We start from the raw sequence: 288358 nt of genomic DNA, 5'->3' as shown, positions 1-288358 counted from the left end.
AATAATACACACTCCCAATTAATACAAACCCTAATACGAAATACAACATATAAACCCATGTTACACCCTGGCCTACCCAAACATATAACAAAAACACAAGATACAATGACCAAGGCGTGACAGAACCCCCCCCCCTAAGGTGCGGACTCCGGGACGCACCTCAAGAGCATAGGGAGGGTCCGGGTGGGCGTCTGTCCATGGTGGCGGTTCTGGCTCGGGACGTGGACCCCACTCCATAAATGTCCTAGTTCCTCCCCTACGCGTCCTAGGATAACCACCTTCTCCGCCGACCATGGCCTAATAGTCCTCACCCTGATCCCCACATAACTGAGGGGCAGCTCGGGACAGAGGGGCAACTCGGGACAGAGGGGCAGCCCGGGACAGAGGGGCAGCCCGGGACAGAGGGGCAGCCCGGTACTGAGGGGAAGCCCGGTACTGAGGGGAAGCCCGGTACTGAGGGGAAGCCCGGTACTGAGGGGAAGCCCGGTACTGAGGGGAAGCTCGGTACTGAAAGGGAGCCCAGTACAGAGAGGGAGCCTAGTACTGAGAGGAAGCTCAGTACTGAGAGGAAGCTCAGGCAGGTAGTAGGCTCCGGTAAATCCTGGCTGGCTGGTGGACCTGGATGATTAAGGTTGTCTGGCCGATCTAGAAGATCTTGGCAGACTGGCACTTCTGGCGGATCCTGGCAGACTGGCACTTCTGGTGTATCCTGGCAGACTGGTGACGCTGGGCCGACAGGAGACTCCGGCAGCACAGGAGAGGAGAAAGGCTCTGGCTGAGCTGAACAGGCGGGAGACTCCAACAGTGCAGGAGAGGAGAAAAGCTCTGGCTGCGCTGAACAGGCGAGGCGCACTGGACGCGCTGGGCCGACTGGTAGCACTGGTGGCGCTGGACAGACAGGAGACTCCGGCAGCGCCGGAGAGGAGAAAGGCTCTGGCTGCGCTAAACAGGCTGGAGACTCCGATAGCACAGGAGGGGAGAAAAGCACTGGCTGTGCTGAACAGGCGATGCGCACTGGACGCGCTGGGCCGACTGGTAGCACTGGTGACGCTGGACAGACAGGAGACTCCGGCAGCGCCGGAGAGGAGAGAAGCACTGGCTGCGCTGAACAGGCGAGGCGCACTGGAGGCCTGGTGCGTGGTGCTGGAACTGGTGGTACTGGCGCGAGGACACTCACAGGAAGCCTGGTGCGGGGAGCTGCTACCGGAGGACTGGTGTGTAGAGGTGGCTCTGGATAGACCGGACCGTGCAGGCGCACTGGAGCTCTTGAGCACCAAGCCTGGCCTAGCTTACCTGGCTCGATGCCCACTCTAGCCCGGCCAATAGGAAGGGCTGGTATGAGTCGCAGCTGACTCTGCACCCGCACTGGAAACACCGTGCGCTCCATAGCATAACACGGTGCCTGCCCGGTCTCTCTAGCCCAACGGTGAGAACAGGGAGCATGCGCAGGTTTCCTACCTGGCATAACTATTCTCCCTTCTAGCTCCCCCCCAATAATTTTTTTGGGCTGTTTTTCCGGTTTCCAACCGCGTCGTCGTGCTGCCTCCTCATACATACGCCTCTCCGCTTTAGCTGCCTCTATTTCCTCCTTGGGACGGCGATATTCTCCCGGCTGCTCCCAGGGTCCTTGACCGTCTAATTCCTCCTCCCATGTCCAAATCTCCAAATGATGCATTCTCTCCCATTGCAACTGCTCTTCACGATTAACAGGGAGAGTAGGCTCAGGTCTGTTTCCTGACTCAGCCACTCTCTCTCTGCGCTTTCCCCTGTTACCTTCAGTTTTCGCTCTGTATAGCAATGCTTTCCTTCTCGATTCCATACGTGTATAGCCCTCTTCGCATTGCTGCAGGGAATCCCAGGCGGGCTCCTGCACTCGCCCTGGGTCGGCTGCCCACCTGTCGATTTCTTCCCACGTCGTATAATCCTTGCTTCTGTTGTCCATAACGTCCACCTTCAGATCCTGCCAGTTCACACGCTGCTTGGTCTGTGAATCGTGGTGGGTGATTCAGTAAAGAACTTCCTCTGTTGTTTGTAGAGAGGCAGACCGAAATGCAGCGTGTAGGTTACTCATGACTTTTAATGAAGCTAATACGGTACATGAAATAACGGAAGAAGAAAACAACAAACGAATGAAACTAATACAGCCTATCTGGTGACTAACACTAAGACAGGTACAATCACCCACCAAATACAACGCGCACTCAGGCTACCTAAATACGGTTCCCAATCCGAGACAACTAGAATCAGCTGACTCCAATTAGGAATCGCCTCAGGCAGCCAAGCCTAACTAGACACACCCCTAATAATACACACTCCCAATTAATACAAACCCTAATACGAAATACAACATATAAACCCATGTTACACCCTGGCCTACCCAAACATATAACAAAAACACAAGATACAATGACCAAGGCGTGACAATATAGAAATACGTCACCCAGGAATAAATATAGAAATACGTCACCTAGGAATAAATATAGAAATACGTCACCTAGGAATAAATATAGAAATACGTCACCTAGGAATAAATATAGAAATACGTCACCCAGGAATAAATATAGAAATACGTCACCTAGGAATAAATATAGAAATACGTCACCCAGGAATAAATATAGAAATACGTCACCCAGGAATAAATATAGAAATACGTCACCTAGGAATAAATATAGAAATACGTCACCCAGGAATAAATATAGAAATACGTCACCTAGGAATAAATATAGAAATACGTCACCCAGGAATAAATATAGAAATATGTCACCTAGGAATAAATATAGAAATACGTCACCTAGGAATAAATATAGAAATACGTCACCTAGGAATAAATATAGAAATACGTCACCCAGGAATAAATATAGAAATACGTCACCCAGGAATAAATATAGAAATACATCACCTAGGAATAAATATAGAAATACGTCATCTAGGAATAAATATAGAAATACGTCACCTAGGAATAAATATAGAAATACGTCACCTAGGAATAAATATAGAAATACGTCATTTAGTAATAAATATAGAAATAAATCACACTAGGAATAAATATAGAAATACGTCACCTAGGAATAAATATAGAAATACGTCACCCAGGAATAAATATAGAAATACGTCACCTAGGAATAAATATAGAAATACGTCATTTAGTAATAAATACAGAAATAAATCACACAGGAATAAATACAGAAATACGTCACCTAGGAATAAATATAGAAATACGTCACCCAGGAATAAATACAGAAATACGTCATTTAGGAATAAATACAGAAATACGTCACCTAGGAATAAATATAGAAATACGTCATTTAGGAATAAATACAGAAATAAATCACACAGGAATAAATATAGAAATACGTCACCTAGGAATAAATACAGAAATACGTCACCTAGGAATAAATATAGAAATACGTCACCTAGGAATAAATATAGAAATACGTCACCTAGGAATAAATATAGAAATAAATCACCTAGGAATAAATATAGAAATACGTCACCTAGGAATAAATACAGAAATACGTCACCTAGGAATAAATATAGAAATACGTCACCTAGGAATAAATATAGAAATACGTCATTTAGGAATAAATACAGAAATAAATCACACAGGAATAAATATAGAAATACGTCACCCAGGAATAAATACAGAAATACGTCATTTAGGAATAAATATAGAAATACGTCACCTAGGAATAAATATAGAAATACGTCATTTAGGAATAAATACAGAAATAAATCACACAGGAATAAATATAGAAATACGTCACCCAGGAATAAATACAGAAATACGTCATTTAGGAATAAATATAGAAATACGTCACCTAGGAATAAATACAGAAATAAATCACACAGGAATAAATACAGAAATACAATTAATCTCTCTCTCTCTCTCTCTCTCTCTCTCTCTCTCTCTCTCTCTCTCTCTCTCTCTCTCTCTCTCTCTCTCTCTCTCTCTCTCTCTCTCACACACACACACACACAGAGAATGTTTCAACCCCCCAGCCAGATGAGGCACTGCTCTCATGTAAGTTCAGGAGCCTGTGTATGAGCCTGCTGGCCTGGACCCCTAACAGAGCCAGATTGGACCACCAGGCCAAGGTCAACGCATGGACAGCAACCACCAATGACCACAACCTGTGGATTCAGGTATGGGGATGAAGGGGAGAGGTAGGAGGTGAAGGAGAGATTGTATTTGAATTCATGAAATATCTCTCCTCTCTTTCTCTCTCTCTCTCTCTCTCTCTCTCTCATGGTATAAACACATGATCATATGGATTGGTTGGTTGATTGATTAAGACACATCAACAGAAACGAGATCTCAGACATGAGAGACAGAGACCAATTTATACCTGGTTCTAACATGTGTCCTTTGTCCTGATATAATATTAGCCTTTTTTTCTGAATGACTTACAGTCATACTTATGGATGGCCCCAGCAGGAATCACACCCACAACCCTTGGTAGAGCAAGCACTATGCTCTACTGACTGAGCCACACACATTTTTGGATAGGTGTAGATGATTAAAAGACACATTACTATCTGGTTGTGATCTTCCTGATGTAGTCAGACAAAACCCCTAGACAGTACAAAAACACACACATCACCCATGTCACACCCTGACCTAACCAACATATATAAAGAATAGAAAGAATCCTCAGGTCAGGGCGTGACACACATGTTAGCACCAGCTATAAACAAGGCTTTAGTGACCGTGTGTCTGACAGTCATTTGGATGTAAAGATCACAATCACAAAGACTACTGCAATGCTCTATTTTCCGGCTACCCGGATAAAGCACTAAATAAACTTCAGTTAGTGCTAAATACGGCTGCTAGAATCCTGACTAGAACCAAAAAATTTGATCATATTACTCCAGTGCTAGCCTCCCTACACTGGCTTACTGTCAAAGCAAGGGCTGATTTCAAGGTTTTACTGCTAACCTACAAAGCATTACATGGGCTTGCTCCTACCTACCTCTCTGATTTGGTCCTGCCGTACATACCTACACGTACGCTACGGTCACAAGATGCAGGCCTCCTAATTGTCCCTAGAATTTCTAAGCAAACAGCTGGAGGCAGGGCTTTCTCCTATAGAGCTCCATTTTTATGGAACGGTCTGCCTACCCATGTCAGAGACGCAAACTCGGTCTCAACCTTTAAGTCTTTACTGAAGACTCATCTCTTCAGTGGGTCATATGATTGAGTGTAGTCTGGCCCAGGAGTGGGAAGGTGAACGGAAAGGCTCTGGAGCAACGAACCGCCCTTGCTGTCTCTGCCTGGCCGGTTCCCCTCTTTCCACTGGGATTCTCTGCCTCTAACCCTGTTACGGGGGCTGAGTCACTGGCTTGCTGGGGCTCTCTCATGCCGTCCCTGGGGGGGGGGGTGCGTCACCTGGGTGGGTTGATTCACTGTTGTGGTCAGCCTGTCTGGGTTGGCGCCCCCTCCTTGGGTTGTGCCGTGGCGGAGATCTTTGTGGGCTATACTCGGCCTTGTCTCAGGATGGTAAGTTGGTGGTTGAAGGTATCCCTCTAGTAGTGTGGGGGCTGTGCTTTGGCAAAGTGCGTGGGGTTATATCCTTCCTGTTTGGCCCTGTCCGGGGGTGTCCTCGGATGGGGCCACAGTGTCTCCTGACCCCTCCTGTCTCAGCCTCCAGTATTTATGCTGCAGTAGTTTATGTGTTGGGGGGCTAGGGTCAGTTTGTTATATCTGGAGTACTTCTCCTGTCCTATTCGGTGTCCTGTGTGAATCTAAGTGTGCGTTCTCTAATTCTCTCCTTCTCTCTTTCTTTCTCTCTCTCGGAGGACCTGAGCCCTAGCACCATGCCCCAGGACTACCTGACATGATGACTCCTTGCTGTCCCCAGTCCACCTGGCCATGCTGCCGCTCCAGTTTCAACTGGCCTGGGCCCTAGGACCATGTCCCAGGACTACCTGACATGATGACTCCTTGCTGTCCCCAGTCCACCTGGCCATGCTGCTGCTCCAGTTTCAACTGTTCTGCCTTACTATTATTCAACCATGCTGGTCATTTATAAACATTTGAACATCTTGGCCACGTTCTGTTATAATCTCCACCCGGCACAGCCAGGAGAGGACTGGCCACTCCACATATGCTCTCTCTAATTCTCTCTTTCTTTCTCTCTCTCGGAGGACCTGAGCCCTAGGACCATGCCCCAGGACTACCTGACATGATGGCTCCTTGCCGTCCCCAGTCCACCTGACTGTGCTGCTGCTCCAGTTTCAACTGTTCTGCCTTATTATTATTCGACCATGCTGGTCATTTATGAACATTTGAACATCTTGGTCATGTTCTGTTATAATCTCTACCCGGCACAGCCAGAAGAGGACTGGCCACCCCACATAGCCTGGTTCCTCTCTAGGTTTCTTCCTAGGTTTTGGCCTTTCTAGGGAGTTTTTCCTAGCCACCGTGCTTTTACACCTGCATTGTTTGCTGTTTGGGGTTTTAGGCTGGGTTTCTGTACAGCACTTTGAGATATCAGCTGATGTATGAAGGGCTATATAAATAAATTTGATTTGATTTGATTTTGACAATAAGTGATTTTGATTTGATTGGTTTACAGTGTTATTGATTTATTGGATTGTAACGTTCCCTACTTCTGCTCTTAAATGTGTTTAACTATATCATCCTCCTGTGTGATATCATTTCCAACTGTTGTAAAGTAGTGTAGTGCCAAACGATACAGGGTTAACTTTTCCATAGCCAACCTTTGACTGTTCCCTCCCTGACTGCTAAGGGTCACAGTTCCTGATGGAAAAACAGCCCTCTCAAAGCACAAAGCTCCACTAAATAACCATAACATTTGAAAGGGGACATCCTCCATACATTGTAAAAGAAAAGTTACAACATTATTCGTGCATTATTGGGAGAATCAAGGTATTTTTTCAGACAGAAAAAGTAATCCAAAGTGTGCTTACTACTGTACCACATAACCAGTGACATGGAATTTATTGATACTGATTTAATAAAATATTGACTGAAGTAACATATATACTTTCTATATAGTAAAACAAGCAACATAATACTTGTATTTCTCTCTGTCTGTTTGGTTACCAAATCAAAAGGGGTTGGATTCAGGTGTTGAATGGACTACTGCTACTCTTATGCTCCTCATGGTTCCTCCTGCCCCTCTGGTGTTGTAACAGAGACATCTTCTGGTCAGAGAAGGTTACTGCATGTTTCTTTTAATCCTCACCTGTCAGTCATTTGGACATCTCCGTTCAGATTGAGGCTCCATCACTTCCTCTGGTCAACTCAAACTGCTGTCCTAGAGTATGAGTAGGTGTGCGTGCTTGCGTGTCAGGTAAAGAGAGAGACCACCTCACTCTTCAAATCAAATCTAATTTTATTGGTCACATACACGTGTTTAGCAGATGTTATTGCGGGTTTAGCGAAATGATTGCGTTTATAGCTCAGACAGTGCAGTAATATCTAGCAGGTAACATCTAACAATTTCACAACATATTCACAATACACATAAATCTAAGTAAAGGAATGGAATTAAGAATATACGCCAGGACAGCGGAGTCAATCACCACCTTCCGGAGACACCTGAAGCCCCACCTCTTTAAGGAATACCTAGGATAGGATAAGTAATCCTTCTCACCCCCCCCCTTTAAGATTTAGATGCACTATTGTAAAGTGACTGTTCCACTGGATGCCATAAGGTGAATGCACCAATTTGTAAGTCGCTCTGGATAAGAGCGTCTGCTAAATGACTTAAATGTAATGTAAATGTAATATATAAATATATGGATGAGCAATGTCAGAGCGGCATAGACTAAGATACAGTAGAATAGTATAGAATAAAGTATATACAGTGGGGCAAAAAAAGTATTTAGTCAGCCACCAATTGTGCAAGTTCTCCCACTTAAAAAGATGAGAGAGGCCTGTAATTTTCATCATAGGTACACTTCAACTATGACGGACAAAATGAGAAGAAAAGAAATCCAGAAAATCACATTGTAGGATTTTTTTAAATGAATTTATTTGCAAATTATGGTGGAAAATAAGTATTTGGTCAATAACAAAAGTTTATCTCAATACTTTGTTATATACCCTTTGTTGACAATGACAGAGGTCAAACATTTTCTGTAAGTCTTCACAAGATTTTCACACACTGTTGCTGGTATTTTGGCCCATTCCTCCATTCAGATCTCCTCTAGAGCAGTGATGTTTGGGGGCTGTTGCTGGGCAACACGGACTTTCAACTCCCTCCAAAGATGTTCTATGGTGTGTGTGTGTGTGTGTGTGTGTGTGTGTGTGTGTGTGTGTGTGTGTGTGTGTGTGTGTGTGTGTGTGTGTGTGTGTGTGTGTGTGTGTGTGTGTGTGTGTGTGTGTGTGTGTGTGTGTGTGTGTGTGTGTGTGTGTGTGTTCCCCAGGATGTGTTTTAGCAACAGCTTGTCCAACTTTTCCCTAGTAGAGAATCAAGAACAGGAATCAAGGACTTTTAGTTGTTCAGCTTCCACAGCTTCAACATGTGGTTTTAGTAGATGACTATTGTTCCTGATTAATAAATTATTCATTTTTATAACATTATTATAACAACCTAATCATAATACTATCATCTATCGATTTAAAGCAACGCAGCTGAGGCTTAAACTTCTGTAATCAACAACCAGAAGTAATGGTTTCTCTGACATCACATCTTCAGTAAACCTTTGATTGAAATTTGGGTTAGAATGATATACACTGAGTGTACAACACATTAAGAACACCTTCCTACTATTGAGTTGCACACCCCCTTTTTCCCTCAGAACAGCCTCAATTCGTCGGGGCATGGAGTATACAAGGTGTCGAAAGCATTACAAAATGGTGTGTACATATACACAATCCATGTCTCAAGACTTAAAAATCCTTCTTTAACCTGTCTCCTGCCCTTCATCGTCAGCAGTCTTTGTTTAATGTTTCAGGCTTGTTTCTTCCAAAACAAGTAAGAAATATCAGTTTTACTACAGGCACACAGACTTGGAAATGCGTGTATGCGTGCGTGATGAAGAGGACGCGCACCTGCTAATATCACCTTCCTATTGAACATACTTCTTTCCGTAGGAAATAATATATTTTAATTACATTTTAGGGTATGTGACGGTTATATAGAGACGTATTTTGACTTGTTGAAACAAAGTTTAAGGGTAGATTTTCGGATTCCTGTCTTGGCATGTTGAACGAGTGGATTACTCAAATTGATGGCACCAACTAAACAGACTTTTTGAGATATAAAGAATGATTGTATCTAACAAAACTACACTGCATGTTATAGCTGGGACCCTTTGGATGACATATCAGAGGAAGATTTTCAAAGTAAGTGAATTTTTAATCGCTATTTGTGAATTTATGAAACCTGTGCTGGTGGAAAAAATTTGGATGTGGGGCGCCGCCCTCAAAGAATCGCATTGCATGCTTTCGCTGTAAAGCCTACTGTACATCAGACAGTACAGTTAGATTAACAAGAATTTACACTTTCAACTGATATAAGACACTTGTATGTACATACATTTTTAACATCCATAATTTTTATGATTATTTATTTGAATTGCACACCCTCCAGTTTCATTGGAAGTTGTCCCACTAGCGGGACCCCTAGCCCCTGTGTTGGGGGAGTGTCTGTTTGAAGTTATGATAGAGAGATCTGTGTGTAGGTAGATGTAAGGGTAAGGTGAGGAGGTTAGGGCTGAGAGTTAAGGATAGGGTGAGGAGGATAGGGGTGAGGGTTAACAATGGGGTGAGGTGAGGGTAAGGTGAGACTAGGGGTCAGGACTGGTCAGAGTAAATAGATAATAGAGAGAGATGGAGAAGAGTGGTTGATGACCTCTGCTTCCTGAGGAGTGACTAAGTAGAGAAATAAAATGGTGAGTGGATTTGAGATTTCTGAAGCTTTCAGATGTCCATGGTCTAGTGAATCTGTTGTCTCTGATTTCCACAGCTGTCTCTAGAGACGACTGTTACATCAGAGTGGGAAGCGTTCATTTCCCATCTCTACTATCATAGATGCTACTGGTACTAACATCTACGATACCCATCCAGTCCAGCCATCTCAGACCCAGTGTGTTCTATACTGAAGGCCCTTTGTAGGATCCATGGTGGTTAACCTGCAGAGGAACGAATAAAACCTCACCTGGAAATAAATACAGAAGTTCCCTAACCCAGGAATAAATATAGAAATACGTCACCCAGGAATAAATATAGAAATACGTCACCTAGGAATAAATATAGAAATACGTCACCCAGGAATAAATATAGAAATACGTCACCCAGGAATAAATATAGAAATACGTCACCCAGGAATAAATATAGAAATACGTCACCCAGGAATAAATATAGAAATACGTCACCTAGGAATAAATATAGAAATACGTCATCTAGGAATAAATATAGAAATACATCACCTAGGAATAAATATAGAAATACGTCACCTAGGAATAAATATAGAAATACGTCACCTAGGAATAAATATAGAAATACGTCACCTAGGAATAAATATAGAAATACGTCACCTAGGAATAAATATAGAAATACGTCATCTAGGAATAAATATATGTAAAGAACTTCCTCTGTTGTTTGTAGAGAGGCAGACCGAAATGCAGCGTGTAGGTTACTCATGACTTTTAATGAAGCTAATACGGTACATGAAATAACGGAAGAAGAAAACAACAAACGAATGAAACTAATACAGCCTATCTGGTGACTAACACTAAGACAGGTACAATCACCCACCAAATACAACGCGCACTCAGGCTACCTAAATACGGTTCCCAATCCGAGACAACTAGAATCAGCTGACTCCAATTAGGAATCGCCTCAGGCAGCCAAGCCTAACTAGACACACCCCTAATAATACACACTCCCAATTAATACAAACCCTAATACGAAATACAACATATAAACCCATGTTACACCCTGGCCTACCCAAACATATAACAAAAACACAAGATACAATGACCAAGGCGTGACAGAACCTCCCCCCTAAGGTGCGGACTCCGGGACGCACCTCAAGAGCATAGGGAGGGTCCGGGTGGGCGTCTGTCCATGGTGGCGGTTCTGGCTCGGGACGTGGACCCCACTCCATAAATGTCCTAGTTCCTCCCCTACGCGTCCTAGGATAATCCACCTTCTCCGCCGACCATGGCCTAATAGTCCTCACCCTGATCCCCACATAACTGAGGGGCAGCTCGGGACAGAGGGGCAACTCGGGATAGAGGGGCAACTCAGGATAGAGGGGCAACTCGGGATAGAGGGGCAACTCGGGACAGAGGGGCAGCCCGGGACAGAGGGGCAGCCCGGGACAGAGGGGCAGCCCGGGACAGAGGGGCAGCCCGGTACTGAGGGGAAGCCCGGTACTGAGGGGAAGCCCGGTACTGAGGGGAAGCCCAGTACTGAGAGGAAGCTCGGTACTGAAAGGGAGCCCAGTACAGAGAGGGAGCCTAGTACTGAGAGGAAGCTCAGTACTGAGAGGAAGCTCAGGCAGGTAGTAGGCTCCGGTAAATCCTGGCTGGCTGGTGGACCTGGATGATTAAGGTTGTCTGGCCGATCTAGAAGATCTTGGCAGACTGGCACTTCTGGCGGATCCTGGCAGACTGGCACTTCTGGTGGATCCTGGCAGACTGGTGATGCTGGGCCGACAGGAGACTCCGGCAGCACAGGAGAGGAGAAAGGCTCTGGCTGAGCTGAACAGGCGGGAGACTCCAACAGTGCAGGAGAGGAGAAAAGCTCTGGCTGCGCTGAACAGGCGAGGCGCACTGGACGCGCTGGGCCGACTGGTAGCACTGGTGGCGCTGGACAGACAGGAGACTCCGGCAGCGCCGGAGAGGAGAAAGGCTCTGGCTGCGCTAAACAGGCTGGAGACTCCGATAGCACAGGAGGGGAGAAAAGCACTGGCTGTGCTGAACAGGCGATGCGCACTGGACGCGCTGGGCCGACTGGTAGCACTGGTGGCGCTGGACAGACAGGAGACTCCGGCAGCGCCGGAGAGGAGAAAGGCTCTGGCTGCGCTAAACAGGCTGGAGACTCCGATAGCACAGGAGGGGAGAAAAGCACTGGCTGTGCTGAACAGGCGATGCGCACTGGACGCGCTGGGCCAACTGGTAGCACTGGTGGCGCTGGACAGACAGGAGACTCCGGCAGCGCCGAGAGGAGAAAAGCACTGGCTGCGCTGAACAGGCGAGGCGCACTGGAGGCCTGGTGCGTGGTGCTGGAACTGGTGGTACTGGCGCGAGGACACTCACAGGAAGCCTGGTGCGGGGAGCTGCTACCGGAGGACTGGTGTGTAGAGGTGGCTCTGGATAGACCGGACCGTGCAGGCGCACTGGAGCTCTTGAGCACCAAGCCTGCCCAAGCTTACCTGGCTCGATGCCCACTCTAGCCCGGCCAATAGGAAGGGCTGGTATGAGTTGCAGCTGACTCTGCACCCGCACTGGAAACACTGTGCGCTCCATAGCATAACACGGTGCCTGCCCGGTCTCTCTAGCCCAACGGTGAGCACAGGGAGTATGCGCAGGTTTCCTACCTGGCATAACTATTCTCCCTTCTAGCTCCCCCCCAATAATTTTTTTGGGCTGTTTTTCCGGTTTCCAACCGCGTCGTCGTGCTGCCTCCTCATACATACGCCTCTCCGCTTTAGCTGCCTCTATTTTCTCCTTGGGACGGCGATATTCTCCCGGCTGCTCCCAGGGTCCTTGACCGTCTAATTCCTCCTCCCATGTCCAAATCTCCAAATGATGCATTCTCTCCCATTGCAATTGCTCTTCACGATTAACAGGGAGAGTAGGCTCAGGTCTGTTTCCTGACTCAGCCACTCTCTCTCTGCGCTTTCCCCTGTTACCTTCAGTTTTCGCTCTGTATAGCAATGCATTCCTTCTCAATTCCATACGTGTATAGCCCTCTTCGCATTGCTGCAGGGAATCCCAGGCGGGCTTTCTTCCCACGTCGTATAATCCTTGCTTCTGTTGTCCATAACGTCCACCTTCAGATCCTGCCAGTTCACACGCTGCTCGGTCTGTGAATCGTGGTGGGTGATTCTGTAAATAACTTCATCTGTTGTTTGTAGAGAGGCAGACCGAAATGCAGCGTGTAGGTTACTCATGACTTTTAATGAAGCTAATACGGTACATGAAATAACGGAAGAAGAAAACAACAAACAAATTAAACTAATACAGCCTATCTGGTGACTAACACTAAGACAGGTACAATCACCCACCAAATACAACGCGCACTCAGGCTACCTAAATACGGTTCCCAATCCGAGACAACTAGAATCAGCTGACTCCAATTAGGAATCGCCTCAGGCAGCCAAGCCTAACTAGACACACCCCTAATAATACACACTCCCAAGTAATACAAACCCTAATACGAAATACAACATATAAACCCATGTTACACCCTGGCCTACCCAAACATATAACAAAAACACAAGATACAATGACCAAGGCGTGACAATATAGAAATACGTCACCCAGGAATAAATATAGAAATACGTCACCTAGGAATAAATATAGAAATACGTCACCTAGGAATAAATATAGAAATACGTCACCCAGGAATAAATATAGAAATACGTCACCTAGGAATAAATATAGAAATACGTCACCCAGGAATAAATACAGAAATAAATCACACAGGAATAAATATAGAAATACGTCACCTAGGAATAAATATAGAAATACGTCACCTAGGAATAAATATAGAAATACGTCACCTAGGAATAAATATAGAAATACGTCACCTAGGAATAAATATAGAAATACGTCACCTAGGAATAAATATAGAAATACGTCACCCAGGAATAAATATAGAAATATGTCACCTAGGAATAAATATAGAAATACGTCACCTAGGAATAAATATAGAAATACGTCACCTAGGAATAAATATAGAAATACGTCACCTAGGAATAAATATAGAAATACGTCACCCAGGAATAAATATAGAAATACGTCACCTAGGAATAAATATAGAAATACGTCACCTAGGAATAAATATAGAAATACGTCACCTAGGAATAAATATAGAAATATGTCACCCAGGAATAAATATAGAAATATGTCACCCAGGAATAAATATAGAAATACGTCATCTAGGAATAAATATAGAAATACGTCACCTAGGAATAAATATAGAAATACGTCACCTAGGAATAAATATAGAAATACGTCACCTAGGAATAAATATAGAAATACGTCATCTAGGAATAAATATAGAAATACGTCATCTAGGAATAAATATAGACATACGTCACCTAGGAATAAATATAGAAATACGTCACCTAGGAATAAATATAGAAATACGTCACCCAGGAATAAATATAGAAATACGTCACCCAGGAATAAATACAGAAATAAATCACACAGGAATAAATACAGAAATACGTCACCTAGGAATAAATATAGAAATACGTCACCTAGGAATAAATATAGAAATACGTCACCTAGGAATAAATATAGAAATACGTCATTTAGGAATAAATACAGAAATAAATCACACAGGAATAAATATAGAAATACGTCACCTAGGAATAAATATAGAAATACGTCACCCAGGAATAAATACAGAAATACGTCACCTAGGAATAAATATAGAAATACGTCACCCAGGAATAAATATAGAAATACGTCACCTAGGAATAAATATAGAAATACGTCATTTAGGAATAAATACAGAAATAAATCACACAGGAATAAATACAGAAATATGTCACCTAGGAATAAATATAGAAATACGTCACCCAGGAATAAATACAGAAATACGTCATTTAGGAATAAATACAGAAATACGTCACCTAGGAATAAATATAGAAATACGTCATTTAGGAATAAATACAGAAATAAATCACACAGGAATAAATATAGAAATACGTCACCCAGGAATAAATACAGAAATACGTCATTTAGGAATAAATACAGAAATACGTCACCTAGGAATAAATATAGAAATACGTCATTTAGGAATAAATACAGAAATAAATCACACAGGAATAAATATAGAAATACGTCACCCAGGAATAAATATAGAAATACGTCACCCAGGAATAAATACAGAAATACGTCAATTAGGAATAAATACAGAAATACGTCACCTAGGAATAAATACAGAAATAAATCACCTAGGAATAAATATAGAAATACGTCACCCAGGAATAAATATAGAAATACGTCACCTAGGAATAAATACAGAAATACATCACCTAGGAATAAATATAGAAATACGTCACCTAGGAATAAATATAGAAATACGTCACCCAGGAATAAATATAGAAATACGTCACCTAGGAATAAATATAGAAATACGTCATTTAGGAATAAATACAGAAATAAATCACACAGGAATAAATACAGAAATACATCACCTAGGAATAAATATAGAAATACGTCACCCAGGAATAAATACAGAAATACGTCATTTAGGAATAAATACAGAAATACGTCACCTAGGAATAAATATAGAAATACGTCATTTAGGAATAAATACAGAAATAAATCACACAGGAATAAATATAGAAATACGTCACCCAGGAATAAATACAGAAATACGTCATTTAGGAATAAATACAGAAATACGTCACCTAGGAATAAATATAGAAATACGTCATTTAGGAATAAATACAGAAATACGTCACCTAGGAATAAATACAGAAATACGTCACCTAGGAATAAATATAGAAATACGTCATTTAGGAATAAATACAGAAATAAATCACACAGGAATAAATATAGAAATATGTCATTTAGGAATAAATACAGAAATACGTCACCTAGGAATAAATATAGAAATACGTCACCTAGGAATAAATATAGAAATACGTCATTTAGGAATAAATACAGAAATAAATCACACAGGAATAAATACAGAAATACAATTAATCTCTCTCTCTCTCTCTCTCTCTCTCTCTCTCTCACACACACACACACACAGAGAATGTTTCAACCCCCCAGTCAGATGAGGCACTGCTCTCATGTAAGTTCAGGAGGACGTTGGGATCGATAATTACAGTAATCAACTGAATCAGCACATGATTAGAGAAAACAATTTCAACTCTATGTCATACATTCTCGCACTCTTTCCTTCAGCAACTTCAAACTGGGAGGAGTTGATTGCTGCAGGTAAGAAGTCACAAATAGCCCCTTGTAGAAGGTCTAATTTTATAACTCTGTCCTATATTAATAGGTCTAATATTACTACTCTATATTAACAGGTCTAATATTACTACTCAATATTAACAGGTCTGATATTACTACTCTATATTAACAGGTCTAATATTACTACTCTGTATTAACAGGTCTAATATTACTACTCTATATTAACAGGTCTAATATTAGGATATGCATATGCACGGTAAACCTTATTTGAAGTGCTACTCTTGCAGTTACGACCAAAACAGTCATTTATTGTAATAAGATAAGTATGTCATGAATGTGTTTTGACACAAAAGTTTAAGTTTGTGATATTCAGATGTACTGCTATGTCTAAATTAGTGATCTGTTTTAGTGGGTCCACTTCCTCCTTCTCCTACTTCTTTATGTCTCCGTGTCTGTCTATTGTTCTGTGATTCTGTTCACCCTGTTCACTGAGCCTCTGGGTCTGAAGGGCGGTCAGGTGCAGGTCTCCCAGCTGACCTCATCCTCTGTGTACTGGACCCTGTGTATGAGCCTGCTGGCCTGGACCCCTAACAGAGCCAGATTGGACCACCAGGCCAAGGTCAACGCATGGACAGCAACCACCAACGACCACAACCTGTGGATTCAGGTATGGGGATGAAGGGGAGAGGTAGGAGGTGAAGGAGAGATTGTATTTGAATTCATGAAATATCTCTCCTCTCTTTCTCTCTCTCTCTCTCTCATGGTATAAACACATGATCATATGGATTGGTTGGTTGATTGATTAAGACACATCAACAGAAACGAGATCTCAGACATGAGAGACAGAGACCAATTTATACCTGGTTCTAACATGTGTCCTTTGTCCTGATATAATATTAGCCTTTTTTTCTGAATGACTTACAGTCATACTTATGGATGGCCCCAGCAGGAATCACACCCACAACCCTTGGTAGAGCAAGCACTATGCTCTACTGACTGAGCCACACACATTTTTGGATAGGTGTAGATGATTAAAAGACACATTACTATCTGGTTGTGATCTTCCTGATGTAGTCAGACAAAACCCCTAGACAGTACAAAAACACACACATCACCCATGTCACACCCTGACCTAACCAACATATATAAAGAATACCAAGAATCCTCAGGTCAGGGCGTGACACACATGTTAGCACCAGCTATAAACAAGGCTTTAGTGACCGTGTGTCTGACAGTCATTTGGATGTAAAGATCACAATCACAAAGACTACTGCAATGCTCTATTTTCCGGCTACCCGGATAAAGCACTAAATAAACTTCAGTTAGTGCTAAATACGGCTGCTAGTATCCTGACTAGAACCAAAAAATTTGATCATATTACTCCAGTGCTAGCCTCTCTACACTGGCTTACTGTCAAAGCAAGGGCTGATTTCAAGGTTTTACTGCTAACCTACAAAGCATTACATGGGCTTGCTCCTACCTACCTCTCTGATTTGGTCCTGCCGTACATACCTACACGTACGCTACGGTCACAAGATGCAGGCCTCCTAATTGTCCCTAGAATTTCTAAGCAAACAGCTGGAGGCAGGGCTTTCTCCTATAGAGCTCCATTTTTATGGAACGGTCTGCCTACCCATGTCAGAGACGCAAACTCGGTCTCAACCTTTAAGTCTTTACTGAAGACTCATCTCTTCAGTGGGTCATATGATTGAGTGTAGTCTGGCCCAGGAGTGGGAAGGTGAACGGAAAGGCTCTGAAGCAACGAACCACCCTTGCTGTCTCTGCCTGGCCGGTTCCCCTCTTTCCACTGGGATTCTCTGCCTCTAACCCTGTTACGGGGGCTGAGTCACTGGCTTGCTAGGGCTCTCTCATGCCGTCCCTGGGGGGGGTGCGTCACCTGGGTGGGTTGATTCACTGTTGTGGTCAGCCTGTCTGGGTTGGCGCCCCCCTTGGGTTGTGCCGTGGCGGAGATCTTTGTGGGCTATACTCGGCCTTGTCTCAGGATGGTAAGTTGGTGGTTGAAGATATCCCTCTAGTGGTGTGGGGGCTGTGCTTTGGCAAAGTGCGTGGGGTTATATCCTTCCTGTTTGGCCCTGTCCGGGGGTGTCCTCGGATGGGGCCACAGTGTCTCCTGACCCCTCCTGTCTCAGCCTCCAGTATTTATGCTGCAGTAGTTTATGTGTCGGGGGGCTAGGGTCAGTTTGTTATATCTGGAGTACTTCTCCTGTCCTATTCGGTGTCCTGTGTGAATCTAAGTGTGCGTTCTCTAATTCTCTCCTTCTCTCTTTCTTTCTCTCTCTCGGAGGACCTGAGCCCTAGGACCATGCCCCAGGACTACCTGACATGATGACTCCTTGCTGTCCCCAATCCACCTGGCCATGCTGCTGCTCCAGTTTCAACTGTTCTGCCTTACTATTATTCAACCATGCTGGTCATTTATGAACATTTGAACATCTTGACCACGTTCTGTTATAATCTCCACCCGGCCCACCAGAAGAGGACTGGCCACCCCACATATGCTCTCTCTAATTCTCTCTTTCTCTCTCTCGGAGGACCTGAGCCCTAGGACCGTGCCCCAGGACTACCTGATATGATGGCTCCTTGCTGTCCCCAGTCCACCTGACTGTGCTGCTGCTCCAGTTTCAACTGTTCTGCCTTATTATTATTCGACCATGCTGGTCATTTATGAACATTTGAACATCTTGGTCATGTTCTGTTATAATCTCTACCCGGCACAGCCAGAAGAGGACTGGCCACCCCACATATGCTCTCTCTAATTCTCTCTTTCTTTCTCTCTCTCGGAGGACCTGAGCCCTAGGACCGTGCCCCAGGACTACCTGATATGATGGCTCCTTGCTGTCCCCAGTCCACCTGACTGTGCTGCTGCTCCAGTTTCAACTGTTCTGCCTTATTATTATTCGACCATGCTGGTCATTTATGAACATTTGAACATCTTGGTCATGTTCTGTTATAATCTCTACCCGGCACAGCCAGAAGAGGACTGGCCACCCCCACATAGCCTGGTTCCTCTCTAGGTTTCTTCCTAGGTTTTGGCCTTTCTAGGGAGTTTTTCCTAGCCACTGTGCTTTTACACCTGCATTGTTTGCTGTTTGGGGTTTTAGGCTGGGTTTCTGTACAGCACTTTGAGATATCAGCTGATGTACGAAGGGCTATATAAATACATTTGATTTGATTTGATTTTGACAATAAGTGATTTTGATTTGATTGGTTTACAGTGTTATTGATTTATTGGATTGTAACGTTCCCTACATCTGCTCTTAAATGTGTTTAACTATATAATCCTCCTGTGTGATATCATTTCCAACTGTTGTAAAGTAGTGTAGTGCCAAACGATACAGGGTTAACTTTTCCATAGCCAACCTTTGACTGTTCCCTCCCTGACTGCTAAGGGTCACAGTTCCTGATGGAAAAACAGCCCTCTCAAAGCACAAAGCTCCACTAAATAACCATAACATTTGAAAGGGGACATCCTCCATACATTGTAAAAGAAAAGTTACAACATTATTCGTGCATTATTGGGAGAATCACGGTATTTTTTTCAGACAGAAAAAGTAATCCAAAGTGTGCTTACTACTGTACCACATAACCAGTGACATGGAATTTATTGATACTGATTTAATAAAATATTGACTGAAGTAACATATATACTTTCTATATAGTAAAACAAGCAACATAATACTTGTATTTCTCTCTGTCTGTTTGGTTACCAAATCAAAAGGGGTTGGATTCAGGTGTTGAATGGACTACTGCTACTCTTATGCTCCTCATGGTTCCTCCTGCCCCTCTGGTGTTGTAACAGAGACATCTTCTGGTCAGAGAAGGTTACTGCATGTCTCTTTTAATCCTCACCTGTCAGTCATTTGGACATCTCCGTTCAGATTGAGGCTCCATCACTTCCTCTGGTCAACTCAAACTGCTGTCCTAGAGTATGAGTAGGTGTGCGTGCTTGCGTGTCAGGTAAAGAGAGAGACCACCTCACTCTTCAAATCAAATCTAATTTTATTGGTCACATACACGTGTTTAGCAGATGTTATTGCGGGTTTAGCGAAATGATTGCGTTTATAGCTCAGACAGTGCAGTAATATCTAGCAGGTAACATCTAACAATTTCACAACATATTCACAATACACATAAATCTAAGTAAAGGAATGGAATTAAGAATATACGCCAGGACAGCGGAGTCAATCACCACCTTCCGGAGACACCTGAAACCCCACCTCTTTAAGGAATACCTAGGATAGGATAAGTAATCCTTCTCACCCCCCTTTAAGATTTAGATGCACTATTGTAAAGTGACTGTTCCACTGGATGCCATAAGGTGAATGCACCAATTTGTAAGTCGCTCTGGATAAGAGCGTCTGCTAAATGACTTAAATGTAATGTAAATGTAATATATAAATATATGGATGAGCAATGTCAGAGCGGCATAGACTAAGATACAGTAGAATAGTATAGAATAAAGTATATACAGTGGGGCAAAAAAAGTATTTAGTCAGCCACCAATTGTGCAAGTTCTCCCACTTAAAAAGATGAGAGAGGCCTGTAATTTTCATCATAGGTACACTTCAACTATGACGGACAAAATGAGAAGAAAAGAAATCCAGAAAATCACATTGTAGGATTTTTTAAATGAATTTATTTGCAAATTATGGTGGAAAATAAGTATTTGGTCAATAACAAAAGTTTATCTCAATACTTTGTTATATACCCTTTGTTGACAATGACAGAGGTCAAACATTTTCTGTATGTCTTCACAAGGTTTTCACACACTGTTGCTGGTATTTTGGCCCATTCCTCCATTCAGATCTCCTCTAGAGCAGTGATGTTTGGGGGCTGTTGCTGGGCAACACAGACTTTCAACTCCCTCCAAAGATGTTCTATGGGGTTGAGATCTGGAGACTGGCTAGGCCACTCCAGGACCTTGAAATGCTTCTTACAAAGCCACTCCTTCGTTGCCTGGGCTATGTGTTTGGGATCATTGTCATGCTGAAAGACCCAGCCACGTTTCATCTTCAATGCCCTTGCTGATGGAAGGAGGTTTTAACTCAAAATCTCACGATACATGGCCCCATTCATTCTTTCCTTTACACGGATCAGTCGTCCTGGTCCCTTTGCAGAAAAACAGCCCCAAAGCATGATGTTTCCACCCCCATGCTTCACAGTAGGTATGGTGTTCTTTGGATGCGTTGAGTTTTTACCAAAAAGTTATATTTTGGTTTCATCTGACCATATGACATTCTCCCAATCTTCTTCTGGATCATCCAAATGCTCTCTAGCAAACTTCAGATGGGCCTGGATATGTACTGGCTTAAGCAGGGGGACACGTCTGGCACTGCAGGATTTGAGTCCCTGGCGGCGTAGTGTGTTACTGATGGTAGGTTTTGTTACTTTGGTCCCAGCTCTCTGCAGGTCATTCACTAGGTCCCCCCGTGTGGTTCTGGGATTTTTGCTCATCGTTCTTGTGATCATTTTGACCCTACGGGGTGAGATCTTGCGTGGAGCCCCAGATCGAGGGAGATTATCAGTGGTCTTGTATGTCTTCCATTTCCTAATAATTGCTCCCACAGTGGATTTCTTCAAACCAAGCTGCTTACCTATTGCAGATTCAGTCTTCCCAGCCTGGTGCAGGTCTACAATTTTGTTTCTGGCGTCCTTTGACAGCTCTTTGGTCTTGGCCATAGTGGAGTTTGGAGTGTGACTGTTTGAGGTTGTGGACAGGTGTCTTTTAGACTGATAACAAGTTCAAACAGGTGCCATTAATACATGTAACGAGTGGAGGACAGAGGAGCCTCTTAAAGAAGAAGTTACAGGTCTGTGAGAGCCAGAAATCTTGCTTGTTTGTAGGTGACCAAATACTTATTTTCCTCCATAATTTGCAAATAAATTCATAAAAAATCCTACAATGTGATTTTCTGGATTTTCTTTTCTCATTTTGTTTGTCATAGTTGAAGAGTACCTATGATGAAAATTACAGGCCTCTCTCATCTTTTTAAGTGCGAGAACTTGCACAATTGGTGGCTGACTAAATACTTTTTTTGCCCTACCGCTCATATGTGAAACTATTCTAACTGAACATTTTCTTTCACAGTGATTCTGACTCCGAATGGGAGCCCCCAGTGCCAAGGTGTCCATCCCCCACTGAAGCTGGTTCATCCAGCTCCTGCCACAAGTGGTGTTCATCTGCCCAAATGTATTTCTGCAGGCATGGATGTGCCTCAGGGCCAAAGGGGCACAGCATGGAGGCGTTGCTGTGTTCTTTGCTAAATGAAGTCCCCCCATCACCTGCACCACATGCTTGGTGACCCTCTGCTTTACAGCAGAATGAGACCGCAAATATTGAAAGTGTTATTTTGTAAATGTATATAGATTTTTTTCATGTTTTTTTCTCCATTTCTTTTTTTTTGGGGGGGGGGGGGGTGTTAGAATACCATTTTGGTATTTTGTATATAGTTATTCCATTCAAAATGTATAACTTCACCAATTTGGCCACTTGGGTACATTTGGGCTACTTGTGTGGGACACCTGGGTGACTTCATGATAAATGTCATGTAGCACACTCATTTTGGAAGTTATCATTCTGAAACTTTGCACAAGTACTGTTGCCCTCTTATGGTTTTCACTGAAATTGTCCCCATCACCCTATCTGAATGTTTGTTTTGTCTTGTTAATTTTAAAGATGATGATACAACAATAAAAATGAAGAAATGTATGTTTTTCATTGTATTATCTAAACCAGATCTATTGTGTTATATTCTCCTACATTCAATTCACATTGAAATTAAACCAAGAATATGCATATCCTTGGTTCTGGGCCTAAGCTACAGGCAATTAGATTTGGGTATCTCTTCAGGCGGAAATTGAAAAAAGTAGGGGGGTTAATGGCTGTAAGAGGTTAATGGCTGTGTGTTGAGTTATTTTGAGGGGACAGCAAATTTACACTGTTATACAAGCTGTACACTCACTACTTTACATTGTAGCAAAGTGTAATTTCTTCAGTGTTGTCAGATGTAAAGATATACTCAAACATCGACAAAAATGTGAGGGGTGTACTCACCTTTGTGATATACTGTACATACACAGTAACTTTTGGATTCTCTCTTTTTCTCCCGAAGTCCCACCACAGTTTATTACCACTCAGCTGACAGTTTCAACCCCCCCCCCCCCCCCAGATACGGGAGGGGCTCTCCCTGTCCTATCTCCCAGAGTTATAGCTGGGTCAGTTCAAACATGGGTTAATGTTCCTCCTCGTTCTCTTTCGACACACACACACATTCCTTTCTTATGAACAAACATTATTTGTCATTATAGAAAAACACGGTAGAATTCTGTTAGTTATAGTTCTACATTAAATGTATAAATCATTTAGTCATTATTCATACAAATCATAACACACATTCAATAATCTACACTGGTTATGGATTCTCATCAAGATCTTTACAGACCTCGCTCCACTCCTTCTCTTGACACAGTAGACAGGAGCAGACATTATTTTCACCTGCCTTCCCCCATGGTCACCATGACACTCACATCAGAGACACATTAAAAAAACATAGGACAGAACAGCTACAAATACATTACCAATCATAGTAAAATATCAATAATTGGAGAATATCGTGAAAATCAAGATTGATGTTAATTTGAGACAACATTGATAACTCACTAAGTGAAGGATAGTCCACTATAGACTGGAAACAGTAGGAGAAAGCAGGACAATATTGATAACTCTCTGAGTGGAGGACAATCCATGCTCTGTCTCTTCCTGATTGGGAGTATGGAACCTGTATCTGAGGTGTCACCCCATGTTCAAATAAATCTAATAACAACCATTTAGAATGGGAAAATTTACCTCAGTGACACATGAAGGCACATAGACCTACTTAAGGGTAGTTCTGGGTTTTTTGTGAAATGTTAATGCTAAGTATCACATATTGTGTATCTCACTCACCAGTCATCTGGGCCGAGGTCTGTCTTCTCAGTCTCTCTTCCTCAGTCTTCACATCACATATCTGTTGAGCTGAAATAACAAAGGAGGACTAAGATCTGAATTCTATGTTAAAGACTTTAGACAGCGGAGTGTCTACAATAACCTGAGAATTTAGGAAATTACAGTCGGCTAAATGTATTAATGGTTGGAATAACCCAGTTCAATATTTTCATTGTTGACATCCTCCACCTGTTTGTCTCTTTCTTTTAACTGCTTTTGTCTCTCCTGTAGTAGTTTGTCTCTCCTGTAGTCGTTTGTCTCTCCTGTAGTAGTTTGTCCTTCTCTCCCAGTCTGTGGTTCCTGCCCTCTAGGTGAAGGTCTTTTTCCTGCAATAGAACTCTAAATTCCTCTACTTGGCTGTTCTTGTTCTGCAGGTTCTTTCTAACTGCCTATAGTTGAATCTCTCTATCTTTAGTTGCTTCTCTCTTCTAATAGTTTCTCCCTCTGTCCCATTATCTGGTTCTTCCCCTCCAGGCGTCTCTCCGTCTCTCTCACTTCCTGGGCCCTATCATCCAGGTGTGTGTCTTTCTCCTCTAGTGGTTTCCTCATCTCCTGTCTTAATATCTCTTTTCATTATTTTTCCATCTTCAACTCTGAGAGAGCAATTAACATATTGGATTCATTCATTCATTCATTCAATAGTATGCCTATAAAGACACATTATCATTTGATTGAGGTGGGACAATTATTTTGTTCTACAGTCAACAGTTATCTCAGTTGAACCAATCATCGGCTGATCTATTGACTATTTGATACATTTCCAAATGAATACTTCTGAAAATCTAAATGACATCCCCCCATGTTCCCTGAACCAATCCTTCCTCTTCCAGACTCTCTCATACTTACCAAGTTCGCCAGCTGATCCCTCACTTTTCAACTTGTCCTCCTGGGTCTCACGTTGTCAAATAAATCACTGTAAATGAAATTTTATTTGTCAAAACAGAGCAGATGTTAATGCGAGTTCTGTGTTGTGCTTCTAGTTCTACAATCACTATAACCCAGTGGTTCTAACTAACAATTCCAAAACTACTGTCTTATGAGTCAGTCTCAGGGGTAAGGAACATGTACATAAGGATATATGAATGAGTGATGGTACAGAGCAGCATACATTGATGGTATGACACGTATCATTGTATATACATATGAGATATCTGTGCTGACAAAGTAAACAAAGTGGCATAGTTAAAGTCTTGTGATTTCTTTTACTTAATATTTTAATCCCTTCATACTTACTAATAATGTCGAGCAAAAAAGCATAAAGTGGTCAGACGATATATTTACAATTTCCCATGGATTCACATGTATTAAAATGGCTGATTGGGTCAGTGTCAACTGCATGATTTGCAATGCTCAATGTTAGTGGTGGCTAGTTAACACAGGCAAAACTAAGATAGAACCCTTTTTAAGCTGCATGGAGATGGAAAATGCAAGAACACAACGCTTCTGAATTCAAGGTGAACAGAGCCAGATTGGTTGAAAAGGTTGATGTGCCTGTTCTTTATGGCCTTCCTGTCAACAAACGGGTGGTCACAGCATGTCCTGGAGGGCAGGTAGTTTGCCCCGGTGATGCGTTGTGCAGTCCTCACTACCCTCTGGAGAGCCTTACGGTTGAGGGCTTACCTGATCTGCAAAGCAGTGCTTTTGGTGACAACCACTTCAGCCATTGAAAACACTCTGCGCCTAAAACCAGCTGTGTTGAAGATGGACGAAGTTTGTCATGTGATGTGTAAAGAGGCTGAACTTAATTCTGAGTTCATTCTCATTTTCCATACATGTGGATATGTTCCAGCTCTGCAGTTTCTCAATCCAAATCATGCAGGTTGACGGTGGAGTCAACATCATCGAAGCGGAGAAAACACCTGAAGGGCCCTCAAAAAAGCTCCCGTTAGGCCGTCTCGAACAGAGAAGGATAATCAAGCTGGACGACTGTTGTGATCGAAGATGTATCCGGAATCAAACTTGAACTGATTGAGCACTTGCAAAGTCTCTCGCCACGGATACTTCCCAGGGAGTACAGGAGAGTCAGTCAGCATTGTGTAAAACAGAGAGGTGAGTTCTGTGTGGTAGACAGATCACTATATGCCAGTGGTTCTTAACCTGGGTTCGATCGAACCCCATTGAAAGTCAGTCTCAGGGGTTCCGGAGGTCAAGACAGCATCCGACTCTTGATTTGTGATGACACGCCATCATTGGCTGCAGGTGATCACGCAAATCGCTTGGCCTATCTGTGCTGCAGGGAATTTGGTGCTCAGAAGTAGTCTTGTGATTTCTTTCTTAATATTTTAATCCCTTCATACTTACTATGTCGAGCAAAAAAATAAAGTGGTCAGACGAATATGTACAATATGGATTCACATGTATAACCGAACGTGATGGGAGTCAGCGTCCTAACTGCATGATTTGCAATGCTAAGTTGAGCAATTCTAGTCTATCACAGGCAAAACTAAGAGAACCCATTCCTTAAGCTGCATGGAGATGGAAAATACAAGAACACAACGCTCGCTGAATTCAAGGTGAAGAGAGCCAGATTGGATGAAAAGGCTACTCTGCCTGTTCTCGGCTTTGTACCCATCAACAAACCGATCCTCACAGCATCGATTTTGCTTACCTGATCGCAAAGCAGGGCAAACCACACACATTGGTGAAACACTCATAAAACCAGCTGTGTTGAAGATGGTGAATATCATGTTGGGAAAAGAGGCTGAATTAATTCTGAGTTCATTCTCATTTTAGCATACATGGCTGATATCTTCGCAGCTCTCAGTCATCTCAATCAAAAGATGCAGGGCGGTGGAGTCAACATCATCGAAGGGAGAAAAACCTGAAGGCTTAAAAAAAAGCTACCGTTATGGAAACGAGAACAGAGAAGGATAACTAAACTTTCACTGGACGACTGTGTAAGTAAGATCGAAGATGTATCCGGAATCGGAGAGATTTCTGTATTAACTCAACCCTCTTCGGAACTGAAGCAAGCAATTGCCACGCACTTAGATGAGCTTGCAAAGTTCTCATTAATAATGATACTTCCCTTTTAAGAGAGTCATATCCAGCATGGGTGAGACAGCCGTTCACGTGTTGAGACAGATGTCAATGATGAATACCTCGATGAAATCATTGAAATTCAGCAGAGCCACGTTCAACAGCAACTCTTCAGAACAACAACGCTTTCAACGTTTTGGTGTCAACAAATGGCAGCGTACCCTGTTATTGCTAAGAAATCTCTGGAGATTTTCATACCGTTTGTTACAACATATCTTTGAGCAACCTTTGAGGATGCTGGACATAAAAAAAGAAAAGGAACAGACTTTGTTGTGAAAATGACATGAGAGTGGCACTTGCCAAGGTGAAGCTGCGCATTTCTGAACTGGTCTCTGAAAGGCAACAGCAGAAGTCACACTGATTTGCAGCAAATATTCATTATTATGTTTTTGTTTTTGTGTGAAAATCATGTTTTGATGATTTTGTTCTTTGAACACAGTGATGTTGATGCACGGTTCATTTTGTGCACCAGTAAACTCATGAATATGAATTTGAAAAAAAAATATTTTATTTTTCCAATTAAGAAGGGTTCAGTGAATGCGCATATGAAACTGGTGGGGTTCAGTACCTCCAACAAGGTTAAGAACCACTGCTATATGCAGAAAGGTGAGTTCTGTGTGGTAGACTAGATCACTATATACAGAACAAACAGGACCAATCAGATTTCTCCTGTCAGTCAACCCTCCCTCATGAAGGGACTGTGGGCACCAATGAGGTCTGGTTAATTTCATTAATAATGTTATTCTTTTTATTGGTCTATTTCTGTTCAAATGAATTCTTTTCCTTTTTTTGTGATGACCAGCATTGGGCTCGATGGCAGATACTGTTTATTGTGGCAGGAGGCAGGATTCTATGGTATGTACTGTACATTCAGTATAATTTGAAGAATGTCTTTGCATCATCATAATTCAACCTACCTTGAGAACATTTGGGGAGAGTATTAATAAATGAAACTGATTTCATTTGTAGCCTTGAAGAAGACACACTGCTTTTCACAAGGCCTGTGCTTCTGTACAGCATCAGATTATCACTCTGGTCTTGTTCTTTGTCTTGTGTTATTTGTTGTCAATAAACAAAACAGACAAATAAGTAATTACTCACCTGCTCTCCGTGCTGATCATCCATTATCCAAGATGGAGAGTCATGAATAATGGTCATGAAAAACAAAATGTATTTGTTTATTATAGTCACATTCAATCCAATTTCTGTCTTATTACATAATTTAATCAAATACCATACAACATATTGGAATGGCTGTTTGTCACATTCCTTACTGATGTACATCAATGGAAAGGGATGTCAGCAGTGTTGTGAGCAGTCTGAGAATGACTGTTACATTCCTTACTGATGTACATCAATGGAAAGGGATGTCAGCAGTGTTGTGAGCAGTCTGAGAATGACTGTTACATTCCTTACTGATGTACATCAATGGAAAGGGGTGTCAGCAGTGCTGTGAGCAGTCTGAGAATGACTGTCACATTCCTTACTGATGTACATCAATAGAAAGGGATGTCAGCAGTGCTGTGAGCAGTCTGAGAATGACTGTTACATTCCTTACTGATGTACATCAATGGAAAGGGATGTCAGCAGTGCTGTGAGCAGTCTGAGAATGACTGTCACATTCCTTACTGATGTACATCAATGGAAAGGGATGTCAGCAGTGTTGTGAGCAGTCTGAGAATGACTGTTACATTCCTTACTGATGTACATCAATGGAAAGGGATGTCAGCAGTGCTGTGAGCAGTCTGAGAATGACTGTTACATTCCTTACTGATGTACATCAATGGAAAGGGATGTCAGCAGTGCTGTGAGCAGTCTGAGAATGACTGTCACATTCCTTACTGATGTACATCAATGGAAAGGGATGTCAGCAGTGCTGTGAGCAGTCTGAGAATGACTGTTACATTCCTTACTGATGTACATCAATGGAAAGGGATGTCAGCAGTGCTGTGAGCAGTCTGAGAATGACTGTTACATTCCTTACTGATGTACATCAATGGAAAGGGATGTCAGCAGTGCTGTGAGCAGTCTGAGAATGACTGTCACATTCCTTACTGATGTACATCAATGGAAAGGGATGTCAGCAGTGTTGTGAGCAGTCTGAGAATGACTGTCACATTCCTTACTGATGTACATCAATGGAAAGGGATGTCAGCAGTGCTGTGAGCAGTCTGAGAATGACTGTCACATTCCTTACTGATGTACATCAATAGAAAGGGATGTCAGCAGTGCTGTGAGCAGTCTGAGAATGACTGAGTGCTTCATAATAGAACATCAAACTTAATTCAAGCTGATTCCATTTTAATGTTGGACTGTGAAATGTTGAGCTCTATGGCAGACATATTGTGGGAAGGCTGCAGTATGTCAATTCAGGGGAATTTCTTTCAGACATTCATCATAATAAAAGCTACCATTGAAACAATTGGGACAAGTGCCGAAACATGTAAACAACCATATTTACTCAGAAATCTTGAAGAAGACACACTGCTGTTCTTTAGAGTATCAGATTAACACTCTGGTCTGTTCCTTGTCTTGTGTTATTGGTTGTCAATCAACAAAAAAAGACAAATAAGTTATTACTAACCTAGTGCTGATTATCCAAGATGGAGAGTCATGAATAATGATCATGTGAAACAGAATGTGTTAGTTATTCTCATTACCTTCAAATCACCATATGTCACATTATCCAATCAAATACCACAGTGATGTGATATACATCAGAGGGGTGTGAGTGGTCATCACATTCATTACTAATGACAATCAAGGGATGTGACCAGTAATGTTGAACTGGTTCAAATGCTTTTAGGACAAAGCTCAAATGACTGTAATATGCATTCTAACTAGTTGATATTCAGAATTCATCTAGTCTATTCATCTGTAACTCCGACTTTGAACTCCTACCTACATGATAAAGTAGGAGTGTTCTGTACAGGGAAAGACGCTGGTTGCTATTGTTGTTGTTTAGGTGTTTCTAAACATTACTGGAGTTACAGAACACATACCTCCTCTGACCATTAAACCCACTGCAGCCTCCTCCTCCTGTTCTCCATGGATGACCTGACAGATGTAGACTCCTCTGTCTGACCACCTGATGTCTCTCAGCCTCAGAAACACGTCGCCTCTCTCCAGATTCTGGGTGTTCAGACTCACTCTGCCCTTTGTCAGGAACACGAATCCTCTCAGTACATTTATAAACACAGCTGAATAAAAACTACAATATACATACAACAAATCAAATCAAATGTATTTATATAGCCCTTCGTACATCAGCTGATATCTCAAAGTGCTGTACAGAAACCCAGCCTAAAACCCCAAACAGCAAGCAATGCAGGTGTAGAAGCACGGTGGCTAGGAAAAACTCCCTAGAAAGGCCAAAACCTAGGAAGAAACCTAGAGAGGAACCAGGCTATGTAGGGTGGCCAGTCCTCTTCTAGCTGTGCCGGTTGGAGATTATAACAGAACATGGCCAAGATGTTCAAATGTTCATAAATGACCAGCATGGTCGAATAATAATAAGGCAGAACAGTTGAAACTGGAGCAGCAGCACAGTCAGGTGGACTGGGGACAGCAAGGAGTCATCATGTCAGGTAGTCCTGGGGCACGGTCCTAGGGCTCAGGTCCTCCGAGAGAGAGAAAGAAAGAGAGAATTAGAGAGAGCATATGTGGGGTGGCCAGTCCTCTGTCTGTGCCGGGTGGAGATTATAACAGAACATGGCCAAGATGTTTCAAATGTTCATAAATGACCAGCATGGTCAAATAATAGTAAGGCAGAACAGTTGAAACTGGAGCAGCAGCATGGCCAGGTGGACTGGGGACAGCAAGGAGTCATCATGTCAGGTAGTCCTGGGGCATGGTCCTAGGGCTCAGGTCAGTTGAAACTGGAGCAGCAGCATGGCCAGGTGGACTGGGGACAGCAAGGAGTCATCATGTCAGGTAGTCCTGGGGCATGGTCCTAGGGCTCAGGTCAGTTGAAACTGGAGCAGCAGCATGGCCAGGTGGACTGGGGACAGCAAGGAGTCATCATGTCAGGTAGTCCTGGGGCATGGTCCTAGGGCTCAGGTCCTCCGAGAGAGAGAAAGAAAGAAGGAGAGAATTAGAGAACGCACACTTAGATTCACACAGGACACCGAATAGGACAGGAGAAGTACTCCAGATATAACAAACAAACAACAACCAGGACCATGTCAATTCTGAAATGCAGAACACACACAATTCCAGACAGACATATTCATTTGGAGAAAAGTATACAGTGCCTTGCGAAAGTATTCGGCCCCCTTGAACTTTGCGACCTTTTGCCACATTTCAGGCTTCAAACATAAAGATATAAAACTGTATTTTTTGTGAAAATGCAACAAGTGGGACACAATCATGAAGTGGAACGACATTTATTGGATATTTCAAACGTTTTTAACAAATCAAAAACTGAAAAATTGGGCGTGCAAGATTATTCAGCCCCCTTAAGTTAATACTTTGTAGCGCCACCTTTTGCTGCGATTACAGCTGTAAGTCGCTTGGGGTATGTCTCTATCAGTTTTGCACATCGAGAGACTGACATATTTTCCCATTCCTCCTTGCAAAACAGCTCGAGCTCAGTGAGGTTGGATGGAGAGCATTTGTGAACAGCAGTTTTCAGTTCTTTCCACAGATTCTCGATTGGATTCAGGTCTGGACTTTGACTTGGCCATTCTAACACCTGGATATGTTTATTTTTTAACCATTCCATTGTAGATTTTGCTTTATGTTTTGGATCATTGTCTTGTTGGAAGACAAATCTCTGTCCCAGTCTCAGGTCTTTTGCAGACTCCATCAGGTTCTTACAGAATGGTCCTGTATTTGGCTCCATCCATCTTCCCATCAATTTTAACCATCTTCCCTGTCCCTGCTGAAGAAAAGCAGGCCCAAACCATGATGCTGCCACCACCATGTTTGACAGTGGCGATGGTGTGTTCAGGGTGATGAGCTGTGTTGCTTTTACACCAAACATAGCGTTTTGCATCGTTGCCAAAAAGTTCAATTTTGGTTTCATCTGACCAGAGCACCTTCTTCCACATGTTTGGTGTGTCTCCCAGGTGGCTTGTGGCAAACTTTAAACAACACTTTTTATGGATATCTTTAAGAAATGGCTTTCTTCTTGCCACTCTTCCATAAAGGCCAGATTTGTGCAATATACGACTGATTGTTGTCCTATGGACAGAGTCTCCCACCTCAGCTGTAGATCTCTGCAGTTCATCCAGAGTGATCATGGGCCTCTTGGCTGCATCTCTGATCAGTCTTCTCCTTGTATGAGCTGAAAGTTTAGAGGGACGGCCAGGTCTTGGTAGATTTGCAGTGGTCTGATACACCTTCCATTTCAATATTATCGCTTGCACAGTGCTCCTTGGGATGTTTAAAGCTTGGGAAATATTTTTGTATCCAAATCCGGCTTTAAACTTCTTCACAACAGTATCTCGGACCTGCCTGGTGTGTTCCTTGTTCTTCATGATGCTCTCTGCGCTTTTAACGGACCTCTCAGACTATCACAGTGCAGGTGCATTTATACGGAGACTTGATTACACACAGGTGGATTGTATTTATCATCATTAGTCATTTAGGTCAACATTGGATCATTCAGAGATCCTCACTGAACTTCTGGAGAGAGTTTGCTGCACTGAAAGTAAAGGGGCTGAATAATTTTGCATGCCCAATTTTTCAGTTTTTGATTTGTTAAAAAAGTTTGAAATATCCAATAAATGTCGTTCCACTTCATGATTGTGTCCCACTTGTTGTTGATTCTTCACAAAAAAATACAGTTTTATATCTTTATGTTTGAAGCCTGAAATGAGGCAAAAGGTCGCAAAGTTCAAGGGGGCCGAATACTTACGCAAGGCACTGTATATACATGAATATGTCTTAGAAGAATGGGAATGCTACTATCTAGAGTGATATTATTCCATTTGTTCCCAAATCTTTCCCAGGCATGCCACTATGCAAATCTTATGTCACCAGTAACCCTAACAGGTCATCCATTTTGCTTATTTTTATTTATTGAAAAGTAGGTAAAAAAGTATGTTTTATTCTCAGTCACAATTGTGACATACAATGCTCTGCTTATAATAAGATGAAAATACATTCACCCCTATTCCTCAGCCCCAATATCTATATAGAGTACCTCAGCCCACTTACCCACACACCTACAATACACCCAATTACCCACACTGTCATGTATTGTCATGTCTTGTCCCTGTGCTTTCTCTTCTCTTCGTTTCCCCCTGCTGGTTTTAGGTTACTTTCTCTCTCTCTATCTCTCTCTCTCTCTATCGTTCCGTTCCTGCCCCCAGCTGTTCCTCATTCTCCTAACGACCTCGTTTACTCTCTCACACCTGTTCCCTCTTTTGCCCTCTGATATAGTCTCTATTTCTCTCTCTGTTTCTGCTTCTGTCCTTGTCGGATTCTTGTTTGCTTTGCCCTTGTTCCGTCCTGTTGTAATCTGCCTCTTCATCAGATACTGCGTGTGAGCAGGTGTCTCTATCCTCTACGGCCCGCGCCTACCCGAAGGGACCTGCAGTCTGTTGCCGCTAGCCCTGCAATTCTCCTCAACTACTTGAAGGGGGACTCTCCTGTTAAGATTGAGGATTTATGTTTTCCCTGTTTGGACATTAAAAGACTCTGTTTCTGTTATATCGCTTTTGGGTCCTCACTCACCTGCATAACAGAAGAATCCGACCAAGAATGGACCCAGCGACTTCGGATCCTCACTACTCAGCCGTCGAGATCCAGGGAGCGATGCTAGGCAGACACGAGCAGGAATTGTCTGCTGCTCGGCATGCCGTTGAGACCCTGGCCGCCCAAGTCTCCGACCTCTCAAAACATTTTCACAATCTCCGTCTCGATCCACCAGCTACTTCCAGGGCTTCCGAGTCTCCGGAGCCCAGAATTAATAACCCACGTGTTACTCTGGGCAGCCCACTGAATGCCGCTCGTTCCTCACCCAGTGTGATATTGTGTTCTCTCTCCAGCCCAACACATACTCCAGGGGTAGAGCTCGTATCGCCTACGTCATATCTCTCCTTACTGGACGGGCTCGTGAGTGGGGCACGGTAATCTGGGAGGCAAGGGCTGAGTGTACTAACGAGTATCAGAACTTTAGAGAGGAGATGATAAGGGTTTTTGATCGTTCAGTTTTTGGGAAAGAAGCTTCCAGGGCCCTGTCTTCCCTATGTCAAGGTAATCGATCCATAACGGATTACTCTATAGAGTTTCGCACTCTTGCTGCCTCCAGTGACTGGAACGAGCCGGCGTTGCTCGCTCGTTTTCTGGAGGGTCTCCACGCAGAGGTAAAGGATGAGATTCTCTCCCGGGAGGTTCCTTCCAGTGTGGATTCTTTGATTGAACTCGCTATTCGCATAGAACGACGGGTAGATCTTCGTCACCGAGCTCGTGGAAGAGAGCTCGCGTTAACAGTGTCCCCCCTCTCTGCATCACTACCATCTTCCTCCACTGGCTCAGGTGTTGAGCCCATGCAGCTGGGGGGTATTCGCATCTCGACTAAGGAGAGGGAACGGAGAATCACCAACCGCCTCTGTCTCTATTGCGGTTCCGCTGGTCATTTTGTCATTTCATGTCCAGTAAAAGCCAGAGCTCATCAGTAAGCGGAGGGCTACTGGTGAGCGCTACTACTCAGGTCTCTCTGTCAAGATCCTGTACTACCTTGTCGGTCCATCTACGCTGGACCGGTTCGGCAGCTTCCTGCAGTGCCTTGATAGACTCTGGGGCGGAGGGCTGTTTTATGGACGAAGCCTGGGCTCGGGAACATGACATTCCTCTCAGACAGTTAGGGGAGCCCACGGCCATGTTCGCCTTGGATGGTAGTCCTCTCCCCAGGATATTATGTGAAACGCTACCTTTAACTCTCACTGTCTCTGGTAATCATAGCGAAACCATTTCTTTTTTGATTTTTCGTTCACCTTTTACACCTGTTGTTTTGGGTCATCCCTGGCTAGTGTGTCATAATCCTTCTATTAATTGGTCTAGTAATTCTATCCTCTCCTGGAACGTTTCTTGTCATGTGAAATGTTTAATGTCTGCTATCCCTCCTGTTTCTTCTGCCCCCTCTTCACAGGAGGAACCTGATGATTTGACAGGGGTGCCGGAGGAATATCATGATCTGCGCACGGTTTCAGTCGGTCCAGGGCCACCTCCCTTCCTCCTCACCGGTCGTATGATTGTAGTATTGATCTCCTTCCGGGGACCACTCCCCCCCGGGGTAGACTATACTCTCTGTCGGCTCCCGAATGTAAGGCTCTCGAAGATTATCTGTCTGTTGCTCTCGACGCCGGTACCGTAGTGTCATGTTTTGTCATTGATTATCATGCCTTGTCCCTGTTCTTCTCCTTCTATTCGTTTCCCTCTGCTGGTCTTATTAGGTTCTTTCCCTCTTTCTATCCCTCTCTCTCCCCCTCCCTCTCTCACTCTCCCGCTCTCTCTTCTCTCTATCGTTCCGTTCCTGCTCCCAGCTGTTCCTATTCCCCTAATCAATCATTTAGTCTTCCCACACCTGTTCCCGATCCTTTTCCCTGATTAGAGTCCCTATTTCTCTCCTTGTTATTCGTTTCTGCCCTGTCGGTTCCTTGTCTAGAATTCACCGTGCTGTGTTTGTGTATCGCCCTGTCATGTCGTGTTTTCCTCAGATGCATGCTTGGTGAGCAGGTGTCTGAGTCTGTTTGGTTCAAGTGCCTTCCCGAGGCAACCTGCTGTTCACCTGCTGTTCAAGATCGAGTCTCCAGTTTGTCCTCGTCATTTCGAGTGAAAGTTGTGTTTTTTTGATTGTATTTACTTTACTGGATTAAAGACTCTGTTTTCGCCAAGTCGCTTTTGGGTCCTCTTTCACCTGCATGACAGAAGGAACCGACCAAGGAATGGACCCAGCGACTTCAGACGCTCGTTACACTGCCGTCGAGATCCAAGGAGCCATGCTCGGCAGACACGAGCAGGAATTGTCTGCTGCTCGCCATGCCGTGGAGAACCTGGCCGCTCAGGTTTCCGACCTCTCTGGACAGTTCCAGAGTCTTCGTCTCGTGCCACCTGTTACTTCCTGGCCTGCCGAGCCTCCAGAACCTAGGGTTAATAACCCACCTTGCTACTCCGGGCAGCCCACTGAGTGCCGCTCCTTTCTCACGCAGTGTGAGATTGTGTTCTCTCTCCAACCCAACACATACTCTAGAGAGAGAGCTCGGGTTGCTTACGTCATTTCACTCCTTACTGGCCGGGCTCGAGAATGGGGCACAGCTATCTGGGAGGCAAGGGCTGATTGCTCTAACAAGTACCAGAACTTTAAAGAGGAGATGATTCGGGTTTTTGACCGTTCAGTTTTTGGTAGGGAGGCTTCTAGGGCCCTGGCTTCCCTATGCCAAGGTGAACGGTCCATAACGGATTATTCTATTGAGTTTCGCACTCTTGCTGCCTCTAGTGAGTGGAACGAGCCGGCGCTGCTCGCTCGTTTTCTGGAGGGACTCCACGCAGTGGTTAAGGATGAGATTCTCTCCCGGGAGGTTCCTTCAGATGTGGACTCTTTGATTGCTCTCGCCATCCGCATAGAACGACGGGTAGATCTTCGTCACCGGGCTCGTGGAAGAGAGCTCGCATCAACGGTGTTTCCCTGCTCCGCATCGCAACCATCTCCCTCCTCTGGCTCAGAGACTGAGCCCATGCAGCTGGGAGGGATTCGCATCTCGACTAAGGAGAGGGAACGGAGGATCACCAACCGCCTGTGCCTCTATTGCGGAGTTGCTGGACATTTTGTTAATTCATGTCCAGTAAAAGCCAGAGCTCATCTGTAAGCGGAGGGCTACAGGTGAGCGCAACTACTCAAGTCTCTCCATCAAAATCCTGTACTACTTTGTCGGTCCATCTACGCTGGACCGGTTCGGGTGCTACATGTAGTGCCTTGATAGACTCTGGGGCTGAGGGTTGTTTCATGGACGAAGCATGGGTTCGGAAACATGACATTCCTTTCAGAGAGTTAGAGAAGCCTACGCCCATGTTCGCCTTAGATGGTAGTCATCTTCCCAGTATCAGATTTGAGACACTACCTTTAACCCTCACAGTATCTGGTAACCACAGTGAGACTATTTCTTTTTTGATTTTTCGTTCACCGTTTACACCTGTTGTTTTGGGTCATCCCTGGCTAGTATGTCATAATCCTTCTATTAATTGGTCTAGTAATTCTATCCTATCCTGGAACGTTTCTTGTCATGTGAAGTGTTTAATGTCTGCCATCCCTCCCGTTTCTTCTGTCCCTACTTCTCAGGAGGAACCTGGCGATTTGACAGGAGTGCCGGAGGAATATCATGATCTGCGCACGGTCTTCAGTCGGTCCCGAGCCAACTCCCTTCCTCCTCACCGGTCGTATGATTGTAGTATTGATCTCCTTCCGGGGACCACTCCTCCTCGGGGTAGACTATACTCTCTGTCGGCTCCCGAACGTAAGGCTCTCGAGGATTATTTGTCTGTGTCTCTTGACGCCGGTACCATAGTGCCTTCTTCCTCTCCGGCCGGGGCGGGGTTCTTTTTGTTAAGAAGAAGGACGGTACTCTGCGCCCCTGCGTGGATTATCGAGGGCTGAATGACATAACGGTTAAGAATCGTTATCCGCTTCCCCTTATGTCATCAGCCTTCGAGATTCTGCAGGGAGCCAGGTGCTTTACTAAGTTGGACCTTCGTAACGCTTACCATCTCGTGCGCATCAGAGAGGGGGACGAGTGGAAAACGGTGTTTAACACTCCGTTAGGGCATTTTGAGTACCGGGTTCTGCCGTTTGGTCTCGCCAATGCGCCAGCTGTTTTTCAGGCATTAGTTAATGATGTTCTGAGAGACATGCTGAACATCTTTGTTTTTGTCTATCTTGACGATATCCTGATTTTTTCTCCGTCACTCGAGATTCATGTTCAGCACGTTCGACGTGTTCTACAGCGCCTTTTAGAGAATTGTCTCTACGTAAAGGCTGAGAAGTGCTCTTTTCATGTCTCCTCCGTTACTTTTCTCGGTTCCGTTATTTCCGCTGAAGGCATTCAGATGGATTCCGCTAAGGTCCAAGCTGTCAGTGATTGGCCCGTTCCAAGGTCACGTGTCGAGTTGCAGCGCTTTTTAGGTTTCGCTAATTTCTATCGGCGTTTCATTCGTAATTTCGGTCAAGTTGCTGCCCCTCTCACAGCTCTTACTTCTGTCAAGACGTGTTTTAAGTGGTCCGGTTCCGCCCAGGGAGCTTTTGATCTTCTAAAAGAACGTTTTACGTCCGCTCCTATCCTCGTTACTCCTGACGTCACTAGACAATTCATTGTCGAGGTTGACGCTTCAGAGGTAGGCGTGGGAGCCATTCTATCCCAGCGCTTCCAGTCTGACGATAAGGTTCATCCTTGCGCTTATTTTTCTCATCGCCTGTCGCCATCTGAGCGCAACTATGATGTGGGTAACCGTGAACTGCTCGCCATCCGCTTAGCCCTAGGCGAATGGCGACAGTGGTTGGAGGGGGCGACCGTTCCTTTTGTCGTTTGGACAGACCATAAGAACCTTGAGTACATCCGTTCTGCCAAACGACTTAATGCCCGTCAAGCTCGTTGGGCGTTGTTTTTCGCTCGTTTCGAGTTTGTGATTTCTTACCGTCCGGGTAGCAAGAACACCAAGCCTGATGCCTTATCCCGTCTGTTTAGTTCTTCTGTGGCTTCTACTGATCCCGAGGGGATTCTTCCTTATGGGCGTGTTGTCGGGTTAACAGTCTGGGGAATTGAAAGACAGGTTAAGCAAGCACTCACGCACACTGCGTCGCCGCGCGCTTGTCCTAGTAACCTCCTTTTCGTTCCTGTTTCCACTCGTCTGGCTGTTCTTCAGTGGGCTCACTCTGCCAAGTTAGCTGGTCATCCCGGTGTTCGAGGCACTCTTGCGTCTATTCGCCAGCGCTTTTGGTGGCCGACTCAGGAGCGTGACACGCGCCGTTTCGTGGCTGCTTGTTCGGACTGCGCGCAGACTAAGTCGGGTAACTCTCCTCCTGCCGGTCGTCTCAGACCGCTCCCCATTCCTTCTCGACCATGGTCTCACATCGCCCTAGACTTCATTACCGGTCTGCCTTTGTCTGCGGGAAGACTGTGATTCTTACGGTTGTCGATAGGTTCTCTAAGGCGGCACATTTCATTCCCCTCGCTAAACTTCCTTCCGCTAAGGAGACGGCACAAATCATTATCGAGAATGTATTCAGAATTCATGGCCTCCCGTTAGACGCCGTTTCAGACAGAGGCCCGCAATTCACGTCACAGTTTTGGAGGGAGTTCTGTCGTTTGATTGGTGCGTCCGTCAGTCTCTCTTCCGGGTTTCATCCCCAGTCTAACGGTCAAGCAGAGAGGGCCAATCAGACGATTGGTCGCATACTACGCAGCCTTTCTTTCAGAAACCCTGCGTCTTGGGCAGAACAGCTCCCCTGGGCAGAATACGCTCACAATTCGCTTCCTTCGTCTGCTACCGGGTTATCTCCGTTTCAGAGTAGTCTGGGTTACCAGCCTCCTCTGTTCTCATCCCAGCTTGCCGAGTCCAGCGTTCCCTCCGCTCAAGCGTTTGTCCAACGTTGTGAGCGCACCTGGAGGAGGGTGAGGTCTGCACTTTGCCGTTACAGGGCACAGACTGTGAGAGCCGCCAATAAACGCAGGATTAAGAGTCCAAGGTATTGTTGCGGCCAGAGAGTGTGGCTTTCCACTCGCAACCTTCCTCTTACGACAGCTTCTCGTAAGTTGACTCCGCGGTTCATTGGTCCGTTCCGTGTCTCCCAGGTCGTCAATCCTGTCGCTGTGCGACTGCTTCTTCCGCGACATCTTCGTCGCGTCCACCCGGTCTTCCATGTATCCTGTGTCAAGCCTTTTCTTCGCGCCCCCGTTCGTCTCCCCCCGTCCTTGTCGAGGGCGCACCTATCTACAGGGTCCGGAAGATTATGGACATGCGTCCTCGGGGACGTGGTCATCAGTACCTAGTGGATTGGGAGGGGTACGGTCCTGAGGAAAGGAGTTGGGTTCTATCTCGGGACGTGCTGGACCGTTCACTCATTGATGATTTCCTCCGTTGCCGCCAGGATTCCTCCTCGAGTGCGCCAGGAGGCGCTCGGTGAGTGGGGGGGTACTGTCATGTATTGTCATGTCTTGTCCCTGTGCTTTCTCTTCTCTTCGTTTCCCCCTGCAGGTTTTAGGTTACTTTCTCTCTCTCTATCTCTCTCTCTCTATCGTTCCGTTCCTGCCCCCAGCTGTTCCTCATTCTCCTAACGACCTTGTTTACTCTCTCACACCTATTCCCTCTTTTGCCCTCTGATTAAGTCTCTATTTCTCTCTCTGTTTCTGCTTCTGTCCTTGTCGGATTCTTGTTTGCTTTGCCCTTGTTCCGTCCTGTTGTAATCTGCCTCTTCATCAGATACTGCGTGTGAGCAGGTGTCTCTATCCTCTACGGCCCGCGCCTACCCGAAGGGACCTGCAGTCTGTTGCCGCTAGCCCTGCAATTCTCCTCAACTACTTGAAGGGGTCTCTCCTGTTAAGATTGAGGATTTATGTTTTCCCTGTTTGGACATCTCCTGTAAAGATTGAGGATTTATGTTTTCCCTGTTTGGACATTAAAAGACTCTGTTTCTGTTATATCGCTTTTGGGTCCTCACTCACCTGCATAACACACACACCCCAGCTCTGTTACCCCCATGACCTAACCCTAACACCCACATGTGTACAATTAAGTACCGTTACACCCATATCTTTGCCCTAAATGCCCTATTTGCTACTTAAGACCCCAGTTCCTTTGTCAATTCACCTCAGCCCTGTTAGCCACTTTCCTTAGGCCCGTATTATCCAATTGACCAACAGTAACCTATTTCCATCTATTCGATGTACACCCCAACACTGTTATTTGCATTTCTTAGTCTTGTGACCTCTGACCTGTATGCACTAATCATTTCATAGATGAGCTCATAGTTCAGTGGTATAAGACATGTGCCCTAGCCCCATTCACTTTTTCCCCCTACCACTAAAGTTGTTGCCTAAAAGGATTTGAATGGGCAATAGACGTCCATCCAGCACCATTACCTGTTTGAGCTTTGTGTATCCCTACACCCCATTACTCATTTAAACCAGGTAAATCCATGGGCATACTCATATAAAACAGGTCAACCCCAGTACCCAAGCCTCAACATTTATACAAACCAGGTCCACACGTGTACTTCAGCCCCAATATTCATACAGACCAGGTGTACACCTGCACATCTAACCCAATATAGAGATCTACTGCTGCATTTCATCCCCAATATTCATACAGACCAGGTGTACACCTGCACATCTAACCCAATATAGAGATCTACTGCTGCATTTCATCTCCAATATTCATACAGACCAGGTGTACACCTGCACATCTAACCCAATATAGAGATCTACTGCTGCATTTCATCCCCAATATTCATACAGACCAGGTGTACACCTGCACATCTAACCCAATATAGAGATCTACTGCTGCATTTCATCCCCAATATTCATACAGACCAGGTGTACACCTATACTTCAGATCCTATTTGTGTGCTTGAACCCAATTAATCAACAAAGCCAAGTCTAAATATGTTGACACCTGATTACTCATAAACTGTAAACCAGGTCTACCCCTGCACCTCAGTTCCAGTATAAAGCAGGTCTACACCTTTGATTGAGTCCCAATACTAATTTAAACCAGATCTACACCTCCATATCTCAGCCCAAATACCCATAAAAACCAGGTGTACACCTGTGGCTATGTCCCAGTACTCTGATAAACCAGGTCTATCCTTGTGAAATAGACACTAAACACACGTATTGACATTAAATATTTGTTCAATTATACTAATTCAGTTTATCGGTCTACACATGGCCAATTCCCTCTGATGTTCTACAGTAAAAATCATTGATTTAAACATGTCTAAAGGCTAATGGATAATGGTAAAATATTCTGTAAGATCATCTTGATCAAGTATATCCATTACCAACACTCTAATTCAATCTACTGAAAAAAATAAATAATCTGCTATAATTAAATATATATAATAAATTATGGCCCCTGTATTTTCCCATTGGTCACAAATGTGTGGCAGGTAGCCTAGTGGTTAAGAACATTGAGCCAGTAACCAAAAGGCTGCTGGTTTGAATCACTGAGCCAACTAAGTAAAACACCTGTTGATGTGCCATTGAGCAAGGCACTTAACTCTAATTGCTCCTGTACGGTAAGTCACTCTGGATAAATCATGTAACTTATTTGTGGATAAGTACAACTTTAATTTCTCTGGAAGCCTGTGATGTAAAAAAGTGTTTTTTCTTCAGCATTGTGATCGATTAGGTTAAATGGGTTATATAATGAAAGGAGATGTTTGGAGGGAGAGGTCACTGTGGAGCAGTAGAGCTTTTTCTCACAGACACAAACTCAGCTACAACTCCTCATGTTCCAAACACATTTATTCCAATGACACACATTTACACATAAAGAACACAATTATAGCATGGTGACTTACTATGAACTTTGGACTCTGCCATTTTCCCTGCAAAAAAAAGAAAACGTTTATATTTACATAATTACACCATCTATTCATAAAAATCTCTCTTTTTTTCAATCACACAGATACAAACATCACTTCCTCTTTCTCCAGTCCTCATTGTTTTAAAACAGGAGTGTTGTGTCTAGTTTGGAAAGTGAAATATACTGAGATCTCCTATTACCTTTACTGGTCTTGTTGTTTTAAATCCATAACCATAACATCAAGGCGGTGGCCCGTTCCTGTAGGTTCATGCTCTACAACATCCGCAGAGTACGACCCTGCCTCACACAGGAAGCGGCGCAGGTCCTAATCCAGGCACTTGTCATCTCCCGTCTGGATTACTGCAACTCGCTGTTGGCTGGGCTCCCTGCCTGTGCCATTAAACCCCTACAACTCATCCAGAACGCCGCAGCCCGTCTGGTGTTCAACCTTCCCAAGTTCTCTCACGTCACCCCGCTCCTCCGCTCTCTCCACTGGCTTCCAGTTGAAGCTCGCATCCGCTACAAGACCATGGTGCTTGCCTACGGAGCTGTGAGGGGAACGGCACCTCAGTACCTCCAGACTCTGATCAGGCCCTACACCCAAACAAGGGCACTGCGTTCATCCACCTCTGGCCTGCTCGCCTCCCTACCACTGAGGAAGTACAGTTCCCGCTCAGCCCAGTCAAAACTGTTCGCTGCTCTGGCCCCCCAATGGTGGAACAAACTCCCTCACGACGCCAGGACAGAGGAGTCAATCACCACCTTCCGGAGACACCTGAAACCCCACCTCTTTAAGGAATACCTAGGATAGGATAAGTAATCCTTCTCACCCCCCTTTAAGATTTAGATGCACTATTGTAAAGTGACTGTTCTACTGGATGTCATAAGGTGAATGCACCAATTTGTAAGTCGCTCTGGATAAGAGCGTCTGCTAAACGACTTAAATGTTAAATGTAACCATGCTCTAAAATTCACCAAACATATTGTACACAAGAATGTCCTATACACATATCTACACATTTTTTACAGAACAAGCTTTCACTTTCACCTCTGTACAGATAAGCTAAGCACATCAACTTGGTAGCAAACTCCTCCACCATCACCTCTCTGCTTTTTTGTTGTTGTTGATTTGACCTTTATTTAACTAGGCAAGTCAGTTAAGAACAAAGTTGCAGAAAAGGGCCTATCCCAGGATGCCCGACCCTAACTGGGCTCATGGGCGGTCCTCTGATTTAGTTCAACTCAAAGGGAATTGGAGTTTCCTTCATTAAACAGTCCAAAATTACATTACACAATTTTACAAACAGTATCATCCTGACTCATTCATCTTATACAACAATTAGATGTAAACCTCATATCTGAGGCTATTATATAAACAGTGTTATGGTAATGTGGCCGCACCGTCTCTCATGAGTTTTACAAACTTGGAACAAACGGATTCTTCACCAATCGTTTATACCTTCTCCGGAACATAAATGTTGTTCGGACCTCAAGTTCTGTGAGGTGGAAGAAATTCCTTTGTTCTCTATGAAACTTCACTCTGTCTCTATACTGTGGCCATGAGGAGATCATCTCCTCAGGAATTTACGACCTCTCTCTGACCACAGCAGCTTGTGTGTAGGAGGCAGGGAGAGGGGGATGGGGCTTCCTGTGCCCAAAGAGGGCAACGTCATGACAATAGTCGATGGTAGACTTCGAGGGGACTCCTATGGTAGGTACACCCATAGCTCATCTCTTGGCAGTAGTACCGTAGACTACTTTATCACTGACCTCAACCCAGAGTCTCTCAGAGCGTTCAGTTAGCCCACTGACACCCCTATCAGATCACAGCAAAACCCCAGTCTACTTGAACAGAGCAATACTCAATCATGAGGCATCAAAGCCAAAGGAACTGAATAATATTAATAAATGTTGTAGATGGAAGGAATGTAGTGTGGAAACCTACCAAAAAAGGCAACAACAAATTAAATCCCTTTTAGATAACTTCCTGGACAAAACGTTCCAATTTGAAATGGCTAGCTGGTTAGCGGTGGTGCGCGCTAATAGCGCTTTCATCGGTGACGTCACTCGCTCTGAGACCTAAAAAGCACGTCACTCGCTCTGAGACCTAAAAAGCCGATGGGTAACGATGCTTCGTGGGAGGTAGTTGTTGATGTGTGCAGAGAGTCCCTGGTTCGAGCCCGGCGAGGGGACGGACTAAAGTTAAACTGTTACATATACCCACACTCTCATTCAAATAAACACATACAAGAATACACACATACATGTACTAGTGCCAGACATGCACACAAACATATAGAGTTGGCATTGCTGTTATGATTTCAGTTGTCCTTTGTTTTACATGTATTATTATTGTTTATTGTTTTGCATTGTTGTTTGCTGTTTTCTTCTGTCTTTTCCTTTTTCTCTTTAATTTATTCTCTTGGTTGTTGGTGCATTGGGGGGTTCTTGGGGGTGGGGAATGGAATTATTATTATTTATTTTTTCTTCGGGGGAGGGTCTGTGGGAGGGGTCTCGAATGGTTGAGGGACAGCTAATGGGGAACTGTGGGGGGATCTTGGAGGGTTCGGGTTTCACAAGATTGTGATCATGAAAAAGGAGACTATGACATATATTTTATATCACTATCATGCACACGCACCCTCACACATAAGGATGGCTCTGTTGCGGAAAGACTGATACATGTTTGATAGTGTCTTGATGCTTTATTGTTTGTCCTTTAATACTTTAATGTTACCCCTTCCTTGTGTTTTTTGTAATAAATAATATTTTTTTTAAGATATATATATCTTTGAAAACAAACCCGATTTTTGTAAACTCCCATATCTACTGAGTGAAATACCACAGTGTGCCATCACAGCAATATTTGTGACCTGTTGCCACAAGAAACGTGCAACCAGTGAAGAACAAACACCATTTGAAATACTTTGTACTTTAACCATTTGCACATTGTTACAAAACTGTATATATACAGTGGGGCAAAAAAAGTATTTAGTCAGCAACCAATTGTGCAAGTTCTCCCACTTAAAAACATCTCCCAAAACATCACTGCTCTAGAGGAGATCTGAATGGAGGAATGGGCCAAAATACCAGCAACAGTGTGTGAAAACCTTGTGAAGACTTACAGAAAACTTTGGCCTCTGTCATTGCCAACAAAGGGTATATAACAAAGTATTGATGTCACGTTCTGACCTTTATTTCCTGTGTTTTGTATTTAGTTAGTATGGTCAGGGCGTGAGTTGGGTGGGCAGTCTATGTTTGTTTTTCTAGGTTTTGGGAATTTCTATGTTTCGGCCTAGTATGGTTCTCAATCAGAGGCAGGTGTCATTAATTGTCTCTGATTGAGAATCATACTTAGGTAGTCTGGGTTTCACTGTGTGTTTGTGGGTGATTGTTCCTGTCTCTGTGTTTGCACCAGATAGGACTGTTTTAGGTTTTCTCACGTTTTTGTTAGTTATCGCATGTGTAGTTTCTTTAATAATTAAAGAACATGAATAACCACCATGCTGCTTTTTGGTCCGCTTCTCTTTCACCAGAAAACCCTTACAGAATCACCCACAAACCAAGGACCAAGCGGCGTGGTAAACAGAGGCAAAAGCAGCAGCAGGAGAAGCGACAGGTGCAGCAGGAGCAGCAGCAGCAAAGGCAGCAGCAGGAGAGGCAACAGAGGCAGCAGCAACAGCAGCAGGAGCAGCAGCAGCAGTGGGAGAGGCTGCACTATTTGGATAAATGGACTTGGGAGGAGATCCTTGACGGGAAAGGACCCTGGGCAGAGCCAGGGGAATATTGCCGCCCCAAAGCCGAGCTGGAGGCAGCGAAGGCAGAGAGGCGGCATTATGAGGAGCTAGCACGGCAGAGCGGCTGGAAGCCCGAGACGCACCCCCAAAATTTTCTTGGGGGGGGCACAGGGAGAGTGTGGCAGAGTCAGGAGCCAGACCTGAGCCAACTCCCCCTGTTTACCGAAAGGAGCCATGGATGTTATCCGAGCTGTCGGCGAAGCTGAGGGCTGAGTCTGAGAGGGTCGAGGAGTTATTGGACAGAATGGAGGAGAGTGAACGGATGGGAGATGAGGAGACACTCGAGGAGGTGTTAATAGAATTGGGGGAGTGCGAAGAGAGAGAGCAGTTGATTTGGCGTAGTATGCAAGGCATTCTCCCTGAGGTGTGTGTCCCCAGCCCGGTACCACCAGTGCCGGCACCCCGCACCAGGCTGTCTCTCCGTCCCATCAACACAGGTGTTCCCTCCTGTCCGGCGCTGCCAGAGCTCCCGCTCCTCAGTCCAGAGGCGCCAGAGCTTCTCAGTCCAGCACTGCCAGAGCCTTCCTCTCCAGCGCCGCCAGCGCCGCCAGCGCCGCCAGTCTGCCCGGCGCCGCCAGTCTGCCCGGCGCCGCCAGTCTGCCCGGCGCCGCTGCCGGAGCCTCCCGCCCGTCCGGCGCGGCTGCCGGAGCGTCCCGCCCGTCCGGCGCCGCTGCCTCCTGTGGCAGCTCCACGCACCAGGCTGTCTCTCTGTCTCCTCCCTGCAGGTGCTCCCGCCTGTCCGGCGCCGCTGCCGGAGCGTCCCGCCTGTCCGGCGCCGCTGCCGGAGCCTCCCGCCTGTCCGGCCCCTCAGCCCAGGGGCGCCAGAGCCCCTCAGCCCAGGGGCGCCAGAGCCCCTCAGCCCAGGGGCGCCAGAGCCCCTGCCCCTCTGTCCCGAGCTGCCCCTCTGTCCAGTGGGGTCATTGAGAGGGGTTGCCATGGTGAGAAAGCCACGGAGGCAGACAATAAGGCGGACTAAGACAATGGTGAAGTGGGGTCCGCGTCCCGCGCCAGAACCGCCACCGCGGACAGACGCCCACCCAGACCCTCCCCTATAGGTCAAGGTTTTGCGGCCGGAGTCCGCACCTTTGGGGGGGGGGGGGGTACTGTCACGTTCTGACCTTTATTTCCTGTGTTTTGTATTTAGTTAGTATGGTCAGGGCATGAGTTGGGTGGGCAGTCTATGTTTGTTTTTCTAGGTTTTGGGAATTTCTATGTTTCGGCCTAGTATGGTTCTCAATCAGAGGCAGGTGTCATTAGTTGTGTCTGATTGAGAATCATACTTAGGTAGTCTGGGTTTCACTGTGTGTTTGTGGGTGGTTGTTCCTGTCTCTGTGTTTGCACCAGATAGGACTGTTTTAGGTTTTCTCACGTTTGTTGTTTTTGTTAGTTATCGCATGTGTAGTTTCTTTAATAATTAAAGAACATGAATAACCACCATGCTGCTTTTTGGTCCGCTTCTCTTTCACCAGAAAACCCTTACAATTGAGAAACTTTTGTTATTGACCAAATACTTATTTTCTGCCATAATTTGCAAATAAATTAATTAAAAATCCTACAATGTGATTTTCTGGATTTTCTATTCTCCTTTTGTCTGTCATCGCTGAAGTGTACCTATGATGAAAATTACAGGCCTCTCATCTTTTTAAGTAGGAGAACTTGCACAATTGGTGGCTGACTAATTACTTTTTTTGCCCCACTGTAGATAATCTGACATTTGTAATATCTTTATTCTTCTAGAACTTCTGTGAGTAATGTTTACTGTTCAATTTTATTGTCTATTTCACAATTGTATATCTACTTCACTTGCTTTTGCAATGTTAACATATGTTTCCATTGCCAATAAAGCCCCTTTAATTGAATTGAATTGAATCTATCTCCTATAAACTGTGCATGAGTAAGTAGCCATGCCCTGAGTGAGGTTGGAGAGCATGTCAGAGGGACGGAGCCGACCCCTTTGGCCAGAGTGCATAAAAAGCCTTGGTAACGAAATTAACATTAGACCATAAAGTGTGGAGCGGTAGCAACATGTATGAATTGGTTGAAACTTTGAACCTCAACACGAAGTAAAGCAATAACCTCACCTTCCTTTAGACCAGAAATACGGAGAGCTGCAACTCATGTCCATCGTGGTCCGAATCCTGAACGGGCGGCGGTTCGTGTACAAACTATATAATTGTGAGAATAGTAATAGAATGTATCCACGATAAATGTACTTTCTCTCTCTCTCTCTCTCCATGTCGTTGGGTAAAATGCCATATTGTGTCAGTCCGCTAGGGACCTTTGTCTCATGTACTAAGTGTGTATGCGTATTCTGGGATATTATTTAATTAGCTTACCTTTGAAGATCTTCTTCTGTTTGCAATCCCAAGGGTCCCAGCTACACATCAAATGGTTGTTCTGTTCGATAAAGTTCTTTATATCCCCAAAAAGTCAGTTTAGTTGACGCGCTTGATTCAGTAATCCACTTGTTTCCCTTGTTCAAAATGCATACAAATGAATCCCAAAAGTTACCAATAAACTTCGTCCAAACAAGTCAAACAACATTTCTAATCAATCCTCAGGTACCCTAACTTCTTATGGTCAGGTGGGATGGTAGCGTCCCACCTGGCCAATATCCGGTGAAATTGCAGAGCGCGAAATTCAAACTACAGTATTATAAATATTTAACTTTCATAAAATCACAAGTGTAATACATCAAAATAAAGCTTAACTTCTTCTTAGTCCAGCCGCGGTGTCAGATTTGAAAAAGGCTTCACAGGGAAAGCAAACCATGCGATTATCTGAGGACAGCGCCCTGCATACAAACACATGAAAAACATATTTCATCCAGGCAGGTGAGACACGAAAGTCAGAAATACTGACATAAAAAATGCCTTTCCTTTTATGATCTTCTTCTGTTGGCACTCCAAACAGTCCCAGCTACATCACAAATGCTCCTTTTGTTCGATAATGTCCTTCTTTATATCCATAAAAACTCAGTTTAGCTGGCACGCTTCAGTCAATAATCCACACAGTTTCCCTCCATCAAAATGCATATAAAATGAATCCCAAATGTTACTAACAATCTTTTCAAAACAAGTCAAACTACGTTTATAATCAAACCTTCGGTACCCTAATACGCAAATAAACGATACAATATAAGACGGAGAATCGTTATTGTCTTAACCGGAGAAAAATACCAAAGAACACGCTCTCTTCCACGCGCTTGGAAACACTACAGTCAAAAAGGAGCCACCTAGAAAAACTACAATTTCTGGCTCATTTTTCCAAAAACCAGCCTGAGACTCTTTCTCTAAAGACTGTTGACATCTAGTGGAAGCCCTAGGAACTGCAATCAGGGAGGACTTCGCCTTATAATTAAAGTGATAGCCATTGAAAATAGAGGTAGGCTGAATTTAGCTTTTTTTGGGATGGTTTGTCCTCGGCGTTTCGCCTGCCATATCAGTTCTGTTATATTCACAGACATAATTTTAACAGTTTTAGAAACTGTTGAATGTTTTCTATCCAAATATATTATATGCATATCCTAGCTTCTGGGCCTGAGTAACAGGCTGAGTACTTTGGGGACGCTTTTCATCCGGACGTCAAAATACTGCCCTCTGCCCAAGAGAGGTTAAACGTGGTCTGATATGTTAATTCTTAACCCATCATTTTATACAGTTCTTTCAAAAGGGAGGATCCATCAGGCTGACATGCTCTCTGACATCACTCAGGGGCAAGGCTTTTATCTATTATCTATTATCTCTTATGGCTCCTCAAATTATGTCCCTCTCTTAAGAAAAACACTTTCATAATTTTTCATATTTCATGCACAACGCATCGGATGAACACTTCACACATATAGTGTGTATACTTTTCAAGTTACAGTATTTCCTTTATAACATTTTTAATGACGTCACAAAATAACACACAATATGACCATAGTGTTATTTTAGGTCACCTCTGCCCAGTCGTAAGATGTTTTCATTTGTCACATAATTCAGCACAATGACCGTTTTAAAGTGTCCTATGTGAGCCTTTCTAATTATTCTGAGAGGACACAACACACCACTTGTGGTTTATGGTCAGTCAAACCCCCACAGACGTATTATTCTCCATCCCTTGGATGTGTACAGTTAGGGGCCAGAGGTCAGTGAACAGAAAGGGCTTTGCACCGGGGTTTAACAGGTCAACTTCACACTAATTGTACCCATATTTCCTCATTTACCAGTGAACATAGTAATGCGGGGGTACTCTCCCTGTCAAGGAAGAGTTACTGGAGGAAGCAGTTCATGGTATTCTAGCCCTGCAGTCTAAAAATATGTTTAATGCAATGCAATCGCACTCATCTTTGACTGTGGATAAGCAAAGGGAAATAACTTGTCATGTCAAGGAGTAATCAATCGCAATGTGAAAAGCACTTCATACTTTAAAAAATAAAATAAAAAATGTTATTTTTATTTGTTTTACCTCACACTGTCTTTGGGTATATGAACATTTTCACATGTATTCACATGTATTAATATCTGGTGGTATAAATAAAACATTGTGTTGTTTCACATTACTCTTTTATGTTTATGTGATATCTTTGCTCTAATGTTGCAATGTAATGGTGTCATTTTGTAATTTTGCCCCTGAACAAGGCAGTTAACCCACCGTTCCTAGGCTGTCATTGTAAATAAGAATTTGTTCTTAACTGACTTGCCTAGTAAAATAAATACAAAAAAAAATATGGATGGTCAGAAACCATCACTACAATGCAACCCCTCGCTGACCTGAAATCCAGAGAGGCAGGACTGGTTCACTATTAACGAGACAGGAAAAGTCTGTTGATTTACCCTGGTGCAACGCAAGCTGTTTATTCAATCTCATAAACACATGACACTGTGACAAGATAAACATCACCAGTAAAACTAAGAGACAAACCATTCCATAAAAAACGTATTCCTAATAACACAGCTTGTGAGTCCCTGCATGTGTATGTAGTTATGTGTGTTTATGTCTGTGTATGTGAGAGTGTTTTGTTAGTTGCACCTAATTACTCAATCTCAGTTTCCCATGGCCCCAGTTTCACAATTCTGACAGGAACAAGAGAGATGGATGATGGGGTTGTTCATCAGGGTTTCTCTGCACAGCTCCAGTGTTTTTTGATTCAAACCAATCAGGCTTACTTTGGGGGAGAAGAAAGCCTCTTATCGAGGGGTTTAGCAGCATGTTAAAACAACAGGGCATGAAACAAAGCCAGTAAAAGACTGAAATTCCAAGACCTGATAAAATCCTATTCTATTCTTGCATGAAAATAGGAATTAATGATCAGTTCCCCATGTTCCCCAATTGCAGAACGGCGCAAATTTCTGTAACCACTCTTCAAGGTGAATAGAATTAAAGGAAAACGTGTAGCTCTCGTAGTCAATAAACTTTTTCTTGATAACCCAGCTAGCAATGAGGAATCGTCCCTGAAGCGGCCGTCTTCTGGGGGCAAGCACTGATTGAATCGGCCCGGAATCAGGTGTCGGACTCGGCCCAGAATCAAAATGAATCACTGCCCAGAATTGGCCCAAGTACATCTGGCCGTTTCCGTCTACCGGAATTCAGCCAAACTTTGCCAGCATCTTACCAGAATTCCCCCAGAAGCGTCCATATGCAAATTTAAATAAATGTATGCAAAATTGCTCAATTTAGTCATTTTAACTATTACTATTATACATTTCATGCACACAAATTATTCCCATCCACCCCCAAAAAATTATGTCGGAGGAAACACCTGGTGACCATGTCAGCATGCATGCGCCTGGCCCACCACTGGAGTCGTTACAGCGCGATGGGACAAGGACATCCCGACCTGCCAAACCCTCCCCTAACTCCAATTGTGCATCACCTCATGGGTCTCCCGGTCGCGGCCGGCATGGGTATCGAACTAGCATCTGTAGCAACGCAGTTTGTACTGCGGTGCAGGGTCTTAGACCGGGGCTCCAGCCACAATGTTTCTAAAGCTTATCAATTGCCTTGCACAAAGTATCAAAATACTAAAATACTACTTAAACAGGACTTTTAAAGAATTTTATTTAAATGTTAATTGTATTTTTAAACCACAGAAACAATGAGAAAATCGGCCTGAGCTCAATCCCTGCATCGTAGCCATAAGTAATACTGCCTAAGGCGGCCCAGACTAGGGCCACATAACATCTGCCGAGTCTGACTCTCAGCCGGAATTGGCCCAGATCCACTGTGCTAGCTGGGAACCAACTGTTCCGAGACTCCAAGAATACTCTATGGCTATTCTAAAAAATACAAGTTCCCATAGAGGAGTCGAATAATGGAACACCCAATACTATCCATGGTAGGGATTGTAATAATTTATATAAAAACAATCAAATACAACAATTGATAAAGGAATAAACAAAAAATACACTACACCATTCATAATATTTAGAAATAGATAAAAGACAGCCTCAGAAGAAAGGATAATTATTGAAATGATACATCTGGAACACAAAAATACTTAGGGGCCCGAATTTAGGTAGGAATTAACATGGTAGGGATAAAACCACAGCGAACAGAGGATATAGAAGGCACAGTATGTGGGTATGGGCGGGTGTATTGTGATGGAAGGTGCGGTGTGTGTTTTTGTGTTCGGAAAAGTCTGGAGTTAAGTGAGTCAAAACGGAAAAGGGTTGCAAATGCCAGAGCCTATGTGTGTCTGCGACTAGGAGCTGTGAGAGAGAGAGAGCTTTCAATTTCACTGCCTGATACGGCAATTGCTCTGCCTCTGACCGCAAGGCACTACAGAGGGTAGTGTGTACGGCCCAGTACATCACTGGGGCAAAACTGCCTACCATCCAGGACCTCTACACCAGGCGGTGTCAGAGGAAGGCCCAAAAAATTGTCAAAGACCCCAGCCTACCCAGTCATAGACTGTTCTCTCTACTACGCATGGCAAGTGGTACCGGAGTGCCAAGTCTAGGACAAAAAGGCTTTTCAACGGTTTTTACCCCCAAGCCATAAGACTCCTGAACAGGTAATCAAATAGCTACCTGGACTATCTGCATTGTGTGCCCCCCTCCCTCTTTTACACTGATGCTACTCTCTGTTCATCATATATGCATAGTCACTTTAACTATATCTACATATACATACGACCTCAATCAGCCTGACTAACCGGTATCTGTATGAAGCCTCGCTACTTTTATAGCCTCGCAACTGTATATAGCCTGTCTTTTTACTGCTGTTTTATTTCTTTACCTACCTATTGTTCACCTAATAACTTTTTTGCACTATTGGTTAGAGCCTGTAAGTAAGCATTTCACTGTAAGGTCACCTATTGGTTAGAGCCTGTAAGTAAGCATTTCACTGTAAGGCCACCTATTGTTTAGAGCCTGCAAGTAAGCAGTTCACTGTAAGGTCACCTATTGATTAGAGCCTGTAAGTAAGCAGTTCACTGTAAGGTCACCTATTGGTTAGAGCCTGTAAGTAAGCATTTCACTGTAAGGTCACCTGTTGTTTAGAGCCTGTAAGTAAGCAGTTCACTGTAAGGTCACCTATTGGTTAGTGCCTGTAAGTAAGCAGTTCACTGTAAGGTCACCTATGGGTTAGAGCCTGTAAGTAAGCAGTTCACTGTAAGGTCACCTATGGGTTAGAGCCTGTAAGTAAGCAGTTCACTGTAAGGTCAAAACGGAAAATGTTCTGTTCAGCGCAAGTGACAAATAAAATTTGATTTGATTTGATATGGGATATACATTTTAAAATAGATTATACATATAGTTTATTTATTTATTGTCTTATCATGATGGAGCAGTCCCCAACCCTGTACCCTAGACACCCACTTGAGCGACCCACACACTAAGGAGAAATCCTTATCTGTTTTATAGTCCTACTGAAAGTAGCCTATACACAGCCAAGACAGAAAGATAAATGCGGTCAGAGACCCAATAAAGCAGCACTGCCACCTTTAAGAGTCTGAGCCTGCCTGGCAGGCTTGGTCCAACAAAGCTAAAGCACCCGGACGGGTGAGCATAATATACATTGAATTTTTCAAAGCTGCTAATGAGAACCTTGACGACCTTGTACCTAACTGGTGGAGATTCCAGTGAGGTGCCCCCACCCTGGTAGTGGCAGTGCAGGCAACACTAGCTGCAGTAAGCCATGGGGAGGGGGTCACACTTGGACAATCAGAGAGGGGGCAAATTATTGCGGCACTGGTGGCACAAAATAATCAAAAGTGCACAGAGAAGATTGGGAAAATGGTCACAACGGAGGACCAGTGTGTGTGTGTTTCAGGGTAGGGGGTGTATCTGAGCATCATCAGCTAGGACTTGACATTGGTTCATCAAATCTCCCCATTCTTTCTCAATTGTGCATGCCTTCTCAAACAGCTACAACTGTATGCATTCGCACATCAAGTCTTCTCTTGAGTTGGGCTCGGGGATGGAACAACAGTTGAACATCTAAGCTTGTTGTCATGTTTTGTCATATATTGTCTTGTCATTATGCTTTCCCTTCTGTTCGTTTCCCCCTGCTGGTCTTATTAGGTTCGTTCCCTTTTTCTATCCCTCTCTCTCCCCCTCCCTCTCTCTCCTCTCTCTATCGTTCCGTTCCTGCTCCCAGCTGTTCCTCATTCTCCTACTCACTCATTTAGTCTTTTCACACCTGTTCCCTATCTTGTCCTCTGATTAGAGTCCCTATTTCTCCCCTTGTTTGCCGTTTCTGTCCTGTCGGATCCTTGTATGATGTTCGCTGTGCTGTGTCTTTGTCTCGCCCTGTCGTGTCTTGTCTCCTTCAGATGCTGCGTGTGAGCAGGTGTCTGAGTCTGCTACGGTCGGTGCCCTCCCGAGGCAACCAGCAGTTAATGGTCGAGTCTCCAGTCTGTCCTCGTCACTACGAGTGGATTTAAGTTTTTTCATGTTTTGTTTTCTGCTCTGATTGTCCAGGAGTATTGCTTTTATCCTTTACTGGAATAAAGACTCTGTTTTCGCCAAGTCGCTTTTGGGTCCTCATTCACCTGCATAACACTTGTGGTTGTTTATGGGGGTGTGTGTGTGTGTGTGTGTGTGTGTGTGTGTGTGTGTGTGTGTGTGTGTGTGTGTGTGTGTGTGTGTGTGTGTGTGTGTGTGTGTGTGTGTGTGTGTGTGTGTGTGTGTGTGTGTGTGTGTGTGTGTGTGTGTGTGTGTGTGTGTGTGTGTGTGTATCCCACAACTCTTCTAATGGGGTAGTGATATTAGGGATAATTCAGGATGAACCACAATAATTGTTTGCCAAAAATGTAATTTTTGTAATGCCAATCCTGGTTAAAAGTAACAATCCTTCATATCTCCCTCACCAACTTTAAACATCTGCTATCTGAGCAACTAACCTGCAGCTGTACATAGTCCATCAGTAAATAGCCCACGCAATTCACCTACCTCATCCCCATACTGTTTTTATTTATTTACTTTTCTGCTCTTTTACACACCAGTATCTCTACCTGCACATGACCATCTGATCATTTATCACTCCAGTGTTAATCTGCTAAATTGTAATTATTCGCTTACCTCCTCATGCCTTTTGCACACAATGTATATAGAGTCTTTCTTTTTTTCTACTGTGTTATTGACTTGTTTATTGTTTACTCCATGTGTAACTCTGTGATGTTATCTGTTCACACTGCTATGATTTATCTTGGCCAGTTGTAAATGAGAACTTGTTCTCAACTTGCCTACCTGGTTAAATAAAATCAAATAAAACAGCCAACATTATGACGCATATTATTCGTTAATTGTGGAAATAAATTAGAATATGCAATATTTTTTATATACAGCGTGTATATTTTTATTAGCTGTATACAGTACAATGGAGATGAGTGCGTGGGAAATGATTTTGGCAGTTAATCCGCTTCTGTTCTGTGGGTGGCACTGTGTGCTCTTTTTAAATTATGGGTCTCAAAGGCTCTAGAATACAGGTGAACAGGGGTGGTCTGCCAGTCTCTTGGATGACAATTCAATTTGGGATGAAGGTTTTAGAGGATGGAATGGTGAAGAACAATTGAAGGTTTACGCAGTAGCAGTGCAAATACCATGGTATAACTATATGGACAGTCAATCATTATGGTACTTTTTAATGGTAAGTTCACAAACATATATTAATTGGAAATTATGCAGACAATTACATTGATGGAAGTGGCACTCTATCTGCAATATTAAAGCTGATCCAACCCCTTAAAAAAAATTGAAAAAAATAAAAGGATGTCAACACTTTGGAGTTTGTTTTACGATAACCCATGTGTCCTTTCCTGTTAGAGTGCTCTGCTTCCAGTAAACTCTGCGAGATAGTGGCGTCACGCAAGGTTATTGTAGTAAACTGAAACTAAAATGAATATCAAAATAAAAATCTTTAAACTGATAGAAATGAAAACAAATGTAAAAACACAAAACTATAATAAACTAATCAAATCAAATGTTATTTGTCACATACACATGGTTAGCAGATGTTAATGCGAGTGTAGCGAAATGCTTGTGCTTCTAGTTCCGACAATGCAGTAATAACCAACAAGTAATCTAGCTAACAATCCCAAAACTACTACCTTATAGACACAAGTGTAAGGGGATAAAGAATATGTACATAAAGATATATGAGTGAGTGATGGTACAGAGCGGCATAGGCAAGATACAGTAGATGGTATTGAGTGCAGTATATACATATGAGATGAGTATGTAAACAAAGTGGCATAGTTAAAGTGGCTAGTGATACAGGTATAACATAAAGATGCAGTAGAGCATGGTGCTTGTAACGCCAGGGTAGTGGGTTCGATTCCCGGGACCACCCATACGTAGAATGTATGCACACATGACTGTAAGTCGCTTTGGATAAAAGCGTCTGCTAAATGGCATATATTATTATTATTATTATATAGAGTACAGTATATACATATACATATGAGATGAATAATGTAGGGTATGTAAACATTATATTAGGTAGCATTGTTTAAAGTGGCTAGTGATATATTTTACATCATTTCCCATCAATTCCCATTATTAAAGTGGCTGGAGTTGAGTCAGTGTGTTGGCAGCTGCCACTCAATGTTAGTGGTGGCTGTTTAACAGTCTGATGGCTCTCGGTCCCAGCTTTGATGCACCTGTACTGACCTCGCCTTCTGGATGATAGCGGGGTGAACAGGCAGTGGCTCGGGTGGTTGTTGTCCATGATGATCTTTATGGCCTTCCTGTGACATCGGGTGGTGTAGGTGTCCTGGGGGGCAGGTAGTTTGCCCCCGGTGATGCGTTGTGCAGACCTCACTACCCTCTGGAGAGCCTTACGGTTGTGGGCGGAGCAGTTGCCGTACCAGGCGGTGATACAGCCCGACAGGATGCTCTCGATTGTGCAGAAGTTTGTGAGTGCTTTTGGTGACACGCCAAATTTCTTCAGCCTCCTGAGGTTGAAGAGGCGCTGCTGCGCCTTCTTCACGATGCTGTCTGTGTGGGTGGACCAATTCAGTTTGTCTGTGATGTGTACGCCGAGGAACTTAAAACTTACTACTGTACTACTAACCCTAACTCACTACTCTTCCATCAATGTGGATAGGGGGGTGTTCCCCTGTACCATGGTGCCATGCCCTGGATATGTGTTTGGGGGTTTCTGGTTTAGACAAGAGGTGGTGATCCCACTCAGCATAACTCTGTCCCATGTTCAAATCAAAACGCTTTCCATATTGGGGCCAGTAATAACACAGAGACATGCCAATGGCATCTGAAAGTCTCCTGAATAGCTTTTTATACGCAGCAGAATAACAAGATCACCTTTAAGGTAAGCTATATCTAGTTGGAGTTGTTTCTCACTTCACAGTAAACCTCTATGAGGGCCAGGAACAAAGAAATCCCACTCTCACTTTTGATTTGTGTTTGTTAGCCGATGTTTTGGCCTACTACAGCGTTGCTGTACTCTTTACAGACCCCTCAGGAGGTCAGAGTGATCCACTTGGGAGGCAGTGAGGGGGAGTAGTTGAGTATTTATTTGCCACAATAGCCACGGGTCAGCTCTTTGGCTGAGATTTGAAAGTCTTGGTCCAAAACAGCCCCATGGAGACCTACACTCAACAAACACTCAACAAACTGCTATGTTTTCGGTATACTTTATCAGCACCAAAGGCATTCTCACAGCATTTACCATGCATACAGTGCCACCGTATGGTCGTTAGAGTGTACTGTATTGTGATTCACGTTCATTGTGTAGGGTTAGGGTTAGGGATAGGGCTAGGGCAAGGCGTTAAGGTTGAGGCTGGGGTTGGTGTTGAACCGGAATGTGGACATGAAGGTAGGGTTAAGGTTAGGGTTAGGGTAAGATTTTATTTTTCCAATTCCGTCTTTTTCAGTACTTCTGTTGCCATGTACTTTGATACATCCTATTTGAACCTCAACTGGTACAGAAGTCTTCATTCTACATACACTTGACATGTCCAAATATTTTAGCATTTATCACACTGCATGACTTTGGGAATGAAGGCTCTTACAGGGTATCTTGCATTACCCCAAAATAGGCTAAGTGAGAAGGGAAAGAGTTTTCTTCAAAGAACAATAGGGACAGTTGACCTATCTGGGTCAGTTGGCATGCACCAATCACTCTGTTTCTTCAGTTGTATCCTTTGTATTTACTTTTAGCTCCACCCCAGGGATAACACCCTTTTAGGAAAACAGATTTTTTTAAAGGAAAACAGCTAACTTCCTGCATTTCAACACATTTTGCCACGGGGCCGAGAGACAATGTGTAGTTTTCTAATTAAATTACATTTTGTCATGATGCTGGAGATAATTTTTTATTTTTTAATGTAAATTTCCTGCAATTTTACACATTTTGCCCTGGGACAGAGAGAAAAATGTACTGTTTTATAGCTCACCTCATACTATTCTTCACATTTTGCCATAAGACTGAGGAAAATTGTGCAGTTTTATGATGGAGGCCTATTGGTAATGTGTACACATTACTACAGTGCCTGATGTCAAAGTGGAATGTTTAAAAAAAAAAGTTTTCAAATTAAGAAAAAATTATACGCTGATTAAAAAAAACTTAATTATGGCAAGCCTAAATACGTTCAAGAGTAATAATTTGCTTAACAAGTCCCTGCCCCCCCACACACACACATTCTGAAATAGCATTTTTGTGCCCCCCAGTTTTATCATTGGAATGTGATTCAAAACCAAGTAACGGTGTGCTTTAGAACCATGTGGACGCCTCTGAGCGGTCAGGTAGGCTGTTTGCAGTGTTTATCCGACTGGATGAAAATAAAATATATATGGTCTACCGAGTGGCGCAGCGGTCTATGGCCACAATGAGCTAATGCACAAGGCCCAGAATTGTCTGGGTTAGGAGAGGGTTTGCTGGCCAAGATGTCCTTGTTCCATTGCGGTCTAGCGACTCCTTGTGGAGGTCCGGGCATAGACACGCTGACTTCAGTCGCCAGTTGTACGATGTTTCCTCCGACACATTGGGGCGGCTTGCTTCCAGGTTAAGCGAGCAGTGTGTCAAGAAGGGTCGCGTTTCAGAGGACACATGGCTCTCGACCTTCGCCTTTCCCGAGTCCGTACGGGAGTTGCAGCAATGGGACATGGGGGAGGAAGATATATATGTATATATATATGGTTGAATCTGTTTTTGAAATTCACTGCTCGACTGACATTAAAGATCTAGTAATTGTATATATATATATAAGGAGACAGAGAATGTATTCCAGAATTCATGGCCTCCCGTTGGCCGTTTCAGACAGCTATATATATATATATATATATATATATATATATATATATTGTATATATACAGTGTCTTGCGAAAGTATTCGGCCCCCTTGAACTTTGCGACCTTTTGCCACATTTCAGGCTTCAAACATAAATATATAAAACTGTATTTTTTTGTGAAGAATCAACAACAAGTGGGACACAATCATGAAGTGGAACGACATTTATTGGATATTTCAAACGTTTTTAACAAATCAAAAACTGAAAAATTGGGCGTGCAAAATTATTCAGCCCCTTTACTTTCAGTGCAGCAAACTCTCTCCAGAAGTTCAGTGAGGATCTCTGAATGATCCAATGTTGACCTAAATGACTAATGATGATAAATACAATCCACCTGTGTGTAATCAAGTCTCCGTATAAATGCACCTGCACTGTGATAGTCTCAGAGGTCCGTTAAAAGCGCAGAGAGCATCATGAAGAACAAGGAACACACCAGGCAGGTCCGAGATACTGTTGTGTAGAAGTTTAAAGCCGGATTTGGATACAAAAAGATTTCCCAAGCTTTAAACATCCCAAGGAGCACTGTGCAAGCGATAATATTGAAATGGAAGGAGTATCAGACCACTGCAAATCTACCAAGACCTGGCCGTCCCTCTAAACTTTCAGCTCATACAAGGAGAAGACTGATCAGAGATGCAGCCAAGAGGCCCATGATCACTCTGGATGAACTGCAGAGATCTACAGCTGAGGTGGGACACTCTGTCCATAGGACAACAATCAGTCGTATATTGCACAAATCTGGCCTTTATGGAAGAGTGGCAAGAAGAAAGCCATTTCTTAAAGATATCCATAAAAAGTGTTGTTTAAAGTTTGCCACAAGCCACCTGGGAGACACACCAAACATGTGGAAGAAGGTGCTCTGGTTAGATGAAACCAAAATTGAACTTTTTGGCAACAATGCAAAATGTTATGTTTGGCGTAAAAGCAACACAGCTCATCACCCTGAACACACCATCCCCACTGTCAAACATGGTGGTGGCAGCATCATGGTTTGGGCCTGCTTTTCTTCAGCAGGGACAGGGAAGATGGTTCAAATTGATGGGAAGATGGATGGAGCCAAATACAGGACCATTCTGGAAGAAAACCTGATGGAGTCTGCAAAAGACCTGAGACTGGGACGGAGATTTGTCTTCCAACAAGACAATGATCCAAAACATAAAGCAAAATCTACAATGGAATGGTTCAAAAATAAACATATCCAGGTGTTAGAATGGCCAAGACAAAGTCCAGACCTGAATCCAATCGAGAATCTGTGGAAAGAACTGAAAACTGCTGATCACAAATGCTCTCCATCCAACCTCACTGAGCTCGAGCTGTTTTGCAAGGAGGAATGGGAAAAAAATTCAGTCTCTCGATGTGCAAAACTGATAGAGACATACCCCAAGCAACTTACAGCTGTAATTGCAGCAAAAGGTGGCGCTACAAAGTATTAACTTAAGGGGGCTGAATAATTTTGCACACCCAATTTTTCAGTTTTTGATTTGTTAAAAAAGTTTGAAATATCCAATAAATGTCGTTCCACTTCATGATTGTGTCCCACTTGTTGTTGATTCTTCACAAAAAAATACAGTTTTATATCTTTATGTTTGAAGCCTGAAATGTGGCAAAAGGTCGCAAAGTTCAAGGTGGCCGAATACTTTCACAAGGCACTGTATATATATATATATATATATATATATATATATATATATATATATATATATATTACTGTATCTTTAACGTCCTTCAGTCGAGCAGTGAATTTCAAAAACAGATTCAACCACAAAGACCAGGGAGGTTTTCCAATGCCTCGCAAAGAAGGGCACCTATTAGAAGATGGATATCCCTTTGAGCATGGTAAAGTTATTAACTACACTGGGTGTATCAATACACCCATTCACTACAGTCGTGGCCAAAAGTTTTGAGAATTACACAAATATTAATTTTCACAGTCTGCTGTCTCAGTTTGTATGATGGCAATTTGCATATACTCCAGAACATTATGAAGAGAGATCAGATGAATTGCAATTAATTGCAACATCCCTCTTTACCATGCAAATGAACTGAATGCCCAAATAAACATTTCCACCGCATTTCAGCCCTGCCACAAAAGGACCAGTTGACATCATGTCAGTGATTCTCTCCTTAACACAGGTGTGAGTGTTGACGAGGACAAGGCTGGAGATCACTCTGTCATGCTGATTAAGTTTGAATAACAGACTGGAAGCTTCAAAAGGAGGGTGGTGCTTGGACCATTGTTCTTCCTCTGTCAATCATGGTTACCTGCAAGGAAACACATGCCGTCATCGTTGCTTTGCACACAAAAAAGGCTTCACAGGCAAGGATATTGCTGCCAGTAAGATTGCACCTAAATCAACCATTTATCGGATCATCAAGAACTTCATGGAGAGCGGTTTAATTGTTGTGAAGAAGGCTTCAGGGCACCCAAGAAAGTCCAGCAAGCGCCAGCACCATGTCCTAAAGTTGATTCTGCTGCGGGATCGATGCACCACCAGTACAGAGCTTGATCAGGAATGGCAGCAGGGAGGTGTGAGTGCGTCTGCACGCACGGTGAGGCGAAGACTTTTGGAGGATGGCCTGGTGTCAAGAAGGGTAGCAAAGAAGCCACTTCTCTCCAGGAAAAACATCAGGGACAGACTGATATTCTGCAAAAGGTACAGGGATTGGAATGCTGAGGACTGGGGTAAAGTCCTTTTCTCTGATGAATCCCCTTTCTGATTGTTTGGGGCATCTGGAAAAAAGCTTGTCCAGAGAAGACAGGGTGAGCACTACCATCAGTCCTGTGTCATGCCAACAGTAAAGCATCCTGAGACCATTCATGTGTGGGGTTGCTTCTCAGCCAAGGGACTGGGCTCGCTCACAATTTTGCCCAAGAACACAGCCATGAATAAAGAATGGTACCAATACTTCCCCTGAGAGCAACTTCTCCCAACCACCCAGGAACATAAGGCAAAAATGATAACTACGTGGCTCGGGGAACAAAGCATCAATATTTTGGGTCCATGGCCAGGAAACTCCCCAGAGCTTAATCCCATTGAGAACTTGTGGTCAATCCTCAAGAGGCGGATGGACAAATAAAAACCCACAAATTCTGACAAACTCCAAGTATTGGTTATGCAAGAATGGGCTGCCATCAGTCAGGATGTGGCCCAGAAGTTAATTGACAGCATGCCAGGGCAGATTGCAGAGGTCTTGAAAAAGAAGGGTCAACACTGCAAATACTGACTCTTTGCATCAACTTCATGTTATTGTCAATAGAAGCCTTTGACACTTATGAAATGCTTGTAATTATACTTCAGTATTCCATAGTAAATATCTAAAGACACTGAGGATAGTTTCACAACAGTGTAGTTACTCCACAATACTAATGTAATTGACATAATGATAAGAAGGAAGCCTGTACAGAATACAAATATTCCAAGACATGCATCCTGTTTGCAATAAGGCACTAATGTAAAACTGCAAAAAATGTGGCAAAGAAATTAACACAAGGCCAAGTATACACTGGAGTTGCTTACCAAGACCACATTGAATGTTCCTGAGTGGCCTAGTTATAGTTTTGACTTAAATCTACTTGAAATTCCATGGCAAGGCCTCAAAATGGTTGTCTAGTGATGATCAACAACCGATTTGACAGAGCTTGAATCATTTTTGAAAGAATAATGGGCAAATGTTGCACCATGCAGGTGTGGAAAGCTCTTAGAGACTTACCCAGAGAGATTCACAGCTGTAATCGCTGCCAAAGGTGCGTCTACAAAGTATTGACTCAGGGCTGTGAATGTGTTTGTAAATGAGATATTTATCTATTTCATTTCAATACATTTGCTAAGATTTCTCAAAACATCTTTTCACTTTGTCATGGGATATTGTGTTTAGATGGATGAGAGAGGGAAAACATCTATTTAATCCATTTTGAAATCAGGCTGTAACACAACAAAATGTGGAATACGTGAAGAGAGAGTGTATGAATACTTTCTGAAGGCACTGTATAAATATCTTTTTGTTGTAGGGACAATTTATGGTACAAATGTCCCTAATATTTGGAACAGGCTAAATTTATTTTGGACAGGCTTACTGTTTTTTTTGCTTACTGTTTTTTTTTAAAGAAGCAACTTCTGAAGTATGTGATTTTTGCAGGTTGTGGGTTATAGTGTACATATGCACCTTTCTGTGCATGGATTATTCTTTGTATGGCTAATGCTGTCTGCATAGGTTTGTTTATTTACTTGTTCTCTTTTGTGTAGGCCTAATGTATTGTTGTGCTGTAATCTCTCCATTGCAGCATCTCTCTCTCTCTCTCTCTCTCTCTCTCTCTCTCTCTCTCTCTCTCTCTCTCTCTCTCTCTCACTCTCTCTCTCACTCTCTCTCTCTCTCAGCATCTGCAAGCCTAGGGACCATTTGCATTTCTGATCACCCTGACACACACACAAACACACACTTGCTTGTTTCCCCTCCTACTTTGAAGTTTGTAGAGCCAGATGCATAGCCTCACATTTATTTGACATTGTTTTAGAGATTAAGTGATCTGATTAAGTGTTTTGTGAAATAATACTTATTCAAGACATCAGATGAAAATCATGCAAAATATAGTAGATACTGTATTTGTTTCCCAGAGAAGTATGTTTTGTGTATGCATTACTGATAATCATAGGCGAATCAAATGACCATTCAGAGATTCACTAGGCTCTATAATTTGTTATATAATTCGATGGCTCTGTGTTCGGCTAAAATTAAATCATAACCTACTGGGATATAACTCACCTGGGCACTGTGCACTAGTTTCATGTTCACCCCTAAACATGTTGCAACATAATCAAGTTAACATCTTAATTTTTAAAAATGCTGAAACAGCGTTTCATAAATTCCCAATATCTAAATTAAATATCGATAGTGCACGGCGGGTTGCCCGTATCAAGACGTGCGCGTGTCTAAGGATAGTTTAAAACGCCTACTATGCGACAATTGAAAAGGCGATTGGCTGGTAAAGATAACCGTACCTCAGGTTATTTGCTGATTGGTCCAGGGTGACTTGTACGTTGCGTTATGCTCATTCTGCAAATACACAGAGAGCTTCTGAGAGGGAAGACGTAATGGTGTGATTCCTTGTGCCCTTGCAATGGTCATCATTCTAATATTACTCGACAAATTCCAGAACCGGGAGTTGGAATGAAGGTATGGTAAGCCTATTGCAATGTCAAAGTGTCTGTGTTATTACATTTTTGCACAACCGGCTTGCATTCTATCTATTTTACAACTTTCAATTACGGTTGTCGACAAAATATTTAAACAAAATGTCAATTTCATATGCAGTCAAACCCATGCAATGTTATAAAATTACAATACATGAATTGTGTTGTTTTGTCGTTTGCTTTAAAGGGTTGCAAACTCTGATTATACGGATGCATGTATAAGGTGAGTAACATTCATGTTTTTACCGGTTGGAATATTTTCTCAGGGTTTAAATATTTATGTTGCGTTCTATTTATAATGGCATCCATATATGATATTGTATGTTGATGGTCATGAGCGCTTTCTGAACCTCAGTCTGACACTAGTGGACTGTACCACTGTGCACCAGTGTCAGACTGGGACCACAGTGCGATGTCTATTCCATTTCCCAGCGTTAATCTGCCATAATGAGATCAGTATACTGCAGTCAATGAGTGAGGAAATAGTTGTGAGATTTCTGGTCTGTTGATAAATACCCGTACTTAGTTAGCCTTTGGACTCAGTAATCTCTACAACTCACTGACCGGTAGTGCTACAACAGGCGAGAACAATAGCAATGGTGATGGTGAGGTGGAGGATAGATGATTATGAAAAATAACCCCCTTGCACTTTGTCAGTGAGAGTATCCATCTTGCGGGAAAGTTATTTACCTCGTTTTAATTAACCACCTCTACCCCCTTTTTAAAAGTCCTGCTTCTTGCAACACTAATGAGTATCAGAGTATAGAATTTGGAGTAAAGATGTTCTAAATTGAGCAATTATTTCCAATGGTAATGTTTTGCTCCGATCCAGGCATATCAGTGTTATGTTATGCAGCAGGCAGTTGTCTTTGAAATTGCAATAGTATCACAAGGCGCTTTGCAAAGTAAGCATAAGGAGTTTATCCCCACCCATTGTAGGGAGGTGAATACTTTGCTGTGAAGACGTACTGTATCTTCCTTGTATATGCAATGAAGGGACACATTGATGTTAGACAAGTGTCGATACAAATGCTGGCTATGATTGTTCAAAAGCCTATCATAAACACATGTGTATTATTGCATGTTTGTGCAACATCTGTATCTTCAGGTATTCCATATTGTCCTTGTTGTCTCAGGTGCAGGCGAAAGGTCATCTGGTCCTCTTTCTGATCATGACAAACCATAATCTGTCCCAGAGAGAACGCTGTGATGTTTTGTTGACTAATCTGGTTTATATTGAAAATGAGTTTTTCAGTTCATGAGAAATGGAGGATGATAGCTGAAATACAGTACAACTCATGAATTGATACTGCATTCTGTTATTCAACATGACTTCTCTTGAGTTCCATTGAATTGTCATGGGGACTTGATCGAGAGAGGTCTGTTGCTCATTGGGGCATATTGTTTTATTGTGCAAGAGAATTCACTCGGGATAGGTTGACTGCCATGACACAGTTCTGAAGTCCAAAATGGATTTGGAACTGTGGGATGAGCTATAGTCTGTTGGAATGAAATGTGATGCATACTCAGAAAGGTATCCGTTTATTAAATACAGCAGTTATACTGTATGTAATATCACAGGAGCAGACACACCACTTCGTTCTTATTTCCTGCAAACAAAATATTCCCTGATCCAAATCACTATTTTTTTATTAGTAGGAACTGTCCTCTTCCACCCCAAGAGTAAGTGTTTAAAGCAGTTGTTCTTCACTTCTTCTTTTTTGACTGCGTAAGAATGAGGTCTTATTTCTAGATGTACCTAACAGCCTTTAGCCCATTTAATCTCATCAGTCACAATAGTGAGAAAAATATTTTGGTACTTTAAAGGTTTTAGAGAAGTTCAAGTTGTACTTATCAACAAATAAGCAATATATTAGGGTGTCTAGTATGATTCAGAGAAGTTTCATATGATTTCTCAAAATGGTCACAAGATCACAAGCAGAAATCTCCAAGGTGTCCTTTTCCTGACAAATTTGGCACCAGAAGTCTGTATTCAACAGCTTAAAAACTAAGAGAGTTTCATTCCAAATTTGTCTGTAAAATTTGCTTTTATTTTTTAAAGAAATTCTGAAATACATTGGTGTGTTTTTTTCCACAATCTAATCAGTATGTTTCAAATCTATCACTTGACGGTTTCATTTCAGAGAGACAAATAATCATGTTTTTGTTTTAAATATCCGCCTCACTCTGAGAGGAAGAAGTAGTACTACTAGGTTTTACACAGTCAAATGTAACAAATAACTATATTTCTAAAAATAAAATAATAATTCAATAGAGTAATATGAGGTCTATACATTGGACATTTGAGTCATTTAGCAGATGCTCTTATTCAGAGGGATTTACAGTAGATAGATAGTAGATAGATAATAGTAGTAGATAGTAGATAGAGCTTGGTGAGACAACCACCTGTCACAGTCAAATATACAGGATAGCAACATTCCATTCCAGCTAAACAAAGGATACATAGCATTTTGCAAACCAAAAATAAAAACATCTGAGAACAGTAATATTTTAAACACACATGAAGGGACCCATAAGCAATAATTGCTGGTGTAAAAACACAAATGTGAAAAATTGTATAACCTCTTCAAATACATTAATTCATTTTAAAAATATTTTTAAAATATTGTATTTTGTTGTATCTAATGTTTAAAGGGTCTAGTTTATGTGCCTTCATTTTCAATACATTGAATCCATGATGCTTGTGGCATATACATATCGTGGTGGTCACATTTGTGATCTAATTTAATATATATATTTTATCATAGCAGATGATTGCTTTTTTTCATTATCTCTCCCTCCTTTATCTAATTTAATATATATCCCCATTTTATCCCCATAGCAGATGATTGCTTTTTTCCCTCCATCCCCCTATCCCCATCCCTCCATCCCCCTCCTTTCCCCATCCCTCCCATCCCCCTCCTCTCTATCCCCATCCCTCCATCCCCCTCCTCCCCATCCCTCCATCCCCCTCCTCTCTATCCCCATCCCTCCATCCCCCTCCTCTCTATCCCCATCCCTCCATCCCCCTCCTCTCTATCCCCATCCCTCCATCCCCCTCCTCTCTATCCCCATCCCTCCATCCCCCTCCTCTCTATCCCCATCCCTCCATCCCCCTCCTCTCCCCATCCCTCCATCCCCTCCTCTCTATCCCCATCCCTCCATCCCCCTCCTCTCTATCCCCATCCCTCCATCCCCCCTCCTATCCCCATCCCTATCCCCATCCCTCCCTCCATCCCCCTCCTCTCTATCCCCATCCCCATCCATCCCCATCCCTCCATCCCCTCCTCTCTATCCCCATCCCTCCATCCCCCTCCTCTCTATCCCCATCCCTCCATCCCCCTCCTCTCTCTATCCCCATCCCTCCATCCCCCTCCTCTCTATCCCCATCCCCATCCTCCTCTATCCCCATCCCCATCCCTCCATCCCCCTCCTCTCTATCCCCATCCCTCCATCCCCTCCTATCCCCATCCCTCCATATCCCCATCCCTCCATCCCCCTCCTCTCTATCCCCATCCCTCCATCCTCCTATCCCCATCCCTCCATCTCCTCTCTATCCCCATCCCTCCATCCCCCTCCTCTCTATCCCCATCCCTCCATCCCCTCCTCTCTATCCCCATCCCTCCATCCCCTCCTCTCTATCCCCATCCCTCCATCATCCTCCTTCTATCCCCATCTCTCTCCCCTTCCCTCATCTTTTATCCCCATCCCTCCATCCCCCCTCCTCCCCCCATTCCATTCTCTCTATCCCCATCCCTCCTCTCTTCTCCCCTGCCTCTCCCTCCTCTTATCTCTCCCTCCACTCTCCCACAGACAGGCCGATAGACTGACAGACAGACAGGCAGGCAGGCCAGCAGTTAGACAGACAGACAGACAGACAGACAGACAGACAGACAGACAGACAGACAGACAGACAGACAGACAGACAGACAGACAGACAGACAGACAGACAGACAGACAGACAGACAGACAGACAGACAGACAGACAGACAGACAGACAGACAGACAGACAGTTTCAAGTTTTAAAAAAGAAAGAAAAAATACCAATATCCTCTTCTGAATTCATTCAGGAATTCATAACAATGCTCTTAGTTTCTGACTTGCAAGACCATTGTGTCCAATGGTGGTGAAACATTATTTTGGGTCGATTGACTTTCATATGCCAGGTCCCCTAGTTACAAATATGTACAATTTGGGAAGATTCAACCTTTTTAACCCTTTGAAACTGCCCATATGACTCCCTATTATGTCACTTTCTGTAATCATAGGATTAAATGTACAGCCTCCTGGGGACACTCTTTAATGATGCCCTGAGTTTCAAGTCTTTACGTTAAGAATTGACCGTTCCACAGAGGATGGAAGACAGTGTTTTTGTGTAACTGCAGGGAGAGAATGAAGGACCATGTTGAGGATGAATTAAAACACTTCCTTTTGCCACAGGAAGCTGAACCACAACACAGGGCATCCCTATAAGGTCACGATTGGTTGCATGCAAGGACGATTAGCTATCTCAATCGCAGTTAACAGAGCTTTATGATTATGTGAGGGGTGTAGGTAATTTCTATGGAGAGAAATGCCTTGTTCTCTGTAGGACCAAGTATTCAATGTGAAGAGTTAATTTCACATGGTCAGATATAGGCTTGGGTTCATCAGTAGTGTCTGTTGAACGATCCCATGCGTGAATTTTGTTTCTAGCCTCAATCATTCTGCCAATGTCACTCAAAAGCACATTAACTCTAGTTCAGGCTTCAAGCGAGGCCTAACTTTCTGCCATGTAGTGGGGAGAGGGGCAAATTAATTAATTGTTAATTGGATTAAGGTTAGAGTTATGGCAATCTATCACATTTATTTATAAAGCCATTTTTACATCAGCAGATGTTTGTACAGAAACCTAGCCTAAAACCCAGAAGAGCATGCAATGCAGATGTAGAAGCACGGTGGCTAGGAAAAGCTCCATAGAAAGGCAGGAACCTAGGAAGAAACCTAGAGAGGAACCAGACTCTGAGGGGTGGCTAGTGTGTCTAGGGTTGAGGCATTAACCCTAGCTTCATGTCCACATTGCAGCTCAACCCTCAGCCTCGCCTCAATCCTAACGTTAACTTCATATCAACTCCCGGCTCAACCCTAAACCTAGCCTCAACCCTAACTTCATATAAACTCCCAGCTCAACCTTATCTGTAACCCTGTCCCTAACTCTAACCTTAACCGACACTTCGTCTCCACATTTTGGCTCAAAGCTTCTGCCGATGTCACTCAAAGGGACATTAACTCCTGATCAGGCTTCAAGTGAGGCCTACCTTTCTGCCATATGTAGTGGGGAGAGTGGGAATTTAATTAGAGTATGGTGGTTACCTGGCCTCCACAATCATCCGACCTCAACCCAATTGAGATGGTTTGGGATGAGTTGGGCCACAGTATGAAGGAAAAGCAGCCAACAAGTGCTCAGCATATGTGGGAACTCCTTCAAGACTGTTGGAAAAGCATTCCAGGTGAAGCTGGTTGAGAGAATGCCAAAAGTGTGCAAAGCTGTCATCAAGGCAAAGGGTGGCACCTTTGAAGAATCTCAAATATATTTGATTTGTTCAACACCAAATATTCGAAGTGCCCTCTGGGGGTGTTAAACGCGGTCTTCCATTCGTCCTCCCCCCTTATGCGAACCAAATGATATGCATTACGTAAATCCAACTTAGTGAACACGGATGCTCCCTGTAACCTTTCAAAGGCTGAGGACATCAACGGTAAGGGATAGGTATTCTTCACTGTGATGTTATTAATCCCACGGTAATCAACGCAAGGACGCAGAGATCCGTCCTTCTTCCCCACAAAGAAGAACCCCGCCCCCGCTGGAGAAGAGGAAGGACGAATGAATCCAGATGCCAGAGAATCAGAGATGTATCTCTCCATAGCCTCCCTCTCCGGAACAGAGAGTGAATATAACTTGCCTTTAGGCGGAGACTCACCTGGCAATAAGTCTATTGCACAGTCATAGGGACGATGCGGAGGAAGAGAAGCAGCACGGGACTTACTGAACACCTCCTTCAGGTCAAGGTATTCAACGGGCACGTTAGACAAATCCACCGCCTCTAGAAACACAGAATCAGACACAGATGAACAAGCAGACACTAAACAGGACTCAAGACACTTGTTACTCCACATGGATATAGATTTATGAACCCGGTCAACTCTGGGGTTGTGTTGGGTGAGCCAAGGGTGGCCGAGAACTAATGGTGCAAGGGGTGAGTCCATGAGTAGAAATGATAGTGTCTCAGTGTGATTGCCAGAAGTGATGAGTGTGATAGGTTCAGTGGTGTGAGAAATGTTGGGGAGTTCTTGACCATTGAGAGCGTTGATGGATATCTTGTGCGTGAGTGAGTTGATAGGAATCTGGAGTTTGTGAGCGAGCTTGGTGTCCATGAAATTACCCTCTGCTCCTGAGTCCAGTAAGGCTTGGGTGTCGTGCGTGTGGGTGGCCCATCTTAGTCTTACCGGGAGGAGAGTAGATGATGAGGTCTTCTCTGTGGTGACACCACCCGATAGTAGCCTCATGCTTACTACCGGGCCTGATCTTTTACCGGGCAGGAGTGGATAAAATGGCCCGCTCTACCACAGTAGAGACAGAGTCCTTGGGATCTCCGCCTCTCCTCTCTTCCCGAGAGAGGCGAGCTCTCCCCAGCTGCATGGGTTCGTGAGCGGAGGCTGAACTGGCCGTGTTCCCGCCGCTGGCATGCCAGCCCTCCGTGTCGTTATACGGTCTGTTAGGGCATGCTCGGCGGCCAATACGACTCAGACGAGCGTCGACCCTCAAGGCTAGTTCCACTAGTCCATTTAAACTCCTGGGAAGGTCCAGAACATAAATCTCCTTCTGGATCCGGTCCTCCAGCCCATGGAGGAACATGTCCCACTGCGCCTCCTCGTTCCACTGACACTCTGCGGCCAGAGTGCGGAATTGGATGGAGTATTCCGATACGGAACGGTCTCCTTGGCGAAGGTCAGCGAGTAGTCTGGCCACCTCTCTACCCGCCACGGCCCGATCGAAAACCCTTCTCATCTCCTCGGAGAGTGTCTGGAAAGAGGTGCAGCATGGGTCCTGGTTCGCCCACACCGCCATTCCCCAAAGAGCCGCTTTGCCTGATAGCAGTGTGAGTACGAATGCTACCTTAGACTGTTCACGGTTGAAGGTCCGTGGCTGCAACGAGAAATGCATGGAACATCTCGTAAGAAAAGCTCTGCAATGGTCAGGATCATCTGAATAACCCTCTGGTGTCGGTAGCCGTGGCTCTAGCTGGGAATCCGGCTCTGGCGGGGCGGGTTGAACTGCCGGTGTAGGTGGCGCAGCGGAACCCCTCAGATGTTGTAATTGTTGGGTCAGCTGGGATACCTGCGTCGCAATGGCTTGTACTGCCCGACCTGTGCTGGAGATGTTCTCGAGAGATGAGCACTGACACACGACACAACCTCAGGGAAGTAACGACACAACCTCAGGGAAGTAACAACACAACCTCAGGGAAGTAACACCGATCTGACAACAAGAAACACTGGTTACAGAACATATAAAGGGAAGATAAGTGGTTCCAGCTGGCGCAGACAATCAGGCCGAGATTGGGAACCACGCCCACACAAACACGGGAGAGAGAGAGAGAGAGAGAGAGAGAGAGAGAGAGAGAGAGAGAGAGAGAGAGAGAGAGAGAGAGAGAGAGAGAGAGAGAGAGAGAGAGAGAGAGAGAGAGAGAAAGAGAAAGAGAGAGGGAGGCAGTGGATTCATGAACAGTGACAGAACATGAATAACCACCACGCTGCATTTTGGTCCACCTCTACTTCACCTAAAGAAAGCCGTCACATTTACTTAAGTATATTTTAGCAATTATATTTAATTTTGATACTTACGTACAGTGCCTTGCGAAAGTATTCGGCCCCCTTGAACTTTGCGACCTTTTGCCACATTTCAGGCTTCAAACATAAAGATATAAAACTGTATTTGTTGGTGAAGAATCAACAACAAGTGGGACACATTCATGAAGTGGAACGACATTTATTGGATATTTCAAACTTTTTTAACAAATCAAAAACTGAAATATTTGGCGTGCAAAATTATTCAGCCCCTTTACTTTCAGTGCAGCAAACTCTCTCCAGAAGTTCAGTGAGGATCTCTGAATGATCCAATGTTGACCTAAATGACTAATGATGATAAATACAATCCACCTGTGTGTAATCAAGTCTCCGTATAAATGCACCTGCACTGTGATAGTCTCAGAGGTCCGTTAAAAGCGCAGAGAGCATCATGAAGAACAAGGAACACACCAGGCAGATCCGAGATACTGTTGTGAAGAAGTTTAAAGCCGGATTTGGATACACTGTGCAAGTGATAATATTGAAATGGAAGGAGTATCAGACCACTGCAAATCTACCAAGACCTGGCCGTCCCTCTAAACTTTCAGCTCATACAAGGAGAAGACTGATCAGAGATGCAGCCAAGAGGCCCATGATCACTCTGGATGAACTGCAGAGATCTACAGCTGAGGTGAGAGACTCTGTCCATAGGACAACAATCAGTCGTATATTGCACAAATCTGGCCTTTATGGAAGAGTGGCAAGAAGAAAGCCATTTCTTAAAGATATCCATAAAAAGTGTCGTTTAAAGTTTGCCACAAGCCACCTAGGAGACACACCAAACATGTGGAAGAAGGTGCTCTGGTCAGATGAAACCAAAATTGAACTTTTTTTGGCAACAATGCAAAACGTCAAACATATGTTTGGGCCTGCTTTTCTTCAGCAGGGACAGGGAAGATGGTTAAAATTGATGGGAAGATGGATGGAGCAAATACACAGCCCTATCACTCCCTTCTCTCCTTCTTTCTCTCTCTCGAGGACCTGAGCCCTAGAACCATGCCCCAGGACTACCTGACATGATGACAAACAGTTGGCCTGGGCCCTAGGACCATGTCCCAGGACTACCTGACATGAGGACTCCTTTGTCCCCAGTCCACCTGGCCATGCTCCTGCTCCAGTTTCTTTCTGCCTTACTATTATTCAACCATGCTGGTCATTTATGAACATTTGAACATCTTGGCCACGTTCTGTTATAATCTCCACCCGGCACAGCCAGAAGAGGACTGGCCACCCCACATATGCTCTCTCTAAAGGACCTTGACCGTGCCCCAGGACTACCTGATGATGGCTCCTTGGAGCCACCTGACTGTGCTGCTGCTCCAGTTTCAACTGTTCTGCCTTAACCATGCTGGTCATTTATGAAGAACATCTTGGTCATTTTCTGTTATAATCTCTACCCGAGCCAGAAGAGGACTGGCCACCCCACATAGCCCGGTTCCTCTCTAAGGTTTTGGCCTTTCTAGGGAGTTTTTCCTACCTGAGATTGTTTGCTGTTTGGGGTTTTAGGCTGGGTTTCTGTAGCACTTTGAGATATCAGCTGATGTACAACAATAAATAAATTTGATTTGATTTGATTCTGGAAGAACCTGATGGAGTCTGCAAAACCTGAGACTAAGATTTGTCAAAAGACAATGATCCAAAACATAAAGCAAAATCTACAATGTAATGGTTCAAAAATAAACATATCCAGGTGTTAGAACGGCCAAGTCAAAGTCCAGACCTGAATCCAATCGAGAATCTGTGGAAAGAACTGAAAACTGCTGTTCACAAATGCTCTCCATCCAACCTCACTGAACTCGAGCTGTTTTGCAAGGAGGAATGGGAAAATATGTCAGTCTCTCGATGTGCAAAACTGATAGAGACATACCCCAAGCGACTTACAGCTGTAATCGCAGCAAAAGGTGGCGCTACAAAGTATTAACTTAAGGGGGCTGAATAATTTTGCACGCCCAATTTTTGACTTTTTAATTTGTTAAAAAGGTTTGAAATATACCATAAATGTCATTCCACTTCATGATTGTGTCCCACTTGTTGTTGATTCTTCACAAAAAAATACAGTTTTATATCTTTATGTTTGAAGCCTGAAATGTGGCCAAAGGTCGCAAAGTTCAAGGGGGCCGAATACTTTCGCAAGGCACTGTATATTTAAAACCAAATACTTTTAGACTTAACTCAAGTAATATTTTACTGGTGGACTTTCACTTTTACTTGACTCATTTTCTTTACTTTTACTCAAGTATGAAAATTGGGTACTTTTTCCACCACTACAAAACGCTATATAATAAAAAAATAAATAAATTGTTGAAATATTCACTTTTATTGTATGAAGAACTTATGAAAGAGATTGGTGTGTTTTTTCACTATCTACTCATGGTATGGGGTTGTTCAATGACAGACATGCATTTGTTTGAAATCTATCACTTGATGGTTTCATTTCAGAGATAAATAATAATTGTATTTTGCTGAACAATATCTGCCTCACTCTCAGAGAAATGAGTAGTACTGATAGGTTATACACAGTCAAATGTAAAAAAAAAAAACATTTTGAATAAAGAACTGTACATTTGTGACAGCAGTATAAACAGTACAGTAAAATTAGTTCTGTAGGTAAAACATTTCCATTAGACATTTTTGTAATTTAGTAGATGCTCTTATCCATATTGACTTACAGTTAGTCCATTGGGCTTAAGATAGCTTGGTGAGACAACGGCATGTCACGGTCAAATATATAGGATACGAACATTTCATTCCATCTAAAGAATGGATATATAGCATCTAAAAATCTATGAATAAAAAAACAGGAGAACAGTAATATTTTACACACACATTAAGGTACCCATAAGCAATCATTTCTAGTGAAAAAACACAAATGTGAAGAATTGGTGGATTTTGCGTTTCGGAAGAAAACGTAAATTATTTGCACAGTTTGTCAACCTTGTCTGGTCTTTGTTCTTTAGGGAACGTCTTACACTGTCATATAGTCTGCAAAAAAGGATGATAGTGTCACGGTCGCCCTCATCTTCATCTGAAGAGGAGAGGCGAGAAGGATCGGAGGACCAAAATGCAGCGTGGTATGTGTTCATGATGAAATTTAAAGAAAACACTGAACACTGAAACACACTATACAAAACAATAAACAAATAACGACCGTGAAGCTAAATGAGAACTGTGATGACACAAACAATCAACATAGACAATCACCCACAAACAAACAGTGCAACCCAGGCTACCTAAGTATTATTCTTAATCAAAGACAACTAATGACACCTGCCTCTGATTGAGAACCATACTAGGCCGAAACATACAAATCCCCAAATCATAGAAAAACAAACATAGACTGCCCACCCCAACTCACGCCCTGACCATACTAAATAAATACAAAACAAAGGAAATAAAGGTCAGAACGTGACAGAAGTCAAAGGTCAGAAGCATTTAATATCCCAATGCTCATCAGCAGGTTCAGCACATCATGAGATAGACATTTTAACAGTGTAGAAAACAGTCAACATGACAGGTGGGGTTAAGGGCCCTAAATGCCACCCCCCCCCCCCCCATCAGATAAAACTGCCCACAACCAGGCATGTTATAGTAATTAATATTTAATCTTCATGATCAGTGGATGTGACATTAATAAGCACAAAGAAAGTGTAGATATTGGTAACAGAGTAGTGCACTGTAGTGTAACTCTTGTTTGCAGGTATCTCTTGTATGCTTTGGCAGTCCCTCCCTGCAGAGCTTACTGGGTGCTAATTGAGGTGACAGGGGAAAGCTCTGCCTCTGGCACTGTGCCAGATATGAATGATTTTATGGCCAGACCGCTGTGCCTCATCCTGGTAAATCTAGCAGAAAAGAGGAGGAAGGGTGTAGTAATGGCCCACTGAGTGACTGTCCAAAGGGAAGGTGCACATCTGAGTCATGGTGGCTCATTTACATTTTAAAGTCGAGGGGTGTGAATACTGTAGCATTGACATGCAGTTCATTCGGAAAGTAATCGGACCCCTTGACTTTTTCCACATTTTGTTACATTACAGCCGTATTTTAAAATGGATTAAATAATTGTTTTTCCCCCTCATCAATGACAAAGGGAAAACAGTTTTTTAAATTTTATTTTGGGAAATGTATTACAAATAAAAAACAGAAACACCTCATTTACATAAGTATTCAGACCCTTTGCAATGAGTTGAAATTGAGCTCAGGTGCATCTTGTTTCTATTTATCATCCCTGAGATGTTTCTATGCCTTGATTGGAGTCCACCTGTGGTAAATTCAATTGATTGGACATGATTTGGAAAGGCAAACACTTGTCTATATAAGGTCCCAGAGGTGACAGTGCATGTCAGAGCAAAAACCAAGCCATGTGGGTGAAGGAATTGTCCGTAGAGCTCTGAGATGATTGTGTCGAGGCACAGATCTGGGGAAGGGTACCAAAAGATTTCTGCATTATTGAAGGTCCCCAAGAACACAGTGGCCTCCATCATTCTTAAATGGAAGAAGTTTGGAACCACCAAGACTCTTCCTAGAGCTGGCCACCCAGCCAAACTGATCAATCGGGGAGGAGAAGGGCCGTGGTCACTCTGACAAAGCTCCAGAGTTCCTCTGTGGAGATGGGAGGACCTTCCAGAAGGACAACCATCTCTGCATCAATCCAATCAGGCCTTTATGGTAGATTGGCCAGACGGAAGTCATTCCTCAGTGAAAGGCACATGACAGTCTGCTTGGAATTTGCCAAAAGGCATCTAAAGACTTTCAGACCATGAGAAACAAGATTATCTGGTCTGATGAAACCAAGATTGAACTCTTTGGCCTAAAGGCCAAGCATCACGTCTGGAGGAAACCTGGCACATTCCTACGGTGAAGAATGGTGGTGACAGCATCATGCTGTGGGGTGTTTTTCAATGGCAGGGACTGGGAGAGGGACTGGGAGAGAAAGATAAACGGAGCAACTTACAGAGAGATCCTTGATAAAAACCTGCTCCAGAGCGCTCAGGACGTCAGACTGGGGCAACAGGACAATGACCCTAAGCACACAGCCAAGACAACCCAGGAGTGGCTTCGGGACAAGTCTCTGAATGTCCATGAGTGGCCCAGCCAGAGCCTGGACTTGAACCCAATCAAACATCTCTGGAGAGATCTGTAAATAGCTGTGCAGCCACGCTCCCCATTCAACCTCACAGAGCTTGAGAGGATCTGCAGAGAATAATGGGAGAAACCCACCAAATACAGGTGTGCCAAGCTTGTAGCGTCATACTCCAGAAGACTTGAGGTTGTAATCGCTGCCAAAGGTACTTCAGCAAAGGTTGAATAATTATGTAAATGTGATGTTTCAGTTTTTATTTTTTATACAATGTATAAACCAAATTCAAGGGGCCTGAATTTAAAATGGATTCAATTGTGATGTTTTTGTTACTGACCTTCGTACGATACCTCCTACACACAATGTCAAAGTGGAATGATGTTTTTGTTACTGGCCTTCGTACAATAACCCCTACACACAATGTCAAAGTGGAATGATGTTTTTGTTACTGGCCTTCGTACAATACCTCCTACACACAATGTCAAAGTGGAATAATGTTTTTGTTACTGGCCTTCGTACAATAACCCCTACACACAATGTCAAAGTGGAATGATGTTTTTGTTACTGGCCTTCGTACAATACCCCCTACACACAATAAAAGGAATTGTCCAATGTTTTTTTTATGTAACAAATTAATTAAAAATTAAATGTTGAAATGTCTTGAGTGATTAAGTATTCTGTCATGCAGGTGAATGAGGACCCAAAAGCGACTTGGCGAAAACAGAGTCTTTAATCCAGTAAAGTAATTCTACAAACATAAGACATAATTCCACTCGTAATGACGAGAACAGACTGGAGACTCGATCAAGAACTGCAGGTTGCCTCGGGAAGGCACTTGAACCTAGCAGACTCAGACACCTGCTCTCCACGCAGCATCTGAGGGAAACACGACACGACAGGGCGAAACACAGACACAGCACGGTGAACAATAGACAAGGATCCGACAGGACAGGAACGGAAAACAAGGGAAGAAATAGGGACTCTAATCAGGGGAAAAGATAAGGAACAGGTGTGGGAAGACTAAATGATTGATTAGGGGAATAGGAACAGCTGGGAGCAGGAACGGAACGATAGAGAGAAGAGAGAGAGGAAGGGAGAGAGAAAAAGAGGAGAACGAACCTAAAAAGACCAGCAGGGGGAAAACGAAGAGGGAAAAGCAAAATGACAAGACAATCTAAGACAAAACATGACATATTCAACCCCTGTGTTATGGCAATACAAATGTGCTTAACAAATCACATAAGTGGCATGGACTCACTCTGTGAGCAATAATGGTCTTTAACATGATTTTGTTATGACTACCTCATTTCTGTATCCCACACATAAAATGATCTGAAAGTGAATATCAGTCTAGCAGTGAATTTCAAACACAAATTTTACCACAAAGACCAGGGAGGTTTTTCAACTCCTCGCAAAGAAGGGCACCGATTGGTAGATGGGTTCAACTAAAAAAAACAGACATTGAATATTTTTTGAGCATGGTGAAGTTATTAATTATACTTTGGATGGTGTATCAATGCACCCAGTCACTACAAAGATACAGGCGTCCTTCCTAACTTAGTTGCCGGAGAGGAAGGAAACAGTTACAGAGTAATGCCTCCAGCGTGGCGCAGTGGTCTCAAGCACTGCATCACAGTGCTTGAGGCGTCACTACAGCCCCGGGTTTGATCCCAGGCCGGCCGTGACCAGGAGACCCATGAGGCGGCACACAATTGGCCCAGCATCATCTGGGTTAGGGGTGGGTTTGGCCCATCGCGCTCTAGCGACTCCTTGTGGCGGGCTGGGCACCTGCAAGGTGACACTAGTGGCCAGTTGTATTGTGTTTCCTCTGACACATTGGTACGGCTGGATTCTGGGTTAAGCAAGCAGTGCGGCTTGGCAGGGTTGTATTTTGGAGGACTCATGGCTCTCGACCTTCGCCTCTCCTGAGTCTGTACGGGAGTGGCAGTGATGGGCCAAGACTACCAATTGGGTAAAAGTAAATAAATAAAAAGATATAATAAAAAATTGTTACAGATTTTAATGACTGTTATAGGATCTACATTGTAGTTACTCCACAATACTAACTGAATTGACAGAGCGAAAAGACAGAATACAATTATTCCAAAACCTGCATCCTGTTTGTAATAAGGCCCTAAAGTACAACTGCAAAAAATGTGGCAAAGAAATTAACTTTATGTCCTGAATAAAAAGTGTTATGTTTGGGGCAAATCAAACACATCACTAAGTACCACTCTTCATATTTTCAAGCATGGTGGTGGCTGCATCATGTCATTGGCAAGGACTAGAGTTTTTTAGGATAAAAAGAAACTGAATAGAACAAGCACAGGCAAAATCCTAGAGGAAAACCTGGTTCAGTCTTCTTTCCAACAGACACTGGGAGACTAATTCACCTTTCAGCAGGACAATAACGTAAAACACAAGGCCAAATATACAATGGAGTTGCTTACTAAGACAACATTTTAATGTTGAGTGGCCTAGTTAAAGTTTTCACTTAAGTAATGTGCAAATATTGTATAATCCAGGTGTGTAAAGCACTTTCTTTTTTTCATTATTTACCTTTATTTAACTAGGCAAGTCAGTTAAGACGTTCTTATTTACACTTAGGGATTTACCCAGAAAGACTCACAGCTGTAATCGCTGTCATAGGTGATCCTATGTGATGTTAATGAGATATTTCTGTATTTCGTTTTCAAGAAATTTGCTAACATTTCTAAAAACATGTTTTCACTTTGTCATTATGGGCTATTGTGCGTAGATGGTTGAGAAGTTTAGTTTTATTGAACCCATTGTGAATTCTGCCTGTAACACAACACATTTTGCAATAAGTCAAGGTGTATGAATAGTTTCTGAAGGCAACAAAGCAAAATGTTATCAGGAAAACTGGAACTAGAAAATGAGCTGCTGGGGTCCTTTCTGTTCAGTTTCCCAACAAGCTTATTGCTGTAATGTATTTCCGAGAAGACCTTCTCTTTCTCAGTGCAGTCAGGTCCACATATTCCATCTAGCCATCTGACATGCACTTATGTAACTGAGGTGAGATCACAGAGCACAGGGCAGGCCTGAGTATTGTGGCAGGTCATGGCTGAGCAGAGCTTTATTTGTGGACAGCGGCGACCCCTGCTCGTAAAATATACACTGGCTTCTCTTCTGAACTCCGACAGACCGTGGAACAGAAGACATATTCTCTCTCCCTGCCCCTCCCTCATCCTCTCATCAGTATGCTCCAATGAGCTACGTCTGAGATCACACCATCTTGGGTCTCAGGCTCTGGAGTGGACAGTCTTGCTGTCAGTAAAACATTGATCAGGAAAACATGTCACATGCACTGTACGGTCCTCTTATGGTCCTTGACCACACTAATATCCCTAAGTGCACCTACTCTACCAGGTCATAAGGCTGTCATAACTGAGAAATTACCCCACTGCTCCCACAGCAACCATAGAAGTCTTTATGTAGAGAAGATGTTTTCACTTTCCTCTCATCTGGTGTTTTTTGTCTATAAGAGCTGTGGTCACCTTCCTCTCATCAGGTGTTTTATGTCTATAAGAGCTGTGGTCACCTTCCTCTCATCTGGTGTTTTTTGTTTATAAGAGCTGTGGTCACCTTCCTCTCATCTGGTGTTTTTTGTTTATAAGAGCTGTGGTCACCTTCCTCTCATCTGGTGTTTTTTGTCTATAAGAGCTGTGGTCACCTTCCTGTCATCAGGTGTTTTATGTCTATAAGAGCTGTGGTCACCTTCCTCTCATCTGGTGCTTTTTGTCTATAAGAGCTGTGGTCACCTTCCTCTCATCAGGTGTTTTATGTCTATAAGAGCTGTGGTCACCTTCCTCTCATCTGGTGTTTTTTGTCTATAAGAGCTGTGGTCACCTTCCTCTCATCTGGTGTTTTTTGTCTATAAGAGCTGTGGTCACCTTCCTCTCATCAGGTGCTTTTTGTCTATAAGAGCTGTGGTCACCTTCCTCTCATCTGGTGTTTTTTGTCTATAAGAGCTGTGGTCACCTTCCTCTCATCTGGTGTTTTTTGTCTATAAGAGCTGTGGTCACCTTCCTCTCATCTGGTGTTTTTTGTCTATAAGAGCTGTGGTCACCTTCCTCTCATCTGGTGTTTTTTGTCTATAAGAGCTGTGGTCACCTTCCTCTCATCAGGTGCTTTTTGTCTATAAGAGCTGTGGTCACCTTCCTCTCATCAGGTGCTTTTTGTCTATAAGAGCTGTGGTCACCTTCCTCTCATCAGGTGCTTTTTGTCTATAAGAGCTGTGGTCACCTTCCTCTCATCAGGTGCTTTTTGTCTATAAGAGCTGTGGTCACCTTCCTCTCATCTGGTGTTTTTTGTCTATAAGAGCTGTGGTCACCTTCCTCTCATCTGGTGTTTTTTGTCTATAAGAGCTGTGGTCACCTTCCTCTCATCTGGTGTTTTTTGTCTATAAGAGCTGTGGTCACCTTCCTCTCATCTGGTGTTTTTTGTCTATAAGGGCTGTGGTCACCTTCCTCTCATCAGGTGCTTTTTGTCTATAAGAGCTGTGGTCACCTTCCTCTCATCTGGTGTTTTTTGTCTATAAGAGCTGTGGTCACCTTCCTCTCATCAGGTGTTTTTTGTCTATAAGAGCTGTGGTCACCTTCCTCTCATCTGGTGTTTTTTGTCTATAAGAGCTGTGGTCACCTTCCTCTCATCTGGTGTTTTTTGTCTATAAGAGCTGTGGTCACCTTCCTCTCATCTGGTGTTTTTTGTCTATAAGAGCTGTGGTCACCTTCCTCTCATCAGGTGCTTTTTGTCTATAAGAGCTGTGGTCACCTTCCTCTCATCTGGTGTTTTTTGTCTATAAGAGCTGTGGTCACCTTCCTCTCATTAGGTGCTTTTTGTCTTTCAGAGCTGTGGTCACCTTCCTCTCATCAGGTGCTTTTTGTCTATAAGAGCTGTGGTCACCTTCCTCTCATCAGGTGTTTTTTGTCTATAAGAGCTGTGGTCACCTTCCTCTCATCTGGTGTTTTTTGTCTATAAGAGCTGTGGTCACCTTCCTCTCATCTGGTGTTTTTTGTCTATAAGAGCTGTGGTCACCTTCCTCTCATCTGGTGTTTTTTGTCTATAAGAGCTGTGGTCACCTTCCTCTCATCAGGTGCTTTTTGTCTATAAGAGCTGTGGTCACCTTCCTCTCATCTGGTGTTTTTTGTCTATAAGAGCTGTGGTTACCTTCCTCTCATCAGGTGCTTTTTGTCTATAAGAGCTGTGGTCACCTTCCTCTCATCTGGTGTTTTTGTCTATAAGAGCTGTGGTCACCTTCCTCTCATCAGGTGCTTTTTGTCTATAAGAGCTGTGGTCACCTTCCTCTCATCAGGTGCTTTTTGTCTATAAGAGCTGTGGTCACCTTCCTCTCATCTGGTGTTTTTGTCTATAAGAGCTGTGGTCACCTTCCTCTCATCAGGTGCTTTTTGTCTATAAGAGCTGTGGTCACCTTCCTCTCATCTGGTGTTTTTTGTCTATAAGAGCTGTGGTCACCTTCCTCTCATGAGGTGCTTTTTGTCTATAAGAGCTGTGGTCACCTTCCTCTCATCAGGTGCTTTTTGTCTATAAGAGCTGTGGTCACCTTCCTCTCATCAGGTGTTTTTTGTCTATAAGAGCTGTGGTCACCTTCCTCTCATCAGGTGTTTTTGTCTATAAGAGCTGTGGTCACCTTCCTCTCATCTGGTGTTTTTTGTCTATAAGAGCTGTGGTCACCTTCCTCTCATCTGGTGTTTTTTGTCTATAAGAGCTATGGTCACCTTCCTCTCATCTGGTGTTTTTTGTCTATAAGAGCTGTGGTCACCTTCCTCTCATCTGGTGTTTTTTGTCTATAAGAGCTGTGGTCACTTTCCTGCTGCAATGTTGTTATTCATTAGATAATGGACAGAAATGTATTGATTAATCCCCTTCGGACTAACTCATTAGGACATGCTGTTTGGGCTCTGGTGTAGAGGTCGACCGATTATGATTTTTCAACACCGATACCGGTTGTTGGAGGACAAAAAACCCGGATGCCGATTAATCGGCCGATTACATTTTTTTTCTTTTGTTTGTAATGATGACAATTACAACAATACTGAATGAACACTTATTTTAACTTAATATAATACATCAATAAAATCAATTTAGCCTCAAATAAATAATGAAACTTGTTCTATTTGGTTTAAATAATACAAAAACAAAGTGTTGGAGAAGAAAGTAAATATGTGCCATGTAAGAAAGCTAACGTTTAAGTTCCTTGCTCAGAACATGAGAACATATGAAAGCTGGTGGTTCCTTTTAACATGAGTCTTCAATATTCCCAGATAAAAAGTTTTAGGTTGTAGTTATTATAGGAATTATAGGACTATTTCTCTCTATACCATTTGTATTTCATATACCTTTGACTATTGGAATATCTTATAGGCACTTTTGTCATGTTTTGTCTTAGATTGTCTTGTCATTTTGCTTTTCCCTCTGTTCATTTTCCCCCTGCTGGTCTTTTTAGGTTCGTTCCCCTTTTTCTCTCTCCCTTCCTCTCTCTCTTCTCTCTATCGTTCCGTTCCTGCTCCCAGCTGTTCCTATTCCCCTAATCAATCATTTAGTCTTCCCACACCTGTTCCCGATCCTTTTCCCTGATTAGAGTCCCTATTTCTCTCCTTGTTTTCCGTTCCTGCCCTGTCGGATCCTTGTCTATTGTTCACCGTGCTGTGTCGATGTATCGCCCTGTCGTATCGTGTTTCCCTCAGATGCTGCGTGGTGAGCAGGTGTCTGAGTCTGCTACGTTCAAGTGCCTTCCCGAGGCAACCTGCAGTTCTTGATCAAGTCTCCAGTCTGTTCTCGTCATTACGAGTAGAATTATGCCTTTTGATTGTAAAGTTACTTTACTGGATTAAAGACTCTGTTTTCGCCAAGTCGCTTTTGGGTCCTCATTCACCTGCATAACAGAAGGATCCGACCAAAGAATGGACCCAGCGACTACAGATGCTCGTAACACTGCCGTCGAGATCCAGGGAGCCATGCTCGGCAGACACGAGCAGGAATTGTCTGCTGCTCGCCATGCCGTGGAGAACCTGGCCGCTCAGGTTTCCGACCTCTCTGGACAGTTCCAGAGTCTTCGTCTCGTGCCACCTGTTACTTCCTGGCCTGCCGAGCCTCCGGAACCTAGGGTTAATAACCCACCTTGCTACTCCGGGCAGCCCATGGAGTGCCGCTCCTTTCTCACCCAGTGTGATATTGTGTTCTCTCTCCAACCCAACACATACTCTAGCGAGAGAGCTCGGGTTGCTTACGTCATTTCACTCCTTACTGGCCGGGCTCGAGAGTGGGGCACAGCTATCTGGGAGGCAAGGGCTGATTGTTCAAACAATTACCAGAACTTTAAAGAGGAGATGATTCGGGTTTTTGACCGTTCAGTTTTTGGTAGGGAGGCTTCTAGGGCCCTGGCTTCCCTATGCCAAGGTGATCGATCCATAACGGATTACTCTATAGAGTTTCGCACTCTTGCTGCCTCTAGTGACTGGAACGAGCCGGCGCTGCTCGCTCGTTTTCTGGAGGGACTCCACGCAGTGGTCAAAGATGAGATTCTCTCTCGGGAGGTTCCTTCCAGTGTGGACTCTTTGATTGCTCTCGCCATCCGCATAGAACGACGGGTAGATCTTCGTCACCAAGCTCGTGGAAGAGAGCTCGCGTCAACGGTGTTTCCCTGCTCCGCATCGCAACCATCTCCCTCCTCTGGCTCAGAGACTGAGCCCATGCAGCTGGGAGGTATTCGCATCTCGACCAAGGAGAGGGAACGGAGGATCACCAACCGCCTGTGCCTCTATTGCGGATTTGATGGACATTTTGTCAATTCATGTCCAGTAAAGGCCAGAGCTCATCAGTAAGCGGAGGGCTACTGGTGAGCGCTACTACTCAGGTCTCTTCATCTAGATCCTGTACTACTATGTCGGTCCATCTACGCTGGACCGGTTCGGGTGCTACATGCAGTGCCTTGATTGACTCTGGGGCTGAGGGTTGTTTCATGGACGAAGCATGGGCTCGGAAACATGACATTCCTTTCAGACAGTTAGACAAGCCTACGCCCATGTTTGCCTTAGATGGTAGTCATCTTCCCAGTATCAGATTGGAGACACTACCTTTAACTCTCACAGTATCTGGTAACCACAGTGAGACTATTTCTTTTTTGATTTTTCGTTCACCTTTTACACCTGTTGTTTTGGGTCATCCCTGGCTAGTATGTCATAATCCTTCTATTAATTGGTCTAGTAATTCTATCCTATCCTGGAACGTTTCTTGTCATGTGAAGTGTTTAATGTCTGCCATCCCTCCCATTTCTTCTGTCCCCACTTCTCAGGAGGAACCTGGCGATTTGACAGGAGTGCCGGAGGAATATCATGATCTGCGCACGGTCTTCAGTCGGTCCCGAGCCAACTCCCTTCCTCCTCACCGGTCGTATGATTGTAGTATTGATCTCCTTCCGGGGACCACTCCTCCTCGGGGTAGACTATACTCTCTGTCGGCTCCCGAACGTAAGGCTCTCGAGGATTATTTATCTGTGTCTCTTGACGCCGGTACCATAGTGCCTTCTTCCTCTCCGGCCGGGGCGGGGTTCTTTTTGTTAAGAAGAAGGACGGTACTCTGCGCCCCTGCGTGGATTATCGAGGGCTGAATGACATAACGGTTAAGAATCGTTATCCGCTTCCCCTTATGTCATCAGCCTTCGAGATTCTGCAGGGAGCCAGGTGCTTTACTAAGTTGGACCTTCGTAACGCTTACCATCTCGTGCGCATCAGAGAGGGGGACGAGTGGAAAACGGCGTTTAACACTCCGTTAGGGCATTTTGAGTACCGGGTTCTGCCGTTTGGTCTCGCCAATGCGCCAGCTGTTTTTCAGGCATTAGTTAATGATGTTCTGAGAGACATGCTGAACATCTTTGTTTTTGTCTATCTTGACGATATCCTGATTTTTTCACCGTCACTCGAGATTCATGTTCAGCACGTTCGACGTGTTCTACAGCGCCTTTTAGAGAATTGTCTCTACGTGAAGGCTGAGAAGTGCTCTTTTCATGTCTCCTCCGTTACTTTTCTCGGTTCCGTTATTTCCGCTGAAGGCATTCAGATGGATTCCGCTAAGGTCCAAGCTGTCAGTGATTGGCCCGTTCCAAGGTCACGTGTCGAGTTGCAGCGCTTTTTAGGTTTCGCTAATTTCTATCGGCGTTTCATTCGTAATTTCGGTCAAGTTGCTGCCCCTCTCACAGCTCTTACTTCTGTCAAGACGTGTTTTAAGTGGTCCGGTTCCGCCCAGGGAGCTTTTGATCTTCTAAAAGAACGTTTTTACGTCCGCTCCTATCCTCGTTACTCCTGACGTCACTAGACAATTCATTGTCGAGGTTGACGCTTCAGAGGTAGGCGTGGGAGCCATTCTATCCCAGCGCTTCCAGTCTGACGATAAGGTTCATCCTTGCGCTTATTTTTCTCATCGCCTGTCGCCATCTGAGCGCAACTATGATGTGGGTAACCGCGAACTGCTCGCCATCCGCTTATCCCTAGGCGAATGGCGACAGTGGTTGGAGGGGGCGACCGTTCCTTTTGTCGTTTGGACAGACCATAAGAACCTTGAGTACATCCGTTCTGCCAAACGACTTAATGCCCGTCAAGCTCGTTGGGCGTTGTTTTTCGCTCGTTTCGAGTTTGTGATTTCTTACCGTCCGGGTAGCAAAAACACCAAGCTTGATGCCTTATCCCGTCTGTTTAGTTCTTCTGTGGCTTCTACTGATCCCGAGGGGATTCTTCCTTATGGGCGTGTTGTCGGGTTGACAGTCTGGGGAATTGAAAGACAGGTTAAGCAAGCACTCACGCACACTGCGTCGCCGCGCGCTTGTCCTAGTAACCTCCTTTTCGTTCCTGTTTCCACTCGTCTGGCTGTTCTTCAGTGGGCTCACTCTGCCAAGTTAGCTGGTCATCCCGGTGTTCGAGGCACTCTTGCGTCTATTCGCCAGCGCTTTTGGTGGCCGACTCAGGAGCGTGACACGCGCCGTTTCGTGGCCGCTTGTTCGGACTGCGCGCAGACTAAGTCGGGTAACTCTCCTCCTGCCGGTCGTCTCAGACCGCTCCCCATTCCTTCTCGACCATGGTCTCACATCGCCCTAGACTTCATTACCGGTCTGCCTTTGTCTGCGGGGAAGACTGTGATTCTTACGGTTGTCGATAGGTTCTCTAAGGCGGCACATTTCATTCCCCTCGCTAAACTTCCTTCCGCTAAGGAGACGGCACAAATCATCATCGAGAATGTGTTCAGAATTCATGGCCTCCCGTTAGACGCCGTTTCAGACAGGCCCGCAATTCACGTCACAGTTTTGGAGGGAGTTCTGTCGTTTGATTGGTGCGTCCGTCAGTCTCTCTTCCGGGTTTCATCCCCAGTCTAACGGTCAAGCAGAGAGGGCCAATCAGACGATTGGTCGCATACTACGCAGCCTTTCTTTCAGAAACCCTGCGTCTTGGGCAGAACAGCTCCCCTGGGCAGAATACGCTCACAACTCGCTTCCTTCGTCTGCTACCGGGTTATCTCCGTTTCAGAGTAGTCTGGGTTACCAGCCTCCTCTGTTCTCATCCCAGCTTGCCGAGTCCAGCGTTCCCTCCGCTCAAGCGTTTGTCCAACGTTGTGAGCGCACCTGGAGGAGGGTGAGGTCTGCACTTTGCCGTTACAGGGCACAGACTGTGAGAGCCGCCAATAAACGCAGGATTAAGAGTCCAAGGTATTGTTGCGGCCAGAGAGTGTGGCTTTCCACTCGCAACCTTCCTCTTACGACAGCTTCTCGTAAGTTGACTCCGCGGTTCATTGGTCCGTTCCGTGTCTCCCAGGTCGTCAATCCTGTCGCTGTGCGACTGCTTCTTCCGCGACATCTTCGTCGCGTCCATCCTGTCTTCCATGTCTCCTGTGTCAAGCCCTTTTTCGCACCCCCGTTCGTCTTCCCTCCCCCTCCCGTCCTTGTCGAGAGCGCACCTATTTACAAGGTACGTAGGATCATGGACATGCGTTCTCGGGGACGGGGTCACCAATACTTAGTGGATTGGGAGGGTTACGGTCCTGAGGAGAGGAGTTGGGTTCCGTCTCGGGACGTGCTGGACCGTTCACTTATTGATGATTTCCTCCGTTGCCGCCAGGATTCCTCTCGAGTGCGCCAGGAGGCGCTCGGTGAGTGGGGGGTACTGTCATGTTTTGTCTTAGATTGTCTTGTCATTTTGCTTTTCCCTCTGTTCATTTTCCCCCTGCTGGTCTTTTTAGGTTCGTTCCCCTTTTTCTCTCTCCCTTCCTCTCTCTCTTCTCTCTATCGTTCCGTTCCTGCTCCCAGCTGTTCCTATTCCCCTAATCAATCATTTAGTCTTCCCACACCTGTTCCCGATCCTTTTCCCTGATTAGAGTCCCTATTTCTCTCCTTGTTTTCCGTTCCTGCCCTGTCGGATCCTTGTCTATTGTTCACCGTGCTGTGTCTATGTATCGCCCTGTCGTGTCGTGTTTCCCTCAGATGCTGCGTGGTGAGCAGGTGTCTGAGTCTGCTACGTTCAAGTGCCTTCCCGAGGCAACCTGCAGTTCTTGATCAAGTCTCCAGTCTGTTCTCGTCATTACGAGTAGAATTATGCCTTTTGATTGTAAAGTTACTTTACTGGATTAAAGACTCTGTTTTCGCCAAGTCGCTTTTGGGTCCTCATTCACCTGCATAACAACTTTAGTATTGCCAGTGTAACAGTATAGCTTCCGTCCCTCTCCTTGCTCCTACCTGTGGTCGAACCAGCAATACAACGACAACAGCCAACCACTCTAACTTCCGGCGCCGACTGAGATGGCCGCCTCACTTCGCGTTCCTAGGAAACTATGCAGTTTTTTGTTTTTTTACGTGTTATTTCTTACATTAGTACCCCAGGTCATCTTAGGTTTCATTACATACAGTCGAGGAGAACTACTGAATATAAGATCAGTGTTCTGGTCAGACTCCGAAAAAGGGCACATCGCGCACCACTTCCCAGCATTCTTCTTGCCAATGTCCAGTCTCTTGACAACAAGGTTGACGAAATCCGAGAAAGGGTGGCATTCCAGAGGGACATCAGAGACTGCAACGTTCTCTGCTTCACGGAAACATGGCTCACTGGGAAGACGCTATCCGATGCGGTGCAGCCAACGGGTTTCTCCACGCATCGCGCCGACAGAAACAAACATCTCTCTGGTAAGAAGAGTGGCGGGGGCGTATGCCTCATGACTAACGGGACATGGTGTGATGAAGGAAACATACAGGAACTCAAATCCTTCTGTTCACCTGATTTAGAATTCCTCACAATCAAATGTAGACCGCATTATCTTCCAAGAGAATTCTCTTCGATTATAATCACAGCCGTATATATCCCCCCCCCCAAGCAGACACATCGATGGCTCTGAACGAACTTTATTTAACTCTTTGCAAACTGGAAACCATTTATCCGGAGGCTGCATTCATTGTAGCTGGGGATTTTAACAAAGCTAATCTGAAAACAAGACTCCCTAAATTTTATCATTCATATCGATTGCGCAACCAGGGGTGGTAAAACCTTGGATCATTGTTACTATAACTTCCGCGACGCATATAAGGCCCTGCCCCGCCCCCCTTTCGGGAAAGCTGACCACGACTCCATTTTGCTGATCCCTGCCTACAGGCAGAAGCTAAAACAAGAGGCTCCCACGCTGAGGTCTGTCCAACGCTGGTCAGACCAAGCTGACTCTACACTCCAAGACTGCTTCCATCACGTGGACTGGGACATGTTTCGTATTGCGTCAGATGAAAATATTGACGAGTACGCTGATTCGGTGTGCGAGTTCATCAGAACGTGCGTCGAAGATGTCGTTCCCATAGCAACGATAAAAACATTCCCAAACCAGAAACCGTGGATTGATGGCAGCATTCGCGTGAAACTGAAAGCGCGAACCACTGCTTTTAATCAGGGCAACGTGTCTGGTAACATGTCCGAATATAAACAATGCAGCTATTCCCTCCGCTATTCCCTCCACTCCGAGACAAAGTGGAATCTCAATTCAATGGCTCAGACACAAGAGGCATGTGGCAGGGTCTACAGTCAATCACGGACTACAAGAAGAAACCCAGCCCAGTCACGGACCAGGATGTCTTGCTCCCAGGCAGACTAAATAACTTTTTTGCCCTCTTTGAGGACAATACAGTGCCACTGACATGGCCTGCAACGAAAACATGCGGTCTCTCCTTCACTGCAGCCGAGGTGAGTAAGACATTTAAACGTGTTAACCCTCGCAAGGCTGCAGGCCCAGACGGCATCCCCAGCCGCGCCCTCAGAGCATGCGCAGACCAGCTGGCCGGTGTGTTTACGGACATATTCAATCAATCCCTATACCAGTCTGCTGTTCCCACATGCTTCAAGAGGGCCACCATTGTTCCTGTTCCCAAGAAAGCTAAGGTAACTGAGCTAAACGACTACCGCCCTGTAGCACTCACTTCCGTCATCATGAAGTGCTTTGAGAGACTAGTCAAGGACCATATCACCTCCACCCTACCTGACACCCTAGACCCACTCCAATTTGCTTACCGCCCAAATAGGTCCACAGACGATGCAATCTCAACCACACTGCACACTGCCCTAACCCACCTGGACAAGAGGAATACCTATGTGAGAATGCTGTTCATCGACTACAGCTCGGCATTCAACACCATAGTACCCTCCAAGCTCGTCATCAAGCTCGAGACCCTGGGTCTCGACCCCGCCCTATGCAACTGGGTACTGGACTTCCTGACGGGCCGCCCCCAGGTGGTGAGGGTAGGCAACAACATCTCCTCTCCGCTGATCCTCAACACGGGGGCCTCACAAGGGTGCGTTCTGAGCCCTCTCCTGTACTCCCTGTTCACCCACGACTGCGTGGCCACGCACGCCTCCAACTCAATCATCAAGTTTGCGGACGACACAACAGTGGTAGGCTTGATTACCAACAACGACGAGACGGCCTACAGGGAGGAGGTGAGGGCCCTCGGAGTGTGGTGTCAGGAAAATAACCTCACACTCAACGTCAACAAAACTAAGGAGATGATTGTGGACTTCAGGAAACAGCAGCGGGAACACCCCTCTATCCACATCGATGGAACAGTAGTGGAGAGGGTAGCAAGTTTTAAGTTCCTCGGCATACACATCACAGACAAACTGAATTGGTCCACTCACACTGACAGCGTCGTGAAGAAGGCGCAGCAGCGCCTCTTCAACCTCAGGAGGCTGAAGAAATTTGGCTTGTCACCAAAAGCACTCACAAACTTCTACAGATGCACAATCGAGAGCATCCTGGCGGGCTGTATCACCGCCTGGTACGGCAACTGCTCCGCCCGCAACCGTAAGGCTCTCCAGAGGGTAGTGAGGACTGCACAACGCATCACCGGGGGCAAACTACCTGCCCTTCAGGACACCTACACCACCCGATGTTACAGGAAGGCCATAAAGATCATCAAGGACATCAACCACCCGAACCACTGCCTGTTCACCCCGCTATCATCCAGAAGGCGAGGTCAGTACAGGTGCATCAAAGCTGGGACCGAGAGTCTGAAAAACAGCTTCTATCTCAAGGCCATCAGACTGTTAAACAGCCACCACTAACATTGAGTGGCTGCTGCCAACACACTGTCATTGACACTGACCCAACTCCAGCCACTTTAATAATGGGAATTGATGGGAAATGATGTAAATATATCACTAGCCACTTTAAACAATGCTACCTTATATAATGTTACTTACCCTACATTATTCATCTCATATGCATATGCATATGTATATACTGTACTCTACATCATCGACTGCATCCTTATGTAATACATGTATCACTAGCCACTTTAACTATGCCACTTTGTTTACTTTGTCTACACACTCATCTCATATGTATATACTGTACCCGATACCATCTACTGTATGCTGCTCTGTACCATCACTCATTCATATATCCTTATGTACATATTCCTTATCCCCTTACAAGACAGTAGTTTTGGAATTGTTAGTTAGATTACTTGTTGGTTATCACTGCATTGTCGGAACTAGAAGCACAAGCATTTCGCTACACTCGCATTAACATCTGCTAACCATGTGTATGTGACAAATAAAATTTGATTTGATTTGATTTTTCGAAGCAGCGTTACCCAAGCAGAGCAAGGGGAACAACTACTCCAAGTCTCAGAGCTAGTGACTTTTGAAACGCTATTAGTGCACAACCTGCTAACTAGCTAGCCATTTCACATCACATCGTTACACCAGCCTTATCTCGGGAGTTGATAGGCTTGAAGTCATAAACAGCAGAGCTGCTGGCAAAACGCACGAAAGTGCTGTTTGAATGAATGCTTATGAGCCTGCTGGTGCCTACCATTGCTCAGTCAGACTGCTCTATCAAATCATAGACTTAATTATAACATAATAACACACAGAAATAAGAGCCTTTGGTCATTAATATAGTCGAATCCGGAAACTATCATCTCGAAAACAAGACATTTATTCTTTCAGTGAAATACGGAACCGTTCTGTATTTTATCTAATGGGTGGCATCCATCAGTCTAAATATTCCTGTTACATTGCACAACCTTCAATGTTATGTTACGTAAAATTCTGTCAAATTAGTTCGCAATGAGCCAGGCAGCCCAAACTGTTGCATATACTCTGACTCTGTGTGCAATGAACGCAAGAGAAGTGACACAATTTCACCTGGTTAATATTGCCTGCTATCCTGAATTTCTTTTCGCTAAATATGCAGGTTTAAAAATATATACTTCTGTGTGTTGATTTTAAGAAAGGCATTGGTGTTTATGGTTAGGTACACGTTGGAGCAACGACAGTCCTTTTTCGCGAATGCGCACTGCATCTATTATATGCAATGCAGGACACACTAGATAAACTAGTAATATCATCAACCATGTGTAGTTATAACTAGTGATTATGATTGTTTATGTTAAATGCTAGCTAGCAACTTACCTTGGCTTCTTACTTTCTTACCGTGCTTCTACACCTGCATTGCTTGCTGTTTGGGGTTTTAGGCTGGGTTTCTGTACAGCACTTTGAGATATCAGCTGATGTACGAAGGGCTATATGAATAAAATTTGATTTACTGCATTTGCGTAACAGGCGGGCTCCTCGTGAGGCAGGGGTTAGAGCGTTGGACTAGTTAACTGTAAAGTTGCAAGATTGAATCCCTGAGCTGACAAGGTAAAAATCTGTCGTTCTGCCCCTGAACAAGGCAGTTAACCCACCATTCCTAGGCCGTCATTGAAAATAAGAATGTGTTCTTAACTGACTTTCCTAGTTAAATAAAGATTATATAAAGGTGTAAAAAAAAGAAATCGGCAAAATCGGTGTCCAGAATTACCGATTTCCGATTGTTATGAAAACTTGAAATCGGCCATTCCGATTAAACGGTCAACCTCTACTCTGGTGCTTGACTCAGTCATTTTCAACCTCAAACAGACCCAAAGAGTTCTCATAATAATGTATTTGCAGCCAGCGTCCTGTTTTTTTTTGTGTCTTTCACCCTGTTCGTTCCAGTCTGAGAGACTATTAAGTCTTTCTTCTGAAGCTCTATAAACCGTAACATCCGCCTCTGCTGCACCAGTGTTCACAGGCCTTTGAATACGTTCTGTTCTGAATACGCCGGCTGCCGCCATGCACTGCTACACAATTTTCAATGCACTAGGATCCCGGAGACTGTATTATAATATTTCAATGCCTTTTGTAGAGGAACTCAGGAGCCACAAAGGCATGTAGTTCATTGAGGGGAAAGGTTGTTGAGCAGCGGAAGATCACACTGAGGCATTGTGGGATTCAGGGACAAATGACAAATAAAGTGTGAAGTCTGCGATCCTTTCCCTTAGTGATGCGACCTGCAACAAAAGTTGTAAAAAAAGGGATGAAATTGGGGCACTGTATTGATTGCATTGCAGGCTACTATGATTTCAGTACTGCCAAAGGCATATTGTTTATGAACCTACTGAGATGGATAATAGGACTCTAAACTAGGCATTCAAACTTGGAGAACAGACGTGCATGCTGTGAATGTTTGTGTCGTAGGCAGGGGCATCGTCCATGTGGGCATCATGCTGCGGGCTGCTGAACGAGGTGATGGGCACAGGGACGGTGCGCGGGCAGCAGCCAGGGTTCGGGGCCGGGGCGGGGCCCTTCCGCTTTGCCCCCAGCGCCGGGTACTCCACCTACCCCCCCACCAGCGCAGGGAGTGTAGGTCAGCTCTGCAAGGCCTGTGGGCTGGCCTTCTCTGTCTTCAGGCGCAAGGTAAGTGGTGAGGGGGATGATGTTTTTAGTGTGTAAAACAATGACGATGATGATGTTGTTTATGATGAGAACGCTGATGAGGACAGTGTGTAAGAAGATGAGGAGGAGGAGGAAGAATGCGCCCCTTAAAAATAAACAAATAAAACTAACTTCCATATGAAGTACTCAATCATAATGGCCACACCAGGGCACCAGCTTAGACTGCAGACAGGTAAATGGCAGAGTGTCTCTAGGCGTTGTCTGACAGTGTGGCATGCTGGGACAGCGATGGAAGCCCCTGGAGCGTTCTCTGAGCTTCCAGGCTCAGACTGCTCTATCAGCCCGCTCACACCTGTTGCTATGCCAATGGCAGATTCAGTCCCGGGTTATATTATAACCACACGTGTGTGTGTGTGTGTGTGTGTGTGTGTGTGTGTGTGTGTGTGTGTGTGTGTGTGTGTGTGTGTGTGTGTGTGTGTGTGTGTGTGTGTGTGTGTGTGTGTGTGTGTGTGTGTGTGTGTGTGTGTGTGTGGCTCAGCTTGATATTTGTGTCATGAAAGCAGAGGTTCAGGGGGATTAACACTGATGATTGAAGAATAGATCTGTCAGAGTGGTCCGCATCTCATTTACACACCAATGACATGGAAAAATCTCCATTCAAACTGGCTGTCTGTCAGTCGATTCATCTGAATTGCCTCAGTAAACCGAGATAAGCTTGTGAATGTCAGGAATATCTGGGCAATTTGCCATATAGTATTATTTAGATTTTATGTGCCAAGAAATGAGATAAAGTCCTCCTCTGTCCTAGAACATGGTGATGTCATAGGGAATCAAATCAAATGTATTTATAAAGCCCTTCTTACATCAGCTGATATCTCAAAGTGCTGTACTGAAACCCAGCCTAAAACCCCAAACAGCAAGCAATGCAGGTGTAGAAGCACGGTGGCTAGGAAAAACTCCCTACAACGGCCAGAACCTAGGAAGAAACCTAGAGAGTAACCAGGCTATGAGGGGTGGCCAATCCTCTTCTGGCTGTGCCGATCATTCAGAGTATCTCTACCCCTTTTGCTGTCTCTAGAGAGTTGAAAACAGCAGGTCTGGGACAGGTAGCATGTCCGGTGAACAGGTCAGGATTCCATAGCCGCAGGCAGAACAGTTGAAACTGGAGCAGCAGCAGGGCCAGGTGTACTGGGGACAGCAAGGAGTCCTTACTTAACAGGCAGTTAACCCACTGTTCCCAGGCCGTCATTGAAAATAAGAATTTGTTCTTAACTGACTTGCCTGGTTAAATAAAGGTTAAAAAAAGTCCTGAGGCATTGGTCCTAGGGCTCAGGTCCTCCGAATACATCCGACGATACCCCCGGACAGGGCCAAGCAAGCAGGATATAACCCCACCCACTTTGCCAAAGCACAGCCCCCACACCACTAGAGGGATATCTTCAACCGCCAACTTACCATCCTGAGACAAAGCCGAGTATAGCCCACAAAGATCTCCGCCACGGCACAACCCAAGGGGGGGGACAGAATGTAAGAGCACCAGTAGGTCAGTTACTCGGCCACTGTGACAGGGTTAGAGGCAGAGAATCCCAGTGGAAAGAGGGGAACCGGCCAGGCAGAGACAGCAAGGGCGGTTCGTTGCTCCAGTGCCTTTCTGTTCACCTTCCCACTCCTGGGCCAGACTACACTCAATCATAGGACCTACTGAAGAGATGAGTCTTCACTAAAGATTTAAAGGTTGAGACCGATTCTGCGTCTCTCACATGGGTAGGCAGACCATTCCATAAAAATGGAGCTCTATAGGAGAAAGCCCTGCCTCCAGCTGTTTGCTTAGAAATTATAGGGACAATTAGGAGGCCTGCGTCTTGTGACCGTAGCCTACGTGTAGGTATGTACGGCAGGACCAAATTAGAGAGATATGTAGGAGCAAGCCCATGTAATGCTTTGTAGGTTAGCAGTAAAACCTTGAAATCAGCCCTTGCCTTGACAGGAAGCCAGTGTAGGGAGGCTAGCACTGGAGTAATATGATCAAATGTTTTGGATCTAGTCAAGATTCTAGCAGCCGTATTTAGCACTAACTGAAGTTTATTTAGTGCTTTATCCAGGTAGACGGAAAGTAGAGCATTGCAGTAGTCTAACCTAGAAGTGACAAAAGCATGGATGAATTTTTCTGCACCATTTTTGGACAGAATGTTTCTGATTTTTGCAATGTTATGTAGATGGAACAAAGCTGTCCTTGAAACAGTCTTGATATGTTCGTTCAAAGAGAGATCAGGGTCCAGAGTAACGCCGAGGTCCTTCACAGTTTTATTTGAGACGACTGTACAACCATCAAGATTAATTGTCAGATTCAACAGAAGATCTCTTTGTTTCTTGGGACCTAGAACAAGCAGCCATCCACTTCCTTATGTCTGAAACACAGGCTTCCAGCGAGGGCAGTTTTGGGGCTTCACCATGTTTCATCGAAATGTACAGCTGTGTGTCATCCGCATAGCAGTGAAAGATAACATTATGTTTCCGAATGACATCCCCAAGAGGTAAAATATATAGTGAAAACAATAGTGGCCCAAAACGGAACCTTGAGGAACACCGACATTTACAGTTGATTTGTCAGAGGACAAACCATCCACAGAGACAAACAGATATCTTTCAAACAGATAAGACAGAACTTGTCCGTGTAGACCAATTTGGGTTTCCAATATCTCCAAAAGAATGTGGTGATCAATGGTATCAAAGCAGCACTAAGATCTCGGCGCACGAGGAAAGATGGAGAGCCTCGGTCTGACACCATTAAAAGGTCATTTACTACCTTCACAAGTCCTTGTTTAGGAAAGCTGTTGTTTAGCAAATTTGGCAAATCCCTCTCATTAGCTGTAATTAATATATTTCCAAAAACAGGAAAGTTAAATGAGTCCATGAGGCCAAATAATTAATTAAATCTAGTAATTAATTGATCAGGAGGAATGGACATGACTGGCTGATGGGATCGCCTGTCTTCTAAATATGTGTTGTGACTCTTCCGCTCTCTACTCCCTCTCTCTACTCCCTCTCTCTACTCCCTCTCTCTGCCTACTCCCTCCCTCTCCCTACTCCCTCCCTCTCTCTCTACTCCCTCCCTCTCCCTACTCCCTCTCTCTCTCTACTCCCTCCCTCTCCCTACTCCCTCCCTCTCTCTCTACTCCCTCCCTCTCCCTACTCCCTCCCTCTCTCTCTACTCCCTCCCTCTCCCTACTCCCTCCCTCTCTCTCTACTCCCTCCCTCTCCCTACTCCCTCCCTCTCCCTACTCCCTCTCTCTCTCTACTCCCTCCCTCTCCCTACTCCCTCCCTCTCTCTCTACTCCCTCCCTCTCCCTACTCCCTCCCTCTCCCTACTCCCTCTCTCTGTCTACTCCCTCCCTCTCCCTACTCCCTCCCTCTCTCTCTACTCCCTCCCTCTCTCCCTACTCCCTCCCTCTCCCTACTCCCTCCCTCTCCCTACTCCCTCTCTCTCCCTACTAACTCCCTCTCCCTACTCCCTCCCTCTCTCTCTACTCCCTCCCTCTCCCTACTCCCTCCCTCTCCCTACTCCCTCTCTCTCTCTACTCCCTCCCTCTCCCTACTCCCTCCCTCTCTCTCTACTCCCTCCCTCTCTCTCTACTCCCTCCCTCTCCCTACTACCTCCCTCTCCCTATTCCCTCTCTCTCCCTACTAACTCCCTCTCCCTACTCCCTCCCTCTCTCTCTACTCCCTCCCTCTCCCTACTCCCTCCCTCTCCCTACTCCCTCTCTCTCCCTACTAACTCCCTCTCCCTACTCCCTCCCTCTCTCTCTACTCCCTCCCTCTCCCTACTCCCTCCCTCTCCCTACTCCCTCTCTCTGTCTACTCCCTCCCTCTCCCTACTCCCTCCCTCTCTCTCTACTCCCTCCCTCTTTCCCTACTCCCTCCCTCTCCCTACTCCCTCCCTCTCCCTACTCCCTCTCTCTCCCCCTACTAACTCCCTCTCCCTACTCCCTCTCTCTCCCTACTAACTCCCTCTCCCTACTCCCTCCCTCTCTCTCTACTCCCTCCCTCTCCCTACTCCCTCCCTCTCCCTACTCCCTCTCTCTGTCTACTCCCTCCCTCTCCCTACTCCCTCCCTCTCTCTCTACTCCCTCCCACTTTCCCTACTCCCTCCCTCTCCCTACTCCCTCCCTCTCCCTACTCCCTCTCTCTCCCTACTAACTCCCTCTCCCTACTCCCTCCCTCTCTCTCTACTCCCTCCCTCTCCCTACTCCCTCCCTCTCCCTACTCCCTCTCTCTCTCTACTCCCTCCCTCTCCCTACTCCCTCCCTCTCTCTCTACTCCCTCCCTCTCCCTACTCCCTCCCTCTCTCTCTACTCCCTCCCTCTCCCTACTCCCTCCCTCTCCCTACTCCCTCCCTCTCCCTACTCCCTCTCTCTCCCTACTCCCTCCCTCTCTCTCTACTCCCTCTCTCTCCCTACTCCCTCCCTCTCCCTACTCCCTCCCTCTCTCTCTACTCCCTCTCTCTCCCTCCCTCTCTCTACTCCCTCCCTCTCCCTACTCCCTCCCTCTCCCTACTCCCTCCCTCTCTCTACTCCCTCTCTCTCTACTTCCTCTCTCTCTACTCCCTCTCCCTCTCTCTACTCCCCCTCCCTCTCCCTACTCCCTCCCTCGCTCTACTCCCTCTCTCTCTACTCCCTCTCTCTGCTCCCTCTCCCTCTATCTACTCCCTCTCTCTACTCCCTCTCCCTCTCTCTACTCCCTCCCTCTCTCTCTACTCCCTCTCTCTCTACTCACTCTCTCTCTACTCCCTCTCTCCCTCTCTCTACTCCATCTCTCTCTACTCTTCCTCTCTCTACTCCCTCTCTCTCTCTTTTCCCTCACTCCCTCTCTCTCTATTCCCTCACTCCCTCCCTCTCTCTATTCCCTCTCTCCCTCTCTATTCCCTTGCTCTCTCCCTCTCTCTACTCCCTCTCTCCTTCTCTCTACTCCTCTCTCTCTGTTCCCTCGCTCTCTCTCTCTCTACTCCCTCTCTCCCGCTCTCTCTATTCCCTCTCTCTACTCCCTCTCTCTACTCCCTCTCTCCCTCTCTCTATTCCCTCTCTCTTCCCTCTCTCTACTCCCTCTCTCTACTCCCTCTCTCTCTCCCTCTCTTTCTCAGCACATTTGCTCGGACTGTAAGAAGAGTTTCTGTGCCCTGTGCTCGGTGCTGCAGGAGAACCTCCGCTGCTGCACCACCTGTCACCTCCTGCGCGGCACGGCCTTCCAGAGACCACAGCTCATGGCGCTGCGCGTTAAAGACCTGCGCCAGTACCTGCTGCTGCGCAACATCCCCACAGACACCTGCAGGGAGAAGGAGGACCTGGTGGACCTGGTGCTCTGCCACCTGGAAGCAGGGGAAAACACCTCCACGCAAGGAGCTGTAGAGGAGGAGGAGGACACAGACAGCCTGCACTCCCTCCCCCACTCCCTCCACGCCTCGCCCCCCTCAGCCACACGACGCTCCGCCTCGGAGCAGTCGGTGCTCTCTGCCTCCCAGGGAGACGCTCCTCTCAGCCGGAGTGACAGCTCAGGGACCGCTCAGAGCCAGGTGTGACGACACACAACACACACACTCACACACACATGCACAGTCGCACACGCACGCGGTCACACACACACACACAGCACATCCACATCCACACACACACAACACACTCACACACGCACGCCAACACACACACACACACACACACACACACACACACACACACACACACACACACACACACACACACACACACACACACACACACACACACACACACACACACACACACACAAAACTTGGTCCCATTCCCTCACGTCTGCCCCCCTCCGTTACTGCCTTCCCTGCTCTTTTGACATCTGTCCTACTTGTTTCAAAGCTAATTAATGTGAAGCTTGAAGAGCACATGGCACAGATGTGGGAAGCATATTTGTCAGTGTGAAGTCACAGCTAAGCATAACAATCAGCAACGTGCAATCTGTTCTAGATCTCTAGTGCTGGTTTGTAGGGCTATGATTGTCCCCAGTCCTACTGAAAGTAACCCCCTGGGAAAACCATATAGGCTAAATATAGGAGCATAAAAAGCTCCCAAGCAGTCTAGTAATTGCAGTGTAGTGTTGCAGTCAGGCCCTGTTCTTTGCAGCCAGAAAAAAAAATAGGTTTGATACAGTCTGGTGCTGTGTGTGTTTGACATGAATGAGGTGCCTCACTCACACAGGGAAACAGCTGCGTTTACAGTGTCACCCTGGGAGCTGGAGCCAGTCAGCAACAGTCAAGGCTTAAACCCTCAGCCTGTTAAGCTGAGTCGGTTATGTCACGCTCAGTCGCACACAGGCTGGCTTCTGATTCCTCTCAACCGCACAGCTGTAACTGAGAAGACAGAGAGAAAGAGAAAGACAACAGTACTTCTCACATCTCTGTCCCTGGGATCATCTTCGGCATCCCAAACATCAACATCCTCCTATCGTGATACCGCGAAGCACTGTCTTTGCCGCTATCGAGGAGAGATGTACTCTGACAGTGATGTGTGGTTGTCTCACCAACTATCTTAAGATGAATGCACCAACTGTAACACCCTCGGCTGGTTATGGGCATCGCTGGTGCCCGGTGCTTGCACAGCGGTTCGATCGTTCGAGCGTGACATCTGGGCCGGGGAGGCTTGCACGCCACCAACAGGACTGCTGATGCATTATTAACGCAGGTGCATGCTGGGAGCCTGCTGGCTTATTGGTCCAGCGGAATGTGACGGAGGGAGCGCGTGTGTGTGCATGTACGACCAGGGACGTCAGCGTCCCCCGACCCCTACACACCCATCCCTCATTGTGATGTCACACCAGAATGCCCAGCGCCTGCCCCATTAGCTAACTGCTTTATGTGCTATGGTCCAGTGGAGACAGAGACGAGGGGAGTCTAGGCTACTCTCTTCATTGCACATAAAGGGCTGAGTTAATGCAGGGCAATATGCCACAAGCCAAACGCATTCTCACCAGACTCACTCACTGCGTTTTTGCTGCATCCCTGCCAAGACCATTGGATTCTGGTCGCAGGCAAACTCCTAATAAAGCCATCGCCTTCAAGAAAGGGAATAGTTAACCACTGATTTGAAGATTAGAAGAAGCAAATGATGCTGAATACTGAGTGTAACCCGGGCAACCTTTTAGAGGACACGCCTCCATACCGAATTTCCTTATCAGACATCAAATATCAATGTGATTAACTGCAAGTGGAAGTCTCGTGATTAGAGCCCACCCTGTGGTGTTTTATAGACATTCTGATTTGTGGGCAAAAGAGTGAGGAGCATCCTGTCGGGGGGGGAAAAAAACAAGTATTTCAAAGCTGCTTATCTGCTTTCATACCATTTCAAAAACGGAATCTGACCGTCTTTTTGATCTATGTTTTGTTTTCTGTGGAAACCCCAGCCGCATGGGGAAGCTCCAACCATCCCCCTCCTGCACCTGGAACCTGCCAGGGAACCTATCATAGAGGTGAGACATCCAGCTCTGCCTCTGTCTCCACCACATGTGTTTAACTGAAGAGAACTCACTGACCCACTCTTGTGAGAGGATTCACTCTGTGCTATTGCTTCAATGACCATGGCGTTCACTACAAAAACCTAGTCGTAGTTGAACGTGTTGGCTTGCACATGTTTTCTGAAGGGCCTCCTCTTCTCTCTCTGGTAGATCAGTCCGGTGACGCAGAGGAGGATGCGGGCCTCTTTGTCTGACCTGGATAATGAGGGGGACATTGAGAGCCTGTCTGTTCGGCAGCTCAAAGAGATTCTGGCCCGTAACTTTGTCAACTACTCTGGCTGCTGTGAGAAGTGGGAGCTGATCGAGCGGGTACATCGGCTCTACAGGGAGAACGAGCAGAACAGGAAGTCCAGTAAGCACCACGTTGAATCATTTCCTCCTTTACCAACCAACCTTAACCTCAGCTAGAACCCATAGTGATCCTGTTGATAATGACCATTGCAGCTTATCAATCTCCAGTTAAACCCCATTTTCAACCACATAGAAACTGTCCAAGTTAAAACATGTTTTTTTTTATTGGTGTCATTTACAGTTCCAGATACAGCACAGTATTAAAAACGCATTTCTTGATTTTATTTTAGTGGAAAATGTCAGTAACATCAACAGCGTGACCGCAGGTGAGCATTCAGCACTCTGTCGTTGGGTTGTATATAACATGCACATATTTGTGTGGAAGTGTGACTTCTCATTCACTGCTGGATCAGATGACTGTGTGCAGGAGTTGTTCTCAGTACTACGTGAGGTGGAAGAATTGGAGTAAGAGCTTGTATCCTGTTAGAATCACTAATGGCTCTTTGGTATGTGCTTTCATTCGAAGTGGTGGCGTATCCTCCACCTAGATGCAATGGTGCAGTGGGAGGTAAGGCATTATTGTGTAAAGCATGTCTAACTCCACCATCATCCCACCTGCAAAACCACAGAGTGCTCAGCACTGTCTTAAAATACAACTCTCCATATTGATGCATGCTGAAGTGTAATTTCCGTCGGATCCTGATCATATTTCCCGGCATGGTTCCATGTTGTTCTCATTTCCATCATCTCATTAGTACTGAAGGCCTGTCGTTCATCCTGTCATTAACGCTGTCCCTAACAACTCTTACCTCGTTACGACCCGTCATATTATTTGAATCCCACCATCTTCATCAGGTTTCATTGTAGTGCAGGTCTTTGAGACACCCTTCCTAATAATATAAAGGGCTTGAGGGTTGCATTATACCCTGCTGTTTAACACACTAAGTGTTGTTCTGGAGAGAGACCAGTTAACCCTGCTGTTTAACACTGCTGTTTTCTGGAAACCCTGCTGTTTAACACACTAAGTGTTGTTCTGGAGAGAGACCAGGTTAACCCTGTTTTAACACACTAAGTTTGTTCTGGAGAGAGACCAGGTTAACCCTGCTGTTTAACACACTAAGTGTTGTTCTGGAGCGAGACCAGTTAACCAACACACTAAGTGTTGTTCTGGAGAGAGACCAGTTAACCCAGCTGTTTAACACACTAAGTGTTGTTCTGGAGAGAGACCAGGTTAACCCTGCTGTTTAACACACTAAGTGTTGTTCTGGAGAGAGACCAGTTAACCCTGCTGTTTAACACACTAAGTGTTGTTCTGGAGCGAGACCAGTTAACCCTGCTGTTTAACACACTAAGTGTTGTTCTGGAGAGAGACCAGGTTAACCCTGCTGTTTAACACACTAAGTGTTGTTCTGGAGAGAGACCAGTTAATCCTGCTGTTTAAACTGACACACTACATACATCATGTAGCTACTGATCAGAGGAGGCTGGTGGGAGGAGCTATAGGAGGATGGGCTCATTGTAATGGCTGGAATGGAATGAATGGAACAGGTATGAAACAGATCAAATATATGGAAACCACGTGACTCTGTTGCAATTATTCCATTCCAGCCATTACAATGAGCCCGTTTTCTGAGGGCTCCACTGCTACTGATGTAGGGTATGTGAATGAACCAGAGAAGACGGCCATCCTCAGGCTGCGTACTGCGTAGGGTAATGCTGTTTCCTCATACCTTGTTTCTCTCCACAGATAGTATGAAGGCTCAGCTGGCCTCTGATGATCACCTGTGTCGCATCTGCATGGACGCTGTGATCGACTGTGTGCTGCTCGAGTGCGGCCACATGGTCACCTGTACCAAATGTGGGATGAGGATGAGCGAGTGCCCCATCTGCAGGCAGTACGTGGTGCGGGCCGTGCACGTCTTCAAGTCTTAACTCTGCCGTGGGCGAGCATTTCAGCCGAGGACATTGAACCTGCGGCAGTGTGCACATGTTCGAAAACCTGAATCTGTAGTGAGGGAGTGTGAATGGGCTGTGCACGTTTCCAAGGATGCAACAGACGTGCACATCCTCCAGTTGAAATGACATGCAGAGCAGACAGCTTCACACAGCCTCACTTCTATTACTAGAACTACAAGTCCCACTCCCCCCCAGTGATGGTCTGGACCCCACTGGCTGCACTGAATGACCTTCTACAGGTCTTTAGTGTAACACACACTGAACCGTTCCAAAAATAACTACAATATCTTATTTTACAGTGCTTCATTTCAGTTTGTAGCATTTAAAAAAAAAAGTATAAATAACCATGGAGCGGAGTTGGTCCCATGGATGCTTGAATTGGATGTGATAGTTTATGGTGAGTGGCTGAGGTGATCAAGGTGGAAATGATGACGATATCCCAGGGTTAGAGTCGATATGGTTTACACACTCCTGTCACACCAGGCTATACTGTACGTATCTCCTTCACTGTTCTTTAGTATGTGCAATATAAAATAAAAAAAAGATACTTCTATGTGTGAGTGAGGGACTGTCTGTCTATAAACCAGTCTGTATGTTTCTGTGCTGTTTCGTTCTACACACACATCGTAGGGTGTTTTAGGTGCCAAACTCCACACCACAACTACAGTACATTACTGATGTCTGATTGCGGTTTCTATGCCAACTGCCACTCCTCACTTCAGGCCATGCATTGTAGATTGGAGCAGCATCCAGCCCAAACTCAAATGAATCAAATGTGTTCTGTGATTTGGTTAGATTGTAGGGAAACACTTGAGCCACATGCTGTGGGTTAGTAAGGGGCTTCGGTTCAGTGTTGCTCCACCCATCTCTTCTTGCATGTGTTTAGTCAGTCACAAGTGATATCACATTATGATCCATATGTTGATGATCTTGTTTGGCTTGGATAAGGCTCCCGTCTACTGCACACTGTCTACTGTGGTAACATGCCATCCACTGTGGCTGGATCATCCCTTGCTTTATATTCCTGTGCTCTGTGTCGCTTTTATTAAAGTCAGGCATGACTGGCAATGTGTCTCTGCCATTTAATTAAGCAATATCATGCCATTTATTTTTCCATAGGCGTTTTGTCCGCTTGTGTTGTCCATCGGCCGTGTTCAACTCGAGAAGTAGGTAATCGGTGCCTATACTTAAACATATCTTTTATCATGTTGTGGGTGTGTCTTGTGATATCTCTCATATTTTTTTAAGAGAATAAAAAGGAAGCATAACCTAAGTCTATTCTACATGAATCAGTTAATAAAATACAGCTTCTGTTCTTTCAGATTTTTTGAATGACTTTTAAAAAAGTAGCTACTGATGCCTGTGGTACGTTATAGCAGAAAAGCTTATTGCTGTAAAATGTATTGCATATGATATCTAATATTGTTGTTTACTGATATGTAATCTATAGATAAATATATTTTTCCATTTGCTTTGGAAGTCTTATATAATTTATTAGCATTAATTGATATTTTTTGAGAGGTTGAATTGCAATTTTTTTCAGTAAATGCACTTAATTTGATCTGATGAATATGATGTTCTGCCAATCAAAAACAGAGCACTTACTGATCATGTGACAGCTCACAATTAAAGTTCTCTCCTTTTCCTTTGGAGAATGTCTTGTTCTTACCTGCTGGGATCCATTTATACATCACACACGGTAGCGAACTCTGTCACTGTATTTACATGTTTGTTCATTATAATCCTGCTACTTCTCAAAAAAGATGCCACTTGTAGGCAGCTATATGATATTAAAGTATAATGAGTTATATGGGCAGTCAATGGAATCCTGGATCTTTGAACTTCTTATTTTGGTCATTACAAGATTATGCCATAAAATAATAAGCAAAGATCCTGTAATGTTTTTAACACACTTCTTGCTGTATCCGACTGGCTACCATCAATGAATTGTTTATTCCCGGTTTAATGAATGCAATGTTGACAGAATGGCATACTGCTCTAGATTTGATGTTTAAGGTATTTATTTCAGAACCTAAAAAACATTCATAGATACTCCAATGTATGACATTTTAAACATATTTCACACATGTTTTGTTTACATATTGCACAGACTGGTTATGAACAAAAAAGATAAATTAAGACGATTGTGGGGGGGGAAAAGTGTGACCAAAAATAGAGAGCTCGGTATTTAGGATGAGTTTTTAATAACTCAAAAGTCACAAAAGATTTACAGTATATACAGTTGAACCAATTATATACTAATACATTTCCCAACCACACAGGGAACACACGGTGATTGTTAGTTAGACCTGTCCTGTCCACATACAAAAAGGAGATTTATCAAAACATCGATTAGGAGCCCCTAGTAGTCATACTTTTGTCATTTCCTGTACATACCCTTTTTTTATACACTCAGTGTATATAGTCTAATAATAGCCCGCATACACAAAAAAAAGCCACTACTTACAACCAGTGTAATTAAGGTATAATATAAAGTAGTTAGTTACCTGTCAGACACTGACCGTACAGTACCCCAGTAGATCATATACACTGAATGTACAAAACATTAGTAACTCCTGGCTCTTCTCCAAAACAGACTGACCAGGTGGATACAGGTAAAAGCTATGATCCCTTATTGATGTCACTTATTAAATCCACTTCAATTAGTGTAGATGAAGGGAGGAGACAGGTTAAAGAAGGATTTTTAAGCCTTGAAACAATCGACACGTGTGTGTATGCCATTCAGAGGGTGAATGGGCAAGATAAAAGATTTAGTGCCTTTGAACCACAGGAGGCTTGGGCGGGGAGGACGGGGCTCATAGTAATGGCTGGAAAGGAGTCAATATAATGGGTTTCAAACACATGGGAGTCATGTTTGATACCATTCCATTTATTCCGTACCAGCCATTACTATGAGCCCCGTCCTCCCCAATTAAAGTGCCGCCGGCCACCTATACTTTGAACGGGGTATGGTAGTCGGTGCCATGCGCACCGGTTCGAGTGTCAAGAACTGCAACGGCGCTGGGTTTTTCACACGACAGTTTCCAGTGTGTATCAAGAATGGTCCAACAGCCAAAGAACATCCAGCCAACTTCTCACAACTGTGGGGAGCATTGGAGAGAAAACATAGGCCAGCACCCCTGTGAAACGCTTTCGACAGCTTTTAGTCAATGGCCTGAAACTGAGAGTGTTCCTAATGTTTTGTACACTCAGTGTACATACTGTATTGGTTTTATTCAAAGGCAAGTGTCTACTTAAAACTTGCATCCATAGGTGTGGGAATCCCTTGTAAAAAAACAACACAGACCATGATAATGTCACACCGGCCTGGTATATGAAAACGGGACAGATTCTTGTTATGCAGTAGTAGACTTTAAATCAGCCTTATGTTGCTTCCTCTTGCAAACAGTCACTGGTGCCTACTCATACGGACTTGATAAACCTTGGAAAGGACAGTAATATTTATTTGTCAAACAGTACAAATAGATTTTTTTTCTAGATCTTTCAAAAATTTAAGTTGGGTAAAACATGAAAAGGAGAACGTATCTGTGTACTGTACAGACAATTACACGCATAAAAATGAACCTCAGCACTTAAATAAATGACATATAAAACAGCCGTACAGAAAACAAGCTACTGCTCTTGGCATAAATCTACAGTCTAAAGAATAGAAAACAAGAGACAGATTGAATACTGTCCATCAAAAATGGTACTGTAAATCAGTGCATTCAACCCGGCACATAAAAGTATGAAACACTATCTGATACAAAAATATTGATGTGTAAATGTATAAACTGTGCACTGCAACAACAGCACATACTAAACAAAAGAAGTCAAACTTCACCGTTGTGAACATACACTGCCTGTTCATTTGCAAGAAATAAAAAAATAACTTAAATATCTTGGCATAGACAAAACGGGGGGGGGGGGGGGGAAACATGCTTTGTCAAATGTCCAGTAATGCCAGGTGGCCTTTTACATGTTGAAAATCCTGTTTTGGAAAACATGATTCTTTCAGCAGCACAAGAGGCATTCAATGAGTATCAGAGCCACGGCCACTTGTAAAAATGTCCTCTGTCAAATGCAACACTTTCTCCATGGCGATGACGCCCCCCTTGACGGTTCCTTATTCTGAAGAGTGTCCTAACTAGCGAGTGCTTACAGCGCAGTCTCTCTCTCAACCGCTAGCAGAGTTTCTGCAGTAGTTTCTCCTCTACAAGTCCAAACTGTACACTCACTGACATCTCAGCAACGAACCGCTCACAGCCCTCCTTGGTCACCTGCTTGCAGTAGCGCAAGTCAATGTGACAGATGCTTCCACAGCGCTTGAAGTAGGCCAGCGACTGGTCCGTGACTCTGTTGCACACTGCAGAGGGGAGGGAGGAGGAAGATAGGTTGATGTAATAGGAGACCATTCAGTATCTTCAGTGTGTATACAGACAGATAGGCTCCTCCTATACACCTACGGCTCGTTTGTTTTCTAGGATATAAGATTCAAACCAAAATCTCACCGTAGTCATGTGCATGGGGATTTCAAGCGCTCCATTAAACAAGCTGTCAAGTGCTCCATTAAACAAGCTTTCAAGCACTCCATTAAACAAGCTTTCAAGTGCTCCATTAACAAGCTTTCAAGCGCTCCATTAACAAGCTTTCAAGCGCTCCATTAAACAAGCTTTCAAGCGCTCCATTAACAAACTTTCAAGTGCTCCATTAAACAAGCTTTCAAGTGCTCCATTAAACAAGCTTTCAAGTGCTCCATTAAACAAGCTTTCAAGTGCTCCATTAAACAAGCTTTCAAGTGCTCCATTAAACAAGCTTTCAAGTGCTCCATTAAACAAGCTTTCAAGTGCTCCATTAAACAAGCTTTCAAGCAGTTCCGTCAGTGAGTGACTGACGGTGGATAAGACATCAGTGGTGCCAGAGACCTCATTCGTCTGACTGCCACACGGTTCCCCCTGACTGTCTCATAATGGGAATGTCTATCTCTCATTGATCCAACCTTTAAGGGCACTACTCAGAGTGGAGAAACACGGGGGGGGGTTCAGTTATGGTTTGTAGTGGAGCTTCACTCCGGGGGGACTGTGAGCCCTAGTTTTACTCCGCCCCATTGGCTCCAATAGAGCATCACAAATAGGCACAATTAAAGCTATTTACATAGGGCTGCGCAATCTATAACATTTATTTGAATGTATGTTTTAGCGCGGTGTTCCAAATGTCTATGTTTTTGAGCGTTCTGTCTTTTTTGGTCTCGTGTCCTTCGCACCTTCTGTGCTGCGTGCACATTTCTAGTTGCACACAGACCCCAAGTCCCTCCCCTTGCCACTCATGATAAAAGAGCTTCTTCCTCTCTGACAACAATCGGTTTGAATTTGAGGTTTGGTCCAACAGAATCGCTATGTTGTTCACACAGTTGGAGACGGACAGGAGGGTGTGTTCATAACAGTTGAACTGTTCTGCCTTTTTAGCAAGAAAATAGATCCAAGTTGGCTAGACTTGAAATATGAATATTAGCTGGCTCCTCGCTGGCATGTGGGCTTGTGTTTGAGATATTGTTTATGAGACCTGTGTTCGTTTTCTATAATGTCCGCCTGAAGAAGTTCGTCATCATTAGTGGATTTGCATTACACATGGTTCTGGGTAATTTTATAACAAAAAGGGCTTTGTCATTAACACACTTGAAAGCCAGATCAGTGATTATTGCAACACCACAAAAGTAGGTTAAACTATTTTAATAAAATAATTACATTATTAGTGGGTCTTACGGTTGTGGAAGGATTCTATTTAGCTTAGGTTTAACTCAACAAGCCCTGAATTCATTAGATCATTCCTGACTGTTTGAAATGAGGTGTATTGTCTGTTAATGGCTGTGTCTTATTGTGAGAAAACGTTCGAGAAAGATATATCGTGAACCGCCCCATAAGTTAGAAAAAAAAATCAAGACATGATTTTTAGGACATATCGCCCAGCCCTATATTCATATTGGCATTCCTCTCAGTAAGGAACATGCCATGAGCTATGCCATGAAGCAACGATTGAACGTTGCAACGGACAGTCTGCAATGGCTGTGTCTGGATTCTAACCAAAATGTTCTAACTAGTGACTAGTACTGTTACTGTTAGTCGTAAATACTCTCAGTAAACAGTAGGCTGTAGGGACATTCGGACATAGTCACTGTCCGTAGTGATAGTAGGCATTGTAACACGGCCTTGTATCCTCCTACCAGAGAGGTTGATGTCAGTGAGCGAGTCTCTGGTGGTGGTCCCAGCCGCGGTCAGGATGTTGACCGACTGGTCAGTGACGTGGTTGCAGTAGCTCAAGTCCAGCCTGGTCAGCTGGGGCGTGTAGCGGATGAGGAGGCGCAGGGAGGTGTCTGTGATGTCCAGCCCGGCCAGACGCAGGTCCACCACATTCCGCAGCTTACTCCTGTTGTCCAGCTGACCTAGAGAAGGAGAGACAGAAAGAGAAGGAGAGACAGAAAGAGACGGAGAGATTGAATGTGTCAAGTTGGTTTTAAGCTTCCTTACTCGGAGCACAATCAGGTCCAAGTGTTTCCAGCTGTGTGGCCTGTAAAGACAGCCACATGGGGGCACCAGAGAGCACAGCAAGACCTGACATGGATGGGCTGCAGCAGCCTGACTGTATCGCAAAACACATGGACATGCTGTTCAAAACTCCCCACCACGTGACCAGACGGTCATTCTAACACACTGATGGTGGGAATATACCTGGTCTGTTGTCTGTGGGGGGTGAGAGTAGGTCCCTCATCTGGGCGTCTTTGAGCCCCTCTACCCACTGGACATCTAGGGTCCTCAGCAGCGGGCAGCTGGCGGTGCAGAGGGCAGACACAGCCACCCAGGAGCAGCCTGAGAGCAGCAGCATCCGCAGACCTGCAGGGACAACAGTCAGGGGTTAACAGGGGTCGAAACTCGACAATCACTCTCTCTTGCTAACACCCTAGCACTGTCACAATGCCCCCCCACCCCACCCCCGGAAAAAAAGAAGCCCTCCAACTAGTGTAACATTCTCTGCTGCTATTTTCAATCGTTGGGGGGGGGGACTAATTGTGATTTTCCATTAAGGAATCATATTAGTCTCCAACAGCTCGTTAACCTGAGGCTTCAAAAACAAGGAAACAAAAACAAATCACTATGCAAATGTAATTATAGTCGCCGCATAAATTAATAAGAAACAAAGCAAATGGGCTGAAACACTTAAGGAAACCCTGGGGATACAAGCGTCAGACATGCCGGAGCAGCTCGCCCAGCCATGGAAACAAAGACGGCATTACAGTATTGCCAAACATAAACCCATCACAACTAGTCACATTAAATATGTTCCTGTCAATGCCCTCAGTACAGAGAAGCACTGTAATAGACAGTAGTGGTGACAGCAGGTTTCCAGTGTGTACCCAGAACCATGGACAGAGATGGACACACACACACACACACACACACACACACACACACACACACACACACACACACACACACACACACACACACACACACACACACACACACACACACACACACACACACACACACACACTACAGTTCAGACCACACACACACACACACACACACACACACACACACACACACACACACACACACACACACACACACACACACACACACACACACACACACACACACACACACACACACACACACACACACACACACACACACACACACACTACAGTTCAGACCATTCTGTTATAAAGGCACAGAGGGATTTGCACATTGCCTCAGTTACAACACTGCTGGCTGGTGTTTACCTGGCAGCCTGTTGATGAGCCAGCTGAGCTGCTTCTTGGAGATGTTGGTCCAGCTGAGGTCCAGAGCCACAGGCTGTCTGCGGATGATGCCACTCAGCATGAGGGGAGTGATGGACTTACAGCGGTTCAGATCGATCCGCGTCCACAGCCTCTTATCACAGCACCTGGGGAGGCAGGGGCGAAGGTCAGCACACAATCACACAGCCGCCATAGCTACAGCTGTGGAAGGACTACACTGAGGTGAGAGCTCCAGGCTAGAGAGCCTTACAGCTTAGTGTTCATACTGTAGTTCCAATTAACAAGGTCCATTATGAGAAGCACAACCCACTATTTCACAAGACTGACTGATTTAACTTGGCATCAGACCCCTTGCTCTATCTGATAGCCACAGCACATCTGAAAACTCACCATCTGTTCCAGGTTTTGCAGACGCGCATGCAGACACAAAGGTCTCTGTGTGCGAGGTGCCCGAACACGGCCATCCACACCTCCCTGTGCATCATGTGGGTCTGTCCGTCTTCCAGGGGCAGTCTGTCTGGCGGGGGGCTGATGGGAGGCGGCCGGATCACGTGACGCTCCATCTGGACACACTTGGGTGGTGAGCGGCAGGGAGGAGGGCGTGGGCAAATAGGTGTGATCGGAGGGCTGCGATTCCACCCCAGAGGCGAGAGCTGGCGGGGCATCCCGTTTAATTCCCGCCCTCTGGGGTGGAGCCAGTCTCCGAGGTCACTGGTGCAGTTGTTGAGTGGCCGCTTGGGCTTAGGCTCCTCCCCGTCGCTCTCAGGCTCTGTCTTCATTGGCCTGTGGTTCTGATTGACTAAGCAGTCCTCGGTCCTCAATGGCCGGCGGTTGTGATTGGATAGACCATCCTCAGTCTTAATTGGCCTGCGGTTATGATTGGCAGGAGAGTCCTCTGTTTTTGGTGGTCTGCGGTTCGGATTGGTCGAGGTGTCCTCAGTTTTCAAGGGTCGACGGCTGTTATTGGCTGGGCTGTCCTCCCTCTTCAGTGGTCTGCGATTCTGATTGGCCAGGCAGTCCTCGGTCTTCTGAATCTCCAGATTGAGCTCTTTGCTCAGCTCCTTGCTCAGCTCTTTGTTGGGGAGGCGGCGGCGCTTGCGTGCCTTCAGCTGGCCAGGTGTCTTCTCTGGGGCATCGCACCCTACACTGCTGGGCCCTGCCCGGGGAGAGCTGGAGCAGGACTGGTCACTCTCTCTGGCTCTAGACGTCCGTAGCAGTGGACTCAGCATAGTCTTTACTGTACCGTCTTTACTGTCCTCTACACCACCATCTTTCTCCTCCTCCTCATCTCCATCCTCTTCCTCCTCTTCTCTTTTCCCTTTAGTTACAACCCTGTCCCCTGTGCATCTGTCCTCTTCATCTTCATGGTCTTTGTGTTCGTCGTCCTCATCTACTTGCTCTTGCTTGATGGTCTTTAACAGCTTGGGGATCAAAAGGTCATCAGGTTTTGGGGGCTTCTTCTGTAAAGGAACAAAGGCAGCAGATCAGTTACTCTGACATTCATTTCTTACAATCCACTTTACAGTTTGAAGTGGCCTTATACATATAATCTTCTACATTTTTCTCCCAGTAGTGTTTCACAAGTAAGGGGTTTACCATTCTCAAATGGCAAGGGTTACGGTTTGGTAATTGAATCTTGACTAAATAAACTCAAATCAAGAGGAATGCTCAGTACAGATACTTCATTATAAACGTAATTATTCATGATCAGGCTGATCACTCTGTTGGATAAATCACCTTTTTCTTGACAACAGGAGGCTCGTCCTCATCTTTGATGTCGAACAGCATCCTCTTCTTCCTCAGAGGGTTGTCCTCAGGCCTGGGTCGGGGCAGCCCGCCCAGAGACAGCATGGGAGAACGTTTCTTCAGAGGAGGAGATTCCTCTGCTTTCGTTTTTGGGGTGTCGTCACGCTCCGCCTTCCTCTTCACTGTGGCCACGGTTGCCGTGGTCCCAGTGGGTGATGTTGGCAGACTGGGCGGGTCGGGCTCTTCCTTGATGTCACGGTTCAATCGCGAGTCCTTCAGCAGCGACCCGGGAAGGTTGGACGCGTACTTGAACCCTGGTCCTCTTTTTTGCTTGACGGCCAAAAGGTGAGAAACAAGAGAAGACTACTTTATATCTTTTGCCTATTTGTTTCCGGACACTTTTAATTCTAAAGTATTTTTTACGATACATTTGATGTCTTGAACAGAGGCTAGATATTCCGGTTCCACACCCACATAGATGCTTACTTTCCCTGTCTTCCCTGAATGGTTGCATTTTGGACACTCCCAGCAGTTTGGCAACTCGTCATTTACAACTCCACCAGAATCTTTCACCTGAACAAAAGAACACAAAGTACTGAGTGGGTGGAGGTGATAGGAAGCACAAGTAAAAGTGAGACAGTGAGAAGCAAAGCTATCATTTATCATTTGCAGCATAGGAGTCCTCTATAGGAGGAAGGGCAACCATAAACAAATACACTGCAGTAGCGTAAGTGCTCACACTGAGTCGATCGATCACGTACAGAGAGATATGAGAGGCTCAGTGACAGCATCCACACACTGCATTGAGCCGTTTACCTTGAGGCAGAGAGGGTGGACTATCTCATTGCAGATGGAGCACTCCATGAGCATGCGGTTAAACTTGTCCTCCTCTTCCTCCACTGTGTCCTCCTTCCCTGCCTCTCCACACACCAGACACACCGCTGTGTGGGGCAGTACAGGCTGGAGACCACAAACATCATATTAGGAACTCACTCCAAAACGTCCACACACATAATGTCCCTTGCAGGATAGTTTTAGTTTGACCATTTAAAACATACCACAATAAAAAGCCAAACAGACTTGCTGTAGTTAAGATTCGTCGGAGACCTACCGCTATGCACTGCCTCATGATGCAGGACTGTTTCATGCGACCTGGCCCTCCGAACTTCTTCATGTCTTTACAGAAGTGGCATTCTCCACACTCTGTCCTCAGGCACGCCTCGCACTTCCGACAACGCGTCCTTCTCCTCCTGGCGCCAGACGTGCTCCGGCTGGCCGACAGCTTGACCGCCGCCGCAGGAGACGAGGCCGCCATTTTGGGTTTGGGTCTGTTGGGAGGCCGCTGCTGCTGAAAGTAGAAGTGGAGGGAGAGGTGTCTTTATAGCCCAACACTAAAAAGGTACAGAGACAGATGGATCAGGTCTACGGTGGGCTGCGGTGTCTGCAGTATTGACCCCTGAATAAGCAGCTGATTAGGGAAACCAGGTGAATTGACTCATCTAATCAATGCTAGCGGTTGACCAATTAAGTGCCGAGTCATAAGCAGCAGAGCCTTTATTATGACCGGTTGTACAGCTGTCTGGTCTAACTAGCTACTTCCACTTTCTATGGAAAACACAGGACCAGGGAAGAAGCCATCATCTGACCGCACTCAAGTGAGAGCATGACATTTTGTTATTTTTTTAACAAAGTGTTAAATAAAACAGGGGCATAAGTTTAAATTCAATTGAAGGCAGTGAGAGATGAGGAGGGGGACTGCTTTGATGTGAAGCACTTTCCATTATTCAGTTTATGTTCTCCTGTTATTACTGGCTGAGCCAACACTGAGACAATACTGTACATGCTGCTCATAAACACACACACACACGTTATATAGATGTACTGTACGCAAACAAGAACACACAGGCTATGCCTGGCCAGGAGATATTAGCTACTGAGGGTACTTGTGATCTCATCTATATAGGCAGACTACTGGAGGTTGTTCCTACATCAAAAATATGCTGCAATCATAACCACCCTGTACTCATAGTATAGATCACAGGGACATACTGTACTTGTACTGTACCAAACGGCACATACTGATGTATGGTTATGGCATGACCAATACCCACTTTAAGAGGGCTGTACGCAAGAGGAAATTATGTTAATGTGAATTCAAATGGCAAGTATCCAACAGGCACTTGTTTCCACAGCAACCCACAGAAGAATACATGTGTTTCACCCATCAGACTATTGTCAAATTGAATCTGGTCTTTACATACAGTGCATTCTGAAAGTACATTACATTTACATTTAAGTCATTTAGCAGACGCTCTTATCCAGAGCGACTTACAAATTGGTGCATTCACCTTATGACATCCAGTGGAACAGTCACTTTACAATAGTGCATCTAAATCTTAAAGGGGGGGGGGGGGTGAGAAGGATTACTTATCCTATCCTAGGTATTCCTTAAAGAGGTGGGGTTTCAGGTGTCTCCGGAAGGTGGTGATTGACTCCGCTGTCCTGGCGTCGTGAGGGAGTTTGTTCCACCATTGGGGGGGCCAGAGCAGCGAACAGTTTTGACTGGGCTGAGCGGGAACTGTACTTCCTCAGTGGTAGGGAGGAGATAGGTTGGAGAAGGTTTGAGAAGGTTTGAGCAGAGGGAAGAGATGATAGGATGGAAGAGGAGAGAGTAGCGGGGGAGAGAGAGCGAAGGTTGGGACGGCGCGATACCATCCAAGTAGGGGCAGTGTGGGAGGTGTTGGATGAGAGCGAGAGGGAAAAGGATACAAGGTAGTGGTCGGAGACTTGGAGAGGAGTTGCAATGAGGTTAGTGGAAGAACAGCATCTAGTAAAGATGAGGTCGAGCGTATTGCCTGCCTTGGGAGTAGGGGGGGAAGGTGAGAGGGTGAGGTCAAAAGAGGAGAGGAGTGGAAAGAAGGAGGCAGAGAGGAATGATTCAAAGGTAGACGTGGGGAGGTTAAAGTCGCCCAGAACTGTGAGAGGTGAGCCGTCCTCAGGAAAGGAGCTTATCAAGGCATCAAGCTCATTGATGAACTCTCCGAGGGAACCTGGAGGGCGATAAATGATAAGGATGTTAAGCTTGAAAGGGCTGGTAACTGTGACAGCATGGAATTCAAAGGAGGCGATAGACAGATGGGTAAGGGGAGAAAGAGAGAATGACCACTTGGGAGAGATGAGGATCCCGGTGCCACCACCCCGCTGACCAGAAGCTCTCGGGGTGGTATATAGACCATTAGACTCCTTCCACATTGTGTTACATTACAGCCTTATTCTAAAATTGATTAATTTTTTTCCCCCTTCTCATCAAGTTACATACAATACCCCATAATGCCAAAGCAAAAATAGTTTAAAAAATTTTGCTAATGTATTCAACATAAAAAAAAACGGAAATATCACATTTACGCAAGTATTCAGACCCTTTACTCAGTACCTTATGGAAGCACCTTTGGCGGCGATTACCGCCTCGAGTCTTCTTGGGTATGCCGCTACAGTACAAGCTTGGCACACCTGAATTTGCAGACTTTCTCCAAATCTTCTCTGCAGATCCTCTCAAGCTCTGTCAGGTTGGATGGGTAGCTTCACTGCACAGCTATTTTCAGGTCTCTCCAGAGATGTTCGATCGGGTTCTGGCTGGGCCACTCAAGGACATTCAGAGACTTGTCCAGAAGCCACTCCTGCGTTGTCTTGGCTGTGTGCTTAGGGTCGTTGTCCTGTTGGAAGATGAACCTTCGATGCAGTCTGAGGTCCTGAGCGCTCTGGAGCAGCTTTTCATCAAGGATCTCGCTGTACTTTGCTCCATTAATCTTTCCCTCAATCCTGACTAGTCTCCCAGTCTCTGCCACTGAAAACATCCCCACAGCATGATGCTGCCAATACCATGCTTCACTGTAGGGAAGGTGCCAGGTTTCCTCAAAACGTGACACTTGGAAGTGTTCTAGGAAGAGTCTTAGTTATTCCAAACGCCTCCATTTTCAAATGATGGAGGCCACTACGTTCTTGGTGACCTTCAACGCTGCAGAATGTTTTTGGTGCCCTTCCTCAGACCTGTGCACGATCCTGTCGCGGAGCTCTACGGACAATTCCTTCGACCTCATGGCTTGGTTTTTGCTCTGACATGCACTGTCAGCTGTGGGACCTGAATAGACAGGTGTGTCCCTTTCCAAATCATGTTAAATCAATTGAATTTACCACAGGTGAACTCCAATCAAGTTGTAGAAACATCTCAAGGATGATCAATGGGAACAGGATGCACCAGAGCTCAATTTCAACTCTCATAGCAAAGGGTCTGAATAATTATTTAAATAAGGTATTTCTGTTTATTTATCATGTGCAAACATTTCTAAATCCCTTTGTCATTATCGGGTATTGTGTGTAGATGTAGATTGATGAGGATTTTTTATTTTTTTAAATCCATTTTAGAGTAAGGCTGTAACACATTTTTATTTATTTTTTAAGTCAAGGGGTCTGAATACTTTCCGAATGCACTACCAATATACAGTATCAGTCAAAAGTTTGGACACCTACCCATTCAAGGGTTTTTCTTTATTTTTTTTAAATTGTAGAATTTTTTAATTTTTAATTTTACCTTTATTTAACTAGGCAAGTCAGTTAAGAACAAATTCTTAATTTCAATGGCGGCCTAGGAATAGTGGGTTAACTGCCTGTTCAGGGGCAGAACGACAGATTTGTACCTTGTCAGCTCGGGGATTTGAACTTGCAACCTTTCGGTTACTAGTCCAACGCTCTAACCAGTAAGCTATCCTGCCACCCCATAATAGTGAAGATAGTGAAGACAATAAAAATGTGAAATACATATGGAATCATGTAGTAACCAACGTGTTAAACAAATCAAAATAGATTTTATATATTTGAGATTCTTCAAAGGACCTTTTGCCTTGACAGCTTTGTACACTCTTGGCATTCTCTCAATCAAATTTACTTAGAATGCTTTTCCAACAGTCTTGAAGGAGTTCCCATATATGCTGAGCACTTGTTGGCTGCTTTTCCTTCACTCTGCGGTCCAACTCATCCCAAAACATCTCAATTGGGTTGAGGTCGGGTGATTGCAGAAGCCAGGTCATCTGATGCAGCACTCCATCACTCTCCTTCTTGGTTAAATAGCCTTAACAGTTTGGAGGTGTGTTTGCGGTCATTGTCCTGTTGAAAAACAAATGATTGTCCCACTAAGAGCAAACCAGATGGGATGGCGTATTGTGGTAGCCATGCTGGTTAAGTGTGCCTTGAATTCTAAATTAAATCACTGACAGCGTCACCAGAAAAAGCACGCCCACACCATTACACCTACTCCTCCATTCTTCACGGTGGGAACCTCACATGCGGAGATCCTCCGTTCACCTACCCTGCGTCTCACAAAGACAGCGGTTGGAATTTTAAAAAACAAATGTGGACTTGTCAGAACAAAGGACAGATTTCCATTGGTCTAATGTTCATTGCTCGTGTTTCTTGGCCCAAGCAAGTCTCTTCTTCTTATTGGTGTCCTGTAGTACTGGTTTCTTTGCAGCAATTTGACCATGAAGGCCCGATTCACGCAGTGTCCTCTAAACAGTTGATGTTGAGATGTTTCTGTTACTTTAACTCTGGAATGCATTTATATGGGCTGCCATTTCTGAGGCTGGTAACTCTAATGAACTTATGCTCTGCATCAGAGTTAACTCTGGTTCTTCCTTTCCTGTTTCGGTCAACATGAGAACCAGTTTCATCACAGTGCTTGATGGTTTTTGCGACTGCACTTGAAGATGCTTTCAATGTTCTTGAAATGTTCCCGGATTGACTGACCTTCATGTCTTAAAGTAATGGTAGACTGTCGTTTCTCTTTGCTTATTTGAGCTGCTTTTGCTATAATATGGACTTGATCATTACTAAACAGGGCTATATTCTGTATACCAATCCTACCTTGTCACAACACAACTGATTGTCTCAAATGCATTAAGGAGGAAAGGAATTCCACAGATTAACTTTTAACCAGGCACACCTGTTAATTGAAATGCATTCCAGGTGACTACCTCATGAAGCTGGTTGAGGGAATGCCAAGAGCATGCAAAGCTGTGGCAACTTTGAAGAATCTCAAATATAAAATATATTTTGATTTGTTAAAAAAAATAGGTTGCTATAGTTTTGATGTCTTCACTATTATTCTACAATGTAGCACATAGTAAAAATAAAGAAAAACCCTTGAATGAATAGCTGTGTCAACTTTTGACTGGTACTGTTGGTGTGGAATAATGTTTTGATCGATAATGGCCCACAGAAAATTAGACAAATCTGTAGCCTGCACTCGAATAGCGAATGTAGGTTACGCGCGGTTCCATTTTTAATATGCAAGCTTAGGCGGCAAGTTCATAAGGCGAGGGGAAACTAAGCTTTCTCTAAAGTAAATACAATTAAAATGCCAAAATTAAATAGCCGAATTAGCCTACTCCTGTCCATAAATAAGTAAATAAAAGCATTCAAAACAGGATACTATAGTCATGATTTGACCACAGAGGATCATTATCTTGGTTGTGTATTGTTTTAAATCGCCTTGCCTACAGTCGTAAGGAAAGGGTTATTGTTGTGTTGCGACTGTCTACAAAGTAGGCTAGAGGCCAAGCCAGGCATATTTCAAAAATGTCAAATACAAATCGCGGGAAAACAGTTTGGAGAGCAAATGGTTATTGCAGGGAAGAAAGAAGACTAATAGGTCTTTTAGTTATCAAAATGATCAACTTAATTGAGCGAATAGTGGAGAGCATAGGCAATATCACTGCACATATTCACTATTTATCAATGTTGGGTCAGTGCTACTTAAAAGTTTGTTTTTGGAAAATCATTTATTCCTCCAGCAGGAAGAAGAAACATATCTGATATAGCCCAGGCCTACTCTACACGCTCAGCCATGCATTGAACGCTCAGCCATGCATTGAACGCTCAGCCATGCATTGAACGCTCAGCCATGCATTGAATGGTCTTTTTTGCAAACAGTGATTGAGATACATTATTAGCCTAAATTTTAAGAATTTAGCAGCACAAGAAAGCTGGGATTATCTTTTGAATGGTGGCCAGTCAAAAATCTGTTTTCACATGCGATTGCGCAACGACTCGGCTTATAAGAACAGCGGCGCCAGAGAGCAGTTTTGGCGAAGCCTATAGTTACCTTGACTAAGTGGTCACGTGGAATTTGACTGCGGTCATGACTCGTGAATGCTGATGTGGCGGTAATACGGTCAACGTAACAGGCCTACCCGAGACACCTTTGCAATTTCTGTCCATACGAAATACATGGTGAAACACTCAAATTGATTGTGTTCCTTGTTCAAATGTGTTGTGTCTGACGATTCATTAATGTGAAGACTGTTGTATTATCAAATATACATTTTTCTGTGTAATTATTATTTTGTGATTAAACTAATCATGTAAACTTTAATTAAATAGGAAGTCGAGGCACCACAGGAGTCTCTCTTTCCCGAATCGACTATTCAGATATTATCATATCTTATCGATTAGTCTTCTATTAATTAATGTAGCATTATTACCCGAGTTCTCATTACCTTCTCGAACATTAGCCTAAATGATGAATCAGCTATATACAAATTGGCTTAATTATTTATCTACTAACTAAATAATCACAGAAATACATAAACAGTTGATATTGGTTACTAACACAATGCAATGATAAGTCTCAAGTGGGCTAAACAGGCATGACGGCTTGGTAGACAATGGAAAGGGGTGGGGACAGATAAAAGAGCGGGAAAGACAAAATGGATTCACTACATACAGCTGATAATTATATTAATTGAAATGCTAATCCTTTGCACATGAACGGCAGCTCATTCGAGAAAAGTTGTATGTATATATTTACGTTCATATGTCATTGTTGTCTTCTCTGTTGGAATCGCCGGTCTGACTGCTGGAGAGTCAGTTCATCAGAGAGTCTCTGATTAACATCCCTAGAAGTCACAATGTCTTTCGTGGTTGTCGCTTTCGCAGCGGCTCTGGATAGTGTCTGTTGTAATGGATATGTCAGGCGTACAGATGGTCGTTGCATAGAATAGATGCCTCAGCAGTTATCAGTATTCTTGTACTAGACTTCATTTCCAGCTGCAGACTAGTAATTCTACACCTAGGATTTGCTCTTATTCTGTAGTGACCGATAGTCTCAGAGTTGAACCATTTCCAGCCGTGTAGCCAACGCTACACACTGTATGGCCTCCAGGGCCTATAGAGTTGTAGTTCTTAACCATTTCACATGTTGTGTCAGCTGCATGTTTTCTAGTCTTGGAAATTCAACCATTTGCAACCTTAGCTTACACTGTGGTTTGGTGGTCTGGTGTGAATTGCGTCACGGGGGCTTTTACACTTGGGTAGAAAAGGGCCATCTTGTCATATTTGTGCCCACCTGGGCGTGGCTACTGACTGTGTATAAGTTACCATAAAACAACTCATTCTTATTTAGAAGAATAAATCACATTGTTATCTTTCCAAAAGTATTCTTATACTTATTCATCTTATACAACCTTCAGGTGTAAACCTAACAGCTGGAATATGTACACAATATTAAGAGAAATAGTTTGTAGTGTGTTTAATGTCCTTCATGAGATCACCAAATGAAACACACTCGACATGACTGTCCCTTAACTGTCTACGGACCATTCCCACATTCTCAAAAATAGAAATACTGTTTAATTCTCCCATTTTGGGGATTAGGAGTTTCTAAAGAGAAGCTCTTTGTTCTCCATAGACTCTCTCCCTCAATACTACATGGCAGTTTCTACCAGGTATTTATTACCGTTGTAAAAACCTGATTTGTGAGAATGGAGGGGCACGATATACACGATATATAGTGACAAATGTATACGCATGAAACGTACATTATGGAAAACATGTCCCATACTCAGTAATAGTTGGTCAAATAATAAGTGGCAAGAATTTGGCACTGTCAACATTTAAGTATTTGAAACTCAATTTCACAACTGCCTTTTCTATAATCCTGGAGACTATCATTCTCCATAGCATAGACTATATTCCAATGCATCAAACATGCCCCATGCCCACAACGGAATTAGGCAGCTGCTGACATTTGATAACTCAACTGGATTAGAAATCAAACACTGATCATCTTATTGCAGAGCACAGTGTAAACAGTTCTCCCTGCTGTTTTTTAGAGAAGATTGTATGGCAAGGTACGCTATATGTGTAGCATATGCATTGCTGCCAGACCCTGAGCTCAACTGCGTCAATTGTTGGTTTGTTCATAGTGATATCGCTGAATTTTGTCTTGTCTAAATTGCATCGCAAGTTTGAAAGTGGATTGTGTGACCCTCTTAATCTCAATTGCTGTGATATGCAAAACACTTTACAATCACTACCAGAGGTTGTATGTACAGTGGTACGTCCTTTAAAAGTTGCAGCGTATTGCGGCACAGCTTGCATGGTGCTGCATAATTCTATGGCACATTATTTAAGTGCCAACCACTGGTACCATTAATGCTAGTTTCACCACCAGAGGGCATCTTTGAGAAGCATTTGATGGCCTTCAATAGTGGCTGTACTAGAGAATTTAAAACCTTTTTTATTTAAAATATAGTATATGGGACTGATTTTAACCTTTTATAACTATGGGGCGCTATTTTAATTTTTGGATGAAAAACATTCCCGTTTTAAACAAGATATTTTGTCACGAAAAGATGCTCAACTATGCATATACTTGACAGCTTTGGAAAGAAAACACTCTGACATTTCCAAAACTGCAAAGATATTGTCTGTGAGTGCCACAGAACTGATGTTACAGAAAAAACCCAGATAAAAATCCAATCAGGAAGTGCTGCATTTTTTAAAACCGCCTCATGGCAATGACTCCTTATATGGCTGTGGAGGAGCTAGGAGTCAGCTTACGTTTTCCACGTTTTCCCCAAAGTGTCTGCAGCATTGTGACGTATTTGTAGGCATATCATTGGAAGATTGACCATAAGAGACTACATCTACCAGGTGGTCGTTTGGTGTCCTCCATCGCAATTATTGCGTAATCTCCAGCTGCAGTATTTTTCCGTTTGCCTTTGATGAGAAACCGACTGCCAGGAATGATTTTTCATCGAATAGAATTGTGAAAAACACCTTGAGGATTGATTCTAAACAACGTTTGCCATGTTTCTGTCGATATTATGGAGCTAATTTGGAAAAAGTTTGGTGTTGTGTTGACTGCATTTTCGTTTTTTATTTTCTTAGCCAAACGTGATGAACAAAACGGAGCTATTTCTCTTACACAAATAATATTTTTATCCAATAATGAAATAGCGCCCCCATAGCTTCAACTGGTTAACTGACTTGCCTAGCTAAATAAAGATAATTCTAAAGAGCATAACATGTATACACCCTAATTGTAATCTAACCAATACTCAAAAGGAGATTCAGTGAAAATAAAAATCTCTTTGATTTATCAAGACCAGTCCCCATGCTTGTCTCAGAGCAGCGCTAAATGGTGCTAAAATAGTTGTAGGCTATTGCTTCAAATCCTATTGCTTCGAACTTTATGCTCTTTAAGCAACAACTACAGTAGGGCTACAGTGTATCGAAAAATATGAAAGACTCTCCGCCAATAATTACATATAGAGGATTGGAGGATATTTCAGTGATATTTATTCCCATAGTAATTCATTATGGGTCCATAACCAAATAAACATCGGCATTTTGAAAGAGTATTTTTTATCATAAATTTGATTAGCGAAAGCATAAAGATGCCATTATTAGTTACATTGTTTTAGTTTGAATGTGCAGACTGGCACTAAGCACAGCGGAAATGTTTCCCTAGTCAGTGCCATTATTAGTGCAATGCCCCTTAAAGTGTTGCTCTGTGCTACCAGTGTGGCGGGGTGGGGGTCCACCCTCCCTCCCCCTCCATTCCCCATGGGCTAGGTCTGTCTTCTGTGCGCGGCTCTGTGGCCCATCCTGTGCCCCCTGCCCTTGTGCCTTGAACCTTGTGCGCTTTCAGTGGATACAGCTGGAGAACTGTCCTGCTAATAACAGGGTTAATAATGTACCTGTGAGAATATCCATGGGGCTTTTATATAATTCTAAATTAATAATAATCGCTTTGTTTGAAAAATAACAATATTTTGGAGATGATTTTGTTTTCAAATAACGTAAAATTAGTGAGAAAAAGGCCATGGGGTGAATTGTTACTAGTTTGTAAATAAAGCCAGTTTGTTATTCAGAATTATTTATTTCTGTTTTTAGAGGGAGAGAAAACTAAAAACCTACAGTCATCTCATGGGTATCCCAGTCAAGGCCGGCACGGGTATTGAACCAGCATTGGTAACAATTGCGCCACTCAGGCACTGTACAATGTGACCGGTCGGGAGTGGGCTACAGTACTACAGTAAGAGCAAAATAATCCTAACAAAATAAAATAATAAAAACCTCAGTGTAACTAACAACAGTTTCAGTAAGTAATACTGAAGTCGTGCACAATTAGCAGTTTCTATGTAGGTTTATGGTCGCCCATTCATTATCAGTTCGAGACACAGTAGTACCCAAAAGCATAATCAGTGCTCTAACTCCCCCTTGCGCTGGTCTGGAGCAATGAATTGGTGACGCAGGGTACCGTACTAAACCACAAATTACCTCTAAGTCCCGCAGCATAATCACTAAATATTTAGCGGAGCAACCACTATAGTCAGTGAGTAAATCAATAAATCAACCATCATCATCTATTCCTGTGAGTTCCTGCTCCCTTTCTGAGATAAAGCTCAAAAGCAGCCTGGCCTTGTCAAAACGTAAAGAAGAAGAAGCAGCAGCAGCGAGGCTCAAGAGGTGGTATTAGCAACAGACTACGGAGGTAGGGAAGCCATCACCCGCTCCCCGGTGATCATCCTGTCAAACGTGCAGTCACTACATCATAACCTGGATGAGTTAGCGGTTAAATCCTCGAGGAGAAGATATCTAAAAATCTGCTTTATAGAAACGTGGCTCACGCAGGACAATATTGATGTGAACATAGATGGGATACAATGTTATTAGAACAGATTGAGACACAACAACACATAAATCAATAGCCCGGGGGGCTATGCATGTTTGTAGATAATACAAACCACATTTTATTGGGCACATACACATGGTTAGCAGATGTTAATGTGCAAATGTGCTTCAATGCAGCTCTTTCACCATCGGCTGACCTGACTGTGCTTGAGGATTTTAAATTCGCTCTCCCTCTCCGCACACCTCCCCAGTCTGCAACAGTGCGTCACCGGTTTCATCGCTCAACTACATTGTTATTGCAATGGAGATGACACATTGATGGCAGTGTGCAGCGCATCCGAGATATAGGCAGTAGGTGAAACACGAAAAACCTGTGGAGAAATCCATTCAGGTATAGACAGAAGGGGGCAGGGAGGAGCTTTGATGTCACAGACTGGGAGGTGTTCTTTGATTCGCGCAGGGATCCCCATGAGTCGACAGACAGCATCACATCATACATCCAGTTCTGTGAGTATACCGTCATTAAACACAAAAACTGTTAAGAGTATTTCCCAACTACAAGCCCTGGGTGTCTAATGACTTGGACATGTGCCTCAATGAAAGGAAGTTTGCTTTCCTGAAAGGAGATGCTGAAAAAGTGAAACATGAATTCAGGTCAAAAATCAAAAACAGATATGCATCTTATTTCAGTCTTTGGGGGCTAGCTAGATGATCCTCTTTATCACAGTTTTCACGTGAGCATGTATAATAATAATAATAATAATAATATATGCCATTTAGCTTTATCAGTCATGTTTACATTCTACGTATGGGTGGTCCCGCATGTGTGCTTACCAACTGAGCTACAGAAGGACCATGTGTTTACATCCTACATAGAAGCAGGCCATTGGCTGCCTTCATCACAAGAGGTGTGTACAGGATTTCTGATTGGGTCCAAGTTTAGCAGTTCAGCAAATTTACCTGAGCAAACAGTGTTGAAATATACTTTTTACGAGAAAATGTACAAGAATTGAAGGTGCCAACAAATGTTATAGTCATCAGAAGAATGTTTTACTGTCATACACAAAGAAATCAGGTTTAGTAACAAACCCAGCTACCGCAGAGAAAACACAAATGAACAGCAGGGTCCGAGGATAGATCCTTGCCTTGTTCTAGACTTATCCTCAAACAAGTGGACACTAAGCAGAGTGTCCAGGCTGGGGTGATCAGAGATCCAGGAAACAGCCAGAGAGGATTATTTTGGATATTGGGGGAAATCTAAATCAGTGGTGGAATCCGAGGGACCCTGTTAGTACTGACTGATCCAAGGAACTGCTAAAACTGTACAGTGCTCCATGACCTCTCCTGTGTCACCGGTCACCTCCTTGGCAAACACCATATATACACAAATGTATGTGGACACCCCTATTTCAGCCACACCCGTTGCTGACAGATGTATAAAAATCAAGCACGCTGACATGCAATCTCCATAGACAAACATTGGCAGTAGAATTGGACTGAAGAGCTCAGTGACTTTCAACATGGCACCGTCATACGATCCCAGCTTTCCAACAAGTCAGTTTGTCAGCCCTGCTATAGCTGTCCCGGTCAACTGTAAGTACTGTTATTGTGAGGTGGAAATGTTTAGGATAAACAACATCTCAGCCGCGAAGTGGTAGGTCACACAAGCTCAAAGAACAGGACTGTTGAGTGCTGAAGCACGTAAACATGGTCTGTCCTCGGTTGCAAAACTTGCCTCTGGAAGAAACATCAGCACAAGAACTGTTCGTAGGGGAGCTTCATGAAATGCGTTTCCATGGCCCAGCAGTCGCATACAAGCCAAAGATCACAAGGTGCTATGCCAAGCGTCAGCTGGAGTGGTGTAAAGCTCGCCGCCATTGGAGTCTGGAGCAGTGGAAAAACACTTTCTCTGCAGTGATGAATCACGATTCACCATCTGGGTTTGGCCGATGCCAGGAGAACACTACCTGCCCGAATGTACAGTTCCAACTGTAAAGTTTGGTGGAGGAGGAATAATGGTCTGGGGCTGTTTTTCACGGTTCGGGCTAGACCCCTTAGTTTCAGTGAAGGGAAATCTTAACTCTACAACATACAATGACATTTTAGATGATTCCGTGCTTCCAACTTTGTGGCCACAAAGCGAGGTTGAGATCGGTGTGGAAGAACATGACTGGCCTGCACAGAGCCCTGAACTCAACCCCATCGAACACCTTTGGGATGAATTGGAACGCAGACTGCAAGCCGGGTTTAATCGCCCAACATCAGTGCCCGACCTCACTAACGCTTGTGGCTGAATGGAAGCAAGTCCCTGCATAAATGTTCAAACATCTAGTATAGAGCTCAGAAGAGTGGAGTCTGCTATAGCAGCAATAGGTGGGACCAACTCCCTATTAATGCTCAAGATTTTGGAATGAGATGTTCAACGAGCAGGTGTCCACATACTTTTGGTCATGTAGTGTACATCACAAGCAACAAGACACTGATGTATCATCCATCAGATTCCCTTACATAACCGATTACCTGACATCATTTAGTGATCTTGAAGTTAACCTGCCTTAAAAGAGTAGCTCTATCGCTGTCAGATCATACCTCGGGGCCAGGAGGCCAAAGGACTACAGACCTCTCGTGAGAAAAGATTTTCCAGACAGCCCTCCACATTGTCTCCATAATCACCTTGGTCTCCCACCATGTCTGGATGCAACACCCCTTGAAGGGATAAACGCACAATGAGATTCCTGTAGATCAGTGACAGAAGGGGTTAAATCTCCCTCGACATAGAGAAAGAGAGTCTCAGTTACCATAATCACAGTCACAGGAAGCTAGGATCACTTTCAGTGACAGATGTTTCTCATCATATTCCAGATTGTATAGAGAGCATGCCATCTCCTTGCAAGGACATGCAATGACATCAGAAGTGTAGCCTCTCCATCTCATCAGCAACAAAGCCTTTAATGCCTAGTAGTTTGACAACAGGTTTGTTATCTGTAAACTATGTAATGCATTCCCAGACCACAGACGCATATTATGTAAGGTATGAAGAAGATGAGCGTTACTAAGCAGGCTTATTCCTTAGCTCAGCAAAGCTGAGGTTCAGTAGAGGAGTAGAAGCAGATGCCACAGCATAATAATCTACTGCACTACAGCTAAGCACAGGAGGACCTACTCAATGTGCATTGGCCATACCCACGCACTCCCAGTCACACAGTACAAACAGACGTCTGGATCTTAAATCAAATACTGCTGGAAAACCTCAAGAGGAAAAAGCGAGCGAGGAATAATAGATGCAGAGCTCTCAGAACCTGAGGCACTGTGATCGCCCAGGGGTACGGTCAGAAAAAGATGAATCGTTATCACGTCACCATATTTATTTTAGGCTACTTCATGAATATTCATGTTAACGGGGATCAAAAAGGCTTGTTGCCAACTGCTGTCCAAACATTGACTGCACTGACACTTTCTATTGTAAATCTTCTGGATTTACAAGCCTATGAAACTTGCTCCTGATACAACAAAAACTCAAAAAGGACAAGGAATTCACAAGTGACTGACTGAACAACCTCTTGTAATTTATCTCAGATCAATCTATCCATATCTCATAGCACTGTAAAAACATCTGCAACCAGACCCTTGAAATGGTGATATGTTTTCATCTGACATTGAACATCTGCAAACTTGCACAGAAACACCACATACAAACTGGTTGTGTAAATATCTACAGCAATAACGGGGGGGGGGATCTTCCGCCATCTCATCTGTGAGAAGAATGGAAAAGAATTCAACTGTATCCAATGATATCACAACCCAGCCTGTGTATAATTGGAAGGGGGTGTGGAATGCAGTCAGGGATATGACTGTGTGGCTGAAGAGCCTATACACAAACACAATATCTCCCTCACTGTTTACATGCACAATTTGCAGGCTGTGCCAAACACAATTCATACGATACACATGAACTTCATTTTCTCTCATTACCATACACAATCGCAGGCACAGTAAATCTATTCAAATGCATCTGATTTATTCTTCCCTTTACACAAGCCCATACGAACCATTTAAATATTCATCTCTAATCTGCATCTTTCTGTCTGATCACACACACAACATTCTTGTTGTTTATCTCATTTTTCTTCCCAGTTCTGGAACAACCAGTAGCTGCCCTGAGGACTAACACTGCTGTCTGAACACTCAGTGCCTTCTTCCTGCACTTACCAGGTACACACACGCACACAACCTGTCAATGAAAAGTACAGGGGAGAAAAGAAACCAGAGAAAGGAGAAACGGCATCTCTTTAGGTGGCTCCAGTTCCACACAATATCTACCAATGATCAGCTCAATTCACCGTGCCTCACACACATACACATTCCTCTCCTTTTCTTTGTCCCGAGGGTTTGGGTTCAGTGCGCTAACCAACCTGCTCAGCCTCTGAGTCGTAATCCTCATCGTCAGCGCTCAGCGACATGGCCATGGCCGGTTTTCATACCCCGACCAGCTCACAGCAAACTGACATGGCTGAAGGCAGCCCCAGCCTAAAGCCTCCTCCTCCTACTGCTGTCTACACCACAGCCCTCCCTCCTGCTCCACAATCACCAGCAAAGGCAAGGCACACAGCACCGCACCACAGATCAGGCTAGCTCATGAGTAGAGAAAAGCTAGGTCTGGGAGGGAGTACAGGAAGACAGTGCAGCCAATTGGAAGACCATATGCAGATAATGTATTTGAATATGTGCAAGGGAGCCCCACTTCTTCCAGTCAGGAGAGAGAACGCAAAACCAATTGGGGGATATTCATGAGCAGGATCACTGGGAAGGAAAACCAGACCAGACCAGTCCAGCCAATAGAGAGACAGATGGGGTTTAATCACCAAAGGTGCACACAGAATCACCGGCTGTCATTTAAAGGGACCGACAGTGAGGAGCACCAGTAGACCACATTTCTATTCTCAAAATTCTAGCACAATGCAGAGCTCTGCTATTGTGTCTCAATCACACTGCTCTGTGAGTGATTCATCTAGTCTGTTGCTCTCCTCCCTGCCCGCTGTATCAGTGGATCTGGATTTGATGGCTCTGCTATGGCATCTACTATATTTCCAGTAGCTTGGAATTGAACATGCAACACAGGAAGTTAGAGAAGATCAAAGAGCTCCACACAGACCATGTTCTATTCTGCTGCATTCCTTCCCCAATCTGTCTTAACACAGCAGTGGAAATGTGTTATTTGGTATTTTATTAGGATCCCCATTAGCTGTGGCAAACACAGCAGCTACTCATCCTGGGGTTCACATAAACCATGACATAATACAGAACAGCTCAAGGACAGAACTACATGAATATATTTCTTTTTACAAAAAGGCACAGATGCTGTGGCACAATTTCGCATTTTTGGACCTGCTACAAAAGGATACATCAGACTTTTTGTCAAGCTGGTCAGTATGCCTAGGTCATCCATAATGTACAGTTATGAATATAACTAATGTTCCCTGAAGGAGGGAACATACCATGAAGAGTCAACGACCGATCCTATTCACCTGAATCAAACTGAAATCACACACAGCCTTCCTGGCTATAATACCGGGGCTTGCGTCCATTTTCTCAATTCAGTGCCGCTCTTCAGCGAGCCCAAAACCCCTGACGGTGCGAGGCCAAACATGTTATATACCTTGTTCCCTCTTTCAGGGAACAGTAATTATAATTATAACTGTACGTTACCTTTCAGTCGGTGACTCTGTATAACATACTATGGGACACACAATCACGTCATACTATGGGACACACAGTCCAAGTCATGCATCCTAAGAGCATGTAACGTTTTTTTTTTCAATTCAAGTAAAAAATTAAATAATAATTAAATCTACACATTCAATGACTTGTTCAACTACAAATCGTGACCTTGGGACTACAAGGTTGACCTTACAAATAACAGAGCTTCAGATGGTTCCTGATACAGTATATCTGTGAAGATCTATCTGCATAAACCCATCTGAACTGGGCGCTATAAGTTTCCATCTGCAATGCAATCACAAGCCTGAACAAATACTGACAGGCTAATCAGAACACGTCTGCCATCTAAGTAAAGTCTAGGGTAGTCTAGCCAGCAATAATGGCACACAAGCAAAAAAGCAACCGTCAGAAAAGTTCAGTTAAATGATGTCACATCATTGTTCAGGGATGAATATCTTTCATTTTCATTGTGAAACCACATGCCCTACAGTACGGTTGGAGGTTCAAACCCAACTAGTTAGCCTTTTTGAACTTCCTCTCACCACTGGCCATCTTACTCAAGGAAGCACTGGCTACACAAGCAGAGCAGAAAGTAGTTAGCTTTTAGCAAACACAAAAGCCATACCAAGGCCTCAGGCCCAAAACTTGCAACATCTAGGGGGATGAGTACTCTCTCCCCACTAACAGACACCTAATTCGGAAGCGAATCTCGTAGCCTTCGTGTGCTTGGAAAGTTTTCAAATTGTGTGACATGTTCTTCCTTCAGGCGACCTGAAGAGCGAATAATTATGGAAATGGTAGCGCCATCTATTTGCCCGTTGGGCGTGATTTCAGTTTGCTTCAGGTGAGCAAGATTGATAGACCGCTGCGCCACATCGAAGGCACTGCATCTCAGTGCAAGAGGTGTCACTACAGTCCCTGGTTCGAATCCATGCTGTATCACATCCGGCCGTGATTGTCCCATATGGCGGCGCACAATTGGCCCAGCGTCGTCCGGGTTTGTAAATAAGAATTGGTTCTTAACTGACTAGCCTAGTTAAATAAAGGTGAAATTAAAAATAAAAAAAATAAAAAATAGTTGACTCCCCATAGTATGTTATACCGAGTGACTGGCTGAAAGGAAACCATTTATCATTTAGCGCAAAGCTCTTGCTTGGTAAACAAGAACACTTCAAAACAGTTAATTATCCAACAAACACTGATGAGGAGACCCAGCTGTGACATGAAGATGAAGAGCAACAAATAGAGAATCTCATTGTGTTCCTCGTTAGGCAACCCTGCAGCCCGCTAAGTCAAAATTATGGAAATAAGTAAAGCCTCTGTTCTAGGGAAGGAGACAATGAAGTGAGAGAGTGACACACAAGCACCAGAAAAGGGGAGAGGGGTAAGTTGAGCCATTTTTTACATTCAGCATCACTCCGTCAACTAAATATAGTTTAAATATAGAAAATATTCTTTCTAACAAAGATATCTGCATATGTTTCCAGATGTTGTGTATCCCTGGAAATAATCAGAATTCATGTCACCATTAGTTTTGAAAACATAGCTTGTCCTAAAAAATGGTCTCTTGGCACAAATTACTCTGGGTAATTTGCCACTTTAAAATGTCTGTACTGAATTAAATATTACTAGGGATGCACGATATATCGGTGAACATATCGGAATCGAACGATATTAGCTAAAAATGCCAAAATCGGTCCCGATGTCAAAGCTGACTTGCATACCTATATTATGCAAGTACATGACATAATGACGCCATGTAAAATGTTGAGCTACACGTGCAACACAGCATTCCTAACCTAGCACACAATGTCTGCTGTGTGAATCGAGCAGTCAAGTCGAGCAGTCTTTTGAAAGACTAAGAAAATTTCCGCGAGACAACTCAAAGGCGAAATCGATTAAAGCATTCATTGCCCTTGACAATCAACCGTTCTCTGTCGTGAGTTGCACAGTGATAGCTACACTGCTATTAGCTTGACACACACACACACACACACACACACACACACACACACACACACACACACACACACACACACACACACACACACACACACACACACACACACACACACACACACACACACACACACACACACACACACATACATACATACTATGGAATGCCATTTGGGTCTATGCGTGTAAAAATAGATACAGTAGCACTGTCAAAGCAGTACAAAAAAGTCTGCAAACAAGCAAACACCGGCCACGAATGATGTGTTTACAATACCGCGTTGGTAATAAAGCATCATTTTTTAACCGCAACTTCTGGGTTAGCTAGCTTTAGCTTTGTACCTAGCTAGCACTAATACAACCAGCCTGAAAACAATGACCAGTAGAAACTGCAGTAATTGTCATTATTCTTAGCAATGATTTAGGAATCCTTGTGAGTAAGTACTAGCTAGGTTGCCACTTGTTTGCCTATTGAAATTGAACTTCAGTTCATGAAAATAAATAGCTAGCCAGCTACTTAACCCTGTTGCCCAAAGCTAACGTTATAAGCAGCCAGATGGCGTCATCTGGCTAGAGCGGCTCGACCTGACTTTTATTTTGAAGGCTAACCGCAAAGTCCACTGAAGGGCCTCACAACAAATCCTTATTGTGGCTAGCTTCACATTAATGGTGTTCAGGCCCATCTACGTGAAGCTAGCCACAATAAGGATTTGTCACAATAGTGGACCTTGCGGTTAGCCTTCAAAATAAAAGTATGGCACTGTACTATTTGTAATCATTTACATCACTGTTAATGACATACTTTTATTTTGAAGGCTAACTGCAAAGACCACTATTGTGGCAAATCCTTATTCTGGTTAGCTTCACATAGATGGGTCCGACCACTATTAATCAAATAAGAACTGTCTTAGAAATTAGGGTTCTTTTAGATGATGACACCTAGCTATATATAGTTAGTGTATGTGTAACCTATATTTAACTAGGTAAGTCGGTTAAGAACAAATTCTTATTTACAATGACGGCCTAACCCGGCCAAACTCGAGCAACTCTTGGCTAATTGTGCGCCACCCTATGGGACTACCAATCACGGGCCGGATGTGATACATCCTGGATTCGAACCAGGGTCTGTAGTGAAGCCTCTTGCACTGAGATGCAGTGCCTTAGACTGCTCGGTCAATGTGTGCGTTAACTCTAACTCTACTAGAATGCTTAAAAGGCCACTAAAAATGTTAAATATCGGTTTCGTTTTTTTGAAGGCAAGGAAAATATCAGATATCGGTATCGGACAAAAATGTAATACCGGTCACTAAATATTTCCACTACCTTTTCAAAACCATCTTTATTTCCCAAACACAATTCCATACAATCACAATCACTTTCTTGTCTTTTAATAATTGTAAGTATATTTTAACAGCACTTAACACCTAACAAACACTTTGTACTTTAACATAGGCAAGGTCTTGCTGTTACCTCATATCCCAGCGATAATGTCTTGCATTACACCTGAGAACTTGCCATTGGCTCAACGACACCCGAGGCAAAAAAAAGGATGCACTTTCATGCTAGGTTTAGGACCTCATGTTGACGCTTATAGAGACCCCAACTGATGTATAGAACAATATTAAACATGATCTACCTTGGTTTAGATAGAAGCATCATGAAACCTCTAACAAATTAATTTGACTTGGTGAAAATCTATTTTTTGGACCTAACTTGTTACTACTTTTCCCCAGGAAATTTCTTCCTTCACAGACTACATGAAATGATGACCTCTTCCTAAATATTTAGTCAAATGGTTAATTTTCTGTATAGTTTCCAATAAACAATGGTGGCTCAACTTACCCCACTCTCCCCTAGGACATGCTCACTACTTCACTGGTCCAAGACAGAGAGAATGAGGATGGGCAGGATATCAGATGAAAAATGAATAACAAGTCTAAGGAAACATACATGCATTCTCACCTTGGCAGACTTCTTGGGCCAGAACACCACAGGTACTCCAGTGGCAGCCATTTTGGGGTCATCATCTTCATGTTCCTTCAAGACAACCTGGGGAACGGGTAGAAGAGTAAAGTATGTTCCTCTGTTTTGTAATTGTTCATCCAGATATATACACAAGACAAAAAAATACACGAGAACTAAGCTGGATGAGGCACATACCTTCATGTCCTCCAGCAGGGCCTGGGGGTCCTTGATGCCGTCTGGAACACCCTTCTTATTTTCAGGGAGGGCTTCCAGTTTCTCCACAAGGGCCTTGAGGCCCTTCAGTTCAAACTCAGTCAGATGAGTCCATTTACTCGGAGACTCTGAGACTGACGAGCCAAAGGGGGTTTTGGGGAACTCTGGAGGCTGGGTGGAGGTGGGGATGCAGCTGTCCTCAGAATCATTGGACAAGGCAGCTTTGAGGTGTCGAAGGCCGCTGGATTTACCCTTCCTGTTATCAGGAGAGCAGGGATCATCAAATGCTGACCTGTCACCCTGTTCATCCCGTCCCTGTTGCGTCTCGCAGGACTCCTCCTCGTCCATGTCCTGACTCCGGGAGTCAGAGGAGGGGCTCTCTGTGCTCAGCTTAGTTTCCAAGTCTGAGGAAGACAAGGATGAGAGAAGACGAGGGGACCAATCTGCTGTGTTCCATGTGTAACCATTCCGGTCAGATTATAATTTCAGTCACTTTCATCATGCTATCATTTATGTGAGAAGGCAAACTAACTGATTAAACAGATGAGTTATATCATTGGCTCTTTCCAAAGCATTACCCACTTGTGAGTGGTAATTACAACAAGAGTGCAAGGCAAGGCTCCCCATAAGAATTCTCAGGATAGAACCGGTATTCATAGACACACTGTGGGTATTGGTTAAATAGCGGCATTAGCTGGGCTCACTCACCGATTAGCAGAGGCTCTCTGCAGAACTCCGGAGTGAGATGGGAGCGCTTGGTCAGGCAGTGCACGTACCTCTCCAGGACATACCAGCACATCTCATGGTAGAATGGGTAGCGGAACTTGGAATGAACCTGAAACGAGTTTGGAGAAACTTTCACAGTCTGAGAGAACAAAAAGCTTTTTAAAAAAAAGACAATGGGGGTTTCATTACCATGTTTAATCTACTACCATTTTTTTATGATTAACAAGAGTTGATACCTTATCTTTACTGTGAGTCTAGTGATGCATTCACTGTGTTAATACCCAGACAGTAGATCTACTGTGACTGTCAAGTATTGTAAAAAAAAAAGAAGAAAAAAAAGGAAAATAAATCCAACTTAAAAACAACATGGATAAAAGACAAACGTTAAAAGGTTATGAACAGTAAATATCATGTTTTTCAAGAAATTTGATGATATTTTAAAGAATCAGATCAAAGTATGATGACCCAAGTATGAAAACTGACTTGCTTGTACATTGATTGAAAGTTTGATCATAAAGTGACTGGTCCCCTCCCCCATGTCAACCACTTGGATTCACTATAAAGGGGACAAGGTGACATCACCTTAACTCTCATTTTAATACAGCATGATATTCTCTTACCTAATATAAATGAGTATTGTCTTGTAACAAACATCAGAGTGTTGGCAGAGGAGCGTAGTTTATATAGCTACTCTTCTGGTGCCAAAAATGTGACTGTAGGGTGTCAGCAAATATCCTTTTAAAAAGTGTACTATTCATCTATGGCAAAGATACTTATATGTTTGCCCTTACATCTGTGTCTGGTATTAAGTCTTCAGCCAGCATGGAACAAATTGGGGTGGGGGTTCCAAAACTCAGACGCAGCTGTCAATTCAACACATCCGTCAGTGCTGCTGTGAACCGCATCACAAGATAGATACAAACCTAGAGATGTCTGAAAAATGTGATATAACTGATGCAATTTCAACGTTGTTTGAGTTGCTTTGTGTATCACCAAATTTGCTTGAGATTATTTTACTGCGACACTGCATCCAAGTTGCCTTTGACATAAGCGTTTCAATGACTGGGTCAGTCAAGGCGCGCTCCTGAATATAAGCTCCCCGCCCACTCAGCCAGTATTTTCAAACTTCCCAGTAGTTAGCCATTTGAGAAAAAGTACTATCAAAATGACTGGTCAGGACCTTCAGGTTAAGTGACACAAATGTAAGACACACTGGTAAACCAGAGGTTCTTCTGAAGGCCAAGCTCTTCCATTCATTCACTTCTCCAGGCAGAGCTTGCCCTCTCAGACACAGCAGCATGATCTGATTCCCACTCTCCTCTTAGAAACACAGCTATATTTATCTCCCAAAGACAATTTCACTCAGATCAACACTTGTCAAAGTGATGATCGTTTCCTTTCTTTAGCTACATTTCTATCTCGAGGTGTAAAAATAGAGCGAGCACAACGTGCCGAGCCCTGGGGAGCATATGAAACTGTCGCCGTTGTTACACTCATGCCTCTTTTCCAGCAGAAACAAAAATAGTACTGTACTTCCTGCAAAGCTGACTCTTCCTACAATCTATCCATCGTTTCCGAGAAAGCCACATTTAGCCAAGTATCCACATAAAACGCAAAGCCTGCAGGACTAGCATCCATATTATTACAATAACTACTCTGATCATATTATTGTAAAGAATATCCGAATAAGAAGAGTGAAATCTGTCTAGGAATTCCTCTATGTAGGTCATACAGTACAAACAAACGCATACACACAAAACCAATCTTACACAATATCTGATCACCATAAGAAGCCCTTGGGAGTTTGTGTGAAAAGGAGAGATAAACAAATAGGCCTACAGGCTTGACCCTCTTTCCTTGAAGTCCGTCTCTGGCTGATAATATGAAACAAGCGCCATGATTATTTTCAGCCTTTGTAAAGCTGTATTCTGATTCAACATGCACTCCTGTCACTGACTCCATTTCCACATGAATATAGATGGCATTTTTTTATAAAAGCAGGGGGGCTAAGCCCTCATCCTCATCGGCACCACCATTAGCATCAGTCTGCTTCTCAATTGGACGGTAATGGAAATTACTGCACTTTCAGCACTTGTATGCCTTACGGTGTCACATTCCTGCACAGTTCCATTCAAATTGCTAGCTTCCCAACAGTTTATGTCATATTACTTAAACCTATCCTGATCAGATCTGTGAAAACCAAGGAGGTCTGGCTGAGGAAGGGCCTAATTGTATTTCTATTAATTATGGATCCCCATTATCTGCTGACAAGGCAGCAGCTACGCAGTTATACAATTTTTAAAACATTACAATACATTGACAGATTTCACAAACACACTGTGTGCACTCAGGCACCTACTCCATCGCTACCACATATCTACAATACAAAAACCATGTGTACGTGTGTATAGTGAGTATGTTATCGTGTGTGTGCATGTGTTTGTGTCTCTTCACAGTGCCCGCTGTTCCATAAGGTGTATTGTTATGTTTTTAAATCTAATTTTACTGCTTGCATGAGTTACTTGATGTGGAATAGAGTTCCATGTCATCATGACTCTATGTAGTACTGTGGGTCTTCCATAGTCTGTTCTGGACTTGGGGACTGTGAAGAGACCTCGTGGCATATCTTGTGGGGTAGGCATGGGTGTCCGAGTTTTGCGACAATAGTTCAGACAGACAACTCGGTGCATTCAACATGTCAATACCTCTCATAAATACATGTAGTGATGAAGTCAATCTCTCCTCCACTTTGAGCCAGGAAAGATTGACTTACATATTATTAATGTTAGCTCTCTGTGTACATCCAAAGGCCAGCTGTGCTACCCTGTTCAGAACCAATTGCAATTTTCCATTTTTGTGGCACCTGACCACACAACTGAACAGCAGCCCAGTTGCAACAACTAGGGCCTGTAGGAACTGCCTTGTTGATAGTGCTGTTAAGAAGGTAGAGCAGTGCTTAATTGTGGACAGACTTCTCCCCATCTTAGCTACTGTTGTATCAATATGTTTTGACCATGACAATTAACATCCAGAGTTACTCCAAGCAGTTTAGTCAACTTGCTCAATTTCCACATTATTTACTACATGATTTAATTGTTTAGTGAATGATTTGTCCCAAATACAATGCTTTCAGTTTTAGAAATATTTAGTACTAGCTTATTCCTTGCCATCTACTCTGAAACTAACTGCAGCCCTTCGTAAAGTGTTGCAGTCATTTCAGTCGCTGACGTGTATAGTGATAAGTTATCCGCATACATAGACAAGTGGCAATTCATTAGTAAAGATTGAAATAAGTAAGGGGCCTAGACAACTGCCCTGGGGAATTCCTGATTCTACATAGATTATGTTGGAGAGGCTTCCATTAAAGGACACCCTCTGAGTTCTGTTAGACAAGTAACTCTATCCACAATATAGCAGTGGGTGTAAAGCCATAACACATAAGTTTTTCCAGCAGAAGAATATCGATAATGTCAAAAGCCGCACTGAAGTCTCAACAAAACAGCCCCCCCAATCTTTTTTATCCTTAATTTCTGTCAACCAATCATAAGTCATTTGTGTAATCAATCAATCAAATGTATTTATAAAGCCCTGTCTTACATCAGCTGATGTCACAAAGTGCTGTACAGAAACCCAGCCTAAAACCCCTAGGAAAAACTACCTAGAAAGGCCAGAACCTAGAAAGAAACGTAGAAAGGAACCAGGCTACGAGGGGTGGCCAGTCCTCTTCTGGCTGTGTAAGTGCTGTGCTTGTTGAATGTCCTTCCCTATAAGAGTGCTTGAAGTCTGTTGTCAATTTGTTTACTGTAAAATAGCATTGTATCTGTTCTAACACAATTTTTTTCCCACACGTTTACTACGGGTTGGCAACAGGCTGATTGGTTGGCTATTTGAGCCAGTAAAGAGTGCTTTACTATTATTAGGTAGAGGAATGACTTTTACTTACCTCCAGGCCTGGGGGCACACACATTCTAGTAGGCTTAAATTGAAGATATAGCAAATAGGAGTGGCAATATTGTCCACTATTATCCTCAGTAATATTCCATCCAATTGTCAGACCCAGTGGCTTGTCATTGTTGATATACAACAATCATTTTTTAACCTCTTCCACACACATACTTTACAGAATTCAAAATTACAATTCTCACCTTTCATAATTTGGTCAGATATACTTGGATGTGTAGTGTCAGCTCTTGTTGCTCGCATGTCATGCCTATGTTTGCTAATCTTGCCAATGAAAAAAATCATTAAAAGTAGTTGGCAATATCAGTCGGTTTTGTGATTAATGACCAATCAGATTCAATGAATGATGGAGCCGAGTTTGCCTTTTTTCCCAAAATGTAATTTAAGGTGCTCCAAGACCTTTTACTATCATTCTTTGTCATTTATCTTTGTTTCATAGTGTAGTTTCTTCTTCTTTATTATTCAGTTAGTCACATGATTCCTCAATTTTCAATACGTTTTCCAATCAGTTGTGCATCCAGACTTATTTGCCATTCCTTTTGCCTCATCCCTCAGCCATACATTTTTTCAATTCCTCATCATTCCACAGGGATTTAACAGTCATTTTCTTAAATGGGTGCAGGCTTATTAGTAACTGGAAAAGGCCATTTCATAAATGTGTCAAGTGCAGCATTTGTTTGCTCCTCATTAAACACCACGGACCAACAAATATTCTTTACATCAACAACATATGAATCACTAAAAAACTTATTGTATGACCTCTTATACACTATATTAGGCCCAGCCTTTGAAACTTTAATTTTCCTAGATATAACTACTAGATTGTGATCACTACATCCGATGATCTGGATACTGCTTTCAAGCTCATTTCTGCAGCGTTAGTAAAGCTGTGATCAATAGATGTTGATTATATCTGTTAAGAAGCCTTTTGGACCTAGACTTGGCGCTCCGGTACAGCTTGTTGTGCAGTACCAAAGAGAACAGTCTATGACTAGGGTGGCTGGAGTCTGACAATTTTTAGGGCCTTCCTCTGACACCACCTGGTATAGAGGTCCTGGATTGCAGGAAGCTTAGCCCCAGTGATGTACTGGGCCGTTTGTAGTTTGTAGCGGTCGGAGGCCGAGCAGTTGCATCACTCCGTACCAAGGAGTGATGCAACCAGCCAGGATGCTCTCGATGGTGCAGCTGAAGAACCTTTTGAGGATCTGAGGACCCATGCCAAATCTTTTCAGTCTCCCGAGGGAGAATAGGTTTTGTCGTGCCCTCTTTAAGACTGTGTTGGTGTGCTTGGACCATGTTAGTTAGTTAACTTCTTGATGCACCCATCCCGTGGATGCAATATAGCAATATTTGCTATATAGCACCCATCCCAAGTGCAATATAGCAAAACACAGCTTAGCTTGTTGTTAATACACCTGGAGTGTCAGATTTCAAAAAAGCTTTTTGGCGAAAGCATACCAAGCGTTTATGTAAGGACATCTCTCTCAGCAGACAAAACATTACAAACAGCTAGCAGCCGAGTAGATTGGTCACGAAAGTCAGAAAAGCAATAAAATGAACCGCTTACCTTTGATGATCTTCGGATGTTTGCACTCACGAGACTCTCAGTTACACAATAAATGTTCCTTTTGTTCCATAAAGATTATTTTTATATCCAAAATACCTCCATTTGGTTGGCGCGTTATGTTCAGAAATACACCGGCTCGAGCGGTCACGATCGGGCAGACGAAAATTCCAAATAGTATCTGTAAAGTTTGTAGAAACATGTCAAATGTTTTTTATAATCAATCCTAATCAATAATATTTAAACCGGACGATAGCTTCTTCAATAGGAGAGAGAAAATGTCTGCTCCAAGCTGTTGCGCATAAAAAAACGCTGCTGGCACCCAGCCATCCAATGACGCGATGTGATCTTTCTCGCTCATTTTTCAAAATAAAAGCCTGAAGCTATGTCATCTAAAGACTGTTCACAACATGTGGAAGCCATTGGAAAAAGGAATCTGGTTGATATCCCTTTAAATTGATTGAAGGCAGGCAATGGAACAGAGAGCTTTCAGGAAAAACAGCACTTCTGGGTTGGGTTTTCCTCAGGTTTTCGCCTGCAATATATGTTCTGTTATACTCACAGACAATATTTTGACAGTTTTGGAAAATTTAGAGTGTTTTCTAATCTGACATTTATATTCTAGAGTCTGGGCCTGAGAAATAGGCAGTTTCATTTGGGTACGTTTTTCATCCAAACATCAAAATACTGCCCCCTACACGCAACAGGTTAATGATGTGGACACCAAGGAATTTGAAGCTCTCAACCTGTTCCACTGCAGCCCTGTCGATGAGAATGGGGGTGTGCTCGGTCCTCTTTTTCCTGTAGTCTACAATCATCTCCTTTGTCTTGATCACGTTGAGGGAGAGGTTGTTGTCCTGGCACCACACGGCCAGGTCTCTGACCTCCTCCCTATAGGCTGTCTCGTTGTTGATCATACCACTGTGTCATCGGCTGAACAGGGAGTACATAAGGGGACTGAGCACGCACCCGACAGGCCCGTGTTGAGGATCAGCATGGCGAATGTGTTGTTACCTACCCTTACCACCTGGGGACAGCCCATCAGGAAGTCCACAATGCAGTTGCAGAGTGACCTGTTTAGTCCCAGGTTCCTTAGCTTATTGATGAGCTTTGAGGGCACTGAGCTGTAGTCAATGAATAACATTCTCACATAGGTGTTATTTTTGTCCAGGTGGGAAAGGGCAGTGTGGAGTGAGTGCAAAAGAGATTGCATCATCTGTGGATCTGTTGAGGCAGTATGCAAATTGGAGTGGGTCTAGGGTTTCTGGGATAATGGTGTTGATGTGAGCCATAACCAGCCTTTTCAAAGCCCTTCATGGCTTCAGACATGAGTGCTACGGGTAGTCATTTAGGTAGGTTACCTTAGTGTTCTTGAGTGCTACGGGTAGTCATTTAGGTAGATTACCTTAGTGTTCCTAGGCACTATGGTGGTCTGCTTAAAACATGTTGGTATTACAGACTCGGACAGGGAGAGGTTGAAAAATATGTTAACGTTGGCTATTTTGAGCACTTTTCTTCTGGGATGCTTACTTGTTTTCATTGCTTTACGGTGAAGCTTAGCAGAAATAGATATGCTCATGTTATTTATGTTTGTGCATGGTGAGCTGCACACAGTGAACTTCCTACTAGGGAACACCGCCTCGGTGCTAACAGTATACATCTGGTTCATATGCACAAGATTACTGCACACAATAGCTGAAGGATCAGCAGAGGCATTCAGGACAGCTAGAGGGACAAAATTACACTGTTTTTGAATGAATTATTTCACCTTTATTTAACCAGGTAGGCCAAGTTCTCATTTACAACTGCGACCTGGCCAAGATAAAGCAAAGCAGTGCGACAAAATCAACAACACAGAGTTACACATAAACAATGGATAACAATAACACAAACAATAACACAAAAGAAAAGACAAATAGAAAAATCTATGTACAGTGTGTGCAAATGTAGAAGAGTAAGGAGGTAGGCCAAAAATAGGCCCTAGAAGCTAAAAAAAAAAATACAATTTAGCATTAATACTGGAATGATGGATGATGATGTGCAAGTAAAGATACTGGGGTGCAAAAGAACAAGAGGGTAAGTAATAATATGGGGATGAGGTAGTCGGATGTGCTATTTACAGATGGGCTGTGTACAGGTACAGTGATGGGTAAGCTGCTCAGACAGCTGACGCTTAAAGTTAGTGAAGGAGATATAAGTCTCCAGCTTCTTGCAGATTTTTGCAATTCGTTCATGTCATTGGCAGCAGAAAACTGGAAGGAAAGGCGGCCAAAGGAAGTGTTGGCTTTGGGGATGACCAGTGAAATATACTTGCTTGAGCGCGTGCTACGGGTGGATGTAGCTATGGTGACCAGTGAGCTGATGCGGGGCTTTACCTAGCAAAGACTTATAGATCACCTGGAGCCAGTGGGTTTGGCGACGGATATGTAGCGAAGGCCAGCCAACGAGAGCATACAGGTCACAATGGTGGGTGGTATATGGGGCTCCAGTTTGCTTAGTAAAGTGTTGGAGGCTATTTTGTAAATGACATCGCCAAAGTCAAGGAAAGGTAGGATAGTCTGTTTTTTGAGGGCAAGTTTGGCAGCATGAGTGAAAGAGGCTTTGTTGCGAAATAGGATGCTGATACTAGATTTAATTTTGTATTGGAGATGCTTAATGTGGGTCTGGAAGGAGAGTTTACAGTCTAACCAGACACCTAGGTGTTGTCCACATATTCTGGGTCAGAACCGTCCAGAGTAGTGATGCTAGTCGGGCGGAGGCAGCAATCGGTTGAAGAGCATGCACTTAGTTTAACTAGCATTTAAAAGCAGTTGGAGGCCACGGAAGGAGTGTTGTATGGCGTTGAAGCTCGTTTGTTGGTTTCTTAGCACAGTGTTCAAAGAAGGGCCAGATGTATACAGAATGGTGTCGTCTGCGTAGAGGTGGGTCAGAGAATCACCAGCAGCAAGAGCGACATCATTGATATATAAAGAGAAAAGAGTCGTCCCAAGAATTTAACCCTGAGGCACCCCCATAGAGACTGCCAGAGGTTCGGACAACAGACCCTCCGATTTGACACACTGAACTCTATCTGAGAAGTAGTTTGTGAACCAGGCGAGGCAGTCATTTGAGAAGCCAATGCTCTTGAGTCTGCCGATAAGAACGCGGTGATTGACAGAGTCGAAAGCCTTAGCCAGGTCGATGAAAAACAGCTGCACAGTACTGTCTTTTATCGATGGCGGTTATGATATCGTTTAGGACCTTGAGCGTGGCTGAGGTGCACCCATGACCAGCTCGGAAACCAGATTGCATAGTGGAGAAAGTACGGTGGGATTCAAAATGGTCGGTGATCTGTTTATTAACTTGGCTTTCGAAGAGTTTAGAAAGGCAGGGCAGGATGGATATAGGTTTGGGTCTAGAGTCTCCCCCTTTGAAGATGGGGATGACCGCGGCAGCTTTCAATCTTTGGGGATCTCAGACAATATGAAAGAGAGGTTGAATAGGCTAGTAGTAGGGGTTGCAACAATTTTGGAGGATAATTTTAGAAAGAGATGGTCCAGATTGTCTAGCCCAGCTGATTTGTAGGGATACAGATTTTACAGTTCTTTCAGAACATCAAGTTACTTACATTGTGTCTACCAACTCCCCTGGTATAATGTACATTTGCTGAAGAATTATGACAACTCAGCATCACAATGGTAGGGATTAGCTGAGCTGGGTTTGAGACATTGATAAGTCATTGTCTCAATGCAGCCTTAATGTTGTAAAAGGATCCAGGAACCCAAATTATTTGGGTGGATCACATCCTCCTTATAAAATGTGTTTTGTTTCCAAAATGTTATTGAAATTGTCAACAAAAAGTTACACCAATTGAGCTACAATAATCACATAGCCAGTTGTGAAGAGAAAGAATCCTGCAAAAGCATTCAATGCCACTATTCAGAGGGCACAGAGCCAAATATGATGGGTATTTAATTAGCGTCTAGCAGAGAGTCAATGACCTCTTTAAAATCCAGTTTCAACAGTTTAGAGTTGCCCTTCATAATGTTATTAAGAGCCACATGAACTACGATAGAATCGATTTCCATGTCCTGAAGTAGTACATTCGGTAGCAGTTAAGTAATGTCATTTACTCAAGCTCTGGGATAGGACATTGTTCCTGGTGCAAAAACATTCACATTTCTTTTTTAAAAAGCCCAAAATCATGGCTGGCGAGAAGGACGAGGACACCCACCCACTCCCATGCCTCAGAGAACACTTTATGGGCGGGCGAGAGGTAGGATAACTTGAGCCCGTTGCTCCCGGCACAGGCCTCCGACATATAGAGAATCCCCGTTCGATCCAGAGCAGGGACGGAAGATTGCCGACGTCAACTTCGAAATCGTAGGAGTAGGCACTGCGGCCGCAGACATAGGTACCCCTGCGACGAAGGTGCAGGAAAATCTGGCTCCAGGACGCCAAAACTATTCGTTGTTTGTATCTGCTCCGGGCCTATCGTTGGGAGTGTAAACTGCTTTGCGGGAGGCCGCTGTCTTTGCCTTCCACTGCTCATGACATGCGACCATCTATGATTGCCTTGCTCCTCTTGCTGTGCCCCTTCGACTCTGCTATCAGATGGGGGAGCTCCAGGCAACACAGGCCAGTCGGATAATGACAAAAGACAAGGCGGAGATGCAGCCAACAAGCGCGTACACCGTCCAGCCACTGGCGTAGAAAAGGTAAACATTCCACTCTGCGTTTTAACCAGTTTCTTAGGTAGGCTGGCAACCTGCGTGATCAAGGAAGCCACCTCAAGCCTATAATCCCCGGCAAGCAAACAATCGCCGCATTGGAACTCTGAGTGATCCGGTTTGTCCTGAAGCAAAGCGTAGTAGACACAGCTCCTACAGCACTGGAACACTACAATTATTTCTCCAGACAAAGAGGGCTCCATTGCAAAACTCATCTGGGACTAAATCCGTTAGCTTGGTGGCAAGCAGCTTAGCGGCTCTGTCAAGCAGGCTTCAACCTGTCTGCTAAGCAGAATTCTGGGACAAGAAATAGCGGTCCTAGCTTTTAAAAGATAATCACGTCACGGAATCCACGCAAAAACAAGTTTGGTATTTATATTTAACAAATATTAGTTATGTTTGAATCAAAAATAACAAACCGATTGTTTCCAGCATACAGTGTTCAGTTGCGCACTCTGATGACATCACAAGGTTGGTTTGACATTCTCACACTCATTGACGCAGCAAACTAAGTGACCTTGACTTGTTTGTATGAGGTGAGGCTGTTTGCTCATCCATCTTCATTGTAGAGACACGGTTTAGTTTAACTAATGGTCATAGGTGGAGTGAAGCGTCAGTAGTGGGACACCTGTATGACAGCCTACCTTAGTCCTATTCTCTATCTCATAGATGGAGAGTTGCATGGGAATGTTAAAGCTGTGCAGAATGTTGCCTCCAAACACCAGCGTGTCCTCAGGGGTGTAGACTGCATGAATCCAGCCTGAAACAGGACAGCCAGCCAAACATCATGAGAACCGGCTGACCCACTCAAAACAGATAGCATGCCCAAACATGTCCTCAAACACATGCTTGAATAAAGCAGAGCATGTAATGTATGGTTTGCTACAATAATATTAACGTCAATATGATAGGAATACATCAAAATTAAATGCTAGGCAGTTCACCAGAGGGGATGAAGAAGGTGTAGCCCTGTTTCAGCTCCACCCTCTGGCAGCCATCTGCACGGTCTCCCAGGAAGATGTCACTCTGCTTGCCTGACAGAACCCAGTCCTCATACAGGGCAAGGTTATGAGGCGTCGGAGGCACCAGCCAGAACACCTGGGGACAGGACAGGGTATTGAAAAGTTGTGAATGTAGCTTTGGTAGTCATCTAAAACAAGGGTGATATTTCTATGTTAACAGCACTCAATGTTACATCTTATACTAGAGAAGCCAGGACATTTCTTAGATTTGACTATCCTACCGCGACATTTCTCTTCCTCTAGCTTGAAATGTGCACGTTTATATAATGAGATCCCTCAACGGACTACCTAGCAACAGTCCTGTGATTTCTGCAGCCGTCGCTGAGAAAAACAGGGGCCAGGTTCGTTTGTAGCGCCTCTGCAGAAATCTGATACATTTACAGTACCGGCATTGGGGGAGGGTACAGCAGAGCCTCAGGTGGATACACTGCTGTTATCCACATACTGTTAAAGAAAAATTTATACAAATAATAATACAAATAAATGAACTTACCTTCCCTCCCTTGAAAACGTGATACCACACAGACGTGCCCCCGAAATCAATGTGGAAGTCAGTATAGCAGCCCTTCACGCTCATCAAACAGTACCTACAGAGGAGGGATGAGAGGGATGGATGATGAGACCCTGCATCTGCATAGTTATGATGAACCTGAGGGATCAGACCGTGGGTTAGATACTGAGCTGAATGAACATCATGAACAGAAATGGGTAAATAAAATATGTGCAGTATGGTCACCAACTTTGTCAAAGAAGCGCTCAGTGAGCAAACTTTTGTTCACTGTTCTTACCCCAGAAACTATCCAGAAAGTGTAGCATTGCATGGAATGGAGCTTGAGTATGGAAGCTATTTGGCCGAAAATGTCTATTTATTCCTTCAAAACAAGCAGTTCAACCAATTTGGAACAGCCCCAATACCTGGTTGAAATCTTCTACATCTACCAATACTCTATTCTGACCAGCATCAAAAAAATCAATAACCACAAATGTGTGGACACACACACACACACAATACCCCATAATGTCAAAGTGGAATATTATTTGCAGTTTTTACTAATTAATTAAGAAAGATAAGATGAAATGTCTTGAGTCCATAAGTATTCAACTCCTTTCTTATGGTAAGCCTAAAGTTCAAGAGTAAATATGTTGCTTAGCAAGCAAGTAATTGCATGGACAATTATCTGTAAGGTCCCTCAGTCGAGCAGTAAATTTCAAACACAGATTCAACCACAAAGATCAGAGAAGGGCCCTCGCAAAGAAGGGCACCTATTGGTAGATCGTTTTTATTTTTATTTTTTTAAAGCAGATGTTGAATATCCCTTTGAGTCTGATGAAGTTATTAATTATACTTTGGGTGGTGTATCAATACTTAGAGGTCGACCGATTAATTAGGGCCGATTTCAAGTTTTCATAACAATCGGTAATCGCCATTTTTGGACACCGATCACAACCGATTACATTGCACTCCACAAGGAGACTGCGTGGCAGGCTGACTACCTGTTATTCGAGTGCCGCAAGGAGCCAAGGTAAGGTGCTAGCTAGCATTAAACATACCGTATAAAAACAATCAATCTTCACATAATTACTAGTTAACTACACATGGTTGATGATATTACTAGTTTATCTAGCTTGTCCTGGGTTGCATATAATCATTGTGGTGCCTGTTAATTTATCATTGAATCATAGCCTACTTCACCAAATGGTTATTTAACAAGTGCATTCGTGAAAAGAAACACTGTCGTTGCACCAATGTGTACCTACCATAAACATCAACGCCTTTACCTGCCTATTTAGTTAATATTACCTGCTAACATAAATTTATTTTAACTAGGGAAATTGTGTCACTTCTCTTGCGTTCCGTGCAACAGAGTCAGGCTATATGCAGCAGTTTGGGCCGCCTGGCTCGTTGCGAAATGTGTGAAGATCAACTTAGCCAAGCGGGGGATGACTTAATAACAGCGCATTTGCAAAAAAGCACAATCGTTGCACGAATGTACCTAATCATATACATCAATGCCTTTCTTAAAATCAATACACACGAGGTATATTTTTTTAAACCTGCATATTTAGTTAAAAGAAATCCAGGTTAGCAGGCAATATTAAACGAGGGAAATTGTATCACTTCTCTTGCATGCAGAGTCAGGGAATATGCAACAGTTTGGGCCGCCTGGCTCGTTGAGAACTAATTTGCCAGACTTTTACGGAATTATGACATAACATTGCAGGTTGTGCAATGTAACAGGAATATTTAGACTTATGGATGCCACCCGTTAGATAAAATACGGAACGGTTCCGTATTTCACTGAAAGAATAAATGTTTTGTTTTCAAAATGATAGTTTCCAGATTTTACCATATTAATGACATACGGCTTGTATTTCTGTGTTATTATATTATAATTAAGTCTATGATTTGATATTTGATAAAGCAGTCTGACTGAGCAGTGGTAGGCAGCAGCAGGCTCGTAAGCATTCATTCAAACAGCACATTTGTGCATTTGCCAGCAGCTCTTCCCTGTGCTCCAAGCATTGAGCTGTTTATGACTTCAAGCCTATCAACTCCCAAGATTAAGCTGGTGTAACCGATGTGAAATGGCTAGCTAGTTAGCGGGGTGCGTGCTAATAGCGTTTCAATCAATGACGTAACTCGCTCTGAGACCTTGAAGTAGTTGTTCACCTTGCTCTGCAAGGGCCGTGGCTTTTGTTGAGCGATGGGTAACTGGCTGTTGTCGATGTGTTCCTGGTTCGAGCCCAGGTAGGGGCGAGGAAAGGGACAGAAGCTATACTGTTACACTGTCAATACTAAACTGCCTATAAGAACATCCAATAGTCAAAGGTATAGTAAATATAAATGGTATAGAGAGAAATAGTCCTATAATAACTACAACATAAAACCTCTTACCTGGGAATATTGAAGACTCATTTTAAAAGAAACCACCAGCTTTCATATGTTATCATGTTCTGAGCAAGGAACTTAAACGTTAGCTTTTTTACATGGCACATATTGCACTTTTACTTTCTTCTCCAACACTTTATTTTAGCATTATTTAAACCAAATTTAACATGTTTCATTATTTATTTGAGGCTAAATTGATTTTATTGATGTATTATATTAAGTTAAAATAAAAGTGGTCATTCAGTATTGTTGTAATTGTCATTATTACAAATAAATACATGTTTAAAAAACAGTTTAAAAATAATAATAATTTAATCGGACGATTAATCGGTATCGGTTTTTTTTTTGGGTCCTCCAATAATCGGTACCGGCTTTGAAAAATCATAATCGGTCGACCTCTAATCAATACACCCAGTCACTACAAAGATACGAGCGTCCTTCCTAACTCAGTTGCCGGAGAGGAAAGAAACCGCTCAGGGGTTTCACCATGACGACAATGGTGACTTTAAAACAGTTACAGAGTTTAATGGCTGTGAAAGGAGAAAACTGAGGATGGATCAACAACATTGTAGTTACTCCACAATACAAAACTAATTGACAGAGTGAAAAGGAAGCCTGTATAGAATGAAAATATTACAAAGCATGCATCCTGTTTGCAAGAAGGCACTAAAGTACAACTGCAAAAGCTTTGTCCTGAATATGAAGTCTTATGTTTGGGACAGATCCAATACAACACATTATGGAGTACTACTCCTCATATTTTCAAGCACAGTAGTGGCTGCATCATGTTATGGGTAATGCTTGTAATCATTAAGGACTGGGGAGTTTTTCAGGATAAAAAAAGAAATGGAGCTAAATGCAGGCAAAAGGAAGACCTGGTTCAGTCTGCATTCCACCAAACACTGGGAGATAATTCACCTTCCAGCAAGACAATAACCTAAAACACAAGGCCAAATATACTGGAATTGCTTACCAAGACAGTCAATGTTCCTTAGTGGCCAAGTTACAGTTTTGACTGAAATCTACTTATAAATCTGTGGCCGTGGCCAATGGCGCAGTCTCTGAAGGAACATTTTTAAATGCTGTTCTCTTGGCCGCAGAGACTTCCTGCAAATTTAGCCTTCGGAGGGGAGAAAATGTTAACGTTTTAAGCTCATTTCCTGCAATTCTACACATTTTGCAGAGGCGTATGTAGTGTTATTATGCAGCGGAGTGAATCAAACATTCTAGCAGCAGGCCGCAGCTGCTAAATTAATATAGGGAAAACAATGCAAATTATGGTTAAAGCCACAGTCATGATTGTTGTAAGATGGTTTGATTTGTATGTAGGCTACTGCAAAATGGTGCATCCATTCTCCTGGTATCATTTTAAAGTCAGCATAGGTATTCTACTCACCAGGTTTCTCAGATCTATACCCTACAGTAAATCAGGCAACAACAAAAATTCTAGCTACAGGTCCATACATACACTGAGTTTTTGATAAAAAGTTTATGACATTTCTAATTCAAAGCCTTTCACAGGGTTGTAATTCCACTATTCAAGCCATGGGACATCCATCATGAATGATAAAAAAACAATACACCAAATCTATACCAAACACTGATCGACACAACCCCTGTTCCTGTTGTAGGACAAATGACCTCTCTTGGCAGCACGAGTCCACCAGGGAGCCTCCATAACACCAGTTGATCAATACAAGCTTGTTTGCCTCCTCTGATCCAGTCAGTTGCAAGAGCTCATAAAATACAGACCACTTCCCATCCTGTCAACGCGGCTAATTTCAGCCATATATATTTAATTTGGTCTATTACATAAGTCGGGGGCTAAGATATAGTTCTCCAGCCTCCGCTGGCTCCTACTGTATGACGCTAGTCAGAAAGATACAGGCATGTCATCCACCCTACAGCAGTGTATCTGCTCCCTCCCACAGAGAGACCTGAGGAAAGGGTTTACAGGAGTATGATCTTGACTGAGGTAATGGGTTAAACTGCCAGTTTAATGAAACACATAAATACTCAGGGAGAAGGACACCTCATCCATTTAAGTGATAATGCCCAAGAAGCCGGTGTTTGGAGGATATATTGCCACTAGTGTCGTAGAGAGCCGGCAAACCGTGCCAATATATCCTCCAAACACTGGCATCGTGGGCATTATCATTTTTATACAAAGGGTTACCAACATATTCAAATAATGATTTACATATTTTCATTAAAAAAAAACATTTTTTATGAATTTATTCATACTATTTCATCCTTCCACAAGATATAGTCCCGACACAAATCTATGGTTGCCAGCCAAGCCGACTGGTCATTCATTCTATCGGTTCGGTTGCAAGAGATGTCACCCATCCGTCATTTCTGTTCTCTTATCTATGGACGCGACCCAGTCACTCATTCTAAATGTTCCAATGCCATATTGGCTGGCAATGTTCTTATTCCTTGCTTGCTTGCTAGCCAGTTATGGCTAAATTATAGTCACGTCAAACAGTGCAGCCAGAATAACAGCAAAGTAGCTGCATTTGCGTTTGTTTAAGCTGTTTTCTAGTGACATTTATTTGGAATCATCCATAACAATGAGCTAATGGGGCGCGATTTCGCCTGGCATAGAGAATGTGTTCTCTCGTCAGGACACTGTTGTTCAGCGGAGCTAGTCAACAACACAGCTAACACAATCACAACAAACTGAAGCTGGAAAGACTTCAAACAAGCTGCATTTCGTTTGGTTTTACCTGTTTTCTGACATTACCTGTTTTCTTGACATTTCTTTGTATATATCCATAAAAATGATGCCAGCTGATTCATGAATTTAACCGGCTGAGAAAAGTGGTCTGTCTCGTCCCGACACATTCATTACTATGGGACAGGTGGAGAAAGAATTTCAATATTGAAATAATGTTGCAAATGTCAGAGGTTTATACAAATCTCAGCTGTGAAAAACCAACTGCTTGTCTAAAAAAAATGGGATATAATGTCTAGATGCTTTTTATAGTGGAGATCAAGTTTATAAATTGCCTGGCTGGGTTGATGACAGTGAATTGCGCAGTGAGATGGATCAGAGTAAATATGCATTTCAACGTCATAGCTTTAGCCGGTGGTAACTTGTTGAATAGACACCAGTTGGAATGCGGTTTTAAACAATCAGTGTCCAGGATTAGACCACCTTTTGTATAACTAGACACAAATATCACCTACACTCAACAGAACATGTAGAGACGCATAATACTGAATGGCTTACATACTTCACATTCACTCTCTTTATATTATGAATACCATACTTGCAAACAAAGACAAATCATTTTCAAAGAAGCCCATATAGGCCTCCTACACATTCACAGATGTTTATGATAGAACTATCTTCACCCACGACTGTTGCAATTATCATAAACTGAGGGCCCATCTGCTGAACCTGTGAGACACAACATAATCACACACATAGATCCCCATCCTATTGGCTGCACAGCAGTTTCCCCTATGGACAGAGAGTGACCAGACCCTGGGCTAAGAGCCAAACATCCCACTACAAACACCACTCACAATCAAACTCAGCACCCCATAAGCGTCTCCATTAAAGAGGGGGGTAAATAAATCGAAGTCAAATGACATGGTAGAGTACTCCCGACATCTCTAAACCCCAGCAGCTTTTCCCAATGAAAGACAGAGACATACCCGATAGCTATTCCTCACTCTCTGAGCCGGTTCGCTCAGGACCAGCCCCCCCCCCCCCTGCGCGCTTTTCACCGACCGGACAGGAGAGAACTGCTATAGCTTTTAATTCTGGCTTTTATTTCCCTGCCTCTCCATCTGCGAAGGGCTCCATTTAGTAAAGAGAGAGAGTGAGAAACTGGGAGGAGAGAGAATATTATAGTGAAAGAGAGAGAGCAAGATAGAGTGTGTGAGAGAGGGGAAGAATGAGGATGAAAGGGAGGGCACAATTGGCTCTGGAGTGCGGGTTATGCCCTAATGCTGGCAACTGATTGGCTGAGGAGGATCCAGTCACTTCTGCACCCTGTGAATAACCGCCCTCCACCATGAACGAGCCCCGCTGCCTAGCAACCATCTAGAGCCATAAGAGGAAGTGAACAACAGCAGTGCGCAGCGGGCAGAGGGACTTTGGAAAAGGGAGGAGGAGTAGGCTAATATTTCCTCCGAGCAAAGCAGCTTTTAAAAATCAAATTTGCCCTGTGCTTGAGCATTTTCCTGTTAGGTACAATCTACTACGTTTTGCAAACAGGTTAAAACATCCAAAGAAACTTTCTGACATTGCATGGCAAATACTATGCAATAACTAAGGACATTTCTAAAATACTTACTTCTGTACTTTGGGGTACTTCATCTCTGAGATGACATTAGTGGCTTCGGTTTGTCTTCGTTTCAGTTTTAAGGGCCACATGTTGTCCACCCAGTCCACTAAATCCACCTATAAGAGAGTTGACAGTTGGCTGGCATTCACTATCAAATTTGCTCTCGTTCATAATGAACAGATGAAATAAAAACTGCCAGCGTCATCTCACCACAGTGGGCCTCTTGATGAGGTTCTCCAGTTTGGTGTGGCTGAACTCTAGGCTGATAACATTGAAGAGTTTGTCCCTCTCTTCCTCAGGCGTCTCATAGTAGCGGACAAACTGGGCCATGCTCATCTCAGAGCCTTTCTGAGTGCTCACATCCATCACATCAACGGCACGACGGCTACCTGCAAACACCAACACAGCAGTCTTACGGTAAACCTGGGTACAAATGTACAATTTGTATGCGCTTTGTTCATAACCTTTACCAACAGGTGGAGTTGCTGAACCACAGCACACATACATTTTGTACCATAATAAAAAAAGTACACCCTGTCCTGAACACTTTCATCATCTGACATGAGCAGGGCTAGCCTACGCCGGGCAAATAAACAAATGTATGTAGCTGTCCTTGAGCTGTTCTTGTCTAATGATGTTCTGTATTATGTCATTCTGTATTTATGTTTCATGTTTTGTGTGAAGCCCAGGAGGAATAGCTCCTGCTTTTGCAACAGCTAATGGGGATCCTAATAAAATACCAAATATGTGTGCACTAAGTTGAAAATGTAGGCGCTTACAAAGAAATGTAGGGGCACAATTAAAAATCATTGAGGTAGTAAAGCTAGAATGCTACATTTGTCTGGGCACTGGTAGTCCTTAATTCAAATTCTAGGTCGCACAGAAAAATATTTAAGCGCTTATGCGAGTAAAATCGTCGCACTGAAGTACCCTGCCGAGATCTAATAAGTGAAAATATAGCCTAGCGTAAAAAGTGCCATTTAACTGATGTCAGTCTGATTAAAATATAGAATCTATATGACTAGGCCTATATCTATTTTGTCTGTAATGCAAATGTATAGAAATTGTCTTGGTACAGTGAGTCATCTCATTTTAGCATTACAGGCTTATAGAAGTTTACATCAACACCCACATACTTTTTTGACATAACATCTTTTCCAGTAGCATGCTTTTCATTGATCAAGAAATGCAGGGTATTGTGGAGTACATCAGCACTGCTGACTAAGATAAGAATTGATGGAGGGAAAGGAAGCATGTAGCAACTGTTTTTGCCTGCTATTTAAAAACAGATAGACTTACCAACCAAACCTTTAATCTGACTGACGGTGAACTCCGGGTCAGGCATTCTGTTTTTGTTTTTTTAAAGAATATAGTCAAGATAAGCATATTAACGTCAAAACCATTCCATAAAGCCCCATATTTAACCAAGGCAGAAAAAGAGCATGTAATAGGATAAACATGATCAATCAAATTGTATTTGTCACCAATACAACAGGTGTAGACCTTACTGTGAAATGCTTACTGACAAGCCCTTAACCAACAACGCAGTTCAAGAAAGAGTTAAGAAAATATTGACTAAATAAACTAAAGTAAAACGTAACTGTAAGAGTCAATGTGCGGAGGTCCAGGTTAGTCAAGTTATTTCGTACATGTAGATAGGGGTAAAGTGACTATGCATAGATAATAAACAGTGAGTAGCAGTAGTGTAAAAACAAATGGATTGTATTGGTCACAGGTCATCATATTTGACTCATGTCTCACCTGATTCCCAGTCCATCTTTGGCTTTGAAAATAAGAGGGGTCTGAAGTGCCTCTCTCTGAACATACTCATAAGTGAAATCTGAGAAGAAGAAAGTGTAAGTAGTCAATGGGCCATAACTTCTGCATATATATTCAGGTAGAGCAATGTGTGATGTGTATGTCATGGATTTGTGAGGACATCCTGCACAAAAATGAATTAACCAACAGGAACTTTTCCCTTATCATGTGTGAATCCATAAAAGGGTAGAAATTGTGCATGTCCAGTCAGTTATGAGTCTGCTTGGGGGACTGTGAGTGTGTAGTAATATTTTATGAATGAAACAGATGTGTACCTTTGCCATCCATCAACTGAACGAAATGTGTGTTGTATGAGTCACTAACAAGTTTCTCCTCCAGATTGAAACCCCTGACATTTGCAATTTCTTCAACGTCAGAGAAGTCCTCGTTTTCGTCATACATTGTCCGGCAGATGGAGCGCTTGAGGAATGAAAATAACTGTTATAAAAGTATATATCAATATCAATATATTAATTTATCACATCTCACTAAACGTGTTTTTTTAAATTGCATATAATGAATATGTATGCATGGCTTGGAATAAGAGCTGTCGTTTCAAATTAGAAAAGAGTAGGCCAGTCAGTGCATTGTTGTGTAGGCTCGAAATAATTCACAATAAAACAGTGGTGCACGTGCACATGGCTAGGCTAAACCTCTGAATGTGTGGTTGTAGATGGGCCTTCTGCTGCAAACACCTTTACAGATGATTAGACAATGTTCGTTAATAACATCAATCGCTGATATCATGTCCCGGATCAACATTGACATAACGTGCTAAGATAGATGCAAAACAATAACAACGTTGGAACTGCTGCACTTGCCACAACGTTGCGCTGAGTGGGCTTGTGAATAATGTAATGTAGCCAACTACCTAGCTATATAATTTACCAAACAAGTCAAATGTAAGCAACTACATAAAGTTGAACTTTGTCAACATTTTAACATGGCACTTCTTCTGACTAATGAGGATCACCGTAACGCTAGCTAGCTATTGATGATAGCTCAGCTAACGCGTACATAGTAGTCAAACGAGGCTAGCTATAATAGGGTAATGCTACACACCAGTTTGCGTCCAGATTCTGCACTCGCTTCCATGATCTGAGCCCTTGCCTAGTATATCCGTTTAAACCTTAATTTAAAAAAAAACAAATAATCACATTGAAAGTAATTATCACTTTACGTTTCGACACAAAACTAAGTGGGAACCATATTTGTTGTGTTCTGGATTACGTCACCGATTGAATCAAAACATTGTTGGACAACGTCATCGTAGTGGCTGATTTCCAACACTACTTATTCATGTCAACCCAAATAGTTGTGAACGTTTATAAAAAAACACTACAATTTCTTTCTGCGACCATTCCACACTGTCCGTCACAGATCTGCAATTTCATGAATGGCATGGCATTCATGCGCGATATCCGCAGCGGAGACATTGAATTATTTAGACAATCTATTATAACAATTTGTTAGTGTGTAACTACAACGTGTGACACGTATGGCTTCGTTATAACCACCCGCTACCATTCAAATAATTTGCAATTTGCTTGGTGCGCATTCTCCAGTATATGTTTCAGATTAGCAAACTAAACTCAACCCCACATGGTGAAGGAAGTTTCTGATGAACTGCAACAGAGCTGAGCAGGGACATATTCACTAGAACGATCCGGCTGCAAAACGTTTCTTAATTAAATAGAACGAAACCGGGAGGAACCTACCTTAATTTGTCTAATATAAACTCATTTTTCTTCCATTTTCTTCTTAAAGTGGTAAACGATTTTCGTTCAAAAATCGTTGTACCTGTTTGTCCTCTATATTGCCTTTATTTGTTTACTGAAATCAAAACTTTTTAACAAAACATTCAAATATAACCACCGACCGTTGACTAATTTTCTGTTGCTCTAAAATGACTTAATGCACATTACTTAACGTAATCTGCGATTGAATTAGCGTATTCTTCCTGATATGCCATTTTGGAGACAGAAACGAGGAAACCGAGGTTGTATTTGACGAACGTTCTGTTAAAAAGTATGGATTTGAGCAAACAAATAAAGGGACATAACTACAGAGGGTAAACATTGGTACAGGGTAAGATTTCAACAATTTACATGTTTAGAAGTATTGACCTTGGACGAATCGATGTTGTCGGGGCTAAATTTCACAAGAAATCATCTTCTATGGTATTATGGCGGTCCGTAAACGACGTTTGTGTGTGTGCCGCCACCTACTGGATGGGGTGAAAATGTATCACTTTAGCGCAAAGTAGTAGGGTGAAGGGAAGGGTGAAACAATATTTCTTATATTCAAAAGTACCCCCCAGCAGCCGCTGCAGCTGCCTACAATCCTAAATTGTTTCACTTTTATCTCGTCTTAATAGATGGTCCGAGATGCCCTGACTAGTAGACCTGGTGGGCAAGACGTATTAGAAGAGTACCAGACAACCAAAACATTAGACCACAGAACCAGGAGAGATGATTGCCATCTTAGTCAGCCACATCCAGGCTTTATCACATCCGGCCGTTATTGGGAGTCCCATAGGGTGGCGCACAATTGGCCCAGTGTCGTCCGGAGTAGGCCATCATTGTAAATAATAATTTGTTCTTAACTGACTTGCCGAGTTAAATAAAGGTCCAATAAAAAATCTAAAAAATTTAATGAAAGAGATGCGTTGGTAAGCTTCTCATTAGCCAATCTGGACACAAACACTGGATCAAAACAATCAAACTATACATTGATGCTTTTTGGCCTCATTATGAAACCAGAAAGATACAGTACCTTCATCAACAAAACATATTTGGCATGTGTATGCTTTAATATGTTGACACATGTTCTGTGGGCTGAAAGGGGCATCAAACAGTCATAGAATCAAGTCTAAAAATAACAATTTGACGACCATGTCGGTCGCCTTTTCCCACATCTAAGGAACACTTCTATGTTCCTGACACAATTCAGATATCCTTTGCCTATCAGCTGAAGACGGTGTCAAGGAAGACCTCACTTCGACCCATCAAGAAGAGTATTTCATCCCAGTCGGGAGGCACAACCCATAGGAGGAAGACTGTCCTGGACCACCAGCTTGTTGGTGATGCTTGCAAGGAGGCTATTTTTAATTTTAAAAATATATATATATATATTCCACCTTTATTTAACCAGGTAGGCTTCTTTTTGGGGGTTGTCTCTTCATTGTCTTAACATGTGGAGAGTGACTTAGAAAGACCCCTTGTGTGTTGCAGCATTGTAGACCATCTTGATGGGAGCCATGGTTGACAGACATACCTCCTTGCCGTTGGAAGAAGACAGAGCAAGATTGACAACTACTACATCATGGTGGACAAGAGGCTTGTTCCCTGCCAGGCAACTAATGGTCTGTGTGCGTTTGATGAGAGACCACTTTGTCTTTAACCTGACGTATGACGATGCTCTTGTCAACTTCTACACATTTGTGCAGACAACCATCGACAACATTGATATAGACAAAACAAGAGAGGCCCCTCGCATGATAGAGTTGAGGAAAAAAACTTCTTAACTAGATAAATGTAGGTTACGGTGCTTTTGCTGTCAAGTGTTGCACAGAAACAGCCAGTCATTGATATCTCATTTGAGAATTAAGTAAATTACTTTCAACTGACAGAGTTTGTGGCACTATCTGCAAAATAACTGGAGACAATTTGGGGGTGCATGCAGTCCTTGGTTTCAGAGTCCTTCAGTGGTCATTACTTTTGCCGGTTCTGTTTGATAGAAAAGTCGAATGCTCAGACGGTTTACAGTGAGGATGACCTTTGTGTGGTAAATATCAATTTGAAATGCATTTGAATCCGTTGCAGTCAGACCCACAGCTCCCGTCTGTGAATGGTGTAAAGAAATTCTAAACTGAACAGTTTGCAGCACTTACATGTTTGTAGTCATTGTTCTGTGGACATAATGCATGACATTCTTGTAAGGGTGGCTCAGTTTGAGTTAGAATTGTTGTTTGAATACGTCTCTGAAAATTTTCTTTAGAAACGTGCACTTCTCTCTAGAATGTACTCATTTGACTATGGGTACTTGGAACGCAAAAACCATCCAACTAAAGTCAACCTAGAGAACAGTCGAACTGGCATAGCACTTTATTATTTTCAAACTGTCTTGTGAGAAACGTTCCCTTGATTTTGGGGGATGTTTTTCCACCAGAAAATGAGAACTGGAATTTGCTGCTCATCTTACTGCAATAATCCATTTTTTTTCTTAGCCAGGGCATGACTGTATCTGAAGCATTTGATAACTGAACATCACGCACTTTTCAAACAGTTGTTCCTACATAACTTAATACCCACACATCACTTTATGAAAACACCCAGCATGCATAAGACAAATCAGTCCTTTATTACATATGAGGTTTGAGGCAAACACAAACTCTTTAGAACACCCTCAAAAACTTCAAGAACATTACTAAGTCCCTTACCAAAAAACACCAATTTCCTATAGGTCATCACTGGGAGACATCACCATTGCGACATACGGAGTATGGACCGATGAAAGCATTTTCCCTGAGTGATTTTACTGCTGGTGAGGAGTTTGCAGCGTCAGTTCAGGTCACTATGCAGAAAGCCATTTACTCTACCAGCTGGGTTAAGATGGATGGCATGGAGTACAGAGAGGAACTGTTAGTTTGCATTAAGATAATAATAATAATATATGCCATTTAGCAGACGCTTTTATCCAAAGCGACTTACAGTCATGTGTGCATACATTCTACGTATGGGTGGTCCCGGGGACCGAACCCACTACCCTGGCGTTACAAGCGCCATGCTCTAGTCTTGTGTAAAAATAACTAAGATCATTGTTGTTGACAATATTGTATACTTATTGCTGGACAAGTTCCATTCTGATCATTTCAGTGAACATTACCATGCATTCACTGTGTTTGATGGTGTTGATGACAAAATTGTCAAAGTTGATGTATAAGCCTTTCATCTTCAAAGTGCTGATGAGCACATTTATGTTCCTTTGTTTGACATGATTGAGTAATAGTCAGATTATTGGCAAATTTGTCAAGAAAATTGCATACCTAGTCTTAGGAGAACTTCCTCGTGTTAAATAGCAACTCTGCAAATACTCTTGATCTCATATAGTACATGCACTGATGTGCCTGTGATGCACTGATTTCACTGTGATGCGCCTGTGATGCACTGCTTTCACTGTGATGCATTGTTTTCACTGTGATGCGCCTGTGATGCACCGATTTCTTTTTTATGTGCCTGTGATGCACTGATTATATTCTGATCCACCCTCTCTTTGTGGCCTAAATAAATTATACAAAGCAGAGTCACTAGTCTTGTAACAAATCCTTTATTGCTCCTGTTTAACTCACCTACAACTTGCAGGCTTGAGTTATGAGTGGGTGAGAACCAGACAAAAAAAAGGGTTATTTTGTCATGCAGGTGAAAGAGGACCCAAAAGCGACTTAACAGAAACAGAGTTTATTTAAGTCCAAAACGGAATAACAGAAATCCTCTAGACTTGTAGAGGGGAAACAACTGGAGAAGCGGCCACAGACTGCAGGTCGCTTCGGGTAGGCGCAGGCCGTAGTCGACAGAGACACCTGCTCACACGCAGCATCTGATGAAGGCAAAAAAACACGACAGGACAGGGCGATACACAATCACAGCAAAAACACGACAGGACAGGGCGAAACGCAATCACAGCATGGTGAATACAATACAAGGAACCGACGGGACAGGAACGGATCACAAAGGAATAAATAGGGACTCTAATCAGGGGAAAGGATCGGGAACAGGTGTGGGAAGACTAAATGATGATTAGGGGAATAGGAACAGCTGGGAGCAGGAACGGAACGATAGAGAGAAGAGAGAGCGAGAGAGTGAGAGAGGGAGGGGGAGAGAGAGGGCTAGAAGGAGGGAAAGAACCAAATAAGACCAGCAGAGGGAAACGAATAGCATGGGAAGCACAGGGACAAGACAAGATAATAAATGACAAACATGACAGTACCCCCACTCACCGAGCGCCTCCTGGCGCTCTCGAGGAGGAACACTGGCGGCAACGGAGGAAATCATAGATCAAACGGTCCAGCACGTCCCGAGAAAGAACCCAACTCCTCTCCTCAGGACCGTAACGAAAAACGATAAAAAGGGAAACTAGGGTACTACTCTAAAAAAAAAATGAGAACTAGGGACAGACTGAGACACAGCAAGGGCAGGGACAAGAACAGGAGAGATGCGATGGCAGGGAACAGACTGAGACCCAGCAAGACCAGGAGCAGAAGCAGAAAAAAATTACCAGACTTCTTCTGCGCGCAGTCTGAACACGCAGCCAAAACGGCGCGTGTCACGCTCCTGAGTCGGCCACCAAAAGCGCTGGCGAATAGACGCAAGAGTGCCTCGAACACCGGGATGACCAGCTAACTTGGCAGAGTGAGCCCACTGAAGAACAGCCAGACGAGTGGAAACAGGAACGAAAAGGAGGTTACTAGGACAAGCGCGCGCGACGCAGTGTGCGTGAGTGCTTGCTTAACCTGTCTTTCAATTCCCCAGACTGTCAACCCGACAACACGCCCATAAGGAAGAATCCCTCGAGATCAGTAGAAGCCACAGAAGAACTAAACAGACGGGATAAGGCATCAGGCTTGGTGTTCTTGCTACCCGGACGGTAAGAAATCACAAACTCGAAACGAGCGAAAAACAACGCCCAACGAGCTTGACGGGCATTAAGTCGTTTGGCAGAACGGATGTACTCAAGGTTCTTATGGTCTGTCCAAACGACAAAAGGAACGGTCGCCCCTCCAACCACTGTCGCCATTCGCCTAGGGCTAAGCGGATGGCGAGCAGTTCACGGTTACCCACATCATAGTTGCGCTCAGATGGCGACAGGCGATGAGAAAAATAAGCGCAAGGATGAACCTTATCGTCAGACTGGAAGCGCTGGGATAGAATGGCTCCCACGCCTACCTCTGAAGCGTCAACCTCGACAATAAATTGTCTAGTGACGTCAGGAGTAACGAGGATAGGAGCGGACGTAAAACGTTCTTTTAGAAGATCAAAAGCTCCCTGGGCGGAACCGGACCACTTAAAACACGTCTTGACAGAAGTAAGAGCTGTGAGAGGGGCAGCAACTTGACCGAAATTACGAATGAAACGCCGATAGAAATTAGCGAAACCTAAAAAGCGCTGCAACTCGACACGTGACCTTGGAACGGGCCAATCACTGACAGCTTGGACCTTAGCGGAATCCATCTGAATGCCTTCAGCGGAAATAACGGAACCGAGAAAAGTAACGGAGGAGACATGAAAAGAGCACTTCTCAGCCTTTACGTAGAGACAATTCTCTAAAAGGCGCTGTAGAACACGTCGAACGTGCTGAACATGAATCTCGAGTGACGGAGAAAAAATCAGGATATCGTCAAGATAGACAAAAACAAAAATGTTCAGCATGTCTCTCAGAACATCATTAACTAATGCCTGAAAAACAGCTGGCGCATTGGCGAGACCGAACGGCAGAACCCGGTACTCAAAATGCCCTAACGGAGTGTTAAACGCCGTTTCCACTCGTCCCCCTCTCTGATGCGCACGAGATGGTAAGCGTTAAAGGTCCAACTTAGTAAAGCACCTGGCTCCCTGCAGAATCTCGAAGGCTGATGACATAAGGGGAAGCGGATAACGATTCTTAACCGTTATGTCATTCAGCCCTCGATAATCCACGCAGGGGCGCAGAGTACCGTCCTTCTTCTTAACAAAAAGAACCCCGCCCCGGCCGGAGAAGAAGAAGGCACTATGGTACCGGCGTCAAGAGACACAGACAAATAATCCTCGAGAGCCTTACGTTCGGGAGCCGACAGAGAGTATAGTCTACCTCGAGGAGGCGTGGTCCCTGGAAGGAGATCAATACTACAATCATACGACCGGTGAGGAGGAAGGGAGTTGGCTCGGGACCGACTGAAGACCGTGCGCAGATCATGATATTCCTCCGGCACTCCTGTCAAATCGCCAGGTTCCTCCTGAGAAGTAGGGAGAGAAGAAACGGGAGGGATGGCAGACATTAAACACTTCACATGACAAGAAACGTTCCAGGATAGGATAGAATTACTAGACCAATTAATAGAAGGATTATGACATACTAGCCAGGGATGACCCAAAACAACAGGTGTAAACGGTGAACGGAAAATCAAAAAAGAAATAGTCTCACTGTGGTTACCAGATACTGTGAGAGTTAAAGGTAGTGTCTCAAATTTGATACTGGGAAGATGACTACCATCTAAGGCAAACATGGGCGTAGGCTTGTCTAACGGTCTGAAAGGAATGTTATGTTTCCGAACCCATGCTTCGTCCATGAAACAACCCTCAGCCCCAGAGTCAATCAAGGCACTGCATGTAGCACCCGAACCGGTCCAGCGTAGATGGACCGACATAGTAGTACAAGATCTAGATGAAGAGGACTGAGTAGTAGCGCTCACCAGTAGCCCTCCGCTTACTGATGGGCTCTGGCCTCTTACTGGACATGAATTAACAAAATGTCCAGCAACTCCGCAATAGAGGCACAGGCGGTTGGTGATCCTCCGTTCCCTCTCCTTATTCGAGATGCGAATCCCTCCCAGCTGCATGGGTTCAGTCTCAAAGCCAGAGGAGGGAGATGGTTGCGATGCGGAGCAGGGAAACACCGTTGATGCGAGCTCTCTTCCACGAGCCCGGTGACGAAGATCTACCCGTCGTTCTATGCGGATGGCGAGAGCAATCAAAGAGTCCACATCTGAAGGAACCTCCCGGGAGAGAATCTCATCCTTAACCACTGCGTGGAGTCCCTCCAGAAAACGAGCGAGCAGCGCCGGCTCGTTCCACTCACTAGAGGCAGCAAGAGTGCGAAACTCAATGGAATAATCCGTTATGGACCGTTCACCTTGGCATAAGGAAGCCAGGGCCCTAGAAGCCTCCCCACCAAAAACTGAACGGTCAAAAACCCGAATCATCTCCTCTTTAAAGTTCTGGAATTTGTTAGAGCAATCAGCCCTTGCCTCCCAGATAGCTGTGCCCCATTCTCGAGCCCGGCCAGTAAGGAGTGAAATGACGTAAGCAACCCGAGCTCTCTCTCTAGAGTATGTGTTGGGTTGGAGAGAGAACACAATCTCACACTGCGTGAGAAAGGAGCGGCACTCAGTGGGCTGCCCGGAGTAGCAAGGTGGGTTATTAACCCTAGGTTCTGGAGGCTCGGCAGGCCAGGAAGTAACAGGTGGCACGAGACGTAGACTCTGGAACTGTCCAGAGAGGTCGGAAACCTGAGCGGCCAGGTTCTCCACGGCATGGCGAGCAGCGGACAATTCCTGCTCGTGTCTGCCGAGCATGGCTCCTTGGATCTCGACGGCAGTGTAACGAGCGTCTGAAGTCGCTGGGTCCATTCCTTGGTCGGTTCCTTCTGTCATGCAGGTGAAAGAGGACCCAAAAGCGACTTAACAGAAACAGAGTTTATTTAAGTCCAAAACGGAATAACAGAAATCCTCTAGACTTGTAGAGGGGAAACAACTGGAGAAGCGGCCACAGACTGCAGGTCGCTTCGGGTAGGCGCAGGCCGTAGTCGACAGAGACACCTGCTCACACGCAGCATCTGATGAAGGCAAAAAAACACGACAGGACAGGGCGATACACAATCACAGCAAAAACACGACAGGACAGGGCGAAACGCAATCACAGCATGGTGAATACAATACAAGGAACCGACGGGACAGGAACGGATCACAAAGGAATAAATAGGGACTCTAATCAGGGGAAAGGATCGGGAACAGGTGTGGGAAGACTAAATGATGATTAGGGGAATAGGAACAGCTGGGAGCAGGAACGGAACGATAGAGAGAAGAGAGAGCGAGAGAGTGAGAGAGGGAGGGGGAGAGAGAGGGCTAGAAGGAGGGAAAGAACCAAATAAGACCAGCAGAGGGAAACGAATAGCATGGGAAGCACAGGGACAAGACAAGATAATAAATGACAAACATGACATATTTCCTAGTGTTAATATTTAGCACTTCCTGGTGATAATTCAGCTTCAGGATGCATTCTCTCGAATTGATCCTCAACACTGAAAGGTGTTGCTGCTTAATACTGAGGGTGGGTCACACCGATGGGTCATTTGAACAACGCCTGAAGTGTTGTATCTTAACACTCGAGGGTGTTTCAATACTAACACTGAGTGGACCTATATAAACACTGGACGAATGTTAAAATGAACACGCATGGGTGTTAAATAAACACTTTCAAATTTGCTGTGAAGGCGAGGTCAGTACAGGTGCATCAAAGCTGGGACCGAGAGACTGAAACAGCAATCTCAAGGCCATCAGACTGTTAAATAGTCATCACTAGCCGGCTACCACCCGGTTACTCAACCCTGCACCTTAGAGGCTGCTGCCCTATATACATAGACATGGAATCACTGGTTACTGAAATAATGGAACATTAGTCACTTTAATAATGTTTACATACTGCTTTACTCATCTCATATGTATATACTGTATTCTATTCCACTGTATTTTAGTTAATGCCACTCCGACATTGCTCGTCTTAATATTTATATAATTCTTAATTCCATTATTTTACTTTTAGATTTCTGTGTATTGATGTGAATTATTAGATATTACTGCACTGTTGCAGCTAGAAACACAAATATTTCGCTACACCCACAGTAACATCTGATAAATATGTGTATGTGACCAATAACATTTGATATGAATTGAAGAGGGTATTCCATAAGTGCAGACAATGGACATCAAAAATCTGGAAAGATTCTGTATGGAGGAATAGTCTAAGATCGCTCTTAATGTGTTCTCCAATGTCCTAAAACACTTTCTAAAAAGGCTGTGCTGTTATCCTTGAAAGTGGAGTGTACTGGAGTAGGTGACTATCTACAGAAGGGTTTGGTTTGGAACTGGGCCTATCTTATATTACCCAAGTCAAGTGCACTGGGTGTGTGACTTTGTAATAGGCGATATATTATATTGATGTTAACATTATTTTGGGACGGGCACGTATACTCTCACGTATACTCTCACGTATACTCTCACGTATACTCTCACTGCACTTTGGGGATGTGTTATGCACTATATACACTTTATGTAGTTGCATGACTGATATGTGGTGTGTACATCAATATGAAACATATAATTAAATAATTTGACATTATATGTCAAGTTTAATTTTGGAATTGGTCTCGATGTAATCAAGATTTCACTTCAAACTATTGCACACACAAAGCTCTTACGTTATCTTGAATAAAAGCATGAACATCAAACTGGTTTCATTCGGTGAAGGGAAGTGTGAGCTGAGACGGTGACAGTAGTTTTAAGTTTAATCAACATCTTTAATCATCCAGTTCAATTGCAACAGTGGACACATTTAATTAGAACACCTCAAAGTACACTATAATTGTCACGTCTGTCGTTTGAATGAGGAGACCAAGGTGCAGCGTGGTAGGCGAACATCTTACTTTTATTAAATGACACCAAAAAAAAAACGAACGTAAAGCTATATGCAGTGCAGAAAGCAACTACACACAAACAAGATCCCACAAACTAAGGTGGGAAAAAGGCTGCCTGAGTATGATCCCCAATCAGAGACAATGATAGACAGCTGCCTCTGATTGGGAACCATACCAGGCCATCATAGAAAATACAACAGATTGCCCACCGTAGTCACACCCTGACCCAAGTCAAATAGAGAATAAAAAGGCTCTCTAAGGTCAGGGCGTCACAATAATAGGACAAAACAAGTATTTCCCCCATTTTAGAGCTGGCATAATATGGGCATGTTATGCTTTGCAATGTTGATGACAATGGACTATTTATCTACTAGTAGCACACACCACAAAACATATTTAAACTGGCATAAAATAGACATCTTAGGATCTACTAGTAAACACCTCAAAGTTCACTGTAATATAGAATAACCAATTATTTTACCTCGTGTTTTAAGCTGGCATAATATGGCCATCGTATGGTATGCAATGGTCATCACACTGGATTAATGATCTACTTATGGCACACGTTTAAAAAAATTATACCAGCCATTTTGAAAGTGTTTTTTTTATTACATTGGGATCATCAAAGTTCACTGTAATATAACAACTTAAACAAATGATAAAGAATGTGGGGGACCAAGTAAATGTTGTTATTTATTTATCCAGTTTTATTTATTTATTTTACACTTTTTTAATGACATACAAAGAGAAAAATATCAAGCACACTTAGACATTGCTGTGTGTGTGTGTGTGTGTGTGTGTGTGTGTGTGTGTGTGTGTGTGTGTGTGTGTGTGTGTGTGTGTGTGTGTGTGTGTGTGTGTGTGTGTGTGTGTGTGTGTGTGTGTGTGTGTGTGTGTGTGTGTGTGTGTGTGTGTGTGTGTGTGTCTATAGTGTTTATCATGACTTATGACTATGGGTGTGTTCTTAAATTCTATCTGGAGTGCCAGAGAACGCTCAGAGTGTACTCAGGGTGTTCGTAAATTCAGAACATTGTCGGATTGTCCTTTGTTAAATTCAGAGTGTTTCGCACTTGGAGCATTCAGACCGCATACTGGACACTTTAGATGAGGAGTAGGGTTGATCCGAGCGTTCTAACCTCACAATGGCAGTCAAGCAACCAAGCTAACAGGCTAATGTTGGCTAGCTTGCTAGCTACTTCCAGACGCAAATGAGAGAACAGTAGAAAGTCTAAACAGTATATTTGACCTCTGAGCTTCCCTATCAAATAAAAAAATATTCAATCAGAGAACCTAAAAAAATAACAACAATGACAAATGGTTTGATGAAGGAAGCCAAAACCGAAGAAAAAAATTGAGAAGCCTATCCAGCCAAAAACATAAAGATCCAGGAAACCTGAGTCTACGCCTTCACTATGGTGAATCACTAAAACAATACATGAATACACAACGGAAAAAGAAGGAGCATCATGTCAGAAATTAGCTTAATGTAATTGAAGAATCGATAGACTTTAAAAAATATATATTATTTTACCTTTTCTTAACCAGATAGGCCAGTTGAGAACAAGTTCTCATTTACAACTGCTACCTGGCGAAGATAAAGCAAAGCAGTGCGACAAAAACAACAACACAGAGTTACACAAACAAACGTACAGTCAATAACACAGTAGAATAATCTATGTACAGTGTGTGCAAATGTAGAAGATTAGTGAGGTAAGGCAATAAATAGGCCCTAGAGGCGAAATAATTACAATTTAGCATTAACACTGGAATGATAGATGTGCAGATGATGATGTGCACGTAGAGATACTGTGGTGCAAAAGAGCAAAAAGATAAATAACATATGGGGATGAGGTAGTTGGATGTGCTATTTACAGATTGGCTGTGTACAGGTACAGTGCTTAAAATTAGAGAGGGAGATATGTCTCCAGCTTCAGTGATTTTTGCAGTTCGTTCCAATCATTGGCAGCAGAGAACTGGAAAGAAAGGCGGCCAAAGGGGCTGTTGGTTTTGGGGATGACCAGTGAAATAGACCTGCTGGAGCGCGTGCTACGGGTGGGTGTTGCTATGGTGACCAGTGAACTGAGATAAGGTGGGGCTTTACCTAGCAAAGACTTATAGATGACCTTGAGCCAGTGGGTTTGGCGACAACTATGTAGTGAGGGCCAGCCAACGAGAGCATACAGGTCGCAGTGGTGGGTAGTATATGGGGCTTTGGTGACAAATGGATGGCACTGTGATAGACTACATCCAGTTTGCTGAGTAGAGTGTTGGAGGCTATTTTGTAAATGACATCGCCACAGTCAAGGATCAGTAGGATAGTTAGTTTTATGACGGTATGTTTGGCGGCATGAGTGAAGGAGGCTTTGTTGCGAAATAGGAAGTCAATTCTATATTTCCTTTTGGATTGGAGATGCTTAACGTGAGTCTGGAAGGAGAGTTTACAGTCTAACCAGACACCTAGGTATTTGTAGTTGTCCACATATTCTAAGTCAGAACCGTCCAGAGTAGTGATGCTAGTCGGGTGGGTGGGTGCGGGCAGCATTTAGTTTTACTAGCATTTAAAAGCAGAATACTCTAACTACTTTGGGAAAATTGGAACACACTAAACAAACAACAACACGAAGAGTTATCTAAACCCCTTCTCCAATCTTTTTGGTTCTTTAAAAAAAAAACTGCGAAAACTTTACAAATCTTAGAATCAGCTATTAAAGACTACCAGAACCCCCTGGATTCTCCAATTACATTGAATGAACTACAGGACAAATTACAAACCTTCAAATCCAAAAAGGCCTGTGGTGTTGATGGTGTCCTACATAAAATGACAAAATATACAGACCACAAATTCCAATTGGATACTTAAACTTTTTAACATCATCCTCAACTCTGGCATCTTCCCTAATATTTGGAACCAAGGACTGATCACTTTTGTGGATTGGGGTTGAGGCAAATTTGACACCAATAACTTCCGTAGGATATGCGTCAACAGCAACCTTGGGAAAATCTTCTTCATTATCATTAACAGCAGACGTGTACATTTCCTCAGTGCTGTACTGAGCAAATGTCAAATTGGATTTTTACCAAACTACCGTACAACAGACCACATATTCGCACTGCACACCCTAATTGACAAACAAACAAAACAAAGGCAAACTCTTCTCATGCTTTGTTGAGTTCAAAAAAGCTTTTGACTCAATTTGGCATGAGGGTCTGCTATTCAAATGGGGGGAAAGTGGTGTTGGGGAAAAACATATGACATTATAAAATCCATGTACACAAACAACAAGTGTGAGGTTAAAATTGGCAAAAAACACACAGATGTCTTTCACAGGGCCGTGGGGTGAGACAGGGCTGCAGCTTAAGCACCACTCTCTTCAACATATACACAACCGGTCAAAAGGTTTAGAACACCTACTCATTCAAGGTTTTTCTTTATTTTTAAAACATTCTACATTGTAGAATAATAGTGAAGACATCAAAACTATGAAATAACAAATATGGCATCATGTAGTAACCAAAAAAAGTGTTAAGCAAATCAAAATATATTTTATATTTGAGATTCTACAATCCTTTGCCTTGATGACAGCTTTGTACACTCGTGGCATTCTCTCAACCAGCTTCATGATGTTGTCACCTGGAATGCATTTCAATTGACAGGTGTACCTTCTTAAAAGTTAACTTGTGGAATGTATTTCCTCCTTAATGTGTTTGAGCCAATCAGTTGTGTTGTGACAAGGTAGAGGGATATACAGAAGATAGCGTGTCTTTGTGAGATGCAGTGTGGGTGAATGGATATCTCTGCATGTGTATTTCCCACCATAAAGCATGGAGTAGGAGGTGTTATGGTGTGGAGGTGCTTTGCTGGTGACACTGTCTGTGATTTATTTAGAATTCAAGGCACACTTAACCAGCATGGCTACCACAGCATTCTGCAGCAATACGACATCCCATCTGGTTTGGGCTTAGTGGGACTATCATTTGTTTTTCAACAGGCCAATAACCCAACACACCTCCAGACTGTGTAAGGGTTATTTTACCAAGAAGGAGAGTGATAGAGTGCTGCATCAGATGACCTGGCCTCAACAATCCCCCGACCTCAACCAAATTGAGATGGTTTGTATGAGTCGGACCGCACAGTGAAGGAAAAACAGCCAACAAGTGCTCTGCATATGTGGGAAGTAATTCTGTTGGAAAAGCATTCCATGTGAAGCTGATTGAGAGAATGCTAAGAGTGTGCAAAGCTGTCATTTAGGCAAGGGGTGTCTTTTTGAAGAATCTAAAATATATTTTGATTTGTTTTACACTGTTTTGGTTACTACCAAAATGTAGAAAACAGTAAAGATAAAGAAAAACCCTTGAATGAGTAGGTGTTCAATTTATTTTGACCGGTAGTGTATATGAACAAATTGGTGAGGGCACTAGAACAGTCTGCAGCACCCGGCCTCACCCTACAAGAATCTGAAGTCAAATGTCTGCTGTTTGCTGATGATCTAGTGCTTCTGTCCCCAACCAAATAGGGCCTACAGCAGCACCTAGATCTTCTGTACAGATTCTGTCAGACCTGGTCCCTGACAGTAAATCTCAGTAAGACAAAAATAATGGTTTTCCAAAAAAGATCCAGTTGCCAGGACCACAAATAGAAATTCCATCTAGACACCATTGCCCCAGAGCACACAAAAAACTATACCAACCTCGGCCTAAACAATCAACCCCACAAGTAACTTCCACAAAGCTGTGAAAGATCTTAGAGACAAGGCAAGGGCCTTCTATGCCATCAAAAGGAACATAAAATGATACCAATTAGCATCTGGCTAAAAATACTTGAATCAGTTATAGAACCCATTGCCATTCATTGTCTTGGATCCACTCATCAACCAAAAATCAACCAAATGGGACAAACACCAAATTCAGACACTGCATGTAGAATTCTGCAAAAATATCCTCCCTTGTACAACGTAAAACACCAAATAATGCAGGCAGAGAAGAATTAGGCCGATACCCGCTAATGATCAAAATCCTGAAAATAGCTGTTAAATTCTACAACCACCTAAAAGGAAGTGATTCCCAAACCTTCCATAATAAGCCATCACCTACAGAGAGATGAACCTGGAGAAGAGTCCCCTAAACAAGCTGGTCCTGGGGCTCTGTTCACAAACATAAACAGACCCCACAGGGCCCCAGGACAGAAACACAGTTAGACCCAACCAAATCATCAGAAACAAAAAGATAATTACTTGACACATTGGAAAGAATTAACAAAGAAACAGAGCAAACTAGAATGCAATTTGGCCCTAAACAGAGAGTACACAGTGGCAGAATACATGACCACTGTGGCTGACCCAAAATCAAGGAAAGCTTTGGCTATGTACAGACTCAGTGAGCCTAGCCTTGCTATTGAGAAAGGTTGCCGTAGGCAGAAGCGGCTCTCAACAGAAGACAGGCTATGGGCACACTGCCCACAAAACGAGGTGGAAACTGAGCTGCACTTCCTAACCTCCTACCAAATGTATGACCATATTAGAGACACACATTTCCTTCAAAAAAATCTAATTTTGATAAACTACCATAGCTATTGGGTGAAATACCAGTGTGCCATCACAGCAGCACGATTTGTGACCTGTTGCCACAATTAAACGGCAACCAGTGAATAACAAACACCATTGTAAATACAACCCATATTTATGTTGATTTATTTTCCATTTTTACTTTAACTATTTGCACAACCATTACAACACTGTATATAGACATATTATTTTGGTACTTGTGTGAGTGTAATATTTACTGTTCACTTTTTATTGTTTATTTCCCTTTTGTTTACCAATTTCACTTGCTTTGGCAATGTAAACATGTTTCCCATGCTAATAAAGCCCCTTGAATTGAACACCTCACTTTGACCATTTTACTCCCCCTAAGCAGAACTGGTTCGACTGTTTTCATGTTTCCTAGAGTATTGGTAACTGTGCTAAAACCGGTGTTGACCGTTCTTAAATTCATCCGTATTCTGTGCTCTGGCACACTCCAGACGCGAGTGCTCTAAAATCGGAATTTACAAACGCACCCAGAGCGAGTTTACGAACGCACCCTATAACCAAACACATGTTGCTTTCACAATTTAACATTGGCGGAACAGCACCCCAGGGAGGCTACTGCAATCTCACTCTACCCGTGACGTTAAAGTAATAACATGAAAAAAAGCGTGCTATTTAAAACAAATACGAGTTGGTATCATTTTTATTGGGGAAGATTGAGTAAGCGTGTGTCAGACTGTTTGCTTGGAATGATTTGTAGCTATCGTCTCAATCTATGCATGAGAGTGCATCCGAAAACACGCGATACCGTAAACTGTTTGCGCACTCAAATTCAGGAGGACACAGATTCAAATCAAATCAAATTTTATTTGTCACATACACATGGTTAGCAGATGTTAATGCGAGTGTAGCGAAATGCTTGTGCTTCTAGTTCCGACAATGCAGTGATAACCAACAAGTAATCTAACTAACAATTCCAAAACTACTGTCTTATACACAGTGTAAGGGGATAAGGAACATGTACATAAGGATATATGAATGAGTGATGGTACAGAGCAGCATACAGTAGATGGTATCGAGTACAGTATATACATATGAGATGAGTGTGTAGACAAAGTAAAAAAAGTGGCATAGTTAAAGTGGCTAGTGATACATGTGTTACATAAGGATGCAGTCGATGATGTAGAGTACAGTATATACATATGCATATGAGATGAATAATGTAGGGTAAGTAACATTATATAAGGTAGCATTGTTTAAAGTGGCTAGTGATATATTTACATCATTTCCCATCAATTCCCATTATTAAAATGGCTGGAGTTGGGTCAATGTCAATGACAGTGTGTTGGCAGCAGCCACTCAGTGTTAGTGGTGGCTGTTTAACAGTCTGATGGCCTTGAGATAGAAGCTGTTTTTCAGTCTCTCGGTCCCAGCTTTGATGCACCTGTACTGACCTCGCCTTCTGGATGATAGCGGGGTGAACAGGCAGTGGTTCGGGTGGTTCTTCCGGCGCCGACTGAGATGGCCGCCTCGCTTCGCGTTCCTAGGAAACTATGCAGTTTTTTGTTTTTTTTACGTGTTATTTCTTACATTAGTACCCCAGGTCATCTTAGGTTTCATTACATACAGTCGAGAAGAACTACTGAATATAAGATCAGCGTCAACTCACCATCAGTACGACCAAGAATATGTTTTCCGCGACGCGGATCCTGTGTTCTGCCTTACAAACAGGACAACGGAATGGATCGCATGCAGCGACCCAAGGAAACGACTCTGAAAAAGAGGGAAACGCGGCGGTGTTCTGGTCAGACTCCGAAAAAGGGCACATCGCGCACCACTTCCCAGTATTCTTCTTGCCAATGTCCAGTCTCTCGACAACAAGGTTGATGAAATCCGAGCAAGGGTGGCATTCCAGAGGGACATCAGAGGCAACGTTCTTTGCTTTACGGAGACATGGCTTACTGGGAAAACGCTATCCAGGGCGGTGCAGCCAACGGGTTTCTCCACGCATCGCGCCGACAGAAACAAACATCTCTCTGGTAAGAAGAGTGGCGGGGGCGTATGCCTCATGACTAACGGGACATGGTGTGATGAAGGAAACATACAGGAACTCAAATCCTTCTGTTCACCTGATTTAGAATTCCTCACAATCAAATGTAGACCGCATTATCTTCCAAGAGAATTCTCTTCGATTATAATCACAGCCGTATATATCCCCCCCAAGCAGACACATCGATGGCTCTGAACGAACTTTATTTAACTCTTTGCAAACTGGAAAACATTTATCCGGAGGCTGCATTCATTGTAGCTGGGGATTTTAACAAAGCCAATCTGAAAACAAGACTCCCTAAATTTTATCAGCATATCGATTGCGCAACCAGGGGTGGTAAAACATTGGATCATTGTTACTCTAACTTCCGCGACGCATATAAGGCCCTGCCCCGCCCCCCTTTCGGAAAAGCTGACCACGACTCCATTTTGCTGATCCCTGCCTACAGGCAGAAATTAAAACAAGAGGCTCCCACGCTGAGGTCTGTCCAACGCTGGTCAGACCAAGCTGACTCTACACTCCAAGACTGCTTCCATCACGTGGACTGGGACATGTTTCGTATTGCGTCAGATGGGAATATTGACGAATACGCTGATTCGGTGTGCGAGTTCATTAGAACGTGCGTCGAAGATGTCGTTCCCATAGCAACGATAAAAACATTCCCTAACCAGAAACCGTGGATTGATGGCAGCATTCGCGTGAAACTGAAAGCGCGAACCACTGCTTTTAACCAGGGCAAGGTGTCTGGCAACATGACTGAATACAAACAGTGCAGCTATTCCCTCCGTAAGGCTATTAAACAAGCTAAGCGTCAGTACAGAGACAAAGTGGAATCTCAATTCAATGGCTCAGACACAAGAGGCATGTGGCAGGGTCTACAGTCAATCACGGACTACAAGATGAAATCCAGCCCAGTCACGGACCAGGATGTCTTGCTCCCAGGCAGACTAAATAACTTTTTTGCCCGCTTTGAGGACAATACAGTGCCACAGACACGGCCTGCAACGGAAACATGCGGTCTCTCCTTCACTGCAGCCGAGGTGAGTAAGACATTTAAACGTGTTAACCCTCGCAAGGCTGCAGGCCCAGACGGCATCCCCAGCCGCGCCCTCAGAGCATGCGCAGACCAGCTGGCCGGTGTGTTTACGGACATATTCAATCAATCCCTATACCAGTCTGCTGTTCCCACTTGCTTCAAGAGGGCCACCATTGTTCCTGTTCCCAAGAAAGCTAAGGTAACTGAGCTAAACGACTACCGCCCCGTAGCACTCACTTCCGTCATCATGAAGTGCTTTGAGAGACTAGTCAAGGACCATATCACCTCCACCCTACCTGACACCCTAGACCCACTCCAATTTGCTTACCGCCCAAATAGGTCCACAGACGATGCAATCTCAACCACACTGCACACTGCCCTAACCCACCTGGACAAGAGGAATACCTATGTGAGAATGCTGTTCATCGACTACAGCTCGGCATTCAACACCATAGTACCCTCCAAGCTCGTCATCAAGCTCGAGACCCTGGGTCTCGACCCCGCCCTGTGCAACTGGGTACTGGACTTCCTGACGGGCCGCCCCCAGGTGGTGAGGGTAGGCAACAACATCTCCTCCCCGCTGATCCTCAACACGGGGCCCCACAAGGGTGCGTTCTGAGCCCTCTCCTGTACTCCCTGTTCACCCACGACTGCGTGGCCACGCACGCCTCCAACTCAATCATCAAGTTTGCGGACGACACAACAGTGGTAGGCTTGATTACCAACAACGACGAGACGGCCTACAGGGAGGAGGTGAGGGCCCTCGGAGTGTGGTGTCAGGAAAATAACCTCACACTCAACGTCAACAAAACTAAGGAGATGATTGTGGACTTCAGGAAACAGCAGAGGGAACACCCCCCTATCCACATCGATGGAACAGTAGTGGAGAGGGTAGCTAGTTTTAAGTTCCTCGGCATACACATCACAGACAAACTGAATTGGTCCACTCACACTGACAGCGTCGTGAAGAAGGCGCAGCAGCGCCTATTCAACCTCAGGAGGCTGAAGAAATTCAGCTTGTCACCAAAAGCACTCACAAACTTCTACAGATGCACAATCGAGAGCATCCTGGCGGGCTGTATCACCGCCTGGTACGGCAACTGCTCCGCCCTCAACCGTAAGGCTCTCCAGAGGGTAGTGAGGACTGCACAACGCATCACCGGGGGCAAACTACCTGCCCTCCAGGACACCTACACCACCCGTTGTTACAGGAAGGCCATAAAGATCATCAAGGACATCAACCACCCGAACCACTGCCTGTTCACCCCGCTATCATCCAGAAGGCGAGGTCAGTACAGGTGCATCAAAGCTGGGACCGAGAGACTGAAAAACAGCTTCTATCTCAAGGCCATCAGACTGTTAAACAGCCACCACTAACACTGAGTGGCTGCTGCCAACACACTGTCATTGACACTGACCCAACTCCAGCCATTTTAATAATGGGAATTGATGGGAAATGATGTAAATATATCACTAGCCACTTTAAACAATGCTACCTTATATAATGTTACTTACCCTACATTATTCATCATCTCATATGCATATGTATGTATATACTGTACTCTACATCATCGACTACATCCTTATGTAACACATGTATCACTAGCCACTTTAACTATGCCACTTTGTTTACTTTGTCTACACACTCATCTCATATGTATATACTGTACTCGATACCATCTACTGTATGCTGCTCTGTACCATCACTCATTCATATATCCTTATGTACATGTTCCTTATCCCCTTACACTGTGTATAAGACAGTAGTTTTGGAATTGTTAGTTAGATTACTTGTTGGTTATCACTGCATTGTCGGAACTAGAAGCACAAGCATTTCGCTACACTCGCATTAACATCTGCTAACCATGTGTATGTGACAAATAAAATTAGATTTGATGTCCTTGATGATCTTTATGGCCTTCCTGTAACAACGGGTGGTGTAGGTGTCCTGGAGGGCAGGTAGTTTGCCCCCGGTGATGCGTTGTGCAGTCCTCACTACCCTCTGGAGAGCCTTACGGTTGAGGGCGGAGCAGTTGCCGTACCAGGCGGTGATACAGCCCGCCAGGATGCTCTCGATTGATGGATTGACTGCGTTTTGCAAGTGTCGGCTCACTTGGCCCCATTGTCTCAGTGCATAGCTCATATACCCAAGTATCATTCGGGTCAGTCGACGTGCGTCTAGCAGTTCTGACATGTTCTCTCTAAACCACGAAGACTCCTTGGAGACGCTAGAGAAAACACCTCCTGGGTGATCATTTTCAAAACCTTCCTTCATCATGGGGTCAAGTAAGCTTGGTGACATTTTGTACAAGTGACCCTACATGAAAAACAATGACCGTAATCTAATCATTGTACGAACTAGAAAGAGTTTTGTGGTGAATTCGGTAACTACCTTGTTTGTATGATCAACTATAGCAATAACTCACTTATTTTACATAAATAAACTTGGAACAAGTCTGCCTATCTTTGCCGCACTGGTTTATGGGTAATCCGTGGGTGCAGCCAGCCATCCAGCTCGATCGAAACGGCGGTGCGGAAGAGGTGGACGTTACAAAGGTAAACAGGAATACTAGCGAGAATCGATAGAATGGACCTCAACCGATAATTTTTCTACATCGATGTCCGTGGACACCGAGGATGTTACTTTCTCGGCTAGCTAATGCCAATTGTTGAACAGCCACAGGCTACGAGTCAAACAACAATCAGCCCGTTCAGTCTATTCAATTTCAGCAGTGCAATGAGTCTGAACGAACATTCATTACAAGCACTGTCGTGGAGGAAGCTTTACTTGAGTCGAGCAAAACTGAAGGCTTCCAGTCGAACGTCTGCTCTACTGTCTGGGTTCGCTATGGTAAGGAATAAACTGGCCCAAAGTCAGATGCATAGCAGCAGAGGCAATTATTTGATGTGCATAGCATGAGGACCAGCATCATCCAAAACCAGAAACGTTATGTATTAATCATGTATGGATTTCTTGCACTCCCTAGTTAAAAAAAAGAGTTCTGCTTCATTTTGGAAGGTCATGTTCCAGACAGCCTGTCTTGTATGCTTATGCCACAATGTTCTCCCCCCCCCTTCTCTCAGGTAGCAATGGTGGAGGTTCAGTTGGACACAAGCTATCCCTACCCACCTGGTCTCCTCATTGCCTTCAGTGCCTGCACCACAGTGTTGGTGGCTGTTCACCTCTTTGCCCTGATGGTTAGTACCTGCATCCTGCCTAACATCGAGGCAGTCAGTAATGTTCACAACCTCAACTCTGTGAAGGAGTCGCCACATGAGAGAATGCACCACCACATAGAGCTGGCCTGGGCCTTCTCGACAGTCATTGGCACCCTGCTCTTCCTGGCTGAGGTGGTGCTCCTCTGCTGGGTCAAATTTTTACCCATTAGGCCTAAGAACCACAACCCCAACAATGGGACCATATCTGCAGGTGTGGCTGCTGCCATCACCTCCACCTCTATCATGGTGCCTTTTGGCCTGATATTTATAGTCTTCGCTGTACATTTCTACCGTTCCCTTGTCAGCCACAAGACAGACAGGCAGTTCCAGGAGCTGGAGGAGTTATCCAACCTGACCAGGCTGCAGAATGAGCTGGACGGTAGAGGGGAGTCCCACTTGCAATCCCCCAGCTCTCATTTCCCATAAAGACTGACCTCTTGTTGATAATGTCTATTTCAAGCCAATCCTTTGTTGCCAATAGTTATACATTTCTATTAAAACGCTACATAATCTGCTCATAATTTCAAAACATTTGAGATGTTACTCACCGTTTCCAAATGTTCACATTTCTAGAGATTTTTTAAAATGATTTTTAAAAGAACGATTCCAGACAGTGTTACTTTTAACTGTGAAACTATACCAGTTAACAGTATTAAAGATGCACTCTACCCAATCACAGCGCTCCAATGGATAGCACCTGCCAGCAATTCCAACACCACAGATAAGCTCATATTTGAAACACATGAAAGCCATTACAAAAACATAATTTCTATCCAAAAACAAATAGTTTTAAATGGCTTTACAATTGAAAGGTAATGGTAGGAGGGGGCTAAAGAGGCTTCTCATTAAAAGGATCGTTCACCCAAATTACAAAATGACGCTGTTTTCCTTACCCTCTAAGCAGCCCAAGGACAAGGTATGAAAGCAATCTATGCTTTGGTGTCCCTGGCACTGTTTCCACATGTTAACGTTTTAGCATTTGTGGCACAAATCACATTGATGGGGGCGATAATTAGCAATTTTCACGCATCGTGTCCAAATCATAAGAAAGTATCTCTTGGTAGTAAAGCTCTAAAGTCACTTAGAAGTTTTGAACATGATGTGCAAAAGATGACTTGAATGGGATTTGTGCCTTATGCTAAAACGTTAGCTTGTGGAAATTAAACCAAAGACTGGATTGCTGTCATACCTTGTCCATAGACTGCTTAAATGGTAAGGAAACCAATATGTAATTCTGTAATTTGGGTAAACTATCCCTTTAACTACTTTATTGTGACACGGTGGCTTGCCTCATTGTATTCTATGAGCACCAATGAACGGGCACGTACCTCTGCCCAGGCATTGCTGATGCATGCCGGATCTTACAATGCCTGGATAGGTATTTTAAGTACCAGCTAACCACATATGTTATAACAATCTGGTGTCCGAAGGCGCAGTCGACGATGTGGCACGCAACCATTGGTTGACGCATGCAACGTCTGACCAGCGAAACGCGACCATTGTCTTACTTCTGTCAGTTTTGTATTCAACCTAAGGTTCAGGTTTCAATTCATGTTTGAGAGATTAAATGTAATCAGCCTGCTTAAGTTATTTTTAGTCTAATCGGTTGGCCAAATGTTGCTGCATAAACTCTACAAAAAGTGTTTTCAAAGTTGTAACCTGTGGTATTGAAATAGCATTTTGCACCATGATTATTTGGTCGGAAAATATGAATTTGTGACTAGAAAAGCGTCAAGTTATTTTCACTGTTGCTTAAACAGTGAATACAGAGATTAACTGCACATATTCTTTCTAAACACAATTGGCTTTGTAAAAGTGTTATCTGTTGCTTTCATTTTCTGTTCAAAGTGCACCCTTTGTGACTTGTTTGTTTGTACACTGAGTCGGTTGGTCTTGGCAAATGTAACTGTTTACTTTTTGTTTTGCTTCTAGGAATGTGTTTGTAATACCTCGAGTTGCCACTGGGGAATGATATCCAGATGGCACCATGATCTCATTACAAGTCAAATCATGTTCAGTGGTCCCGTTTCATAGAAGTAAAATTACTCAAATCTTACTCATGATGATGTGCTCTCTTTATTTGTTACATGATGGCATTTAACAGCATGGTAAGTGAGCATGGTGTCCAGAGATCAGCAGAGATGGAGCACTTTAGGGTGTTCTGATGTTCTTCTTTGGCTTGTCCTATTCACTGTGGTATGTTGATTGTGTTTCCATTAAAACTGATCTCACATCCAACAGATGTACCTTAAAATAGAGAAAAGGGGGAGACCTCACCATACAGTGAATTGCTATTCACATAAGCAGGTAAAGTGGCTTGGCTCAACACTTGCAACACCCGGTAAAGACAAACCTCTTAAAACATTTCAAAAGACAACGTATGTACCTTAGGAATTGGGTATATTGTTGGTGATGGTGCCTCAGCTCTTCCAAAGTCAGAGACTGTTCCACATTTGGCCACTCCGTCCACCCAGAAGCCCTCATAAAGCTGACCTTTGTCCAGGTAAAAGAACTTTCCATGCCCATTCTTCTTCCCATACTTCCAGTTGCCTTCATACCTGTTTTCATTGGCTTCAAAACAAATGAGAGAAGTAGCAACCTGACATACTGTGTATATAGTCTACGGCTAAATCCATTCAAACCCACACAGAATTAATTAAAACCAAATGACAACTTTTTTTCACAAAAAAAAACATTGTATTACCGAATCACTGTTGGCACAGTAGTAAGACTTGTGTGCAATATTGATGTCTTAGTGTTTAATTGAATTACATCCATATTGTCAAAGTACTCTAATGAAGATGCAATAAAATGCAGTCTACAATTACTTAATCTTTCTCACCCATCCACTGCACACTCTGGAAATCAACTTTTTTTGGTCTTCCACACACCCCTGACAACAGTCATTACTTTTTTTTTTTAAATGTTTTTTTTCTTCAAATGTAACCTTTTTAACTAGGCAAGTCAGAACATATTCTTATTTACAATGACGGCCTACCGGGGAACAGTGGTTTAACTGCCTTGTTCAGGGGCAGAACGACAGATTTCTTGTCAGCTCGAAGATTCAATCCGGCAACCTTTCGGTTACTGGCCCAACGCTCTTAACAACTAGACTACCTGCCGCCCCAGTCATGAGTCTTAAATGTAAAATAATGTGCCCTTACCGAGACGAAGCATGCCCTGTCCGTGATGTTTGTTTTTCAGCCATTCTCCCTCATATATGTCCCCATTGTCATAATACATCCTGCCCCAGCCACTCCTCTGACCCTCACTCCATTCTCCCTCATAGCAGGCAGTGTCACTGTAGAAGTAGGTCCCAAACCCCTAAGGTAGATGAGAAGACATAGAAACCTGCCCTTGTTTCACTGAGGCCAGGTGTCTTATAATAAATGAAGAAATAGAATAGGCCTAGGTTAACATTATTTACATTATTAGCCTAATAAAACATTGTCCTGTGTACATACATGCTTTTTGTCATTTTCCCATCCACCTGAGTATTCCCTTGAATACTCATTGGTTACAGACAGGAGTTTGCTGTAGGTCCCGTATCCATCACGTTTGCCATATTTCCAGTCTCCATCATAAATGGCCCCGGCCTTCTTCCAAATTTGAGTTCCTTTGCCTAGAAAAATGAAAGGAACAGTGAGAAAAGCCACCCACATATTCATTGCAGATTAAAAATAAATTAAAAATAGGTCTAGCTGATAACAAATTAAGTGATGACCAATACTATTGAAGTTATAGTGGGAAAGAAAAAAAAGTTATCTACAGTACCTGACAACTTTGGACACACCTACTCAATCCAAGGTTTTTCTTTATGTTTTACTCTTTTCTACATTGTAGAATAATAGTGAAGACATCAAAACTATAAAATAACAGATATGGAATCATGTAGTAAGCAAAAAAGCGTTAAATAAAATATTTTATATTTGAGATTCTTCAAAGTAGCCACCCTTTACCTTGATGACAGCTTTGCACACTCTAGGTATTCTCTCAACCAGCTTCATGAGGTAGTCACCTGGAATGCATTTCAATTAGGTGTGCCTTGTTAAAAGTTCATTTCTGGAATTTATTTCCTTCTTAATGTGTTTGAGCCAATCAGTTGTGTTGTGACAAAGTAGGGTGTTAGAAAGCCCTATTTGGTAAAATTCCAAGTCCATATTATGGCATGAACAGCTCAAATAAGAAAAGAGAAACGACAGGCCATCATTACTTTAAAATATAAAGGTCAGTCAATATGGAAAATTTCAACAACTTTGAAAGTTTCTTCAAGTTCCAAAACCATCAAGCGCTATGATGAAATTGGCTCTCATGAGGACTGCCACATGATTGATTTGATTAGGATCTCTTTTAGTCCTCATTTGGACTAATCTTCCAAGAGTCCTTAAACATTAAAATACAATTTATAATACGATCACATTTTCACATATAACACACTGCTACAAACAGACATAATACACTAACATATTGACCAGATTAATACCCTAACAGTCTAACAAGATAGATTGATTCTTCATCGACCATAGTCCAGCACAACTTTCCTATGTATTATATTTAAATGGTTTTAAAGTATTGTTTGAATTTATATATTGAAAGGTTTCTGGTTTGCTCAGCTAAATTATTCAATTTCTTTATTGGTCTAAATCGAAATGTTATTTTGACTATTTCTCTTTTCTGTCTGGATAACACATAGATGGTGGACAATCTATTCCTATTATTTACTGAATGTCTGTCTCTTACCAACATTCTCTTTTGTCCAAATGATTTAATGATCCACTAAATCAAATGCTTCACTAAAATCTAAAAATAGTACTCCACAAAGCTGCCATTATCCATAGCATTAAGCCAATGGTCAGTCATGTCAACCAATGCAGTGGTAGTAGAATGGTTTTTGCGATAAGCATGTTGATTGGCTGTAATCAGATAATTATTTTCCATGTACTCCCATATTTGTTGACTCACAATACCCTCCAATATCTTACTGAGTGAAGGGAGTAGACTAATTGGTCGACTAGTGGGAGGAGTAATTGTTTTTTTTGCTGTCTTTCAGGATATAACACAGTTTAACATGCTTCCATACATTTGCAAATGTTCCCTTTTCCAGTTACCAATTAAATATGTATTTCCGTGGAGCTGCTACCTGGGGAGCAGCATAGCGAAGTAAAAAATTGTCCATAAGATCATAACCTGTAGATTTACCATTGGGTGATGACTTCAATAGGTTTAACACCTCTACTGACACCATTTGTAGAACACCCCCCTATCCACATCGATGGAACAGTAGTGGAGAGGGTAGCAAGTTTTAAGTTCCTCGGCATACACATCACAGACAAACTGAATTGGTCCACTCACACTGACAGCGTCGTGAAGAAGGCGCAGCAGCGCCTCTTCAACCTCAGGAGGCTGAAGAAATTCGGCTTGTCACCAAAAGCACTCACAAACTTCTACAGATGCACAATCGAGAGCATCCTGGCGGGCTGTATCACCGCCTGGTACGGCAACTGCTCCGCCCTCAACCGTAAGGCTCTCCAGAGGGTAGTGAGGTCTGCACAACGCATCACCGGGGGCAAACTACCTGCCTTCCAGGACACCTACACCACCCGATGTTACAGGAAGGCCATAAAGATCATCAAGGACATCAACCACCCGAACCACTGCCTGTTCACCCCGCTATCATCCAGAAGGCGAGGTCAGTACAGGTGCATCAAAGCTGGGACCGAGAGACTGAAAAACAGCTTCTATCTCAAGGCCATCAGACTGTTAAACAGCCACCACTAACATTGAGTGGCTGCTGCCAACACACTGTCATTGACACTGACCCAACTCCAGCCACTTAAATAATGGGAATTGATGGGAAATGATGTAAATATTTCACTAGCCACTTTAAACAATGCTACCTTATATAATGTTACTTACCCTACATTATTCATCTCATATGCATACGTATATACTGTACTCTACATCATCGACTGCATCCTTATGTAATACATGTATCACTAGCCACTTTAACTATGCCACTTTGTTTACTTTGTCTACATACTCATCTCATATGTATATACTGTACTCGATACCATCTACTGTATGCTGCTCTGTACCATCACTCATTCATATATCCTTATGTACATATTCTTTATCCCCTTACACTGTGTATAAGACAGTAGTTTTTGAATTGTTAGTTAGATTACTTGTTGGTTATCACTGCATTGTCGGAACTAGAAGCACAAGCATTTCGCTACACTCGCATTAACATCTGCTAACCATGTGTATGTGACAAATAAAATTTTATTTTATTTTATTTGATTTGAAAAAAGCATGTTGTTTTGCTCATAATATGATCATCAATCCATTGGACAATAGCTTGTTTGGAAGAATGGGTGTTTACATTATCGCTCAGTAAATACATTTTCTTTGTAAAAAAAAAAACCTGCTAAATTATTGGCAATATCAGCTGGTTTTGTTATTGTTCTCCAGTCAATCTCTACACTAGATGGGTATGATGAAATAGATGTATCAAGTAAGCCCTTCACTGTATTCCATACCTTTTTACAACCACTAAAAGCATTTTTGTAAAATAACGTTTTTTTTCTTATGATTTAATTTAACTGCATAATTACGTAATGTTCTATAATGTTCTTTAATCTATAATGTTCTGTTCATCAATTTCTAGTTCAGATTTGGCTGCTAAGACTTTTGCCATATTTCTTTGAGAAAAAGCTGCACCCAGTTCCTCATCAATCCATGGAGATTGACAAACCTCAACTGTACTCTTTCTTACTGGTGCATGATGGTCCATTACCTCAGTGAGCAAATCAATAAAGCATTCAGTAGTGTGATTTAAATCATCCTCTAGATAAATCAGCGCCCAGGGTACAGCAGCCAAATAATTTTGAAATAGCTCATGATTACATTTAAAAAAATGTCTCTTGACCACTAGCCTTTGGGGTTTCTTTGGAACATTGGTGTTCATGGTAATGGCCACAATATTATGGTCTGTCCAGCCCACTAGCATTGATCTGGCTTTTAAGCATTGCAATGGTATATTACAGAAGATCAGATCAATGCATGTATCTGAACGATGACCCAACTTAGTTGATGATCTAGTAGTATCATTAACCATTTGTTTCAAACCACAGTTCTCGGCATATATCATCAATTTAGTTATATTTGACTTATTATGATCCTTCCAATTTATATTAAAATCACCCAAGATAAATACATCTGTTACTATCTGTGGCCTGGTCAAACCCAGTGCATAAGTCATCCAGATAGGACACCTTAGAGCTAGGCCCATACACACACAACCTACCAATATGGGTGCCTGGTGAAGCAGATGTACTTGAGCCCATAGTGCCTCTATTTGACATACATTAAGGTCATCGCTTCTCTCAAAAGGTATATGATTCTGAATGTACAGTGCTACACCCCCACCTTTCCTATTTCTGTCTCTTCTAAGTAAACTATATCCATGAATGTTAATTTGCCCATCATTTACAGATCAGGAAAGGAAGACCCAGAATTACTTCTGCTGCAGAGGATAAGTTCATTGGAGTTACCAGCCTCAGAAATTGCAGCCAGAATAAATGCTTCACAGAGTTCAAGTAACAGACACATCACATCAACTGTTCAGAGGAGACTGCGTGAATCGTGCCTTCATGGTCGAATTTCTGCAATGAAACCACTACCAAGGACACCAATAAGAAGAGACTTGCTTGGGCCAAGAAACACGAGCAATGGACATTAGACTGGTGGAAATCTGTCCTTTTGTCTGAGGAGTCTATAGTTGAGATTCTTGGTTCCAACCGCTGTGTCTTTGTGAGACGCAGAGTAGGTGAACAGATGATCTCCACTTGTGGTTCCCACCCTGAAGCATGGAGGAGGAGGTGAGATGGTGTGGGGGGGGTGCTTTGCTGGTGACACTGTCTGTGATTTATTTAGAATTCAAGGCACTTAACCAGCATGGCTACCACAGAATTCTGCAGCAATATGCCATCCCATCTGGTTTGCGTTTAGTGGGACTATCATTTGTTTTTCAACATGACAATGACCCAACACACCTCCAAGCTGTATTAGGGCTATTTGACCAAGACGGAGAGTGATGGAGTGATGCATCAGATGACCTGGCCTCCACAATCACCTGACCACAACCAAATTGAGATGGTTTGGGATGAGTTGGAGTGAAGGAAAAGCAGCCAACAAGTGATCAGCATATGTGGGAACTCCTTCAAGACTGTTGGAAAAGCATTCAGGTGAAGCTGGTTGAGAAAATGCCAAGAGTTTATGATTCTAAAATATAGAAAAAAATTAAGACAAACACTTGAATGTGTAGATGTGTCCAAACCTTTGACTGGTACTGTATGTTCTTAGAATCTGTTGAGATTATTATTTTTAAATTGGAGAGAACCAATCACAGCCCATGTGTCTGAACGGTGACACAGTAAGCCTAGGCCTAATACTTACATTTACATGTAAGTATTCTGTAATCAGCAGCGCCCAGGGTGGTGGGTTCTCCCGGGACCACCCATACGTGAGAATGTATGCACACATGACTGTAAGTCGCTTTGGATAAAAGCGTCCGCTAAATGGCATATAATAATAATAATAATAATAATAAAAAAAAAGTCATTTAGCAGACGCTCTTATCCAGAGCGACTTACAAATTGGTGTGTGGAAAATCTATGTCATGCTACAGTAGTACCATGCTTCTTGCTGTCCAGCCAATCCCCGGTGTATTCATCTCCATTGACTGAATAAACAGTGTGTCGCAGTCCACACTTTTGTGCCTTTCTGTCCCATAATTTTGACAGGGGCTCCACTTTTCGAGGTTTCTTCAGATGAGGCATGGCTGTAAGCAGAACATACATGATTTTCAAACATTGTTTATTAACTTAAAGGCACAATCCTTAATCAATTTACAGTATAACTGCAGCCCCACCACCAACTGGTTTGGAGGATGCTGTAGAAATAAATGTATCTGGTAAACACTAGACTACAGCTATGGATGCAAAGACTTGACAGTCCATTCATGGAACATGTAGTTGAAAATAGTTTATCATTTGAAGCTAGTTATAGCTACATTGTTTGTTTACAATGACTGATCAAATGACAACCAAAACTTAAACAAAATAAGAACATTTCGCAGATTATGCCAACAAAGTTAGCTAGCTAGCTAGCTAGCAAATGTGACATTTGTATACATTACTTTTACAGCTAAAAATAATTGATTAACTCAAATTGTACCTCGTATGTGTCCAAGCGAACGACTCCTATTAGCTCAATCCACTTGTCTTTTCAATTTTCAAAGTGAAGTCAAATTTAACATTAGGTCAACATAGCTGGTTAGCTAGCTAGGTGGTAAAAGACAAGCGAGGCAACAATGACCAAGCGTCTTATCCCCATAGCAACCAACTTGCATAGATGTACAAATACTAGATTTCGTTCGGGCTGAGAAACTTTCTCAGTTTTTGTAAATGTGTCATTATATTGCCCTCAAAATCATTATTCAAAAACATTCATACAAATACAGTTCTGTTTATGAAAATGTTACTGTAGTAGGGGTTCCTATCTAGTAAGTTTGTTTCTGCACTTTAGAACAAGTGACGACACAAATGTACATTTTTCAGTAGTAGGCGGTCGGACGCATGCGCTCTAAATGAAATAAGAAAATAATCGTGGACAGCTGTACCGGCCGTTGGAGGTTCTGTATAGTGGGAGTCGGCGAGTGCCGCTTACTGACACAATGTCACTGCAAAGGTGTCAAACTGAATGGGGAGAAATTGACCAAGAATATCAACAGTTACAGGTAGGCCTATGTGAAGCCAGTTTGATAACTAGCTAGGTGCGTGGCATGACGTGTGGACTATCGCCAGTTCAGAAAGAGAGGTTGGAGGATGATAACTGATTTAACGTTACTATTGTCAGCTCAGCTAGCTTTCTAGCTAGTTTAGCTAACCCAGCCAACATGGCTAGAAGCTAGCTAGCATACTAACTTGATAAAGGGTGTTTTTGTACACAACATCAGGTATTTTTGTACACAATATGTTGTATTTAGGAACTCTCCAATATAACTAATTCGTATACTGTGGTATCTGCAAGTCAGATTTACTTAAAGTGGTACAGCTAGTTTTTAATATCCGCACATTTTGAACAATGAATGGCGAATGTTAGCTAACGTTAATTATCTAGCAATAATAACGTTCGCCTGTTAAAGTCCTTATAAGAAGCAAGCTAGCTAGCCAACTCCGATTAATAACAATGATTAGGTAACGTTAGTTGTGTTTAAGTGAAATCCACCAAGTTTTCACTTCGGCGCAGCTAAATCAGTCAACCAATGCGGATAAGTAGCAAAAAAATGTCAGTTAACTCCGGGTGTAGTCGTGTCTTCCTCCTCTCTTAACGTTATTTCCTTCTTAATTGCTACCATTTGAAACGACTGGATAGGTTTCAATGATATTGTAATATTGCCTTCCTGTCATATACTGCTAGATCAAGGACCATAGAGAGAGGAAAGAAAGTAAGCCACTGAGAGCCTCAAACTGCAAGAATAAAAGAGGGGATCTGTCCTAGACCTTATCCATCACAGCTTGTTTAAATTTGGACTTTGAAAATAATTGCCTGACAGTTATCAACATATTTGAGTACTGGTGAGCAATGTGCAGTCATTTGCTTTCCATTCTTATTTCTAGGAAACTCACAAAGTGTACAGACAGAAGCTCGATGAGCTCACCAACCTCCAGGCAACATGCAGCAGTGCCATTAGTAAACAGAGGAAGGGTCTAAAAGACCTCCGGCACAGTCTGCGCAAGTAAGTAGCCTATTATTAGTGCTTGCAGTTACAGTCTTGTTTTCCTGTACAAAAGGTCCTCATAATTAGGACCTGAGCATTTAGTGTGTTGTTCTCCTACAGATGTACAAAAACAAGCGACGAGAAAGAAACAGAACTGATCAAAGACATCCAAATGCAAATTAAAGACAAAGAACATTTCTTCTTTGATATGGAAGCCTATTTGCCAAAGAAGAATGGGTCAGTGTATTTGAGGACATGATTATTTTTTGGTTGGTTACAGATTTGATGCAGTTTGTCATTAGAGGGTGTAAAAGTATGTGTCTCTTTTCAGATTGTACTTAAATTTGGTCCTTGGCAATGTGAATGTCACACTCCTCAGCAACCAGGCTAAGTAAGTGTGTTGCTTCAGCTTTAACAAAATATCTGTATTCAGTCACATCTGTTTGGTTGCTGCATCTGATTCCTTGTTGCATCTTTTCGCACGAGCAGATTTGCCTACAAAGATGAATATGAGAAGTTCAAGCTTTGCATGACAATAATCTTGATGTTTGCTGCCATAACCTGTCTCTTCTTGTTCAATTACCGGTGAGTTGGTTATATTATACATTTTGATGTTTCCTCGTAGCATCTTTTAATGTTTTGTTAAAGCAAGGTAGTTGTAAATGTCTATTTTGTTTCAGTGTCACAGATGAAATCTTCAACTTCTTGCTGGTTTGGTACTATTGCACTTTGACCATAAGGGAAAGCATCCTCATGAGCAATGGGTCCCGGTGAGCTACTAAGCTTTTTATGTGACCAAATTATTTATTTACTCTGTGAGATTCAAATAATAGACTAGCATGTCGACCTAGTTCTGCTTCTTTATTCTAATTCAACTCAATGTGTCCTTTCAGGATAAAAGGGTGGTGGGTCTCCCATCATTACGTCTCTACCTTCCTATCAGGTGTAATGCTTACCTGGTAAGTCTTTTTTATTTATTTTCAACTTTGAACACTTTCATTAATTGCTGTCGGTCAAAATTGATTGGCAGTTATCCTCAAAGGTTGCTTGACGAGCAGTTTGATTGATAAATGTTACTTGATTGCCTGATTTGATTGGTTCCTCTGTTTCTTCTCAAAGGCCAGAGGGGTCCATGTATCAGATGTTCAGAAGTCAATTCCTTGCCTTCTCCATTTATCAGAGTAAGCATCTACTTTCTCATTTTATCTTCACATGTGTTGAGTTTTGAAAACAAGTCGCACAATATAAGTCCATGTCATTACTCATATTTGATTGATTTGTTGAAATTCATCCCTGTGTTTTTCAGGCTTTGTGCAGTTTCTTCAATATTACTATCAAAGTGGCTGCTTATACAGGTTACGAGCTTTGGGGGAAAGAAATCAGTTGGACCTCACAGTGGGTAAGAGGAGTTCCTTTTCAGTTAAGACAGTTTCTAAGGCTTGCTTATTGGTTATGACTTGGGAAAGCTTTTGAACCATTAAGTCACAACCAAAATTATTGGCACCCTTGATTAAATAAAATAAAAATGTAAAGGCTGTATAAAATAAATAATACATACTGAGCTATATCGTATGCTAAAAAAAAAATAGAACATTGTGTGTTTGCATTTGTTGGATGAAATGAAAATAAAGCTCTTTGGCCACGCACACCATGTGCATATACAGAAAAAAAAATCCATACCTACTGTAAAATATAGTGGGGGGGGGGGTTGCTTCATTAAACTGTCGCCAGTTCAAATAAACCCTATTCCTTGGCCAGAGTGTCGAGTGTGCGCTCAAACGCTTCAAGAGCAAAACGCTCTGGATTTATGAACGGACAATCTGACAACGCTCTGAATTTACGAACGCCCAGAGCACTCCAGCGTGAATTTACGAACGCCCAGAGCACTCCAGCGTGAATTTACGAACGCCCAGAGCACTCCAGCGTGAATTTACGAACGCCCAGAGCACTCCAGCGTGAATTTACGAACGCCCAGAGCACTCCAGCGTGAATTTACGAACGCCCAGAGCACTCCAGCGTGAATTTACGAACGCCCAGAGCACTCCAGCGTGAATTTACGAACGCCCAGAGCACTCCAGCGTGAATTTACGAACGCATCGCAATAATCTGGAAATATTCTCTATGGAGGAATGGTCTCTTAAGATCCCTTCCAATGTGGTCTCCAATCTCATAAAACATTTTAGAAAAAGGCTCTGTGCCGTTATCCTCGCAAAGGGAGGGTGCAGGAGTATTAAAAACACGGGTGCCAATTATTCTGACCCCTATCTTTTTGATAAGTTTTTTTTATTACTTATTAAGTAAAATATTTCTCTCTGAGTTGTATAAAATGATATAATTTTTGCATACAATATCATTACTTTAGTCTTTTTTTTTCCTCTCTCTCATCTTGATCAAGGGTGCCAGTAATTTCAGTCATGCCTGTAAATCAAATAACATTTTATTGGTCACCAACCCATGGTAAGCAGATGTTATTGCGAGTGTAGCGAAATGCTTGTGCTTCTAGTTCTGACTGCAGTAATATCTAACAGTACTCTTACAATTCCACAACAACTACCTAATGCACACAAATAGAAGTAAAGGGATGGAATAAGAATATATGGATGAGCGATGACCGAGCGGGCATAGGCAAGATGGTATAGAATACATATACATACGAGAAGAGTAATGCAAGACATTATTAAAGTGACTAGTGATCCATTTATTGAAGTGGCCAATGATTTCATGTCTGTATGTTGGTAGCAGCCTCTCTGTGTTAGTGATGGTTGTTTAACAGTATGATGGCCTTGAAAGAAGCTGTCTCTCGGTCCCAGCTTTGATGCACCTCTCCTTCTGGATGGTAGCGGGGTGAACATGCAGTGGGTTGGGTGGTTGTTGTCCTTGATCTTTTTGGCCTTCCTATGACACCGGGTGCTGTTGGTGGCATGGAGGGCAGGTAGTTTGCCCCCGTGTGATGCATTATGCAGACCGCACCACCCTCTGGAGAGCCTTGCGTTTGTGCGCGGTGCAGTTTCCGTACCAGCCGGTGATACAGCCCGACAGGATGCTCTTAATTGTGCATCTGTCTAAGTTTTAGGTGTTAAGCCAAATTTCTTTAGCCTCCTAAGGTTGAAGAGGCGCTGTTGCGCTTTCACCACACTCTCTGTGTGAGTGGACCATTTCTGTTTGTCTGATGTGTACGCCGAGGAACTTGAAGATTTCCACCTTCTCCACTGCTGTCCTGTCGATGTGGAAAGGGGGGTGCAACCTCTGCTGTTTCCTGAAGTCCACAATCATCTCCTTTGTTTTGTTGACGTTGAGTGCAAGGTTATTTTCCTGATACCACACTCAGTGCCCTCACCTCCTTCCTTTAGCCTGTCTCGTCATTGTTGGTAATCAAGCCCACTACTGTAGTGTCGTCTGCAAACTTGATGATTGAGTTGGAGGCGTGCATGTCCACGCAGTCATGGGTGAACAGGGAGTACAGGAGGAGGCTGAGCACGCACCCTTGTGGGGCCCCAGTGTTGAGGATCAGCGAAGAGGTGTTTCCTACCTTCACCACCTGGGGCCGGCCCGTCAGGAAGTCCAGGACCCAATTGCACAGGGTGGGGTTGAGACCCAGGCCCTCAAGCTTAATGATGAGCTTGGAGTGTACTATGGTGTTGAATGCTGAGCTGTAGTCAATGAACAGCATTCTTACATAGGTATTCCTCTTGTCCAGATGGGATAGGGCAGTGTGATGGTGATTGCATCATCTGTGGGCCTATTGGGGGTGGTAAGCAAATTGAAGTGGGTCTAGGGTGGCAGCTAAGGTGGAGGTGAGTCTCCCAAAGCACTTCATGATGACAGATGTGAGTGCTACTGGGCGATAGTCATTTAGTTCTGTTTCCTTTGTGTTCTTTGGTACAGGAACAATGGTGGCCATCTTGAAGCATGTGTGGACAGCAGACTGGGATGGGGAGATTGAATATGTTTGTAAACACACCAGTCAGCTGGTCTGCACGTGCTCTGAGGACGCGGCTAGGGATGCCGTCTTGGCCGGCAGCCTATTGAGTGTTACCAGTCGGCCATGGAGAGGGAGAGCCTGCAGTCCTTGGTAGTGGGCTGCATCGGTGGCGTAGTATTATCCTCAAAGCAGGCAAAGAAGATGTTTAGTTTGTCTGGAAGCAAGACGTGGCTGGTTTTCTTTTTGTAGTCTGTGATTGCCTGTAGACCCTGCCACATACGTCTCGTGTCTGAGCCGTTGAATTGCGACTCCACTTTGTCCCTATACCGACATTTCTCTTGTTTGATTGCCTTGCGGTGGGAATAACTACTGTTTGTATTCCGCTATATTCCCTGTACAAGGCATTTGCATGTGTTTTAATAGTTCTTACAAAGAAGTGGGCCACAAGCCACCCCATGACTGGAAAAATGGGACAAAGGTGATGTTTTAACCTTGAGCAAGTCTCTACTCTTCCATTTTGAGTGATGTCCCAGTTGTCGGAATGCCCTGTATGAGTTCACACACATCCTCTTTTAATCAAAGTTTACATTTCTACTGCCCAAAATTCCAATTATGATAGACTAGCAAAATATATTTAGTGAAATCTTGTTGACCAGAGGGAGCTAATGGACAACATTTTTGCAATCAGTTTGCAGCTGCCCTTTGAACATAGTATTGGTCAAGAGGATAAAGGTTTTGTCCCTCTTGTTTAGCTGTATTTGATATAGCTTACTTTACTCTACCATGTGTTTTAGTCTAATGATTAACCTGTACTTCTGACAGAGCTAGTTGAACTGGATGTAAACATACTGTCTTTCGGGAAGGTTATGCATTATTCAATGTTCTGGATCTTCCACCATTTTATGAATCGTTTCTGTTTTGCAGAGGGGTTCCAGTCATGGATGTGGAGAGGGCTCACCTTCCTCTTGCCATTCCTCTTCTTCGGACATGTAAGTCTAACACAACTGTACTAAAATGGTTATCCAGGGATGAGGTCTGAGTGTGTGCCAGCTTGTTTCACACAGACTAGGATGAGGCGTTATGGGGGAAGAGAGTGGAGTGAGGAGACTTGAAGAAGTTAAAAGATGGTATTGCAAAATCTGTCACACTTGTAAAAGAAGTGTTGCCCAACATGATTGCGAAGCTTACATTTTGTTCCTTATTTCAGCTGTTTATACTTTTACATGTACACACGCCAGCTGCCATGCTTGTGTTCTTGAATAAGGTTTTAGGTCTTAGACTGAACTTTTCTCTCTCCAATCCCATTCACAGTTCTGGCAGCTGTACAATGCTCTGACCCTGTTTCGGTTGGCAGGACATAAAGACTGTAAAGAGTGGCAGGTAAGGACATAAATACTACCATCCAATCTCTGTAGAATCCCTTGTTTTCATATAGAATACAGTACAACATGCCTCTACATCCACCCCTGTCTCGTTACAAGACTACTCTCTACTCAGTCACTGGCCACATCATCATGATGATGCAAAATGCATCCATTTTGTGTCATCATGAAGTAGCTGGTGACACTTTGCTTTTTAAAAGCCCAATACCGTAACTTCACTACTGACATACCACATTTTTGGAACTGTGTATTAAAATTAAAATAATTTAAAGAGTGACACCTGTGATGTCATTGTACTAGATGTCCTCAATGGAAGGTTTAACTTCCAGTGTCAGTAGTCTTGTAAAGATTTTCAGCATAAATGTGATTTCTTTTAATGCCTTTTTTGTGTATTTCAGGTATTTATGTTGGCACTGACATTTCTTGTCCTATTCCTGGGGAATTTTCTTACCACATTGAAAGTTGTTCGCCATAAAGTCCAGGAAAACCCAGAGAAAGTGCAAAAGCAAGAGTGAATACAAGTCTGACTACAGCTCAGACTCCCAAGTGACCATGAAACAAAATGGCACTTTGAAACGCACAATCGATGGGAATATGGACTGCAGGGTTTTTTTTGCCAGGAAAAGACTGAGTGAAGAGAACGATGTGTCTCAGCCTTGATGACAGCTGCAACATTAACCAATAACCTTGGCTGAATGTGCTTTTGTTTCCAATAGTTTGTCGTTGTCTTTGCTACACATGCAATCACAACACAGAGCGGCCTTCTTCTGGCAGATGAACCACTGCGATCCTGGACCATTTGAGGCTTGATCCTGTAGATTTAGAGTAATTGGACAGACTTAATCATTATGGTGTGGATGTATTTAGGACAGAGCATGGACTACATGTACAGAGATCCACTCTTTAAACTATATGCAACTAAAGAAAGACGGGTAGCATTAGGTCATGAGAAGAGGTTAGATTTACCTACAAAGTATATGTAATGTCAATACTTCACACAGCTGTTTTCGTTATGGAATATTTGAATACATCCATGGCACAGCAATTTTCACTGTTCGCAACTACAAGTGTCTCATTTTGATATATTCTTCAGTAAAGATGCATTGAACTATACAATTCTCCCGGTGTGCTGTTTGAAAGTAAACATGTTTCTTTTCTCTGGATATTGACATGTTGCTGCGGGTACATCTTATATAAAGAACTAAAGCCTGCTTTTTATTTTAGCAATGTACCAGCCAGGACTTGTTAACTGATCATAGACATTTACAAACTTTAACAGCAGCCATTTACTACCATTATTTGGGTTGATTTGGCAACCATAAATTACAGCTGTTCTACTTTTAAATAATACCATTTTAAATAATTAATATACTAATACATGTCAAGGTTTTAGAATACAAGGATTTTCTTTCCCTTCTGAAATGCACCTTGTTAAACTGAGTTCCTGATGTCTTAACTTCAGTGGGTTCAGAATTAAGACAAATCCATTTTTAAATAATTCCTGTAATCTAGTTCAAAATGATAACCCTTTCAATGAATGATTATTTGAGTCCTGTCCAATTCAGGCTGTGCTGGTTGTTTTGAGTTCACCTTTGTCACAGTATGCTGTGTCTACTTTAAACAATTGCTGCTATGAGCACTGGTACTTTGAACAAATGATTGGGAATGTCTTCAGTACAAATGTGCTGGCGTGATCCAAGTTCTGTAACTCTGCTGACATACCGTAGGTATTGTAACGCATCAACTCTGAACTAAGGCAAAATCTCATGAGCTTGTATCCCTTTTCAGTGTCCTTTAATTTTGAACTGTAGTATTAGATCTGAACAACTTGGTACTTAGTGACAGCGCTCTCTAATGCCTTCTCTCCCTGTAGCCTGTCACAATTACTTGATTTTTGTTCCATTTGGAATCGATTGTTTTGCATTTACATTACATTTAAGTCATTTAGCAGACGCTCTTATCCAGAGCGACTTACAAATTGGTGCATTCACCTTATGACATCCAGTGGAACAGTCACTTTACAATAGTGCATCTAAATCTTAAAGGGGGGGGGTGAGAGGGATTACTTATCCTATCCTAGGTATTCCTTAAAGAGGTGGAGTTTCAGGTGTCTCCGGAAGGTGGTGATTGACTCCGCTGTCCTGGCCTCGTGAGGGAGTTTGTTCCACCATTGGGGGGCCAGAGCAGCGAACAGTTTTGACTGGGCTGAGTGGGAACTGTACTTCCTCAGTGGTAGGGAGGCGAGCAGGCCAGAGGTGGATGAACGCAGTGCCCTTGTTTGGGTGTAGGGCCTGATCAGAGCCTGGAGGTACTGAGGTGCCGAGAAAGTCTAAGGTCTTGGATATTAGTCTTGATTCCGTAAAGAAGAAAAATCCATTCTACGCTTGAAGGGAGCCACTCTTTTTGTTATACTTGTCGGCAAAAGCCTGTTACTGACCATTAGTCCAAAATGTTACATTCTGTTTGTAACATCAAAACTGCCGCAATGCACTACACAACAGCACCTATTTCCTCATATGTTGTGTTATTGGTTTCATGTCATGGATTGTCCCATCATAAGACTACCTTGTGCCTAAACGTATCACTGTAACAAGAGTGATTTCATTGATTCTGTTTCTGATTACAGGATGTTATCTGAGAGGCATTTATTTACATTGAAATAAGGCCCTGTGTTTTGGAACTATCAAATATTAATTGATAAGTCATGTAACAAATGTATTTGCTTAGCAAAGAAATATATATACTTCAGCTTTCACAATTGTTTTCAGTTGCCTATCTACAGTACTACTGTAGGACATTGCTATGTCAGTGTTTTTTCATAGCAACCACCACTAGTGGGCACTGTCATTAAACTTTAGAAAACGGCAATAGATATTTGTCCAGACTCCAGCTCTGAAAGGAACTGATGTCTATCAGCTTTCAACCACAATAGTAAATAGTTGTAAATTGTCCTGGCAATGTAAAAGGTGCAGTCTACTTATCATCCTCTGCAGAAAGGGTAAGTCGCTTACATGAACATGTGTAATGGCAGTGGTGTAAAGTACTCTAGTAAAAATATTTTAGAGTACTACTTAAGTACTACTACTTTACCATTTATGTTTGACTACTTCTACTCCACTACATTCCGAAAAAAAATAATTTAATTGTTACGCCATACTTTTTCTCCGACATCCAAAGTACTTGTTACATTTCAAATGCTTAGCAGGACAGGAAAATGTTCAAATTCACACTTATCAAGTGTAGGCCGTCATTGTAAATAAGAATTTGTTCTTAACCGACTTGCCTAGTTAAATGTTTGTTTTTCTTTAAAAATACCCCTGGTCATCCCCACTGCCTCTGATCTGGTGGACTTACTGAACACATGTTTTGTTTGTAAATTGTCTTAGCCAGGGGCACACTCCAACACTATCTTTTAAATAAAAAAAAGAAAACCATGCTATCTGGTTTGCTTATTTATTACAAGGAATGTGAAGTGATTAATACTTTTATTTTTGATACTTACAGTACCAGTCAAAAGTTTGGACATCTACTCATTAAGGTTTTTCTTTTTACACTTTTCTACATTGTAGAATAATAGTGAAGACAAACTATGAAATAACAGATGGAATCATTTAGTAACCAACAAAAATGTTTAAAAAAATCTAAATCTATTTTATATTTGAGATTCTTCAAATTAGTCACCCTTTGCCTTGACAGCTTTGCACACTCTTGGCATTCTCTCAACCAACTTTGAGGTAGTTACCTGGAATGCATTTCAATTAACAGGTGTGACATTTTTGGAATTTGTTTCCTTCTTAATGTGTTTGAGCCAATCATTTGTGTTGTGACAAGGTAGGGGGAGGTATACAGAAGATAGCCCTATTTGGTAAAAGACCAAGTCCATATTATGGCAAGAACAGCTGAAATAAGCAATGAGAAACGATAGTCCATCATTACTGTTGGAAAAGCATTCCAGGTAAAGCTGGTTGAGAGAATGCCAAGAGTGTACAAAGCTGTCATGAAGGCAAAGGGTGGCACCTTTGAAGATTCAAAAATGTATTTTGATTTTGTTTAACACTTTTTTTGGTTACTACACAATTCCATGTGTTACTTCATAGTTTTGATGTCTTCACTATTGTTCTACAATGTTGAAATAGTACAAATATAGAAAAAAACATACATTTTTGACTGGTACTGTAAATATATTTAAAAACAAATGCTTTTAGACTAACTCAAGTAGTATTTTACTGGGTGACTTCCATTTTTACTTGAGTCATTTTCTGTTTGGGTGTGACAACTGGGTACTTCTTCCACCACTGTGTAATGGCCAAACTATTCCTTGAGTGGGTATTTATTTATAGATGACTTCGTGAAACAAATCTTGCCAGGTGATAAAGTGATCAGTAGAACCAAGCTCTTCCTAGAAATTGAATTGCTAAAGAAAATGACATTCAACCTCTCAATGACGGATGGTGAGACAAGTTTAAATGTTAAGTCCCTTATTTAGGGGACTATGAGCAGTTCTTGGACCGGTTCTGACTGACATTTGTGTGTACGGGCGCTCTGTGAACTGCGCAACATGTACAGGCAGAATTGACTTGTTCATGTAAGCAAATGATGAGATCATAGAGATCCTTTGGTGCGAAAAGAGCAAATCAATCCCAGAACAACAGCCAAGGACTTTGTGAAGATGCTGGAGGAAACAGGTACAAAAGTATCTATATCCACAGTAAAACGAGTCCTATATCAACATAACCTGAAAGACCGCTCAGCAAGGTAGAAGTCGAATTGTTCCTAAACCGCCATAAAAAAAGCCAGACTACAGTTTGTAACTGCACATGGGGACGAAGATCATACTTTTTTCAGAAATATCCTCTGGTCTGATGAAACAAAATAAAACTGTTTGGCCATAATGACCATCGTTATGTTTGGGGGAAAAAGGGGGAGGCTTGCAAGCCGAAGAATACTATCCCAACCGTGAAGCATGGGGGTGGCAGCATCATGTTGTGGGGGTGCTTTGCTGCAGGAGGGACTGGTGCACTTCACAAAATAGATGGCATCATGAGGGAGGACAATTATGTGGATATATTGAAGCAACATCTCAGGACATCAGTCAGGAAGTTAAAGCTTGTTCACAAATGGGTCTTCCAAATGGACAATGACCCCAAGCATACTTACAAAGTTGTGGCAAAATGGCTTAAGGACAAAGTCAAGGTATTGGAATGGCCATCACAAGGCCCTGACCTCAATTCTATAGAAATTTTTAGGCAGAACTGAAAACGCGTGTGCGAGCAAGGAGGCCTACAAAACTGACTCAGTTACACCAGCTCTGTCAGAAGGAATGGGCCAAAATTCACCCAACTTATTGTGGGAAGCTTGTGGAAGGCTACCTGAATCAAAGTCAAACGATTTAAAGGCAATGCTACCAAATACTAATTGAGTGTATGTAAACTTCTGACCCACTGGGAAAGAAATAAAAGCTGAAATAAATCATTCTCTCAACAATTATTCTGACATTAAACACAATAAAGTGGTGATACTAACTGAGCTAAAACAGGGTTTTTTTACTAGGATTAAATGTCAGGAATTGTGAAAAACTGAGTTTTAATGTATTTGGCTAAGGTGTATGTAAACTTCTGACTTCAACTGTATTATTATTTTCTATTTAGAAGGTGAAATATTATAGTAAGTTATCATTTGATTGTTATTATATTTAGAAAGCATATCAACCATTTCCAGCCCTATTCATCCGCTTTTGTTGAATAGGGGAAAAATCCTATGATTTGTCATATTTCTATCATATTTGTACTGTGTACATGAGCTTGTGTCCTCAAAAGTGATTACAACTCAGCAATTTCAAACTATTTTTACCAGAAAGGTGAGATTTGAATCTTTCTGGCAGTATAAGCACTACTTGGTATTGTTTATGGTCCTCTCATGACAAATAATTAATTTTGCTATGTCTATTCAGGCAGAAATCTACATTTTGATATTACATTTAACCGGTTAAAAATAAACTAATATATCACAGACCAGCAATGGGTACAACAAATTATTTATAAAAGTAAAAATAGCAATTCAGTCACTGATAAAAAAGGATATTTGACTAAATTCTATGGTACACAATCTCAATCTACTTTATCATATTCCCACTTATACTTTGGCCTAACGTGGAGACAAAACCACTCTGGAATCCCAGGATAGACCCACAGAACTAGCAGGATTACCATCTCGACCCTAGCAGACATTAGTTCAGTGTTGAATATCATTGTCCAGATTCCAAGGGCATGAGTTGGCTGGGGATGGTGTCTCCAGACAGGCTCTTGATGAAATTGAATTAGGTTGACCCAGGATGTGACAAGCAGTTGTTTATAATAGACAAGCAGCAGATGGTGTAGATTTGACATGTAAGACCAGGGGACAGGGTGTCCTGTTGTGTCAATTGACTTCAAGCCTCTGTCCTTTCACTAAGAGGTCACAGGACGACACAATGCCTCTTCCTTGTACGGTGTTTTGCTCTGCGGCTGGATGCTAGGGCTTTTTTAGTGGCCTCTCTGAAAATGTCCTCCACGTTTTCACGATATTTGGCTGAACACTCCAGATAAAGCTCAGCACTCATGTGCCGCCTGGTCTCCTCACCCTGTGAAACCAAACAAAGAGTATTCATTGGAAGACAGGGGAGTACTGGATCAGAATTGGAAACTGACACACAGGGCCAATCAGGTGGACTAGGATCAAACATTTGAGAAGCAATTGAAGGCCATCATCCATAATTCAAATGAAATGGTTAAAGTCAAAGCTGCACACCGTAAGTTATGTGTATAAACCCTTTCATCAGGAGGACAGGTTGATCCTCACCTGTGTGTAAGTAATGGGAGCCTGGTCCATGGCTTTGAGCCTTCTGGTACGTTCCTTATCCTTTCTCAGGTCAGTCTTACAGCCAATCAGAATGACAGGGACATCGCGACAGAAGTGGTTCACTTCCGGGTACCACTGTGTGAGTCAGCAGATCACAAAAGTTCATATAGGGGTCAGAGGTCAAGGTAGGAAGGAAGGTGGTCAAAATACCACATTGGGATTGCAAAAAACACTCCATAGACAGGTTGTTTGGTTTGGCTCTACGCCCATTGCGTCACACACCCAGGTATCGGTTCTACAAATAGGTGTGTTTTCTTTTGTGTTTACCACCCCCCTCCCTTGCTGTAGTGTTTTACGCATACGTCTCACTCTGACTGCATTCCCCATGTCTTTATCACACTGTTTGCATTCATGGCTCTGTATTGACATTTCCCTGCTCATTGAGGGAGACTTCCAGCAGAGTCCCAGTTTGTGCTGTGGTTGATTCACATGTAGCGAGGGGAGTCAAAAGAAAGTACACCACTATATCAAAGTCAATCATTTACAATCATTCATCAAACTAAATTCCTACCTAGACATGACGTCTAACCACTGATAAGAGGTGAACTCACACAATCCTTTTCCACCTCTCTATAGTGACTAATGTTGGGTTTGTTTACCAAACCACACTCAGTTAATGTTAGGTTCATTATGCACTGTACTGGGATCCTAGCAAAACACACCGGCCTGTCCAATTCACTCTGTGGTGAGCTGCATTAGCGTTGGATATTGTTGGGCAGAATATGAATGTCATTGGCTGTCACTGCATAATGGAATATCGTTGATGAATCATGGTCAGTGAGCTTACTTTGATTAAGACATTTTCAAAACTGGTGGGGTTGGTTACGTCATAACAGACTAACACCAGGTTGGCATTCTGATAGGAGAGTGGCCTCAAACGATCGTAGTCATCTTGGCCTGAAAAAGGTACACAGAAATACACAATGTTAAGTGTTTGATGACATTTTTTAAAGAAAATAGAGACAATGGCAAACAAGGATCTGATCCATTGGGCTTATCCTTGCAGTCCAAGAATGAAAAATAATGGCACATTCATAAAATAACAATGTTAAAAGTATGTCAAATTAAAATGTTCCACTTTTATCTAAAAAATAAACTCTAGTATGGAACAAGTTGATACAGAACCATGCTGGCGGTGAGTTATAAAACCACATCCTGGCTTCAACTTCCATTTCCTGTAAAATAAAGTGGCTGGTGCAGCGGTGATGACTCACAGTAAACAATGTGCTGGGACGTGATACTATGTTCCAGGAACAACCTAAGTAGATCATTCTGCCACTTATTAGTCAATACGTGTCATGTGCATATCTAGAGGGGAGTTGAATATCCAGTATTGATAGAGAACAAGTATAAAGTCATTTCTGAAACTAATTTCTCAGGAAGCCAAGTATCCTACGAGTCTGGATAAAAACCAAAAATCCATAACAAGGAGCTGAAAGACTAGAAATCAAGTTTGACATGATCCTAATCAAATAAAAAACTTTTCAACAGAGTAAGGCATTATTTTGAAACAACTTTGCAAGTAAGCAACAATAAAACAAAGATTTTCAATTCAATATCTAGCCATTTCAGCTGATAATCTGAGGTTTCGTTGACAATGTCTAGTTAAAAGTTTCAAAGACCAGTCAGATGACAAACACAGATAGAAACAGCATTTCTGTCTATAGATGAGCCTAGGCCACATCCTGTCACAACAGCTTTCTACAAAGCGGCTGCTTATCAGTGCTGCAGGAGGGCAAGGTGTAATGCTCAGTGAGATGTCGTGTCATACTCATAGTTTACCAAAAATGTTTTATCAACTACAAAGTCAGACAGTATTCTACAATAATCCATTGTGACATTTCAACACAACACCTTGTTCCGGGAAAAGGAGCCAATCATAGAAAGGCATTAGACGTGTTCAGTGCTCGTCCTAGTCCAATGTTAGTTTTTACTGCTTATTCTCCAGAAAACAAGAGTATCTTTTTAAAAACGGGTGGCTATATTAGTTTCTAATTGAAACCCTTTCAGAATCTCTGTTTTGAACCCATTGTTTTGAATGCATTGACGTCTGACACAATTCTATCCTTCTCTAGCATTATGTTCCACCTAGCTGATCAAAGATCTGCTATCAGAATACCTCTGCTCAAACAGGACAGGCAAGGTGACTTCACATTCACACCCTGCATATCTGCCCACGTGCAGAAACGTAACACTCTTGTAGATATATAGATACTTAATAATACTTACCAGCTGTGTCATAGAGGTTGAGTCTAATCTCTTTCCCTCCATACTTGACTGTGGTGACATATTTCTCAAACACAGACGGAGCATACTTCTGTTAAACAGAAATGACAAAGGGAGAAAGAAATTCCGTATTTCAATCCTTTTGCATTTCCTCCATGGGATAATGTTAAAGCACATAATTGAGACATAATAAAATCAAAACTGGATACAGTGCGATAGAACACTACATGTATTCAAAATCTGTCTAGGACAATACCCTAATTATGTAACAACATTATCTTTGGAGATGGAAGCCTATATTTAGAATAGTGTTATTTTTCTGTTCTCAAATACCATGATTTTGTTAAGGAGTGTTAATGCAGTGTAAAAGGAATATATTTGCCTTCATTATTTGAAAGGTTCATGTTTATGCTGGACCTTTGGCATTACACACACTTCAGTCTGAACTTGTATAATGAACTTAACATAAATCTGCTGACCAAAATTAAATAATGGAGATGTCAATAGAATAATTGTTTTATTTGTATTAAGACATTTTTTTAATAAGATGAAATATTTAAACAATGTACTTTTATATTCATTTCATGATAGAGAAGTGGAGATAATCATTAGGCTACTCATAACATTTTAGTTTCACAGCCAACCTCTGAGTTTGGCTTGGTGATGACACCGTCAACAGGGTACAAATGAATCATGACTGCATAATTCAATATATTTTTAAAGGGTGATTATCTTACACATCAAACACATTTACCTTCTTATACTCTTATATTTAAAGATGCCATGCTGTCCTTACCTCTGGAAAGTCTCCTTTAGCATAGACCATTAGAAGGGATGTTTTCCCACAACCCCCATCACCCACAATAACAATTTTGAGCTCTTCTCCCTTCTTAGCGGTGCCATTGCTTGTCATAGTACCTTTCTGTGTCATATCTCTTCTGTACGGTCCAACAGGTCGCCGTCAGACAGAAGTCAGGGTAATGTCAGTTAATCCAAACTGAGTCTAAACACATGTCAGTGTTGTACGATAAGTTAATTTAAAGAAACAGAGCTTGGCTAAGTGAGAAGAATAAGTGAGTAAAAACGGGAAAGGAAGAAACAAAGTTCAGGCTCATCTTAACCAGGTCTTTCCCTCTGCTCTGCTCACCACTTCTTGTTCCTGTCCAAACACTTCTCACCCACATCAATTTGTTCACCGGAAGAGTCTCTGTGGTAAGAGCTGTCATGCAATAGTCAACAGCAGTGCCCTCTCTGTAGTCATCTGGCCTGTCCCTTAACATCACTAGGTGGGGCTGAGGCTCACACAGAGGCATTGTCTATATTTAAAAAGGTGTATTGAGTGTGCTTCAGCAAAGTTCTGAGTAGTTCACTCTCCTCAGTGCCCTCCTCCTCCCTCTCAGAGAAGGAATCAATAATGATCAGTGGCATCTGAGAAGTATTGGTGCTATGTGATATAGAGGGCTATTATTGCAAGGACTCTGATGAAGAGTGGGGTTAGATGGGGTCAGGGATCACACAGGCCTAGTAACCTTTGACTCGATGGATCTGTGCCACCTTGAATTCTGGAGCTCTCTTATTTTACTTAGAGTTAGGGATATAACCACTATGGATGAAAAGGCTATTCTATGTCACCCTGTGTGCCTTCACTGGGCCTCTGAAATTATACTGAAAATGTGACCACTAAACCACAATAAATGTAAGTTGGCAGTTTAGTACTAAAGATACTTTTTTCTTAGTGTAAAGATGCAATTTTCTTTAAGAAATCATCATCTCTGAGATGTCTTCTTCATTTTGACAGTTGTCAGTATTTTAAACCACCAACAATTTCAAAAGCACAAAGACAACACAAGACAGCCATCTTATTGATTTATATTTATTTACAATTCAAAATTATATTTTTTAAACAATTTCTTACAAAAGTAACATGATATTTTGATTAACATTTTATACGAGAAAGTACATTTGAAAGACCATTGGGTAAACTGTTAAACATTTTTAAAAGTTTAAATGGATACTTTTATGTAACTCTTTTCAACCTAGTGCTTCATTGCCACCTACAGGAATGCCACCAAAAGGGATATTTCATTTTGGCTTCTGACAGGCAGTATGTGTGTGAAAAACAATAAGGAGAGATATATTTGGTTTAGATAGCATACAGTTTGTGGCAAAATAAATAGATCCAAAGAAAAATAAAGGCAATTTCAATATACACACAATATCTACATTTATATCAGTGGATTTTGTCGTGTTTTTCTCATCTAAATTGTGGGATTTATGTGAAGTGATATGTTATATGAATAATAACGTTGGCTATATTCTGTTATTATTGCACCAATAACAGTTAATCAATTTCTCTTAGGATTTATTTCAGCCCTTTGGAGAACAGGCAGCTGCCCTTTTGAAGGGCTAGGCCTATAAACACTCCTATGCTCTCAAGCGGCCATGGAGCAGGGAAAATACTATTCAGAAAAGAGAGTGAACGCATATGAATAATGTAGGCCCTATGTTTAAACACATGCATAAACATTCAATAACCGCATTAAATTTGAGTAAAATATAGTTTTGACTAGCGGTACTAAAATGGCCGCTCTCTCTCTTCTGTCCATTTCGTACTGTGAGCAAATGGTGACGCTGGAGTCGAGGCCAAACTCGAGGAAATCTTGACAGACTCCACATAATGTATTCGCCTCCAACACTATCCAAATCAAAACGATCCATGGGATTCATTTTGATTTGGATAGTGTTGTAGGCGAATACATTTTTTAAGCAACATTTGTGTTTAAATCTTACGATTATATCTTTATTTTCCTGTGACATAGGCCTACTGAATTAACACAATTTATGAGCTAAAATACCATCGTGCACGCAACATAAATCAACGGGAGTAGCCCAATTTGATCATTGTAAAACCCTCCTCCCTATAATCGATTATATTTCTGTGGGACTGCAATCCAGATTAGAATGGTCAAAATGTGATTCGAAAAATTGACGATTATATAGTCTATGTTAAACGTTTATAACCGTAAATATACATTTTGTAACTTTTAACAGTGTTTAGTAATTTGGCAAATTATCTAAATTACCCTGGGTCTATTTATTTTGAAGACAATTGTATGATGCCTATAGGCTCCAGGCGATGAATGCTGGTTGAATACATTTAAATGTATTATTCTAAATGAAATGCAAAAAAAATAGTGCAGTAACCTGTGTCCAGCTCTCCAAATACATTCCAAACATTTTATACAACTATCGAAAGCAACATTATCCCTAAAATATATAAACATGAATTAAGTTATGCTATCATTTGAACTATTAACAGATTGACATAAAGGCCTAAATAGATAACCATCTTGCCTGCATAGAACAGCTTGACGTGCAACGGTCCGAGTATTAGGCTCTGTATTTACGAATGTGCTAAGAGAAATAGTGTAGCCTACTGTACTGCGAGCAGTCGTTGGGTCTTCTGCACAAGAGGCCCATTCCCTTCCCCCCCTGGTGTGCTTTTGTGTTCCTTCTATGCTTACGTAATGCTAACATTGCACAAGACAGCTGTCCGGTTTTGCCATACAAAAAAAACTTTACTATGATTCAGTCGGATTTTTAATAGAGGTCTGCCGGTCATAGAAAGACATTTGGCCAACAATAACTTATTTTTTACATTTTACCTTCTAGTCTAGTTGCTTCTATAATAGTAAAAAACACGCCCTGCAATAATTTGAGCACTGAGGAACGAATGGAATGGTCTGCATGGTTATATTCTATATGTTATATTCTCTTCGAGAAAGGCCCATCAATTGCTGGTATCTGGTATGCCCAACGCATCAATTTTGTTTTCAGAGGGTGTAAACACGTCATGGGATGGCTGGTTTAGGCTAGTTTAGCCTCGTGACCTTATGGTTCGACGATCCTTTTAACCTTGGCCAATTACGCAGCAATTGTGCATTGGGTATTGAACCCTTCCTGGAAAACCCAGCTCCTCTACAGTTGACTCTAAAGCAGTTTCGACGTGTAGACAATGTTCTCTGTTTTTGACAGTGAGGTTATTCAACCGCTGTGTTGATCAAGAGACTAAGATTGATCAGCATTATGCATGGCATAGACTACTGTACGCATAGCAACTGTAGCCAGACGAGCACACCTGGAGACCCTTACTCAGAAAAACAACCTCACCACACACACACACACAGCTTTGTTCCTATTGTTCTGCTTTACCTATAGGATGGATTACATCTTGCTTGTCTGACATGTAACATCTTCTGAGTAGCTGATCAACACCTCGAAATACAACATCGAACCATTATCTTGAAGGGGAAATAGAGAGAGCACGAAGAAGTCTGAAATCCCCTTTGAGTATCCTGAACGAAATACAGCTCTATGTTCGAAATCGTTTCTTCTGACCTTATATGGCTGTGTGGGTGCAGTTCTCTCAGACGCGTGGCAACCGGCCAGATTCTCAGATTACTGTCGTTCGCCAAAACCGGTTTAGATCTACCAGCAACTAGACTGAATGTGCCATGTTTCTCCGCTCTGTCGTTTGAATTCTGCTGTAGACTACACTCTTTTACACACAGATACACACACACCCGTTGAAGTCATATTTCTTGCGCACCATTGATATGCTACATTTCCAGTGAGCAAACAGAGACCTGTGTGGGAGACTCAGTTATTTTTTGCGACTGACTATTTCGCCCAGCAATGGCGCAGCAACATAACCAGCACATAGTGATCTCGTTTGTCTGTGAAGAAGCCATTTTGAAATTGAGAACAGAACAGCAGAGAGAAGCCATTAAACAACAGTACATATAAAAAGGTCGTTTTTGGACAAGTGGGAGCAATGAGATATCTACAAGATTAATGACCCCTTAAAGCATTTCAGTGCTCCCAATAAGACATCTTTCTATTGGATTACATGTTTAATTAACTGTAAGTGTATGATTAGTATTTAATTCCAACAATATAATTTCACTTATTTCAATATAATACTTGTTAAGATAAACTTGGATAAATACATCCTTGGTGAACCTGCTTCTTAAAACAATCAACTTTCCCATTATTGTTGTTTAGAACTATAGCCTATGCTTTGAGACAGCTCAAAATCCATTACCTTAAAAATGACAAGATTTCCATGGCAGTATGTTATGTCGTGTAGCTTCACTTTTAACATCTCCAAATTCGAGGGTGAGGGATTTGACTGCAATTCTGTCTTCAGGAAGAGAGAGGGGAGTTGGTTTGCATACTGCTCTCACTGATGCTGATGGAAGATTTTCAGCATTTGTTATTCGTTGGTCAAATGGCAGTGAAGACAAAGTTAAAAGCTTCAAGTGAAATAGTTTTGGGCTAATTGTTTTCTTCCTTTTTTAGGTGTTGCATTCCCACCCTTCCCTTAAACCAATATTAGAGGATCCGAAGATGGGAATGAAAACGTTCCATTTTCCCCTGCATTTAGGCCTGATAAATGTATTTCATCACAATGTTAAGGTAAATATTTTCATTAGTTTCATTTTTCATCTGCTTCCTGTTGGATTCAGTATCTATGTGCTTAGCCTTTGGGGATACTAATAAGTAGGATTGAGTCTGGAATTCTACAGAAATAAAAAATATGCCCTTGCAACAAGGTCAGGTAAATGTTACCCTCACATTCGTTCTGTCTAATGTCCCCCAAAAATTGTAGGCCTATAGCCTTCTCCTTACTATGAACCTTTATCATTTCACACATTTAGTGCATGAGCCATCATTTGAAGGAAGAATACTTACTGACTTTCAGGGCATTAAAGGTATCTGTTGTGTAACTAGATGCTGTAGCCTACCATGTGAAAGATGAGAAGCAACCACTCTTTAATGTAGAAAAAGGGGGTTAGCTGAGAACAAACAGCCAACTTCCAGATTCAGCATTTTTCAGAAAGGCCATTTGCTCTCTGGCCTGTTTTGTGCTGACAGAGCAGCAAATATACTTAGCCTCTGATGGATATAGTTAAAACAGCATGCAAATTAATGTATTGAAGAGAGGTGGCAATTCTACTGACACCATTACTCATAAATGATCAATGTATGATAGAAGTCAATGAATAAACAGAATTGTGATATTTTAATAACAGTAACTGCACATTTCCTACATTTAAAAATGTACAAAAGTTAATAAAATGTCATTTACAAATGCTATCATACATGGCCATTTACAGTGCAAAATGCCATTACAATGTCATTATACTTTTTCTCTTCATAGCAATTACAAGCTGTTTATTCACTATTTTTTACTTTAGAATCACAAATACTTTTATGGGTGTGCCATGACCTAGTTAGGACAAAGATGGATTCCAAGCAGAGGAGAAAAAAAGGTTAAAAATGTCAAAGGGATAACATCCAGTATTTTATCTTCCTTCTTCTCAATCCTGTCAATGAGGAATCATTGTAATTTATCATAGTCCATAAAGAGATGAGGAAATCAAGTATAAGATCCCTTTTGGAACAAAGGAAACCCATATTGGCCATTGAGTCCCATTTCAGGAAAATGGCTGCTGAGCGCGCGCTCAGCCCCCTCTCTGCTCACTGCTAAAGGATTCCTCAGCCGTGCCTCTAATAGCAGAAGCTAAAATGGAGCTTCGCTCTGATTGGCCAGTGGAACTGCTACTGTTAACCAGCCAATTGCCCAAGCACTGCAAAATATCATGCAATGGATGGTACATCTCCTTAGCATACTTAACACAAAAGCTCAAAAGGACAATTGAACAGATTAATAATGCAAAACGTGTCGGCTAAGATAAATTGTTACTTTAAAATCTCCCCATATTTGGCTTTTGGATATTATAAGGGTATTACAGACTAAGTGCATAGGTTATAATGTAGTCCTAGTCTGCAGTCGCAAACTGTTTTTGAGTATTGTTTTATTTACGTAATATATTGTAAACAGACCCAACAGTTTTCATGAGAAGCACCATTAACACAGCTCTAGGGTCAGGTTTTAAAATTCATTTGTCTAACCTTTTCAAGCAGGAATAAAACGTAATACTGACCCTAGATCTGTGCTTAGACAGAATTTGCGTCTGCCTTCTATGTCCATCTTGTTTCCCGTATGAGTAAATGTAGGCGGTAGATTCAACACTTATTACATGCCCAATGTGCGAGCTATAGTTACTATATAATTACTTTTAATATTTGCATTAAAATGAATACATATCTTGATTTATTAGTGTGATTTTGTGTTTAAAATTGTCCCATAATATTCCAAAATATACGCATACGTAAAGAACCTCGAATCGAAAGTGCGAATGGTATGAGGGAAGGGAAGCTCAATAGTGGTGTATTGTGGGAGAGACCGAAACCCCAGACTGGAGGCACAATATGTGTTGGCTCGCAAAAAGGAGGCAGTATCCTTTAAATCATGTAGTGTAATCAGTGGGAGGTAAACGATCTCGCCGTTTGATTATTAAAATATCGTTCGATCGGATAAATCATGTCCAAGCCAGGGGAAAGAAACAGGCTAAACGAAGACCATGGCAGAAAGCAGAGTTCAAGTAAGCCTGCTCTTTTTTTTTCTTCTTTCCTCTGTAATGTCTGTTTCGGTTACTGGGATACTCTTATGACCCCCATTTTCTTCCTCAGTATTTGCAAATTCAAGCATCTACTACTGTAGGCTAATCGCTACAATGTAACGAGTGTTAGTGCGTGAGTCTGTTGCTCTCATCTTCTTGAAATTTCTACACAGGTTTGGCGAACGGCATGGACAACCACCATCCCGTTTGCAGTTCGGGAGAGAAACGAAGTCACCATTGGAGAAGTTTCAAGTTGATTATTGACCCAGCGTTGAAAAAGGGATCGCACAAACTGTATCGTTACGATGGAACTTCATTTAACATGCCCGTAAGTGTTACATCCGTATTAGAAAAGAGAACCCCCTTCACTACATTGTTGCATAGTGTTCGCCTCAATGATTGACACAATGTACATTGTTAGTGGGCAGGACACGTTACTTTCTGCACCTGACACAGTGCATCAAAAGTGTCACTATCCCGGCGCTACAAACGCAGTCAAGGGTTTATGTAAAAAAAAAAAAAAAAAAAAAAAATCCAATCAACTTGATTGATCGGAAATCGGCCTGTTATATATAACACTCCTGCTTGTCAGAACTTTGAATGGTTAGGCTACATTTTATCATTCATTCTACAGAACCCTGGGATGCCGCCCATCGATATCGTCCGAGACCCAAGAATCGGTCGTCTCTGGACAAAGTACAAGGAGACCGATCTGCCGGTTCCAAAGTTTAAGGTAGGCTAATGAGTTAAACACTAAGATCTTAAACGAATGTGCAATGATTTAGACATTTTCGGTCTGTTACAGCCTTCTAATGTTCCGAAGTTTTAGGTATGCAGACACACCCCCTCGCTGATGTTGATTGTGTCATGTTTTTTTTATTTAGGATGTAGTGCGCCAGGCAGGCAACACATGCTACTGTCCCTTTATAGAATACACATTTTGCACGTTGTAGCCTATGTCAACACCATTCTATAGTGGTTATCTGGTTTTTAAAAATGTGAACAGCAGCTGTCCTAAAAGGATGATATTTAATCAGATATACATGCATTTTATTTTTGTTTGTAACATTGAAGCCAGTAACTCAGGTTTCAATGGCTAATGGATACATATGCTGTAGCCTAAATAAATGTAACATTCATAATGTAATGCAACTATTTTATTTCTCCAGATTGATGAATGTTACATCGGCCGTGTTCCACCCAAGGAGGTGACATTTGCCAGGCTGAATGATAACATCAGAGAAGGTTTTTTGACTGACATGTGCAAGAAATTTGGAGACATAGAAGAGGTGGAAATTCTCTACAATCCGAAGAACAAAAAGCATTTAGGAATAGCTAAAGTTATTTTTGGAACTGTAAAAGCAGCCAAGGATGCTGTCCAGACTCTACACAACACGTCTGTCATGGGCAACATCATCCACGTGGAGCTGGATCCCAAAGGTAAGCAATCTTTGCATGGGCTAAATATATGAGAGTATTTATAAATAATGTGCAATTAATTCTGTTGTAGGAATTACATTTACACATATGTGATAACATGATCCTTTATTTATAAGGTGTCACTAATGAAACTTTTGGAGGAGAACATTTAGTCACGTGTATACATTTACTCTGGTTGCTTGGTTACCAGAGTAATTACATCTCAATGTCAGTACGATTTACATGGGATTCAGCCCACGAGCATCAAAACGGTGTACAAACTGCAGAACAGTCTTTTTTAGACTAGAATACAAATACAAATGAAACACTGTTAGGCCTATATCGGTTTGGACTTGTTTATTTGATTTATATCTGATTATTGCAGTAATCATTGAATTAGTTATACTTGTAGTTTGTTTCCTTCTGTGCACAGGGATGGCCTATAATCAAACAATTAGGCTTGAAATATGTTAAGCTATAGCCAAAATATAGTTGCTTAATTTCAGCCTATAATTAAACAATATTTTACCGGTTCATGCCAGCTGCATTTTACAATCTTAATATCTTTGGCTGTAGCCATTAATATTGGTAATGTATCTTTATTTACAGTTGACACATCAAGAATCTGCAATAGTTTCATTCTCTTAAAGAGACAGTGGTTCCTCATGTCAGCAGAAGGTGCTCAGTGATGCATTTGGTTTATAGGCCTACTGGTAGCCTATATAGAAAGGCTGGAGTTCATGCATGAAATCTTAGGCCTACTGAGTACTGTCAATTTGTTATTATATTTTCACCTGCCAGCAGTAGTAGGCATATATCCCTGAAATTGATTTTTCAACTAGGCTAATGATCTCCATGTGTAGCTGCTGATTTTAAAACGTCCATGAAATGTTACGAGAAAATGTCTTGTTATAAATCATGCAGAAACTCCTCCAAACCACAATTTTCTGTTTTATAAAATAAATGGAAAAATAATGCCTTCAGAAAGTATTCATACCCCTTGATTTATTCCACATTTGGTTGTGTTTCAGCCTGAATTCATGTTGGATGAAAAAATGTATAATTCTCATCTACACACAATACCACATAATGACAAAGTGAAAACATGTTTTTTTAAATGTTTGCAAATCTATCTCATTTACATAAACATTCATACACCTGAGTCAGTAGAAGCACCTTTGGTGCTCTAAGAGCTTTCTAAGAGCTTTCCACACCTGGATTGTGCAACAATTGTCCATTTATTCTTTTCAAAACTCTTCAAGCTCTCTCAAATTGGTTGTTGATCATTGCCAGACAACCATTTTCAGGCCCTGCCATGTATTTTTTTGTTTGTTTTTTGTTTGAATTTTACCCCTTTTTCTCCCCAATTTCATGGTATCCAATTGTTGTAGTAGCTACTATCTTGTCTCATCACTACAACTCCCGTATTGGCTCGGGAGAGACGAAGGTTGAAAGTCATGCGTCCTCCGATACACAACCCAACCAGCCGTACTGCTTCTTAACACAGCACGCATCCAACCCGGAAGCCAGCCGCACCAATGTGTCGGAGGGTATACCGTGCACCTGGCAACCTTGGTTAGCGCGCACTGCACCCGGCCAACCACAGGAGTTGCTGGTGCGCGATGAGACAAGGACATCCCTACCGACCAAGTCCTCCCTAACCCGGACAACGCTAGGCCAATTGTGCGTCGCCCCACGGACCTCCCGGTCGCGGCCAGTTACGACAGAGCCTGGGCACGAACCCAGGGACTCTGATGGCACAGCTGGCGCTGCAATACAGCGCCCTTAACCACTGCGCCACCCGGGAGGCCTCTGCCATGTATTTTCAAGTAGATTTAAGTCAAATGTTATTTGGACACTCATGAACATTCACTGTGTTCTTGGTAAGCAACTCCAGTACAGATTTTGCCTTGTGTTTTAGGTTATTGTCCTGCTGAACGGTGAATTCTTCTTCCAGTGTGTGGTGGAAAGCAGACTGAACCAGGTTTTCCCACTAGGATTTTGCCTGTGCTTAGCGGCATTTGGTTTATTTATTTTTATGCTGAAAAACTCCCCCTTCATTAAAGATTACAAGCATACCTATAACATGATGCAGCCACCACTATGCTTGAACATATGGAGAATGGTACACAGTAATGTGTTGTATTGGATTTGCCCCAACATAATTTTGTACTCAGGACAAAAAGTGTATTGCTTTGCCACATTTGTTGCAGTATTTCTTTAGTGCTGAAGCAAACATGATGCATGTTTTGGAATATTTGTATTCTGTAGAGGCTTCCTTCTTTTCACTCTGTCAATTAGGTTAGTATTGTGGAGTAACTAAAATGTTGTTGATCCATCTTCAGTTTTCTCCTATCACAACCATTAAACAATGTTTTAAAGTCACTATTGGCCTCATTGTGAAATCCCTGAAAGGTTTCCTTCCACTCTGGCAACTGAGTTAAGAAGGGCACTTGTTTTCTTGTTGTGACTGGGTGTATTGATAAACCATCCAAAGTGTAATAATTCAATTCACCATGCTCAAAGGGATATTCAATGTCTATTTTTTTTTATTTGTACCCATCTACCAATAGGTGCCATTCTTTGAGAGGCATTGGAAAACCTCCCTGGTCTTTGTGGTTGAATCTGTGTTTGAAATTCACTGCAGGACTGTGGGACCTTACAATTATCTGTATGTGTGGAGTACAGAGCTTGAAGTAGACATTCAAAACTCATGTTAAACACTGTTATTGCACATAGAATCCATGCAACATGTTATTTTAATTGTTAGGCATATTTTTACTCCTGAATTGTATGCTTTCCATAACAAAGGGGTTGAATACTTATTGACTCAAGACATTTCAGCTTTTCATATTTTATTTTTTTGAAAAATTTCAAACATAATTCCACTATAACATTATGGGGATTTTGGGTAGGCCAGTGACAACTCAATTGAATCCATTTTAAATTCAAAATGTGGAAAAGGTCAAGGGGTGTAAAAGGCACTATATATCACATATTATTGCATATAAATTATTTTGTATTTATTGCTGTGCATGATGTTATTTTTACTCATCTCCTAAGGTGTCAACTAAAGGGTAACTGAGAAATATCATTTTATATTTCAGTAAGGTGCCACCAAACCTTTATTGTACTATATTTTAACCTTATCCATTCAGGAGAGAATCGCCTTCGATACTTCCAGCTACTTCTGAATGGCACCTTCACCCCTCGGACACTTCCGGTGGGAGGAGAAGTGTCCCCTCGTAGCCTGGCAGAGGCTCTTCTGGTAAGACCACCCTTTTTGTGTTGATGTTTAGCAGAACTTATGTTGTATTTGAGAAAATGTGCACGTGTTCCATAACAGGCTCACAGGAAAGGTCAGCATGTTTAATTTGTCTGAACATTCTATTTGATGTACCTTTTTGTAGCAGTGCCCACTGATAGACAAGGCCCTAGTGCCTTGAATTGATTGTAAAGTTCTGAGCATAATCCTGAGTCTCCCAACTTTCAAGGAAACTCCAACCAAAAATGATCTTTTGGTGTTTGTCAATTGTTGACTTAGTTTTAAAGATGCATCATTTTCAAAATGCAGAAATCCTCCCTGTATGTTCCATTGTCAATATATACTGCAGAATAGCCAGTGTATCTCACCTGAAATGTATTTAAGTTGAAGGTCTAGTAATTACTGTCAGTAGTTTTTCCAGCTTCAAAGGTTTGTTTGGTGGATCATTTTGCTCTATGCCTGACTCGTTCTTGCAAATTGTAACTTGCAAATTGTGATGGGTGGGGTGTGTTGTAAAACTATGGGGGCTGTTGGCATTTCAAATTAGGGAGGTGTTACATTTTTATTTGACCTTTATTTAACTAAGCAAGTCGGTTAAGAACAAATTCTTATTTTCAATGACGGCATAGGAAGAGTGGGTTAACTGCCTTGTTCAGGGGCAGAACAGACAGATTTTTACCTTGTCAGGTCGGGGATTCGATCTTGCAACGTTTCGGTTTCTAGTCCAACGCTCTAACCACTAGGCTACCTTGCGACATGTTAATGAATTTACCTACAAAAAAAGCACAGAACCATTTACACAGACACAATACCTGTATTTTGGTTACATGGTCTGTGAAAATGCAGGGATCATGTCTAGGTCTTTAGGTGGCTTTTAATTTGCTATGTTGTTGTTTTTACCCCCTACCCCTTTCAGATCTAACATAAAGCATGTAAAAAGAAGTAGGCATGGTAAATTAGTGGGATTTTGGTCTGTGTATGAAAGGGATAATTGTTACTGCCCTGTACTCAAGTGAGTCCCAGTGAACCCCTAGCCAATCTAAGCTGACACCCTTATCTCTAATCTCTATCAGTGCAGCAGGTGGTAAAATGGGGCCCAGGAAGGAATGTTGTCAAGAACGTCTGCCTGCCTGCAGAGAAAAGGGGCTGCCTGTACTTTGAACCGTAGCCCTACTGCCCAGCTGCTCCTGCAAGCACTGCTAGGCTGTTTTTAGCTGTTTTAATTCATACATATTGGGAAGTGTTGAAAAAACTCAAATTTGACCATACATCTTTAGATATAACTGTTGGCCTGTTAAGTGAAATCATAACTCTGGTGCTGATAATCTGATGTTCTATACAGTCAGGCCCAAAGTTATTGGCACCCTTGATTAGCAATTATAAATAATACAAATACTGAGCTGTATTGCATGCAATTTTTTTAACAAATATTTTATTTTAATGGGAGTCAAAATCAATGGCACCTCTGTTTTTCAAGACCTCACCATGTGCGGATAATGACACTGAGCCTTTAAAATATATATATATAGATATTATTCTTTTTTTGTTTGGAGAACACACTGGGTGGGATCTTGGACCATTCCTCTGTACAGAATCTTTCCAGATCCTTGATATCCTTTGTCTGCGCTTATGGCAGGGACGTCATTTCAGCTAAACCTAGGGTATGACGAGTGCCATAACCAATTTACGCCCCTGGCTTATGGACTGTCCTCTTCCATTCAAACCACAGGTTTTCAATGGGGTTCAAGCCGAAGACTGAGATAGCTATTGCAAAATGTTGGTTTTTGTGGATTTTAATGTGTGCTTGGTTATTGTCTTGCTGGAAGATCCACTTGTGGCCAAGTTTCAGCCTCATGGTAGAGGAAACTGGGTAAAGTTCATGATGCTGTTGACCTTACCAAGGGCCCCAGGACCAGTGGAAGCAAAATGTCTCCATAAGATAAAATATCCACCACCATATTTTACAGTAGGTATGGGGTTCTTTTCTTCATATGCATTTTTCTTGTGACGCCAAACCTACCACTGGTGTGCGTGGCCAAATAGCTCTATTTTCATGTCATCCAATAAATGTAAAAGCCTGGAGATTGCTAAACGGGATAGACACTTGGATTTGAACCTGTGCAATGTTCAGATTACATGAATGTGGATCTCTATGGCCACACAAACCATGTTTCCATCCACAGTTTTATGCAAATAACTCGTATCGTATTAAAAATAATAATAATCTGTGATGGAAACGGGTGATTTCGGTACAATTTTCTAAATGCCGACCGATTAATTGTTTGTTCGACATGGGATCCCTTTGTGTCTGTAAAATGAGTTACGCGAGAAATGGCAGTGGAAATGCCTTTATGTGCAAATATTTCAATAATAACCATCATATCGAGGTAAACTTGGAGTCACGCGATGATATGGTGTGTGTGGTCTTCCCACTACGACTCGAGAAACCAAGCAGGTTAATAGACTACAGATCAAATTTAAGTTATGATGAACTTCACAGGGTGGTGAAAGTGCATGTTGATGAGCTTGATGCTCCTTTCTAATAAATATCTAGGGTCATATTCTAATGACATGATGCTTCACTGCCATTTGATAAATACAAATATTCTTGCTCTTATCCATAATAATCTCATGCAGACAAGCTTACCCTCACCGTGTCTGCTAGTTCTTGGCTAGAGCACCCTTGCCAAGACCAGACATTAGTTATTTAATGCAACAGTTTTTGTTAAACTAGTTTAAATTTGTTGACATGCAATGGAAACACATTGACCTTTGATATTTTTATTCAGTACATGAAAATGTAAGCGACAAAATGACATTTTCTGTGCACTACATCTTCATCACTTTAAAAAAAAAAAAAAAAAAAATTATCCACAAGTCAGTTGTGTGGAAACACACCACTGGTGGGTAAATGCATACATTTTCTTTATGCAGATTTGAGAATATTTGCATGCAAATATGTCACCCATTGGATGGAAACCTAGCTACAGAGGGCAGTCCATATGCGCAGACTTAAGGATATCAAGGCTCGAGAATGGATTATGTATGGAGGAATGGTATAAGATCCCTGTGTTCTCCAATCTCATTGAACCTTTTTATAAAAAGTCTGTGGCATTATCCTTGCGAGGTGAGATATTCAAAACAGGGGTGCCAATACTTTTGACCTATCTTTTTGAGAAAAATATGTATTGCTTGTTAAAATATATTTCTCTGAGCAATTGTATTAGTATAAAATAATATGTTTAGCCAATCTTCTTTTTAGCATACGGCACAATAAAGCTCAGTATTTGTATTTATACGGTTCTTTTTTTGCTCCTCTTTATCAAGGGTGGTAATAATTTAACTAATTTGACCCGACTGTGTTTCATCACTGCCTTCTGTGAGTGGATTTCCTAAGCAGGTTTTGGTGTGTCCCTCCCCAGGCCTGTGAACCCTTGCGCCGGCTCTCTGAGAGCAGCTCATCTGCTGCAGTGGGAGGCACAGTGACCCCCAGCGGCACCGGCACCAACACCACCCCACTGTCCCAGGACACGGCTTACTCTAGCCTAAGGCAAGACACGCCGCAGTCCCAGGGTACCCCTCATACCCCTCGCCAGACCAGCACCCCCTTCTCTCAGGACTCCAGCTATTCCAGCAGACAGGGCACCCCAGCCTACCAGTCTAGCCGGGCCGAAGGCTCCGGAAGCTACAAGTCTCGCAGACACGAGAGCAAGTTCCAGGATGCCTACAACCGGAGACCGGAGAGGCGCTACGTCCATGGCGCTGGGGGATCGGGATCCTCCTCATCCTCCTCCTCTTACCGAGGAAATTTTGAACAGTCTGCCTTTAAGCAGCACCAACCTGCCCCACCTGAACCCCCTCCCTCTGCCTCATCCTTTGCCCACACACCACCTCCCCCCTACCAGTGGCAGCTTTAAGTCAGCCTTCTCCCCCTACCAGCAGGCCCCCATGCCCCCGGCGTTCCCCCCATCAGAACCTCCGATCCACCAGCCCGTCCAGCGGGAAGCGGAGTACCGGAGACCACCCCAGCCCCCCATGGCCCCTGCCACTGACTTCATGCCAGTCAAGGATAAGCCAGGTACTCCACCCATTCCAGAACCCCCACCTGAACCCAAGGCCCACCCCAGCACCCCCATTGCCCGGAAACCAGAGCCCTGCCCACCTTCTCCCGGCACCCCGACGCTGGAGTCCGAGCGAAATAGCCTGGACTCCCCGTATCGAGATGCTGCTCAAGGAGAAAAGGACAAAGCTTCCCTTCCTTCCTGGAGGCGACTCATCAGACACTGAGGTGCGTATGGAGGGGAGCCCCATCTCCTCCTCTTCCTCTCAGCTGTCACCCATCCCTCCTTATGGGGGCACCCACACCTCTCGGCCCTCTAGCACAGGCCTGGAGGATGTCAGCCCTACGCCCCTGCCAGACTCTGATGATGAGGAGCCCATCCCTGGAACAGGCTTGCTCCTCGAGAGGGTCATCTCCCCAGACCATCTCCATGGGATGAACACCAGTGACCCGAAGGATGGTCGCCTCGGAAACCACACACCCACAGACAAATTGGAGGTAAGAACGAACAGTATCATCCTAACTTTGGATAGATGCACTGTTTTTAGAAAGTTAGGGATGAGAAGGGGGAATAGAGGGTCCATTCCATACATGACATGTTATTTGCCAGAGTAGTAGTTTTGCTATGGAGATGTCTGCTTGCAGCCTGATCTATTTGGCAGTTATAGGGGAGGGGGCACAGGAAGTAAACATAGGCCTGCACTTTGTCTTGTTTGATTCTTATGCTACCAGAGGAAATGGTTTATACTGGTTTCACAGCAAACAGTGACTGTTATTATATGGGTTTCTTCCAAACTTGGTATGCTGTGAAGTTATCAACAACATACTGTGATACAGAACGTTTGAGTAGTGTGTTTTCCTCCTGCCGTCAGAACTCTCAAAGAAATACACTTCACACACTCCATGTACTCTGACAATCTGTTTCCATGGTCTTTCTGTTTGTTTGGCTGTGTGTTTTTAAAAAGCATGTATTAATCATTTTGCAAAAAAATGCAAAGCTCCTACAGTTGCTAGTTAATTCTCTACATAGCACAATTGAACATTGCAGCCAGCCCTCCAAAGTGTGGACATGTATCAGGGAAACATCGAACAAAGGCTTTAAAACCTGGTCCCAGAGCAATTTGACAGGAAACGTAAGTGGCAGTACAGTAGCATTACAATGTTATGGCCTAACAGGGTACCTCTATCGGTTCAACTAGTCTTTGGTGGTTAAAGAAAAACACTTTAGGAAGTAATTATTCTCTTGATGAGTACACAGTTATTTTCCTCATGTTTGATACTCACTGTTTGTAACTAGCTTGTGCCCTGGTAGTAGTAGACCCACACCAAGTGATGTGACCGGGAAAGAGAAACCAGACTCCTGCTGTTGGGGAATAGAAAACACTTTCACTTCCTCTTTTTAAAGCTCATGGGACACATCGTCAGGGGAGAGGAGTAGCCTACAGGGCCCGCTGGCCGTTAGCCCCATTCAACACTCATCACTTACTGGTTCTGTTGAGCCTGACATTCAGGATTGGCCACATAGCCCTGTATGTTTCATGTTATCACAAAGAAAACATTTCAATAATATGACTAGTTTGGCACACACACACCGCTCCCCAGGCTTTTTAAGTCTTTGAGTTTGTTTGTTTCATGAATCATGATTTCATTGCCACCCAGATATGGTTTGTTTAACAATGATGGCTATTATTAATGGTTTGGGGGAAACATTTTGTCATTTTATTCATGCTTGTGTACAGAATCCATTTAAGTTACTAGGGTGATTTCGGTGTTTTTGTGCATTGCATTTGTCACACAAAATCACTACTTTAATGTCTCACAGAATGGACAAGCAAAATGTAAATGAAACTTTTGATTTGTGCGTCAGTAGTCGCCCTTGGGGGAGTGTATACCCCAAAAAGTGGCCTTGTAAATATTGACATGTTGGCGAAATAAGGCAATTAAGAAGTGCGTTATGGATGTTACGTGAAATGGACAAGCGTTTTGGGGAGACTGAACATATTAGCAAAGGTCGGAGTTGATAAGTCTTAGGTCAAACAGAACAGATGGCAATAAAAACACTACCATAGAGGCTCAGAATAAGTTAGAGGAAAAACAAAAAGAAATTGAGGAACTTATTCGACAAAGATCAAGTGTAATATATTATAATAATAAAGCATACTGGATGGGAAATGGGGAAAAATTCAATAAAAAAATATATATATATATTACATTTTCATCGTAAAAATGCTAGCAAAAATAATTGACTAAAACTACTTACAAATGACGGCGTCACCTATGATTCACCAAATTATATTTTGAAAGAGGAAGCAAAGTACTTAAAGCATATGTTTTTGTTTGATGCCTCCATCTATTAATAATGTAATATTAACAGCCATACAGAAATACTCATGTGAACGTGAAATTACAGAGGAGGAACTTCTTGATGCAATTTAAAGCCTTTAAGTCCAGTAAAACTCCAGGGCTGGATGGCCTACCAGTTGAGGTATACCAAACCTCTTTTGATATACTCAGAGGACCGTTATTAGCATGTTTTAACCACTCCTATAAAAATGGTAGATTATCAGACACTCAAGGTCTGATTTCATTATTACTGAAACAGGATACAATTGGAAATGGAAAGATCCAGTCCATTAAAAAAAATGGGAGGCCTTCAGTGTTGTGCTGCAAAATGTATAGCGCATAGGTATTGTCAGACATTATTCATTCTAATCAGACAGGTTTTTTACATGGACGATACATTGGAAAAAATATAAGGCAAGTACTGTAAACAATAGAACACTATGAAAAATCTGGGAAACCAGGCCTGCTATTCATAGCAGACCTTGAAAAGGCTTTTGATAAAGTACAACTGGTGTTTCTATATAAATGTCTGGAACATTTTGATTTTGGAGAATCTCTTGTAAAATGGGTTGAAGTTATGTATAGTAACCCTAGGTGTAAAATAGTAAATAATGGCTACTTCTCAGAAAACGTTAAACTGTCAAGAGGAGTAAACCAAGGTTGTCCACTATCAGCATATCTATTTATTATAGCCATCAAAATGTTAGCTATTAAAATCAGATCCAACCATAATATCAAGGAATGAGAAATACAGGGCTGTCATTGTACGCTGATGATTCATGTCCTTTTCAATCCACAATTTGGATCCCTCCACCGCCTCATAGAGGATATAGATACTTTTTCCAACCTCTCTGGATTTCAACCAAATTATGATGTGTGTTACGTATTGAATCACAAAAAAATGATACTTTTACTTTACCGTGTAGTTTACCAATAAAAAGGTATGATTGTGATGTGGATGAACTCTGTATACATATTGCAAAATAAATACATCTCACTCCAGTAATTTCTAATTCTTTTCAATAGAAAGTTAGAAAAGGTAGATCTTGCTACCATGGAAAGGTAAATACCTTTTTATATTTGTGGGGAAATCACCCTGATTAACCCTTTAGTCATATCCCAGTTTATCTACTTGCTTATGTACTTGCCTACACCTAGTGAACATTTGTTTAAATTATATGCGAAAAAAAGATTCCATTTGATTTGGAACGGCAAGCTAGACAAAATTAAACGGGCCTATTTATATAATGAATATGAATTCGGAGGGCAGAAATGATTAAATATTAAAGCATTAGACCTCTCACTAAAGGCTTCAGTCATGCAAAAGCTATGCTTAAATCCAAACGGGTTCTCTAGCAAATTAGTAAAAATGTCTCCCCCTATGTTCACGAAAGGCCTTTTTCCCTTGATTCAGATTACAACCTCTCACTTTCAGTTATTTTAAAAGTAAATCATCTCTCAAATATCATTATTTTTAAAACAAGCCATAGAAAGTTGGTTGCAATATTGTGGTCAAACTCAAATATACTAATTGATTTTTTTAAAATGGCAAACATTTCTAAAAACCTGTTTTTGCTTTGTCGTTCTGGGGTATTGTGTGTAGAATGGGGGTGGGGGGGGCACTATTTAATCAATTTTAGAATAAGGCTGTAACGTAACAAAATACTTTCTGAATGCACTGTAATAATGGGTGGCCACCTGATGAATGACATAGGCCTAATTGGGCCTCAACCCCATTGAACACCTTTGGGATGAATTGGAATGCTGACTGCGAGCCAGGCCTAATCGCCCAATTTCAGTGCACGACCTCACTAATGCTCTTGTGGCTGAATGGAAGCAAGTCCCCGCAGCAATGTTCCAACATCTAGTGGAAAGTCTTCCCAGAAGAGTGGAGGCTGATGTGACAGCAAAGGGGGGGGTCAACTCCATATTAATGCAGATGATTTTTTGGAATGAGATGTTCGACTAGCAGGTGTCCATATACTTTTGGTAATGTGGTGTATCTGCAATGTTGTAGACGATTACCATCTGATAAAGTGTTTGTTAAGCTGCATTTGAAGTGGCATGTGATTTGCATCCACTGCTTGGTAAACAAAGATATTTCTGATGTCAAACTGCACATGCAACGTTTCATGACACGGCTCGGGTAACGGGTCTGTAGGGATGAGTAGAGAAGCCATGTGGAGGTCATTGTGCTCATTGTGTGGAGGCTTCCTATTTGACTCTATCAGGTCATGTACTGTATAGAGATGTCCTGACACCTTGTCCTTTCCCTCTCCCACAGAGCCATCAGTCTTCTGGGGAAGACATGGAGATCTCGGATGAGGACGACATGCCAGGCACGCCCACGCACAGTGGCGACTGTGCCAAAGGCATCGTGGTCCACTCTGCTGTGTCCCCCATGCAGTCTATGCCCCTCCCACCTCCCGGCTTCCATCCTCTACCCCCTCAAGCGGGCTTCGGTCTTCCACACCACCTCTCTGCCGTCCCGGGCCCACACCTGGCACCTGGAGTGCCCCACCCCATGCTGCCTCACCTCTACCCCCATGGCATGGTGCCCATGATGCAGATGGAGCTTATGAGCTGCCTGCCTCAATGGGGCAGTGTTCACATGTCCTTCCAGATGCAGACCCAAATGCTGAGTCGCATGGCCCAGACCCGGGGGCCCTACCCCTACCCACACTTCATGAACACAGGAGGGACGGCTTCAGCTGGGTCAGCAGCCATGCAGTTTGGGGGTCCCTACCTACCCTTGTCCATGAGTAGCACCCCAGCTGCCAGTGCAGGGGGCCACGGGCAGCAACCTTGGCCCCATCCTAGCATTCCCAAGTTCAACCCTGCTGTTCCTCCGCCGGGCTACGAGGCTAAGAAGGAGGATCCTCACAAGGCCACTGTGGAAGGGGTGCTGCTGGTCATCGTCAAGGAGCTGAAGGCCATCATGAAGAGGGACCTCAACCGTAAGATGGTGGAGGTGGTGGCCTTTAGGGCCTTTGACGAGTGGTGGGATAAGAAAGAACACTCAGCCAAGGTGAGTGATACTTCAAATCCAGCTCCTGTCTAGTCTCACTTCAGTCTCGTGTGAACAGTCAATTCTGAGATTATGTGGAATTTTGTATTTTTTATTATTATATATTTGATTTAACTACGCCCTGGCCTGTCACTGTTGGTTTAGCTCAAATATATATCCCTCAGTCTTTTTGTGGCCTTTTTGTTGCTTGGATACAAAATTAATGTTTTTAGGAAAACCTCATTTAGAACTCCTGGAATGTTTTGTATCAGAAAAGCTCAACTAACCTCATATTTTTGCGAAGTCGAGGTTATGAGTGAGAATTTATTTGAATGCGTTGAAATGATGGACTTTGCTATTTCACAAACTCTAGCTACCATTGAATTGTAATGACATGACTATTCAAGCCAGGTATTCTCCTGCGTTAACGAGCCAGATAGCGAACAGGCTTTCATGTCAGTACCATGTTGTTGTTCGTCCCCCAGGCGTCCCTGACCCCGGTGAAGGCTGGCGAGGAGGAGAAGGAGAAGCCCAAGCCCAAAGAGACCATGGGCTCCAGTCTACTGGAGAACTGGAACAAGGGAGAAGGCCTAGGCTATGAGGGTATGGGCCTGGGCATCGGCCTCCGGGGAGCCATCCGCCTGCCCTCCTTCAAGGTACCACCAGCCACTTTTAGGATTGATTAAGAATATGTCTAAAGGGCTCTGGTGCTTTGTAAAATCGTTCAACAATTGTATTTGTCAGAGATGATTAATGTGTGTGTCTTCAGGTGAAGAGGAAGGACCCTCCTGATGCCACCTCCACCGGGGACACTAAGCGAGCGCGACCCTCCACGCCTGTGGACGATGAGCTGGAGGACATAGCGGAACTTCCAGAAGACGGGTCCAGGATGGACGAGGACAGTGCGGCATTACGGAGGCGACATGCGCGGCCGCTGGAGCTGGACAGTGAGGGCGAGGAGGAAGAAGAGACTTCTGGGAAAGAGGAGTCTCTGTCCGATAGGGAGGAGGAGCCTGATGAGACAGATGCTTCTGAGAGGTTGTCATCGGGCAAGGTGAGCTGTCAATCAAATGACCACATGTCCTAGAATGGTAGATGAACTGTTGACCATCACAACCTTCAACATGTGCTTCAGCTCATTGGGAGAAGGCAACCTGAGGCATCATACTGTAGACCAATGTTTTTAATAAAAGCTTTTAACCTCTGTGATTGGTCCTTTCAGGAGAGTGGAGAGGAAGAGGATGAGGAAGAAGATGAGGCGGCCTCAACCAGTGATGGTGAATCATCGGAGTCGTCGGATGAGGGTAAATCCACGCTTATGTCAATGACCATAGTTATTTGGTACTGTGTGTAAACTCTGCCTCTGTAACTTGTCCTATTCTCTGTCCTCCTCGCTCCCACAGACGTTGCCAGTTCAGCATCCTCGAAAGTTGTCTCTGACTCCTCTGCGAGTGGGGACTCCTCTGACTATGATTCCAGTTCAGAGGAGGAGGCAGAAGAAGAGGAGGAGGAAGAGGAGGAGGAGGAGGCGGCGGTAGATGTGGAGAGTCTACTGGATAAAGACGAGGACCGGGTTCGGACATCTTCGTCCTCATCATCCTCTTCGTCTTCCTCATCTGAGGAGGAGGTGGAGCCCAAGGCGCCCAGCACGCCCTTAGGTCCTCCCCCAGAGGATGAGCCCTCCGAGCTGGCTGGTTTAGAGGAAGACCAGAGGCCTAGGGAGGGGCTGAAGCTCAAGCCCAACCACAGATCCCTCAGCGATGTCACAGGAGCAGCGGAGCCTGGCCAGACCAGCCTGGAAGACCTCAGGCCCCCTTCACCCAAAGGAGTCCCAGGTCTTAACCCTCTCCTGTTACCTAACCACACAAGCTTTGTGTTTCAGATGTCATTTCAGATGTTACACTCTGCATATTGCTTTTAACTGATAGATTGTCATGACATGTTGGTTGTCTTTCAGCTGAGGAGTCAGACCTTGACCTGGAAGTCGCCATCCCTGTATTGAAGACAGAGACCCAGGATGATCTTACTAACCTGCGGCCGCCCACCCCGACGGGCTCCCTGGCTGACAGCGACCAGGACTCTCGACCCAAGGCCCACACAGAGGACAAGGATCTGCCCTGTACGCCAGGTAGAGGGGCTTCCACATCCCTGGACCCCGACGCAGTCCTCCTTAGATCCCTAGTAGTCCCACCTATGCACCTCCCCCTCCCCCCTTCCCCAGCTATGGGAGGCCACTCCCTCCTGCTACCGCCTCCCGGCCCCATGCCGGACCTCCCCCTCCCCTTTAGGGCCAGGCTGTCCACAGACGAGGATGTGCCCCGCACCCCTGGCAGGGACCTGATGGACCGGGCAAGGGGCCTGGGCAAGTCCCAGAACAGCACCGAGAACGTGCCCGTCACACCTGGCAGCGATGCCCCTCTGACTGGCAGCAGCCTGATCAGCCTCAGCTCCCCCCACATATCCGGCAGCCCCTTCTCCTACCCTGCACAGTCCCCCGTCCTGAGTGCAGGTATCCCCCGAACCCCCGGCAGAGATTTGACCTTTACCCCTGTCTTCCCAGACCCCACAGCCCTGGCTGCTGGCCTTCCCATCCACCGGAAAGCCTCTTCAGAAAGTCCGCTGTTCAAGGAGCCTCCACTCAGCACATTGGCCAGCCAGACCTTGCCCCTTGTCTCCCTCCAGGGACAGGCCTTAACCAGCGTGCCAAAAGACCTGCCTGCTGTCCCGGCCTTAGACCTCCCAGTGCCCCCGGACATAACCCCGCCTAAGAGGAAGCCTGGGCGACCCAAGAGTAAAAAGGCTGCAGCTCTGGCAGCTCTGGCAGCACTGACTTCTCCTAAGACTGAGCCTATGGAGCTCTCGGCGACTCCCACCTCCATGCCCCCCTCTTTGCCTCACGATGCCCAGCTCCGAGAACTCTCTGCAGACACGGCTGCTGCAGCCACTCTTCCTGGAATCCCCACCTACGTTGGGCTAGACTCCTCCACAGTGGGCCTGGACTTCCGGGAAGGGGAGCCAGAGCCGCATACGGTTCTGCCCCTTGACGACCGGTTCCTCCCCTATGAAGAAGAGGAGCGCGTGCAGAAGCCTGCCCGTAAGGTGCGGCGAGGGTGGGAAGAGCTGCTGCTGGCTAGCCACTCCCCCGCGTTCACGCCGCCGCGGCCCCACCTCGCTCCACGCTCTGAGTTTGAGGAGATGACCATCCTGTACGACATCTGGAACGACGGCATCGATGAGGAGGACATCCGGCACCTGCAGGTCACCTACGACAAGATGCTGCAGCAGGACAATGGCAACGACTGGCTCAACGACACACTGTGGGTCCAGCACCCTCATATCCTTTACTACTCTCCGTTGATAATATTACTGCCCATTTATTGCTAGTACATTTATATTTGCCTTTAACTGTATTGATAGGGCCCTCTGCAGCCTCTCTACTCGAATACAAACAAGTTGGTCTGTTTTTGTCCGAAAGTGTTGTTTCTTTTTTTCCCTGTTCTTTTTTTGCTTAGTCATCAAGCAATTTATATAGGTGTACATTTATAAATGCTTGGTCATGGTTCGACCAACCCAAGGTTTAGCCTTCTCCAAAAGCCTTTTAGAATGATTTCCCTTGACTCCCCTGTACCTACCAACATCCCAGCGGTGAAGAGGAAGAGGAGGGACGATGGCATGAGGGATCACATGACTGGCTGTGCCCGTAGCGAGGGCTACTACAAGATCGACAAGAAGGACAAGATCAAATACCTCAACAGCAACAAGCACCTGCTGGAGGAGGGGCCTATAGACATGCAGGTGGGTTTCAGCAGAGAGTGGGCTGATGGGCTTGAGTTCACAACAGCAAGGGTGTCTGTTCATCTGTGCGTTTGTGCGTCCGTTTGCCGTGAGTATGAGCTCATTGTGTTTTCCTTCTTAATTTCCCCTCTGTCACTCACTCTCCTTCTCTCCCTTCCTCCGTCTCTCTCTGCAGGGCAAGAGCATTCCCGCGCAGCCCCTCGTTTCCACCAGAGCTGGCTCTGAGCGTCGGTCTGAACAGCGCCGCCTGCTGTCCTCTTTCAGCTGTGACAGCGACCTGCTCAAGTTCAACCAGCTGAAGGTACCAAAGGCCAAACACAACCCACACACAACCACTGTTATTTTACTCTGTTAATGTGTCAATGCAATACTGTCACTTCAATTTGTCTTGTTTTGTTTTTTTACTCTTTCCCCAGTTCCGTAAGAAGAAGATTCGGTTCTGTAAGTCGCATATCCACGACTGGGGTTTGTTTGCTATGGAGCCAATTGCTGCTGACGAGATGGTGATTGAGTACGTGGGTCAGAACATCAGGCAGGTGAGTAGAACACAACTGTCTTCTCAGTCTGAGGGAGGTGATGCGCAGACGGGAAGCATTCCAGAGATTATCCGACAACACAAACGTCTACTTTGTGCCGGCTGCAAATCGTCATGTCCTACAGGTGAGTGTTAAGCAGGCTAAGGGTAAAACCATCCAATCCTGTGACCAGGTGATTGCTGACATGAGGGAGAAGCGCTACGAGGACGAGGGCATCGGGAGCAGCTACATGTTCCGTGTGGACCACGACACCATCATAGACGCCACCAAGTGTGGCAACTTCGCCCGCTTCATCAACCACAGCTGCAATGTAAGTGTCTCCTCTCAATCAAAACTGAACCTCGTCAATTCGTTGACCCAATTTCACATTGCTACGCTAGCAAACACGCTGACGCTAACACCTCTGTTTTGTTTGTCTTCTCAGCCCAACTGCTACGCCAAGGTGATCACAGTGGAGTCCCAAAAGAAGATCGTCATCTACTCCCGACAACCCATCAACGTCAACGAGGAGATCACCTACGACTACAAGTTCCCCATTGAGGACGAGAAGATCCCCTGCTTGTGTGGGGCAGAGAACTGTAGGGGAACGTTGAACTAACGTTAGTCTCTGGCCAAGGGGAAACTCCCGGAAAACAACAAGCACTGTTACCAACTAACGTTGTCCCCCAGTCCCTGGACACGCACACAGAGACATCATGCTAAAAACACAAGGACAAAAGAGGAGGGGTGGAAGAACCAGGAGATGGGTAAACAGCCCATCATCTGGATACAGTGCAGCTACCTGTCTGGGACTCTTTTTATACATGCAGATATTTACTCAAGATTGTTTACGATTCCAGGTGCTCTTTAAAATGGACATAAACACGAGTTTTCTACTACTCTGCCAGTGACCTTTTTGAATTTCCACAATGCTGTACACCATCTGGCTTCCTGGTGCAGCACCCTTAATTGTTTTGTGTTCTATTCAGCATGGTTCCCCCCCAGGTCTGGTCTTGGCTTGTACAGTTTTACCTACTCCAGCTTTTCTCATAAGCTTTACAGAGACCACGTGAAACGGAGCACTCCATTTTCTATGTACACATACACACACACACACACACTTCTAGCTCTAGCTGCTCATTAATACTGTTGACACGCACAATGAAAACACTTGGCCGTGAGAGGGACACCGCTTCCCCCGCGGGAGATGACACTATTCTCACCATTTTGGTGCCATAGTGGCACATACAGGAAGTAGGTTTGGGGTCTTGAGAACTGCCTCCATTTGCTTAACCACCCCCCCCCCCCCCCCCCTTTTTTGTTTTCCATAGTAAATGTAGAAAACTGATGTAATTGAAGCTACAGAATGAGTCATTGTGTCATCAAGTCACAAACATGTGATCACTGGAGTGCAGATGAATCCACACCTGCTCATTCCAGCAAAGAATATAGAGTATGCTGCTGTCTGTTACTTTATTTAAACATGAAGGAATACGTTTTCAGAGATTTATAAAATGTTATTCCAATGGTTTTGCCATCCTTTGTTGTCGTTCAGAAATGACCCTTCGTACCGTTTTGTCTTCCCCCAAAAACACTATTGTATTTTGCGTGCAATGAGTGAAAGTACTGCCCTCTGTAGGCCATACGAATGGGGAAATAATGCAAGATGGGTTCCTTAAAAAGTGAACACAATCGAACCTCGACACCATAGTGTTGTGTTTCCAAAAGCAACCATAGGCGCATCATTCCTTCCATAGCAAACTTTGTTATCCCTGCACAGTGAGACTGCTGATGCAGATTGTATTGAAATGTTTTGACTTCATGATGCCTGCTCACCTCCAACATGACATCCATCCATGTCAATCTGGTTGCTGAGGTTACCATGTTTATAGAGGTGATTGACCATTTAAAAGATTGTTCTAAGGAAGGGTTCCGATCCGTACAGCTGATGAGTGAATAGCAATTTGAACTAGTATTATTAGGTTTAGGCTTTTCGTCATGCTTAGATTTCTTCCTAAAGCTTGTCCAATGCTGTCTGGAAGTCATACAGATGTCCATTACATTTCCAGTGTTAAATCTTGAGAGAAGCATTTATTCAATGCTCTATAAAGTTGACAACAGGAAAATGATAGTAAAAATAGGTGAAACCTACGTAAATGTAATTCCAATGTTCTCACGTGACTGCAGTTATGAGGAACTTTTTACATTATAATTACATTGGGGGGGGGGGCTAGAAAAGAAGGCAGTTTATAAACGTAAGTTAAATCACAAGTGTCATATACATGTCTACACTTCTGGGGTTTCCATGACTACAGGGCAAAAAGTGTTTCTGAAATCTGCCGCTTGCAACTGTGTTAATGCGCATGCACTATTATGAAATGCTGTCGACATTGTCTTTATTTTACTGTCTGGTGGTGTGTTGGTGATGACTGGTTTAGGTGTTCTCACCCCATGGTGCTTCTTTGTAACATGTCTGGTCCCTCACGGTACAAATTAGTTCAGTGTTCTACTCGGTATACACAAGTGTTTCTAATCTCAAACAACCCAAATAGACGTTGCACTATCACCGCCACACTAAGAACCCCAAGCTTCAGTCTTCTGTTTGTGTGTGTTTGTCGCGTGGGTATCGTCTCTTGTCATTCAGTTTCGTGAATCGTTGCCGTTTTTGAATGCACTGGAGGCTTGCACTTCTGCTTACGCCCTCCTAGCCAATCAGAAGTCTGACGACCAAGTCATTCATTACTTCTCATTCAGTTGGATAGCTCAGTGTTTTTGCTTTTTTTTAAACTGTGATGTTTATATTGTACAGGATCACTTGTATAGAAAAATACCTGAAGCTTTTTTTTTATCTATCGTCATGGGGAATACATAAAATGATGCATCTTTTTTTTAAACAAAAAGGTGAGTATTTGAAGTGGTCTTTTCAGGGATCAGTAAAAAAATATCTTTAAAAAAACATGGGTTTAATTGTTTATCTAAAGGAAAGGTGCATCTTGTACAGAAAAAAAATCTCCACTTCCCTTTGAAAGATTGTTTCTTGTAGAAACGTCTTCATTTTTTTCTGCCCATTTCCTTTGTAATCTTAAAATGAATAAATACTTTAACTGTGAATATATATATATTTTTGTTCCGGGGGGATTTGCTACAGCAATACAGCTGAGAGATCTGTGTCAGACAGAGCTGGTGAAGCTGGTGGCAGTATTTTCAGCTTGTGTCAAGCTTTATTTAGTAGTTTTTGTTGTAAATTCTATGAAAACCTGTTTGCAGTGTGGAGAAAGGAAAAAAACATGGTGCAGAAATGACATGGGAATGGGGTGGAATCATCAGCCTGTTTCTCATGTCTATTTATTACACAAATGTATGAAAAATAAAATCATAGAAAATAAAGGCATTTTTTTTTCAAATGATTGAGTTAATTGAATGAATACATTACATTTCAGTGTTCAGACAGCAATTACTGGATTGTTTATGTACAGTAAACCATTAGTATCAACTGACACAGGACGTTTGATAAATATTTCCTTCATGTTGAAAATGTCAAAGGAGAATGCCTGCATACCTTCACCCATAATGAGCAACATGAATAAACCAACATTCAGAAATGGAGAGATGTCCGTTTCATAAAACAATGCCCTACTGTCTGTAGGCTACAGTTTAGTTCAGGACCAAATCATGTGCTGTATGCCCCATGTCAGGCAGTGTCAATTCTAGTGATCATATGGACTCCCAACAGTATGAAATCAGTATACCAATAGCATCAATCTCCAATCATAGCAATAGCATCAACCACTTAACAGGTATGGTCAGTAAAGAAATGTAATTAAACTACCTGTGATTGAGCCCCCCCCCCCCCCGTGATGCCAGTGATCTCATTCTCACCCAGCCAAGTCCTGATAGTCACACTCAACCATCCGGACTGACAGAGACAGAGTGGCCTCTGTGTGTCTGCCCTCTGCCACCCCAAGTCAGTGACAGGAGGTGGATGGTGTGACCAGCAGTAGGGGAACAATACAGTCAGCATGGATACACAGGTCAGGCTGTCAGGCTTCCCGGGATCACCATTCTCTTTATCGTATTGGATTTGGTCAACCGCCAGAACTGGACAAAGTGTGAGATGTTGTAATGCCACTACTTGATCACTCCACATGTCACTCGTACAACCCCCCCAGTATAAGCATGTCACACCAGTCATTCAGAGTGAGTCACCCCTGGTAGCTGCAGAGTAGTGGTGTGACGTGGGGAATATCTTCTGATGACAGTTTCAAGTGGATCAAATTCATACAAAATAAAGGGAGGGAAGGCAGGCAGGGAAATAATAGCTCTGCTACCTGCCCATAGCAGTTGCTGAGGGAATATACAGCAATGTCATATGGCCACCAGGGGGAATGTAAACACAGTGAGTTCAAATTCAATTATTTGTTTAATTAACATTGATATAGTAGGTTAGGTAGTGATTGAATGCAGTACAATCAGAGATGCATACACGGTAGCATTGATGAACAACATTTTAGTACTGTTACCAGTACTAGATCTAGTCTACACAATGTTATGAGTTGCACTGTTAAACATGTAATGAAACATTAAACCATTTCTAATGGAACGCAATGGCAGTAATATGATGAAAAGATAGAGGTCAATCACAGTAAACAGTGCTCTTATTTTTCACAGTATTTTATGTATCCTCTGCATTAAAAAAAAGCCCCACAAAAATCTATGGTATTGGCAACTTCAGAGTTTCTCGACTATGATGCTGTCCCACAAGTAGAGAGTGTAAAGCTAGCATCAACAAAACAGCCCTGAGCAAAGAGCTAGAGCCCATAGATAAGCCCAACAGTTAAAGTCAATTGAAGGAGAAGTATTGAGAGTGCTGGGCTATAGAGGTGATTGGCCGTCGCTGTAAGCAGCTTGGCATCTTTGGAGGCGTAGACGCTGCGACTGAAGGTGGGATGGATGTGTCGGAAGTTATCATGGAGATGTGCTACAAATTCTTCATCCTCCTCTGTGGAGAAAATCCCAGTGACAAACTGTTCAAACTAGGAAATAAAAAAACACATTTACAGGGTGGTTATTTATAAACTGTGATGTAATTAAGCATGATCATTCATTAGATTTATCAGATCATTCATGGTATTGTTTTCCATCACTAGTAACAATCCTAGTATTGCTGTTCGCCCAGGGTTGTTCCATGGTGACAGTATCCTGGTGGAACACAATGATCAGGCTGGTTCTACCAGGCTATGGTGAAAGCATAGATTCAGGACTTTTTCACTAGAACAGACTGGAATATGTTTACCACATCAGTTACCGGCTTCATTAATAAGTGCATCAACAATGTCGTCCCCACAGTGACGTACGTACATATCCCAAACAGAAGTCATGGATTACAGGCAACATCCGCACTGAGCTAAAAGCTAGAGCTGATGCTTTCAAGGAGCGGGACTCTAATCCGAACACTTATAAGAAATCCTGCTACGCCCTCAGACGAACCATCAAATAGGCGAAGTGTCAATACAGGACCTATATCTAATCATGCTACATTGGCTCTGACATTCGTCCGATGTGGCAAGGCTTGAAAGCTATCACAGATTACAGCACAGCTCTGTGTTCAACACTATTGTGCCCTCCAAGTTCATCACTAAGCTGACCCTAGGATTAAACACCTCCCTCTGTAACTGGATCCTGGACTTCCTGATGGGCCGCCCCCCAGGTGGTGAGAGTAGGCAACAACAAATCCGCCCTTTGACCCTCAACACGAAGGCCCCTCAGGGATGCGTGCTTAGTCCCCTCCTGTACTCCCTGTTCACCCACAACTGCATAGACGCACACAACTTCAACACCATCATTCAATTTGCTGCCTACACAAAGGTGGTAGGCCTGATCACCGACAACGATGAAACAGCCTACAGGGAGGTAGTCATAGACCTGGCAGTGTAGCACAAGAACAGCAACCTCACCCTCAACGTCAGCAAGACAAAGGAGCTGATCGTGGACTACAGGAAATGGAGGGCCGAGCACGCGCCCATCCACATCGACGGGGCTGTTGTGGAGCAGGTTGAGAGCTTTAAGTTCCTCGGTATCCACATCACTAAGAAACTATCATGGCCCACAAACATCAGCGCAGTTGTGAAGAGGGAATGACAATGCCTCTTCTTGCTCAGGAGGCTGAAAAGATTCAACATGGGCCCTCAGATCCTCAAAAGGTTTGACAGCTGCATCGTTGAGAGCATCTTGATTGGTTGCATCACCGCTTGGTATGGCAACCGCTTGGCATCCGACCGCAAAGCGCTACAGAGGGTAGTGCGTACGGCCGAGTACATGGGGCCAAGCCTTCCTTTTATCCAGGACCTCTATACCAGGCAGTGTCAGAGGAAGTCCCTATAAATTGTCAAAGACTCCAGGCACCCAAGTCATAGACTGTTCTCTCTGCTCCCGCACGGCAAGTCTGGAACCAACAGGACCCTGAACAGCTTCACCCCCAAGCTATAAGACTGCTAAATATTTAGTTAAATAGTTAACCAATAACACCCTGGAATATCTGCATTGACCCTTTTTAACTCATCACATACGCTGCTGTTACTGTTTATCATCTATCACATTACCTTGTCACTTTATCCCTACCTATATGTTCATATCTACCTCAATTACCTCGTACCTCTGCACATCGATGTGGTACTGGTACCCCGTGTGTCTAGCCAAGTTCTCATTACACATTGTGTATTTATTCTTTGTGTGATTATTTTTATATTTTTCTACTATTCTACTGTAAGCAAGCATTTCACTGTTGTTCACAAAGCATGTAAAAAATACAATTTGATTTGACTTGAGATTAAACCCGTTCCATGTGTGTGCTTGCTTACCTGTGACCATGAGATATAGGTGGGGACTTCATACATGGTCCATATAACGGCTTGAGAACAAGGTGGCGTGGTGAGGCTACCATGGTAGCGGTAGTACTGGGACAAATGGCTCTCAGGCAGAAGGCCGATCAATGGGAATGGCTTGACTGTAGCCGTTTGACCTAGGAGAGGGAGAAAGGCCTTTATTAAACATGTATTAAACCCTCCATGGGACTGAAGCATGTTCACAGTCACCACACTATATCTATACTGAACAAAAATATAAACGCAACATGCAAAAATGTCAACGATTTTACTGAGTTACAGTTCATATAAGGAAATCAGTCATTAGGCCCTAAACTATGGATTTCACATGACTGGGCAGGGGCGCAGGCCCACCCTCTTGGGAGCCAGGCCTACCCACTGGGGAGCCAGGCCCAGCCAATCAGAATGATTTTTTTCCCCACAAAAAGGGCTTTATTACAGACAGAAATAATCCTCAGTTTCATCAGCTGTCTGGCTGGCTAGTCTCAGAAGATCCCGCAGGTGAAGAAGCTGGATGAGGTGGTCTTGGGCTGGCGTGGTTACACATGGTCTGCAGTTCTGAGGCCAGTTGGTCGTACTTCCAAATTCTCTAAAATGACGTTGGAGGTGGCTTATGGTAGAGAAACTAACATTCAATTATCTGACGATAGCTCTGGTGGACATTCCTGCAGTCAGCATACCAACGGCACGTTCCCTCAAAACTTGTGACCTCTGTGGCATTGCATTGTGTGACAAACCTGCACATTTTAGAGTGGCCTTTTATTGTCCCCAGCACAACATGCACCTGTGTAATGATCGCTCCTATTTAATCAGCTTCTTGATATGCCACACCTGTCAGGTGGATGGATTATTTTGGCAAAGGAGAAATGCTCACTAACAGGGATGTCAACACATTTGTGTTTGTTGCTGATGTGAAATATCTGGGATCTTTTATTTCAGCTAATGAAATATGGGACCAACATTTTACAAGTTGCGTTGATATTTTTGTTCAGTGTACATTAGAATACTTATGTTTCTACAGACCTTTGTAGGCAATGGAGGGAAGTAGTCGTGATATGCGTCCAAAGTGTACATTTTCAATGTAATAAAGCTGCAAGAAGTTAGAGGTTTAGAATATATGACTTCATCATGACAAAATAAACAGATATTATTATAAATATGCTGTAAAATGAACTACATAATGTATTTAACTATACTTTACATCAATAAAGAACGCAAGAACTGCAAGGCCAGTTGGGTCATCCAAGGCAGATGTCAAATTGGGATGACTTGACTTCATGTTGACTATGTGCAGCTGCAAAAGAAAATGCACCGTCAATTAAGTGGTCCTTCTGTAGCTCAGTTGGTAGAGCATGGCGCTTGTAACGCCAGGGTAGTGGGTTCGCTTCCCGGGACCACCCATACGTAGAATGTATGCACACATGACTGTAAGTCGCTTTGGATAAAAGCGTCTGCTAAATGGCATATATTATTATTATATTATTATTAAACCAGGATGCAGGCACTGACTGGTGCTATTTATTTTGTTCACCAAAGATATCCACCCTTCAGTGTAAAGTTGACTGGATGTAGAGAGGACCATCACCCACACTTACCTCCATTGGATACCTGTGCCTGTCCACAGTGTGCTCTGAGCCGTTGGTGTTGAGGCTTCCCCAGTGAAAGTGGAGCTGGACGGTGTGGTACGTCCCTGGAAGACCTCCACCACTCACAGACATCCCATTCCCAACCTCCAACACAACTGCATACAAACACACAGGGCACGTATAAACGTCTACACAAAATGCACAACCCATTCACACACACATGCATTCTCACAAGCACACACGTAGTTGTCCTGTGATGTAATAAGAAACGGGACACACAGGCTAAAGTCTCTAAGTAGAAAATAACTACTCAGTAGATACACCTCTTCACAAATCAATTTCTATGGTAATGATACAGGATATTCACCAGAGTGGCCATTGTTTTTCAGTTTCCAGTGTCCTGTATGAACAGCATGAAAACCAGCCAGATGTAAAGCCTCCAGTGACTCATTTCTGGTCATATGATGATCCAGGTTGATTGGAGAGTGATGTTCTCCAAGTATTGGGTGGCAGGATGGGAACGCATCTCCCCATGCATATGGATCTGAGGACACAAAAACACACGCTGCTGACATTCAACGTGTAAGTCTACAGACACCAGAGTTAACACGATAAGAATATTACAAAAATGTTATTACAATATCGATTGAAAATCTACCAAAAATAATTTGAGAAAAAAACAAAACATTTAAAAGTGCATCGTCTCTACTTTTGATACATTGAATAAACATAGACACTTACCACAATGACTCTCATCATAACAGAAGTCCACTGAAATAGTAAAACAAGAAGGATATCAACTGTAAAGCATTCTTACCCATGACGGAATACACACTCAAACAGCTGCCTACCTTGGATAATATCAAGGACAAGCCGGATACTCACCGGTGTGTGAACCTGTAATAAACATCATTAGGAAAGTTATGATTGCCAAAATCATTTTTGCGCCAATAAATGAGCACAGCATTTCAATAGGTCTAGTTAATGTCTAAATAAAAATCACACAGGCAGGCCTAATCGGTGCTTAGGGATCTGTGCAAATGCCAGGCTTAAATAGGACTGGGAAAGTGAATGCTGAGCGCTTTTTTTTCTTTCTTTCTCTGTTTGGTCAGTGGAGTGTGTCATTGCCAGTGGTCTTTACTGATGAATGTCACATAACGGGACATTGATGCGAGGAAAGCTTGCCAACTCTCGGCTGAGCACCGATGCCCCCAAGCGGTAAGGTCAATTGTTTTTTTATAAAAACGATTAAGTAGCAGGTTGGAATATGTTAAATGTTAGCACTGTTTATTTTGTCAATGTATCTCCTAGGAGTCTGCCGGTCGAAGGAACGGACAGGTATAGGTGTATAGGCCTAAGATCAGGTGAAAACATATGCTGCAATAGGCTACTGATGCTTGACACTGTCTGAATAATAAATCTTACATATTTTGGTTTCAGCCGCACTGCGAAGATAAGTTGCCTTATTGGAGCGAAGACGGATGAGCCCATCTCCTATAGCCTGGGAGAATTAATTAACTTACAGGGCTTCCCTTATTCCCTGCTCCGTCAGCAACACACAACTGACCGTTTAGGGATTTCCCACATCTCATCTTAATCCCCCTGACATTTGGTTACAGCGGCTGAGGGATTTCCTTGACAAATCAAGAGGACTCAGTGAAATGCCAAGACTGATGAAACACAGTGCCTTCGGAAAGTATGTAGACCCATAGCAAAGGGCAAACTTTTCCACCTTTACTTACATTACAGCCTTATTCTAAAATGGATTAAATAAATAACATCCTTAGCAATCTACACACAATACCCAATAATGGAAGAAGCAAAAACTGTTTTTTTGTGTTCAAATTAATAAAATTAAAAATTAAAAACAGAAATACCTTATTTACATAAGTATTCAGACCTTTTGCTATGAGACTCGAAATTGAGCTCAGGTGCATCCTGTTTCCAATGATTGTCCGTGATGTTTCTAAAACTTGAATGGAGTCAACTTGTGGTAAATTCAATTGATTGGACATGATTTAGAAAAGGCACACATTTGTCTATATAAAGGTCCCACAGTTGACAGTGCATGTTAGAGCAAAAACCAAGCCATGAGGTCGAAGGAATTGTCCGTAGAGCTCAGAGACAGGATTGTGTCAAGGCACAGATCTGGGGAAGGGTCCCAAAATAATTATGCAGCATTGAAGGTCACCAAGAACACAGTTGCCTCCAACATTCTTAAATGGAAGAGAAAGGCCTTGGTCAGGGAGGTGACCAATAACCGATGGTCACTTGAGCTCTAGAGTTCCTCTGTGGAGATGGGAGAACCTTCCAGGACAACCATCTCTGCAGCACTCCACCAATCAGGCTTTATGGTAGAGTAGCCAGACGTAAGTCACTCCAGAGCCAGGACATTAATCCAATCACCATCTCTGGAGACCTGAAAATAGCTGGGCAGCAACGCTCCCCATTCAACCTGAAAGACCCTGAGAGGATCTGCAGAGAATGGGAGAAACTCCCCAAATACAGGTTTGTCAAGCTTGTAGCATCATACCCAAGAAAACTCAAGGCTGTAATCAATGCCAAAGGTGCTTCAACAAAGTACTGAGTAAAGGATCTGAATACTTATGTGAATGCGATAGAAAAACATATAAATCATGTTTTTGCTTTGCCATTATGGGGTATCGTATGTAGATTGAGTCGATTGTCCCCCCACCCCCTCAATTTTAGAATAAGGCTGTAACAAAATGTGGAAAAAGTCAAGGGGTCTGAATATTTTCCAAAGGCACTATATAGCGTAGGCAGACTCAGGTAGCCCTGTTCACCCACTGCGGTCAAGTGCGCAATCAACCATCTATGGTCTCAAGTTCTCTGCTAAAACTACAGGCTTAACCTTCTCAGAGTCCTTACCCAAATTGAGACAACAGGCATCTGTCCTTCATGATACAATTTATTTGGCATTTGGTTAGATGTACATCCACCCCAGAAAAATACATAAAAGCCCCCTGCAAAAGAAGCAACAAAAATGTTACAATTTAAAAGCTATGAAATTAAAGAGAATACAATTAAATGTATCAACGGTTGCATTTTACATGTTCTAACTCACTGAACATGTCGATAACAAAATCAACTACAGTTAAATCCAGCAGTTGGGGATGGAGTAGGGGTTCCAATGCATTTATCTATATCAACCTGTAGGCAAGCCTCTGAGCTAAGCCTGGGCAAAGATGAGCAGAACTTTGATTAAATTATCAAATCTGTTGGAAACCTCAGCATGCCTAAAGACTAAAACATGCACTATAGGCCCTAAAACAAGCTGAAAACACACTCAAACCAAATATTGAGATCTGACCCCCAAACACGCATGCACACACCAAAGTGTAAGATTTTTTTTTTTTTAAACAATTCAAGACATTATTTTCTTGGATAATCCACAAAAGGATTGTCTATGCTAAAAAAAAAAAATAAATGTAATACAAAACTTGAGACCTACCAAAGAGAAGGAAAAAAATGCTACATACAACCATACATAAAACACATAGTACACACTAAGCTGCAATTCTCAAGATATCTTCAACCATTTCATTGCTGCTGGTAATAGACTAAAGCCATATAGATGACCATGCTATGCAGATCCTGGCTGGTAAGGGCTTGGACTAAAATGACTCCAAAACCCTCATAGGGGCCTTTGTGCTTTCATAGGCCTGGCATTGTAGCCTTCCAACTCCTATGACCATTCAACGCCACAGGGGAACAAGCAACAGGGCTTTCACAGGTCTACATTATATACATCAGGAGTGTAAAGAATGATTGTCATAATGGGGACAAATTGTGGTTTTCCTAGTAGCTTTTTCACTACCGCGTTAGACTTTCCTGTCCGTCATCATGAAACAGGAGAAAGGTGGTCAACCACTCAATCCCATATAGGCTACTATTAAAACCTAAACAGGTAAATCCCCAATGTCATGTTATAGTCTGAATCTTAACTACACTGACATGACAATGTACATTGGTAAGAAAAGAAATACAGCAGATCCAATGGCTTTGGAAAAATGAGAATTGATGTGTACATAAACCCTCACACATACGTACAGACAGTTGAAGACAGAATTCATTTAGTATTCATTGTTATTATCATTTCATGAGAACTTTTTTAGCTTAAGAAGTTCACTTCTACAAATTTCATGAGGGGGTATAAAACAGTAAGTTACCCTTACACATCCCTAGGAGCTACAACTGAAAAGCTAACCTTCATTCACCATTCGTTGACATTCTCTTTCATGAGGTGAACTCATTGACTAAGGTGGGGGGGACCCATCAATGTTCAGATCAAACAACAAGCAAGTCACAGCCTACTTCTTACCCAAGAAAATGGGAAAAAACTCAACCTACTTCAATTAGAACTCATAAAATGAAATTCAATACTGTAGCAAGATTATTTGAAAAGTTGTAGCATTTTTACCTCAGAAAACACAGTAATAGCAGTGTGTTAGTTGGAGCTAACACTAACCGTACCTAAATATTTTTGCAAGGTTAAAAAGCCTTTTGTAGCAGAACCTTTCATTTTTCTATTCAAATTTGTGCCATCAATCTGGAAGAAGTCTTAGCATATCAGATTGATTGGAGAGTGCAGAAATCCCAGTTCGGAGGCAGTGCTTGTGATGGAAAAATAATGCATTTCATTCATGGAGGAGACTTTGAGATCTAGTAGGGAGGGAGAGCAGAAGCACGCAATGCTTCGAGTTGTGTGTGATGCTCTCTAAGTCCAACAACTGACAATCCAAGCTCTGCCTCCAGGATATAAGCAAAAAGACACAAGCCATCTACCCCCTCCATTATTACCTGGTGTAATGCCCGAGGGAGTACTTACATCAGGGGCAATCTGGAGCATCAAGCTCAAACAATACAATTGAAAAGCTTTGTCCAATGAAAAATAGAAGCAGAAACTCAACCTCCTCGGCCCGGTGTAGTGCGGTTAGTTCTCTGTACAGAATAATCAGTCTTACAGATCCTTCTTCACCCGTAGGAAAGTAGTCTGCTTCACACCATTTTCTCCAAGTTCAACTGACAGACACCCGACCGGTTTCAGTTCACCTGTTTAAGAAACATACCAGTCCGATTCTCCTCACCGCTGCACACCTCAAGGAGTAGACTGGTCCCTCAATCCATCCTGATAGTCTCTACCCTCTAATGCCATTCCAGTCTCGTCTCACCCTCTCCTCTAACTAATGGACCAGTCCGCTCCAGTCCACCCTCCATATGATGGACCCGTCTGACACTGTCCACCTCTCTCAATCTGAGGGTCCAGACCATAGCAGTTCCCCTCCCCTCATCTCAGTCCTATACCATGGTGCTGAGGGAGGAGCTGCTGCTGCAGTCTGCAGGCATGGAGTCAGGGGCGTGGCCGTCAGTGGAGGTGTCAGGCTCCACCAGGAGGGTACTGCTGTCGATGGAGTCCTCCCGCTCCTGGGAGGACATTGGCACAGAGTCTGGCTCGGGGACAGATGGTGGAGCATCTGTCATGGCATCTACCACATCCCTCATCTGACTTGGGATCATCTGAACTCCATGACGTGCTGTGGAGAGCAGTGAGGACAGGGTTCAGAAACAGCTAGATACTTAACATTATTATTAGATACAATCACAACTGTTCTATCACAGGAAGTGAGTAAATCATGGTTAACAACAACACAGGGTGGTCCATAAGTTATTTTAGGCCTACCCAGGTCCATATAGAGAAAGCTGTCGGGGTTGATGGAGGCTTCGTAGGGAGGAGGGGGGTCGTCTGGGTGCTGGATGTCTGGGTATTTGTAGGCAGCGTAGGGTGGGGGAGGTTCCTGGAAATGAAATGCACCTCCCTCTCCATCATCAGAGAGGTGCAGGGGAGTGAGACCAGTGCCAAAAGCATCTGGGCCATAGTCAAAGCCTGGGACTCGCCGCCCAAGGTTGAAATGATGCACTGAAGATAGAGAGAAGGAGACAACATTTCCACTAATTGAAACCAATGTAGACGGATACTCACAAATAAAATGTAAATACACTGAAGTACCGGAGACTAATACAGGCTAGCTAGGAGGTGTTCCGGGTTTGTTAAAAAGGCCAAAAAGGGCTGTTTTTTCAAGGGATGGCAGTGAGCTTGGTGACATACGTTGTTCGTATGAGTGTGATAAAATACACTGCTTACGGTTTCCTCCAATGAGTGTTTCGATGCGCTCGCGTCTGCGTTGCCGGAGCCTGTGCACCATGAACAGCAGCAGAGAGAGGATGAGGAAGGAGGAGACACAGCTGACGATCAGACGCATCCCACTGGCCATGGAGTCAAACAGGCTGCTGCCTTCTGAAAGACAGTGTCCAGATTTTAATACAATTCATACGTTTTATTTTTTTTAATGATTTTATACAACCGTTTCTCAAGTTTTGTCCTTTTACTTCCATCTTCTGAAACTACAGGGACAAACATTGAGGCACATGACAAGTGAGATGTGTTAAGAGCGCCACCTTGTGGGACATTCAAACACCCATAGTTTATATATTATTATTTTTTTTAAATAGGGAATTGTGTGAGTGTTTAGGCAGTACCTGGGTCCAGGCAGGTGAACTTGCAGCACTCCTTGGGGTCCTTACCGAAGTGCTTGCAGCCCTCCGGCCGATTACACAGTGCAGCCACACACATCTCTGGCTCGCCGTCGTGACATGTGCAGCTCAGGCACGGGTCTTCCCCCTTAGGCGTGAAGTAGTACCCCTCAGTCACCACCTGGTCCTTTATGTCCACACATGTCTGCCCTGTTAAAGAAAATCAAAGGTTTACAACCCGAACCAAACAAAAACTACACCTAAACTAACTGAGGATGCTGGACTTCCCTAATTTACATACGCATTACAGCACCCAATATCTTTTTATGAAGAATGACTCAAAACAACCAGATTTCCACTGAGCATCTACACTTGTACAAGCTACTTTGAACTCCTGTGAAGCTATATAGGTCATTGGGTTTTAATAAGAGCAGACTTACTCCTCTTGCACAGGAAAGGGAACTTCTTGTAGCAGTTCTCGGCATGCCAGCTGTGAAGGCCGCGCTCGTTCATGCTCTTGATCTGAAAGCGCTGCAGCTGGGCACAGAATACGTTGTCCTGGGTCGGCGATGCCTCTCCAAATTTAGTCAGGCCCTCCGGGGGGAGGAACACCTGCATTGACCCTGAAGAGAAACAGAGAAGGGAACAAGATTAACCAAATACAGGTTTATTGCTTTGGTTGCTTGAGCATGACAATGAGTGCTCCTTGAGTTCAACTGCTCCCTTTTGCCTATTTTCATTCATATTAACTGCACCCACCTTTATAAGCCACCTCCCAACGGCCCTCCAGTGAATGGTTCCGATTGGTTATGACATACTGGTAACCCACCCAGAACCTGAATCAGAGAGAAATTGGATGAAATAATGACTATGGGACAGTAAAGCACCAGCCTTCAGATCAACACTATATCACATCATGCAACCCATCCTTAGCAAACACATACTCACTTGCACTGGTCTCTGCGCTCGCACACTTTCTCGTCGAAATCCACCTCGATCTTGAGGATGAACTGCAGTTCCTCGTTGGTAACGAAAGTTGCCAACGAGCCATTGACTTTCTGGCATGTGTCCACAGCTTGCCAGTAGTTCTCGTTCCTCAGGTATACCTTGTAGCAGCTGGCTGTCTTCTCGTAGTGATGCCACCCACTTGGGCACTTCTCTGGAGGGGAAAGGTGCTTTAGCACTGCTACAGTGTCCAGTAACAAAAGCATTCCATCTGTTCTTTTAGCAACAATTCCAGTAGTTTAGATACCGTTTTAAAATCTCTCTAGCGCATCTTAGATGAGTACTGAGTGAATGACTGATGGAGGTAGTTAGGTCGGGTCTTACTGTTAAAGCGCATCGGCTGGGCCACGCCGATGACATCTTCCACTTGGTCAAACGCATTGGCAAAGTGAAACGTCTCATCCTTCATGGCTGTAAGGGAGGATCCGAGACAGAGAGATACCAGAGTAAGCAGTGTTTCAATAAAAGGAATGTAGTGGATACTGGCTGAAGATCGTAAAAAAACCTTCTGAAGACAACTTTGTTTGGACTCAAGGAACTTCTTATTAGGGGATGGAGAAACTGCCTTTTTAACCCAGTCACAAGTCATCAACATTAGTTATTTCTCATGACAAAAAATGTTGACTGCTTTTGCTACAATTGATTAAATAATGTAATTTGCACACAGTCTAGATGAAACAAGATGGCCGTGTTATGGAGGTCAGATGCTGTGTGTGTACCCAATCCTTTCCAGAATTCCTATAATGCAGCCAGCGATCAGCGCTAGTTCAGGAATTAATTAGCGGAAACAATAGGATTTCCTTCTATCGCTTACTACTGCAATATCTAACCACATTAAAGTTCTACAGCTGCACCATTGAGAGCATCTTGGCTTGCTGCATCACAGCTTGGTATGGCACCTGCATAGTCCTCGATCGCAAGGCGTTACAGAGGGTGGTGCGGACGGCCCAGTACATCACTGGGGCCGAGCTCCCTACCATCCAGGACCTCTATACCAGGCTGTGACAGAGGAAGGCCCGGAAATATTAGCAAAGAGCCCTGCCACCCAAGCCATAGACTGTTCTCTCTGCTACCACACAAAAGCTGTACCGGAGCACCAAGTCTAGGACCACAAGTTACCTGAATAGCTTCAACCCCCAAGCCATAAGACTTCTGAACAGTTAATCAAAATGGTTAACCAGACTTAATACCCCTTTTTGCATCAACTCTCTTACACGGACTAAGCACACTCACTGGACCCTACCCACATGCTCACACTCTCCACATAAACAGAGTAACAGAAGTTTATCTATCCTGATTGCATAGTCACTTTAACCCCTACCTACATGCTCTATTTTTATTTGCAAATTCTTAATCTTTTAAAAACGTGTTTTGCATTGTTGGGAAAGGGCTCGTAAGTAAGCATTTCACAGTAGTTTACACCTTTTGTATTTAGCGCATGTGACGTAAAAAATAAAATAATTTGATCTCCCCAAAACTGATTTAAAAAAACAAAGCTCTAAATTAAAGATGTTAACAAAACATATGCACATATGAGTTCATTGGTTCCCATGACATTTAGAAAGTTGTTTTCTAAGAAATCTAGAGCTGCTCTGACTGCTGATCCCTCCCCCCCTTAAAATATTTAGATGCACTATTGTAAAGTGGCTGTTCCACTGGATGTCATAAGGTGAATGCACCAATTTGTAAGTCGCTCTCGATAAGAGCGTCTGCTAAATTACTTAAATGTAATGTATGTAAATGTTTCAGATGAGCCTTATAGTATTGTGGAGAATGTAAGAAATCTCTGTCCTTCACTTTGGAGCATGCAACACAATATAAATGGACATAGAGTATCATGATTGTTAGGGAGGGGGACTAGAGTTCAGGATGAGGTCTAGGTACAGGGTTGAAGAGGTGTTACTCACGGGGGCAGTCCAACTCATCGCTCTTGTCCTCACAAGCAGTCCAGCCGTCACACTGCCAGGACAAGGGGATGCATTGCATCTTCCCACTGAGGCAGGCAAACTGCCCAGGGCTGCAGCGCAGCTCTGAAACACAGCACAGAGGGAGGCTAACATAACACAGCGCCCCCAGTAGTTGACATGGCCACTGCAACACAGGTCCTGGTCTCTCAGTTGAGTACCAACTATAAAAACACGAGTCTATGGAAGATTGAGCATTTCCAGCTTTAAGGATCATTACTTAGACACTTGCCCCTGTCTAGTGATAAATAAGATTTTCACCATTTATCATAAACATTACATTAATGCAACCAATGCTTAAAATAATGAACGTTTTCTGGGAAACAAAATTAATAAAAAGAAAGCATCAAGGTAAAAACACAAAATATTTATTGGAATTCAGTTATGCAGCAATCTCTCTCAAGTATTCTGACAGAGTTCAATTCAGGTCTGGTGGTTAAAATAAAATCAGAGTAGATACTAGCTATTAAACAAGACAAATCCTTATAACTAGAAACAAACAGTGGTCATCATTGTGAGTGCTATTGAGAACTGCGCTTAGAAACAAAAATTATGAGAAACCGGCTAAATGAGGGACACATATCAGGGCATAACAATTATCTAAAATAGGCCGCGATAAACAAATGTATATAAAAATATTTAAAAAATAAAGAAGGGGTCATGACAGGCTAAGACAAGACATAAGCCTACTATATACCATTATTTTAGTGTCTAGCCATAAATGTAAGTGCCAAAATAAAAAACGTATGAGGGATACAAAGTATTTTGAAAGCAGGTGATTCCACACAGGTGTGGTTCCTGAGTTAATTAAGCAATTAACATTCCATCATTCTTAGGGTCATGTATAAGAATGCCCAGTTGCCCATTAAATTTGGCTACAATGGCCAGAAGAGAGGGATCTCAAAGGAGCATAGGGGGTTTAAAGGGTGTGTCACTCAGTCATCAGATCTCAACCCAATTTAACACTTCTGGGAGATTCTGGAGCATCTGGGACCGTTTTCCAACATCAATTAAACACCAAATTATTGTGGAAGTATGGTGTTGCATCCCTCAAATAGAGTTCCACACTTCAAATCTGTGCCATGGCACACTGAAATGGTTCTGGTGGCTCAATGCCCTATTAAAGACACTTGTTGGCATTTCCTTTATTTCGGCAGTTCTGTATATTCCTTAGTAACAGAGAAGCAGAGTTAAGTGGGTCAGCGTCTCGGTGTCATGTGTGATTAACATGAGACGCGCCACAGCATCAGGGGTTCTCCTGTGAGAAGGCCTAGCTTTCTAAAGCAGTTAGAACTCTTCTCACTATGGCCCTGAGCAGATATAGGCCTGGCGTCTAGACGATCACACTGGATACTTTGAAGGTAGTTCAAAATTGTTAAAGGAGTTGAATGCATTTAAAAAATAACTGTAAGAGTAAATATCTGAGTTCAATGGAAAAACAAAGCACTGCTGTGAATGGGAAAATTCAACAGAGGCACAAGCTGAGGATAGAGATGAGTAACCCAAATAGCTGGAGCCTGGCATACCTATACATCCACTGCACTAAGAGGAGATGCTGCTTACCTGACAATAATCTTGCCAGTGCTAGCCGTGGACCTGAAACAAAACAAAAAAGCCATTTCTGATGAACTAACCCCTTGAATCTCAAATTCCAGTTTGGAATGTTCCACCACAAAGGGAAGGGGAAAGTTTGAAGGGAACTGTATGATGGCAGAGAAATGACATGTGAAAAAATGTTTTACCGAAAATGTCATTCGTATTTCATGTCGCACTCACTAGATACCATTTCTGAGCAAAGTTCAATGTAACCGAGGAAAGTATGGGTATTTAACGATCTGTTATTTTGATGTTTGAGTTGACCCAAAAGTCACCAGGACCACCCACTCTTCCAATAAATGTTGAACATTTTTGTTCTGTCTTTTTGAAATAACATCCTATTTACATGGACGCATAGAATGTATCCAAGGTTGGAGCCATACATTGTGTGTGTGTGTGTGTGTGTGTGTATGAATATATAAGAATGTAGCCTAGGCTAGTCACAACTAAGCAAGTCGGCCAAATCCACCCGTGTTTGTATTTATTAAAGGCCCCAATTAGCAGCAGCTACTCTTCCTGGGATCCAGCAAGCTTAAGGCAGTTATATATAACATTTCATAACACTTTACCCAATACATTTAGTGTTCCCTCAGGCCACTACTCCACTATCCCATATTTACAATACAACATCCATGTGCACGTGTGTAGAGTGCGTGTCTTATGTGTGTGTCTCAAAGTCCACGCTGTTCCATATGGTGTATTTTTTATCCTTTTTCAAATTTATTTTTTACAATCCGATTCTACTGCTTGCATCAGTTACCTGATGTGGAATAGAGTAGCCATGGCTCTACTGTGCACCTCCCATAGTCTGTTCTGGACTTGTGATAATCTCTACCCGGCACAGCCAGAAGAGGACTGGCCACCCCTCATAGCCTGGTTCCTCTAGATTTCTTCCTAGGTTTTGGCCTTTCTAGGGAGTTTTTCCCTTGCAACCGTGCTTCTACACCTGCATTGCTTACTGTTTTAGGCTGGGTTGCTGTACAGCACTTTGTGACATCAGCCGATGTAAGAAGGGCTTTCTAAATACATTTGATTGATTGAAGGGACCTCTGGTGGAAAGTCTTGTTGGGTATAAATGGGTGTCCGAGCTGTGTGCAAGTAGTTTGAAACAGACACCTCGGTGTATTCAGCATGTCAATCTCTCCTCCACTTTGAGCTACAAGAGATGTCCATGCATATTAGTAATGTTAGCTCTCAGTGTACATTTAAGTGCCAGCCGTGCTGCCCTGTTCGGAGCCAATTGTAATTTTCAGAGATCCCTCTGTGGTACCTGACCACATGACTGGTGCAACAAAACTAGAACCTGCCTTGTTGATAATGTTGTTAAAAAGGCAGAGCACCACTATTATGGACAGACTTCTCCCAATCTTAGCTACTGTTGTATCAACATATTTTGACCAGTTTACAATTGAGTTACTCCAAGCAGTTTAGTCACCTCAACCTGCTCAAATTCCACATTATTTATTACAAGATTTAGTTGAGGTTTAGTGGATGATTTGTCCCAAATACAATGTGTTTAGTTTTTGAAATATTTAGGACTAACTTATTCCTTGCCACCCATTCTGGAACTAACTGCAGCTCTTTGTTAAGTCTTGCAGTGATTTCACTCGCTATAGTAGCTGATGTGTATAGTGTTGAGTCATTTGCATACATAGACACGGGCTTTACTTAAAACCAGTGGCAATTCATTAGTAAAGATTGAAATAAGGGGCCTAGATAGCTGCCCTGTGGAATTCCTGATTCTACCTGGATTATGTTGGAGGCTTCCATTAAAAAGAACACCCTGAGTTCTGTTAGACAGGTAACTCTTTATTCACAATATAGCAGCGGGTGTAAAGCCATAACACAGACTATGATTGATAACGTTGTAAAAGCAGTACTGAAGTCTAACAAAACAGCTCCGACAATCTTTATCAATTTCGCTCAGACAATCAGTTATTTATTTAAGTGCCATGCTTGTTGAATGTCCTTCCCTATCAAGCTCTCACCCAGCCCCTGAATGAAAACCTTGAGGTTAAGTCAATAATAGGTTCTTCCACCACTTGCAGTTTAACAGGTGATGGTTTATGAGGTTAGACAAATACACTACTTGTACAAAAGTGTTTGGACACCTGCTCATGTTTGAACACCTGATATTCCAAAATCATGGGTATTAATATGAAGTTGTTCCCCCCATTTGCTGTTATAACAGCTTCCACTCTTCTGGGAAGGCTTAATACTAGATGTTGGAACATTGCTGCGGGGACATGCTTCCATTCAGCCACAAAAGCATTAGTGAGGTCGGGCACTGAAGATGAGCAATTAAGCCTGGCTCGCAGTCAACGTTAAAATTCATCACAAAGGTGTTCGAAGGGGTTGAGGTCAGGGCTCTGCAGGCCAATCAAGTTCTTCCACACCATCAACAAACCATTTCTGTATGGACCTTACTTTGTGAAAGGGGGCATTGTCATGCTGAAACAGGAAAAGGCTGTCCCCAAACAGTTGCCACAACGTTGGAAGCACAGAACTGTCTACAATGTCATTGTATGCTGTAGTGTTAAGATTTCCCTGCACTGGAACTAAGGGGCCTAGCCTGAACCATGAAAAACAGCCCCAGACCATTCTTCCTCCTCCATCAAACTTTACAGTTGGCACCGAAACCATCAAAACACATTTCATGAAGCTCCCGATGAACAGGGACAGTTTGGACCTGGGTAGTGAGTTTTGCAACAGGGGACAGACAATGTTTATGCAGTACGTGCTTCAGAACTCAGTGGTCCCATTCTGTGAGCTTGTGTGGCCTACCACTTAGTGGCTGAGCCATTGTTGCTCCTAGATGTTTCCACTTCCCAATAACAGCACTTACAGTTGACCGGGGCAGCTCTAGCAGGGCAGATATTTGACAAACTGACTTCGGTGCCACGTTAAAAGTCTCTGAGCTCTTCAGTAAGGCCATTCTACTGCTAATGTTGGTCTATGGAGATTGCATGGTGGTGTGCTTGATTTTATACACCGGTCAGCAACGGATGTGGCTGAAAAAACAAATCCACTAATTTGAAGGGATGTCCACATACTTTTGACCAAAAATAATGTTTCAAGGCAACAATCAACAATAGCTAGTCTAAATGATCTTTAAGTTAGCTATTGTTTCATTGTACCAATAAGTAACAAAAAACAGCAGATGGCCCAGTCTTGTATTGCTCCTGCGACATAGCAATCTAAACTTTGCTAGCTGAAATGCAGCTTGCGAATTACACTGAACAAAAATAAAAAAGCAACAATTAAGATTTTACTGAGTTACAGTTCATAAGGTCAGTCAATAGAAATAATCAGTCAATAGAAATAAATGCATTAGGCTCCAATCTATGGATTTCACATGACTGGGAATACAGACATGCAACTGTTGGTCACAGATACCTTAAATAAAAAAGGTAGGGGCATGGATAAGAAAACCATTCCGTATCTGATGTGATCACCATCTGCCTCATGTAGCACGACACAGCTCTTTTGCATAGAGTTGATCAGGCTGTTGATTGTAGCCTGTGGAATGTTGTCCCACTCCTCTTCAATGGCTGTGTGAAGTTGCTGGATATTGCCAGGAACTGGAACACGCAGTCATGCACGTTGATCCAGAGCATCCCAAACATGCTCAAAGGGTGACATGTCTGGTGAGTATGCAGGCCATGGAAGAACTGGGACATTTTCAGCTTCCAGGAGTTGTGTTCAGATCCTTGCAACCTGGGGCTGTACATTATGCTGAAACATGAGGTGACGGTAGTGGATGAATGGCCCAGAAACGGGCCTCAGGATCTCGTCATAGTATCTCTGTGCATTCAACAAACAAAAAAAAGATTCATCAGCTGTCCTGTTGGCTGGTCTCAAGACGATTCCACAGGTGAAGAAGCCGGATGTGGAGGTTCTGGGCTGGCGTGGTTACACGTGGTCTGCGGTTGCGAGGCCAGTTGGATGTACAGCCAAATTCTAAAACGACATTGGAGGTGACTTACGGTAGAAAAAACATTCAACTGCACGCTCCCGCAAAACATCTGTGGAATTGTTTTGTGTGACAAACTGACAAATGTGTGGCCTTTATCCCCAGCACAAGGTGCACCTGTGTAATGCGCATGCTTTTTAAGCAGATTTTTAAAAATATATATGCCACACCTGTTAGGTGGATGGAATTTATTGGCAAATGCTCACCAACAGGGATGTAAACAAACTTGTGCTCAACATTTGAGAGAAATAAGCTTTTTGTGTGTATGGAACATTTCTGGGATCTTATTTTAGCTCATGAAACCAACACTTTACATGTTGCGATTATATTTTTGCTCAGAATGAGCTAGCTAGTAGTGTTGCACGGTATACCGAAACTTCTCTACTTTTCAATACTAGATGATGAAAATGTGTTACTTTCAGTACTTGTGTCAAATGTCTCACAGATCAAGCCCCGTTTATCAGCTCTGTCGACACATTATTATAGCTCACAGTCCCTACTCCACTTACTCATTACTAGCTGTAGCCGGTCCTGAGGAACCGCTTCACTCACTGGGAGTCTGGGATGTCAGCTCCTCACTCATGCTACACATAAGTTAACACACTCGAATAATGCGACACGGCGTGTAAAAATGCTGAAACTGTTAATGAAACATTATCCACACAGACTAGAACACTAAAATGCAAACTGATACCGGTAGCTTCCAGCTTTGTATGCCAACTTTCCTTGTTAGCTGGCAGCTAAAATCAATTCACTACCTTAGCACTTTGCGATAATATGCAAACCATAGCACAAAATATGCTGATTGATTTCAAAGCTGACAATTAAAAAAATACATTAATTCACAATTCGGTCTCTCTCCCTCTCACGTTTCTCCCAAAGATTATCACCGAGCCCCTCTTGCCTAGAGAAAAACAATTAATTGTCCCAATGGAAGGAAAACTGATTGTCATCTGTAGCCCCATGTAATCAGCCAAAACAAGCTCAATAAGCCAGTGCATGCATGCATTCCTATTGAATATGCATTCAACTGTATTGTGGATAGGCTACATCTTGTTAATCAATAGAGATTTACCATTCAAATAAATGCTTACCATATTGTTGTCGTTAGATTGTTTTTACCAAAGTCAGATTGATTGTATGCTTGCATAATTGATTCATTAATGCATAAATGGCTGTCTCTGAAAAATGACGTAAAAATGAATGTCCAATGTAATAATATTGAACTCAAAAGATGTCCAACAATTGAATAGGGCCCGGTTTCCCGATAGAGATGGAATTCAGGCTTACGATTGTTTTAACGATGCCTCGTTTCAACGATTGCCAAAGACTTAACATGCATTTGCCAAAACACCAAGCAGGGAGAACATTCACAAAGTGTGTCATTGAGGCATACAGTCAATACTGATAGGAACGAAAGAAAGTCAGCGCTGCTCTCAGATCAGCTTTATCCATTCAAATCTTACCATGACATTATAATTATTCCACCATACTGACGATGGGTCTGCTCCTAGAAAGATATTACCATGGCTGCAAATTTTGAGGCGGCTTATTCTAATGCTTCGTTTACCCAATAATAATGCACTAAATAAAGATTTGGCACATCATTGCACACGTGTTGTTACACATCATAAAACAGAGGTAAAAATGACAGACAGAAGGCAGCCTACAATTAGCTAAATAGATCTCAATTGAATTAAAATGAAATTGATTTCAATATTGTTGAATTATATATGCGTATTAACCTTTCTGAATGCAGTCATCTCAGTTCTCATTTGAAGCATATTTTTATCATTTATTTGCAGTGCAGTGACTAACTGAAATGTCAGCTATTTTGGGGTTTTTAATACCAATTATTTGAATTCCCTTTAGTTTGTTATTCTTTCCCCCCTGTGAGGCCAATTTCTCCAAAAGTCAGACCTAGCCTGAACTGTGGGATATTGTAGGGAGTTTCCAACATGCCCATATTCGACATAGTTTTGCGCATAAACCGTGGTAATTAACTGTAATGGCAATAATCCATTGAGCATCTACTTATCCAGTCTGTTTTTCTTTTACGACTGCTACTGAAGAGACAAGAATGTGCGTTTGTGAGAGGATATAGAGAGCAGCTGTTGCTTCGCCAGGTATCTCTACCTGAAATATACAGTATCCATGTGATAGATAGTCGATTTAAAAATGTAAAAAAATAAAACACTAACCGCTCAGCACTATTCGCTTGTTTGTAACAATTACAAAGTCATTGGCAACTGTCTTTGTAGTCAACTTCTTAAAATGATCGGCGGTCAGAGACAGAAAAACATATTGATTATATGTTTAGCAGAGATCTGTGGTGACCCTTTGGGGAAAGCGTCTACGGACGCGCGTTACTAGTTATTATACTGGCGGTCGGTAAATAACGAGCGTTTTCATGTGCAACTTTAGAAATTCAACGATGGGTTTGGGAAACAGCTCGGAGATCTAGCGATAATCGGGCCCAGAGCAGTAAGGTTAGCTAATTTACAACCTGGGTTTGTCTAGATCAAGTGCGATTCAGTGACTAATATGTTTTGCCGTGGTATCGAGTATTGCGATACTAAACCTGTTATCGAAGTCAAAATGCTAGTATGGTGACAAGACTAGTTAATACTAGGTTCTGGAAATAAAGTGCAGCAGCTAAAGCTAACGACGTTAGCTAACTAAAGCTGCTAACTAGTAACGTTAATGCTAAACTTTCATCGGGCTAGCTATAACTTGTAAACGTTCTCTCCAGCGAAGTGTAAATCATACCGACGATGGAACTGCAAAATGGATCTAACTAGTTACAACTCAATATTGATTAATGTCCCCATATAAGTAATTTGAAAACAAAATGATTTACGTTGGATAACTACGCAGTAAGTGGGCTAGTGAGCCAACACCGCGCGCTGTTCATCAGAGGCAGCGGCAAAAATTGAGACCAGTGGATAAGCTAGCTAGAAACGCCATTCACACTAGCTAAATTCCCGTAGAATTCAGGCCTACCATAGCTCACGGGTATAACGTTACATACATGAGCAAGTTAGCTGACAACGAATTGTATTTCACCGGTCTTACCTGTTCGTGGTGGGTCTGTTAAAGTGAGGACGAAGAGCAAAGAGAGAAGGACGTAACTGCTGCTGTCAGCCTTTGGCAACATTTATCCTCCATTCATAGTAAATCCTCTACTTAGAAATAAAATAAACCGAGATCCAACGTTTGCTTCCGACCTATCAGCGCCAAATATAATTCCTAGCCATTCAAAAATATATGGTAGATAACGAGCTACATCCTTACTATTAAGCCCTGTTTTTCATTCGGCCTGTCCAACAATGTATTCCAGAACGGAAATAAAACAAGATGGCTCCGTCCTTCCATCACAACAATCCCAAACGGCCACAAAGCCTATCAGCTGGTGGGTTGGAGGCGGAGTTTTCTAAAGTTATTGTCATGCAGTCATTGGTTATTGTATACGAAATGTGTTACGGTCAATGACTGTATATATGAACGTTACAGTAACCCAATTGTGTCCAGAGTGATACAGTATTAATTTTCTATTAATCAGTTTGTTTTGAGTCATTGCAAATAATGCTACACCTTAACCTAATGGACAGCAGCATTTTTCTTTTTTAAAACGTTTATTTTATCAGGGAGTCATACATAGACCAAGGTCTCTTTTACAGATGAGCCCTTAACTACATAAAATAGAGACATCAAAGTATAAATATAAATGCCAGCAGAAAGAAAACACGATAATAAAAAACAAACACATCGATCAGTAATAAGGTCCTCAATCAGCTTTCTGAATTGCTAGAGGCACCAGAACATCAAATGTGATAACTTTAAAAAATGATTTGTTCCACAAATAATTGCAAGACCAAAGGAATTTCAAGAGTTGGCTATCCCTGATACCAGATGTGGTAACTCGTATGTCTAAAGTTTAGTAATGTAATGTTAGGTACCGTGGGACTGGTACAGGGATCTATATATGAAAACATAGCAATGTACCAACCTACGTGAGATCAGAGGCCAACCAACTTTCTGTTAGAAAATGCAGTGAATGAGTCCTACAATTACCGTCTTTATAAGTATTGTAAACATATTTAGCATGGCTATTAAAATGTAATTGATCATTATGAAAATGGATGACGCCTGAGTTTCAGATCAGTAATTCCAAATTGGATGATCGTTCAAAAACATATGTCCCAGTCCGAGCTCATTTCCCCCCCATCGAGTTGTCATGAACGCACCATTATGGCGTACATAAATGGCTCTGCTTTTGAGGAATTAAACGTTCCATTTTGACACAAATTGATGTCATAGAAACAAACTTCATACGTAATTGCCCACGTTTATGATAAAATATTGAATGTTAGTAACATTGATCCCATGTGTATCTTTGATATTCAACTATGAACGGAGTTCAACATGGTGTCGATAATGGTGTAATAATTTAGGTCTGACTAACCATGGATGACTCACTGGTGCTGAAGAAACGGGGATATACACTGGGCATCAGTTTAGGCGAGGGGTCATACGCCAAAGTAAAATCCGCGTATTCTGAGCGTCTGAAGACCAATGTTGCTATCAAAATTATTAACAGAAGAAAGGCGCCGGCGGATTTTTTGGAGAAGTTCTTACCCCGGGAACTGGAGATCCTTGCATCCCTAAATCACCGAAACATCGTCAAGACCTTCGAGATATTCGAGACTTCAGAAGGGAAGGTGTACATGATTATGGAGCTTGGTGTGCAAGGGGACCTACTAGAGTTCATCAAATTCAGGGGAGCTTTGCCCGAGGATTTCACCAGAAAACTGTTCAAACAACTGTCACTTGCAATACAATTTGCACACGACCTAGATGTTGTTCACAGGGACCTGAAATGTGAAAACCTGCTATTGGACAAAGACTTCAACCTCAAAGTGTCGGATTTTGGATTTGCCAGGAGGATCAATTATGATGATGCTGGACAAATGATTCTCAGCAAAACATTCTGTGGCTCTGCAGCCTATGCAGCACCAGAGGTATTACAGGGGCTCCCATACAATGCCAAAGTGTATGACGTTTGGAGTATGGGGGTCGTTCTATTCATCATGCTCTGTGGGTCTATGCCATATGATGACTCCAATATTAAGAAGATGCTGAAGATTCAGAAAGAGCATCGTGTTGACTTCCCACGCAGCAAAACTGTCCCTACGGAGTGCAAAGACCTGATGTATCGCATGCTTAATCCAGATGTAGCCCAGAGGATAGAGATCGATGATATCCTTGAACATGTATGGGTGCAGTCAAAATCCAAATCACATGATGGTTCTAAGAGACGAGAAGATGGACCTTCATCTGAAGCTGCTTGCTCCAAAAAAGAAAGGAAGGGTGAAAGTAGTAAGCATCCTCATGGCAATGAGAACAAGAAAGGGGAAAAAGTGGAGGTTGAGGCAGAATTGGGCCCTAAACTTTCTGTGGAGGGCAAAAAGGCAGCTGAACCATCTAAGCACACCAAGAAAGAATCATCCCCAGATGCAAGGAATGACATCCCTGCTGATTCATGTTGAAATGCTGGATTTTTTTCCACCAAATTAGTTACAAATAAATGAAGCATACATCTTTGTTAAGATTAACCATATAGACTTAGTTACATTTCTTCAGATGTTGAGTCTGCTATGATAAAAGGTGAGTGTCAACATTTCAGGTTTACAAACAAATCACTTGAAGGCATTTTTTAGGTTGAAAACTGAAATATCATGTTGCAGAAAGAGGCATACAAAATAGAGGCTTACATGAACATATTTACAAAAATCATTGAAGCCTCATAACATTCACTAACATTCTAATCCTTTTAGTCTATGTACAATTATGGGATCTCTCTGGAACCCACAGATTTCAGTAATCCAGTCTTGGAAGGTTTCAAACACAGTACATGCTATGCCTTTCTTTCCAACACCCTAAGAACAGTAATGACCTGAGCTTTGCAACTATCCTTGAATTCAGAATTTACATTTTGACTCTTTGCCCTTTGTGCACAGACTGTTCCAGTCATAAAAGTCCATAAAATCCAGAGGGAGGGCATGGGTTGGGGTAGAGAGAAACACCCCATGGCCAGTAATTTGCTTGAGTTCACTTCCTCAAGATAACTGTTCTTTCTCGATTTTGCTTTACCACGGTCAGAAGAAGTCAGAGGCTTTCCTCCTCTTGGGGAGCTGCAGTAGGTCGTCTGTGATGGACGCTGGGTCCTGGGAGGCGGGGGTCCTGGCTTTGCTTGGTGTCGGAGTGCCTGAGGGAGTGGCTGGACCACCCAGGGGGGTTTTGGAGCCTGCTCCTCTGTGTGTGGGAGATGGTGTGTAGCTTGCCCTTAGAGCTTTATCTGTGTATTTGCTGGAGGTCCGGTTTACAAGCCTCTGAAGGGCAGGGGTCAATGCTGGGCTCAGGCCTTTTGGTGTGAGACTGCAAGACAGAAATGAGGTCAAAAATAATTAATACAATCATTTAAAAATGTCTAAGAATTGTGTATAACCAGTGGTGGAAAAAGTACCCAACTGGCATACTTAAGTAAAAGATACAGTAATAGAAAATGAGTCACCCAGTAAAATACTACTTGAGTAAAAGACTAAAAGTATTTGGTTTAAAATATACTTAAGTATCAAAATTAAAAGTATAAATCATTTCAAATTCCTTATATTAAGCAAACCTGCACTATTTTTATTTTTGGATAGCCACGGACACTCCAACACTGAGATAATTTACAAATGAAGCATTTGGGTTTAGTGAGTCCACCAGATCAGATGCAGTAGGGATGACCTGGGATTTTCCCTTTAAGAGTGTGAATTGGACAATTTTCCTGTCCTGCTAAGCAGTCAGAATGTAGTAGTACTTTTGGGTGTCAGGGGAAATGTATGGAATAGAAAGTACATTATTTTCTTTAGGAATATAGTGAAGTAAAAGTAAAAAGTAAAAAATATGAATAGTAAAAATACCCCAAAAGTACTTTACACCACTATGTATAACAAGAGGTCATAGAAATGAGCTGTGGAAGATTTTTTTGATTTAAAAAAAAAAAAAAAAAAAAAAAACAATCAGCTTTTGCTAAATACAAATTACCAAAGCAATGCACTTGTGTAAATCATCCATCAGTATTTACCTTGCAAGATTTTCTGTGACCTTTCGCAATGCTTCTTTCTTCTTTGCCCGGTTTTTGGCTGCAGCCTCATTGGCCATTTTCAAACCCAACCGCTCTCTTCTTCCTGGTTCTGGAATCTGTGTGTGAAATTCTCTCAGGTTAATCAATTATTCCAAAACAAACCATTTTGGGGAGAAATTTCAGCAAAACAAACATAAAGAACTGTTTAAGTCATACCTTGAACGATGGGCCAATATTCCGCTCTTGAAACGGTGAGTCAGACCCATCCAAGCGAAAGGGGGTGCTCTCTATCTCTCCCCAGGTCATCAAGGGGGACTCAGCCATACCTGATAGGACAATATCAGGTTAGAGGAGTTTGGTTTTTAAGCAGTTGAGTGTTTTATGGAAGCCTCTAACATCAACAAATGCTGGAAAAACATATATTACCCAAAATATAAGTATTTCTGATAGTTATTTTCTAGTTCATAATATTGAAAATGATCTATACTTGAACATAACATAAATACTTACCTGGGGAAGGGCAGGGAGTTCCTTCAAACCCATATCCGTTAACATTAGGGGAATCCTGGGCATTAAGCTCTTTGCCATCTGGGCCTACTTTACCCTGTTTGAACTGGAGAAACACTTGCAATGTCAGATAAATCATTCAGGATCAATCCACTTCGTTAGATCTTTAGATACCCTGATCTTAACATTTCTCAACTTTAAACTTTAAATCCCTTCACTAAAAATAGAATAAAAACATTTACTTAAAACCAATAACTTGTAAGACGAGGACTTTACCTGTGCATTAAGGGCTGCAGCCTGCTGAAGCTGGCATTTGTTAAGGGCTTTGCTGAAGGGGTCTCCCACAAAACGAGTGTTCTTGTGAATCACCTCTCTAGGCTTCTTGAAGAGGGTGTCATCATCCTTGACACCTTATTAAAAAAGATAAACTCAAGTAATTCAACCTCAAACACAATTAATTCAATCATGTAAGTACTAGCTTATCCTACACATTCAGTGCATTCGGAAAGTATTCAGACTGCTTCACTTTTACACATTGTGTGACGTTACAGCCTCATTCTAAAATGGATTAAACACATCTTTCCTCAATCTGCACACAATATCCCATAATGACAAAGCGAAAACAGGTATTTTGAATATTTGCAAATGTATTAAAATACATAAGTATTCAGACCCATTACTCAGTTGGAAGTTTTTTTGGAAGGCACTGCAGGGTGTTGGTAGGTGTGACTCCATGGCTTTATGCACCTCATACAGAGCACATTCAATTCAAAACAAGATAACAGGAACATTTCTCATGCAGGAAAACATCAATCCTCACCCTCTGGATAGTACATAAGGGCATTCTTTGCTTTGTACTCCCAGGTCTCTAGTCCTGCCTTTACACACTCAAGGGCTTGCTTCTCTGATGACGGCAGCGCAAGGTTTTCTTCATGCCGCTAAAAACAACAATAATCTCTTGTTAATTGAAGGCAAAAAATAACATTGCTTTCAAATCAAGACATAACACTCCATGAGCATTACATACTTACACATTTGAGTAGTGTGCAATTCACATCAACAAAACGAGAGTTCAAACTATCAAAGGAGGGATTACGCCAAGTGTACCTGTTTAAATTCAGCCTCCGCCTCATATAACCACGAATGCCTCAACTTCTCCTTGTCTTCTGCTAGAACCATGATCTGTTCAAAGGATGCATTATCCTCGCTTGTGTTCTTAGCCAGGAAACGATCAAGACATGGCAGCTCTTTCTCCTCATCTCCTTCCTTATTCACTACAAAATACACAATATCAAAAAACACAGGGATTAAGTATTATTGCTGTAATTACATTTGTTACATAGCAGGGGTTGAGTTGAAGGGTGGGATTAAAAACAACAAGATAACTAATGTAAAATATACCATGTCTGTAAAATATATTTAGGTTCAGAACTTTTGTGAAGCAGCACTGTTTAAAATATATGGCAAAACAAATCAAACTGGATGGTCTTCAGAGATAGACGAGAGGGGTTGATGGTAGCTGAAGGATGGGATTAAAAAACAAACAAAAAAGGTAACTACTGTAAAATACATTGTGTCCGTAAAATGTATATAGTATATATAAACTGGTTGTAGAAGCCAAAGTGTTGTTGTCCATTAGTTTACCCCAATTAGGGGAGAGGTGGTAGGGTTAGGAGAAAATATATATATTTTTAAATATGGGGGATTGGAAGTGATGCAGACAATTACATTGATGGAAGCTACAATCAGCGGTATTAAAGCTGATCCAGACCCTAAAAATGTCTGTGTGTGTCTCTGTATATATTGGTAGAGCATGGCACTTGCAATGCCAGAGTTGTGGGTTTGATTCCCATGGGGGACCAGTGCGAAAAAGTATGCCCTAAATACTGTAAGTTGCTCTGGATAAGAGCATCTGCTAAATTACTAAAAATGTATTATATAATAAATCAACAATCCAATCACTACTAGATCATAACAGTAGGAAGAGCTACTTTCTACATAGTCTTGAGAGCTAATGTAATGGTTTTCATAGTTAAAGTTCGGTGTCCTCAGACTGACTAGTGCTGTGAGTTGTGCCATTCTCAGTCACTATAGTGAACAATAACTTACCACAGTCTGCTCCTTTCTTGGTTTTGCCCAGTACAGAAGAGGGCGATCCAGGACGACCCTCTGGTGTCTCAAAAGAAGCTGGAGTAACATCTAAACAATCAAGTGGGGGGATATTAGTGTAACACCACTGCTGCATTCATAGACAACAAGTGCATTATGTGAAAAAGAGTATAGTGGACAGTTCACTTCTCTTACTCACATGGGGCATTGGAGAGCGGTGTGGACTTGGCTAAAGATGACCCATATTTAATGGATATCTCCCTCATCTTCCCAAGATCCCCATTTTCCTCAGCTTCAAGGTAGTCCTTCTGCGCTTGTAACTTTGTCACATCTGGAAAAAAGTCCCTCTGGATGATCTTCTCTAAATTCTGTTGAAAGTCATAAACAAGTTAAGTATGTGGACACCTGCTCGTCAAACATCTCATTCCAAAATCATGGGCATTCATATGGAGTTGGTCCACCCCCCTTTGCTGCTGTAACATCCTCCACTCTTCTGGGAAGGCTTTCCACTAGCTGATGGACCATTGCTGCGGGGACTTCCAAGAGCATTAGTGAGGTCGAGCACTGAAGTTGGGCGATTAGACCTGGCTCGCAATCAGTGTTCCAATTCATTCTAAAGGTGTTCGATGGAATTGAGGTCAGGACTCTGTGCAGGCCAGTCAAGTTCTTCCACACCAATCTCAACAAACCATTTCCGTATGGACCTCACTTTGTACAAGGGGGCATTGTCATGCTGAAACAGGAAAGGGCCTTCCCCAAACAGTTGCTACTAAGTTGGAAGCACATAATTGTCTAGAATGTCATTGTATGCTGTAGTGTTAAGATTTCCATTCACTGGAACTAAGGGGCCTAGCCCGAACCATGAAAAACATCCCCAGACCATTCTTTCTCCTCCACCAAACTTTACAGTTGGCATGCATTGGGGCAGGTAGCGTTCTCCTGGCATCTGCCAAACCCTGATTCATCCATCGGACTGCCGGATAGTAAAGCGTGATTCATCACTCCAGAGAACGATATTCCACTGTTTCAGAGTCCAATGGCGGCAAGCTATACCACACTCCACCCGGCACTTGATATAGCGCATGGTAATCTTAGGCTTGTGTGCAGCTGCTCAGCCATGGAAACCCATTTCATGAAGCATCCAGCAAACAGTTCTTGCTGATTTTGCTTCCAGGGGCTGTTTGGAACTCAGTAGTGAGTGTTGCAACGGACAGACAGACAATTTTTACGTGCTACGCGCTTCTGCACTCGGCGGTCCAGTTCTGTGAGCTTGTGTGGCCTACCACTTCATGGCTGAGCTGTTGTTGCTTCACAATGACAGCACCTACAGTTGACCGGGGCAGCTCTAGCAGGGCAGAAATTTGATTAACTTGTTTGAAAGGTTGCATCTTATGATTGTGCCATGTTGAAAGTCACTGAGCTCTTCAGTAAGACCATTCTACTGCCAATGTGCCTATGGAGATTGCATGGCTGTGTGTTCGGTTTTATGTACATGTCAGCAACGGGTATGGCTGAAATTGCCGAATCCTCTCGTTTGAAGGGGTGTCCACATACTTGTGTATAACATCACCAGTATGTGTGTTTAATCACATTTACCTGTATTGACCTTTAAAAAAAACAAATATTTGCACCAACACTATAGGCTTACTGCATTATAAACCAGCTGCAGGTCACGTTAGGATATAATCTGCACTGGCTAGCTAACGTTACCTACTGTAATATAACTCAGCTGTCTGTTCCACAACGGTAGGTTACCTCTATGTAGTTCTCTTCATCGAGCACCTTTCGATTTGTTTTCTTTGTTTCCTCGGGTGGCTGTCGAAGAGCAACTGTTGTTACCGGATTAGCTGGGACAAGGGTTCCAGACATCAGCGCCTTTCCAAATCCTTCCATTGTCGGTGGCTACTAGAAGCTAGAGCAATGCTCTGGGGCCTTGGCTTCTGTTTGTTAGCTAACGTCAGCTAGCTAGACCAAACCTCGCTGGAAAAACACGGATTATTTTTTTTAAAATACGGTTATAAACTCTAAAGAGCCCCTGAAAATAGACGTCTGTGAATACCTTACTTTAATTCGCGTAGTAAAACTACCAAGAGTTCTTAGCTAATGTTTCGCTAATCAAGGAACCTCATGCGAACAACGTACACAACTCAACTGCGTGACTTCATCCGAAATTCTTCTTCTTCGATTATATTTAAGGCTGGTTGGCATCCAATAAATATTGCATTACCGCCACCTACTAGACTGGAGTTGGTGGTCCTTCTGTAGCTCAGTTGGTAGAGCATGGCGCTTGTAACGCCAGGGTAGTGGGTTCGATTCCCGGGACCACCCATACGTAGAATGTATGCACATATGACTGTAAGTCGCTTTGGATAAAAGCGTCTGCTAAATGGCATATATATATATATAGTTGGTGGCAGCATATAAATAAGTGCCATAAATAAATAACATACTCCACTATTTAAATCTATTTAGTCCCACTTCAGGCCAACAGCCTGAAAGGATGTGACTCCACCACTTAGCACTCTGTAACTCTTCTAACATCAAATCTTGCACAGCCAAATGCCTCCACCACAACCTATATTTTCTGCGATTTATGTACCATCCCTGCAGTACAGTTGATAACCATTGTTTAAATGCCAATTCCAATCTTACTGAAACATACAGTACCAGTCAAAGGTTTGGACACACCTACTCATTCAAGGGTTTTTCTTTATTTGTACTATTTTCTACATTGTAGAATAATAGTGAAGACACCAAAACTATGAAATCACGTAGTGACCCAGAAAGTGGTAAACAAATCTCTCAACCAGCTTGGCATTCTCTCAACCAGCTTCACCTGGAATGCTTTTCCAACAGTCTTGAAGGAGTTCCTACATATGCTGAGCACTTGTTTGCTGCTTTTCCTTCTTTCTGAGGTCCAACTCATCCCAAGCCATCTCAAATGGGTTGAGGTCATGTAGTTGTGGAGGCCAGGATATCTGATGCAGCACTCTCCTTCTTGGTCATAGCCCTTACACAGCCTAGAGGTGTATTGGGTCACTGTCCTGTTGAAAAACAAATGATAGCACAAACCAGGTGCGGTGGCATATCGCTGCAGAATGCTATGGTAGCCATGCTGATTAAGAGTGACTTGAATTCTAAATAAATCACTGATAGTGTCACCAGAAAAGCATACGTACACCATCACACCTCCTCTTCCATGCTTCACGGTGGGAACCACACATGCGGAGATCATCCGTTCACCTACTTTGCATCTCACATAGACACGGCGGTTTGAGGCAAAAATCTCAAATTTGGACTTATCAGACAAAGGACAGATTTCCACCGGTCTATGTCCATTGCTCTTGTTTCTTGGCCCAATCAAGTCTCTTCTTCTTATTGGTGTCCTTTAGCAGTGGTTTCTTTGCAGTAATTCGACAATGAAGGCCTGATTCACGCAGTCTCCTCTGAACAATTGATGTTGAGATGTGTCTCTTACTTGAACTCTGTGAAGCATTTATTTAGACTGCATTTTCTTAGGCTGGTAACTGGAATGAACATATCCTCTGCAGCAGAGTTAACTCTGGATCTTCCTTTCCTCCTCATGAGAGCCAGTTTCATCATAGCGCTTGATGGATTTTGCGACTGCACTTAAAGAAACTTTCAAAGTTCTTGAAATTTTCCGCATTGACTGACCTTCATGTCTTAAAGTAATGATGGATTGTAATTTTTATTTGCTTATTTTAGCTGTTCTTGCCATAATATGGACTTGGTCTTTCACCAAATTGGGCTATCTTCTGTATACCACTCCTACCTTGTCAAAACACAACTGATTGGCTCAAACACATTAAGGAAAGAAATTCCACAAATGAGGTTTTAACAAGCCACACCTGTTAATTGAAATGGATTCCAGGTGACTACCTCATGAAGCTGGTTGAGAGAATGCCAAGCGTGTGCATAGCTGTCATCAAGGCAAAGTGTGGCTTCTTTGAAGAATCTCAAATATAAAATATGATTCCATTTTTTATTTCATAGTTTTAATGTCTTCATTGAGTAGGTGTGTCCAAACCTTTGACTGGTACTGTATATAAACATATATTTTAATTACCCTATCAACTAACTCTATACTCATTAAAACCCATCACCTTATTCCACTACTTTAATAACCCTATCTGATCCTACCCCAGGCCAACGGCCTGAGAGGACAGGACACTACCACATGCTGTAACTCTTCTGAAGTCAAAATTCATACCCCCAAGCACTTCTCCGTAGCTGCCACCACAACATCTATTTTCAGTGATAGTTGATAACCATTGCTATGAACTCATAGAAGCCAACCTTACTGAAGCATATATCACTCATTGGCCTATCCTTCTGTGCTGGCACAGATCTACCATTCACAGGATCCCTCACCCTAGACCCATCCTCCTCTACTTTCTTCCCTGCCTCAGCATTTGACACCTTCTGCACTACTCTGATTCTAGCCACCTCAACCTGCCTCTCTCGCACCGGACACTTCCGATCCCCAGCAACATGGGAACCCCTACAGTTGACACACAAACTTTATCCGACCAAACTACACAATCCTCTATCCAATGCCCTCCTGCACACTTCCCACATCTTAGAATCTCCCTCCTACACACAGCTGCTACATGACTATAAGCATTGCAACTAAAGATTCTTACTCAAAATTCAAAAGGACTGACGGTGACTCCTCTGTTTCACCATACTCAGCACTGGGTCTGCGTTACACCAAACGACAGGCATCACAAACACCAGGGAATCTTCAACTTCAATTGCTCCATCCTCACACGTAACAGTACCCCAGAAACCACTCCTTTCAATGGTGCCCTGTTCCTAGGAGCAAAGCAGGAAACAGATCTTGACCCAAGTTGAGTGACATGGAGCGCCCACTCCCTCTGGTCAGAAGAAACACAAACACATATCACAAGCCAGCAGGTTACCTTCACTGATTCAACTGCACCCAACTCCTTTCCAACCATGTCTTGTTTTGCACAAAATAATCCAATTAAGTCCGACAGGATCTTTCTAAACGTAGCTCATTATTAGCTAGCTATAACTGGTATGTTCATGTGTCTCCGGCCATGATCAACTGAAAATGACTACTGTCGTATCGGAGCGCAGTATGATATGACGGTAGATTGCAACCAATTACAATTCAGTATGTTGATACATGAATATTACATCCCCCTTCTATAAAAAAGAAAAATGTTCGACATGTGTTCTCTGTAGTTTGAACTCAAGGTAAGTAACCATTTAAACTGCATACTGGACCAACTGCATCAGCATAACAGACCCTGAAACAATGATTCAGCATACTGTTACTTTTAGAACAAAGATTTCTCAGCAACTCAGCTTTTCACTGTATCAATGACATCAACATTTCAAACAAATACAACACCAAAGCATTTCAACTATACCCTTTGACATTTCACAGGTACAGGACAGCTCTAGGCTTGACCTCTCTTCCTGACCTTGTGTGATATGATGCTGAGCGAGCCTCTGTCAGTCAACCATTGACAAGAGGTATGCAGGTAAGTATGTTATTGCAGGTAAGTATGGTTTATGTTGTGTGTGTGTTTAGTCCATCACATTCTCTTTCATGGAAACAGTTAATCTCGTCAGTGTGTTGTTCTTTTGTGGTCAGTAGGTGATGACGATTACGGTGGTACACCGCTCCTTCTGCGGTGCGGACGTGATATGAATGTTCAGTGTCAGCTGACTGGATGACGACTGCTGGCTTCTAGTGGCCATGCTCCAGGATTCTGACTGACTCTCCGTTGTTCAGTGGTGGCAGTGGTCTAGCTGACCTGACGTAGTATCGCTTCTGGTGTTGTTGTCTCTGTGCACAGTTTGCATGCATTTCCTTGTAGCTGACGACCTCAGGCTGGAGCTGGATTGAGCAAAGAGGCTCATCAACGGCTGGTGATTTGAAGTTGTCAACTGGAGTGTTGCGGTATTCAAGGAGACTGAGGTAGGGGTCTCTCTTGTCTGTTTTTGCTTTGTCCATGAGTGATTTAGCAATCTGCACAGATTTTTCAGCAATGCCATTACTTTGAAGGTAATGTGGGCTTGTGGTGGGTGACATGTTTGAACTCCCATGCTTTTTTGAAGGATTCAAACTCCTTTGACTTGTCAGCTATTAAAGTCTCTACAATGCCACGTCTGGCAAAGGCTGCTTTCAGCTTGTGGTTCACAGCTGCAGGTGTGTCGAGTGCAGGTGTGCAGCTTGTCGAGTTCGAAGTATCTGCACTGTTACAATGTAGTCCTCGTTGTTCCAGGTGAACACACCGGTTGCCACAACCTGCCAGGGTCAGTCTGGGATACAGTGAGGTAACATTTATTTTTAATTTGACCTTTATTTTACTAGGCAAGTAGGTTAAGAACAAATTCTTATTTTCAATGACGGCCTAGGAACAGTGGGTTTAACTGCCTGTTCAGGGGCAGAACGACAGATTTGTACCTTGTCAGCTCGGGGATTCGAACTTGCAACCTTTCGGTTACTTGTCCAACGCTCTAACCACTAGGCTACCCTGCCACCATATTGGCTCTTTGGTGTTTGAGGGGAGTCATTCAAGACAGGTGGGGCATTTACCAACAATGTCCTCTATTTGCTTGCACATTCCGGGCCAAAACAAAATGTCCCGCTCTTTTCCATGCCCACGTGTCCAGCATGGATATTCCGTTGATCTGTGACCTTAGAGATCCTTTTTATGTCTCTATTTGGTTTGTTCAGGGTGTAATTTGGGGTGGGTATTCTATGTTCTATTATTTGTATTTCTATGTTTTGGCCAGGTAGGGTTCTCAATCAGGGACAGCTGTCCAGGACTACCTGACATGATGGCTCCTTGCTGTCCCCAGTCCACCTGACTGTGCTGCTGCTCCAGTTTCAACTGTTCTGCCTTATTATTATTTGACCATGCTGGTCATTTATGAACATTTGAACATCTTGGTCATGTTCTGTTATAATCTCTACCCGGCACAGCCAGAAGAGGACTGGCCACCCCACATAGCCCGGTTCCTCTCTAGGTTTCTTCCTAGGTTTTGGCCTTTCTAGGGAGTTTTTCCTAGCCACCGTGCTTTTACACCTGCATTGTTTGCTGTTTGGGGTTTTAGGCTGGGTTTCTGTACAGCACTTTGAGATATCAGCTGATGTACGAAGGGCTATATAAATAAATTTGATTTGATTTGTTTGTCTATAGTTGTCTCTGATTGAGAACCATACTTAGGTAGCCCTTTGTCTTTGTGGGAAGTTGTCTTTGTTTGTTTGTTGGCACTATAGCTTCACAGTTGGTTTTTGGATTGTTTATTGTTGGCATCATAATAATAAAAGGAATATGTACGCTCACCACGCTGCACCTTGGTCCAGTTCATTCGACAGCCGTGTCATCCATCCTGTATGACTTTCCTCAGCTGTGTGAGTTATGTCCTTTTCTGTTGCCGCTCAGATCTTCTTCAGTTTTGTATCACTAACTGGTAAGTTGCTATACACAGTGTGGACCTGCATGTCCATGTCTTCACTGAGGGTGCTGTCCTTGTAGGTAAGAAACTTCCTGGAGAGTGTCTGCAACAGGGATATCTTTGCCTGGCATGGTGAGTGATTGTGAAGTCGTAATTTTCTAGTTGAATAATCGTTCTCTGTAGCCTTGGCTGGGCTAGAGGTTTCCTTATGAGTGACTCAGGGGGCTTGTGGTTGGATTCCACAATGACTTGTCGTCCATAGACGTCCTGATGGAAACGCTTAGATCCTAACAGAATGGCACACAGTTCCTTTTCGATTTGAAAGTAGTTGATTTCACTACTCTCAAAGAGATTTGGAAGCATAGCCGATGTGCTTTCCTTCTTGCAGTAGCACTGCACCTAGTCCATACTTCAACACATCCACTTGGAGTCTGAGCTCTTTGTTAGGGTCGTCGTAGGCAAGGATTGGTCTTGGTTCTCTTGGGATCAAGTCTTTCCCTTTCCGGAAAGCAATGTCATGTTGCTTGTCCCAGAGGAACTCACTGGACTGCTTTAGCAGCTGACACAGAGGTGCAATAGCATTGGCGAGGCTGTGTGCAAACTTTGCTAAGTAGTTGACCATGCCAAGCACTGTTTCCAGCTCTGCACGGTTCTTTGGTGGCCCCATTTCCTTTATGGCTGAGATCTTCTGTGGGTCTGGCTTGATTCCATTCGCTGTGAGATGTCCGAAGTAGCTGACCTCTGTAGCGCCGACTAAGTGTCCATGTGTTGTAACTGTCTCCTTTTTCACCGATCCACAGGAGCAGGTAGCTTCACTTCTCCTCTTTCCTTCAGAGGATAGTGAACATTGAACCTACCAACTGCATGGCGGAAGTTTGTAGACCGCCAGTCCATTCGAGGTGAAGGAACTCCAGCAAAATCCATATTTTCGTCCTTTTACTCTGACACCATGTCTTGTTTTGCACACTTTGTACAAAATAATACAATGTAGTACGACAGGATTTTTCTCAACGTAGCTCTTTATTAGCTAGCTATAACTGGCACGTTAATGTGTTGCCGGCCATGATCAACTGAACATGACCTCACGACCTGGATGGTATTAACCAATCATAGCGCAGTATGATACAACCGTAGAAAACAATTAAAATACAATATGTTGACATATGACTGTTACACCACCCACCCTGAATCCAAAAATGTCACTTCTACTGGACCAAACATTTCTTTATCATAACCATGTTTATCAATACAAGCTCCTTACAACATCTCCTATCCCTTCCATTTCACCTCCAGATCTAGAGCTGGCGTCCAGCTCACTCTGTTTGAATTTGACACCAATCTTCCTCAACATACCTTCCTTCTTTTTGCTAGCTTCAACAGATTGAAACCAATCCTCCGTCTCCCTTAGTCTTTTCAACCTCCTCTCTCTTTCCCTCCAATCCTCTTCCCGACTCCTGAAAATGTGTAACTCTTCCAAGCCAAAATCTACTTTTAGCCTCCCCAAGAGACATGCAAAGCCCTGTACTCCCTCTACTTCAAACTCGAGCCTCCTTTCTACTCCCATTATCCAGCGACAATTTCTCCGTCACCGGAAATGTCAGTCAGTGACGCTTTTAGAATTATTCTAGCCTTCATCATTGCATTGGATAAAGTATCCAAAAATGTCTAGAAAATATATACAAGTGTATAATACGGTACACCATTTTCTAGTCGTCCAGGTCTTGCACACCAAATGCTGTTCTTTTTTGTCGCCTCCACTTCGCCCTTCGGTTTTTAAACCATACCTATCGAAATAAAAGTAAATTAGGCTACATTGACAAACCGTTTTAAAACGTAATGAAACCAAAAATATTTAGAAACTGACAAACACAAGGCGCTTACCTCTACTCGCTCTTCGCGTAAATGAGTGCGTTGTGCCAGTTTTTCCCTCGCGTTAACATCTGGATACTGGTTCTGAAGGAATAGCTCCTCCAGAGCATCCAGCTGGTCCTCAGTGAATATGGTGCGGTGTCGCCGTGTTCGCCTCTGGACCTGACTGAAGGACTGCTCCTCTCTGTTAGTGTTTCCGCCTGGCCTGCATGGCTCTGGAAACATTCTTCTGGACCATGCATACTGCCAAGCTGAATTAAAATCACTTTACATGTAAGTGTTTGGCACACGGATTTCAGGTCAACGCATAAACGTCTATACACCTACCTGGCTAATGGTAAAAACAACTGATCTGCTAGACATAATCATCAAACAAACATGTCATAGGTTTAGGTCTTACTTTCAGGAGGATAGTCAGCCTGGAACACCTCTCCACAGTGGGAGCAGTAGCAGCAGCATGAGCAGGTGTGCTGTGGAGGTTCTATGTGGCTCCCAGCAGGAATACTCTCTGATCTTACTCCATCCTCACCTGGTACAGTGTTGTGGGTCGCACCAGACTGCCTGCTCTCCTCATTGTTAATTGGAAATCTGTTCAGTATATTGTCAATGGTGAATGGAAACTTCTGTCTCTCCATCCTACTTGACCCCTCCATGACAAGATTTCTGCCCAAAGAATTCACTTCAAATTCAACCTAGTGTTTAAAGTGCCAGCCAAGGCAGTCAGTTAATGCTTTTGGGTGAAGCATTTACCTTAGTGTGGCTCATTCTCCACTGTGCTGAACCACAGACACACTCATTCTGATTTTATAACAGAAATTTAGGAAGAAAAAAAAGGACATAATCCCCCTATGGACTAGACAAATACAAAATGGTTTAAACTTAATTCCCAGCTAATCTGGGCAGTTTTGTGAGGGGGTTAGGGAGGATGGGACTTCAGCTAATCTGGCCCCATTGCTTTGCTTTCTGAAAAAGAAATAAGATTTCTCCGTATTAAATTAGGGGTAGAGAGCTTCTAAGATCCTTATTGTTGTGGTTTTAGAGAAAAATAGATTGCTTGGTATTAGAAACCTGGTCTTAAAGATGAACCCTTTGGTGTAACCAAGGACCTATTGGGGATTAGCCCCTGAATTTGAACACTTGCAGTCCTCGTTGATTTGTGCTCAGAGTTTATTCCTAGACACGAGGCAACACGTCTGGTTTTCAATCAATCTGAATCATACAGTTCCAATACAAATGTTTACAATCTTTATTTATCCATTAAATAGAGACAATGGAATTTGGTGATGTTTGTTTGTTGCTGTCACAGTACCAATCCTCACCACACAACACACATGGCAGGCAGGGAGCAGCAAATGGTCAGCTGTAGAGCAGCGTGTGTTCATCATGTTTGAGCATTACAGCCATTCACAAAGGGAGCATATTCAGAGGTGAAATATAATTCAGAATGTACAGGTATGGATAGCCAAGGCTTCTGACAATCTCTCTCTGTTAGTATTCACAGCATGAGAACTAGACCTTATCTATGAAGTGCAGTCATTCAGCCTGACTTTTCTGACAATGTGCACGGCTGAGGTAAAGCTATTACAGGTTGTATTTATTCTCCAACAAATCCTTTGATTTCATATGAGGCAACACAACACCTTTTTATCAAGGAATTAATGGATTTTCAAAATCTGTCCTAAGCTCCTCAGATAAGGGTTTTTTGAAAACCGATAACAATAAACATCACCTCATCCCTTTCACTGGGGTTTAATGGCCAGCAGATTGTTGATGTATAGTTTTTAGAGCTGTTGAGATAGCTATCTCTGGTCTTTGTGATTTTTTTCAATGAAAGACATTGTATCACATCCACATAGGTTTAATGGTTTAAATTCATTACTGGGGATTAGTATGATAGAAGCGCCTTATATTGTTGTTGTCAAAGGCAATTGGTTTGTAAAAATTTTGAATCCTCTTGTGGAAAATATAAAATAAACATAAAACAACACATCCTTGCCCAACGGCACAACCTAATGGTGTAAGATCTAGCCGGAAGATTGGTTTGACCAATATTATTTTCTAGACTGCAAGAGGATCGAATATGTTAAGCATAACTTCTGAACTAAATAGCTGAGAAATGACATGGATGTAAATTAAATAATACTCTGTGTTTGCAGTTACCAGCAGCCAATTATTAGGCGGATCAGGGTTATTTATAAACCCTGAATGTGGTGCCAAATTATTGAAATTGTCACATATTTTCAAGTGAATGTGGAATGGTTTGTATACGGTTCAGTAAGCCTAGCCTGTAATAAAACAGTGTGAGGCAGATTACAAAATTGCTGCAATGCCACCTAAGCGCTATTGAATGAGTTGTATAATACGTTCTTTAACCCGAACATGAAAATCAAAACAAGTTTTGGCCAAACACATGTCCTGAGGTGTGGAATGTGATTGAGTACAAGGATTTGACATTGCTGTGTGGAATGTGATTGAGTACAAGGATTTGACATTGCTGTGTGATTGAGAATGTTTGATTGAGTGTGGAATGTGATTGATTTTTGACATTGCTGTGTGGAATGTGATTGAGTACAAGGATTTGACATTGCTGTGTGGAATGTGATTGAGTACAAGGATTTGACATTGCTGTGTGGAATGTGATTGAGTACAAGGATTTGACATTGCTGTGTGGAATGTGATTGAGTACAAGGATTTGACATTGCTGTGTGGAATGTGATTGAGTACAAGGATTTGACATTGCTGTGTGGAATGTGATTGAGTACAAGGATTTGACATTGCTGTGTGGAGTGTGATTGAGTACAAGGATTTGACATTGCTGTGTGGAGTGTGATTGAGTACAAGGATTTGACATTGCTGTGTGGAATGTGATTGAGTACAAGGATTTGACATTGCTGTGTGGAATGTGATTGAGTACAAGGATTTGACATTGCTGTGTGGAATGTGATTGAGTACAAGGATTTGACATTGCTGTGTGGAATTGAGTACAAGGATTTGACATTGCTGTGTGGAGTGTGATTGAGTACAAGGATTTGACATTGCTGTGTGGAATGTGATTGAGTACAAGGATTTGACATTGCTGTGTGGAATGTGATTGAGTTTGACATTGCTGTGTGGAGGAAGGATTTGACATTGCTGTGTGGAATGTGATTGAGTACAAGGATTTGACATTGCTGTGTGGAATGTGATTGAGTACAAGGATTTGACATTGCTGTGTGGAATGTGATTAAGTACAAAGATTTGACATTGCTGTGTGGAATGTGTTCAACGTTCCTTCCCCTATGCTGAGGGGGAAAATAACTATTCTGCTCTCTGGAGATGCTCAAGCCATGGGACTGATTTCTTAAACATTTTATAGAATAGAAAGGGAAATAGGGTGGCTATATGTGAGGCTATACACTATATAGTCCTAGTGGTGCCTTTAGTGAAAATTGTGAATTAAACAACTGTAAAAAGTCATTTGTTCTGCTAACTCCATTTTTTTTGTGGAAACCCGTTGCCTAGAACTATTCAAGTACATTTACATTTACATTTAAGTCATTTAGCAGACGCTCTTATCCAGAGCGACTTACAAATTAACCCAACTGAAGGTACGCAGTGTTCAGTACTTAAAGTGACATCGTATTTGTCAGTTCCCCTGCTATGTTCCCAGCTTCTGCATTAATGTTTGTATGTTGTTGTTACCTGTGTGCTGACGCTGTTCCTGTCTTGTTACCTGTCTGTTCCACATTAAACGTTCAGCTCCCGTGCCTGCTTCTCATCTCCAGCGTCGTTTCAATCAAATATGTTTTATTGCCTCACAGGTGATATGGATAATTACATTTATTTCAGGGTCTTTGTTAAACTCTCTGTAATCTTAACTTTCTAAACTGACAAACTTTCATGTTGTCTGTTGTGTACCTCCGTTAGGATGCCTTCTTTTCAGTGGGGCCCAATACAATGGAGAGCTGCAGGTGACACGTCAGTGGCCAGAGGTGCCTGAACTGGCTGAAAGCAGCCAGAGGTCTTAATTCAACAGTTCACTTTGGCATTGAAGAGGGTCAAACTTTTTCAGTGTTTTTAGATTTTTCTTTTTCAAAACATTTGAATATCTGTTTTTTAATTTATTATTATAGGTCAGTAGTCCAACAGGTTTTTATTTAGTACGATGCCCACAAATACATGATATCAAGCCATTTGCAGTTTCAACTGTAAACAATACAATATTTGAATAGATGGAAAGTAAAGGGAAGGTGTGATCTGCAGAAATGATGCCTGCCTCTCTCTACACTGCTTAATGTCCACATTTTTTGTCCCTTGCTTGTTGGGGCTACTTTGCTTTTTTCTTAGGAGGACCTTGGGATCACAATTATTACTCCAACCCAGAAGACTCAGAGAGCCTATGGTGCTTTGTTATTGCCAAGAGGACTATACAAAGACAAACTTCTGCCAGCGACCTCTGCCAATGTATTTTTGATTTATCTACACTCAGATTCTGGGGCCTGGTGTGAAGAGCGCTCTCTAATGATAACTTGATTATTTTCAACCCTATTATTTGAGGTCAATCAGTTGGTCATCAACTTGGTCTCATGTGTTTTGGTGGGAAAGCTTTTCACGTACCACCACAATTTCTAATCTCACAAAACAAAGTGACGGCCTTGACTTATACACAACACACGTGCATGTTTTTAGAAATAAAGCTAATAATTCCCCTCAGTGGGACAGCATTATCAGTGGCATACCGACATTTCATAGTGCAGTTTTATAGCCATTATCATGCTATTCTACACATTTTACAATGAGGCTGAGAGAATTTTTAATGTTCAAGGTAATTTCATGCAATTCTGCATACATTGCCATAGGGCAGAGGAAAAGTTGTAGTTTTATAGCTTATCTCATGCTATTCTACACATTTTGCAATGAGAATGTGATCAAATGTTGCAGTTGTACAGCATTTGCCATGACGTGCTCATATGCTATCTGGGGAGGCGCCCCAATCTAATTAAGTGTCTGCTTGTCTATTTATGATCGTAGTTCATCACAGCATTTTATATAACAGGGGTTACTCATTTCTTATACAATGATTCAATTGTTATCATTCTAATTAGTTAGGAGTGTGATTGGCAGTGGACAACAGTTTGGAAACAAATGAAGCAAAATGAGATGACCTATTATTTTTTATTTCACCTTTATTTAACCAGGTAGGCTAGTTGAGAACAAGTTCTTATTTTCCACCATAATTTGCAAATAAATTCATTAAAAATCCTACAATGTGATTTTCTGGATTTTTTTTCTCATTTTGTCTGTCATAGTTGAAGTGTACCTATGATGAAAATTACAGGCCTCTCATCTTTTTAAGTGGGAGAACTTGCACAATTGGTGGCTGCCTAAATACTTTTTTGCCCCACTGTGTGTGTGTGTGTGTGTGTGTGTGTGTGTGTGTGTGTGTGTGTGTGTGTGTGTGTGTGTGTGTGTGTGTGTGTGTGTGTGTGTGTGTGTGTGTGTGTGTGTGTGTGTGTGTGTGTGTGTGTGTGTGTGTGTGAATATATATGAATGTGCAAGTAGAGATACTGGGGAGCAAAGGAGCAAGATAAATAAATATAGTATGGGGATGAGATAGTTGGATGGGCTATTTACAGATGGGCTATGTACAGGTGCAGTGATATGTGAGCTGCTCTGACAGCTGGTGCTTAAAGCTATGCAGCAGTTATGTGAATGGATATTAAACAGGGACCTGCCTGGGTATTTATACCCACAAGCCAGAAGCTCAGGAGCCAGCAGGAACAAAAGGCAATTAAGCGGGGGCTGCAGTGGATCAACTTGCCTCTCTCTGCCTTCTGCAACCTGACATGTGAAATGGTGGATGAGAATACGGTGGCAGTCTGTGTCCAACAGACACCTGCTGAAGAGGACAGAGTGCGGGAGGAAGGGGAGGGGAACGGGAAGGTGGAAAGAGTGGGTGGGGAAAGGGAAGGTGGAAAGAGTGGGTGGGGAAAGGGAGGTGGAGGGTGGGGACCCACTAATGAACCAGGCTGGTACCCCTGAGGTGTGAGAGGAGCTGGGTGGATAGATGTGTTGTGGAGTGATGCAATTTCTCTCCATTTTTCAAATGCTGTTTTTGAACACCGCATGTAACAACTGAAATGCCATATGTGAACGGTCAATTAATGGGAATGGTACAGAGGTTTTGGACTGCTTGGACTGACTACACACAATGAAGACTTTAGAGTTGTATGAGCAAATTAGTAATTATGTTTCTCCAGTGGTAAAGGCTTGTACTGTGTGTTGAAATAAATACTAGTAGAGGCCTACAGTACTTATACTAAACAAAAATATCAACCCAACATGCAACAATTTCAACAATTTTACTGAGTTACAGCTCATATAAGGAAATCAGTCAATTAAAATAAATACATTAGGCCCTAATCTGTGGATTTCACATGACTGGGCAGGGGCACAGCCATGGGTGGGCCTGGGAGGGTATAGTCCCAGCCAATCAGAATAAAAGGCACAAAAGGGCTTTATTACAGACAGAAATACTTGTCAGTTTCATCAGCTGTCCGACTGGTTGGTCTCAGACGATCCCGCAGGTGAAGAAGCCGGATGTGGAGGTCCTGGCGTGTTTACATGTGGTCTGCGGTTGTTAGGCCAGTTGGACATACAGCAAACTTCTAAAATGACGTTGGAGGCGGTTTATCGTAGATAAATTAACATTACACTCTCTGGCAACAGCTCTGGTGGACTTTCCTGTAGCTCCACTAATGTCTGGGCTGATATGCCAGTTGTCATATGACACAATCAGATTTATTTTTAAATGGAAATAATAGGCTACTGCTGCATGAAATGAGACAAAGCATGAGCACCGATTTTCCACTAGCCTGTTTGCACTTCATCTAATATGATCATTTGTTTAGCTATAGCCTAGGACTAATGTCTGGTCAATTATTTATATTTGAGAGTTAGGTTGACACTGATGAGCCCACCTTCAGGACAGGTGTCCCAGAGATGGTATATCATGCTGCCAAATCCTTTGGTTGTGTCCTCTCTAAGTATTCAGAACACGAGAGTGTACTGCCCTCTTGTGATGAGTAGGCATATGACAGATAAAGGGAGACAGGTAGCGCAGGGACACGCATGCGGCAGCGGATCGGCTGGCGATATTCTGTACAGTACATACCGCTTTGACGTAACCACGCGCCACACAGGCGGAAAGGCGGGAGACCGTCGCTTCCGCGTATGTCAAGAAGTCAAGATGGACGAAAAGTTGATATTGTCTGTTTTTAATTTTCCTGAGCTGTATAATACAACTTTGCCAGATTACCGCAATGGTGACACAAGATCACTTGCTTGGGGGAAAATAAGCTCATTGACAGCTCTTCCAGGTGAGTTTTGGTAGCTTATTTCTACAAATTATCAAGTCACATTAATGCAAATGTTTTAGCTAGCTAACATTAGTTGTAAGCAAGCTGACTTTTTTTCAAGTTTGTTTATATTATATGTTTTAAATCACGTGAGTAGCATATGAGTACGGTGAGTTTTAACAGCACCTCACTGCAAGAACCGCATTGTAGTCAATGGGGAGGCAGCGGCGACGAATTCGTGAGATCAGCGCAGACGGCAGTCACTGCCGCACAGGGAGGGATTTTTCTTCTCGGTTCCCCACCACGCGATGAGACACAAGTAGCGTCACTTGAGGCATCGCATTTTCCGTGCATGAATGACATTAGCTACCAATTAATCACTGATAGAACAAATGTCAAGTAGCCAGCCTGTCGACATTTTGACATGAAATGGAGAGCACTGCAAATTAGTACCAACTCCAATGGTAGATCCATCTATTTACAGTTTATAAGTAGGAACCCGATGAGGCTCCATCGATGGGATAGAGACAATCACCTCTAACGTTATCTGAAGAAAAAATATATATAAATAAATAGTTATATTCATACTACTTTAGAAAGCTTCATGTTCGATATCCAATGCATAAAACAATATATTATTTTGAGTATGATTATTCTATATTTATTTATCCCTTTAGCTGAAGAGTGCAAAAGGAAATGGAAGAATCTGAGAGACCGATACTTCAAGGAAGTAAGACAGGAGAAGAGGAGTAAGGAGGAGACAGGGGAGCTCGCTCCAAGCCGATGGAAATACAGACAGCGTCTGATCTTTCTTCAACCATTCATTAAACCAAGAAACAGCAATGTGGCCCCTGCCAACCTGGAAAGCCCTGATACAATCAATAAAAGCGCACAGAGTGAAATAATACCTGTCAAAACACTCAACACAGCCCTGGTGAACGACATGAAAACCCCTAGCACCCAGGTTGGCACCATGTCACAGCTAGCTTTTGTGACCCAGCTGTCCCCAGGGCAACAAGGCGCCCAACTGTCTTTTCTGGGCAAGTGTCCACCAGGCGCCCAGACGTCCCCAGCACCCCAGACATCCGCAGTGCTCCAGTCATCAATTTACGCAACCAAGGAGAGGCCTCAGACAAGACAACCTGCTTCACCATGTTCCTCAAGCACTCCCTCTAAGCGCTCCGCTAAGAACAGGATGCTGCTGGCCAAAGAGAAAGATCACAGATCAGATTCCACGATCCCTATCTGGCAGTGTGACGAGGATGAGATGTTACTCCTCAGCTTCGTTCCTGCTTTGAAGAGGCTAACCCCACAAAAAAGATGTGAGACCAAAATTAAGATCCAACAGATTATGTATGAGGCGGAGTTTAGTATGGATCAGCCAGTGACTGTCAATGAACCACCGGTGACGGTGTCCAAAGAACTGCCAGATCAAGAGACGTCATAACTCATATTGTAGGATATTGTAGGGTCGACAGGTTGTTCTCAGGTTTATGTTTTTTTATTTTGACAAATCTTTTTCTAAAATATATTTTAAAATCTCTCTCCTAATGCACATGAATAGGCAAGTTATTCATGTTCTATTTTTGGAATATCACATTTTTGGTGGTATCATAGAGAGGTGCGAAAAATAACTTTTTACATTTTTATAGATGATCTTCTAATTTTGCTGTTGTGAATGCAAGTTCTTAACCCAATTGAAAATAAAATGGGCTGTTATTCTGTTTCTAATTTTGAATGTTTGTCTGGAATTGAGTGATCAAAGCCTGACGAGAAACACATTGACAACCCATATAAAAGGTTAAATTAATGTTTAGGTAAAGATCTCTCAGTAGGATATAGTACAAAGTCTTTATTACAGATGCTAATGCTATTCTAACCATCCATTGTTATTATAATAATCCACTCTATATATTTTACTGTATTTATTTTAAAATGAGAAAGTTGTAAACAAGACAAAATGAAATAGAAAGTAGAGGAATTACTCAAATAACTGCATCAGTTACTCATGCAGATTATCATGACCGTCATCTTGTTAGTTGTGTCAGGTTGAAGAAAACTATATCCATTTTATACCGTTTGCATATTTTTTCCCAAGCTCTTTACCATGTATGCTATAGAAGCGTTTGCATTAGAATTCTACATTTTTCAGAGTAAATAATAGTCTTACAAGTGGCAGACAATGACAGTATCATTCAATAAAAAATAACTCCTTTAAAAATTGTCTCAACTGTCATCCTTCAAATATTGTAATCTTAAGATAATTTATTCACTTATTTTCTGAAACATAAGAAATAATCTTACCAAATCGCTCCTAGCGCAACTGAGGACATACTGGTATAGTATGTCATTAAATAACTTAAAACCATACCAATACGGCTCTTCACGACTATTCCCCTGCTAACACCACATAAAAATGCACCACTGTATTGTTTATATGGCTTCATACTGGTAGTGGTACCCAAAAGGCAATTGTTGTGTCAATTTTAAAGTATCACCAATGATACGCCTCTTCCTGAATTTATTTATCATATTTAGTTTAGAAACAGGACACACCACTTGTAATCTATATCCATAGAAGCACAGAGGATACATCTGGTAGCTTACATTTACCATCTTTCTTTTAGTATCTGGTTCTAGATTGCCAACCTGGTACACTTAAAATGTCTAATAAAAACACAATAACCTTGATGGAAATGAGAGGCAGGGCCATTGTTCGAACAAAAAAAAAACAATTTCAGACTTCTGTAGGATTCATAGTACAGGTGTAATCAAACAGTAGTGATATTGATTACTGAAATTAAATCAATAGCCTGTCAAGTCTAGAGGACAATACTTAAATGTGGAAAAGGACAAAAATCAAACAAGTATCTGCAAACAACTGTCCAACTTGAGCCGAGGTCCTGGCTGCTCAGACATTTATGCAATTAGCAGCCAAAACATGATCACCAGAGCAACAAATAGAAAGAGTCGAGACAGGAACTGTTCATCCATGTGCTGAGGGGTTCCAGGGGCAGCTGTGTGTGTGTGTGGGGGGGGGGGACACACACGTTGAGAGAGATTACTTTAACAGGTGAACAACTGCTTTTCAAGGTAGAGGGGGCCATTCACAATAATCACATTTTGATCAAACATTGTTACAATACACAATGCACAACTTGCAGAACTAAAGTACCTGGGGGTGGTCTTCCATCATTGATGTTAAAAGCTGTAGCAAAAATGCCAAATGGAAAGGCACCAATGCCAAAAGACATCTGGAATCCTCCATCTCCAAAACCAAAACCCTGAAATCCCTGTAATGGGAAGAAAGAGAACTTTACAGTAACATTGCATTGATAGGGTTATAACATTACTATTCAATATGTACAAAAAAAACTTGATTTAACAGGTGTTTTGAGGGAGAGGTGACGCAATCGTTTGTGCCGTGTTGTCATTCTCAAGGGGTCAGATAAAGAGCCTCGCTCTCTTACTCATCAGATAGAGCTTAATAGGTCCCAGTGGAAAAGGTAATTCTGCTAATGAATTGGGCTATGGGCAGGTTTGCACTACAGCAACTACACAATACCATGTAATAGTTTCATCATGAATGGGTAGTGCAATACAGCAGTCAACATTGCAAACAGGTGGTACACAGTAGAACAATCTGGGTTGAACTTTGCTCACATTCTTGCAAAAATAATTACAGTCTGAAAACTTACACCACGATTTTCAGGCTCTGGCCTCTGTCCTTGTGGTCGAGGAGGCGTTCGCTCCCTATAACAATGAGAGATTAGTTGTTTACAGCAGTAGTTTGGGATGTGGAATTCAGAGTAGATAATTGAGGAATGTATGAAAACTGTGTCTTGCTTTCATTTATTGAGTGCATCAACCCACCTTGGGTCCTGTTGGCCCGTACTTCCCCTGCCATATAGTGGGATGACTTTCTCTCGACTGATGCCTGCTTTGCATACTGGACACACTTGTCTGTTAGGTCTGGTCTCCAACCACTGCATAAACATGGGGGGGGGGGGGATTCAGACCTCCCCGGTTAAGATCACATGATACATTCAGAGAAGCAGTAAAGTATCCCTTGGGATAGGGTCAAGTGACAGCTGATCATGACAGTGGTTGTGTAAAAGAAAGTAGGTATCAACTGCCTCACCTGATGTAAGCAGGGCCAACTAGATGTGCAAAGGGACAGGGAAGGTAAGGGATGGGGGATAGAATAATTAGATGACAGTCAAGTCATAGTATCTCATCTCATCATTCATCCTGACATCTGAGGATTGCACTACCAGAGCTAAAAATGGCATCAATAACATTTCCCCATATACAATAACATGACATGTGAAATAAGACCACCGAGATACATTCAATTACTCTATTTAATTGTGAACGAGACCCTTTACCGAGTACAGGCGACCAGATAATAAGGATGAATGTCCCTCAATCTCAAATACAGAACCGTGTCAAGACAAGAGGGTGCTTACCAAAAGAGATGCCCACACAGACTGATCACTGCATCCTTGGAGGTGTCCAGGCAGATGTTGCATTCGAATGTGCTGTCCTGGTTCCCACCCTCCCCCGCTGTCGAGCTGCTGGAGCCGGGGATGGGGTTCTCAGTGGCAGTCGAAGCAGCTGCTGGTGGAGGGGCAGCGCTAGCCATTGTTTCAGGATGTAGAGTGAGGTGACGAAAGTAGCCGACCCCCTTGCCTGTAAATTAGCATGTGATAATGAATCCAAACATATGGCAATCGATAGTTCCGTAGTTGAATTAGGTTACAATAGCGAAATGTTCAGAGAACTGTTACTCAACATTTCTCCAGCGACGTTAGTAACGTTACCAAATAGACTGACGCAGCAGATAGATCCAGTGGCTAGCTAGTTTAGCAAAACATGTATGCTAAAGCTAGATAGAAGAATGTGCTATTGGTTTAGCTAACGTTACATAGCTAGCTATATCAACATACAAATACAATTGACTACCTCCTTGCTTTCATCAAACAAATCCTCTGTGTCGTGGGTATAATTATCTACCTAGCTATGTAGAACGCCACCTATTTACTCAAGTTGCCAAGTTAAATTCCACTTTTAGTTTCAGATGATTGCGTCACTGTATTATCCGGAAGTTGCGTGGTGATTAGGGATACAGATTGGTTGCCCTAGCCCCAGGTCGTCACCACAGCCACCCTTTCTACAATTTTCTTAAAATCGGATTTTAAACCTTACCCTAACCACACTGCTAACCGTATGCCTAACCTTAAATTTAAGGTTAAAAAAAATCATAAATGTGTACGTTATAGCCTAATGCTGGTGTCGTCAATAGTTACCACAGCCATCAGGGAGTACTGATTTAAGTGCATTCAAAACAACTGTGAATTAAAAAATAAAATTAAAAAACGAGTTCCGACAGGGAAAAACAATGTTTAACGTTCATCCAATTCGGAATTCGAAGTCGGAAACTCGGGACATCGTTTTTCTAGTAGAGCAATACATCAAAACATAATTTAATACTTAGCCTAGATAATTGTTTGTACAGTGTGTCGACTTGTTTATTTCAGACTTTATGGCATTTAAGGATGAGCATAAGTGTATTAAAAGGGAAAAAGACCACTATAGTCTGAACATGTGGAAAAGTGCAGCTATAGTGAGGGGCAATTGACCAATTTGGTCAGTGCCAGCATGAGGGATAAAGTTTATCCTGTGTCGGTGAGTGAAGCTATTAAGTTAAGTTTGAGCATCTTGTAAACACAGTGTGTTCTATAAAGCTGTCATTCTACAAGAGCCACTTAATGATATAATCATTAACCAGATTATCCTGAATATCAGATTTAGATGATTTATAACTCAGTTCTAGAATGTTGTCATTGATGAGAATGAATCTAAAAATATATTGATATTCATCAAGACATCAAGCCTGTATTGTAGTTTCATGACCAGAGACAAATCTTCAAAGGCACAGTATTTATTTTTGCGGTGTGGTACATGCATTCAGCCTTGATTTATAGGATCTTTCCCACTATATGATTGATATGTCAAGTGATAAAATCCCAAGCAATCAATGAAAAGTTAATGAAAAAACTGCACTTGTCCTCATGTGAAAAATACAGTTGATTAAATATTCTACAGCTGTAATGTCATCAATCAAATCAAACTTTATTTATATAGTGTAGCACTCAAAAAGATGACAATCTTTCCAAAATAATTTCCAACGTGTGTTGCAGGGTGACACACATGGAGCTCATAAGTGTAGCCAT

The 288358-nt window shown here is 43.0% G+C and overlaps 13 protein-coding genes across 35 annotated transcripts; 6 read left to right on the top strand and 7 right to left on the bottom strand.

The window, feature by feature from the left end:
- The first annotated feature begins 65234 nt into the window (after positions 1-65234).
- LOC124047846 (E3 ubiquitin-protein ligase RNF34-like) lies at positions 65235-107022 on the top strand. Of its 5 annotated transcripts, none has more exons than XM_046368168.1 (9): positions 65235-65357; positions 65562-65597; positions 95396-95614; positions 100785-101159; positions 103016-103081; positions 103277-103478; positions 103708-103743; positions 103944-103985; positions 105165-107022. In XM_046368168.1, exons 2-9 carry the CDS (start codon positions 65589-65591, stop codon positions 105347-105349), a joined length of 1134 nt encoding a protein of 377 aa, XP_046224124.1. In that variant the 5' UTR covers positions 65235-65357; positions 65562-65588; the 3' UTR covers positions 105350-107022. The 5 variants fall into 5 exon arrangements, with proteins under 5 accessions (XP_046224124.1, XP_046224121.1, XP_046224123.1 ...); XM_046368165.1 differs by having other exon boundaries at positions 65236-65357; positions 100731-101159; XM_046368166.1 differs by having other exon boundaries at positions 65239-65362; positions 100731-101159.
- Positions 107023-107376: 354 nt separating this feature from the next.
- Positions 107377-159921, bottom strand: LOC124048818 (lysine-specific demethylase 2B-like). 11 transcript variants are annotated; one of them, XM_046369925.1, is made up of 21 exons: positions 159859-159921; positions 158008-158152; positions 157676-157754; positions 157214-157260; positions 156125-156303; positions 155924-156030; positions 149217-149310; positions 148646-148799; positions 148346-148461; positions 137451-137577; positions 136725-137146; positions 136515-136613; positions 116029-116265; positions 115734-115877; positions 115392-115490; positions 114909-115247; positions 113562-114631; positions 113154-113317; positions 112099-112260; positions 111594-111812; positions 107377-109739 (listed from the first exon to the last, which is right to left on the bottom strand). In XM_046369925.1, exons 2-21 carry the CDS (start codon positions 158132-158134, stop codon positions 109558-109560), a joined length of 4167 nt encoding a protein of 1388 aa, XP_046225881.1. In that variant the 5' UTR covers positions 158135-158152; positions 159859-159921; the 3' UTR covers positions 107377-109557. The 11 variants fall into 11 exon arrangements, with proteins under 11 accessions (XP_046225881.1, XP_046225880.1, XP_046225875.1 ...); XM_046369924.1 differs by having other exon boundaries at positions 159451-159915; XM_046369919.1 differs by lacking the exon at positions 159859-159921 and adding an exon at positions 158795-158979 and having other exon boundaries at positions 113562-114628.
- A 19987-nt stretch (positions 159922-179908) lies between these two features.
- LOC124048816 (calcium release-activated calcium channel protein 1-like) lies at positions 179909-183063 on the top strand. Its single transcript, XM_046369915.1, has 2 exons — positions 179909-180639; positions 180873-183063. The coding sequence occupies exons 1-2, from the start codon at positions 180448-180450 to the stop codon at positions 181431-181433; spliced, it is 753 nt and encodes a 250-aa protein (XP_046225871.1). The 5' UTR covers positions 179909-180447; the 3' UTR covers positions 181434-183063.
- On the bottom strand, positions 183064-190396 carry morn3 (MORN repeat containing 3). Its single transcript, XM_046369916.1, has 6 exons — positions 190245-190396; positions 189703-189849; positions 184472-184629; positions 184172-184331; positions 183394-183578; positions 183064-183254 (listed from the first exon to the last, which is right to left on the bottom strand). The coding sequence occupies exons 2-6, from the start codon at positions 189845-189847 to the stop codon at positions 183192-183194; spliced, it is 711 nt and encodes a 236-aa protein (XP_046225872.1). The 5' UTR covers positions 189848-189849; positions 190245-190396; the 3' UTR covers positions 183064-183191.
- A 267-nt stretch (positions 190397-190663) lies between these two features.
- On the top strand, positions 190664-198205 carry LOC124048815 (transmembrane protein 120B-like). 2 transcript variants are annotated; one of them, XM_046369914.1, is made up of 12 exons: positions 190664-190806; positions 191690-191808; positions 191911-192027; positions 192122-192181; positions 192280-192375; positions 192471-192560; positions 192684-192749; positions 192910-192971; positions 193097-193189; positions 196637-196701; positions 197024-197092; positions 197493-198205. In XM_046369914.1, exons 1-12 carry the CDS (start codon positions 190744-190746, stop codon positions 197607-197609), a joined length of 1017 nt encoding a protein of 338 aa, XP_046225870.1. In that variant the 5' UTR covers positions 190664-190743; the 3' UTR covers positions 197610-198205. The 2 variants fall into 2 exon arrangements, with proteins under 2 accessions (XP_046225870.1, XP_046225869.1); XM_046369913.1 differs by having other exon boundaries at positions 191893-192027.
- A 4905-nt stretch (positions 198206-203110) lies between these two features.
- Positions 203111-212040, bottom strand: rhof (ras homolog family member F). 2 transcript variants are annotated; one of them, XM_046369912.1, is made up of 5 exons: positions 211322-212040; positions 206221-206308; positions 204779-204888; positions 203932-204066; positions 203111-203713 (listed from the first exon to the last, which is right to left on the bottom strand). In XM_046369912.1, the coding sequence occupies exons 1-5, from the start codon at positions 211379-211381 to the stop codon at positions 203549-203551; spliced, it is 558 nt and encodes a 185-aa protein (XP_046225868.1). In that variant the 5' UTR covers positions 211382-212040; the 3' UTR covers positions 203111-203548. The 2 variants fall into 2 exon arrangements, with proteins under 2 accessions (XP_046225868.1, XP_046225867.1); XM_046369911.1 differs by lacking the exon at positions 211322-212040 and adding an exon at positions 207014-207992.
- Positions 212041-212755: 715 nt separating this feature from the next.
- Positions 212756-235559, top strand: setd1ba (SET domain containing 1B, histone lysine methyltransferase a). Its single transcript, XM_046369910.1, is given in 19 exon segments — positions 212756-213728; positions 213920-214074; positions 214381-214479; positions 214916-215186; positions 218324-218433; positions 221853-222323; positions 222325-222642; positions 222644-222988; positions 227118-227861; positions 228326-228496; positions 228610-228894; positions 229063-229144; positions 229244-229675; positions 229798-231174; positions 231469-231635; positions 231811-231936; positions 232052-232171; positions 232344-232481; positions 232596-235559. Coding segments are annotated over 19 exon segments (5646 nt in total). The 5' UTR covers positions 212756-213667; the 3' UTR covers positions 232770-235559.
- A 460-nt stretch (positions 235560-236019) lies between these two features.
- On the bottom strand, positions 236020-241653 carry car15 (carbonic anhydrase 15). The gene is made up of 8 exons (XM_046368164.1): positions 241503-241653; positions 241359-241388; positions 240985-241161; positions 240627-240772; positions 240233-240325; positions 240055-240121; positions 239008-239168; positions 236020-237183 (listed from the first exon to the last, which is right to left on the bottom strand). The coding sequence occupies exons 1-8, from the start codon at positions 241582-241584 to the stop codon at positions 236959-236961; spliced, it is 981 nt and encodes a 326-aa protein (XP_046224120.1). The 5' UTR covers positions 241585-241653; the 3' UTR covers positions 236020-236958.
- Positions 241654-243528: 1875 nt separating this feature from the next.
- Positions 243529-259101, bottom strand: LOC124048799 (integral membrane protein DGCR2/IDD-like). Of its 5 annotated transcripts, none has more exons than XM_046369888.1 (11): positions 258783-259101; positions 251702-251734; positions 250082-250204; positions 248499-248585; positions 248118-248328; positions 247929-248005; positions 247610-247792; positions 247176-247379; positions 246781-246933; positions 246319-246555; positions 243529-246172 (listed from the first exon to the last, which is right to left on the bottom strand). In XM_046369888.1, the coding sequence occupies exons 1-11, from the start codon at positions 258862-258864 to the stop codon at positions 245937-245939; spliced, it is 1626 nt and encodes a 541-aa protein (XP_046225844.1). In that variant the 5' UTR covers positions 258865-259101; the 3' UTR covers positions 243529-245936. The 5 variants fall into 5 exon arrangements, with proteins under 5 accessions (XP_046225844.1, XP_046225845.1, XP_046225847.1 ...); XM_046369889.1 differs by having other exon boundaries at positions 246781-246930; XM_046369891.1 differs by having other exon boundaries at positions 247221-247379.
- Positions 259102-260091: 990 nt separating this feature from the next.
- LOC124048803 (testis-specific serine/threonine-protein kinase 1-like) lies at positions 260092-261314 on the top strand. Its single transcript, XM_046369897.1, has one exon. The coding sequence runs from the start codon at positions 260174-260176 to the stop codon at positions 261254-261256; it is 1083 nt and encodes a 360-aa protein (XP_046225853.1). The 5' UTR covers positions 260092-260173; the 3' UTR covers positions 261257-261314.
- ess2 (ess-2 splicing factor homolog) lies at positions 261173-274814 on the bottom strand. 2 transcript variants are annotated; one of them, XM_046369894.1, is made up of 11 exons: positions 274798-274814; positions 274270-274700; positions 265655-265823; positions 265456-265545; positions 264454-264620; positions 264167-264284; positions 263623-263756; positions 263350-263452; positions 263056-263165; positions 262840-262955; positions 261173-262145 (listed from the first exon to the last, which is right to left on the bottom strand). In XM_046369894.1, exons 3-11 carry the CDS (start codon positions 265719-265721, stop codon positions 261866-261868), a joined length of 1185 nt encoding a protein of 394 aa, XP_046225850.1. In that variant the 5' UTR covers positions 265722-265823; positions 274270-274700; positions 274798-274814; the 3' UTR covers positions 261173-261865. The 2 variants fall into 2 exon arrangements, with proteins under 2 accessions (XP_046225850.1, XP_046225849.1); XM_046369893.1 differs by lacking the exons at positions 274270-274700; positions 274798-274814 and adding an exon at positions 267211-267639 and having other exon boundaries at positions 261174-262145.
- Positions 274815-281849: 7035 nt separating this feature from the next.
- On the top strand, positions 281850-283967 carry LOC124048804. Its single transcript, XM_046369898.1, has 2 exons — positions 281850-282143; positions 282800-283967. The coding sequence occupies exons 1-2, from the start codon at positions 281858-281860 to the stop codon at positions 283567-283569; spliced, it is 1056 nt and encodes a 351-aa protein (XP_046225854.1). The 5' UTR covers positions 281850-281857; the 3' UTR covers positions 283570-283967.
- Positions 283968-284032: 65 nt separating this feature from the next.
- On the bottom strand, positions 284033-287258 carry rnf185 (ring finger protein 185). Of its 2 annotated transcripts, none has more exons than XM_046369907.1 (7): positions 287139-287258; positions 286592-286814; positions 286264-286282; positions 285996-286108; positions 285821-285875; positions 285298-285415; positions 284033-285139 (listed from the first exon to the last, which is right to left on the bottom strand). In XM_046369907.1, the coding sequence occupies exons 2-7, from the start codon at positions 286765-286767 to the stop codon at positions 285042-285044; spliced, it is 579 nt and encodes a 192-aa protein (XP_046225863.1). In that variant the 5' UTR covers positions 286768-286814; positions 287139-287258; the 3' UTR covers positions 284033-285041. The 2 variants fall into 2 exon arrangements, with proteins under 2 accessions (XP_046225863.1, XP_046225862.1); XM_046369906.1 differs by having other exon boundaries at positions 284629-285139; positions 287088-287249.
- Between the last annotated feature and the right edge of the window lie 1100 nt (positions 287259-288358).

The sequence above is a fragment of the Oncorhynchus gorbuscha genome, linkage group LG11 (genome assembly GCF_021184085.1).
Source record: "Oncorhynchus gorbuscha isolate QuinsamMale2020 ecotype Even-year linkage group LG11, OgorEven_v1.0, whole genome shotgun sequence".
Classification (NCBI taxonomy): domain Eukaryota; kingdom Metazoa; phylum Chordata; class Actinopteri; order Salmoniformes; family Salmonidae; genus Oncorhynchus; species Oncorhynchus gorbuscha.
This window is presented reverse-complemented; position numbering and strand designations above follow the sequence as displayed.

What these genes read in the sequence shown, in the direction of transcription:
- rhof (XM_046369911.1), bottom strand. Translation starts at nt 207,148, where the DNA reads ATGACACAGAAAGGTACTATGACAAGCAATGGCACCGCTAAGAAGGGA. An exon ending in CAACCTCTATGACACAGCTG is followed by an intron (nt 204,889 to 206,220) that starts GTAAGTATTATT and finishes TACCTTTTTCAG; the next exon opens with GCCAAGATGACTACGATCGT. An exon ending in CTCCCATTACTTACACACAG is followed by an intron (nt 203,714 to 203,931) that starts GTGAGGATCAAC and finishes TTGGTTTCACAG; the next exon opens with GGTGAGGAGACCAGGCGGCA.
- LOC124048816 (XM_046369915.1), top strand. Translation starts at nt 180,448, where the DNA reads ATGCCAATTGTTGAACAGCCACAGGCTACGAGTCAAACAACAATCAGC. An exon ending in TACTGTCTGGGTTCGCTATG is followed by an intron (nt 180,640 to 180,872) that starts GTAAGGAATAAA and finishes CCCTTCTCTCAG; the next exon opens with GTAGCAATGGTGGAGGTTCA.
- ess2 (XM_046369893.1), bottom strand. Translation starts at nt 267,348, where the DNA reads ATGGAAGGATTTGGAAAGGCGCTGATGTCTGGAACCCTTGTCCCAGCT. An exon ending in ATGAAGAGAACTACATAGAG is followed by an intron (nt 265,824 to 267,210) that starts GTAACCTACCGT and finishes GACTTTCAACAG; the next exon opens with AATTTAGAGAAGATCATCCA. An exon ending in CTGCAGCCCTTAATGCACAG is followed by an intron (nt 263,453 to 263,622) that starts GTAAAGTCCTCG and finishes GTGTTTCTCCAG; the next exon opens with TTCAAACAGGGTAAAGTAGG.
- car15 (XM_046368164.1), bottom strand. Translation starts at nt 241,584, where the DNA reads ATGCTGTGCTCATTTATTGGCGCAAAAATGATTTTGGCAATCATAACT. An exon ending in TTATGATGAGAGTCATTGTG is followed by an intron (nt 241,162 to 241,358) that starts GTAAGTGTCTAT and finishes TTGTGTCCTCAG; the next exon opens with ATCCATATGCATGGGGAGAT. An exon ending in GAAAAACAATGGCCACTCTG is followed by an intron (nt 240,773 to 240,984) that starts GTGAATATCCTG and finishes GTTTGTATGCAG; the next exon opens with TTGTGTTGGAGGTTGGGAAT.
- rnf185 (XM_046369907.1), bottom strand. Translation starts at nt 286,767, where the DNA reads ATGGCTAGCGCTGCCCCTCCACCAGCAGCTGCTTCGACTGCCACTGAG. An exon ending in ACGGGCCAACAGGACCCAAG is followed by an intron (nt 285,876 to 285,995) that starts GTGGGTTGATGC and finishes TCATTGTTATAG; the next exon opens with GGAGCGAACGCCTCCTCGAC. An exon ending in TGATGGAAGACCACCCCCAG is followed by an intron (nt 285,140 to 285,297) that starts GTACTTTAGTTC and finishes ACACACACACAG; the next exon opens with CTGCCCCTGGAACCCCTCAG.
- LOC124048803 (XM_046369897.1), top strand. Translation starts at nt 260,174, where the DNA reads ATGGATGACTCACTGGTGCTGAAGAAACGGGGATATACACTGGGCATC.
- LOC124048804 (XM_046369898.1), top strand. Translation starts at nt 281,858, where the DNA reads ATGACAGATAAAGGGAGACAGGTAGCGCAGGGACACGCATGCGGCAGC. An exon ending in CTCATTGACAGCTCTTCCAG is followed by an intron (nt 282,144 to 282,799) that starts GTGAGTTTTGGT and finishes TTATCCCTTTAG; the next exon opens with CTGAAGAGTGCAAAAGGAAA.
- LOC124048799 (XM_046369888.1), bottom strand. Translation starts at nt 258,864, where the DNA reads ATGTTGCCAAAGGCTGACAGCAGCAGTTACGTCCTTCTCTCTTTGCTC. An exon ending in CCCTTTCCTGTGCAAGAGGA is followed by an intron (nt 247,380 to 247,609) that starts GTAAGTCTGCTC and finishes TTTCTTTAACAG; the next exon opens with GGCAGACATGTGTGGACATA. An exon ending in GTTCACCTGCCTGGACCCAG is followed by an intron (nt 246,934 to 247,175) that starts GTACTGCCTAAA and finishes ACTGTCTTTCAG; the next exon opens with AAGGCAGCAGCCTGTTTGAC.
- LOC124048815 (XM_046369913.1), top strand. Translation starts at nt 190,744, where the DNA reads ATGTCACTGCAAAGGTGTCAAACTGAATGGGGAGAAATTGACCAAGAA. An exon ending in AAGAATATCAACAGTTACAG is followed by an intron (nt 190,807 to 191,689) that starts GTAGGCCTATGT and finishes TCTTATTTCTAG; the next exon opens with GAAACTCACAAAGTGTACAG. An exon ending in TCAGGTGTAATGCTTACCTG is followed by an intron (nt 192,750 to 192,909) that starts GTAAGTCTTTTT and finishes TTCTTCTCAAAG; the next exon opens with GCCAGAGGGGTCCATGTATC.
- morn3 (XM_046369916.1), bottom strand. Translation starts at nt 189,847, where the DNA reads ATGCCTCATCTGAAGAAACCTCGAAAAGTGGAGCCCCTGTCAAAATTA. An exon ending in ACAGGGCATGCTTCGTCTCG is followed by an intron (nt 183,579 to 184,171) that starts GTAAGGGCACAT and finishes TTTGTTTTGAAG; the next exon opens with CCAATGAAAACAGGTATGAA. An exon ending in CAATATACCCAATTCCTAAG is followed by an intron (nt 183,255 to 183,393) that starts GTACATACGTTG and finishes CTCTATTTTAAG; the next exon opens with GTACATCTGTTGGATGTGAG.
- LOC124048818 (XM_046369917.1), bottom strand. Translation starts at nt 158,827, where the DNA reads ATGGAAGCGAGTGCAGAATCTGGACGCAAACTG. An exon ending in TCATCAAGAGGCCCACTGTG is followed by an intron (nt 156,031 to 156,124) that starts GTGAGATGACGC and finishes ACTCTCTTATAG; the next exon opens with GTGGATTTAGTGGACTGGGT. An exon ending in CAGGGAAAGTAAGCATCTAT is followed by an intron (nt 115,248 to 115,391) that starts GTGGGTGTGGAA and finishes TTGGCCGTCAAG; the next exon opens with CAAAAAAGAGGACCAGGGTT.
- LOC124047846 (XM_046368165.1), top strand. An exon ending in CAGGGACCGCTCAGAGCCAG is followed by an intron (nt 101,160 to 103,015) that starts GTGTGACGACAC and finishes TGGAAACCCCAG; the next exon opens with CCGCATGGGGAAGCTCCAAC. An exon ending in CCAGGGAACCTATCATAGAG is followed by an intron (nt 103,082 to 103,276) that starts GTGAGACATCCA and finishes TCTCTCTGGTAG; the next exon opens with ATCAGTCCGGTGACGCAGAG.